The sequence below is a fragment of the Asterias amurensis genome, chromosome 13 (genome assembly GCF_032118995.1).
Source record: "Asterias amurensis chromosome 13, ASM3211899v1".
NCBI classification, from domain to species: Eukaryota; Metazoa; Echinodermata; class Asteroidea; order Forcipulatida; family Asteriidae; genus Asterias; species Asterias amurensis.
The window spans coordinates 10383331-10625731 of NC_092660.1; the positions used below are offsets into that span (position 1 = coordinate 10383331).

Below are 242401 nucleotides of genomic sequence, written 5' to 3' on the forward strand. Positions count from 1 at the left end.
ACGCCGGGTCTGGATAATTTTTATATGGAAGGATGATAAAGGTATATCATGAAGAGAAATACTTTTCCCATGATCAGGCATACTGAAACAATTTAAATGATTAAATAGATGGAAACTTGCATCGGGGATAAACTATCTTAACTTTGGTTTTACCCATACACCGATGTGTGTTAGCACTGTATACTCAGTACTTTCCCGAGTCATGTCAGAGAAAAAAACACGTGGTCTAATTGAATACACTTGTCTAGGAAGGTTGTGGTTTCGAATCCCACCCAAGTAATTCATATGACGTTTTTAATATGAGGCTGGGGAAAATAGCCAGGCATCTTCTATTAATCAGTGGACACCTAGAGTAATGATTTTGTCATTGGCATTGCCCCATGAAGTTGCTGCCGAGTGAAGTTCTTATTAATTACGGTCGAATTTCATAAAACCAAAGGGGACAATTTTACTGCGACTGAGGAGTCCATGAAGATAAGCAAACGTGGGACAGGGCCCCCTAAGCTTTTGGCAATGTACCCAACCATATCAAACATTATCACATACATGTATTAGCCCCATATATTATTGACGCATAATAGTTTTACGTAGAATTTGTTAGGCAAATTTTCACATTTTAAATTCAAAGTGCGTACCCAAGTTGTATATTTGGCTAAATATTTTGTTATATACGATCTGAAAAATATATACAATAAACCAGTGACACACAAAGTGGCGCCCAATAACGGAACGAATATGTCTGCAGGTCTATTTTGTAATTGGAGCAATGGGTTACCGATATAACACAATAAGTACTTTTAAAAACTTATGAATCAAATAGCTGAACACCACCCTTCTAAAAAGGGTGTTTTCTCGGAAAAGCATCAATGAAACTCACTTGAGAAAAGTCTTTATGTTTGTGGGCCCCAAAGAAAACAAAGCTGTTTTTCTGGTAGAATTTTAGTCATTCATAATAACAATTGCCTGAAGATTTTGTTCATGGTTTGTGTAAGAATCAACAGCTCAGCCCAGCCAGAGAGAGCATACCGCCCTGGCCCCGTCGCCCTGGACCTGGTGCAGGGCCAGCTCAATGCAACCCGCTTCCCGGACGATTGGGCAAAGACCACAATTAACAATAGCAGTTTGCCGTTCCCGCGTTCATAAGCGTACGTTTGACCGACTTTGGGTTTTAAGAAAAACAACAACTTGTGCTAACTAGGGCACTAACGATTCATCGATTCAGCCCCGGTTAGTTTCATATCAAAAAACCCAAGCCACGTTAACCCTGTTTCATCCATAGCCGGTTTTTTTTTCTTTTACTCCAACCCCGTGTGTGAAAGGAGCGCAACGAAAATATTAATATTGCGTATTGATTCGGTGGAATAACATTTATGTTGGCCTAGTTTCCTACGCTGTCCCGACAACTCAGCATCCCGGTTTAATCCCATCAAAGGGGGCTGGGTAATCGTGTATGAAGAAGAAGAAAAAAACCGCTAAGACGTGGGTGGGAACTCTATAAGCTGCAATCGCGGACTAAAGGCCAACTTTCACCGAGGGGCCCGGCCCCCTGACCATCGGTGGACGTCGGAACTAATACGTTGGAAAAAATTGGGTCATCGGGGCGTGGGGCACACGCCTTGAGGCGGAAAGACGGCCACAGACAGGCTAGAGGGGGGAGGGAGTGAGGGAGAACGGGGGAAGCATGGCTAGAATAAATGATTGTTTAATTACATTGCCGTCGTGGGCCCGTTGTTGTTGACTCTGACCTTACTATTGTGTCAACTCGATTGGTTAGCCTTGAAATCGAGTTTTTTTTTGTATCATGGAGAAATAAAATGTGTTTATTGGTGTTCTTTAATTAGACCAAATTGCGATAAGATAACAATACATGCATGCACGTGACTTAAGGTCAATAATTTTGTTTTGTGTCTAGGCCAGTGGGCCAATTAAACCAATACCGTGGTCTACATTGTAAGAAACGTCAACAGACGTTATAAACGCCCCTCGTATAATTTTTGGTTTTATAGGGATTTAACACAACTTATGACCCAGTTAACCAACAACAACAGCAACAATAAACAGCTTATTTTTTAAAGCTGTGCACCTGTAGGATCTTTTTTTAATATAAAGCTACCAGTCAGTCCGTGAAGTTAAACAAATTAATTGATAAAAATCAAAAATAATACGACGGAAAAGAATGCGATGGAAGGAATTATGCGCCGAAAAAAAAATATGCGATGAAAAAAAAAATGCCACAGTGGCACATTATGGAACACCATAGGCAAAACAATGTTTAAAAGGTTTGACTATTATTAGTAGGGTAAAACAAAATAGGCAAGTTGAAAAGGAAAATACAAATAAGAACAAAATGGGGGAAAGAACCCAAGTAGCAGTATTTACTTGTTGTTTTTTTCTTTCTTTGTTTTCAAAATCTTTAAAGGCAGTGGACACTATTGGTATAACTACTAAAAATAATTATAAGCACAAAACCTCACTTGGTAACAAGTAATGGGGAGAGGTTGATAGTATAAAATATTGTGAGACGGGTTCCCTCTGAAGTAACGTATTTTTCGAGAAAGAAGTAATTTTCCATGAATTTGATTTTTGGACCTCAGATTTAGAACTTGAGGTCTCGAAATTAATCATCTAAACGCACACAACTTCGTGTGACAAGTTTTTTTCTTCTTTCATTATTATTTCATTTCGATGACGGATTGTGCTCAAACTTTCACAGGTTTGTTATTTTATGCATATGTTGAGGTACACCAAGTGAGAAGATTAGTCTTTGACAATTACGATTAGTGTCCACTGCCTTTAAACAAGTTTAAAAATATCAGCTCAACGGCTGTTTTACATAAAGGTCATGTTCTGTAAAAAATAACAAAAAAAAAACACAAAAAAACAAACAAATGAGAATACCGAAAAACATTACTTTAAGACTTTATTTCAAAATCTTTAAAACTATTGTTAATTGTCAAAGACCAGTCTTCTCACTTGGTGTATCTCAACATATGTATACAATAACAAGAACACCCCTCCTGTCCTCATAAAAGTAAAATAATAATAACAAATGACATAATACAAATAAAAAATTAAATAAAAACAAACATTGTGTAAATTCTGAAAATGGGAAATAAATGTGGAAAAAAATAAATAAAATAAATCAGCAACTACACACAGAATAAATATATAATACATGTTTAACAAACAAATGTGTTTATATTATTAGATAATAAAATGTATAAATAATTGATAAAATTAATGAATAGATACATACATAAATACAACAAAAACATTAATACAATATATATGAAAGAAAACTATCGAACATATCTTTCCCAAAAACAAAATAGCCGCCCGATAAAATAATAGTTAATGTTGTTTAGACACAGAATTTTGAACTGCCTTCGGGTTTTCTCTTCGACCTTTTATACGGTTGCATGAACAATAAAAAATGTGTCTTTATGAGTTTTGATTCATCATTATTCCTTTTGTTTATGCTCGAAACAAATTCAGAAAATGCATGCGTACACGTGGCAATAACTAACCTTCCATCAAATAAGTTCTGTTTATCAACTTCCCATTTGGCATCGAATACTTGTTGATGCACCAACGCCTTTTAGGAGAAATATTTCACAGTCAGTATATTAAAACATATGAAGTCAGATAGCAAATATAATATTGACCGTAATTGCAGTCTAATTTTTTGCCCTTGAGCTGTCGTCAATTGCAGTGATTTTCCCCGATTGCTTTTTGTCTTGTCTTGCCCATCACACAGCCCCAATCATTAGGTAGGCCTACCTGTTTGTATCTTCGGTATTTATCACTCGGGTCCGTACACAATAAAACTCAGATCAAACAACACATCATTATCGAGTAATAATTTGGAGTAAAACAGTTATAAATTGGGTTCTGCCTACTCGCGTGCAGGCGTTTTGTATCATTTTACACATCATTTTTTTTTCTTCATGTATAAGCGACTGCGTTAAATTGCAGTTCTCCGCGTCTGTGCACAAACATCATACATACCATGCTAATACCTCAAGTTTATTCTGGATAGCGCAGTGCCAATGTTTAATGGTTGGGTGCCAACTTCTCAGTTTCGCTAACAAGGTTTTGATTAAATTTCTAATGAGTGGTCGAGTTGTCCCTATTCAATTCATTAGGGGCCACTCTCTGGCGGTCTTTATCATTACACGAAACGTATGTCCAAAGCCAAGGACTGGTGTCAAAATGAGACAAACAGAAACAAGACCGCCCATTTTTTCTTTATATCGAGTTCAACTGCTTAATTTGAATGGAATAATCAACTTGGATTAGATATTAAAAAACACAGAGCAAAACCTTAATGATAGAACAAAAACGTACGCAATTGGCATGGCCGGCCGAATGGAAACATTCGTAAACAGATGTTTTGACGAAATTCAACATTTTCTGCCAACTTTCAATTAAATTAAATGCCTAATAACATGAGTGGTTACGTTGTTCCAAAAAGTTCAACACCACGTTGTGTGACATCCAGATACAGACAGTAGTAATCTGTTTCTGATTTGCATTTTTACATGGCTTTCCATGTAGTTTTCTAACTTCGGTTGGCAACAAACTCGGGCTCAGTGACGTTGCAATAGAAAGTTCTGTATAGTGTAGCCTATGTATTCCATGATACATTGGTTTTCGGATACAGATGTTATCAACCCACGCTCTATCACCCTCACATATTGTGTAAATCCATAAAATTGAGGCTGCTGATTTTGCATTCTAGCCTCGTTTTGGTTATTGACTGGTTTGAATGTGGGAAAGGGGTTTTAAGGCCAAACAAGATCCGGTAACTTAAAAACACTGGACACTATTGATAATTGTCAAAGACCAATCTTCTCAGTTGGTGTATCTCAACATATGGATAAAATAACAAACCTGCGAACATTTGAGATCGATCGGTCATTAAAGTTGCGAGATAATAATACAAGAAAAAACACCATTGTCACACGAAGTTGTGTGCTTTCAGATACTTGATTTCGATACCTCAAATTCTAAATCTGAGGTCTCGAAATCAAATTGTTGGAAAATTACTTCTTTCTCGAAAAGTACTGCACTTCAGAGGGAGCCGTTTCTCACAGTGTTTTATACTACTAACCTCTCCCCATTACTCGTTACCAAGTAAGGTTTTATGCTTATAATTATCCTGAGTAACTACCAATAGTGTCCACTGCCTTAAACATGCAAACTGGTGGGAGAAGATGCAAACAGTAGGCTATGCCTTTCATGAACTGAAACTTTGACAATAAAAGGGACACGTTTTGAACTTGATCGGGTTTGCTTTAGTGGTTGATTTCCTTGCCTTATCATATCCGTGTACCCGGTTCGAATCCCACCTCAGATCGGACCCTTTGAGATGTGTTGCTGAGTAGAGGACAAATATCAGGAGGGTTATGGTTTCCTCCAATTATTAATGGATCTTTACGAAGAAATAATAAACATGCTTATCGCAACGTGCTCAAAGAGGACAAATAATGTTGATAAGAAGTAGTATAAAACATTGTGAGAAACGGCTTCCTCTGAAGTGAAACTTTTCGAGAAAGAAGTAATTTTCCACGAATTTGATTTCGAGACCTCAGATATCAACCCTAACCAGACCCGTTTAGGGTGAATGCTTATATCAAAACCAGTATTTGATTCAAAATAAAACTACCACCAACTGCAAACTTTTTTTTAAATGCCCACCGTCCATGTTGAGTGAAAATAATTCATTGTTGGGCCAGAGCGAGGCACCTCAAAAAAAAAGAAAAAAAAAGAAAAGTCAATATTGCTGTTTTCATCCTCTGGATGATTTCGCTTTCTGGCAATCAGGGAGATTCCCAAGCCCCAGCCATTTCTAATTTATGCCCTAACCGATACACCTGTCTCGCGCAATTCCCCCCTCTCTCTCTCCAACTTTGGTATCGAGTGGCTCACTCGCGCAGACGTCCAACCAAATCGATATACTCATATGGTCATGGCCTCCAAACCAACTTGTTCGCAAAATGAGTTACGCGGCGCAAAACCAAGGCGATACCCGCTAACAAATAATGTCACATTTGCGGCACATTTGCCAATTGCAGGACCGCACCATGGAGTCACAGAAACGTCTGCTTCTCCTTCCGTTCAATTTCACGTTCAGCGGTCCCCAAACAAAAGGGGGAATCTGCTCAGGATAGCAGCAACATTACACACACAACACAACAGTGGGGGCTGTACCGCCAATCAAACGCCACTGGTTTCGAATCAACCTGATGGGGCAGGGAGGAGGAGGGCAAGATAACCAAGGGTGCGGGTTGAATGTACACACTGACCACTCATCACTTGATGTGTTTCTTATAATCCGAGATCATGCAGGTGTTCAGTCCCAGGGTTTTTCGGCTTAAGGAAATCAGGGCAGATGGTGGAGGGGATGGTTATTATGAAGTAGTCATCTTGAGACAGGTGCGGCAGTATTGTCACTTAAGATCAGAGTCACCAGACAAGGTCAAATTGACGCCAAAATGTCATTACAATCGAGGAAGCAACAGCATCTTGGAGACTGTGTCTAATCAAAATGTAATAAAGACAAATACGTGAACTTGTAAGGCGCCCGCAACAACCTTAACTTTCGTCCGCCATGACGATACAGTTGTGATGCCCACTTGCCGATGCTGCCCCCCTGCCGATGCTGCCCCCCCTGCCGATGCTGCCCCCCCTGCCGATGCTGCCCCCCTTGCCGATGCTGCCCCCTTGCCGATGCTGCCCCTTGCAGATTTCCCTCTCTGCAATAGTAATGTCTATGAATCAAGATAGGGTACATCATCTCTTTACTTTGGCAAACGTGTTTAATGTTTTATCAGCCACAGTGAAGTACATAGGTCTAGTCACTGGTATAAGATGTTTTGTGCACGAGAACTTCAATCTATTTGGATACAGCAAAATCGGTATATTTTGGGAAGGAGACAATATTCAACAAAACATAGCCGCGTGAGTCGGATAGCTAAAACATGGAGTGGTGGCACTTAAAGAACAACTAATTGCATAACAATCTGCAGCAGCTTTCGTAGCAACAACTACTTTATCAGATGCAAAGATGAAGTAGTTGTTGCTATACGAAAGCTCATTCAGGTTTTGTTTTCATGTAATTATTTAGTTTGAAGGAATCTTTAACTATTTCTTAAATTTGCAATAGTGTGATTTTGTTCAAATTTTTTAGTCTCTGTATATTTTCCTGTAATTCGACCTCGGGTCGCCATGTGGATTTTGCTTTTTAAAGAATAAAATGATGAGATGATATACCGTTGGTTTTTGTAAAATTGTTCAATAAATCGAGTAATAATATGCTGTGCAGACTTCATTTCAAAAGGGTCGCGTTTTGAGATATCGCCAGAAATCTAGAGCGAATAATGTCCACGCATAGAAGAATACTCCCAACAGGAATACGCAATCTGAGAAGTGTTACAGGCGGTTACGATTATCAGGTTCATATTTTTGTGTCCATACAAACTGGCTTTACATCACTTCGAAGTGATGTCTAATACACAATAAAAGGGTATTGTAGGCTTCTAACCAAAAGTTTGTATTGATATTAGTTTAAGATATCAATATAAACCCCCCCAAAAAGATATTAGTTTAAGAGAGATTACCAAACGTATACACCTTCCATGTACGTACTATAATATTTGACATAATTGGTTTATTATTAGTTTATTAAAAACATTTCAAAAGTCACATCATTACGCTGAATTGTATTTAATCACAGTTATTACAATAAATATGTTAACATACCTTTACCATGAGTACAGCCATCTTTTTAAATCTATAGTTTGTTTGTTTTGACAAAAACTAAAACTAAGATAGAAAACAATCGGACACAACCAAAAAAGAAAAAAAAAAATGTTTTTCTTCGAAACGCCGACTTGGCATATTCCGGCTCCAGTCTTATTGATGGTGAAACACCGTGTATACGATGACGGAGATTCAAGCCGCAGGCAGAGCCTATGTCCGTTTTCGAAACCACGGTTTGGACTTGGGCTTGCTGACAGTTGTTTAGAAAATGTGTGATTTCCTTATGGGGCTTCACAGACAGACAGACAGACAGACAGACAGACAGACAGACAGACAGACAGACAGACAGACAGACAGACAGACAGACAGACAGACAGACAGACAGACAGACAGACAGACAGACAGACAGACAGACAGACAGACAGACAGACAGACAGACAGACAGACAGACAGACAGACAGACAGACAGACAGACAGACAGACAGACAGACAGACAGACAGACAGACAGACAGACAGACAGACAGACAGACATACAGACAGACAGACAGAGCCCAAGTCTGAGCCAAAACCAAAGCAATGTTTTCGAAAAAGCCATATCCGAACTGGCGGCTACGGCTCCGGCTACGACTGTTGTTTTACTAAGGACTCAGTATTCTTCAACGCATGATGATGCGGAAACCTAGCCGTAGCCAGATTTGTTTCTATCTAGAAACAAAATAGTCTGGTGCTATTTTAGTGAATGATAATCAGTAATCTTTATCGTTATTACACAGAGAGTACACGACGGGTATGGTGACAGGCTGCAATAAAAGTCCATCAGAATTGAACCAACCTCGCAAAGACGGTAAGTTTCAATTCAATGTACATTTATTTTTCATGTCGTCAATATAAAAATAACAATAAAGCATACAGTAAAAAACAAATATCGATAAATTTATATAAAATAACAAACCTGTGAAAATTTAGGCTCAAAAACCCACCCTTGTTTCCGCACGTTTCGCCGTGTCATGACAGGTGTTTAAAATAAATCCGTAGTTCTCGAATTGATATTGTTTTAATGTTTTCTTAAAAAGTAAAGCATTTCATGGAATAATATTTCAAGAAAATTTTTGCACCATCACCTTCTGTACACCCTGTAAGTTATTTGTTAAGCCTAAACTTTTATTTGTTTCTGTTCCGAAAGTGTCCAATGGCTTTAAACGGCAGTTTAACAACGAGTCACTACTCTTTTATTCCCATTCATAAATGCTATTTTGATTAAAAGGCGTAATAAAGTAAGACACTCTGTAAAACTTATCCGTTGTCCGACGTCCTTGAGCTCTGTACACGTGTGTTGCATTTTTATGACTGAGAAAGTTTTCTGATAATATGCATTCGTGCGCGTAGTATGCATCCTCGTATTCATGGGCTACACGGCGAGATCGATCACCCCTGGGAACGAGGTTGTTGGTTAACCCACACAAACGTATCCGAAAACTACCGGTTATAAACAGCTCCAGCTGGTCATTATCAACCGTTTAAACACCCCCACGTGACACGCTCTCCACCAATGGGAAAAGCGACACTGTCTGAGGTATTTATGAATAATTATTTAAAGGCTATACACCTTTGGTAATTTTCAAAGACCAGTATTCTCAATCGGTATCCCAACATACATTGGTCATCAAAGTTCCAAGAGAATGAGGAAAGAAAAAAACACCCTTGCTTCCACACATTTTGTGCTTTCAGTTGACAAATAACATATTTAAGTCTTTAAATAATCGAGTGAGAAATTATCTCTTTCTCAAAAACTGCGTATCTTCAGGGGAGCCGTTTCTCACAATGTTGTTTACTATCAACAGCTCTCCATTGCTCGGTATTACCAAGTAAGTTTTTACGCTAACAATTAGTTTTAGTAATTACCAACAGTGCCCCAGTGCCTTTAATGTGCTGTACTTGGTATATTCACCCCCTGTTCGTCCATCGTTTTAATATAGTCTCAAAAATGAGTAATTGCAAACATTAAAACGATTATTGATTAAAAAATGAACAATAAAAAAATATTAAATTTGAACCCTCAAGGGCACGCTTTCAGACTCTCTGTTCATTGCCCATCCGTTAAACTGCATCCTGCACATCACAAAAGTTATTTTTGTATGTTTAATTAACCGAACGAAGTAAACGTAAGGCATGCGGTCATGAATGTTTAGTCTTTATTGGAAGCTAATGGACCGCATCTGTACGGTTGATGAGTTGTTAGTGGATGTTTGTTAGCCGCGTTGCAAGTTCCTTGGACCTCGGTTTGAATTGAATCTTTCACCGAAAGTAATCGAGGCTCACATTAACGTGGCGTGTATTAATGTAAGCTGAGTGATTTAGTTCATTGGACCCAAGCTCTGGTGTTGTCAGTATCTGAGTGTGGGTTCGAATCCCGCTCATGACACTAACTGTTCCCGCTTGAGCAAGGCACTTCACCATAATTAATGCTTCGAAAAAAAGTTGGCAAGGGAGTGCGTTTTTCTCTAACACCAGCCAGGCTCCTATGCACATGGTAAAAAACCATCAGTCCCATGAGTAAGTGGCAACATGCCCGTGGTGGCGGTTGATTTAGGTCAAGTTCCCAAATCAGTTCAGTGTAGCCCTCACCTTGAAGCTGTCCGACCTTGTAATATTAGGCAATTTCTCACAAATAATTATGGTTTGGGTTGATATATTTATTGTGGATGTGTCGTGGCCGAGCGGTTAAGAGCACCGAATTCAAACTCTGGTGTTTCTGATCAGCAGAGTGTGGGTTCGAATCCCCAGCCGTGACACTTGTGTCCTTGAGCAAGACACTTAACCATTGCTTCGTCCTTCGGATGGGACGTAAAGCCGTTGGTCCCATGTGTTGTGTAACGCATGTAAAAGAACCCAGTGCACTTATGGGGAAAGAGAAGGGGTTCGCTCCTGTGTTCCTGGTTGTGGCTGCTTAATGCGCCGTAGCACCTTGTAAACCCTTATATGTATGTACGGTGCTAAACAATTGGGTCTCAGAATTCATCACTGCAATAACCTATCTTTCTGAAAGTTTGTATATACTCAGCGCCTTGAGTACCTTGTTTGGTAGATACGTGCGCTATATAAGACTTCGATATTATATTATTATTATTATTATTATATCGACTTCAACATATAAAAAAGAGCTCAGCCACCAATTGTTCAAATGCAGGCAGTAAGAAACGACTGACACATATTAAGTAAACACTAAATCATTGACAATTTCTCCTTTTGTGTTTTTAAAGATCAGACCTCATGTATACTTTAAAACGAAATTGGAAATAAATAGTCATGCATTAAGTTAATTTTAGTACGTCCGTTTCTTTCTTTTCTTCAGAACTTATGTTCAAGCGGAATATATTCTCAGGTAATTGACCATGAAACAAATCGACGTCAGGCCAGCCCTCTGAGGATTAAGCTGTTTATTTTGAAAATAAATTCGAAATTAATTTGTTGACAATATTGTTTGTGAAAAACTGTTTTAGTGTTATATGTTGTAGTGAAAGAAAACATCACAATCATTCCCTTCAATTTCCCCTCGACCATTCCGCTTCTGAGATTCTTAGAATCCCATCAAATTTCTTTGTCCGTCTCTCCTTAAGGAACACGTTGCCTTGGATCGGAAGAGTTAGTCTATAAATAGCGTTTGAAACCGTTTGTTATGAAATGCAGATGGTTAGAAATATGTTTTAAAAGTAGAATATAATGATCCACACAAGTATCACTCAAAATTGCACGGTTTTCATTTTACGTCGCGAATTAACACGGTCGGCCATTTATGGGAGTAAAAAAATTGACTCCCATAAATGGCCGACCGTGTTATTGGACGAGGTAAAAAGAAAACCACGCAATTTCGAGGCATATTTGTGTAGATCATTGTATTCTACTTTTACAGCATCTTTCTACCCATATGCATTTTATAACAAACGGTTACAGAACGCTTTTCAAAGACCAACTCGACCGATCTAAGGCAACGTGTTCCTTTAACAACCCATCCATTCAAATAACTCAACAAAATATATAATAATATAGAATAATATCAAGAAAGATTTTTCCACACTATTGCTCATTGCTCGCAAAAGTATTTTCACAAAAGGGAAGATTGTTTACTTATCCTTAATGGGGCTTGGCCAAAATGGGCAAAACTGAATAACAAAGTGGATACAAAAAAATACGTCCGTGTCCTGATAAAAAGGGGACAATATCAATAACATTTTTTTTCTGCAGTGATTTGAGCAGTTTCCCCGTTATCAAAACAGAGGGTTTTTAAGACGTCTTTAAATTGTTGATAAAAAAACTGCTCTCAATTGAGCTCAACGTTCAATCATCCGTTTCAAAAACAAGAATATCATTCAATGAATCTGTCGACATGAGCCTCGTAGACCAGGAGAAGCTTTTCATGTGTCCATTCATGTGAAATTTTATTGGAGCAAAATAAAAAACGCACTTGTAAATTGCATGACCACCATCAAGACTTAACCTTCACGGATGTTGACTTTATTTTATGAGAGTCATTCATTTTCTGGTTGCATCCCACACACTATATAGGAGGATCAAAATGTTTGACAGAAAATAGAACAACCATTCAGCGAGAGCACGGTGATCAAAGAATGGACGTATAAAGGACCTACATTTTATGACATTTGACGGTCCAATTATTAGATACTCAAAAAATAAAGCCTGTTTTTATTAAGAACGCGACCAATTGTCAAAAGCTCGTTTTTAATTGGAGTAATGAAGCCTGAAGTTCTCTAATAAACGAGCCAACTTTGTGAATTTCAGCAACAACAACACCGAGCAATTAAAGAGCAACATCTAGAACCACATTAATAAAAGCAGCGTGTATAGCAAAGACAACAAAACAAACTCAAAAGACAAAAACACCAACACAAAAGACAACAATACCAACTCAAAAGACAACAACACCAACTCAAAAGACGACAACACCAACTCAAAAGACAACAGCAGCAACTCAAAAGACAACAACACCAACTCAAAAGACAACAACACCAACTCAAAAGACGACAACACCAACTCAAAAGACGACAACACCAACTCAAAAGACGACAACACCAACTCAAAAGACAACAACAACACCAACTCAAAAGACAACAACAACACCAACGCAAAAGACGACAACACCAACTCAAAAGACGACAACACCAACTCAAAAGACGACAACACCAACTCAAAAGACAACAACAATATCCACATCAACAACAAAAAAGTGCATATTATTGCCTGTATTAGATTTGTTACTGGTGGAAACAAAGAAAAACCTTGATACATTGAAACAATTTCAGTGTTTCAACTTAACTCGCCAAAAAAACAGGTTAACAAATGTGCGCCTAGTGCCCCAAATCGCACCAAGCAAAGATAAATGATAGTACGTCGGCCCCGCACCCGACGCCGTCGACGCCCCAGACGTAGGAAGTGTTGACATTTTCCTCCATCATCCTGAAAGAAACTTGCATGCAGGAGCACGCTGGACTGAGCAAACATTTGAAGGAATGGAGGACGATAAAAGCGGGGATGGCAACCCCTCTGCGCATGAGGGATAATTTCGTCTTCTACCTCTTTTTTTCTCTTTTCTCCAAACGGTCGAGTTTAAATCACGTGATCCACGGGCCTTTTGTAAATAAACAGAAACGACAGTCAAAGAACTTTTTTAGTGAGACCTTTTGATACGGACCTTTTGATACGGACTTGGAACCTCTTATCGATTTTAAGAACCCTAAAACGATTAGTAAAATAGCTGAGAAACCCTGTAAATACTTCGATTAAACCAAGAGTTTATGGAAATGTTTTATTTTTTATTTTAAGGCGACTAGTTTGTTGAATAAATAGCATATATTTTGAATCTCCTCTCTTTAGTAAGTTTAAAGGGTGTAGGTATTTTTTGAAGCTGGGTGAAAGTTAGATGGACATTTTGGTGGAATTTCTTATTTTGAGGATGTATTCTGCTTGTCGATGGTGTTCGGAGGTAGTCGGCTCAGTCGGGATTTAATCTAATCCTTGGGAATACTTGGCTCTTTGATTTTCGATAAATCATTTTTTCGGGATCTAATGAGATATGTTTGTCCGATGGAGGTTTTGATCTTATGAGGCATACTTGGTTTGCTCGAGGTTTGGTTCTAATGAGGTATTTGGTTTGATGGAGATTTGGGTCTAATGAGGTTTTTGATTCGCTGGAGGTTTGGTTCTAATGTGGTACTTCCGCTGGAGGTTTGGTGCTAATGAGGTACTTGGTAGGTTTGATCCTAACAAGGTACTTGGTTCGCTGGGGGTTTGGTTCTAATGAGGTACTTCTGTCCACTGGAGGTTTGGTTCTAATGAGGTACTTGGTTCGATGGAGGTTCAGTTCTAATTATGTACTTGGTTCGATGGAGGTTCAGTTCTAATTATGTACTTGGTTTGCTGGAGGTTTGGGTCTAATGAGGATGGCTTGATTCGCTGGAGATTTGGGTCGAATGAGGTATTTGGTTTATTGGAGGTTTGGTTCTTATGGTTTACTTGTTCCGCTGAAGGTGTGGGTCTCATAGGCCTACTTCTAATGAGGTGCGTTGGAGGGTTGGATATCATTAAGTACCTGGGGTGGATTTCACAAAGAGTTAAGACTAGTCTTAACTCGACTTAGGACGAGTTACTCGTCCTAACTTAGGACAAGCCTTGCGTTTTTAATATCTCCTAGGACTAGTCCAAAGTTAGGACTAGTCCTAACTCTTTGTGAAATCGACCCCAGGGCTGGTCTGCTAGATGTTTGGTTCTAATGTGTTATTTGGTCCACTCAGGTTTTGGTCTGATGAGGTACTTGGTCGGCTGGAGGTTGGGTTCTAATGAAGTACTTGGTGTGCTGGAAGTTTGGGTCTATTGTGGTACTTAGTTCTCTGAAGATTTGGGTTTAATGAGGTACTTGGTTTGCTGATGATTTTGGTTCTAATGAGGTAATTCCGCTGGAGATTTGGGTCTAATTTCTTGGTCAGCTGGAGTTTTGGTTCTAATGAGGTACCAGGCAGTCATCGGATATTGGTCCTCGGTTCTTCTGAGAAGGCCAAACTTCTGATTGTCTCGTCTCTCCGTGTGTGCTCGATAATTCAAAAATAATCAGTTAAAAAAAGTACTTAAGCAAATCTGGATAGTTTCTTCGAATATCCCCAGCGTCCCACTGTTTCTTCAACACTTTAATTAGGTCTAAAGTCAGATCGAGGCTTAGATAAAACCGACTTCCATCTCCTTTTGTGATGTATGATATTCATATCAAAGATGGCTGCTCGTTACAAACTTATTTAGTACTGGCTCGATTCCCAATAACATGTTGGAGGGTTCAACATTTACATGAACATTATAATATCGCGAGGTTACAACCTTGTTATTTTTGTACATATATGTCACCTATAAGAGACACATACCTCCGGGGGATGAGTTTACAAATAAATCAGTATCTGGGAATGATTTGGATTCATAGCATCAATCCACACTTTCAGCCTACATTGTGTAGCAACAACACATCCTGGCCCACAAAAAAATATTAGCATATGACTGCCTAAATGAGCGATTCCATTAAAGTTTGTAAATTCTGCGGAAACACACTGCAACACAAAACCCATCTCACGGCCGCGTCAAATTGATAAAAACAAAATAAAAGAGGGGAGACGATAATAATGTCCACTGAAATCCGAAACTGAATGATGGAAAGCTTTTATTGGGCTCGGGGCGAGAACAGGGTTACATAAAAAGAAGCGACGACGCAGGAGCGTGGATTGGCGTAGATACTGTAGGGGGAAAGATGCAAGGGACAACGGTAGGGCTGGATCGTGACTCGATTCCATTAGTCCCCATTAGACACTGTTGAAAATCTGCATCCATTCTCCCTCCAGCGACGGACTAAGAAACATAATGTATACTGTCATTCCTCATAAGGGACATGATAGCAGATCAACATTTCCAGCTTGCTCGTCTTCCTTTCTGTACGCTGGCAAACAGCTTTCCTTGCCCCCCAATCGGCGAGCAATGAGGGTTACCGTAAAACAGGCTCAGCAGGCCCCCGTGGGCCAACGGGGACTGAATGCTCCAACGTGTCAAACTTCATTAACAGATTTAAACCTCTGCGGAACACGTAGGTAATATCTTACTTACAAAAACTGGATCGATTCTGATTCCTTTTCTTTTACTCCGATTTTTTGTTCCCGCGTAAAAAATTCTCGCAGGCGATATTTACCTCGTTTTATCGTCATCTTCTGCAGCTCGGCCATTTTGTTGGAAAACTTTCGACGTGTTTTAGCTCAATACCGAGATGATTGGATGAATAAATTTATCGATTAAAAGGAAAAAAACGTTTTAAAAATCATGAATAATTCATGGGCGGATCTCCACGAGTGATCAATGAATTATTCATGAAGCAGAACTGAAGGGCGCACTTTCGCAGTGACGAAGTCACGACGGCACTCAGCATTTTATGCAAAACACTAAAAAAAAAGTGCCTTGTCGCAAAAATACAGTGAACAATATACATTGAAACAAAACTTCGCTTTTAGCAAACCGGTCAGCGTGTATAGCTCACATCTGTCCACTTAAAATTAGGCTACATATATTTTGTTTGAAAGCGGGTCAGGATACAAAAAATCAATGGCACACATAGTGGCTATGATTTAGGAAGTTGTTGTTAACAAGCACCACCATAGTACGTCTACCCCCAGATAGAAACGCGGCGGGGCCCGTCCGTGCATCGGAGAAAACCCGACGTGCTTGTATTTTAATAACAACGTCCAAATATTTGCTGCGGACCGAAGGGACGACCCGCCGACCGTCCTTCGGGTGCTCTTAGCGGTATCAGCTGCGGGTTTGCAGACGAATTTCATCCCAAAACGGGCGCGAATTATTATTTGACTAAGGCCTGTTGTGACAGTAGCCAGGGGATTGTGCGCAGAGTCTTCACCAAAGTTCAGTGAGAATTCATATATTTGCACATGGACTAAAGCCCCACAGTGACGCGCTGTCATTTTGAGCCCAATCAAATTAAAACGGATCTTTCTTCTTTCTTTTTCAAAGCCAAAGCAGCGTGTGATATCTGGGGCATGGCTCGGTAGAGGAGATTGGACGGATCCGAAAATGATCTCTTCATTTGCATTTGGACACAGTCAAAAGTACGGTAGCATTGCTGGTTAATCCAACGGGGTGGTGGAACATCACAAAGCCGACAAGTCTTACGTATAGCACAATGAAGTTTACTCTAGGATGTCTCGACTCTCCTATAGAAGTATATCCACATTCTCTAGATGGATTGATTTGGATTTATTCGTTTGGGCTTATGTTATTGACCATGTAGCTCATGTTTCATGTCTCAAAAAAACAAAACAAAACATCAACGACATGCATGCCAAGACGATGATATAATGTCTGTCATATTCCCTGAAGATATGACACGTCCTTTAATAGGTTGCTAAGATAGGCACCACTCTAAATTAGGACGCGTTTTCTTAATTAACTCGTTCAAACTATGGCTGTCTTTATCATGTACACAGTATACCCAAATGCTATTTATAATACTAACGCTAATAAATGGACTGGAAACCAGACTGTTTACCTCACAGCCGTCGATTTAGCGGCATTGCTATTAATGTGTGCAAATCACGTAGGTCGCCAACCATTTACTAATTAGGGTACGACCAGAACCCTTGTTGTTGTTGTTGTTGTTGTTGTTGTCGTTGTCGATGTCATTGTCATTGTCGTTGTCATTGTTCGTGTCGTTGTCGTTGTCGTTGCCTTTTTCATTGTCGTTGTCGTTGTCGTTGTCGTTGTCGTTGTCGTTGTCGTTGTCCGTGTCATTGTCGTTGTCGTTGCCGTTTTCGTTGTCGTTGTCGTTGTCATTGTCGTTGTTGTTGTCGTTGTCGTTGTCATTGTCGTTGTTGTTGTCGTCGTTGTTTTTTTTAATGAAAGATTGCACTAACATCACAAGGCCGAATATCAACTTTATGGTGAGGGCTATGCGCCTAACTGATTTGGGCTGTTGACCAAAACCACTTGTCAGTGCCACCAGGGGCACCTTATTGCCATCTACTCCTATATACTAAAACAGGTTTACCCTCTTCAAAGTCCGTAAGGATGTGTAGGAATTGGTATCATCCACTAGGAGCCTGGCTGGTAGAGTAGAATGCACTACCTTCCCAACTTTTTTACGAAGCAATTATTGTTAAGTGACTTGCTAAAGGGCACAAGTGTCATGACCGGGTGTCGAACCCACACTCTGCTGCTGAACACCAGAGCTTGGGTCCGGTGGACAAGACCCGATGGGCCATGACACGCCGGGTTATTTACGTTGGTAATAACCAATAAAAAAAAGTGCATAATCTGTAATCATACTAGAGGAATGGTACCAGACTTCCCGATAATTCATTCCACCTGACATGAAGTCATTTCCGAGAAAATATTAGAATTTGCCTTTGCGTAAATTAGCCATCTAGAGCACTGACCGGTGAATGGACATTGGACATTCGGGTAGGTTTGTACAGCGAATGTCTACTTTGATATTTCTATACTGGGCATTCACGTACAGTTGGCATATCCAGTGAATGTCTTCTTTTCTCTCGGAATGTGAATGTTTAATGTCCAGTGTTTGAAATAAAATAGTCACAAATTGTTTGCTTGGTACGGTTTCGAACCCACGACCTTATGTTGGCAAGTCCTGCAGTCTTACCACTGGCTATCCGTCTTCGTATTGATTACATTAGACGTCTAAAACATGTGCCAAATTTCATAGAGCTGCTAAGCACACAAACAAGTAGCTGAGCACAACACAAAATTTTCCTATCAAAAAAAAAGGTTACCAGCCAAACCACCATGTTACGTGTACAATTTGTGACCGGTATACTGCTAATTTCTTTTGAGCAAAAATATAAGCATTAATATGTTCAGCCGAAAGACCCCATGCAATTTGGGCCCAGTCGATGGGCCTACAATCTTGACAGTGATTATGTTTTTAATAAAAGGCACTGAACACGTTTGGTAATTGTCAACAACCAGTATTCTCACTTGGCGTATCTCAACATATGCATTCAGTAACAAACCTGTAAGAATTTGAACTCAATTGGTAGTTGAAGTTGCAAGAAAACGATGAAAGAGAAAACACCCTTGTTGTAAAAGTTAGTGTGCTTTCAGATAGAAACAAAAGGCTTCTAGCTAGAAGTCTTTTAATATTTTGATGAGAAATTACCTCTTTCTCAAAAACTACAGGACTTCAGAGGGAGTCGTTTCTCACAATGTTTTATATTATAAACATCCCTCCGTTGCTCAACTTACCAAGTATTTTTGTCTGCTAAAATTCATTTTGAGTAATAACCAAACACGTACGATGCCTTTGAACACAAAAAATGGTCCCGAATCATAAAAACATGGATTATTTTTTTACGAACTATGTTAGGGTCCAAGCGCTCCACGGTGGTCCAATCAGTATTGTCTATCTTGAACGAACCCAGTGATTTGTTACCATCAATACATGAAAACATGTGCTCGATTAATTGTATTCTATAAGCTTGTTGATGTATGTGTATGTTTTTGTTGTTTGTTGTGGAGTTAGCTACCATGCCCACATGAACTCTCTCTCTGTTCTCATCCAACGGGGACATTATTTTTGCCCCAGTAACCCCTAAAGCGAGTTATGGAGGGAGTGTGAACTCCAGCTCACCCCTCCCTTTCCTAAACATTATTATCTGGTATTGGGGTTAAGCACTTCTGCAAACTTGACCTATTTCCGTCTTGGTGGGTTGTGTGTATAATTTGTGTACAATAACATCCTACTAATCCCTTGTAGTCTTGTCTCCAGCAAACAGGCTACTTTTTGGGGGGAATCCAGTTTTGTAAAGGAACCCGGAAGGGCGCCCTCTAAGGCAATGTCCACCAAACTTAAAGGCAAAGTTAACCTCTTTTTTTTTCAAAGCGTTTGATTGTTTTACTCCTACTATGTGGATGTATAGATATCGTCAATGATCTGGAGCGGTTATGTTCACGCAGGATCAGCAATCCCCAACAGGAAAACACAATCTGAGAAACATTCCCCAAAATGCTTCTCAGATTCAAGTTTTGAAGCATAACTGGTATCTTTTTCAAATAACCACCTCACTTCGGGGGTATATGTATATACACGTTCAAAACGGGGACCGTAATAAAAGAGGACAACATGGTTCCTAGTTGGGCCAACGTCCACAGTGGGGAAATGTGTACAAAATCAATGAGAGTCGTTGCCAAAAAGTTGTTGGAGGTTTTTACTTGTAAGGGGGGGGGGGGTCGTTTCTGTGATATATTTATTTATAATACAACTTACAACAACGTTTTATTTGAAATTTCAATCCTTTCAAATTCTCTTGTTTATGAACTTGAATTTGTTTGAGCTTCATTGTAACCCCTATAACGTGTTTGCTCGGTTTGCACGAGTCTTTGTTTATAATTGTGTGTTTGTTACTGGCTTATCAATTGTTACAAACAGAAAAAGAGAATAGAGAGTCGGTTCTAGAGAGCTGTATCATGTTCCCAAGTTGTTTGATGACGTTCTGCAAATTTGAAGTCAAAATAAGTATGTTAATTAATTATCCAGCAATTTATCTTCGTTATGCGTTTATAATTGTGTTCATTGTACTTCAGTCCTCAACATCAAATGTTTGTATCTCTAATGGTAGACTTAATTAAGCACCCTCTGCCGTTTCCATCCTACAAAACGAAAACCAGATGTCTCTCATGACACGTCATTGAAAAGTTCACTGTCTTCAAGAAGCTAAGGTGAGCTTCGGGTTCGGATACACACAATAGAGACTTTATAGGTTTTTTTGAAGTGTTTGTCACCGAACATCCGTAACACAACCGAGACGGCCCCTCCATGGGGAAGGTCTAGGAAATGATGTATCCTTATATACACAGGATGCCTTAACAAGAAATGTATCTCCTATGCTGGCGAAACATTGGCACACTTATTTTGTCATAAAAGGGATATCTATTTTGACTTGAGAACCGCGAAATGACCCACATTGGTTCGCAACTTGACAGCAGCAACAACATCGTTTGTTTTTAAGTGCTTGAAGTAATTCCTCGATCTTTGGTCGAGAACTTTTTTAAAGCAATACTGCAGCATTTGGGGTTTCGTCTCCTTGATATTAATTTGCGAAATATTTGTTAATTTAAATTTTAAAAAATCATAACAACAAAGCTATTTGTATTTACAAATGTTCAAATATTGCAATGAAGTAAAATCCATTTTGTAACAGCTGATTGGTGGTACAAAGTTCAATTTTGTCAGGACTGCGTTATGAACGCATCAGCCCATAGTTATGTCATCCAGCCCAACTGTAAATTGCCTTACATTTTTTTGCTTCTGGCACCCTGGGCAAAGATATTACCAAAATGGCGAGACTACATCGGCTAGATAGCTCAGTTGGCAGAGCGCGTGTTAAAAAGGCGGGCTCTGGTTCAACTCCCGCTCCAGTCAAATTTTCTTTGTTCAACCTAAAACCGCTTTTAACTTTTCAATTGATACATAAAGGAAACGCGTATAATTTTGAAGTATGCTCTCACTATGAATGTAAACAGCAAACCCAACATCGACACGGAGTACACAATTTTCTCAAGAAGAATATCTTGTCTTGCAATGTTTTCTCCCAAGGCAACAAGGCAATGTCTTTTAAAGACACTGGACACTATTGGTGATTGTCAAAGACTAGTCTTCTCACTCTGTGGATCTCAAAATTATACATAAAATAACAAAATTGTGAAAATTTTGGCTCAATCGGTCGTCGAAGTTGCGAGATATTAATGAAAGAAGAAGAAAAACTTGTTGCCCCATGGTCACACGAAGTTGTGTGCTTTCAGATGCTTGATTTCGAGACCCAGAAATTCTAAATCTGAGGTCTCGAAATCAAATTCGTGAAAAACTACATCACTTCAGAGGAGCTGTTTCTCACAATGTTGTATACTATCAACCTCTCCCCATTACTCGTAATCATGAAAGATTTATGATAATAATTATTTTGAGTAATTACCAATAGTGTCCAGTGCCTTTAAGGCAAGTCTACACAACAAAGTATGGTGTTACCGAAAAAGAATTTCCATTGATACCATGCAATGTTTCAAAACCCATAGATCTAACTTATATTAAGTTAAGCAAAGTCACGTTATATTGAAGATAACTTAGCATGACCTATATGTGTAAGTCAGACACACTGTATAGTGCTTAACTAAATATTTTGTGTAATAATTGCTTGTGGAAGTCAATTAACATCTAACGGAAATCCCACTCTGAACCGTAACGACCATTCTTAACACCTCATTAGCATAGGTCACACCGAGGTCAAACTGTCAATAGTTTGTCTTTATCTTCATGTCCCGATATTTGATATAGTTTAATGCTTCGAAACTATGTCTTATCATACTGCCACTATCTTTGTTGGTACTCTAACTTCAATTTAGAAAAGTAAATACCCATTCTCATTGTTATAAAAAGAGGCACCAGACTGTTTGGCCTTACAGCCTTATCATTCATTAGGAGATGTTGCCCCTCTCTAAAACTCATCTGTACTTCTTGTTGTTCTTCTTGTCTGTGTTTAGGCTAAGTGTAATATTAATAAGTTTCAATCCTAGTTCCCATTCCTTTATCTCGTTCTTTGTAATCAATAAGTTTTATTCATTTTGAGATATTGTCCTTCTCTTGCATTTATCTTTACTTCTTGATGTTCTTTTTGTCGAGATGGTCAAAGAGTAATTATTTAGTTTCAATTCATTTTACAAATTCTTCATCCTATTCTTTGTATCAATATAGATTGCATTCATTTGAAGAATTTGTCCCTCTCCCGCATTCATCTTTACTTCTTGCTGTTCTTGGCCTTGTTTCCTCAAAGTGTAATGTTATTAAGTTTCAATCGTCATTCTCAATCTTGTCTCTCGTTCTGGGTTGTCATTGTATAAACATATCGCATTCATTTGAAGATGTTGTCCCTCTCTTGCATTCATCTTTACTTCTTGCTGTTCCTGGCCATGTTTCTTCAAAGTTTAATGTTATTAAGTTTTTAATCGTCATTCCAATCCTTTCTCCCATTCTGAATTGTCATTGTATCAACATATCTCATTCATTTGAAGATGTTGACCTCCTCTAAAACTCATCCTAACATCTTTCTGCTCGTGTTGAGCCAAGCCATAATGTGAAATTGTCCCCCCCTTTAATCTGCTTCCCATCCCCTCCTCCCTTCCCATTAATGGCTGATATATCAATAGATAGCATTCATTGGAAAATATTGCCCTCCTCTAGCATAAGGTTGTCCCCTATTTTAATTTGTCTTATAACAATAAAGGTAGCATTCATTGGAAGATGTTGCCCTCATTAATCTTACCATTCATCTTCAAGACTTTTGTTGCTGCTCTTGTTTATGCTGTATCCTATCAATGTATAATCTTAACCAACCTCATCTTTCCCAACTCTTTCTCCATATTCTCGTTAATGGTTGTCATTTCAAAGGGATGCATTCATCTGAGCTGCTAAGCACAAAAATTTGCTTAGCACGAAATTTCTTCCTTGGTAAAAACAGGTTTACCAACCAAATTTCCATTTGTTTCATATTGCTTGTTACTTACATTCAGCTGTTAATTGCTTATCCCGAACATCACATGGAAATTTGCTCGGTAATCCTGTGTTTACCAGGGAAGAAATTTCATGCTAAGCAAATTTTTGTGCTTAGCAGCTCTGTGCTTAGCAGCTCTATGAAATTGGGCCCTGGTGTTGGTGTAAATTTGGTAATTCAAATGCACCGGTCTTCTTCGCCACATCCCTTTCTTTAACTCAACGTCAACGCTGCCACACCAATGGAATCTCCATCCATTCAACGATACCGTAGCCAGTTTTGTCTTGTTCATGTTCACCTTTACTAATCGGGCAATGTTAGATTAGATTAATTTGTTCATCATCTAAACATGAAGTGTTTTACCAGTCATGAAAGCACTCATTAAAAACAGCCAGAAAAATACAGACAATAAAAACCAATCATAAATGTAGTTAAACAGTAAACCAATGTCCTTCTTATTGTTTTATATACTAGTTTGTCTATATACACCCTTTCTTTTCGCATTAGTCGAAGGGGAGAACATTCTTATGTTTTCATCCAGAATGACACCTTTACCCTTCTTTTCTTTGGACATGGTTCGGACGGCATAAGGGGCTGGGTGTGGGGGTGGGAATGGTACTCCTTTTGGTTATGAGATGCTGGTCATATGTTTATGACGGTTTCAGTTTATGACGGTTTGAGTTTATTCTGCAATGAACAATTGCATTGTTTCAAGCTGCCGCGATATCTCGTTGTACACTGTCTGGTAACCATCTTCATTATACTGATTACATGTACATCTGTACTTAACAGTTTATCTTTTGACATTTGCTACCGTTACCTTCTCTTTACGACTCTGTCAGAAGCACTTGTTGTAAACTTTGAAGGAGCTACAACGATGGCAGAAAATGTCCATTATTGTCTACTCTTGGCACCCTTCCTAACATTAGTTGGTCATAGTTTTTTGGTCATCTTGTTCCTCCATTCAAATGAATGTAAAAGTCTGTGTGTGTGATCACGCTGATACACTCTCTGTCCTCCTCACGTTACGTACAACATACCCCAACTGGTGGAGCTACACGAAGAGGGTGAATGACAGTACCCCCGTTTAACCTCGGCTGTACCCTCCTACCCCCCTCCCCCGTCATCATCTGCACCTTCAGTTCACCTTCTCACCCCTATCGTAAATGACGCATGTAGCCTCAGGCGCATGTCACAATTTCAGACAAGCTTGGAAGGAAGTTTCCCCATTACCCAAGTTTATGAAAATTGAGTTCCAATCAGCGTTTGTTTGTCTACGGAAGCACCAAGCCGGGCCAACGGTGAATGCAGCGCTGAGATAGGTGGCTCCCTGCGCTCCAGCACGGTCACAATCCAGCCACTGGTAATCACGTACATTTGTGGCTCTCGTACTTTAGGGACCACCGATTGCATATAAACCCCCCAAAATAAAACCCCCACTATGTGTGGTAGGGGGAAAATGATAGATTATAAAAGTCACAACAAACTCAGGAATTACTCTTCATTGAAGTATGACACAATCATGGTCATTCTACGTTGGTTCCCCAGGTGTGTGGAATTATCTTTTGGCAGTGTATAACAACCCTCTTGGCTACAGCAATGGCTAGGTGTGGTTTTGCGAGCAGACGTTTTGTGACTCAACCTAAAAACGAATTCGCGCGCTTTTCATCACCTGGGCACAGTTGCACCTTTTTAAAGAAAATTTACCCGCCCGGATGTGCCATTTGGGTTGGAGTCAACACGTGTACTTTTTTCTTAGTGGATCTATTATTGGTTCTGTTTCTTTTCTTTTTTATTTCTTGTTTCTGTGGAAACTGCCTTGGGCCTAGAAAGGTCGAACTCGGTTAAAATCAGTCTTGTTTTTACGGGGTTGTTTTTAAACCATATTCATAATGTCAACAGTATGGTTTTGATTTAGTCATGTCTGCAGTGCAGCTTCAAAGATGTATGACATTTTTGTGATTATTTGAAAAACAATTAATTGTTGATTTATGTTATGCTTAGAGATAACATGATTTTTGTAGTTCTTAAATTTTTGTTTTGTTATTTAAGACGGAAACGATTTTGTTTTATTAAAGTTTATTATCCATTTGTGCTACAATGGATTTTTTTCTTTTGCCGTCAAGCAGTAGTTCTGCACAAAACCGCAGCACGACATTAATGGATTCGAACCCACGACCCATGTAGCCTAGAGCAGATAACAGTTTGACCAGTGTGGCTGTTTGCTGATCTTACTTCGTCGGGGGAGGGGGGGGGGGGGTGGCAATTGTTGGGATAGTAAGTAGAGTCAACATGGGGTGAGTGATAAATTAAATGGTCCTCATTTGGATTTGAACCCAAGACCCCCTGACACTCCGGGCAGATGCTCTACCAACTGAGCGATGGGGCACAGCGGTAAACACCCACATGGATTGTGTGCAACTGTGCAAAGTAACACATATTTTGTGTTGGAATAGTGCCTAAATACCACAAAAGTGAAATAACCAAATATGGGATGAGAGAAAAATCATATGGTTCTCGTCGGGATCTGCTTATAAACTTAAGCTATGAGCTACGAGACACAGTAGTAAACTCCCTCAAGTTTTCCATTAAGAACCACATTTACTGTTGGTGATGCACGGATGCGCAACTGATGGACAAAGTAACAAACACAATGTATGATATTGGTATGGTGCCTGAAATAACAAAACATGGGGTGAGAGAAAATCAAATGGTCCTCATTGGGATATGAACCCAAGCCCACTGACACTCCGGGCAAATGCTCTAATTGAGCTATGAGACACAGTGCATATATATACTCCCTCAGTTTTTCCTCTAAGGACCACATTATTTCTCTTGGTGTTGCATGGATGCGCAACTTGGGAAAGTAACAAACAATTGAAATTGGTATGGTTCCTAATCACCATAGAAATGAAAACAACCAAACATGGGATAAGAGAAAAATGAAAATGGTCTTAATTGGGATTTGCCTACCAATCTAGCTATAAGGCAAAGTGGTAAACTCCCTCAGTTTTTCTCTAAGAACCACATTATTTCTCTTGGTGTTGCATGGATGCGCAACTGGGGAAAGTAACCAACAATTGAAATTGGTATGGTGCCTAAACACCATAGAAGTGAAATAAACATGGGATAAATCAAAATGGTCCTCGTCGGGTCATCTCCTACAATTTCCCAACGCGGAGCGCGTGCCAACCGTTGTATACCACGGATAAACGTGCGCCTCTATATGCATCTTCCCCCGTTAATGGATTTATCTGTGTATAGATTTTTGTCTGTGGCTTTTTTACGAAAATCCGGTTTGGATTGAAAGTGAAGGTCAACTCTCTCATTTAGTTTTTTTTTATAAATTGTTGCCACGAGACATTTTTGTCCTTGATTCAAAGTTGACAATCTTCAGAATCAATTAAACCAATTCTAAATCTTTGCGGTGGGGATTATAGACCTTTTATCATGGTGCGGCCATGTTGAATCTTCTTCCATTCAAACCACTGTAACTAAACGTAGGCTGGAAGGATAAATAGTCTGGTTCCTTTTTGTATTGATTGTTGTTGTTCATTGATGTTATTGGAAACAAGGAATATGACCAAGATGACTTTTTTTTCCTTTTCCACTTCAGATTTAGAGCCATTGGACCCTTTCGGTAAACAATATTGTCCAAGGCCCACACTTAGGCTCAAAAATTTAGGCTCAATCGGACGTCGGAGTCGGGAGAAATTAACGGGAAAACCCACCCTTGTATCCGCACGTTTCGCCGTACTTCTCGATATCGAGAAATGATATTGTTTTACTGTTTTCTCGAAAAGTAAAGCATTTCATGGACTAATATTTCAAAAGAAGTCTTTCACCACTACCTTCTGTAAACTCTGTGAACTTTTTTTTTTTTTTTTTTTTTCTGTACCGAAAGGGTCCAATAGCTTTAAACAGAAACCCCCCCTTCCCCCCCCCCCCCCAAAAAAAAACCACTGAAATGTAACGTTCAAGAATCCGGGCAAGAGAACTGGTTGCAGAAAATCTCCGTCTGCGACTCCACAGAACAGACAAAAACAAAAACGGCAAAGACAGATACTAAACGAAGTTTTGGTAAAAACTGATGGAAGTCTGAAGTCAGTTCCGAACTGCTTCTGCTGCTAAATGCTCAAAATTGCTGAGCGATAATATCCTGCCGAGCTAACTGTTTACCAATGAAAACGATATTTGTATCTTCAACTAGTTCCCTGTAATGTAATTTTCTGCTAAGTAAAGCATTTGGACCTTTTATTATACACTAAAATTAAGGAGACTCACTGACCAAACGGCAAGTTTAGTGGGTTTACTGTTTCAGCCAAGGTGCAAAGATATTTTGAACTGTCCTCAGAAGTCTAACTGTAAAACAGTCCTCGGTCCTCGCCCAGCACAAACGTGAAGTTCATTGACTCACGCTCAAGGACTAAACGGTCCGTCAGTAAAATGTTATTGAATAATATTTTTCTTTATTAATTGAATGAAAGCATCATGTCATCAGCTCTCCCAAGATGGCCGCCCTTAAGTCCCCTTATCCTCATTTTTACCTCCCTTCACCGGCGTCTGAGTATTAAGCAATATTTCCACCTGTAATCGCTCGGGCTGAAAAGTTTTGATCCCCGGAAATTCCCCCACCATCACTCGTTCTCTATCTGACCCCCTAAATAATATTTGGACAAGTTACTGGGAAAAGTTATTCAACTTTGTTGAGCAGTCGCATTGCTGAGCATCCTTCCTCCGGTGTAACCTGATTACGGTCGGCTTAATGTGTTTGTGCTCGCTGTGCAGAGGCAGTTACACAACGGGGAAAAACCCTCAACAGGGGCCATCTATACATTTTACTCTCTCGCCCCGAAAAATATACTGTCACCGCTCAATTCTTCCCATGAACGGCAATAGCTGCACACACATATAAAAAATAAGTGGGAAATCGATGGAAATTCAATGGAATAACATCACTCCAAAAATCTTTCTGAGTTTTTTTTTTTTTATCGCTTACAAAAACGCCGCCCTATATCTTAGAAGGCGTAATGAGTTTAAACTGTTGCGAAACTCTTTTATGTTGTAGTTTAACCTGGATAAATCGTGTTGCTCTTTTTAGGTGAGGGTGGTTGTTTACGATGGTACTGAAGTGAGGTTGCACTAAGACAGGGAGTGCAGGCTGTGCACTTAAAGTTCAGCTTGAACCTTAAAGACATTGGACACTATTGGTAACTGTCAAAGACCAGTCTTCTCACTTGGTGTATTTCAACATATGCATAGAATAACAAACCTGTGAAAATTTGAGTTCAATTGGTCGTCGAAGTTGCGAGATAATAATGAAAGAAAAAAAACCTTGTCACACGAAGTTGTGTGCGTTTAGATGGTTGATTTCGAGACCTCGAGTTCTAAATCTGAGGTCTCGACATCAATTTGTGGAAAATTACTTCTTTCTTGAAAACTATGTCACTTCAGAGGGAGCCGTTTCTCACAATGTTTTATACCATCAACCTCTCCCCATTACTCGTCACCAAGTAAGGTGTTATGCTAATAATTACTTTGAGTAACTACCAATAATGTCCACTGCCTTTAAATGGCAACAAGTGATCTTTGCTGAAATTCATTTAAAAATGTTTTCAATCAGTAATGAAATTAAGTTCACGTGAGAGTTTAGTTGTAAACAAAACAGTCGTTTTGAAAACCCTCATCTCGTACTTTTCAGAAAGATTTGCGATGAGCCTCAATTGTTATACGTCAGAACCACCACTTATCAAAAAGAGATATTCACATGGTGTTACCACAACCTCTCTTATCTATACTTCCACCATGCAAAGTTTCAAATCATACTTGCATTCACTCATGTTACGTCATGGGAGCTCCGTCACAAAATGACGTCAACGTTTTTTTGTTTTTTTTCTGGCAAAATGACTGGCCTTTCTAAATTGTTGCTATTTAAATGGTACCTTAACATAAATATTTATTATATCTATCTGAATGTATAATAGGAAAACTTGAATGACGTTTACAAATGCAGTTAAAGGCGTCGGTTGTCTGTTTATTGGGGTGTTTGTTTTTCTGCTAGTTTTTTTTTTTATTTTTTCGTAGAGCTTTAAAGGCCATTGTTGGTGTCCAAGAGTGTTTGTATTTAAACCATTTGATTAAATGATATTGGCTAAATCTTTAATTGCTCACGAGGTATCGTCACAAGGTGACTCAATTTGGTTTTATAAGTTTTCAAAAATAGTCTAGAATCATGCAAGCCGATAACAAACAAAAAATTGTCAGGGATTTTGATTTTATACTTATTTTAAGATCATAAGATTTAGGATCGAGCCCTGCCGACTGAGTGTTTGATTGGCCTCGTTAAGGGAATTACATGGCCTGCAATTTCCAGTCCCCAGTCCCTAGTCTGTTCCTTTATCTTGACGGTTGAGATGTGTAATCCACCGAAAATATCCCCTTTAATCCCACTAATCTTAATAGGCCCACGTCACTAAACATTATACTCATGCTATCACCCAAACAGAATTTGGCGTATAATGCGCAAATTCCGTCTCCAAACGCCCTAGGGGCGAAGGGGGTCTTTGCGCAGTTTGGACGAAGGCGTGCGTGGAAAACCAGCCGCGTGGTTCCGACCAGAAGTTGTGGTTGCACGGTCACTTGCGCGAACTGGGAATTTTTAAGGGGGTATCGCCCTGGCAGTATGGACTCCTTTGGGGACGGGTAGGTTTGTGGGGGAGGTTGTTGGCCAGACGATAACGGTGAGCCCTCACCGATGGACCATGTCCATGTCACTTTTACTGCTTGGGTTGATTTGAAAGTAGGTGAACCTTTAAGATGTTCTATCAAAGTTTGAAACGGTTAACCAACACCGTATGCTTGAAAGAAAAAGTTAACGTCAGGTTAAAATGATTACGTGATTTTGTTTTCGCACAAAGTTGTGCGCTGTTGACAGCATTTAAAATCAGTTGGCATACACTTGTCAAACTTTAAAACCAACTTAGGCCCATGGCCGCAGAGAACGAAACATACTTTTTATCCACGATTATTAATTAGTACTTGTGATATTATCTGTGTATCCTTACTTGGTAACGAGCAACGGATAGGAACTAGAGCTGTTGGTAAAACATTGTGAAAAAAAGTATCCCTCTGAAGTAACGTAGTTTTCTCACTCAAGCAATAAAATACTTTAGGCCTGAACCCTCTGGTTTTGGACGGTGTAGTTCTGAAACAAGTGACACATACCAAGTTTCTTGGTGTAGAAATTGATGAGAACTTATCCTGGAAGAATCATATGAGAGGCGTTACCAATAAAGTAGCTAAAAATATTGGTTTAATAAACCGTCTTAGAAAATTCATACCTGGGTATATTTTGCTGACCCTGTATAACCCTATTGTCGTTTGCCAATAACCAAAGGTGTCCAGTGCTTTGAAAATCAAATAAACCAAACAATAACAAGGAACACTTCCTGAAATAATGGCAAAGAAATTTGTCTTGGGTGTATTCGACCACAGTCCTTATAGAAACACTTCAAGACAATGTATATATATTTCCGCGAGGCAATATGTTATCCTATTTTTTTGACGACCTCAATTGCCCACAAATCACCTCAAATTGGCCACAGAAAAACTCATTCCCGAAACCCATCAACGTTTCAACTCAGGATTCTATTTATAATTAGAATGATTCTTCTTTGGTTTCTTTCCATCCCCCATAAATTATTCCCTGTTTTAATATCCCAAGAAATAATTTCACCCAATTATCACACAATCCACAGTAGCCATTGAAATTGAGACAAGTGCGCTGAGATTCAGGAAATGATGGATTCTAATGGGAATAACACTCAGATATCACTGTGTCTTTCAGAAAGAAAAAGTAAGCGTTTGTGTGGAAAAGAAACAAAGAGTCGACTCTTGAAAAGTGTAGCCCTGTGACAGGTCTTTGTATGGCACAGTGCGATGAATAGAAGGGAAGTTTAGTGAATATAAAAATAATTGTAACACGAACTCTGTAACATGATATGAGAAAAGTCTATTAAAAAACAAAATGTTTTAAGAGTAGTGTTGGCATCTGTCCCTCTATTGCAAAAGTACATGCAACTAATGTGTGTAACAGAATCGTTGTAACATTATAGTTAATTTGTATGTTATCGTTTGGTCTGAATGTTTCTTCAACGTGACATGGTATAACATGATAAGGGTGGAATGTGTATACGCAAAAATGTTTGTATAACTTTTGAACCCATGATCAGTATGTGTTCCCCTCTATAGCTGTTGCCAAATGGTACAGTAATCGTTGCGGTACCCGCTGCCAAAACATAGGATTCGAACTGCCTCTAGCTGATGGGCAATCTCGGTAGTCTAGTTGGTAAGACACTGCTCTAGCCAAAACATAGGATTGGAACTGCCTCTAGCTGATGGGCAATCTCGGTAGTCTAGTTGGTAAGACACTGCTCTAGCCGAAACATAGGATTCGAACTGCCTCTAGCTACCGGGCAACCTCGGTAGTCTAGTTGGTAAGACACTGCTCTAGCCAAAACATAGGATTCGAACTGCCTCTAGCTGATGGGCAATCTCGGTAGTCTAGTTGGTAAGACACTGCTCTAGCCGAAACATAGGATTCGAACTGCCTCTAGCTACCGGGCAATCTCGGTAGTCTAGTTGGTAAGACACGTCTGCTCTAGCCGAAACATAGGATTCGAACTGCCTCTAGCTACCGGGCAATCTCGGTAGTCTAGTTGGTAAGACACTGCTCTAGCCGAAACATAGGATTCGAACTGCCTCTAGCTACCGGGCAACCTCGGTAGTCTAGTTGGTGAGACACTGCTCTAGCCGAAACATAGGATTCGAACTGCCTCTAGCTACCGGGCAATCTCGGTAGTCTAGTTGGTAAGACACGTCTGCTCTAGCCAAAACATAGGATTCGAACTGCCTCTAGCTGATGGGCAATATCGGTAGTCTAGTTGGTAAGACGCTGCTCTAGCCAAAACATAGGATTGGAACTGCCTCTAGCTACCGGGCAATCTCGGTAGTCTAGTTGGTAAGACACTGCTCTAGCCAAAACATGGGATTCGAACTGCCTCTAGCTACCGGGCAATCTCGGTAGTCTAGTTGGTAAGACACTGCTCTAGCCAAAACATGGGATTCGAACTGCCTCTAGCTGCCGGGCAACCTCGGTAGTCTAGTTGGTAAGACACTGCTCTAGAATTGCAAGGGTAGTGGGTTCGAATCCCACCCGAGTAACATGCCTGTGATATTTTTTTCACAGGACTCGGGAAAGTACTGAGTATAAAGTGCCTACACACATCGGTGTATGGGTAAAATCCAAAATTAATATGGTACAATATCGTTGTGGCTGAATGAAAAACGTTCAAACATGCAATCATTTGGTCTTGAAACACAATTACTGTATTGTGTTTTCTTTAATATGAAACCTGTAAGATGATATGAGAACTAACTATTTAAAGGCAGTGGACACTATTGTTAATTGTCAAAGACTAGCCTTCACAGTTGGTATATCTCAACATATGCATAAAGTAACAAACCTGTGAACATTTGCGCTCAATTGGTCATCGAACTTGCGAGATAATAATGAAAGGAAAAAAACACCCTTGTCACACGAAGTTGTGTGCGTTTAGATGGTTGATTTCGAGACCTCAAGTTCTAAATCTGAGGTCTCGAAATCAAATTCGAAAACTATGGCACTTCAGCGGGAGCCGTTTCTCACAATGTTTTATACCATCAACCTCTCCCCATTACTCGTCACCAAGAAAGGTTTTATGCTAATAATTATTTTGAGTTATTACCAACACTGTCCACTGCCTGTAAAAGAATTAATAAGTGTTTTTGAGCATCATGTTTTGTCTCCAATTATTGCATCAAAAGTACACACAAACAGGGTTAAGGTCTATTTGTGTGTTATCATAGTCTGGAGAACACAACTTTCAATGTCAGTATAATTGTTTCTTTTCACTCACACCCCCGCCCCGTTTGTTTCAATGTTTGTCTTCTCTGTCCACAACCGTGTAATGTTTCCACTGCTTATAGCCAAATAAATCAGAGAGCAGAGATGACTTTATTATTTCTCCCTTCCTGTCAGGCTTAGACCTGGTTAAAACTTTGAAAGATGTGTCTGGTGTAACCGAAGAAAAGCTTGACCCCTTGTTTGATGAAAAGCTGGCAGACCTCATAGTCTGCTAATGACTTTGTCTTTGACAGTGTCTATTCGCAAGGTCGTCTGTCTGTACTGCACACAGGCAAAACAGTGAGCAATGGGCTTAAAGACACTGGACACTATTGGTAATTGTCAAAGACCAGTCTTCTCACTTGGTGTATCTCAACATATGCATAAAATAACAAACCTGTGAAGATTTGAGCTCAATTTGGTCGTCGAAGTTGCGAAAGAATAATGGGAAGAAGAAAAACGCCTTTGTCACACAAGTTGTGTGCTTTTAGATGCTTGATTTCGAGATCTCAAATTCTAAATCTGAGGTCTCGAAATCAAATTCATGGAAAAAGACTTCTTTCTCGAAAACTACATTACTTCAGAGGGAGCTGTTTCTCACCATGTTTTATACTATCTCTCCCAATTACTTTTTACCAAGAAAGTTTTTATGCAAATAATTATTTTGAGTAATTACCAGTAGTGTCCACTGCTTGTAATGCCTATTAATATTAATACTACTATTAACATAAACAAATATTTTCTTAAGTGAACATTAACTAAGGTTGTTATCAGCTTTGAGGTTCGGCAATTTCCCAAACAATATAAACAATTATTTGATATAAACACAATATGACCGACTGGAATTAAAATGTGTAAAACCCGCAAGACCCGACAGAAATGAAATCGTTAAGCGACCATACTTCCTGACACAATTCCTGCCCAGAATCCCGTAAATTTTGTACAGATTGTCAATTCTCCACGCAGACTTCCTCCCCTTGCCACCAGCCACCGTACTTCATATCTCATCGTGACGTCAGCAGAGCGTATAAGTTGAGCGAAATCTTGCACCACTGACCCAAAAAAAAGCGCGGGAAAAACCGGCCAAGCAGATCAAAGTTTTTAATTGTGTGGAAGTACATGTCCCGGATGTATACCACCTGCTGACGTTGCGCACTGCGAAGTGGGCGAGAGAGTGAGAGAGAGAGAGAGTGACTTCGCCATTGAAATGCCGCACCGACAAAGGAAATCCCGGTCTTCCTTAAACATGGATCTCTTAAAAGACAAATATTAAATTACTGGTCATTTTAGTAGGGCATAATGGGTCCCAATCGCTTCGACAATATGTGATAATGGGATAATGGCCTCCCAGTTCTCTTCCGTCACTCTTCCTTCAAGATAGAAATCAAGTAGCGCGTGGCGTGCTCCCCGGGTGCGTTCAAGGCCGGGCCCGGGGTGGGTTTTTTATTGTGTTGCGGGTGGTAGGCCTAGTTCGGAACTGGACTAGAAAATATTATTGAGAGGTGACCTTGATCTTGTGTCGAATGGGCCTGAAGTGTTCATTCGTGTTCAAAATATTTTGCGAAGTACATTAAAAAATTGTCACAAGACAAGTTTCTTGTTGTTTTTGTCATCCCTAAATGTACCTGTTGTTGATAATAATAAAATAATAATAATGAAAACTTATAAAGCGCACAAATCCACAGAAGTGCTCATGGCGCTAAAATACAAACAATAGCATTAGTTAATATACAATAACAACAACAAAAATTAAAATGTAAACCTAAGTTGAGAGAAATCTAGAACATGTGGTATAGAATACAATAATACAAACGCAATATTTAGGAAAAAACATCCTAAAAGGTAACAAAAATAACAATAATTAAACCATTGAATCAAATGCCTGTTTGAAGAGATGTGTTTTCAGTTTATTTTTAAATTGGGTCAAAGAAACGGATGATTTTATTAGTGCAGGCAGTTTGTTCCATAGACGAGGGGTAGCATGTGAAAAAGATCGGTCTCCCCATGAATGTTTGGAAATGGGCTCAATAAGGAGGCTAGAATTATAAGACCTGAGTTTTCGAGGAGGATTGTACGAGCTGAGAAGATCATCAATATATGCAGGGGCATTACTAGTGAGCGATTTATACACGAAAAGCAAGAGTTTATACTTAATCCTACTGCTTACTGGTAACCAGTGTAATTCTTTTAAAATCGGCGTTATATGGCAGGACTTTTTAGTTAAGGTAATAACACGAGCAGCATAGTTTTGAATACGTTGAAGACGTTCAATTTGAGTACAAGGAAGGCCATTTAGAAGTGAATTGCACATATCCAGTCTAGAAACTACAACAGAGTGGACTATCTGCTCAGTTGCATTTTGTGTCAAATATTTCCTTACTTTGCCTATATTACGGATATGAAATGTTGTAGAGCGTGAAATACTAGAAATATGTGAACTAAGTGTCATGGAAGAGTCGAATATGATGTGGTGTAGTCTATGAATGTCCGTGTTTAAAAAGGGGATCATGTTTATTATCAGTAACAGCAGAATAATTCAAATGATGTTGTCTCTTGTTTTCTATTGCAGAAAGCTTTGGCGGGAATTGTGATGACATTTGATTTTTGATTTGGTTCAACGAGAACTCACTGCATTTATCACAACGTCCACGGTGCGTCCGTCCACGGTGCGTCCGTCCACGGTGCGTCCGTCCACGGTGCGTGGTGATGTGCTGATGAAACAAGTTTGAAAGGTCAAGGCTTTCTTGAGAAGGTAATAATGAAAGCAGGTAGGCTTTTATATTATGACGTCATCGTGTTTTTCGTGGAAGTTTCCTGAAATTACAAGAAGGACTTTCATAATAAGATAAGATAAGATAAGAACTTTATTATCCCACACTGGGGAAATTAAAACTGGCCATGATTCAAACAGGTGCCAGACCAAAGGTGCCAGACTATTGTATTCAAAGCAAGCCTCAGAGTGCTTACACTGGTAAAAATGTACACACATCAATAAATAAATAAATAAATAAACAAAATTACAACACTTATGCAGGTTCATCGATGATACTATAGTTTTTATTCTAAAAGTTGACACCCTCGATGCACACGCAAGTGTGTAATGCCCCCCCCCCCCCCCAGTCGTGGACTCTCCTTTGTTCAACTCTTTTCATGAAAGAAAAAATGACCCATTGTGTTCCTTTGTGGCAGCATTCGTTGACCTATTGTCTCTTTTGTTATGTTCTCAGTTTGAATGTCACTGAACACACACAAGTAACCTGCAATCAGGGACATCCAAATTTTCCCTCGTTTGTTTGTACAATAACATTTTGTCAGAGCCACCAATTGGTTTGTGTACTTACTTTCCAACTGGGGGCCTTCATCCAACCGGTAACTCTATTTAAATTGCCCCCACCCCCACCCCTCCCCCTCATTGTTTCAAGTCCCCGGTTAGAACCCACATATAGGCCTACACTGATAAATTGAGGATTTCGTTTTTGCTTTTTTTCCTGCCCATTTGGCATTGAAGTGGAGCGAGGATGTCCTCACTCTCAGAACAACCTGGTCCCATTTTTATTTTTTATTATTTTTATTTTTATAAAGTCTTTAGTTTCAACTGGTATAGACATCCCCCACCTACACAATATACGCGGTCTCACTTTGATCAGCTCAACACTGAGGCTAAGGGTTGAATAGGTTGGCACCTTTGGTCTTGATGATAGTCGGTATTCAACATTAAGAAGGAAACAAGACACTGTACAATTCAGCGGAAATTGATCAGCAAAAACAAAAATACTTGGTGTTCTTTGTCTCCCCACCCCATCCACAATTACCTATAAAGAAGATGCGTTTGTTTTCCCTGTAAACAGTCTTATAATGAAGTTGGACCTACTTCACGGCCAAGGAATATTTAACATTTTGTTTGGAACGGGGGACATACACAAAAATAAAAGGAAAGAAACCCTGAGAATAGATCGTCTAAATATTGTATATTATTGTCATCACCCGTCAAGTGTTCATCTCTGTTCTTTCAAGGTTTTGAAAATAACGCTTTGCAACGATTTGAAGCCATGGGACTAAAAACTTGCTGAAAGGCAGCGCCGAGTTTGCTACGAAATCCTAAAAGCATATTGAGGTCGCGTCTCATGGATACCATAGCATTTCTCTTGCAGAACAGTCGCATTTAAGGTCGCCACAATTCCTGGTTTAGATTTCGAAACAGAAACAAATCTTTATTAAGTCCCTTCTCAAAAAGCCCCACTTTTTTTGCGACACATTATCTCTCCCCTTGACTATGACCTGAATCCTTGTTTTTCTATTTCTTACACCTCAAAGATTTTCTATCATCAGCTTCCATTGGAATCTTATTCCGACCCAGATTTGTGAGTTAACTTAAAGACCCGTGCCTTCAAAGGAAGGTAGGTTACCTGTTTTTGCACCGAAAGAAAAATTCCCCCTTTGATGCGGTCCAAGGCGATTCGGTTTGCTTTCATTCGTTGATGCCTCTGTACCCTTTACGATAGAGCGGGCGTTCCACGGTGCGCGGACGGCATTCAGCCCTCGCACCACTTGCCAAACGAACTTGGGCCCCCGTTTAGTTATTTGTTCGCCACTTAAATTTCAAAACACGCAAGGGGTTAATTCGAGCTTGAAGTTTAGAAGGGAATCTGAAAAGGAATTTGTCAACTTGCCTGTTGTTAACTTGTATCTTAATATTATTCATCCGCTTCAGAAGGGGGAGGGAAAAAAAGCTTGTGACTATTTATATCCGCCTGGAAGCACTGCGCATGTTCCAGAAGCGCTGACGTGTCAGACACTTGACATGAGATTCAGTGATATGTTTCGAACACGCTTTTCTGTGCTGAATGATCAAGAAAAAAGGCACAGCGTTTTAAGGAAATCTTTCATGGTTTTAAATAAAATGTAGCACTTTGAACTGCAACTTATAAAAATATTTTTATAACTTAAAAAATATAGGTTTTATTAAAATATATTTTTCTTTTATCTCAATTAGCAGCTATAGCTTGAATGTTTTCCCGTCAAGAGTGTGATGAAATATTGTTTGTCGTTTATCATCGCCTACCTTTCCCCCATTTGGTGACTGCTGCGACACCCCAGTGTTTCGAGAACATCCTCGTGATTTACACGCCAGGGTTAGAGTTATATAGGGTTAGAATTATAGGATTAGGACACTATACTGTGTGTTGTCTGAACATAAGGGTGCTGGAACATATGTGTGTAACCTCATTTCAAGAAACGACCATATTGAGAAACGACCCTCCTATAAAACACATGTTCTTATAACATTGTGCACATTATCTGCTACCAACAGCAAGAAATTGACCCTTCTCAAAAAGGGTTGTTTAGTGAAAGGATTTGTTTGTGCCGGAACATAAGGGTGTCGGAACTTGTGTGTAACCTCCCGTTCAACCTTTCAATATGTTTTTTTTTTTTTTTATATGTTGGATCACAATACGACATGTCCATCATATACAGAAATATACTTCTTGGCCAAAATATTGTGAAAATTATCTGCTACCAACAGTAAGACATTTGACCTTCTCGTTTAAATGGCATTTTGATATTAAGACTAAAATGTAGCCCATCTGTGATAACTTTGGAAATGGATTATCTTCTTTGTACTGTATGAAGCTGTCTTGGTTCAAAGGGTAAGAATCTAGCCAGGAATGGTAGAATTAAGTATTGTTACCGGTCACGGGTTATGCATCTTGGGGATTCCTCTTTTAAGATTTTATACCCACTGGACCATGTTGATCAGTTCAGCTCTATACTGACAGCAGAGCGGAGCTCTTTCATAATGTCAGCTGACAATCTTTCAGCGTGTTCCACTCGATCCATCCGCGGGAGGAAAGGAGCTGTCTCCCCCGCCACACCCAGCTCATCACAGTCGCCGGGAGAGGTCTGCTAACAACTCGACCTGCCAACCTCGGTGTTGTGCATCAACCCATCAGATGAAGGGGGTGATATGACGCCGATTCTCCCCGGGCAATGTGGGGGGAGGGAGAGGGGGTGCCACGTCAAAAATGCTCTGACAAAAGAACCCAAGACAATAACCCAAAGGGGGTAATGGACAATTATGAGTTCTTCTGGACAATGTGAATTACTGGCTCATCTCCGATGACCTAAAAAGTACAGTTTGGCCATTGGAAGGGGCTGTGGACTTCAAACCTCATCATTGACCACAATGGACAACAGATGATTATGACATCTATACAGATGGAAACTCAACACTGTAGCATTACGATAGATTAATAGCCATCGCACTATTTCTTTTATGAATATACAAACAAAAAAACAAAGGAAAAATCTATCCTAGTTCTTTAGCCTGAGGAATCAGGATAAATAAATTGAGTCCACTTCTTTTGAAAGGGGCGAATTTAAGTCCATTATCGAACTTGTTACAATCTTTAAGATGACGCCCGGCTGCCCGCATCCTAGGTTGTATCTTAAACATGGGTTTGATCCATGGCTATGCCAACTAACGGTTAAATTGCTTCTCAAAGGCACCCAAACAAACATAAAGAAAACAAACCAGAGGTTATGCTCCGAACACCTAAATAGGGAGACCGCCAACATAGGGCTAGATAGATCAGTTGGTAGAGTACCCGGCATGTATGATCCGAAGGACTCTGGTTCAAATCCCATTCTGGTCATTTTGTTCTGTGTTCAACCTCAAATCAAACTAATATTATCTTTTGAGTGGATCAAGTTCGAATGCAGTAGGACTGTTTTGAACCACAATAATGGACATTCATAAATACCTAAGACAGTTTATCCATTCTGATTGGTCGAGAGGGCATCACGAGGGGTGGTTTGAACGGATGATATAACACCAGTAAAAAGTGTTGAAACATGGGCGTGACACGCGAGCTTGCACCTGTGCTTATAAGACAGTTTCTTCATTCCTATTGGTCGAGAGCAACGCCTAGAATGTGCCACATCACGCGATACGCGCGACACGCACAGCATTCCGTTATAAGGAGGGGTGTTGTGTTGAAAGATATCATTGAACAATTAACATGTTTGCATTTATTTTACTTTTTGACCAACAAGTGTTGATGTTTTTGACCGAAAATGTATTTATGAATAGGAATCAAAGTGTGTCGAATCGGTTTTCAACTAGTGGTTTAAACCCGCCGAGGCCTGGTTCTTGATAAATTTACCTCGACTTCGTCTCGGTAAAATTATCAAGGAGCAGGCTTCATTGATTCCCTTAATATCAGACGCCTGTTAGATTCGTTTGAAAAGTATACCTCATGAAATTTATTTTTGTAAAAAAAGAAAACATGACAAAACTTAACACTGTGTCTGTGCTGGTTCCTTTGTCTATTGGGAGTGGATACAAAAGGTTCCCTGCCTTGTTGAGAAAGGATGCCTGTAAGTGCATTTTAGCATGTATTAGGGGCTCATCACTTGTCAGCATTTTTTGGGGTCGGCAGATAAAGTCTGAGAAAATTGCAATGTAGCAGAATTTATTGTGTCGATACATATCTCGCATAATCATATCCTCTTACAATATATAACGGTCCCTCCATCATCGGTAAATTTGCCCCGGATCGAAGCTAACAAGATAGAAGTCAGAGATATCAAATGGTGAACCGTTACCTGTATCATCATGTTTCATGGTATCCGAGAAAGAAGGACAAATAGCAGGAGACCCTTAAACATTTCTTTGAATTTTTCTCTCATTTTTTATCGACTTTTTAATCCGGTATTTACATAATAATCAAGTCGGACAACACGCCTTTTTGTTGAGTACCAATTGGGTGGGGACATTGGGGAGAATTTCGGGCAGAGGTTCCATGTAATTTGCTAATTCAAATGCAAGAACATAAAAATACTGAACTACACGTTTAATAAATACTTGACTGGGATCACAAAGTGCATGGCACTTTGTTGGTCGAGTTTTAGTAAGCGATCTTTCCACATAGCTTAAAGGCAGTGAACACTATTGGTAATTACTCAAAATAATTATTAGCAAAAAACCGTACTTGGTAAGTATTAATGGGGAGAGGTTGATAGTATAAAACATGATGAGAAACAGCTCCCTCTGAAGTAACGTACTTATCGGGAAAGAAGTAATTTTCCATGAGATTGATTTATAATTTGAGGTCTCGAAACCAAGCATCTGAAAGCACACAACTTCGTGTGACAAGGGTGTTTTTTCTTTCATAGTAATCTCGCAACTCCGATGAGCAATCGAGCTCAAATTTTTATAGGTTTGTTATTTTATGTATATGTTGAGATACACCAAGTGAGAAGACTGGTATTTGACAATTACCATTAGTGTCCAGGGTCTTTATCTGAACAACAACGAACATGTAGTCGATGCACTCTCTGTATACACGACATCATCTTGTTTTCTGCTATTCTGATCAATCGAGTATAGTCTTCAAACTTGGAGGGTAAATAGACTGGTCCCTTTTAGATATTTATGAAATATAGTACACATTATGACTAGTGTACACAGGGACCGTGACCAAGATGATGACTGCTTGAAGTTAAAGATAGGCTGTCAGTCTGTTTGGTTATTGTTTCTGTTTACGGCTTGTGTGCCAAGATTGCTTATTGTTTGAGATTTATTGTATTATAGACAGGCTGAAGGAATCTTAAAAAAATAAATAAAAAATAGAGTGCATCCGTGTTCGTGACAAAAAGGCACTTCTGCTGTGCCTATTTAGGATGGGAATTGACATTTAAAAATATTGTTAAAACTGCTGCTGGGCTGTAGAATGGCTCTCTTTCAATCAATTATAGCATTAGGAAAATTGTTAGGTGGATACTTTACTATCCTTGAATGGAGATGAGGTAGAGTATCTCTCGGTAGCTGTGGAAAATAAGATGCTCTTTAAGTGATATTTGAAGCTTTGCATGGTGTGAAGGATACGAATAATAAAGTACTTCCACAATACATCACAGAGTCTCTGAACTTCTACAAACCTGGCCGGAGTGGCCTCCGCTCCAGCCAGAATCTAGCAATGTCTCGCACTCACAAAAGGGCAGGGGACCGGTCCGTCCTTTTCAGTTGCTGGTCCCCGATGCTGGGAACTCATTACCAAATCATATTCGAAACACCAACTCACTCCAAACATTCAAGAGCAAATTAAAAACGCATCTGTTATCTTCTCGCTCATAAACTTACTTTTTCATGGCTTTCTTTATACCAGCGCATTGTATCTTTATAAATTAATGCGCTTTTTAAGTCTTATTTATTATTATTATTTTTATTACCTATGAATATTTGGTATATTAAACTTGCGGGTACAACCATGTAATAATTCTCTTTTGATGGTGTGTTGGCTCTGAAAAGAGCTGGTTTGGTTTCGACATTTCGAACAATAATCTAAGTATACTCTGCTCGTCTTCAGGAGAAAGCTGCTCTTTATAAGAATAATTCCTCTTAAAATCAGAATGCGATACATCATACCTGGCAAAACTGCCGCGCTATGCAGCATGTACTCTGTTTGAATCAAGATAAGGAAAAACCATTGACAACAATGACAAAACTTGGGAATAAATACCATTTCTTCTATGTCTACTGGTTTGCGCCATCATGACAGTGAATAACACCTAAAAGGGAAGGTACATGTTTGGTAATTATTCAAAACAAATATTAACTTAAAAACTGACTTGGTAACAAGCGTTGGAGAGCTGTTGATAGTATTAAACATCGTGAGAAACGGCTCCCTCTGAAGTAACTTAGCTTTTGAGAAAGAGGTAATTTCTTACTAAAATAATAAAATACTTCTAGCTAGAAGTCTTTTATTTCTATCTGAAAGCACACAAATTTATCCAACAAGGGTGCTTTTCTTTCATTATTTTCTCGCAACTTTAATGACCGATTGAGCCCAAATTTTCACAGGCTCGTTATTTTATGCTTATGATGGGATACACCAAGTGAGAACACTGGTCTTTGACAGTTACCAAACGTGACTGTACAGTGCCTTTAAGCTTGGTTTGTGTTCTAAGACAAGGTGGAAATGGACATTAACAATGGGTGATTTATCAGTGCTCATGATTCCAAAAGATTTGCTTTGATCAAGCGGAAGTTTAGTCACCTCGATTATATTATTGACATTGTCCAGTGGTCGGTTTACTTTTAAAACATACTTATTTTCTTTCGTGTTGTTATCCAAAATCAATTGATTAGTGTTTTACATTGTACAAGCGTTCTGTTTTGAAAAAGTTTTAGAAATGTTTTCCTTCCATGTACGTTTGTTTATGTTACAAAGAAGGGAAACAACGACTTATACTTTACGTTCCAATGTCAATCTGTGGACATTGTGTTTTGTGTCCTACGAAAAGTACCCAAGCCCTTTAAGCGGGGGACATTGTTTTCGCAAGCTTGCTCTAATCATAGGGACGAGTTTCAGAGGTACATTTTTACACCTTGTGAGGGGTAGCTTACGATGGCAAGGGTGTTCTGCCGTTGATCTGCCCCATCATCACCCGGCCCTACCTATGAGAGAAGAGCGGAAAGCACCGTGCGTTGGTCATCACGTTGTATCACCAAGTGGATCTTCATCACCCCCCGACCGAGAGTTTGCTCAAACGCCCCCGGGAATTCGCAGCCAGGTCCCGGGGCCACTACTGGGAAGAGCACGCTCCGCGATGAGGGATGAAACGGAGATGGTATACTTTTTGTTTAAAATCAATCCAGGTTTGGACGACTGTGCAGTATGGTAGTACCCCCGGGCGACATAGTGTCAGCAGGGCTGCATAACCAACCTAACCTTTCGTGGTAATTGTTTTGAAGGAATCATCTTTCATTTTGTATGTGCATGGGTTTCTTATTAGTGCTGAACATGATCAAATAATTAGCCGTATTGGAGATTACTTTCCCCCTTTTTTCTTCTCTCGAGTAGATATAACATTACGGGTGAGCGACTGTTATGTGCTCAATGAATGCAACATAAATGTCTAAAGTGAAATGGAACCCAACAAAACAGACCAAATCTCATCATATAGATTTCAAAATAAACGGTGCCAACAACTGTTTCTAATGGCAACTGAAGTGTTTGCAACCTTCGTTAAATGTATCTTGTACTTTGCCTCATACTATCTTCAAAACGGACACAAATCCCCTTAAATTCTTAATCACCAGCTTCGCATTATACACCTTTATCAAGGTGTGGCCATTTTAGATTTTACTCCATTCTAACTTATTGTAACCAAACTGAGGCTGGACGAAATAATAGTCTGGTGCCATGTTTGCGCGATAAATGTCAGCATTAACTACTGTTATTTGAAACAGGGAACATGACCAAGATTGTTACAGCGTGACAAAGGTCTATTGAGAATGTAGCACCTTGGACATACTTAAAGACAGATTGGAATTTCATTTGTTTCAAACAGCTTTTCGGTAGTCTTTTCTTAATTTTCTTTCCCTTCGTCTTACTGTTCCATCTTCCTTCTTGTCTGTTTATCTTTTCTTAATTGATGCTATTTTTCTTTTCATGCGCTTTGAGCATCTTATTACGTGGATATTTCGCAATATAAATATTCATTGTTAGTATTATCATTAATATTCTTTAGGGTAGTATTTCGTTAATAAATTCTGTTCTTTTTCTGTAATTGAAAAGAACCGGCTGATTAAAAAACATTCTTTGAACTTTGTATTCAAATAGTTCATACACAACCCTGTAAACTAATATCGTCTGTAGACCATTCATTCTTTGTGAAGCTCGCATTGGATTGTGTTAATAGAGGCATGGTACCAAACTCACTGATATGTAATCGTATAAAGAAAAACCCGCCTTTCAAGAAAGACGTGTGACTTCAACAGAGACTGAAACATGATAACCCGTCTCCGCTTTACACAATAGAAGAAAAAAGCAACAACAAAAATAGTGAAATGTTGGGCACATTATTTCACGAAAGTGGAGCCCTGAATTTGTAAGGGTTTTGATACCCTTTGTAGGATTGAGTTTTCGGCTTTGACATGAATCCCTACTCACTGTGAATGAAGATGTATGTAATGTAATTTACCTGTAGAAATTTCAGCTTCATTCTAGTTATCAAGCTTTTAAGAGAAAACAAAAGTGTGAAAATCAAAGAGCAATGTTTGAAAGTCTGAAATGTTCAGTGGCGTATAACCATGGGGGAGGAGGACATAAAAGCTCCGGAATTATCTGTTTTTCTCCGGTCAAACGTCAAGGGTACATTTTCTTCTTCCCCAGTTTGATCCCTTTCATTGTTAAGTGCGCTCTTTATTGCCGATCGGAAACGTTGTTGTATTACATACTAAAGCCTGACATGCAGCAAGAATAAAGATATAAAAATATTTCCTTCAAAACACATTGACGAATCCCTTCCGAATTCAGTCTCCCTCTCTCACAACCTCCCCCTTACCAAAAAAGAAGGGGTCATCATCAAAACTAGCTCCCACCAGCTGTCTATATAACATTCGTATTTCTAGACCACTATCTGCCATTTTTGTTAATAAACTTTCACTATTCACTTGTGCTTTGTTCCATTTGCTCAGGTCGCGGATCCGCTGTTTTTGTAAACATTGCAGAGCTACGGGGTCTCTTCCTAACAAGCTCCCAGCGTGTCTCGTGCTGAAAGACGGGCGGTGTTTTATCACCTTTTGACGGCATGGGACTGAGTGGTGTCTGCCGCTGAACTGCCTTCCTCGTCGTACTTGAGCGATGGGGTCGCTGAGTGAAAATAAACACGATAAAGGTATTGTGAGGATTTAGTAACTTTAAAATCAGATCAGAGGGAATACATGAGACACACGCAAAAATGAATCTAAATTTATTAGTATATTAAGAAGAAACTAATACCATATGAGCTATTTGACCAGTGCGTTCTTCTAAATTATTTCCAACTAGAATCTTTGTTCATTCGAGAGGTTTTTTATTTTCGGCAGATGTTTCAGACTATAATGTCAAGTTCCACAGAATGCACTTTTTTATTATTTTCTGTGAGAACTTATCGTTGGGAAAGTTTAATGAACCCCAAAAGTACAACATAACTTGCAACAGGTGTCCGTTATGCTTCCCTATAATTCGGCATATAGAACCCCCCTTTTCATGACATTGACCACGCCCCAAACCAAACCCCACGTTCAACGTCGTCCTCGGAGATCTGTTCGATCCCGGCATGCGTCGCAGTGCAATTCCTGATGATATTCCCTCACCACAGGGAATGAGAAATGTCTACAACTAAAGAGCGTACGATCATCCTCACACCGCGACATACAATATTCATGCTGCAAACAAACAACCCCCCCCCCCCCTAGAAAAAAAAAGAGAGTAAAAGTACGTTAGCAGTTCACCTAGTTGCTAGTTTTGAAGTAAAAAGTTCAGATGGCCCCGAGTCTCGTCTCATCCCGGGCAAACACGGTGGGTATATTTTGTGATTTGATCAGTCCGGGTTTGGCCACACTAAACTGACCGTTTTGGTTGACCTAGTTACCACGCCGGCTTAGAGGGGCCTCTCGAATGCAAAAAAAAAAAAAAAAAAAAAAAAAAAAACGTTAAAGGGAAAGGGATGCCAGTTATTTTCACCTTTCAAAAATGTTGTCTCTTTTCTTGATATCTGAAGTCTTTTTTTATTGACGTGAAAACAACAGGTTGAAAGGTTCTGTATACGTCCGGTAATGACACTGAAGATTAATGTCAATAAACGCTTACGTGGTGAGAAGTATAGCGGCTTAGGATAGCATATTAAATGAATCTTGAGAAACATTTCACCTCGAAGCACTGCGGCTACTACTTAAGATTATTTGTATTCCTGCTAGTAAGGGATTATTCTTCCTGCTTCGGCCATCTCCACAACGCATCCACCTTTTGAAATGGAGTTTACATTGGTAATTTGTAATGTAACTGTCTACATTAATTTATACATTTATATAGAATTACACAAATTCAAGGGTTTCAAAAACCAAACGAATACAGACGCTTTAATACCAGTTTGTGAGGAGTCTGTGAAACTTCAAAATGTATATATATGGAAATAAGTCATCATTTCGTTTCCCAGCAATTACAATTACTTTCCTACCTCTCGGAAAATCTTCGCCTAACGATAGGTGTTATTAATAATGTTTCCTTTCATAACAAGTACTGAGTATTGATTAACGATAGGGACAATTTGAGTAAGAATGCATTGCAATCCTGAAGGTCGTGACGTCATCGGTTTCAATGAGGTCATCGTAGACGATATCTAGTCATGTTGACGGTGATTAACGTCATACGTGGCAGTGTCCAAATAACAATGATCAAACCATTCAAATGCACCGTTTACATAAAATTGTTTTCACAACCGGTACCGTCTTTGATAAGTATTAGGTAGTTTGTGATGTCATTATTTACGTTTGGTAACAAAGTATATGGACAAATTACGGTTCCCGTAAGGTCACCGTATCCCGTAAGGCTAAATCCCATTTAAAACTTTCGATGACAATGTTCACAGTGGGGCCAAATCGAAGATATTCTGGTCAACTATAAATCGGCGTAAACCAAAACGGGTGACACCCGTGTCAGAACTAGGCAGTTCTCGAAAGGAAAAAGTGAAGTTGAAAAAAAAAGTGATAACGGCCGAAACATCATCGTTGACAGCAACGTGATTATGATGTTAATAAAATCCTATAATTATTTAGAAATACTTATTTTGTTTGAAATATTCTAAAGCCCTTAGTTCTCATCTTCTTCTTGTTTGCAAACAAGTAAAATGGTTTCTGGTTTTGGCTTGGAGAGTCAAATATTTACTTATAATTTATTATTTCTAATGGAAGATTTCAATACGAAACAGTTCTACTGTCGTTGAGAATAAACAAGGACACATTTATGTGGCCTCAGTGCTTCTGATGGTTCTAATGACCGAGACATGATTATAAATAATGTACAATAGACATGTTTCAATTCATGGAGTAGCAGACAACCAACGGGAACGTGTTGTTCATTTCAACGAGGAAAGAAAAGGAAAGGAAGAAGAAACTATACGGATGTTTTGAAACGTTAAACCGGCCATATTACATGATCACCAATTGAAAATGACTTATTTAATATCCTAAATGTCTAGTTTCATTCCCGTTAACTGATCTTGTCTATGGACCTCTAACCTTCCTGTAAAATAATCGACTTTCTATGTTTTTGAAACAGTCATTTTGGAGATCACTTTCGACAGGGATACGCGGGATACAAATTGGCGCAATTTCTTTACCCCCTAATGACGCCAAACTCCCCAAAGGGATCTCGAAAGATGCTTCGTGGTTTCGGCACTATTTAAGTTAATTGGTGAACTCAGCGATGCAGTATAAATGACCAATTGGATAGTAATTCTCACTATGGCTGTACGATAATGACAAGTATTTTCGTCCAAGTGTTCTTTGAAGTCCACTGGGACACCATAGTCGCCTCGTCTTGTGGCCGTGGGCTAGGCGGTCATCGAGACGGTTTTGACGGCGAGAGATCGTTCACGGGCACACGTTGAGAGGATTTCTTGCGCGGACTTTTTTGGCCACCGGCAGTTTTGTTGGTGCCCTAAGTTATGCAACGCTACATTTCTAAGATCGGGGTGCTAATCGTCAGAGTTGCGATGGCATACCAATGAGGGATATAGAACAAAGAGTAAACCATGTGTTGTAATAAACCGATAGTTTTCATCTTCCGAGAAAAATGCTAAAAAATCTTCAGAAGGTGTGGCGAGGAATAAGTAGCCGCCGCTACATCCACATGCACCCCCTTGATTTTTGTCAGCGCAGTCCCCGCAAGTGTGACGGCTCGCGGTTGCTGAAGACTTCGGCAAAGTTCTCTCCCGGTATTGTTCCGTAAGGGGCGGTTTCATCGTAGAGCATGTCCCGCGGGACATTGGAGCTCAAATTACGGGGGGCCATTCACGACACTGAGCGGTGGACTTTGCGAACCCGGCACATGTAGGTGGCGAACAATGCCTGGGCCGTATACTCATTCATACCGGGTATCGTCACGTACCGTCCGCACAACCCCTTTTCTCCGCTCGCCAGAAATTTCCCCCATGCTACCAGAACAATAAGACTTGTGTATCCATCAAAAGATATACCCCAACATTTTCTCTTGGCGATTGGGGAGAAAAGAAAAATCACACAGCGAATGGAGGGAGGTTTTTATGAGAAGAAAGAGGATCCCCGGAGATGTGTGTCCCCATTCACACGAGCATGTATAACTCTGTACGATGACAAGAATGAGTGAGACTGGTACAACTTGTGGATGAATGCAGGGCTTTTGAATGAGGGCTTGGCTAAGGCTGGGAGTTAGTGTGTTTGGGCCGGCTGGTGGAACATACACTACATGGGGATAAACTGGTATCAGGTTGAAATTCATGATAAGAATGAATGAGGAACGACGATGGGACCCGCGTCAACAATGCTCAGTCTCAACAAAACCTTCATGTTTGCTCGGAAAGAGTTCCACAATTATTCCCTTTGTGGTCCTTTTAATCCGCAATAATCCATCTCAAGGGACGCCATGTTGGCTTAGAATAATAGAAATAAAGTACGCCATTAAAATGTACAGCAACCTTCATATACTCTCCCTACAGTCTAAATTGATAGTTCATATTGGACCATCGGTTCATTGTTGATGTGTTCTGCTTTCTTATAATGGGATTTGGGGCATTGCATGGTGAGGTATCAATAATAATTATTAAGCTTTCTTGTCGCCAGCTTCTCGCAGGACACTGTTATCAAAAGTGTAAATTAATGCGAACACGATAGTTTTTAGAAAGAGGCAAGTCCACAGTTGTGGGTTCTTGTTCTTGTGTGACTTGTGTAGGACTGTGATGGGTGAAGTTTATTAGACAGTGACTTTTTTCAAATCTCGGCTTGGTCTCCAGCTCTGACTTGGGCTCTGAAATCAGTCCAGCAGTGTACTTCGTTCCCAACATCAAACGGAGCTCGGAGCCCGGAGCCCGGAGCCCAAAGCGGAGGATTTGAAGAAAAAAACCCAGATTGTCTGAGCTTGGTTTTAAAGACACTGGACACTATTGGTAATTGTCAACGACCAGTCTTCTCACTTGCTGTATCTCAACATAATGCATAAAATAACAAACCTGTGAAAATTTGAGCTCAATTGGTCGTCGAAGTTGCGAGATAATAATGAAAGAAAAAACACCCTTGTCACACAGAGTTGTGTGCTTTCAAATGCGTGATTTCGAGACCTCAAAATTCTAAATCTGAGGTCTCGAAATCAAATTCGTGAAAAATTACTTCTTTCTCGAAAAGTACTCCACTTCAGAGGGAGCCGTTTCTCACAATGTTTTATATGTTCAACCTCTCCCTATTACTCGTTACCAAGTAAAGTTTTGTGCTAATAATTATTTTGAGTAATTACCAATAGTGTCCACTGCCTTTAAGCAATTGAATGTGTGCACTTAAATATGAGAGTAACAGCTGCTTACCAGTGGAGCTGCTCAGCTAACGCATAATAAGTAAGCGTAAAGACAAAGCGAACTCTTTAATTGTGTGTCATCATTTGCTTCTAAAGTGTGTGCCCCATAGAGATCACTAGTCTCTGTTTCGTCGTTAGAGAGACCTTGTGTTTCGTTGTTCCCCTTCCTTTTTTAAATACCCCTCATGCACGGCACGTATTCCATCCATTTGCCAACGCGTCCTGCTAAGCCGGATTCCGTCAATCGGTTCAGATTCCACCAACTTTAAATCTCCGTTGAAAGCTAAAAAAAAAAAAAATTGACGACCGGAAAATACAGTTTGCCTCTCGCCGCTCCGGGGAGCCCCCGTCCGTGCCTGGAACGCCCGGACAGGGACCGGAGCGGGACCCGGAGCAAGCATCCTACACCGTGGATGAGAGTAAACACAATTCTAGACCAAGAGAGGATGGTTAAAGAAAATTGAGAAAAACAAAAACAGAATAAGAAAGCCACAAACCACGATCCCACAGCTCCAAGCCTACAAAACCCAAAGAAGCAACCTAGAAAGATTGAACCCTTAAACCAATAGGATATCGATTCACTACAGAGTACAGTCGGCTTGCCATTGCACTTTTTCCCCAACCCTCTCACCCTCCATCTTCCCAATATTAAAAAAAGTACACATTTTTCCACACGATGTTCATGGTTATGAAACCTTCAACCGACCCATCCCCCAAACCACGCATTACCACAAACCGCTTCCAGAACATCACTTCGAATGAAAATCCCACAATTTTGCCAAAATCTGTTCAATTAGTTTTTTTCCCGCGCTTTTTTCCCCCGCGCGTTTTTTCCTTTTTCTGCGGAGGTGCACAATAGGCTTCCCGAGGGGGCGTGTGGAAACGTGCTTGTACATACGGTCTACACGACATCTTCACCACGGCTACATCGCCCAGCGTCATCTTGATGGATTGGCTACGGACCCTGGCTTGTTATTGCATCGTGGGCCAACAAAGGCAACGTTTTGCCCCAAAAGTGTAAAACATCCCCCAATCAGATAATCCCTGTTTGCGCACAATTGACCCCCGACCTTTACCGCGACCGATTTCCAGCGCATTACTGGGTCAGATTGCTCTGCGCGTGCGCAGACACTTCAACTAATAAAAGTCACCGATTTTCGCCCATTTTGCGCTTTCCATTTTGACATGCATTGTGGCTTCAGCAAGAATAAATTCACTCGAAAGTATTACTTCCTTTACTTACTTAAGATTGTAGTATTTTTAGTGAACTGCTTTGTTGCGTGGCAACAGTTTGATAATAAATCTGGTTTTGTTTTTCAATATATTACTGACCATTTGTTTATTTTTCTCCTCGGTTGTTTAGTTTTCTTCTTTAACGACCGACAAACCACGCGTAAAGAAACCATAATTATGTGCCAATTAGGGGATAATAGATGGGCCACTAGCGGCTCGTGTGTTTGGTCAGCTTAAGGCTGCACCTGCATTACAGATTAGAAGTCTGGGGACACGATTTGCCGAGAGACAAAGGAATGGCCGTCTCTGGATTGCGTAAATCGTGTGAAGATCTGACTTGACTGTTAGCTCTTCTTAAAGGCAATGCATAGGGCACCTTTGGTAATTGTCAAAGACCAGTATTCTCACTTGGTGTATCCCAGCATATGAATAACAAAACAAATCAGCAATTTTGACTCAAACGGTCATCGAAGTTGCAAGAGAATATTGAAAGAAAAAAACACCCTTGTTGCACAAATTTGTGTGATTTCAGATGCCTATACAACGCTTCGAGCCCGAAAATTTTTAATATTTGATGCTTAAACTCCGTCGGTAATAATTGGAAACTAATTATGCGATTTACAGGTCTTTAACCAGGGCCGAAATTCAGTCAAATTAATATATAGTAACCAGCCAAAATAGCATTCCACGTGTATGATCTGTGACTGGTACCCTGCTTACTTTTGCTAAGCAGAAAATTAATGTTATTTTCTGCTTATGCAGCTCGGTTATTTTTGGTCCGGAGCATAAACCGAGAATCCCAAGCTCCAGACCTGGTTTGAAAAGGCCCTCTATAAGTTTTGAGCGTTCGGCCCCTATTAGGCAATTATCACGATGCAGCCATCTTTAATTTCTCCCATTGATATCAATATTACCAAACCGAGGCTGGAAGAACCAAATAGTCTGGTTCTAATTGCAAAATCATGCTTATTTTTGGTCCGGAGCATAAATCGAGAATCCCAAGATCCAGACCTGGTTTGAAAAGGCCCTCTATAGGCCGTGCACAAGTTTTGAGCGTTCGGCCCCTATTAGGCAATTATCACGATGCAGCCATCTTTAATTTCTCCCATTGATATCAATATTACCAAACCGAGGCTGGAAGAACCAAATAGTCTGGTTCTAATTGCAAAATCATTATTAGCATTCATATTGTTATCCGATACGTGGAACATGACCAAAATGGAGGCAGCTTGATAAAGGTCTATTGAAGCGAAAACAAAAACCGCTTGCGTTTTTTTGAATGTTTATATACCGCATGTCCGCTCTACATGAATGCGTGAAACAAATACAACATTTCATGCGCCTTCTCAGGACTACCCTGCAGGCCTGTATGCTTCGGTTATTTTTTAAAGGGCAAGGGCACCAAGGCATATTCTCCTTGAGAAAAGGGCACCCTATGAGGAAATTTATAAATTTCTACTTTGAAGCATTTCAAGGGCACCAAGGCAATCGCCAGGGGGCATGGAGGCAATCGCCTGCGTTGCCTCCGTGAAGTATCAGGGTTGACCCTGAGACTGGTGTCAAAAGGCTTCCAGTGGAGTTAAAGTCGTAAAGTCGTGTGCACGATTCAAATCAGTTCCCATCCCAGAAACCCTAAACACTTGCTGAAATCCCTGTCGCAACTTTTCACAAGAACTGAGACGACTTGCGGAAGTCTTGGTCGACACACCCTGACAGAGAGAAGAAAAATAGGGATTACACACATACAAATCATTCACTAGACCCCAATCAAAACCAGTAATCGTTTCTGAAAGTGCGTGTGTGTGTTCTACTACCCCCCCCCCCCCTAACATCTGCTGGTTTAGTCCTACAGTAGGGCCTACACCACCACCGTGTTGACCCGGTCCTGCAACCCTAGACGACAAGGGTGCTGAGAGACTCCCAAAAGCCGGGGAAGTTGTCCATAATTTTCGGTCTTTTCAACAAGAAAGACGGCCAATCAACGGAGCTGTTAGCCCTGGATTTGTGGCTGCACAGGTTAGGTGCCATGTTAGAATGGGCCGGTGTTAAGCCATAGCCCTAGGCGTGGCTTAGATATGGATTGATCCACATCGTACACTCATTGGTGGTATGATGTGTTGTCTACACTTGTTAGCATTGCATACAAACTGGAATCCTTAGAATAGTCGAAATTTCTATACCATCCAAAGGGGTGAGGAACTTTTTGTGTGAGTTTGTATTCGCATGCGAAAATGTGGACTCAGTTCACAATATAACAGCAGTAATTCATGTATATTGACAGTAGAACAAAAGTAACATCAGTAGGCTACCTTTATACGAACAATCAGAGGACTATATGGCGCCCGAAAAAAAAAAAACCTTGAAGATGTTATGAATGGAGAACTAATACCCTAATCATAGGGTATAATATGCAAGTTCGGCTTTATATTCGGATGTGTTGGAGTTGTTTGCTTGTTTGTTGGTTAATTGGTTGTATGTTGCGGTAAAGTTTTAAAGTTTCATATTATATTCTTTATATTAATAACCAATGTACCTCTTTAATTCTCATTTCTTTTTTCTTTTTTCGGGGGAGCAGGAAACAAAAAATGACAGATAAAGTTTTGTTTCGCAACGGCAGGAATATAATTTTAGAAAACAAAACAAAATAATTTACAACTAAATGACTGTAAACTTACAATATCTTATTAAGAGACTTTTTTATCTGGGCTAAACAACAGATGAAAGCACTCGTATTTATTTGTTTGTTTTGTAATTGTTTATTTATATAGAAGAAACACTTCATGGTTCAAACTTTATAGATATACAGCCTGTTCATGACCACCCTGTTCTCAAAGGCCACATCCCCCCAAAAATATTTAGACACTTCTGGGTGTTTACCAAAACCCCACAGTCAGATTTTATGAGTAAACAAAAACTGACACTTTGACGAATTGATTCCCCTTAACAGAGTTAGGCACGCCCCAGTTACACCACGTATCTATAACCATAAAGAATGTTCCATCTTAAATCTGTTTGAATTCTACCCCCCCCCCCTTCCAATCGCTACCTTACCACCTCCGCGTTGCACTTCAAATTGGAACGGTTACAAAGACTGTGAAAACATGGCTGTTTTATTATTATACTTAATCGCTTTCGTGTCGTTGCTCCAAACATCGAACACCTGGAGTAAATCTTGTAATAAACGCTCTCAACTCGAGCATTTTGTTCTTAACTACCCCCACCACCACCTTCGCCACAGTCCCTGCTCCGATTTCTTCCGGTAAAATTACAGCCGGGCTGTTTTTACAGTACAATTCAGTCCGTTTTCTGGACAATAAATACACCGCAATAAAATCAGCTGTTGTCGTAATGCAAGTAAGTACATGACAGAGGTTAAATTTGGGCGGTAATTGTTCGCGGCGTTTTGTTGTGCAAACTTCGGCTGGGTTGGCGCGGTGCCCTAGGGGCTAAATTTGGGGTCCTGCGCTCCTCCGAAGGGGGTTTGGATTTCATTTTGGCCCAGTTTTGTGAATAGGGGTCAGAAGTGAGGTTTTTTTTCTTGCGGGCTGCAAAGGCTTGAAAAAAAAAGTACCGTCTTGGTGTTTTTGTTGTGCATTTTTTTGCCTTTAATTTTTGTAAGGTTTCAGTTTGGACAGGGTATGTAGAAATGCAAAAGCTTAATACGTCAGCTCTGAGACCCAACTGACACGTCGGTCCAATTCTCTAATTCGCGGTAAATGAAAAGTGACATATATTTGGTTGTCAAGGCGGCTGTACTGTGGCCGCATTCAACCAAAACGGAACAATTATTTTTCTCCGAAGACACCCACCAGAAATACCACTTTGTGAAAACAATAGCTCCAGCAGAGTGAAAGATTGGATATCTCATTATGACGTTTTCAAATAAAACAGTGAACGTGTTGGTAGGCTGTACAGTAATCGTGACTTTGAAAGAATTATAATTGACCAACATTGAAATGAAACACTAAAAACGAAAAAATGCGGCTTTTGTGTGATGATACGGATCTCGATTTTTTTTTTAATTTACTTTAAACAGCAGCAAAAAACAGCAGCTTTATAGTTTGTTGTTTGGAAGCTGCGCGTACAATAATGTAATTTGTTGTCTGTTGTTCAACTATCAAGCAAAAATCATGTTTTTTTCTCAACAACAACTCAAGAGGCGTGGTTGGGTTTGTGTTTGTCTGGGGGGGCACACCTGCCCTAATTTCTGCTGGACACCACTAAAGGAAACCACGAAACGTCGGCTTTCTCATCTTTATTGCTCACTAGGCATACACATCGACGGCCCTTAACATCATTACCGGGCCTATAGCGGTCTCTCTGCAAAGAAGACCAAAGAAAACATTTACCCTCGTAAATTGTCGGTTGGTCTCTCTAGCGTGGTTTATGATGCCATGAGTGGATTTCCCGTTCTCTTTGAACACGATCCGAACAGAGGTCTGAACCACCAGCCCTTAAAGGCACTGGACACTATTGGTAATTACTCAGAATACTCGTTACTAAAATACTTACTTGGTAATGAGCAATGGAGAGCTGTCGATAGTATAAAACATTGTGCGAAACGTAGACGTAGTTTTTGAGAAAGAAGTTCACATAGTAAAAGACTTCAGGTCAGAAGCGTTTCCAGTGCATCTGAAAGCACACACATTATTCTTTTGCAACTTTGATGACCAATTGAGTCAAAATTTTCACAGGTTTGTTATTTTATGGATTGGTATACACCAAGTGAGAATACTGGGACCGGTTTCACAAAGAGCTAGAATTGATCGCAACTGCAAATCAGTCGTAAATGCTTAGTAAAGTATGATGTCACAATGCAAATCACTATATGGTGATACTGTACTGACAATTTGTCTTACGATGGATTTTATTGCTTTGTGAAATCGAGCCCTGGTCTTCAATTCAATTCGGTTCAATTCATATCGATTCAATGTTATGTGTCATTTTAAAAAAAGTACATGAAACTCATTTCCCTGGTGTGAAAAGTTTACATAAAAATATATCAAAAATACATATCAAATATACTTGAATATCATAAATACATGGTCTTTGACAACTACTAAACGTTGTGTCTAGTACCTTTAAAGATAAATGATCTTTACTCAGACCTAATTACCTCAGGTGGCTGGTCGGGCACAGTTTGTTGACGAACCGTTCTGTTGAGATCATAAAAAATACTGAGTGAAAGAGAGGTTGGTTGAAACCGTAGTTATTAGATGCACTAAAGATAAAAAGAGTAAATGGGAAAACGCTGTCAGTTCCAAAGAGCGATTTGTGTTTTTTACGATCGCAGTAATAGTTTTTGTCGGTATGAATAAGTAGAACATGAAGAAAGGAACAAATGCGGTCAGAGAGTTTTTATCACGTGTAAATCGGTCATGGAACTTAGGGTAAAGAAATAAAATAAAAGAGGGGGAAAAAAGCTTTATATGTTTACATGGGTGTTTTGTTTGTGTTTTCCTAACATTGGAAAAATTATGTTTTTGGAACAGTGGCAGAATTTTATTATGTCATTGACATGGAAAATAAAGCTTCATTCCTAAAGAGAGCACTGGCGATTAATATTTTAATGGAACTTTTTTCTGATCAGTTTTTAAAATTAGGCCAAGCTTCGAGATCATAAAAACTACAAAAGGGTGCTGCATCTGAATAGGTTGATCTCCTTTACCCATCTGTGTTAAATTTCTTTTACACGCGAATGTTTTTTATAAAATTGGTATTGGAAAAGGGATTAAGGAACCTTGAACATAAAAAATTATTATTCTTTCAAAACTAATTCACATGCAGTAAACACAAATGTTTTCAATGAGCAACTTTGCGGAGCAAATAGACCGTGACAATGAGTTTAAGCTGATTGCTTTTCACAAAGGAAAACGAAAAGAGTCTAGTTCCGTATGTTACGATCGTAGTTAATTTCTCTATAAAACCGCACTACACATGGGTGGTAAACAGAAATTCCATTGTTACATTTTATGGGAAAACATTGGTATGTAATGCCGTTAAAGGTTGGGTTTATTTTTGGTATTGTCAAAGAACAGTATTCTTAGTTGGTGTATTCCAACATAGTTTACTTAAAATAGCAAACCTGTGAAACGTTTGGCTCAAACGGTGTCCCCTCCCAAGTTGTCGGCCGTACCTCTCCCCCGTACGCCCCCCCCCCCCCCACATTTTAAAAACAGTTTTTAGATTGAAAATAACATAGTTAAATGTAACATTTTATACGTTTTAATGAGATAACTTTCAGAATGTTTGAAAGTTGTTTCGTTAAAACGTGTTGCATATAACACTGAAAATGGAGTTTGTTAAAAAAATTAAAAAGAAAAAAAAAGGAAAAAAACTTGACCACCTTAAAAAAAAAAAGTGTCCCCTTAGAAAAAAACTTAATGGTGTGCCCCCGGCTGTGTACCTCTTACAATTTGAATCTAATTTCGGTGGTGCAAGATTATGAATTTAATGAAAATAGTATTTTAAAAAATCGAGGTAATGTACACTGTGATGTCTATAATATTTGATATAATACCTGTCATAAATATCAGTTTTCAGAGACCGTAACACACTTCTACCTTAATGTAGAGCATTTTGTAAATCCAACCTCAGTATCAAGATGAATTTTTGTTGAAAGTCTTTGCTGGCCACCCGTCAAAGGATCAAGTTCTGGTCAATATTGCAGATCAAGTGTTTCTTTAATCAAATAAATCTCCCTGTAAGACGCCACAGTGGTGTGTTTTCTCGGACGGATGTCAAAAGCGATATTAGGAACTGGAGAGTTCTCTAAAAAATAACGTTAACATATCGACTTGAGAATTGTCCGGGCATCAAATGTTTTGATGTGTGAATCTATGTGTAGATCTTGTCTGTTGGGTTTCCCTGTACGCGAAGTAGCGGTTGTTTGGGTACTTGGGAAGGGGACCAGACTATGTTTAGCTGAGCCTCAGTTTAGGGGTAGTAACCACGTAGTAAAATTCTATAGCATACAGTGCAAAACACTAAATATTCAAGTATACTTTTTAAAACACTTAGACGTCTAACAGCGGTTTCAGTGGGCAAATAAAGGGGAAATTTCATCTTTCAATCTTGAAAAATCTCCCTACGCCTCTCGGCAAATAGGGCAATTTTTTTTAAATCTATGAAATCAAAAAACCTTAAGTTGGAATTCAAAATCCTCAGGTCACATTAAGCAATTTTTTTTACACTGTCCCCTTTAATTTGACTTTTTAAATCTTTATAATATTTTGAGGGGCCTTCGAAAATATTAATGTGGCCAACGCTCCAGTTAATGTGGTGCAACCTTAGTTACGCTGTGTTTAGTTACAAGTCAACATGGGCTCTGATTTGTGTATAATAATTATTTTTTGCAAAAAATAGTTAATGGCCCGACGTTTCGACCCTAGTAGAGTCTTTCTCTTTTTTAGCCTTCGAGAAAGACTCTGCTGGGGTCGAAACGTCAGGCCTTGCATTTATACCCTCGGTCCATTTGGTTGGTAAGTTGTTTGCAACAGCTAATTCTATTTTCTCAATAATTATTTTCATATTTAACTGTTTTCTGTTCTCCAGTGTTGGACGATGGGCGATTATGGTGCAAAGGCGATTGCTGTCATGATATAGGAACGCAAACTGAAGATGGACGATCATGTAAGTTTAACCTGTAGATAAAGTATTATTAACAAAATGGATACTATTTTTATCTAAATTTCTAAAAACTACCACAGGTCACTGAATGTAACCTCGACAGTCTTTATGGTGCACATTGTGACTACAGCTATACAAAAAACAGTAGCCGTTCTGCGAAGATTGCATTTGCAAAGGAAACAAAAAGTAGTATTTTCTGTTCAATCAAAAGGTTAAATGTTCTTATTATTTCATCATTAAAGTGCACATGTGGCGGAAGCCAAATACTACAAAATAGCAGCCGTTCTGGAAAATTGCATTTGAAAATAAGACCTCAAATCGTCTACGCACAGTTTTGGGGAAAAGAAAACAAAAAAAAAACTCTACAGTATTTTCTAATAAAACAAGAAACTAAAATGCACTTCGAAAAAACATGTCATTTTATTTACAAGCCTTTACTGCATGCAATCCAAACAAGATGAATTATTGCAACCCCATTTCAAAAAAACTGAATTCGTGTTTCCGCTCAGACTGAGCCACATTTCTCCTAATATGAGACATTTGTCACTCATCTTCACTCCCCAAAGAAGATAGAGAGACAGAGAAGATGTTCAATTTTTTTGGAAGCTAATTTACACAGTTCCTCCAAAATGCCCGTCGGTATCATCGACATTGAAATATGACGATTTCAATTGTCTTAGTTTTCCGTCCCCCTAGCCATACCGGGGCATAATTGTTAAGCTACAGGGAATGATGACCGATATTCAACGGTACTGATATTCCGCAGCCACGCGCCCCCTCAAAAAAAAAATATGAAAAAATGGGACGCTGCGGAAAAGAACTATTTATCTATTCCAAAGGGCAATATTCTGTGTCAAAATTGATTCCTACCCAGGTCTATAGGTCATCATCACACCCTGACGGCAGATCGCTCACCGAAAAAAAGGGAGGATATTTGTTATTAAAGGGATTTTGTGTCTTTAAAGGGTACTCTATATAATATTTCATTTTATTTCCATTTTATTTATTATTTTTGGTTGACTCCGATGACTCCCAGAAAAGCGAACTTAGTCACTATTTAAGCCACGATAAAGAGAACACAATATAGGAAATTTGAGTTTGAGTGGGGAAACCCACACAGTATAAGGTAGGGATTGAAAACCCTATCCATGTATGTAAAGTGCCCGGGTGGGAGTCGTACCGAGTCCCTAGATAAAGGATGACAAGGTGGACGTTTTAGTATGGAAGCGTATTTTGGTACAGGACCACCCCGAGAAAATAGTTCCAGATCTTGATGCAAGAGAAAACTGTCATCGGACACTCGTGTACAAATTGGTGGTCAAGTGTCAAATAAGAGAAAGCAGGTAGAGATAATGAATAACAATCACAGCAATGTCATATTCCCTGACTGCAACCCTGATACTTAACCCTAAACTTTACCTACAATCTAAGTACCCTGACTACCAGAGCTAGCCAATGAGATGTATGCATCACTGACATTGTTCGCCATGAGTCAGCCCTCTTGTCTCATTCCCTGACTACGCGCATAGGTTCGGTAAGCCTTCAATATTCAATGAATAACAGACAATTATTTTGTTCGCTTGGAGGGGGCGATCTCTTTGAACATGTCACTTCTTTTAGTTGAGTTAAGATCAAACACCTCCCCTCGTTCTTTCTAAATTATTATGTTGCAGGAATAACAAATATTCAAAATGATTAACTGAAATTATTAAATTCTCATGGTTATTATATCATTTCACTGAATTTCACTATTTTACATCGAGTACAAAGCAACGTGGTTGTCACAGCCTCGCCTTTCATGTCAATTGTCTCATCTCCTCCTTCAAAATGTTCTTCTTGAAGGTTATTTCCAGAAACTGACATTTTTAAGAAAAATAATCACTCCTTTTGCCGGTTTTTATCCTTGTCTTGATTTGTATAATTTGTGTGGCTACTTTATCTTTTCATCAAGTATATTATTTGTGTGAGTTTATCCAGGGTTAGAGGAGAAAAGAACAACTAAAACACACCATGTAACAGGCCCTTTAAACTTAGCAGCGCTGACAGTTTTCATATACCTCTTTATATTTTTTTTTATTTTTCTTGCCACACACACACACGGACCGAGAAAGACGAACAAACGCTCCAGGTGCTGTGTTGGCCGAACCAATTTGCAACGCGTTTGGGGTAATTTTGTGGGCTCGCTCTGCGCCGTCTTGCGATTGCAATTTTCTTGAAATGCATACCCCATCGGAGATCCCGAAAAAATATAGGTCACGAAACCCTTAGAATTGGATCAGTTTTTCTTGCTCTCCGCAGGGGGTGTTTATTCGGGATTTGAATCAGTTTTTTTGTGTCAAAAAGGAACGGTAGATGCTGGAGAATAAGAGAGACTGAGGTCCAACGTGATTTACCCTGAAAATCGTGTGAGTTCCTAACATGTGAGATCATCAAACTGCTCCCGGGCGCGAGAAGAGAGCAAAGATTAAAAGGAAAGAAAAGAAGAGCACAAAAAAGGGAAGATGACTCCTCCGGACGTAAAATGACATATTGAATTGGTAGATAAATACATCAAGTAAAAAAAATGGCAGAGTCTTATTTGTAATGGCCTTTTGAACAGGATGTAGGTGAAAGTTACAAATGACACGAATATATCAACAAACCCTAGTTTTTCAGGCTATGGACTGCCAGAGTTACAACTTCTTCTTCTTCTTCTTCTTGCACGTCTATTTGCATTTCGAAATAACACCGCACGCAAATTTTCACGGCATAGATCTGCCAGGTAATGATTGCACCCCGCCCCCCCCCCCATTCTCTGATTGGCTCGATAGTTACTCACACTCGATTTGCTCCTGCTACCTTAATTTCACCCAAGTTAGGCAGTTTGCAGCCGAATGCGTTTTGTGATTCTTTCTGTATTTGCTGTAATTGTGGTATTCAGCAGTTCTGGTTTTTCTCAGACTTTTGACCTTCCAAAAGCGCTTTAAGACTGCACTGTAGTTTTGCGCTATATAATTTTGTTTTTTATTTATTGTGTTGAATTTCACTAGTCTTTCCTTGACTAAGTCTTGCTCATTGCAAAGATGCTTTAGCATTTATTGTACCGTAATTAGCGTTCAGAATATTTGTTTAATAAACAAAACAAAATGGATGCTGATGAAATTATTTACCTGCATTGTAATCCAAGCGCTTTTACAGGATCATTAAAAACAAAATAGTATAGTTGGTACGACACTGCTCTAGAATTGCAAAGGTCGTGGGTTCGAATCCCACCCGAGTAATATGCCTGTGATAGTTTTGACATAACTCGGGAATGTACTGAGTACAGTGCTAACACACATCGGTGAATGAGGTACCCAAATTAACAGTGCGTGGACGTTTGTCATAGATAGGTGAGACGGGTGCGGTGGCGCGGGGGGGGGGGGGGGGAAGCGGGGGTTGAAGGAGGTCTGGTACCTTGTCTTTCACATTTGAAGCATTTGCCAATGCCTACCCATATATTTTATATAAAGCAATATTTAACACCAACGTGATTTGCCTGTGAATTATTTTTTTTCACTGAACTCGACGGAAAAATACTGGGTATGTGGTCCATGCATGTGCACGTTAATAGCAAATTGGAGAGGTTTGGCTTAACTTACGAAATGCCATGATCTTAAAGCGAAAGCTTGCACTGAAATCCGCTCAAAATAATGGTTTATCCTAGCTGCATCTCAGGAGGGAAAACTGAACAACAACAAAAAACCGTTGGAGGTCGAGTCGCTATAGTTGATGGGTTTCACCGGAAGGGCAGAAAACGTGTACAAAGCGGCGTTTTAAACGTAAACACACCGCAGTAAAAAGCAAAAGTTGCCATAAAACGATAAAAAGTTGTCTCAATTGTTTGACAGGGCGCCTAAAAACACTCAGTCTGTCATCTTGAGCGGCTCCCACGCTGTCATCCTTTCCCAAAATAAAAAAAGGGGAACAACTCTCTGTATATTTTTTAAGTAGGGAGAAATTGGTTGTACATGCAGGAGTCCCCGGCCCCACGGGAACTGTTCCACAGTCAAACTGTAAGAACACGTGCGTGACTGTGTCTATGGTCGGGTCTAGAGCGTCGCAGGCCCGGCCCAGAAATACCCGATTTTCGCGTCCAGATTTCCTTGGGGAAATAAATTTCATCAAATGTTGGAGTTCATATGGTATCCCCAATAAACAGTTGGACAAAAGTGCCCCGTTGCGGACAGGATGGTAAGAAAACATGAATGTCACGTTTGGAACAATGCCATAAAGAATTTTGAGGAAATCTGCTCAAAAAAGAAAAAAAGAAAAAAAAAAGAGATCTGGAATAACAAGATGCGGTTTTGTACGAACATTGTTTTTCCATTAATCTGCGTGAGGCTTGGCGGGGAGGTTCCTGCGTCGTGGTTATATAAAGAGACAACCAAACATACAAGGATGCGACGTTGCTCTGATGGGGGAAATCAATTCTGAATAGGGGGTTTGCCTTGATTAAAAATCTAAACTTATTGTTCGGCAGTGGGGCTTTGTGGAAAGCACTCAAAACCGCCTCAAATCTCCTCTGTTCAATCCGTACACCATATTCAAGTGCCATGTACACAACAACCCAATTCCCTTACTGATATATTTTTTTGTTATTTTGGAAACCCGGCAAGCCTACATGCAGCCGTTTGTAGACAAGAGAACAAAAAATAGGCTTTCCGTTTAGATGGAAACGCAATAATTGTCCCGATCGACAAATCGGGATTGTCCTTCAATTCTTTACCCACGTTGACGTTTCGTGTTTTGCAACCATTTAATTATCCCAGCTTTCTCTAAAGCATCGTATCGATTGACAAGTTGCCCAGGATCGTCGTTATATCGAGATATTCTCGTATACAGCGTGGCACGCTCATCTTGAGCATCTACGCTATAAACGGACAATCGCTGTATAGTGAACTGGCCTTTTGCGATACACTGACTGAGCCAGTATTTATTGAGCGATACTAGTACAAAGAAAAACTTGACTAAAAACGCGAGAGGTATCTACGTTGTAAACGGACAATCGCTTTAGAGTGTACAGCCTTTTGCGATCCGACTTACTCAACCAGTATTTGCTGAGCAATACAAAACAAAACTTGACTAAAAACGTGAGATGCGTCAAATCATTGTCTGTAGTGAACTGGCCTTTTGCGATCCACTGACTGAACATGGCCCAGTATTTACTGAGCAAGACCAGTACAAAACAAAACTTGACTAAAAACGTGAGGGGATGAATTGTCTAGTTTATTGCTCCGTGATTGTGTGCACTTTTAACAGAATGTCTGTGGTTAACCGACTTTCATATAATGCTAACCTTACGTGACTTTTCCAAAATTAGTATATTTGTTAAGCCTGCAACAAGTGTTGGAAAGAAAAAAAAGTAAATTGTCATATTTTTGACTGCCATTTGTTATAGTTTGAAACTTCCAGTATTGAGAACTACGCGCACTGGTAGATTATCTTTCGACCCATCGAGGAGAACCTTAACACTGGGGGCGCACTTCACAGCTAACAGCTCGCAGACAAACAATAATGTCTTTGTTAATACTGTGCACGGCTGATTTCATGCATCAAAAATTAAAATAATACGGAAGTAGGTGAAATTAGTTTCAGTTAATTTAACCATCAGTACACTAAAGCTTACCGGCCTTAAATAGCACACAACTTGCTAATAATTATTTTGCATTTATTCGTAGATTCGTGTAAAATATGTACAGTTATAAACAGGCAAGAGCTGATGCCGCTCTCAAAAAAGCAGCATCAGGTTTTTAATATTGAATAAGTATTTTTAAAAGCTGACATGATTATTTCAGTCTAGTCGTCATTGTATGCATTTAATGTATACCTCAAGTAAACAACCTTAACTTATAAATAAAAATGGCAAAACAATTAAAGTGTTCCTGCATGTGGCGGTTCGCATAGAAATATCACGGTTCAGTTCAATTGCAAATCGTGGACTTTTTCGGCAATTTCCTCAAAATGTCCACTTTCTCAACTTGTAATTTTTTTTTTTTCAGGAAAAGCGTACAATGTATTCGTTTTCTTTGCCCCGAAGTAACGACTAGCTGTTGAACTAACAAATTCATTCTGTATCAGTAAATTATTGTTCATAAGTTGCACTGGTTTCTTTATTATGCAATGGCTAGTGTAGTTGTAATCTTCCACAGTGGAAAGTAAGGCTTTTAACAAGCTGAAGACGAGCAGAGCATCTGTTCGAAACGTCGATGGCTCACTAGTTCTTCTCAGAAAACAACAACGTGTTTTTTCTTGTACTCTGTAGGTTGTTTTTGTCTGGATCACCTTTCGATAGTGATTATGTTCGCTTGTTGGTTATCCGCAGGCTTGTTTTCTGTAGTCTTATTTATAATGTTATTTCTCTGTGTGATGCCTGAAAATGAATAAATAAAATACATAAATAAATTCCTCAGAATAGTTTAATACGTAGTTGTACCCCACAAGTTACCTTTTTTTCTATGATCCACATCAAATGCACACCATGCAAAGCTTCAAACATCCCTTAAACGCCACCCCCTATATTGTGACCCGTATTATTTAACCAATACTCTTTAAAGTGTAGTTTGAAGTGGTTTACTTTTTAGAAGGCTTTTAACTCTCTAATGATACCGAGTTGATTACAAGTTACATTAGGAATTAAACTCATTGTAAGTGCCATCAAATTATTGGATTGGTCGAGGGATCTTGACTGTAAATCGTATCTCGAAACCGTGTCTGGTTGAATGGGCATGCGCTGTGCCCGTCACACGTCACGCGGCCAAACACCCGCAACAACAGATAAACAAACATGCTGCCGTATTGACTGACTGACAGACATGGCAGGTAAAGTAGTGTTGGACTGGTGAATGACAGGGGGGGGGGGGAGGAGTGCATGATGGCGGCGTACAGTAGATCTGAATGGCACGTCTGTAGCTGGACCATGTTCAGTCGACTCAGATCAAACAGCTTTGCAAATAGGCCAAACTCTGTCTTCTTCGTCTTCCATCATGTCCGATTCTTCACCACTAGGGTCGCGTGTACTTGCCTGGCCAATATACACGTCCGCAGCATTAGAAATATAAAAAGAGGAGAGTCACATGTTCTTGTTCTCTTATTCACGTTACAATACGAGCACTAGTCCCTGAGGATTGTTAAGTAAATGGTAGCAGTAGTGCACGACCCCCAACCACACGTGCATACAAAGTTCAGCCGTATAAAGCAAAAAGAAGAACGAAAATTGAGAAACGGAAAAAGAAAAAGAAAAGCGCCAGTGGAGCGATGGGTACCATTCGCCCCCATACGGCCAGCGCGCTACAGCGGTCCGTTTTGTAATGCATGTAGATGGATAATGGCGGACACGTGCATGCAAACATAGGGGAGGTTAGCAATGCTCATGAGTGCAGGGGCTTGTTATTAATCTATGGGAATCATTCCGGATTAAAAATCCTACAGCTCCGTTAATGTTAATTATCACACATGTTGACCCATGACCTCTTCACGGGAAGTGAGATACCAGGGACCGGAAGTACGATGTGAGATTGTACTGAGAATCTCTTGCGAATGCATTCAATGGCCTCCCATGTAATTTTATCGGGATTCACGTTCAGTAGCTGTCGCATGAGATACTATGCAGCTATGTATGACACTTAGACTTGGGTCAGTTTTTGACTCCAATCCGATTGACCAATCTTTTATGGGACCCCTGGCTCGATTTAAAGGCAGTGGACACTATTGGTTATTACTCAAAATAATTGTTAGCATAAAAGCTTAATTGGAAACAAGCAATAAAGAGCTGTTGGTAGTATAAAAGTAGTTTTCGAGAAAGAAGTAATTTTTCACTGAAATAAATTTGACTTCGAGACCTCAGAATTAGATTTTGAGGTCCCGAAATCAAGCATCTGAAAGCAAACAACTTCGTGTGACAAGGGTGTTTTTCTTCCATTATTATCTCACAACTTCGACGACCATTAATTGAGCTCAAATTTGCACATTTTTGTTATTTTGTGCATAATGTTGAGATACACCAATGAGAATACTGGTCTTCGACAATTACCAAAGGTGTCCAGTGTCTTTAAAAAGAGCTAAGATCGATGTTAAAGTTGTGTATCAATCTTTATTGCTTAGCAAAGTGTGATGTCACAATACAAATCACTTACAGCGATTTTGTATTGACAACTCATCTTAAGACGAATATTAGTTCTTACCCATTATGATTTAGTACACTCGGCATTGTTGTGCAGACGAGTTGTCACATGTTGGTAGATGTTCTCAAGTCTCGAAACCTTTGGAAATGTTTAAACATGTCTTCGTACAGGACATTAATGCAATGCTCTTTCCAAATGCTTTGTCCTGATACATGTCATAAAAGAAGCATGAAGTCTTGCTGTCGTGTCCCAGTTGTATAGACTTATTCAAAAGGAAACTGAAATTGTAAACCCAATGAAGTGATTCCTACATTGAAACAATATTAATACATTCATATCCAATATTGTCTTTGCAATGTCATGTTCCACCTTCCTAGTCTACCACACAAACAGCTTTTTACTTGCACCTTGACCTCAGTCTGAAGCACATTTCGTTTGATATTTTCGTTCCCGTGACCAAGCGCATTTTTTGCACCCAAGTATGACTATATACTCCTACTCTGAAGGGAAGTACTCATTGGAATATAGGTAGGAAGTTGGGTGTATTGCCTTTGCGAACACGTTTATTGAGGCGAACAAGCTTAATATGCCCTTTAAAGGTTTGTAGATCCAGCGAAAGTAAACTTACGAGTTGACAAGAGGCTAGAACAAACTTTTAACAAAACAACATTAGAAAACTTTCCTTTCAAATCACATACGGGACATAGGGGGACTCTTGTATCCAGTAAACTATCCACAGGCAAGAATTCCCAGACCATGCTAAACGATCGTGAACATACATTTGCGTAGGGATAATCAACGGGTACGACTGCATCCGCGAGCGAGTTGCTCGGGGCTTCGCGGTGCCGGGCGCTGAGCCTCGCCTCCGGCAGCACGTCCTCGGAGCAGGACGCTGGATTATGCTCCGGCGATACTGTTTCTCCCATCTCGACAAGTAAAGCCTTGGATATGCCCTCCTCTGGAGAGGGTATATTTCGCATAAAATTGCGTAAATCTGACACTTTTGAGATCTCTCTAATTAGACAATTATTCATGGGATGTGGTGGCACTGGTGTGCAGCTTGTCTGCTAATACCTAGTGTTACCGGTACGGTATTATCGTACATGGAGGGATCTACAACTGCGAGAACGTATTGACTTTCACAGCGTATGCTGTTTCGAGCATACAGGGGGCTAGTTTCTTTATGATGGGGCACCATGCAAGAGGGTCGGCTTACACCGTTGCTATTCACCGGTGAGGTGGCTTGCATTTCAAGCGCGGTGTACACCGAATTGTCAGCGAGGTTTTTGGTAGATTAAGACCCGACATCGAACTGGCAAATTGCTGCTGTATATTTCCCCGTGGTTTATTCTTTCTTTCTTTCTTTCCACACTATCGGAACAACAAAAAAAATGAGATGAAATAGATGCAATTTTCTTGGCGAGGGTTTTACCGTGTGGCTATTGCATTGCCCCCCGGCGGGTCCTCGGGTAAAGCAGTATTTGACACACCATCGTGCCCGTACTGAAATCCCCGGTAAATCTGGGTGGGTTATCGCTGATCCGTTTTGTGCCTACGTGCAGCGGAGATCCACGGGGATCTAAATTCGGAGTCTATGACCGGAACATCTCCAGCAAACAGGGCTGCAATCTACTCCGTATGTACGGCCTTGTGTTCCCTTTACGTAAGGAACAATCTCGGTGTTGTGTATAGCCCAACGATCTCCAGAGAAAGCACTGAAAAGTGAAATATACTCTAGACTTGCAAATCCGTCACTTATTTCTCTAGGGTTTGTCCCTAGCATGAGCCGGGAGCTTGCCCAGGTTAGATTGATATTTGCCTTTCTCACAGTACGTTTTCAGTAGTTGATAATATTATTACTTTCATCAAAAATATTGTTTTCGTGAGGCAGGCGAGTGCGTAAACATGTAACGTATAGGCAGCTTTGCACTGCTCGGAATAGAGATGGGCTAAAACAAATACTGCTATAAATAAACAACGAGGGATACTGAAACAATCTCAACCAACAAGGCCGATTGCTTCGCCTCTTTATGGGATAACTATATTATTCTTTACATCAATGACAGATTGTTTATTTGAATTTGATAATACAATAAAGACATTTAAATTAATGTCATTCACCTCCAAAAACAACAACATCAACACAAACAACAAGAACATAAACAGCAACAGCTATACAACAACGAATACAACAACAACAACAACAACAACAACAACAACAACAACATCAACACAAACAACTACAACAACAACATCAACATCAACACAAACAACAACAACATAAACAGCAACAGCTTTACAACAACGAATACAACAATAAAAACAACAACAACAACAACAACAGCAACAACAACAACAACAACAACAACAGCAACACAACAAACAACTACAACAACAACAACATTATTTCATCAAAATTTCAGGGGAAAAAAAAAATCATTTTTTCGCGAGAGTTAAAAGTAGTAGCACAACACTGAAAGCGATCTTGTACATTCCAGTGCATTTCCCGGCAGGCAAGGTACTTCACTTGTCAAAATGAGGAATTGTACGTCTTGAATCATAAACACCACATCAAATTAAGAGCTGTAAATTAACAGCCGAACATGTTTTGAGATGTGCCCCCCTCTTTCTGCATAATTATTATCAAGTGTAGATATTAAAAAAAAAAAAATACATGTTATAATTTCCATAAAATGAAATCATTTATGATTTCCCACAGTATTAAAGGAACTTCGGGTCGTCCAGATTTTAGGATTATTTTGTGAAGGTAACGTCACGTGGTCTACACGTTTCTTTGACTGGACGGTCACGGTGGTGGCGCCCTTAATATTAAACGTGACACAAAAAGGAAACCAGTTCATTTATCAGAGGGTGGGTGGTAGTCTTTGTGGGAGTTTGTATTGTTAAACTACATTTAAAAGGTTACCATAGCTCCTCGTGTCAAAAAAAAAATAGTTTTTTTAATTTAAAGTATTGGACACTAATTTAATACTTGGTGAAAATGACAACGAAAGTAGAGAGTTTTAAAGCTGCAGTCCGCTATACTTTTTTGCAAATGAATTGTTAGAAGGCTTCTCGTCATAGTATACCGTGGACTTTCTCCCTCTCTACCTTTCCAACAGAAATAGTTTTCTATTTAAAAACAGATAACACTTTGTTATACTTTGTGAAGAAGTGATAACTTTGCTAACGACAATAGAAGGGGGTCAAGCTAGGGTCAAGTTGTCCTCTATACTTTTCGCCAATGAATTGTTAAATAGCTTCTCATTATACACCGTTGGCCTTTTCTCCCTCTCGATCCTCGGCACTTTATTTTATCACACTGATGCAGGTGTCGGTTTGTCTCCTTCAATAGACCCTTGAAATAGCGTCTTGTAGAGGCACGGAGGGCTATCAGGTTACGGTCATCTCTCACGAGGGGCAGGCCGGTTTTCTGCAATGCTGGAGGAAGACAGTTCTGAAACAGAGGAGCGCAGTCCCATTTACAGAGAACAAGCAAAATGCCTCTATTATTTGACTTTTCACGGTGTGGTGATGAAACCCTATACATGGATCAGGCAGGTCTATGAGAAGGGGGAAACTGTTGTACCGGGCGGTGGCCTATAAAGGTGATAAGTAGTGTGTGATGCATGAGGTCTTCAACGGGTGACACGTTGTCGAGCTGTCTGCCCCCACCATGGAGGAGAGAGGCTAAGAGTGCGAGAATAACGGGGTAGCCTGTTCCGACTTCGTGACCCGAACAGAAGAAGTGTTTCAAGCCGCCCTGCAGGTGATTCAGAGAACGTCTTCGGGGCATGATTTAACAACCCACCCCGTTCCCCATGTCTCTCGGCTTCTCACCCTCCGAGTTGTAATAACTCTTAAATCGTGACCGAGTTAAAGAGAAGGGAGTTCCAAGTTCTCGACCATTAAATCACACAGGATGCACTCCTGATGTGAATGCAGCAACCCCCCTCCCTCCCTCCTAAAGACTCTTGTCAAGTGCCAAAAATTAGCGCTGCTGAAGTAGCAAACATTTTTGTGTGCAAACGACCCGCTCCGGGGCTCGGTGGCTGAGGTACAATCTCTGCCTTCATTCTCACCCCCACGCCGGGGAGAAACTGACCCACAGTCACGTACGGCGGTCGGGCCGAGAAAAGACATCAAAAACTCTATGCCACCGGATCATCAGCCGGGCTTTTGATGTGGAGGGGCCGGGGTCTGGTACGGAGCTGCGGTCGTTTAGGGCACATTCTATATATCACAAGATACGTGGTTATTATCTGTATATGGATATTACTCAGTGTGAGGGATGCTTCAATTTGGCCTAACTTATTCTCAATCTTTCGGTAAATGGAGCATGACAATTTCTGAGCACAAAAAGAGAGAGAGAGAGAAGTGGTCAATCTTTAAAATTGTGTTTCCATTAGGGAAATGGAGAATCTTTGTAAGTGCCTTGGCGTAAACTTTCCCACCCACCCCCAACACTAGCCCTCTCGATTTGTGTCCTTTGTTATTGAGGAATATAAACTAAGAAAAGATAAATAAAAGGTTAGTTAATATTGTGAACTATTTTTCTGACCTAGTTGTGTTTTTAATTCAAATGTTTTTACTGACGTTGCGATCCTTTCATTGACAAATCAATTGACGAATAACTGAGGGGCACAATCTACTACGATTGTATATAGCTTCTTGCTGTACAAACCGTCGTCATGTTGGCACCACCTTGGTCCTGTTCATTATACCCGATGATTAATACTGTACATAAAGGAACTGTTTTTCATTCCAGCCTCGGTTCGAATTACATTGATTTCAATGGGAGAAAATCAAGATGGCCTCACCATGATAAAGGTATTTATGGCGGTGGGGTAACGTCAAGAATAAGCCAGGCCACTCCCTAATTAGCATCTTTGAGCACACGTGTCAAGGCTGGGACTCGAACCCAATCCTCTGCTGGAACAGAAACACCAGGGCCCAATTTCATAGAGCTGCTAAGCACACAAATCTGCTTAGCATGAAATTTCTTCCTTGATAAAAGCAGGATAACAAACCAAATTTCCACGCGATTTTCAGGATAAGGAAACAACAGCTGAGTACCAGTAACAAGCAATACGCAGCAAATGGAAATTTGGTTGAGATCCTGTTTTTATCAAGGACGATATTTCATGCTAAGCAAATTTGTGTGCTTAGCAGCTCTATGAAATTGGGCCCGGAGCTTGAGTCTGGTGCTCTAAACCGCTCGGCCACGACACACCCATGTATCGGGTGTGTATTATGTATCATTAGTTCATTGACATACACACACCCCACCCTTACCCCCAAGCTCTCAACACAACAGTATCTCTCTAAAGATTACACATCTTTAGTTCTGACACCTCCGTCGATCGTAAATCGAAGAATTATTCTTGCAGAGGGGGTAGCATTAGAGTTTATCACCAAGCCGCGAATAATTCAGCCGCACTTTTATGACAACCGAGATGGCACGTTTCCCAATTGCAATAAAAACACCCATAAACCCCCATCGTGTGATCTCACACCCGGGGCAATTTGTACCATCATCATCAGAATTGGAATTCCTACGATGATAATGAAGTTTTTTTTATAGTGCTAATACCTGTAATAGAACAGTATAAAGCAGCCGTTTATAAACTTTATGTCAATTTAGTTTAACGGCTCTGTGATAATTGTTGGCGGAGATGGCATAAACGTGACAACTCAACCGAGTTTTTTTTATTGGGAAAATATTTGCGCAAAGAGCGGTGTTGGTTTGAGCTCATCACACGGACCGGTAAAAGCCCGGAGTTTTATTGTTTTATCTTCCGATTGGGCACCATTTACGGTTCAGGATGACAGTTGGTCTATTTCGGCACTTCAGGGTAAATGGTTCACGGGGTGGGCATAAAACACTGATAATTTTCAATCACCCGGTCTTCTATAAACACAACCAAATAAATAAACCCATCTCAAGAAGCTTTATTAAATTATTTATGATCATGTTAGAAATCATTGTTGGTGTTGGTTTATTCAAAGGATAATCTTATGAATTCGTTTCTTGAAAACACTGAGTAATAAGAAGAAATATAAAATCGTAAAGCTATTGTTGTTCCCGGGGGTGGTATAAAACACTGATTATTTCAATAACCTGATCTTCTAAAAACGCAACCAAATAAATAAACTAAAACTTTAATCGTGTTTATGACCATGTTATAAATCATTGTTGGTGTTAGTTTATTCACAGGATAATTTTTTGAATTCGTTTCTTGAAAACACGAGCATCAAGAAGAAATAAATCGCAAAGCCAGTGTTGTACCCATTCCCTTGATGTTTGCCAACCATTGGCAGGTATGGAAACGTAATAAATTACCATAATGTTGCCATGGGAACACGAGCCACCTCCAACACTGCCTAACAGTCAACTACAGAGGGGGTGCTGATAGATACTTCTTCGCAAATCTTCCTGGTTGACCTGAATAAAACCTTGTTTCTGCGTGGAGAAGTTTTTTAAATTGAAGAATTCCATGTTATAATTCAAAATCCGGACCTGTTGCAGAATATTTCCACCTCGACTCACCCACCCAGCGGGGTCTGGCCTCCGACTCGGACACAAGCCTGTCAACATGGTTTCGGTTCAGTGCAGAACGTCAGAACAAGGGTACACCAGTCCGGAAAGTCTGTAATTCCACCAAATCGGTTGAACATTTTCCTAATTTCCAGGACTTCCTGCCTTCATGCTAGTTGCTTCAAAGTATTTCCTCTAACAAGAATAGGTGGTTGACCACGGGTACCTTGGGTCGTAGAGCACTTTTTTGTTGATGGGGGACAATGACTTATTGTCACGGCTTTATGCTTCAAAGCACTAGAGTTAAATATTCATAAATAAATAAATAAATAAACAAATATACGTTAAATTTGCATCGGGGATAAAGAATATTTACTTCGGTTATATCCATATACACTGATGTGTGTATAGCACTGTATACTCAGTACTTTCCCGAGTTCTGTGAACAAAACCAGGCATCGATAAATGAGCAAAACAAGGGTCTGTCACAAAAAGACTATGGCGATCTAAAGGACTTTACCGCGAAAATTATAATATTCTTTCAAGTTGTACTGTTATTCAAAATAAAGTTGTAGGAACATTACAAAATTGTTTTTTTAATCGATATCATGCAAATTAACGTGATATCTATTTGCTCTTTTTTTTTGTGTCCCAGATGGCTGATCGATCTCAAATTTCTACAGGGGCCAATTTCATAGAGCTGCTTAAGCAAAAAATTTGCTTAAGCACGAAAATAGCTCGCTTATTTTACACATGTAACTGGCAAAAATTTCATGCCACATACATTGCTTGTGACTAGTATTAAGCTGTTGTTTACTTAGCATTACAATTGAGTGGAGTCTTGGCCGGTAATCTGATTTTACTAAGCAAAGATTTTTTTGCGTAAGCTAAATTTTGTGCTTAAGCAGCTCTATGAAATTGGGCCCTGGTCTGTCAGTTTATGGTGGGTTACATAAAGGACTTACACTGCCAGCTAGCAAAAACCATTTCTGCAATCATCCTTTAAAATGATACGACTTTGTAGAGTGTTCTTTATGGCATGTTTTTGTTACGATCTAAAAGTGTTGTTGCTGTTCTTGTCTTGGTACTCCCGTACCTATCTCTACTCTCTTCCATCATCGTTTGTGAAAGAGGTCACTCATATTAGGTGACTAGTAGCCCAACCTAACATCTTCCTTGTGACCGGGAGGCAATTTGTTTATACCTGTCATATCGAAGACAACTTATGCCTGTCCACCCTCCAGAGAACTGCAAGGCATTAATCAAAGATCAGACGGTCAGTTACACACCCTAATAAGTTGTCTAACACAATTAAAACTTAGTGGAAGCCCTCGGGGTATAAATGAAACTCATTGTCCCCGATTGCTATTGTTCCAATTTGCCCGTCTTGCCCGTCTTGCCCGGTGGGCACTGAGACAGACTTGTGTTGGAGCTCAATCATCTGTATTTATTTACTCTTGATTAAAGTGATTAAATTTGACTCTTCCCTGTAATTACAGGACTCCTCCTGGCTGTTTTGGGGACGATGGCTTGTTGTCGGAACGATGGGATGCTGAAACACTCATCGGTCCAACACCTGTTATTTATCGTCCTGTTCTTCAACTTTCGAACAGTTGATGTCTGAAAAAAAAACATAAAGACAAACAACATTCAAACAACAAACATGACCGCTTTGTTATCAATACAATCATTTTAAATTAGTGGACCAATATCGTGATGATTCAATATGAGTACAGTTTGACCGACACACGGTGGTGTACCTTATCTTGATTCAAAGGCAGTAACCATACCAGTATTAACAGTTTGACCGACACTCGGTGGTGTACCTTAACTTGATTCAAAGGCAGTAACCATACCAGTATTAACAGTTTGACCGACACCCGGTGGTGTACCTTATCTTGATTCAAAGAGAGTAACGATACCAGCATTAACAGTTTGACCGACACACGGTGGTGTACCTTATCTTGATTCAAAGGCAGTAACCATACCAGTATTAACAGTTTGACCGACACACGGTGGTATACCTTATCTTGATTCAAAGAGAGTAACCATACCAGTATTGACAGTTTGACCGACACACGGTGGTGTACCTTATCTTGATTCAAAGAGAGTAACCATACCAGTATTTACAGTTTGACCGACACACGGTGGTGTACCTTATCTTGATTCAAAGAGAGTAACCATACCAGTATTAACAGTTTGACCGACACTCGGTGATGTACCTTATCTTGATTCAAAGGCAGTAACCATACCAGTATTAACAGTTTGACCGACACTCGGTGGTGTACCTTATCTTGATTCAAAGAGAGAAACCGTACCAGTATTAACAGTTTGACCGACACAGGGTCGTGTACACTATCTTGATTCAAAGAGAGTAACCCCAGTATTAACAGATTGACCGACACTCGATGGTGTACCGTATCTTGATTCAAAGAGAGTAACCATACCAGTATTAACAGTTGACCGACACTCGGTGGTGTACCTTACCTTGATTCAGAGAGTGTACGCATAACAACAATCTGTCCAACATACAGTGTAGGCCTACCTGATCTTGATTCTAACAGAGTACTAAGCATAGTTCCAACAGTTTGGACGACGCTCAATGTTGTACCTTATATTGATTCGAGAGAGGAACCATACCAGTGCCAATAGTTTGTCAGACACTTTGGTGCTGTACCTTATCTTATTTCAAAGAGAGTAATCGTTACGAGATTTCGAAATGTCCCCTACGTATTACTTTTCTTGATTCAGACAGAGTAAGTTATTGTGTATTTTGTACAACATGTTTTGTCTCAAACAACGAGTAGGCATTATGCAACAAAACTAATGAATTAGTTTTTTTTCTTTTTCAAATCCACACACCAACTTTAGCGAAACAGTAAGTCAGCCATACGAGATTTTAGAGTCAAGAAACTGCATCATGTATAGGGCTACCTCTGTGGATATGTTTTTCTTTATAGATGAAGCGAAGAGGAAATAAGGTGGGCGTAACTTTTTCAAGGAAGTTGAAAGAGAATGTGAGCGAGACCGAAGGGCCATGGGTTGGTGGGGGGGGGGGGGGGGGGGTCGATAGACTCATGGGTTATTACATGGGGTGACATTAACCATTGGTGTTCTTGTATCCTACGGGAAATGGTTTTTGATGAACCGTGTGCTTGTGGTCCTTTAGCGCTGGTGATATGGCTCAAATGGCTCGCCACCAGCGTCTTCCTGAAACTTTATCCTCCATGCATCCACCACTTCCTCGTAGCAACCAAGCCCCAACAATGCAACCCCAGTCAGTACAGTTATTATTTCCCATTGTCCATGGCGCTGGTGGCCCATAAGCCATACAATACACGTACATGTAAAGTCCAATAATTGAAATGGGAATAATAAATACGGGCGCAGTGCACGGTTTCACGGGGGCTCTCTTTTTCGCGCGCGAATGGAAAGACAAATTATCGTCTGCCAAATTTGAAGGGGGCTTTTGGCGCGGTTATGCGATACGCCCGACAATAATGTACACTCTTACTGCCACAGAGTGAATCCTTTTCAACCGAGTTTTTTTTTTTTATTAGAAGGAAGACGGGGGCCCGTCTCTCACCTATCGTTTTTCACACCTATATTATCCCGTACATAAAAGTGAATGTCCTAGGCAACCGAACCGAACGGCGAGGCAAACAAAGTACCGGGGTTTATTTTGTTGTCTGCGACCCATTGACAGAAATCTCAAATGCATGCTGTAATTGGCTCTCATCCGCAACCTCAATTTTCAAGATGTATCTTGAGAGGAACTTGTTTTATTATCTTTCCAGCCTCATGAATGTTAAAATATTCATCTAAGACGGGCTTTATCATCTTCGGGAATTTTAGTATTCAAAGGGGAGTGATCGCTTTCATGGGCTGTAAGTTTATACTTGTAGACATTGCATGGGGGTTATTATACTGAAGCTATTCAATGCTTGGATGGGGGCAGAGAATCATTGCTGTGGTGGTGTCTTTAAGACACTTGTGAGTTTTATTGCTGATGGGGAACGTTGCCTTCCGCGTCTCATCAGTCCAGCGCCTTGGGGAAGTGTAATTAATTTAGGAAGAGAAGGACTTGACATGACGTCACTGGAATCAATATACTCTTCTACTAATCAATAACGAAGTCAAGTAATCAGCAATAATTACATGAAATTGTATAAATCACACATTATTGGCAATAGTAACAAAAAATAAATTACTAAAATAAGTAAGTAAACGAACAACAAATAAATAAACAAAGAAATAATTTGCAATTTGAATACAGACATCGAGGTTCAGGTACCCTTTCTTATAAACATAGCATATCTGTCGATATGTAATAGGGTGATTTGTACTGCCTTATTAGGTTTATGATTTATGCTTTTAGTTTATAGAAGAGAATTAGCTCTTATTGTTACGATCAGTGTGAATCTGTAATTCCCATGACTTTACATTTTCTTTTAACTATGGCAATTTCTATAGTTTGAAATACTGTAGTCTAAGTAGAGAAAATGGCATTATTTTGAAGACCTTATAAACGCGGCTGATTAGTTCGTGCCAAAACGATCGTAACGAACGTGCGTGCACCGAAACCATGTCAAAACATCATCCCGTTCGTAAGTAAAAGTGTGATGAAGTTTCATCACACAAACTGGCTCAAACAATCACAAGCAATGACCACCGATAACCACAAGTGCTTCCCCCAAACAGTTTTTATTTGTTATTCACCAACCGACAAATGGTGGCGTCCTAACCGCCGCCATCTTTGTTGACATGCCCACTGAGCACATGGTTGCACAATGTCCACAATATGACTATGAGCAAGGAAGAGTCACTGAGTGTGAGACCTCATCATATCAGGTAAACAAGTTCAATTCACATGTTGTTGTATCAAATTAACCTGTTGTGAACATGTAAGTCTTTGGTGTTATGCATTTTCTTCTTGTGAAAAGGGTTTAATTGAGAGTGTTTTTTTCCGATGTGTAGTGATTGAGTTAAATATAAACATCTCAAGCGTGTCCGCGGCTGGTCAGCGTGGGCGGGTCAGCACGGTGAGCCAGTCTTGTATCCTGGGCCCAATTTCATAGAGCTGCTTAAGCAAAAAATGTTGCTTAAGCAAAAAATTCATTGCTTAGTAAAATCAGATTACCGGCCAAGACTCCACTCAATTATAATGCTTAGTAAACAACAGCTAAATACTAGTCATAAGCAATGTATATGGCATAAAATTTTGGCCAGTAACATGTGTAAAATAAGCGAGCTATTTTCGTGCTTAAGCAAGTTTTTTGCTTAAGCAGCTCTATGAAATTGGCCCCTGGTCAGCAACACTTCCAGACGTACATGTACGTCCATCTGTGTCGCTAGTAGGACTCACTCGAAAGATCCACCCTTATAAACGGTTAATTACCACACATACATGAACTAAAAGCAAAGACTGTTCCTTGTACTTTATAGACAATTCTAACTGTCATACAAATACAGCGGGAAACGCACCACTGTTTAAAGTGTCGCTCTTGAAACGTGTTGAAATCCGGTTATTCTGTCACAGTTTATTTTTATGTTTATGTTGTTGGTTTTCGCAGTCGAAGGGGTGAGTTCAATTTTTTGTTTTGACGATCCATAGCACTGTATTACGTTTCTACCTTTTGTTGAGAAGATGTTGGTAAGGTAGGCCCCCTTTATGTGGGAGGAAAGTTCTAAGGAGAAAACCCGCGTAATTAGATAGGGGCTGGAAACTCAGTCCACGTGGGAGGTTTGGGGGGTAAGGCAAGATTGGAACTGGCGTCCAGAGCTAAAGGTGGGACAGGTTTTGACGAAATTGGTTTCTAAGTTGATAAGATGCTACATTTTTGTCAAAAACATGAGGGCCATGTACAAAAAAACTCGATCAATTAAGCTGTAAATTCATGAACAACCACGCAGTAGAAATTTACAATCAATCATCAATAAAATACACCATGACAGGTCCGTACAGGTATTCATCAGCAGGTTCGCTTGCGTTCTCCCACATCACAAAAAATATAAATCACATCGACAGTCTCAAAAAGGCCTTGTCATTCTCACCCACGGAAACAAGGTATGTTAACCCCCCACAAAACATCAGCCACATCTCTGCAAAATAACATTTATAATGAGAATAAGCCCCCGGTACAGGTGTGTTTCCTCTACCTGCCATCAGTAGATGACGGAGGTATTTTAAACAAATCAACACATTTATGATAGGAATCCGATATTTTGGCAAACGGCCCCGGTGTTTGCCGCCAGAGAGACCGGGGAAGCTTAATCCATGAGCGTGCTGATGCGCTCTCTCAACCCGTATACTGTCTCCATCTCTCCCCCCAATAACTCATCCCCCCCGATAGACACAAACTCTTCGGTTATAATTTTGTTTTGGGAGTTGATTAATTATGGGTAGCGTTCCGAAGCTGGCTAAACGGGAAATTGCTCCCATGGAGTGTAGGGAGTGAACTGATGTGTCCGGCAACGAATTGATCTCTGATATACGCATGTCATGAAATCTCAGTGTGCCCCCCATGGCCCCTGGCTACACCCCTACCCCCCCCCCCCCCCATCCCAGGGTAGTATGAGGAACTCATTGATAACATGAAATTATAATTTTTGAACATGATGACACTATTTATTGGTTATAATTACTCTAATAATTGTTAGCATATGTAACTTACTTTGTAACGAGCAATGGAGAGCTGTTGATAGTGTAAAATATTGTTAGAAACGGCTCCCTCTGAAGTAAGTAACGTAGCATCTATTGGGCATCTGAAAGCTCACAAATTAATTGTGTAACAATGGTGTTTTTTCCTTCCATTATTCTCTTGCAACTTTAATGGACAATTGAGTTGAAATTCTCACAGATTAATTTGTTTGTGCATACCAATGTTGTGATACACCAAGTGAGAATGTTGGTCTTTGATAATTTACCAAAGGTGTCCAGTGCCTTTAAGTTCACATAGAGTTTATTCTGTCTTCGGTGAATATCGTACCTATACTCTCACTATTATTTCTTTAATGTTTATGATGGTCCAATTAATTGTGCTTTTGTTTGTCTGGGCATGCCCGCCACAAGATTTGGCTTTTCTGGTCATGCCCCATTTTCAAATTCTCCTCTAACTGTTCTTTGTTATTGTTCAAGAATGGAAATGAATGTCTTGAAATGAAATGAATGTCTTTGTACCCAGACCTCAATAATAAAAGAAAAGTAGTCAACCTAATTCAAACTAATCAATTTTCATGTTACTTCATGTTCCTGTTTCCAGTAGAAATTAATCACCAGATAATAATGGATTACCGGAAAGTAAAAATACATCACTCTCGTCAGTGACCCGTCGTGGAAGCGAAATACGTGTTCTATGTTTCCCCCCTGAAAGATAAAAAGCATGATCGACGTTTCGTTCACTCACTTTAATTATTTCATGCACGCGAGCATTAGCGATCAATCTCTCAAAGTATACTGGGTCATTATCGCAGACATAAAGAACGGTACCTTAAAGGTTCTTTATGGGTGCATCCGTTTAGCTTCCCTGGGTCATCCCCAGTTTGCCCCGGTGCGTTCGAATAGCTTTTGACGTCATTCCAGGGGCTCACCCGAGTGAGCACCGCGGTGTAGACCCAGGGAAGCTAAACGAACGCACCCTATGTCTGTGGTCATTATCGTTGATTGGCAAGCCCTCAACGGTGATGGTCCGTAATTATTATTAAAGGGAAGGGCGAGTTAAGACTGGTCCTCTGTCCTTCTCCACAGGTATTGATTTATGCATTACACATGTACGTCGTATTTAACTGCGAATCTTATAATGGCAATGTGGAATGATGCGAGGTCAAAGGTGATTATGTACGTGGGCTCAAAAGCAGAACACTGGCGTCATTCATTGGCATTGAAGTTTGACGTCAAGGTTTGAAAACTATTCAAAGCTAAATCAGACGGTCGACATCCCAGTTTGTAACAATGTTTGTTTAAAAAAATATATTCAAAAGTAGTGTTTATCTTGTTGGAAACGGAGCCGCCAATCATGCACCAATAAAAACATTTCTTGTGATTTACTAAAATAAATTGCGGCAATTTTGTTGCCTCATTTCATATAGCGTCTTGATGCAAATTAGTTCGGTAATTTGGTGGCTGGTTTACGGACTTGTTATTTTGCTGGTGATTTCTTTTTGCTGAATGGTGGAATTCTGAGAGCAAAACTTAACACCGTATATACCAATGTGTGGGTATCAACCATTCAATTTTTAGGAGGTTCACCCAAATTTAATTAATAATTTGTTTCATTATCTTCTTTAAAGGACTGTTAGTCTAAGTGTGCTTTCTTGTAAAAAAAAATCTCAGATTGCCTGAGTTTTAATATTGCATGTAATTCAGCCTTTGGCTGCAATGTGTTCTTAACAATAAACCAATTACTAAAGGAGATACAGAGACAAGTAATAAAATGCACCATTTTCCCACGAAAGAATTGCAAACTTGAGCCTACACCAGTCCGCAGACCTACATTTTAGATGTTGTATAAAGGTATCCCGGCTTTTTCTATTTGACTTGAATCTAAGAGATCACTATAATTAAATGAAACCCTATCTGTCCGAAACGCTGCATGGTGGTTTTGCCTTTCAGAGTGAAAAACATTTTTCTAATTTGCACGGGACATTTTTTGTCAAGCCGTCATTTTTCCAATTTACTACACCTCAGTTTGGCTCTGGGTGGAGTCCCTTGAGGGCGGGCTTCCTCCTGCAGGGTTTTGAAGTTGGTCCCATCCGCATTAGTTTACGCGATCAGCGCATGCGCATTGGGTCTCTGGTTGGAAACATGAAACGAGTGTAGTAAATTGGTCTAGGTTCACATAACAATGTTGAGACTTCTTTTTGCGATAACGGATAAACTTAAACCCATTGAAAAATGATTGTACAAATGCAGTTTTATCTCTTGATGTATCTATTTTTCTCAGCTGAAAGCTATAAGTTTACATTTAGTTTTGGAATGAGGTGCTCTCACTGTCTATAGGTAATCTATCATTATCTGTAAAATGCCTCGAACGTAAATTGCATTCCTTGTTTCTGGCATTCTGTAAGGTGGTTCCTTTGCTTAAAGGCAGTGGACACTATTGGTAATTGTCAAAGACTAGTCTTCACAGTTGGTGTATCTCAACATATGCATAAAATAACTAACCTGTGAAAATTTGAGCTCAATCGGTCATCGAACTTGCGAGATAATAATGAAAGAAAAAATACCCTTCTCACACGAATTTGTTCTAAACTTGAGGTCTCGAAATCAAATTCGTGGAAAATTACTTCTTTCTCGAAAACTATGGCACTTCAGAGGGAGCCATTTCTCACAATGTTTTATACCATCAACCTCTCCCCATTATTCGTCACCAAGAAAGGTTTTACGCTAATAATTATTTTGAGTAATTACCAATAGTGTCCACTGCCTTTAATTACTAACGTCATCAACCAACAACTTGCTGTATTAAAGTTATCCGTTGTATGTCGGTTTTTTTTTCACGTTGTTTTTCTTCTTTTTTCGGGAAACTGTACCTTTTACAAATAACGATAATCCGCAATAGCTCACGTGACTTGTTACAGATTGCGCATGTTACATTGCACCTATGGTTCTTTTGGCCAATCAGAACTGTTGATGCATACAATTTGGCGGCAAAGTCCTGACACCGGTTGAAAAACTGGGTCGTCCTTGGAAAAGGTCGACCCCAAGGTACAGTCCCCAGACGTCACCAATCATCACCCCTGTAATCTATAATTGAATTGGTACCCTTGTTGACACAGTTATAACCGCAACTGAACACGCCGTTTGTGTATTATGAGGACAAAAAAAATCAGAGTTTTAATCGTGACTTGCCCTATAGACAAACACTGATGCACGAAAATAAACTCTTCGTCAGCTTCGGTCAGACGGCTGAGGGGTGGTTAACCGAGTCGATCCCTGGTACCCTATCATCACTTGTGTTCGGTTTCAATTTGTTTTACAACTTCGGCAAAGGAAGTCACTCTGTTCTTTAGTGGAACCCATAGGTTCAATAGGTGTATTTACAGAGTATCCACAGCGAAAGTCGCGCAAAATTACCCAATGCAAGATTTATGAGTCAAGTTACGTAAGGTCTGAAGGCTCTGTTTCTCTGAAACAATTTGGGTTAACTCTTTCATGCGTCGGCCGGTCGCAACAGGTTTAAAAGCCTTCAAAAAAACTAAAAATCACACGACAACACAGTTTCAGAATAGGCAAGAAGGCTCTGGCGGGTGCTATTGTGGTATGTTTTGGGGGTTGCCATTTGCAAAAAGAAAAGAAAAAAACATTAACGATTACTGTGTCCATATGATCAATTTATCTCTAAAATAAATTGTGCATAAAAGGTTTAAAGTGCAACTTTAATAAGGTCGACACAACTTTGAAGTGGGTACAGTTTGGACGCTACAATGGAAAACAGAAACAAAATACCTCGATATAGACCTCTCCTTTAAAGTGTTTCGGTGTGGGTTTTTTTACGAACTTTTACTTCTCGGTCTGTCAAAACACAACCTTGAACCCACAGTGAAGAGAACACAGACGCAATGGGTGGAAAGCAATGACTGCCTCAATCAGGAGGCCCTTCCCTCGTGAGTCAATCTGTGCCAATATACACGCAGTACATTAACCATGTCTTCACGGTCTGGTACCCAGACGACGAAAAAGAGAGACAACGCGTGCGTGTGTATACACAGTTATCACATTGGGTTGCAACTTGGGTAAATGAAACGGCGCAAAGGTCGTTTAACCGTTATAGTGGTACAGTTCGTTTGCCGTACGGCCCCCGGGGCTAGTGCCTGACATAGTCTACAATAACGGTGCAATATTATGTTACCCGTATTTAATCGTATTTCACGGGTCCGGACCAAAACTCCTGTGGGCAGTAGAAAACCTTGAAAGGGGGGCGTTGATGATGAGTAGAAACGTGATCAATCTTGGAAAAATGTTACGGGCAAATCATTATTGTCTAGTTTGTAATTATTGTTATTCTTCTTTCTTTACCTTGTGGCATTGATCCAATTTCATAAAGCTGTTTATTAGGCAGAAAACACTGCTTGAAAAAAAGTCTTCGATAATGAAAAATTCAGTGGGGCACTAGTCATAACAATGTAAACTTAATTTAAGTTTGGCCGGTTACCTTTTTCTGTTATTAAGCAAAACTTTTCTGTGGCATAGCACGTTTTTGTGTAAAGCGCTCGCCTCTCACCATGGTGGCCCTGGTTCGATGTCCAGATGGGGGCTATGTGAGGAGAGTTGTGCAAAGGTTCTCTCCTATAGCCATGAAGGTTTTTATCCTGGGACCTCTTTTTTTTCCTCCCTCCGGAAAATCAAACAATTTCGATCTCAGGATGTGCCCGTTGTATTATTATGGGTCGATGTGGCTGCCAAAGGCACCTTTTTATGCCTGCTCCTTGACCACGTTGTATAGCCACGTCCTTCGCAATTCAACTTCTCGGGAGCGAGTAGATAGTTAGTCTCCCCACAATAGTCAAGTTCGTATATGACCATGCGCCGGAGACTAGATACACAATGGTGCAACTATCTTTGTCTGATTTCCATAACGTAATAATGGTTTCTGTCACTTAAGACAAACTGTATCAGATATCATTAGAACTTCAAGTTTTTGTCAGAAAAAAACAACTGAATTTCTTTCTTCTTGTTTAATCTATATCATATGTTTGATATTTTCTTCGTTCTTAAGTGCCTTAGCGTACGAGGTTGTAAAGTGGATCGTATCCACAGCTTTACTGATTCTGTGTATCGATACGTCTGGTATCGAACCCTGGCACTATACTTCCAGCCTTAGATACTCCATAGCCCATTTCCCTTCAAACCGAGATTCGAGACAAAAAACGGGGTCACTTCAGCCACCTTCGTTCTAAATTGCCTCGGTGTACGAGGTTGTATTAAGTGGATCATACCCACAGCTTGACTGATTCTGTGTATCGTACGTCTGTTATTATAACCCTGACACTCCTTCCAGTCTGAGATACTCCATAGCCCATTTCCCTTCAAAAACAGAGATCAAACAAACGGAAGCACTTTGTTACTCCAGGGCCCACTTTTATAGAGCTGCTTATTATAAGCAGGAATGATGCTGAACATTAATCTGCTAAGCAAAAACAAGCAGGATACCAGTCCAATAATTGTACATGTGACGTGGTATTTTAGCCTGTAAACTCATTCTGGTAAAAGCATAATGTTGTTGTGCTTAGCTAATTGTTGTGCCCATGTAATAAGCAGCTCTATGAAATTAGGCCCAGTCGTCAGAGAGAGGACCACGGACAGCTCACTCAGGGTGAGAGTACTTCATTCATTCGCGAATAGACGCACCGCTGCCTTCCTAGATCGATGTCACATTGCAACAACCTCACAGTCCCCAAACCCTTCTCTCTTTATGTTTGAGACATTGACGCTGGCTCACGTGCAGAGTTAAACACACCGAGAGAGACTTAGTACCGCTTGAGAAGAGACTACCAAAAGAGACTACCAACAAGAGACGCCAAAGGCTTAAAGGGGAATCAGTTGCACACCTTGAGTCAAAGTTATTAACGTTGCAGTCAAGTACTGAGGAACAGTGATGCGTTAGTGGGGGCCGGGAGATATATTGGTGCGACTACTCCTTTAAAATCCAAGACTGTAAAGAAACACAGCTCGAGCAGAAGCAAATGTGTCCTAGAACTGTGCGACCTTCAACCTGCGCACGTTCTTTTGAGATATTTTAGTTGTTTGTTTGTTTGCTTGTTTGTTTGTTTGTTTTCTTTTCTTTTTAATGTATCTTCTAAAGGATCATCGGTAATTAATTTGGTGCATCAAGCTTCTCACCATGCAGGCAAATACAAAGAGAGTGCATCTTTAAGTCCGACTGGTTTAGAGTAACACGCCCTCTTAAGATCGGAATAAAACTCATGGTGGGAACGAAATGAAAATTGAGTTTCTTTCATTCACACCCTGATCAAAATGTGACATCGAGAAAAGGAAATGTGTCCACAAGAAGCAGAGGTAGCAGTTGTTATGTTGGTTCATTTATTTAAGCACCAGCCGGATATACTTGTATTATAGTGTTTGAAATTTGCCCACCCTCGTTACAGGTATAGATGTTGTTGGCCCCCATTCGTCGCCAGAAGGGTTTGCCTGTGGGGTTGAGCTTTCTGGGTCAGGATCCGTTCCACTGCTCATGTTTATTCTACATGAAGACTCGAAAGTCACAATCTTTTTTGGAACAGGGAGCATTTTCGGTTCCCCTGTCATGTTGGTTCAGATGAGGACAACACACTTCTTCAAGGAGGTGGGTAGATGTCTAATAAGTCTGTGAATTTGGTCTCTGGTATTTAGCTTCCAAGCCTGTATGGTTTGATTTTGAAAGGGCAAGAACACCAAGGCATTGTCTCCTTGGTTAAAGGGCGCCTTATGAGGAAATTGTAAGTTTCGACTTGAGCATTTCAAGGGCACCGAGGCAATGACCAGGGGGCACCGAGGCAATCGCATTCTATGCCTCTGTGTTAAGTATCAGTCCTGAGCTTCTTGATAAACTCTCAGGAACAGATGGTTACTTTTAATGGGAGGAGAAGGTTAGATCCAGTCATGGTTGGTATGTGAAACAAACAGTCTCAGTGTTGTTGGGATAATTCGGAATCGTTCAGCGTCTCAAAATCAGCGATCGAGACAAAGATAGAAGAAACGGATTGCGAACGGGTGAGATGCAAAGATGGCACCATGAAGTGAGAAATCTGAGACTTTGGAGGAGCGTTTTAAAACAAGGCTTGTCTGTAATAACAAACTAAGCATGTCGAGTGTAATTCACCTAGAACGCTAGAAATGACTGTGCATTGTCCATGGAGTGGGAACCAAAGCAAAGGAGGAGTCGCGAGGAAGCCGGGACTAGGAAGCTGAACCCCCGCTTCCTTTTCATTCGTCGCCTTTCGTCGTTTCCAAACACCGAGAATCGAACAATCGCTTCAAAAGCAATGTTGTCCACCGTCTCTTTAAAGGCACTGGACTTCTCAGGTAATATTGTCAAAGACTATTCTCACTTGGTGTATCCCGACATTTGTATGCATAATAAAAAAATCGGTGAAATATTTGACTCAATTGGTTATCGAAGTTGCAAGAGAATAATGACAGAAAAAACACCCCTATTGCACATAATTTGTGTTCAGATAACTAAAAAAGACTTCAGGCATGAAGTCTTTTTGTAATATTTGAGCGAGAAGTTACATCTTTCTCAAAAACTATATGTTACTTCAGAGGGAGCCGTTTCTCACAATTTTTTATACTATCAACAGCTCTCCATTACTCGTTACCAGTTAAGATGTATGCTAACAATTAGTTTGAGTAATTACCAATAGTGTCTAGTGCCTTTAAAGTCGCTCCAAAACCTGGAAAGTATAGCTGCGGCCGGGGAGAACATTTCATGCATTCTGAGGAGGAAGGGATATTCAATACAATAATGTATAAAAGAGTGGAGATTTGAGATGATTTCATTTGCAATTAATGCGATATGACACTTAGGCAGGGTGTGATTTTCAAGTGGACTATAAACGCCTGGGACAATTCCTTGCCCATATTCATCGTCCACTTGGGGTCTTTTGGACTCAGTAATATAAAACTAATGAGGAGCGAATAGCTCACATTCGGGGGTACCTCCTCAACGCGTTTTGGGGCTGATCAATTAAGCCAACGCTGGAAATGTCCCTGGCCCTCTTTATTTCCTATCTTAGCTGAATTGAATCGCCCCCAAGACAGACGTAAAGAGAACAACATTATTTGAAATCCGAATCCTCGTGTGACATTCGAAACTTGTTAGAGGTAGATATCGCCCGGGCCCTCGTGTAATATCACAAGATGAAGCATTCAGGCTATTCCCATGTAGTTGATATGCAAAACAAAATGGGAAAAAGCCCGCGAGGGCCAGAATCCGCGAAAGAAAAATGTTGTCAAAAGTTTTTTTCTTTTTACAGGAAAGAGTTGTTGTAAGCAACTTCAAGTAACCTTAGGAAGCTGGCTTCGGAGAAAATATAGACCTCCAATACTACGCCGTGGGCATTCTTGTGGTAGGATGCCCTGTGTATAATTATGACTTAACAAGCGTTGGGTCTTACTCAAAGCAGGTGCCAGACTATTTTTGACTTCTAAGTGGTTCGGTCACGTGGTTGATTTGCATACACAGAACAAAAGCAAGATGCCCTTATTTGAACTTGCATCCTCACGCCATGGTTTATCACGGTCTGACTTCCTGACCCTAGTGATGACTAACTACACAGGTGTTTCATAAGGGCACCAGGCTCGTTTTACTTCCAGCCTCAGTCTGGTGATGTACAGCCTTCCGTGGAGCATGACAACTCAAGATTACCGCACACCGTATTATAATGAAGTCCAATTGAGTTTTTTCTTCTTCTTCTTTATCGATGTCTAAGCATCTTCTGGGAGGGTTTTCTTGAAAAGACTGTGGAATAATGGGAATGGAAGACGATTGGCTTTGATGGGAAACAACCTCCACACAGCGGTACACGGAAGTATCACTTGACATCGGTACCGAGGCGGTGTAAGCCCATATCCCCGGCACACCGCGTCACCCCATCCCTCCCTGGCTATTCTACCGGACCCCCGGAGCCAAGTTTGGGGATGATTGCGACACCACCTACGAGAAAATATTTTCGGTTCAACCCCATTCACAGGGCCCATAAATTAATTGCCTCTTCCCCCACCCCTGGGGGCTAGGCTTTTCTTCGCTCCAGCTTCGATTACCATTATGACATTGCGTTTCAAGACATTGTATGGAGCGGTAGACTGTGAAGCGGGCGTTCCACCATCTTTTTATCATGTTTCGGCGGGTTACACCACTGTCTGTGAGACGCTTGGGGTCATTTTCAAACGGTCATCGGTTCATGAGACGCATAGATATCCCACCAAGTCCCCCATCATGGCACAAGATAGTCTCAACTTCTTGTACCCCTTTCCCGATCCCACAGAGGTGAATGTTCACAGTGTCAACAGTCTTACTATAAGCCCCCCTTACAAGAAATTGTTATTCTACATGATTGTAATAACAGATTAGCTGAAACATTTTCAAAAAGGCAATGTTTTCATTCAGTATTAATTTTGATTTAACCCATATACACCGATGTGTGTTCGTACTGTTTCCTGTGCTCCTAGAAACTATAAAAATTATCCCCGATGCAAATTTTCCATCTATAAAGTTTTCATTCAGTATCTTTAAGATTGAAGACCAATAACTACTGTATATATCACTGCCCCTTGTGCCTTTTGTATCATAAAATGAGCTGAATGTATTTTATCATGGATTGTACATATCGACTGGAGCATTTCAAGGGCACCAAGGCAATGACCAGGGCCCAATTTCATGATTCTGCTTACCGCCGAATTCTGCGCTTACGATCACGATTCCCCGCTTACGTGCAAGCGCCGAATTTCTGTGCTAGCCTTGTAAGCCTAGAATGCCTAGTAACGGGGAGTACGCACGCGCAGAAGCCCAAATTCGCCGCTAACCCGTGAAATACGCTTGCCGTAAGCACATAATTCCATGCTTCCGTAGGCGCCGATTTTGTGCTTACGGTAAGCAGAGCCATGAAATTGGGCCCAGGTGGAGGCAATCGCGTAATTGTTCGTTGCCTCCGTGAAGTATCAGGCCTGACCCAAGTCTCTTTAAAGACACTGGACACCTTTCTCCCCCATGCACTTTCGGGGAGTCATTTTATGTGTGTGCTAGGTCAGCTGGGTGGATTTCACAAAGCAACAAGTCTCGTTCTTACTTAGGACTAGCCTTAAAGGCAGTGGACACTATTGGTAATTGTCAAAGACCAGTCTTCTCACTTGGCGTATCTCAACATATGCATAAAATAACAAACCTGTGAAAATTTGAGCTCAATTGGTTGTCGGATCCCCGAGATAATAATAATGACAGAAAAAACACCCTTGTCACACAAAGTTGTGTACGTTCAGATGCTTGATTTCGAGACCTCAAACTCTAAACATGAGGTCTCGTAAACAAATTCGTGAAAAATTACTTCTTTCTCGAAAACTACTCCACTTTAGAGGGAGCCGTTTCTCACATTGATTTATACTATCAACCTCTCCCCATTACTCGTTACCAAGAAAGGTTTTATGCCAATAATTATTTTGAGTAATGGTGTCCACTGCCTTTAAAATGTCTTACTATTTTGTTCTGCCGTTTTCTCCACTGCTAGAGACTGGGTTTTCCTTTGGTAATGACCTCGAAAAATATTGTATAACTCGTTTCCGAAATCTATGAAGATGGTATTGGTATACTAAGCATCTTTCGAAACTATTTCTTCTGAAATATTCCTGTTTTATGAATTCGTCTTAAGACAAGTTTTGGAGATTAAAATTTCGGTGGTGTCCGTGGGCCAGAGATGCGGCCCACAGTCACCTTTCAAAATGTGGGTCATGGATTCGGCGTTCTTTGCGAAAAATAATACCGTAGAATTGTTGTCCTTCAGCTGTTCGAACACGGTTTCCTTGTTTTGTTTCTTTTTTACATTTACTGCCGTTGGGTTCACTTCGCTCGTTTTTTTTTTCTCAACAGTTCGGGTTGGGAATCTTTAAGCAAACCACAGTTCCACATTAATAACATTAAATCTATAAAAATTATATGTTTATTTATTGGCTATGTATTCGTTCTTCAGCAGCTGATGTCCTCAGTTCGTCAATCGAATAACATTTTAAAGCTAGCGTGAAATAATTATCAGACTCATGAAATAGTTCAGTGGGAATTTTGATCACCTGTGGGGTCACAATGGGAACTGGTCAGGATGCCACACTGAGGCTATAGGCATCTCACAATTTAGCACGGAACACGGTCATCTAGAAGCAAACACATAGACCTCTTGCTTGCCGAAAGAACAGGGTCCAATTTCATAGAGCTGCTGAAGCAGAGTATAGTGTAGTTTATAACAGTTTCCTGCTGAGCAATTCACGAGCAGGACACCAGTCACAAAATGTGAAATTATATTTTTGGCTGGTTACCTCATTTTGCTAAGCATCGATGTACTTAGCTACTTGTTGTGCCTAAGCAAAATCCGATCTGGATACCAGTCAGTGCATGTGAAAATATTTTATTGTAGATGGTTAGCTTATTGTGCTAAGTACTTTTAAAGACACTGAACCCTGGTAATTGTCAACGACCAGTTCTCATTTGGTGTATCTCAACATAAGCATAAAATAACAAACCGGTGACAATTTGAGCTCAATTGGTCGTCGAAGTTGCGAGATAGTAATGAAAGAAAAACACAATTGGTCACACGAAGTTGTGTACTTTCAGATGCTTGATTTTGAGACCTAAAAATTCTAATTCTTAGGTCTCGGAATCAAATTCGTGGAAAATTACTTCTTACTCGAAAACTACGTCACTTCAGAGGGAGCCGTTTCTCACAGTGTTTTATACCATCAACCTCTTCCCATTACTCGTTACCAAAAGGGTTTTATGATGATAATTATTTTGAGTAATTACCAATAGTGTCAACAGCCTTTAAAGCAATTGGACACTTTCGGTACAGAAAAAAAAAAAAAAGTTCACAGATTTACAAATAACTTACAGGGTTTACAGAAGGTAATGGTGAAAGACTTCTCCTGAAATATTCTTCCATGAAACGCTTTACTTTTTGAGAAAACATTAAAACAATTATCAATTCTCGATAGCGAGAATTACGGATTTATTTTAAATACATGTCATGACACGGCGAAACATGCGGAAACAAGGGTGGGTTTCCCCGTTATTTTCTCCCGACTCCGATGACCAATTGAGCCTAAATTTTCACAGGTTTGTTGTTTTATATATAAATTGTGATAAACGAAATGTGGGCCTTTGGAAATTACTGTTTACCGAAAGTGTCCAATGGCTTTAACATCCTTACTTGGTATTGAGCAATGGGGAGCTGTTGGTAGTATAAAACATTGTGAGAAAAGACTCCCTCTAAAGTAACGTAGTTTTTGAGAAAGAGGTAATTTCTCACTCAAAAAAAAACAAGAAGACTTCAGGTCTGATATCATTTTAAGGCATCTGAAAGCACACAAATTTCTGAAACAAGGGTGTTTTTGCTTTCGTTATTTTCTTGCAACTTCGGTGACCAATTGTATCAAAATTTTCACTGATGATGTTTTTTATTTTGCATATTGTTGGGATTAGAATTGACAATAAATTACCAATCGTGTTGAATGGCTTGAACAAAAATCGTTTGGAATAAAAACAAATAGAGAGTGTATTAGAAGATTTGCGCAAACAAGCCTCTTCATCACATACCGCATAATTAAATATAGATGGGACTTTACTGTACTCTATAAACTTATACAGGAAACAACACGTTGCGCATTTTGATCTGCCTTAACGTATTGAAAATGCGCATAAAATAATTATGACCAGTCTTTACATTACGGTGTTCTCATCATAAAATGATTTTGTTTCCCAAAGTGAGGGATTTCAAAAGTGTTTCCTTAAAGACAGTGGACACTATTGGTAATTGTCAAAGACCAGTCTTCTCACTTGGTGTATCTCAACATATACATAAAATAACAAACCTGTGAAAACTTGAGCTCAATCGGTCGTCGAAGTTGCGAGATAATAATAAAAGAAGGAAAACACCCTTGTCACACGAAGTTGTGTGCTTTTAGATGGTTGATTTCGAGACCTCAAATTCTAAACTTGAGGTCTCGAAATCAAATTCGTGGAAAAATACTTCTTTCTCGAAAACTATGTCCCTCACAATGTTTTGTACCATCAACCTCTCCCCATTACTCATTACCAAGTAAAGTTTTATGGTAATAATTATTTTGAGTAATTACCAATAGTGTCCACTGCCTTTAATAAATCAGCGCCAACAAACATACATGTCTCAATTTTGGTTAACATGCTTTTTGATTGATTTATTTATTCAGTTATTTTTATATTTTTGACAAAAACAGTCATCGCTATCCCAAGACCATCCCTGCAATCATTGAGGCGATGGGGGCGCTATTTAATTTTAAAGGTCCAGCCCTGAGCTCTTGTCTATAGTCTACTACCAGTCCACCTTCACCACTCTCGCTGAAATGAGTTTACCTGCAGATAGAGACCATCTGGCGCCGTCATCTTCCCCTTGATGATGGCGCAGTTTCTTCCCGCGCGAAGGGACCCCAAACAGCGTCTCACCGGAATGGAATGCCCGGACTCAGGGTGTTTAATGAGTCTTGCAGGTGCGGAGGCATATGGGGCTAGACACCAAGGAATGTCCCTCGTCTCTGTCGGTTGCTTTGAGTGGTATCCCCCGCCCCCATCAAGACCGCTTTCCCTCTCCCTCAAGGTTAGCCCTCCCGTAGTCAGAGCAGTTTGGCCGGCGGGGGATGCTACCCAAAGAGGTAAACCCCAACACGGGCGGGTGGGTGACAAAATATTTAGTGTTAAACTGTTCCAATAGTGATAATTACTAACGTGGGACACCAGTGGGTTTTGATTTTTGTTGAGGGTTAGGTGATTTGCACCCCGGATGTTTGGAGAAGTCGGAAAGACCGCTGATGAAAGAGTTCCTCCGGTATACCCATATGCTGGGTTTAGAGGCACTGGTCGATAGGGTGGGGTTGACACGAGATGTGTTGGGGATACATGGGTTCGACGTTGATGGATGCTCCGTGGGATGGAGGTGGGACAAAATGAGGGTTGGGGGCCACAAACTGTGCACGAGCTGGGAACAAATCTTTCTTTTCATGGATTGCGGTTGATTGATCAGACATTTAATTTTGCTGACGTTCTCCATTTGTCATTCTAGATTCAGTAAAACCTCAGCTGTTACCTTTTTAACTTGAAAATTTCACTGTTTTGTAAATGTTTTGTGGGTGTTTTTGTTCTGCTTGAGGGAAGCTATATGGACCTGTATTATGGAGAATTCCTTCTGGTTTCCTCACCCTCCATATACGAAATACTTAAACACCTCAAACTTAGGCGGGGGAAATAGTCTAGCCCCTTTTCTGCATTACATCTCTTATCCCTAGTTCCATGGTACAAAGGGAAACATACCATTGACATTATAAATAATGTAATTGACTTTATTATTAATCAACTACCTTTTGAATTATTTTATGCAGGAGAATGTGGCCAGTTGGGAAATTGATATCAGTCATATTTAATGTTTGCATACAAGAAATCACTGACAACCATGGCTGCTCCAAAAATGTACGGTAGCCTGTAGTGAACAATGAAGATAACAGGAATCCCAGATGAGTGGAACTGAGACTTGCTGAGGCTATATACTCAGGTTAGTTATTTTTCTACTTTTTGGTGTCGTGTACAGTCCCTTTAATGTATTATACAAGATTTGTAGAGCTGAACAAAATAGTCGCAGACAGTGTTAATATTTTCTGTGACCAACATGAAATAACAAACCTGTGAAAATTTGGGCTTCATTCGTTGTGAGAGTCAGGAGAAAGAAATGACAAATAATGCTAAAGTTTCCAGTGTGATTACAGATCGTCCTTACTTTTTTATTGTAAAACCGAAAGCAGCTGGTTTTTTTAAGGTTTCAGATTGTTTTCCCAATGACCTTATTTCAGAACAAAATTCTTCACAGAAAATATGTTTATAGTAAGTTTAAACTTCCTTATCAATAAGCTTTCAAATTAAACAATCATGTTTTCAATCAAAACCAATCCTGCGTAATAACTTTAAACAAAAAAAGAAGGTGGGGTAAAAAAAAAATGTGATATAACTGGCCGCCACATAACATCAACAATACAGGTGCGAATTGTTGGCTAAATATTTACAGTATTTGTCCTTGCACGTCCGTTCCCTCATTGTGACTGAAATCACCCTATCCCAGGTGTTGATGCTTAACCTAGTGGGATTGTTGTGGCCCAACTGGGAACATTGTCAGCTTTTAATCATCTAAACACAGAAAAAAAAACATACGACCTCAGGTGTTCCCTATTATGTTTTGCAATATTGTTTGTACAGCAAGGAGGCAAAAAAATTCACTTTTCCTTCTGTTTGCTCAAATTGTGACTTTTCGGGGGGCTAACTTTGACAGGTGATATGTGACAGGTCAACCGGTAAATGTGTTGGGCACCTGCCGGTGGTGAAATATCTGTAGCTGTAATTGTTAGTATATTTTAAAGTGAAGATGTAACATTGTCTACAACCGGTCAGTCCATGCACCTCTTCGAAAAAATGGCTTTCGTAATAGCGCAGCCATCGTGCTTCCGCTCAAATCAGTGTAACAAGCAATAAATAACTAACGGTAACACCATGGGAATATCTCTTTTTGAGTAGTGTTTGATCTGAAAAGAACCGTATAGTTCACGACTCGACGTTTCGATCAGTATGCTCTGATCATCTTCATCAGTATTATGCTCTGAAGACGATCAGAGCATACTGGTCGAAACGTTGACTCACTAACCACCGGTTCTTTTCATAACCAATATTACTCGCAAAGAGATACTCACGTGGTGTTACCGCAAACCTGTCTTCCACCATGCGAAGTTTCAAATTCTAACAAATAAAATTGAGGCTTTATGCAAAAATAGTCAGTGTCCTTAATGGTATATGAAGAATCGGTATTCTTGTATAGCTGCTGCAGACAAGACACCTGACAGTTATGGTGGCAGCATGATGGTAGAGATCTATTGGGAGCTTATTACATTTTGTTCAGTCCCTGAAGGCAAGCAAGAAATAAAGGGCCTCCCTGCAGCGTTCCATTGCTCAGAAGACCCACATGAAAGACGCAATAGTGTCTTCAGCTACAATGTCTCTTAGCTATGTGCTATTTTGGGGGTCTTTCTAAGTGCCTCTCCAAGTGTCTTTTATTTGTTTACGAACTGGATGTGGGTTATTTTTACACAAGGGGTTCAATGATTGTTCTGACCAGGGCATGGTGCTCTGTTTGACTACTGGGGACTGTTAAAAGACGTCTCAACCCACGTCCCCTCTCATGTAAACCGTTTGAGTCTTGAATGTTTTAAATCGAAAAAGGGTGCTGAACAAATGGAATCCACCAAAAAACTGTCAGTCTTTCAGCTGTCAGCAATCAATAACATTCAATAACTTGAAATACTTGAAATATTATTTACAAATTTTGTGTTTTCCTAGAGAGGTGATGTACCTTGTATTTCTAAATATTTTTCCCGTGAAGCAATTCAAGTTGGTTTTATTTTATTAAAGGTAAGGGGCCTTTCCGAAAATGCGTCTTGTACTTCAGCTCCCGTGTTGTCTCAGCTCCGGATTGTGAAGCTCGGCAAGTATGAGCTCAGAGCCTGCCGTGGACAATACCGCGGTTTCACGAAGGCATCCATGACCCTTAAATCACACATTTTTCTTATATGCAGGCCAACAATTTTCTCAATTTGTTTTTGGATTAACCAATTGTTTACACACGGTCTGGCTAGAAACAACACAAGAATCTCAGCTAATTACTTTTCAGTTGGTCATGAATGAGTTGAATATCATAACACTGGGGCAGAGGAAATATTGGTGTAAAATAACGCGAGCTTGTCAGTTATAGAAGGAGTTCTGCCACCCAAAAATGTCAATCAAAGACACATAACGGGTGGTCGGTCAGAGCTTCAGAAAAATTGATTAAAGGGGGTGTACGTTTTGCAGGCCACTTTTCACTCAGACTTCAAGTTGAGATCCGTGTACCACGTTTTTCCACAGTATCATGTATGCAAATGACATCAAATTTCATAGTTTTGTGCTGATATGTTGTTCAAAGAGCAGATGAACTTAACGAACTTGGACGTTAAATTTATATTCTTCAATGACAATGGTGGTCCATGATTTCAAACGTTTGGTCCATTCTCAAAAAGTATTTTCTGCAAAAAGAACCCGCAAAGGTTGTATTGGGCCTTAAAGGCAGTGGACACTATTGGTAATTACTCAATATAATTATTAGCATAAAACCTTACTTGGTGACGAGTAATGGGGAGAGGTTGATGGTATAAAACATTGTGAGAAACGGCTCCCTCTGAAGTGACATAGTTTTCGAGAAAGAAGTAATTTTCCACGAATTTGATTTCGAGACTTCAGATTTAGAATTTGAGGTCTCGAAATCAACCATCTAAACGCACACCACTTCGTGTGACAAGGGTGGTTGTTCTTTCATTATTATCTCGCAACTTCGACGACCAATTGAGCCCAAATTTTCACAGGTTTGTTATTTTATGCATATGTTGGGATACACCAAGTGAGAAGACTGGTCTTTGACAATTACCAATAGTGTCCAGTGTCTTTAAATGTTTCTGTCATAGAAGGCCAAATAAAATAGGCTGCCGCTTATCTCGATATTATTGCGGTTGTGTTTTATAATTTTTCTTCTTCATTAAAACTATTCGGCAATTAATACACATGTAAATTGTAAAACATAATATCCAAGCTCCACTAACTTAAGTTCAGGCGTGGTTATATATGGGCTAGATTTACTGAAACATGTGGTAGGCCTACGGTTTTAAACTCCAATAATATGGCGCGAAATGCTTGCTATCATTTTGTTAATCAAAGGTGAAGTTGTTAATCAAAGGAGAAGTTGTTAATCAAAGGAGAAGTTGTTAATCAAAGGAGAGGTTGATTAATCCGGAACACCAAAATCCTTACACCCATCGCTCGATGTTTGACTGGTGCATTTGTGTAACGTTGTCCGGGAACAAGCAAAACACATTCATAATAAGGCCTCAAATAAAACAACAAATTCCCGCCCAAATTTTGAAGCATGCGTCATCGGTTCACGCCATGAAGACACATGCGGATCTTTCAATTGCAAACAAAAAAAGAAACGGGGGAATTTGTCTTTCGCCGCTTTGCTATCAATGCCATGTAAATAAACAACGTAGTTTCTTACTGCCTCTCGCTTGATCAGTCAAAGGTAAGAATTGAAAACATATAAAGAAGCTTATTTGGGTTGACATGTTGACTTTAGGATTGCGGGAACATGTTGTCTACAGCTGGATTTGCGGATCCAAAGTGGTGGGTCCAATCAAAGATTTACGGGTTTAAGCTTCTCGTGGAAAGAATTGGGTTTATACTTAAAACGAGTCAAGGACATTTGGGTGGGTGGGGGAGCCCAGAGTTGTAAAGATAAATGCCCCGTATACTGAGAAACAAAGTCTTTAATAACGAATCAAATGGCATTGTTGTGCATTATTTGATCGTAAATTGAGTTTTAGTTGTCTTGAAAATAGGTGTTTACTCGACGTTTCGATGAGTATTGTTGATATATTCAGCAAAGAAAAGGAAGACACTTTTTCGATTGAACTTAATTAAAGCATTTTACTTTTTAAGGGATTTGGTTTGTATTGTAGTATAGGGCAAGCTATGTGTTTAGAATGCAGTTCAATGTTTCGAGTTGTGTGCATGCTTTAAAAGAAAAGACCACATTACACGCAAGAGAAACAGAAAACCATTCACAGCAAACAAGACTTTCTTGTAAGTGGATCTAATGACCAAACAGCGGGGAGTTCGCACCAAAGCCGCGAAATTGATTGACACCGTTCTATAAATACAGTAATTAATTGTTAAGGCCCAGACCCTGCCGCGGAGCTCGTTGACACCCGAGTCCTCTCCGTTTACACCCCGGAAATTGTCACCCATCGCCCCAATAAAAAGTCACCGGTGTGGGTGGCTGGTCCCCGTAATTTGTCGTGGTCTCTGTGAAAGACATTATCACTATTTCGGGGTCTTGTTCTTGGTCCGTGGCGGCGGCTTCAGGCACGGTTGTTAATGCCCCACCGATGAAGGGGTTGGGGTCAACCTGGGTTAATAACGCCAAATCTTTCTAACGTGTGGTTTCGACGAAAAAGATCTGTGATTTGCTTTGGATTAAAGGTAGCCAACAAGAAGATTCTATTTCCAAACTAGATACAAATCTACACCATGGAGGAAACACTCATTTTTCCTTCATGGTTTCACAAAATTGAAATCGGTGGTGTTGTCACATTAGGTTATTATACCAAAGAGAGAAACGAAATAAACATCAAAATGTTAAAACACCCTTGCTGTAAACTGTAACACTCCATTTTATAATGTAAGTGCTCCAAATTATGTGTTAAATTTGTTTATAAAACAAAGACAAAATGTTTATATTCAGTGATTTATTTTAATATAAAACTCCTTTTTTATTAAATATTTCGGTATGTAGTTTTTATGATAACCAAATAATTTAGTTACAGTAAATAAATACGGTAAAGAATAACTTGGAATGGGTAAAAGTCGGGCATATAAACATTTTACACAATTCTTTTCTGAGTAACATAATTTCGATGTTCGTTTTCAAATCATCGAAAAGGGGGAACGTACTACTTTGTAATACTCTCGTCAGTTTTTTTTTTAGTTTTTTTTTTTTTTTTTTTTTTTTTTGGGGGGGGGGGGTCCTACCTTTATTTGATTGGTGATTCCACTGATCAGAATCAGAATAGACATCTCGCTCTTAATATTGTTCACCTCCTCTTTAAATCGACAGCCAAGATGACGGTCCAACTGTGATCTCAAAATAACAGTCCAAATTGCCATCCCAAATTGACGGCTAAGGGGGCTACAAAGGTAATAATATTTTAACAAGCCAAATTTGTTTCTAAATGCCGATCAACCTTTGAATTCCCTATGCAATCCACGCAGGTCAAAGGTCGAAGTGATGTAGATCACCGCGGAGTGATACCACATCCCACGGGAACAGCACTGTGTTTTCAGAGAACATTGCGCCGAAAGAAGTGCCTGTGTATAGGGACTTTACACTTTTACATCAAAACTTACAAACCGGGAGAGAATAATATTTTGTGTAGTTTGGGATCGTTAATCCATCAGCGCGGTGGAATATTGGCAGAAATAAATGCACGACAAATTAGGCGGTCCTTGGAGGGGACTTCTCCCCGGTCCCCGGATCGCACTCTCAGGGTGGCAGAGCCGGGGAGAGTGACACGTCCTTCAAAGTTTTACGGAGACACATAAATTGAAATTTTTGAGTTTTGGAAAAGAACACCAAGCCCGGGGTTAAGATTACTGTTTGGGTTCATGGGATTAATGGGTGGCGAGAGGCGGTCTTAGGGGGAAGTTGCTCCTGGGGATTTGCTTGTCATAAGAAAGGGAAAGTTTAACAAGGGTAACAAACAACATTCTTTATTCCCGATGCAAAACTAACATCTACTATTATCGTTGCGGTACCCGCTGATAACACATACGATTCGAACTGCCTCTAGCCACCTCACTCCTCAGTTGTCTTATGGTGTTACATCTAGCCATACAGAGGACGTGGGTTCGAGTCCCACTTGAAGTCTTTTGATATTTGAGTGAGAAATAACCTCTTTCCCCAAAACTACGCCGTCAAAGGGGGTCATTTCTCACAATGTGTTGTACCATAAACAGCTCTTCATTGCTTGTTACCGAGTAAGTTTTTATGCTAACACTTATTTTGAGTAATTATTACCAATAGTTTCCAGTGTCTTGAATAGGAAATAAGAGTATAGAAATCAGTTGACTTTATTTAATAGTTGTTACATTTGCATCTTAGTGTACAGTGCTTATAAAACGTCGGTGTAAGGGTAAAACCAAATAATATAATATAATCATTATACTTGTTGACAAAAACAGTGTGATGCACTGTCGTTTGAAAACTAATCCATACGGGCTCGACATGAAGGGGGAAACGCCCCCATGACTGCACAACACACGCCGATCGCCCACTGTGGGACCCCTGGTATGCTCTCTCACCTGCCAGAGCTAAAACATAAAACCCTGATTGTGTCTCTTCGTGACGTTGATGTGTACCACGTGGTCACCGCCCAACCAAACGCAACCTCCACGTTGTCATCACTCATACACGAAGAGCAGTGATTTATATGGCAGTGTGTTACATCTCCAGTAGTGATAAGAATTACGAGAAGAAAAAAATCGAGGAGTGATGCTGGATCAAACTTGTCAAGAAGAAGTTTAATCTGGATCAGTTTAAAGGCACTGGAAACTATTGGTAATTACTCATAATAATTGTAAGCATAACAACTTACTTGGTAACGAGCAATGGAGAGCCGGTGGTCGTATAAAACATTGTGAGAAACATCTCTCTGAAGTAACAAAGTTTGTGAGAAAAGGGTAGTTTCTCACTCGAACATTAAAGGCAGTGGACACTATTGGTAATTACTCAAAATATTTATCATCATAAAACCTTTCTTGATTACGAGTAATGGGGAGAGATGGATGGTATAAAACATTGTGAGAAACAGCTCCCTCTGAAGTGACGTAGTTTTTGAGAAAGAAGTAATTTTCCACGAATTTGATTTCGAGACCTCAAGTTTAGAACTTGACGTCTCGAAATCAAGCATCAGAAAGCACACAACTTCGTGTGACAAGGGTGTTTTTTTTTCTTTCATTATTATCTCCCAAATTCGACCACCGATTGAGCTCAAATTTTCACAGGTTTGTTATTTTGTGCATATGTCGAGATACACCAACTGTGAAGACTAGTCTTTGACAATCAATAGTGTCCACAGCCTTTAAAGACTTCATACCCGAAAAGCCCTTTTAGGCATTTTGTAAGCACACAATAATTTGTGGGCTTTTTTCTTACACTTTTCTCTTACAACTTTGATGACCTATTGTTATTTTATGCATGTGTCGGGATACACCAACTGAGAGTACTGGTCTTTGACAAGTAAGGTGTCTAGTGTCTTTAAGGAAATTGTCGGGTGGCCGTCAGGGACATCTTTTGGAGCACGAGTGTCTATCTTGTATCTAAACTTGAGTTTGCAATGAGTGGGTAATCCATTAGATCAATCTTTTAACTTCTAGCTGAACGCAGAAATCACTTACAATGTTGCAACTACTATTGCAATCAGACCGTCACTGATTGCTTCCACCTTCTTGATGTAACACTAACTCCACGGTCTAATGTAACGTGTCTGGTTTAAACTTAATTAAACGCAACACCGAGAGATACAGGAACTCAACCATTCCACAACTCGCCATAATTTTGTAACAAGTTTCGTTTTAATGGCTTTGTATAAACTATTTAACTTGTTACTATTTGGCCTTTCAGCTTGCATATCGTTCGGGAGGAGACGCCTTGCTCCTATTGGTACAGGCAATCATTGCAATAGCCTGGTAGCCTGTAGCGTTGATACCTGTTATCCACACATGAAGGTGTGATTTGTGACCAAAGATGGCCATGTCCACACCATGAAATTAATCAATTCGGACACGGCTTAAAAGTGTCTTATGGTTGGCGTTACCGTTTGGGTTCAGCTTTAGGTCTCAGCAGCCACTTGTCTCCATTTATTAGTTTGGACGCTGCTCATAAAGTCTCATGGCTGATGGATACCGCTTGGATGCGGCTATGGCTCGCGCTCACCACGTCTCCCTTTGAAACAACGTTACTGCAGACCCTCTTGAAGGACGCTACGCTCAAAACAAGATCACACCATGATTCAGCATCACGTTGTGCCAGATAAATATTTTATTTCCACTGGATTCATATTAAACCTTGTGGGATGAATCCAAGATCATATTCAATGGCCTTTCAACATCAGAAGCTGAGCTAATCTAACGTTTGAATCTAAGACCTTTTTAAGATTTAGTACGTGCTTGTGCATACATTTCTCGGTTTGAGTCATGAAACCTTGTGTATTACGTGACTCCGAAGAACACCAACTACTCGTAAAGATAAAAATCTGGTGACCACAATAAAAAGTTGCGCACGGGCGCGCGCGCTCTCCCGCCATTTTTCGCTGTCAGTCTCCTCCATCGACGTAAATGGCTGTCATTCTTCTATCCCCTTTTTCGCGCCATTTCTGTGTGGGCAGAAGCTCTAAGAATAATACACGCCCATGTGACAATATTATCGCATGGGTGTCTTCCGTTGGTGCTCCGAGACGGGTAATGATCAGGGAGGGGTTGTCTTGGCAACCGGCATCGGCTTTCCGATTATGCTGCGATAGGAATCACCTCCCCGTTGCGAATGTCAAACTGCATTATTTAAGTGTCACTTGTTTTGATGTCAAAAAGGCACAGAAAAACGCAAGGTGTTAGTTTTAAAGGGAACACTCGCAGCAATGCTGCACTGATCTCAAGCAATTGAGTTTGCGTTGAGCACACAATTAATGTCTCCAGGGGTGGTTATCACTAAGAGTTAGGATGAGTAACACGTCCTAACTTAGGACTAGCCTTAAGTATTTTAGTATTTTATAGGACTATAGTCCTAGTTAGGACTTGTTTAAGACTAGTCATAACTCTTTGTGAAATCGACTCCGGTAGAGGGTCGGAGCAGACTGACCGAAACGTAGAGAAGTATACATACCGGCTCTTCACAGAGCCATTACTTCTCATAAAAGAGATGTTGTCCACATGGTGCCCAGTTGTTCGGGCTCAGTTTCTGAAAACACTTAAACCACTACTATTGCAGTTATCTCAACGATAGTCACTGTGTCAATGATGAACATAAAAGTGAATTTTTCGAAATACAAGATCTGCAAAGAGAATACTCAATATCTCTCTGTTGTTTTGTTGGTGTCTTTTTAACAGAACGTGCACCCATGAGTGTGGCTATGCACAGTGAAATGAGGAGACAACTACGAAGTCATCATGGGGTAAATTTCCTTACTCCACCGTTTGAATTTGCTCTGTGGTTAAGACCTAGAGGTTACGCATTTTAAAATGAGCAATATTGAAGTCAAGAGACGATACATGACGTCTTTGATAATACGAGCACACGTGGGCAGTGTTTGCATGTACTGCATTCACTGAGGACAACACCTTTGCCATTCATAATAGCTCAATAAGCATTGACTGTGTATTCTGCGTATAGTCCAATGGGAAACACTGAACCACAAACAAGTTGATTGTTTCAGTGAGAGATATTTAAAAAAAAACTTAAGGCTAGTCCTAAGTTAGGACTAGTCTTATTTCTTTGTGAAAATCCACCCAGCTGACTTAGCACACACATAAAATGACTCCCCGAAAGTGCATGGGGGAGATTGTGCCATCAGGCGGGGGCCAGCCGTAGCTGTTTCACTGCCCGCGAGCGTGCCGAGACGCGCACCCTTTGATCTCGACACCCCCTTGCGATAGCCACCCGTGGTCATCCCCAGATGCACCGCGTCAATGGGTATTAACTCTGAGAGTTACTGTATATTTGTTCATACAGAGTCCTCTAAAGGTTTGTTCCGTCCTTTATTTTATTTTTTTACAGGAAGATAAGGGAATGGGAGAAGCTGGCCCGCCGGCTGGGATCAGTGAGGGACGTCTGCCCAGCTTTTGCTACAGGTAAACATTTTTGTTTGAAGATTCAGTTGAGAGGCGGGGGAAATCAAGTTGTGTACAGAAATATACATAATTTGGCCAAACGTTACTGACGACAGGGGTCTATAGTCAGAGTTCAGGCGTCTCGCAGGCCCGATACTCCACGTAGGCAACGAAGCCGGTTGCCTACATGCCCTTTGGCCTGTGTGTCCTTAAAATGCTTCAGTAGAATTTTAGAAAATTCCTCTTAGGTGCCCTTTACTAAAAGAAAAAAAGAAAATGCCTTGGTGCCCTTGCACCTTTCAAAAACAAAGCATATGTATACACACAGTGTTCTTTATAATGAGTTTTCCATATTATCTTTAAACAAGACATACAACGTTTCTGTTTAAATACAAAGTTGGTTTGTTTTTTGTTTTATTTATTCAAATCAGTTTTAACGACCAGTGTTTTCTGATGCGAAATGTTACTATCACGTGTCTCGTACTTGTCAATCAAACAGTAAAGCTGTCGATCATTATTTCATAATGGAGCGGGGGAAGGGCAGTAACCGCTCTCTGTGTGTCTCGTCGGCCAATCTTCACTCTATCTATTTATTGCCCATGATTTTATCACCGACACCTGTTTTATAACTCCTAGACAGGTTGCTAATCAATTAAAGGACCTCGCTGGGGTGCTATTATTAGCCACAATAAAACAATTCTGTTGACAGATGTGGCTAATTTTCTGGAAACAATCGATTTCTATGGAGGTGGCGGGTGACGCGAAAGCCCTACAGAACCCCGGGGTGACCCCTTTACGTCAAAAACCCTAAAACAGCTCCAGCCTTTCACCTCCCTGTCTCGCCTGTAAAGTTCGCCAAATCCCCCATCGCCCTTGGGAGGGGAATTACGCCAAATGTCCGCGGAGCACCGGAGGCGGGTTGTCAGCTAGGTATATAATAGAAAACTAACAATTTGGGCGCAGCGTGGCCGCGGGGCTTGTTTCATTACACCTGCGATAACCCACGTAGCAAACGATACTCAACTCTCTACCGGTGACAGACGTCCACGAAAAAACTTGGAGCGCTTTTATCATTGAAGTTTCTATTTTGAAGGAACTAAAAGTGCGCCCGCATTGACCGCAAATCTGTCTAAATTGTGATTAAGCCCGGATGTTGGATGGCTGTCTTGAGGCATGACATTCGAGCAACAACCCAGCGGATGTCTCGCGTTGTTACACCGTCTTAGGAACACACCATCGTGTCGGTTTGATTGAGTTGACTAATTCAAGAAAAACGGAAACGACATGAGTCTCGGTTGGATGTTGTTGAACTCGTCTATTTCATCAACATCACATCCACATTCGCGGTTTGCCGCCAAAATCATGTAAACCGTGGTACAACGCACGCTTTGAATCCGACCAATCGTGACTGCTCTTGTTATCCGTTTAGTTTGAACAGAACAGCAGACGACTGTTGGCTGGTGGTTTTTTTTTAAAACTCAGCGAACCCATTCTTTAATTATTTGTTTAGGGATTAAGATATCTTTTTAATGTGATGTTCATTCCATACAGTCGGATAGTTAGTTCAGAACTATACACAAATAATTATTGCTTAAAAATGACGTGAATAACGAAGAAGACTCTGCTAGGGTCAAAACATTAATCCATTAACATTTCTTGTTCTGTTTAGTTTTGAATCACAGTTGTTTAGCATTAAATATTTTGTAACGTAATGTTTTGCTGATGTAATGTTTTACTGTTGGGGTGAGAGCATGTTGTAAACTCGAATCAAGTTTCTTTAAAACTTGATCGAGCTTTTAATGTTTAGTAAGGATTAGGGTAAAGGTTTGCACTCTAAAAACTCCCATTTTTGGGTCAAACTGACCCGGAGAATGGTCAAATATGGGATTTTGTCTTGGATTTTGCAGTTGACCCTTTCTTGTAGGTGTCATTTATGACTCAGTTTCCGGGTCTTGTTGACACAAAAATGAATCAGGCCCAACGGAACCTGGAATCCATGTCAACTCTGACCCAGGAATTTTAGAGTTTCTTTTATACGTTTATTAAGATTTTAACAACATAACAGTGAAGCCTTTGATTTTGGCATTCTACGATCCCACAAACCTTACAGTCAGTCGCAAAACAATGTTTATGCAGAGTGTAGTTTCTGGTCTACACTTTGTTAGTTACAGCCCGGTGCTTTAATTTGACACGTTAATAATTACGGTGCCACCATTCGTCTGAAAACACGTCCACCACCCGCCACGAATGATTTCATCAACAATTAATTCGTGCCTGACAGGACGCGTGTCTCACACAGCGCCCTCTGTTGTCAAAATCCTTGCAAATAGTATGCAGTTGTTGACTTGTTGTTTTTTGTGACGGTATCTCACCTGCTCTGGCTTCAAAACAGACTTAATGTTTTTGCTTGAGGCGTTAGGTATTGTAAGTTAAGTGGTCTGACTTTTAATTTAATAGACACAAGTGGCTTGTTGAATTCTCCAAACAGTTGCTGGAGAAAGACTACCTTTCGTGAGAACTTTGTGTGCAAGTACGCGTTTTAGGTGTTGAGTAATGTGTCTGCAACATATACTTGCTCTGCAAGTGGTATTGGTTCAAATCCAGCATGCTGCCTAGTTGGTTTAAGTTGTTGTCGGTTGAACGATATTGTTCTTGCAACTGGCCGCAATGTAACATGCTTTGACAATGCTTTGCCCAATGATACAAAGCATAATCAGATTGTTGTGTTGCCTGTGGTATCACACGCTCTCAAAAGCAGAACCACACCAAACCAAGACATCCTGCAGACATAATTTGTACACAGCCCACTGAAGACAATAAGAAATCTGATTGATGTCATGGAGAGATCGCACTGACTGATTTTTAACATACATGAAGAAAAAGGGGCCCATTTCAAAACTTGTTCTGCTGTGGCTGTTGACTCGAATGTATGATTGTAGGATTATGGCACTATACTATACTTCCCTGCCAGGGTATTCCCAGGAATGTCAAGGTCACTCTTTTTGTTAACAAAATATAATACATGATCCATACCCGGTGATTATCGACCCCTGAACCCCTCCATTATATAGAGAGAGTCATGTTCGGAACTCGAACCCACTCTGCTGAACAGAAACACCAGAGCTCGACTCTCAGTGTGCTCTGAACCGCCCGGCCACGAAACGCTCAAAACAATAAACAGTGAGGTTTTACTACACCCAAATCCGGACCAAAAATCACCCTGCTCACAAACGTACAATCGAGATGAAATGTTGTTGATGACTTGGCTTACAATTTCCTCTCGAAAGGAAACATCTCAAGGCTGTTCTTAACAGTCGTCAATACGTCTTGTAATAATCAAATGAAACTGTGATGTGTTATTTTTAAGATTGGCAATAAACTGTTTGGCCTCCTTAACACGATCTACTCGTTCCTTTCTACCTTCTTCGCTCCTCATCTACCTCCCCCTTGTATTTAACAGGGACAGCCAAATTGTGATGCATGGAGGACTAATGTTGGTCACCATTGCTCTACGGGCTAACACGATTATGCCGACCCAGCGCGTCGTTCCCCCGTTCGACGTAAACCACCGTCACACGCTTCACACACTTGGCGCTAATACAATTTTTTCCCGCTCGACACCTCCGTAATTTTGGCGTCCGTTTTACTGGAAATGAGAAAAGAGAGAGAGAAGAGGAGGAGGAGGAGGAGAAAAAAATGGTCTGCCGATCGGAGATGAGTTGATGCGACCTTGAACGATCAACCGGAAATTCAGTGGAAGTAACAAGGAAGATTTGCTTAAAGGGGCAGTTGACACGCACATCACACAGAAAAGATCAGGGGAGCTAACCTTCGTCGTCTGACCCGTATGCAGATTAAGTTGCGTCTACTCGACGACACTTTACATTTTAGCGTGGCCGGATTGGCCTTCTAACCATATTCTTTAAGGGTCATTGGTTTTATATGCCTCCTCGAGTTGGTGATTTGAATTTAGCAACTTGGAAGGGACGGTGCATAGTTGGTTTGGACGAGTACGCTAGTCCAAATCCTAAAATTGAACAATTACAATAATGAAACAACAAGACAAAATATGGTTTTATCAATCTCTTAACCCTAAGGTCATAATAACAAACTTCAGTGTCCTTCTCCTATGACTAATTTAAAATCCAGTTCCAAGAGGCGTAATTCTGTTTGTATAGTAAACCAAACTTTTAGAAACTACTTGTGTGTTTTTAAAGCGATTTAATATGTTGTTTGACTGGTATAAGGTAACTTGGTTCTGCGTCGCGTCAACCTGGGTCCAGAAAAAGGAATTTGTCTAGTGTGAATCTGTGGAAATCCTAGAAAGAAAAAAAAACTAAACCGGTTGTGCTATTCCAAAATGAACTCTTTCGAATTAACTGTTTTCTACCTAAAACATGACAACGGATACCGCCATCTAACGGTGGAATTGTGTTAAGGGTGATGATAATGAACTGAGGTCCGTTATCCTACGCTAAAGACCGTGCTGTCGGTCATTAATGCCCGTAAACAAGACTTGTCAGAGTCTACATTTTGCAAAGACCACTCCGTATGTACGTACAGGGAAATATTTGCCGTGGTTTATGCTACCATTGTGTCACGATGTAGGAAAACTAGTGATAGACTTTGGCTACCCCATGATTTACACCTCTCTCCCCCCCCCCCCCCCCCCCCCCTGCCCTTACAGCTCTTTCCCCGTATGTCATTAATTTGTATTTTTAAGCAAATAAAATTGCTTTTTTACATTATCATTGTTGTTACTTAAACGACTAATGTGGACAAAACGACAAGCGACCTCAATAAACTTCGGATCTGAAAGAAGGACACGAGGTTGAGTTCTTGGAATTTCCTCGCTCTCAGTCTAAAGCTCGGCTCAACCCCCTTTACATTCAAACCCTCGGGGCAAGAGCAGCCATAAGTCTACACGGATTTCGCAGCTCCGAAATCTCTTTTCCGTGGGCAATTGTTAGTTGTTTTGCAAAAGTCGACTCCCACAATTCCGTGCTCGGGAGGTGGATGACGTAATTAAAGCCAGGTTGAGGCTAATTGGCAGCCCAATTCCTACATCACGTCTTGTAGTGAAGACTATAGACCCGGTTGAGTATCACATCATACACACGGTGGGTAAGATAATACAGATGCTTAAGAAGCGCCCCAAGACAAGGTGAGGGTATAGTTGCCGTTTTGGCAGTGTTTTAACGAGCAGTTCCCCGACGCGATGGACAAACGACTGGGGATGGGAGACCGAAAACCGACCACGAAATCGGAGTGCCCGGCCCCGATGCAGTGTGCATTATACACCCCGTGCGACTGTATAGAGCGGCGACATAATATAAGAACAAACGTAACCGTTAAACGCTAACAGTACGCACGACCCCTATCGCTTGGAGGCGCGACCTAGATTTTATGGCGAAATTAGTTCAATGTAGGCCATAACTGCAACAGCGTGGATCGTGTTACGCGTGCAGAGGAAAGCCCACCGCCGTAGATGAGCAACGAGAGACGGCCAATGAGGGACAGCCATGGGGTGGGTGACGTCCAGTTTTGGGGCATGAACACAAAAATTAGAATTTTGTTTTAGTAGAGTGTTGTATCGAAATAAGTACAAGCCGCGAGACAAACAAATGATGACGTATTCAAATTGTCAGCACAACACTCGTATATTATAGTGTTTGTCTTTTTGGTGTGGAAATAATATACCTGAGGCTTATCAGTAATAATGACCTTAATCTATACTCCTAGTAGTAATCGAAGTTGTCATTTTCTTTCGCCCTCGAGGGTTGTCCCAATCCTACTCCCCCTTGTCCTTCTCCTGTCTCTTTCATCATCAGCCTCCCTCATTCCCCCTCCACCTTCGCATCTTATCTTTCATCTTCATATACTTCACCCGCATCATCTTTTACATCTCCCTACTGCCTAACCTTCACGTCTTGAATCTCACAACGATTTCACACATTCAACAACCACAAACTCAAGACCAGGTTGTCCTTTTTGTCTACTCGTACAACTCTCCACGCTCTCTCACTTTTCTCTCTCTCTCTCTCTCCCTCGCTCCCCCATCCAACCATGATGCCGATCCATCCTCATTTGAATAGATTACGCTCATTACCTCCCAACCGTTCTGGAAACGAGGTTAAGTCTCGGGTACCATAGATAAATATTGACAGATTCTACGATCGATCCCATCCTTACTCGAGTAAATAAAAACTGAACATTTTTTTCAACTCTTTTCTCTTTCTCTCTCGTCGTACGATACTTGCAGCCGCGTATTCCCGATAACACCCCGGGCACTGCATGTTATATATAGGCGGTAGAAATAGGTCAAGCATGCTACATGCCAATACGTCCGTGTATTTTGGCTCTGTGTATTAGAGAGACTGTGATGTGATGTGAGGGAGCTGCCAACCACGAGAGAAAATGAAATGTTGACAAATTTTGCCGAGGAGCGCCCGAGGCCGTCTTTACCCGATTTTTCTCGCGCACTGGGCAAGTCGTGCATGCATTATGTACGAGCGAGCTAGGCTCTATTGGGGGGCAGGAGGGGAGTGTGTACGGGGGCTTAACTCGACTCGGGGACGAGCGAACATTCCGTAGTGTTCGGGTAATCGACGAATGACTTAGCCAAAGGGCGAGCGAGAACACACACTGACAAACTGCGTCAAAATCAGACTGAATACACAACAAACTAAAGGAATTCGTGAACAGCTGTAGCAAACAATGTGACTATGCGGCTTCATTTAGTTAGCTAATACCATGGAGGTAGAACTAATACTCTTTACAATTTTCAAATCTCCCCCTCATAAAAAGGCACACGCCCACCGAGTACAACTTTTTTTCTCTCGTGTTTACGGGGTAGTGGACAAGAACTAAGTACATTACATTTTATAAAATCCAATAACAGATGAGTTGGAATAGGTTTGTGTGTCCCAGAAGTAAAAGTAAAAAAAAAAAGTGTACGAACAGTTTGCGCATAAACTATAAGCCGATGTTGTTATAGCATGGGCTAGCAGCGGCCCATCGCCCTGTCACGCGTACAATCGAATTAGAACAAAATTGCATGTACTGCGTACGTAATCTAATTTCGCGACGGGCTGATTAGAAACACTCAATAGATCGTTGGTGGTGAGTGTCTAAATATGATAACATATAAAGACGGGGTCCAGTTTGTCTCTACTCTCTACGCACTTCGTCATCATTCTCTCGGTTCGTTTCAGCGGGCACAACATTTTGGCCAGGGTTGCCCGGGTGTATACTTCCTGATGGCTCTGGGCGTCTGTGGGTTCTGTTTGGCTTGGCGGGAGAATATAATCAAATTGGGTAAAGGCGTAAAATGCCGCGAACTGCCCTCAAATTGACGCACGGCTTCAGCTTGAACGTATATCGTTTTGACAGCCCGCGCTTATAAAAATTTAAGTTCTTGCATGCGATCAAAACTAGATTTTATTTTGCGAGAATGGCATATAGCCTAGCTACGGAAGTTAAGAACTTGAGTTTGTGGCCCCGGGAGTTTACATTGAATCGGTTGAAATATTCATTACCCAGTTGACTCAAAGGGGTTTGTTTATTCGCTGCTGGAGACGTGGCGGCCATTTTGATTTGCTTTGGATACAGGTTGTCTCTAAATAGAACACGCAGTTTGTGGTAAGGCCTACGGTAATATGCCTTTTTAATGTATTAATATTCGCATACAATGTTAAAGTTGGACTATGTCGAGTGTAACTTGTTCTGTAAAATGTGTACATGACCCGTTAGCAACCACACCGAGGCTGCAATGAAAAACAGCCTGGTGCATGTTTTATAATATGCGAGATAAAGAACAACCAATGTCACCGCGTAGTCGGGATACCTGACCAAGATGTCTTTCAAATCAATTCTATTCAGTTTGAACTCACACTGTCAATACTTAATGAAAAGTTCATAACAATGCATAACCAAAAATGTTGGATGAAAGAAGTAACTGCATTTTTACATGGCAGAAATTTAAGTAAGTATGATATGGAGTCATTCTCTCTTGTGGTGAGAAATCCTGATGAACAGATAAACGGAACATTAACAAGAACGAATACAGACACAATAGGTTGAACAAAGACAGAAATGGTGAAACAAATGAAAAGAGAACAGTTACTGACTAACCATTTTTGAGAATAAACTAGGCCTAGGCTTATGTCAGATACTGGGAGAGGAGAAGTCAATTATAAACGCTGTTAGATCATTTTTGGATTGTAACCGTTTAAAGAAACATACAAAGGCTTCTAATGTGAGTCCAGTCTAAAGTAGTAGTCCAGTCTATTTTCTATACCATCCGCCCTGGTAATAGTTAAAAAGCAGGACAGTTCTTTTCAGAACTGAGAAGTCTCCCGAACACCCGAACAATCTACTCCGCAGTAGTAGAATTAAGCAAGACAGTTCTCTAAGAACAAACTCTACCTGGCAAGTAGATACACACATGGTGTTACCGCAAACCAAATATACATTGATACCTCACCATGCAATGCCTCAAATCCTATAAACGCAGTTTGTTGCTCCGTTGCTAAAAACATTTTTTAGGTAGAGTCATAAGTGTTGCTTTATTTTGTGAGTAGAATAATATACATCTAACTCAGACCCAGTGCGTTAGTTTTTAATTAAACACAAACACAACCAAGCATTCGCTTCAATGCGTCATTTTTTGCGTGCCGCCCGAGATACTGAATGCGCACTGCACATTATCCGAACCCCCCTTGCTAAAAGCCAAAACTCCATGCATTGCATTACATATTGCTTTGAAGGCAGTGGACACTATTGGTAATTACTCAAAATAATTATTAGCATAAAACCTTTCTTGCTGACGAATAATGGGGAGAGGTTGATGGTATAAAACATTGTGCGAAACGGCCCCCTCTGAAGTGTCATAGTTTTCGAGAAAGAAGCAATTTTACACGAATTTGATTTCGAGACCTCAGATTTAGAACTTGAGGTCTCGAAATCAACCATCTAAACGCACACAACTTCGTGTGACAAGGGTGTTTTTTTCTTTCATTATTATTTCGCAAGTTCGATGAAAAATTGAGCTCAAATTTTCACAGGTTTATTATTGTATGCATATGTAGAGATACACCAACTGTGAAGGCTAGTCTTTGACAATTAACAATAGTGTCCACTGCCTTTAAGGCACTGGACACTATTTGCATGTACGCAAAACTAAAATGTTGCACAATAACTTCTTTGGTTACGAGCAATTGAGAGTTGTTGATAGTATAAAACATTTTTAGAAACGGCACTCGTGGTTTTTGAGAAAGATATAATTTCTCACTCTAATATTAAAAGACTCCAGGCCTGAAACCTTTCTCAGGCATCTGAAAGCACACATTTAGTCTCTTGCAATTTCGATGACCAAATGAGTCGAAATGTTGGGATAAGTTTGGATACACCAAGTGAGAATGCTGGTATTTGACAATATTACTGAAGGTGTCCAGTGCCATTCAGACTTGATGGCTTACAAATGCTCTTCTGAAGACGACCACGTCCGCAGCAACAATATTCTGTTTTATTGTAATACAGTAAACTTATTTGACGAATGAGAAAGCCGAAAATGGGCAGCGTGACAGAATCAAAAAGTCAAGTACGAAATGTCTGGTTTATTATAGCCACATCCATTGTAGAAATCGCTCCTGTACATTCAACTTGCAAGAGAGGTTGGGTACAATTCACTGACTAGTCCATTATAGTTAGCGAAGGTCATTTTCAGTTAAGTGTTCAGGCAAGTCGGTTGTGCTATTCTCAATTGGCCTTTCATTTTTAAACTGACCAGGAGTTGAGTGCCATTTGCTGAGCCGGTTGTGCTATTCTCAATTGGCTTTTCATTTTTAAACTGACCAGAAGTTGAATGCCATTTGCTGAGTCGGTTGTGCCATTCTCAATCGGCTTTTATTCTTAAACGGACCAGGAGTTGGATGCCATTTACTGTTGTTTGTTGTTTGTTAAATACTTACCTCAGGTCCATATGGTCACGTGGAAGAGTAGGAGTAAAGTCTGAACACAAAAAAAATGATGATTTTCATACTGTAGCTCCTGAAATCTCACAATGTCTCGCAGAATCTCCCTGGGGTTGAGTTGCACAGTCTCTCCCCGATTATCAGTTTATATCAAAAGAGCTTGGAGCCAGTCTGGACGAGTAGAAAGGTACCGGAAGACTTGTATGCTCCATCACAGATACTGCTGATTAAATATATATTAAAAATTGTTTTCTTGTGTTAAACAAACATCGACTGGGAGCCAGTCTACTCCAGCAAAGCGATAGAACTTTCTAAGCGAAAATGCCGACATTTTTACAAAACGGACCACGAATCTGGGATGCCAATCTGTTGTCATTCACCATCGTGTGCACTCTCCCGCTCGGCTTATTATCATAATTCTGAGATTGATATTTTCAAAAACAAAATAGTGGCGGGATTTGAAGCTAGTCTACTCTAGACGCGAGTTAGACAGGTCCTGATCCAAATGTTCCTAGCGGCTAGCCGTGACCTATATGACACAATGCCCCAGATTCTCCAAATAAACTAGCAAATGGGGGAATATAAAGAATTGCACGCCGGGGGCTATTTAGCTTGAATTTGTGCGGGCACATTTTGTTCTTCTTCTGCTGTTTTTTTCCCGCCTCTCCTTCCCAACCATCCTTCATCCAATCTTATTTGTCCCTCCTTGTGGACTAGGCAATCATTATAACTGTGCGTCACCTAGGCCGTGTGTTTGTGTTTGCTTCGCCTTACGCGACGGACTGCACTGCACGGCAGCCACCCATAGCTCGTTCAGATCTCGTTGTTATATTTAGACCTACGCTGGGGAGTCGACTTCTTGTAACGAGTTATCAATTATTATTATATCGATATTATGTCGATTGTTGACGGAACTTGACTGACATTCATGTGTTTTGTTAACATCAGTTTGGTTTGTAAGGCCTTTGCGATGTCCTGTTGTTTTCTGTTGAGTCTCGTCGCGACGTCTGGGTTCTTAATCTGGTACCTCACCTCCAAACAAATAAAAGAGGACGCGGGTATGCCTTGTATGAAGTGAGATTTGTGAAGCTGGCGATTTTTTATTGGTATTGTTGAAACTTGAGGAGATGATGCTAGAAATGCCCCAATGGACGCAAAATAAAGTATACCTGTAATCTTTTGACCCGTCAAGAGCAGCAGTTGGGGACGGGGGCAATCGCGTCGCAGACCCCCGCGGGCCCTCGCAAATGTTGACCGCTGCTAGCCACTGTAACGTGTGGTTGTTTGGACGGTGTAATCGGCTGAAAGAGGTCACGAGATTGATGGGTCGCCGGCAGGGGGAATGGAACCCGGGGACGGGGGTGGCGGGAGGGACTCAGCACGCGACAGAACGAGGGAGGGCAGTCCAGCCAAATCACAGACTATCTGGGACGAGCCTTTGCCAGTTTGGAGTGTAAACAGCTAGGAAATGATTGTGATGCGTCGCTGAAATGAAAACATAACAAAGTCGCGGGGGTTTTGTTGTCTGTTTTATAGCGAATGTGGGGGAGGAAGGGGAGGAAGGGTGATCGAAACCCGTTGGAATAATGTTATTGTCATCCGATACAATGTTTTCATTTTCAGATCCCGCTGAAAAACAGGTCGCGGTCTGTGAAACTCGAAGCCAGAGTAAGTCTCTAGACTTTTCAAGACTCCATTTTGAGTAACTCGGTTGGTGGGCAATTTCAAATCTAGGTCTTGGCTGAGTATCAAGGGTCCTCCTTTTTCATTCCTGATTGTCCTTTATCTAGAGCATTCAGTGGTGCCGGAGCGATGCAATGAGATAGCCCGGACCTCCGGACCCAGGATTCTGACTTTGTCGACCGGAATAAGATCCCAGGATATACGGATCCGGGTATTGTAAATTGTGTAACCTGGATTAGGGGGATTTTACGGATCTGATTAGAAACATTGTGGCTAAACCTATAGATACTCAGTCTGACTATGCGGATTTGGGTTCTTACTTACGCGCACGAGTCCGAACTCAGGAATAATACGGATCAATACGGATCCGAGTCTAATCAAACCCGTCCCTACATTGTGGGTTGACACTTCATACAATTATTTAAAATTATGGCCAATATTTATGAATTCTGAATTGGTCTGGCGAATCATATTCAGCTAGACTTATACATAATCCCTGAGATTCCAATGTGGGCCACTTTCAACCCGGAAGTAATAGAGTTCTTCCCATGAATGGATGGGGTATAGTAATGTGGTGCAGGTCTATACTTGATGTTCCTCCCGTTAATGGATGGAGTGTGTGGTTGGGGATGGTGTATGTGAGCTTTCTTGACGCAATTTTTTTCTGTACATCAAAATTGCCACTGTCATAGTGATTTTCAATAGGGAATTATAAACTCTAGATCGATTCAAAAAAGGAAATCCTTAAGAAAGAATCAGAATTTTTTTAAGGGTGGCAATTCTGTACTACACAGAAAAGAAATTAAGGACGAGTTGTCCCTGGTTGGCCGGCCAGACATAATACGACGAGTAATGTATACGTGTTTATCGATTGAAAAAGTTTAGCATGGAATGGCCTATTGCATCCTCTATGGGCCATGAAGATGATCTCTGGACTGTGTTATCGATCCGTGTGGTTTCCTCAATGAGGCCAGGCCAGTCTCCAAACATACACTATCGATCAGGTATCGATTAGTATAGGGCAGCGTGTGGTGGGTTTCAATGGTTGTGCTTGTAAACAAAATGCCCTGATTTAATAATGTATGTTGGGGTGGATCTGTGCCAACAACTCGCCTCTCTTGTCTTCTCACTTTATTGAAAAACAACGCAGAGTGCAGTTTTATTTTTGTCTGTGGTAAAGATCGTTAAGAACCATGGGTGAGGAGGTGCACACTTTGCCAGGAACGTCTCTACTATACATGCACTTTGTGACTGTTGATGATGGGGAGAAGCACTTTGAGTGTAAAAAGAAATACGGGTCCCAATTTGATAGAGCTAATAAAGAGTTAACTAGGGAAGGGTAGACTCTGTGTACAAGTCACAATCAAGCGCATGGCATTCGTGCTGGAAAACCATTTCTGCCAATCAAAATTTTCCTTGGTGAGCAACTTCTTGTGGTGTGCCTACAAGGTTGAAATAAAATTTGACCCACTTTTAAAACAGGATGATCCTTTTGCGATATGTTAAAATTATGCATGGATTTTATTGAAAACCCGTCTCCGGACATCGTTTTAGCCTGCCAGTTATTTTAAAACAAGTTGATTTTAAACATCAGAAACTGCACGTAGGTAAAATTATAATGTCACCAGTATGGGCTGCATTGTGTTCTTGAAAGTCTATAACCAAACTCTCGAAAGGTTTTTTTTTTCTTGTTCAAAAATAAATGGGAAGTTTTTTTTAAACAGTTAATAGGCTTTAGACTCTATTGGTAATAACTCAAAATAGTTATTAGCATAAAACTTCATATTGAGCAACAGATAGATGTTGGGAGTTAAACCATTGTGACAAACGGCTCCCTCCGAAGTAATGTGTTTTTTTGAAAAAGCAAGTATTTTCTCACTTAAATGATATTAAAAGACTTCAGAACCGAAGCCTTGTTTGGCATCTGAAAGCCCATTGTGCAACAATGGTGATTTCTCATTCTTGCAACTTCGATGACCATGTGAGTCAAACTTTTCACAGACTTGTCATTTTCATGCATATAAATGTGTTGAAACACCAAGTGAGATTACTGGTCTTTGACAATTACCAAAGGTGTCCAGTGCCTTTAAACACTTGAATATTGATTCATTGTCTTTTGTATCTTGATCCACAACTATAGTTGTAACGTTCGATTTGAAGCTCATTAAAATTAAAAGACTCGTCCCTAGCAACTCAAAACTCACTGAAATATTAATTAAGTGCTGGTGTAGAGGGGAATATATTCGTTTAGCCGAGAGTGGAGAAATTCCGTTGCTTGTTTGGGGGTTGTGTGGAGCAATGTTTAAAAATAAAATTCAAACGGTGGGAACTCTTTGCAGATTGATATGTTGGTTTGAAAAATCAGTATTGGTTTAGGCCAATTCGTATTGCGCTTTGGTTTTGGTTTGATTTTGGTTTTGGTTTTATTTAGTTTTCATGTCTTGGTTTTGTTTGAGTTGTGGTCTTGTTTTTTTGTTTTTTTTGTTTTTTTATATGGAAAGATTTGCGGTATCACCATGTAATGGCTATCTCTAATGAGTTGGGGTAGTTTTGAAAAGAACCGTTTGTGTCAACTCGACGTTTCGATCAGTATGTTCTGATCGTCTTCTAGAGAAAAAAAAATCAAATTGGTTTGGGTTAAGTTCGACATGTTGTGGTTTAGTTTCAAGATTAATTTGGTTGGTTTATTTTGTTCTGTTTTTTATTTGTTGCTAGTTGTACGGTTTGTTTTGTTTGTTTATTTAGATTTATTTGGTCTGGTTCGGTTTGGTTTATTGTGTTTTGTTTTGTTTGATTTCAAGATTAACTTGGTTTTGGTTTAAAGGATTCGGGTACTTTTTCAAAATGTCCACAGATTTACATTAAACTTACAGGGTTTGAAGATAATGATAGTGGAAAGCTTCCCTTCAAATATTACTAACTAAGGTTGTGTAGTTTTAGAGAAATGAGTAAAACAAGTCACAAAATCATTTTGGTCTCATGAGACCAAAATTATTTTAGCATGTAAAATCCCCTTAACCAGTTATGATATTATACCAAAACCATAGCATAACTGGTTAATACGTTTCTACATGCTAAAACTGAGGCGAAAATTATTACTTTTACTCGCTTCTCAAAAACTACAGCACCTCAGTAAGTAACATTTCAATGGAAACTTTCTACTATCATAATCTTCAAACTGTGTAAGTTTAATGTAAATCTGTGGACATTGTGTTTTTTTTTAGTTAGGAAAAAGTACATCTACCCTTTAATTTGGTTTGTTCTGCGTTTTGGGTTTGGTTTTAAGTTGATTTGGTTTGGTTTGGTTTGGTTTGGTTTGGTTTGGTTTGGTTTGGTTTGGTTTGGTTTGGTTTGGTTTGGTTTGGTTTGGTTTGGTTTGGTTTGGTTTGGTTTGTTTGGTTTGTTTGGTTTGGTTTGGTTTGGTTTGGTTTGGTTTGGTTTGGTTTGGTTTGGTTTGGTTTGGTTTGGTTTGGTTTGGTTTGGTTTGGTTTGGTTTGGTTTGGTTTGGTTTTAAGTTTATTTAGTTTGGTGTGGTTTGGTTTGGTTTGGTTTGGTTTGGTTTGGTTTGGTTTTAAGTTGATTTGGTTTGGTTTGGTTTGGTTTGGTTTGGTTTGGTTTGGTTTGATTTGGTTTGGTTTCGTTTGGTTTGGTTTTAAGTTGATTTGGTTTGGTTTGATTTTAAGTTGAGTTGGTTTGGTTTGGTTTGGTTTTGGTTTGGTTTGGTTGGCCTTGGTTTGACTTGTTGTGGTTTTGTTTTTGTTTGGTTATGTTTTTGTGTACTTAACTGTGTTCATAATCTCCTGCATCAACGTCCAGCCCAATAATAAAATTACCATCGGTCAGTGAATCTATTAAATACCATATAATTGAACCATATGTCATTGTCGGCAACTAATTTCCCTGGGCAAATCTAGTGCCAGCAGAAAGAAAAGTTTTAAATGGTCATTTGTAATAAGATAGGGATTTACCTTTACAATCCTGCATATTTATTGTAATTAGGTTATTTTGATGACAGATCATAAGATGAAATACAGATTTAACAAAAGGCAAAAGTATCAGTTTTAATCTGAAAGCCCATCAGTCATTGTCAAGTTTAGATTAGTTCCAGTCCTTCAGATAATATTGCTCGTCTGAAATACTGCAATAACTTTTGAAGAACACACACTCAGTCAAATTTTGTGTTCCATGACAGACTGCAATGAGTCTGATGGTAATGCGTGTGAGTCAACTCTTAGAAGGTATAACTCGTTGATGTTAAAGCCATTGGACCCTTTCGGTAAACAGTACTCTCCAAGGCCTACACTTCGTGTTTCACAACGTATATATAAAATAACAAACCTGTGAAAATTTAGGCTCAATCGGTCATCGGAGTCGGGAGAAAATAACGGGGAAACCCACCCTTGTTTCCGCACGTTTCGCCGTGTCATGACATGTGTTTAAAATAAATCCGTTATTCTCGATATCGAGAATTGATATTGTTTTAATGTTTTCTCAAAAAGTAGAGCATTTCATGGAATAATATTTCAAGAGAAATCTTTCACCACTACCTTCTGTAAACCCTGTAAGTTATTTGTAAATCTGTGAACTTTTTTTTTTTCTGCACCGAAAGGGTCCAATGGCTTTAAGATAAGAGTCTGTTGGATATTATCACAATTTTTACAACTATATAATGAGGCATCCTTGGCTTCATTATATAACAAGCTCTATTGGTAAATGGAATTCATTTTAGATTTCTGTGTAATGTATAATATATGAATGTTTACTCTATTGAGCAAGGTCTGGGAGGGCAAATTTTAAAATTTGCTTTGCCTTTTTCTTGACGGCATCTCCTTGTTATAACTATTAAAATAAAAAAACCGCAAAAAGTACCTTGCACATCATCACAAAGTCTTTGAGATACGTTGTATATAGATACAACGATGAAGACAAGTTAGGTTTTATAGAAGTTTTGGGGAAGAGACATCGGGGAGAACCTGCCATCACAATCATTGTGAAAACTGCAAACATCCACACCGCAAGGCTCATATAGGTGGGATTCGAACCAGAGCCCAGCGGTGAAAGGCTAGGACTGAACCCACTGCAAAGTGAATGATATTTGAAGTGAACACAGAAGGGAAAGACAAATACAACCTTCCAAAAATACAATATTTTGTTGTAAATTCCCCCTTTAAGATGCCACCCGCCAGGTGGGTATATCAAGCCGTCAAGATAAGTGTACATTAGACCCGAACGACCATTAAAAATGTGTTCCAGAATAATTAACCTACTTTTCTGATCGTTAAAAGTCAGTGCTCATCCTTACTAAAAAAAAAAAAAAAAAAAAAAAAAATCGCCTCTCCACAGAATGGATTCAGTTACATTTCACAAAACAAAACAAAACAAAAGGTCCTGCACTTTATTATACGTCGGACATAAATCCAACGTCGGGTAAAACACATTTTTATGGTTGGGCGTGCATAATAACGTAAATCATTACTGGCGTTAGACGATGTCTGTGCAAGTTGTGTTTTATTATTTAGCTTGGGGAGGGTGGGGTTTTAAAAGGGGGAGGGGTAAATAAGGAAAGTGGTGACATTTTATTCGATTGCTGTTCACGTGGACTTTAAGTAAGTTATAATAACACGTGCTGTAACACTTTGCAAACAACTAACACAAAAGTGAGTTATTATAAGCATAACAGCTTTTCTCGAGAACGTACACTGGAAATTATGTGGTGTTAAAGTTAACACCGAGTTTTCGTCCCTATAAACATACCAAAACATGATTTCAAATTTACAACATTGTGGTTATATAAAGCTAAATATCGGCCAACACTTTGGTTTTATTTTACACCCATGTGGTACACCCATTGTGTTTATTTCAACAACCCCCGCGTTTTAACAGTGTAAGTTTTTGCATAACATTGGAACCTTTCTCATCGTTTTGTTTTTCAATTTTAAGTTCTTTACTTCATATTCTACACTTGTAATTATTATGTTCTTTGGGGATTGAACTGTAAATCTCAATGGCGTAAGAACTGTAGACCAAGTGGGCATCCCCATACAGTTTGGAACTGCAATTGACTGAGTGCAAACCATTATCCATACCAGCATTTCGAGGGAACCTTTGGCGAGAAGGAAACAAAATCGCAGTGTTCTTCCTCCACGAGACTCCCAAAATTCCACCACGAGGCGATTGCCCCTTTGCGCCTTCCAGCCTCAGTTTGATCACGTTGTAGTGAATGTGAGAAAATTAGAGATGGCCGTCACATGTCTGTATGCTTATTGTAGAAACTGCAAAATGGCTACCTCTTCCTTGTTTTGCTTCTGGCCGATTTTTCCCACTAGAATTCCCTTTACTTCAACCAAGAGGCTATAAAGCCCCACGCTTCAACCATAGAGCAAGGGATGCGTCAACTGACTCCGACCATAGAGCTACTGTGCCCATTATGCATATACACCCCCATCAATTAAAAGACACATACTAAGTCATTTGTTTAGCTTTTGTTCTTGTTTTCTTTTCATGATATTTCCCCGAACAATAATTCTCAGTTTTTCACATTGGAGAAACCTCCCACCTCTTGCTCAAGTTTCCCGATCGAGTTTCGGATACACCACAAAAGGAATTGTGATACTTGAGATCCCAAATTGCTAAACTGTTTACGCGTCGAGCCTGTTGTAGGAACCACGCTACACGAGTTTGTCAACAAAAGCCAACTTACGATTTACATAACAGTGTTCTGAACAGTTGTGGAGAGCTATGTGCTGATATACAGATAAACCAACGCGCTGATTTATTTATACTATCATGGAGGAGTGTTCTTATCCTCTATGAAACTATTAAATATAACTCTGTTGATAACAGCAATGGTTATCTTTAAAAAATATTAAGTTTGTTTCTCAGAATTTGGCATTTCGGGACGATTTCGGGTTAGGGAATTCTCATGGTCAACTTGTTTCAAGAACAATAGCTTACACCATGACAACCTATGGGATCAGCGCCTTCATGCGTTTACAGCACAGTAAATGACTTTGGGTAAATCACTTCACAAAGGAATGGTATGATGGGGGGACATGGTGTTGTAAAGAAACAGTCTGACTGACATGGGTTTATACAAATCGTCCCTGACTACTAGGGATTAGAGCGTATTAATGATAGATAAGGGGGGTCAGTTGTGATAGAATAGGGCTTGAGTGCCAAGGCATCAAGTTGCTACTGTGTGCTTGGAGATTTAAACATTGCTTTAGGAGAAATGGCTGGACACCGGTCAGTCCACGGTGGTGAGCGGTAAGAATTCTCGTTTTTTCCCCGGTTTGCGAGGAGAGGCATTTTTATAGAATGTCCGAAACTTGGGTTCAGTCAGGTTCGGGGCTCCACCGGGCCATCTTGGACCAGAGGATTCGTCAAGTTAGGCTTCTTGTCGGGCTGGGAATGGACGTGAATAAGAGAGACTCTGCTGGTAAGACTCCCATGATGATCGCATGTTCCATGGGGTCTGAGGAACTCGGATTGAGAGTCATCCGTCTGTTACTGAAGAAAGGAGCGGACGTGAATCGCTTGGACTTTGTCGGTAGATCGGTCTTGTCCCACTCGTGTATCAACGGGAAAGAAGACATCGTGGCCTGTCTACTTGACCACGACAACTTGGAGAGGAACGTCCCAGACCTGAACGGCGATACCCCTTTGAACCTCTCCGCTGTGACCGGACAGAGGGGCTGTCTGGAACTCCTCGTGAGAAGCCTGGTCAAAGATGGAGTCCCGGTTGACCACCGCAACAAACAGGGTTGCACTGCCCTGCTGTTGGCGACCAAAGCCGGCAACTACGGGTGCGCTCGGGTGTTGCTCCTGCAGGGCCGGTCCTCGGTGAATTCTAGAGACAACGAATGTTTCATGAACTCGACCGAGTGGGCAAAGCAGAGTCAAAATCGTCTAGCCCAGGAGCTCAAACGAACTGCGCATTCTCACAGACTCTCCGGAATGGGACTGGACGGGGCTTCGCTCTTCGGAAACCACCCTAGACTTGTGAAGAGCTTCCTTCCTCCGCTCGGAGTCGCTAAATGGCACGAAGAAGGTAGACTCCTCTCTCATCAAAGGGAGCAGCAAGAAGAGATGAATCTTCTCGTACAAAGTCTGGAAGAGAAGGAACATGAACTCAGAGAGCAACGAGAATCGACTGCAGGATCTGGCGTTAACAACAAATCGCCCCCTGTTGGCAAGCCATCGTCCATCGCTCAGAGTTTCGTCTTCAGGCCGGGTAAGCCCGGACAAGATCACTATCTTACAGCGCTGTTCAGGATGTACCAGGAACAACTTTGCCGCGGTATGCCGAGACCTACCACCGTGCCGACGGGGACGGGGGAAGCTGGGGGACCGCTTGCTGATCAGCCTTCAAGGGGTCTCCGACGGCAGTCCGTACCTCCTTCAATGGCCGCTCGGCGCTCTCTTGCGAGACGGAACACCGGGCTATCAATGATGGGAGCTTTTACGAAACCCAAAGTGACGCTGACTGTTAGCTGAACTTGTAACATTAGCCTTCCAGAGAGACTCTGTTTTGGTCGAAATGTCAGGCCAATAACTATGTTTTAAGGTTTTAACATGACGAGAACACACATTAACGAGTATGAGTCGTATTCCCTGTGTACATATCATGGGTACAAGTTGTGTTATTCACACCACGGCGCAAGAGACTGGCTATAATTTAAAGTGCACCTTTTCTACAGACCACGTGTTTTATTCTGAATTGTTATCTCGTGTATTTTCACTATAACTCACATTATTTATTTTTTTCCTACACATTTTATTTTAAACGCAATGTGCAACTGATTTTAATTGACACTGAATTTAACCATCACAATGAATTGCATTTGAAAGGTTGTAGTTTTCAAAAAGTAGCCTTTCGCACTGATTTCATTCATTTTTTTTTTATATTGAATTATATTTTCACTGCTTAGCAGTTAAAACACCGCTTCGGATGTCTAAACAGTAAAATGTCCTACGTGATAACCAAGTTGTTGTAGTTTTGATTGCATTTTGTAATCGAACATTCAGTTCGTAAGACCAAAAGTTTAGATCACAGTGGGCCCAAGTTTAGGGGATGGGGGGGGGGGGGGGGGGTAGTGCTCACGAAGATATCAATAAGTGCATCTTTCCCTCACACGACGTCACATCCGTCTTCATAAGTAAGGCATTATGTTCTTAGCATATACAAATCAGTTCTAAGTTCAGAGTGTCAACAAAAACTGCAAATTAGTTTTAAAAAGTATACATATTTTGTTATTTGAACATACACTTGTAATTATGAATACGGGCATGGTGGGAAACTCCCTTTAAATGGTTTTTCTTGAAACTCTACGAGATGTTAAATGTTTTGATCTCCCGAGTCAAAAACTCAACGTTTGAAAACAGTGAAAACGTTTCAGTTTTCCCACTTTTTTTCTCGTGACTCCAATGCCCGACTGAGTCTAAACTTTCACAGGTTTTTTATTTCATATATTATGTTTTGGGTCACAAGAAAGTACAGCCAGTGTTTGACAATTACCAACGGTGTCCAGTGGCTTCAATTAAAGGAACACGTTGCCTTGAATCGGTCGAGTTGGTCTTCGAAAAGCGTTTATAACCGTTTGTTATAAAATGCATATGGTTAGAAAGATGTTTTTAATATATGTAGTAGAATATAATTATCCACACAAATTTACCTCGAAATTGCGTGGTTTTCCTTTTACTTTGCGAACTAACGCGGTCGGTCATTTATGGGAGTCAAGGAATACCACGCAATTTCGAGGGATACTTGTGTGAATCATTATATTCTACTTTTAAAACATCTTTCTAACCATTCGCATTTTATAACAAACGTTTACAAACACTTCAAAGACAAACTCGACCGATTCAAGGCAACGTGTTCCTTTAAAGGCAGTGGACACTATTGGTAATTACTCAAAATAATTATTAGCATAAAACCTTACTTGGTGACGAGTAATGTGGAGAGATTGATAGCGTAAAACATTGTGAGAAACGGCTCCCTCTGAAGTGACGTAGTTTTCGAGAAAGAAGTAATTTTCCACGAATTTGATTTCGAGACCTCAAGTTTAGAATTTGAGGTATCGAAATCAAGCATATGAAAGCACACAACTTCGAGTGACAAGGGTGTTTTTTTCTTTCATAGTTATCTCGCAACTCCGACGACCAAACGAGCTCAAATTTTCACAGGTTTGTTATTTTATGCATATGTTGAGATACACCAAGTAAGAAGGCTGTTCGTCGACAATTACCAATAGTGTCCAGTGTCTTTAAGAACGCGAGGCATAAAGTCTCAGTATAGGACAGTACGCCTTTGGTAGTTACTCCAAAAATTAATTACCATCAAAACATACTCGACTAAAATGCATTGCAGCTGTTGATAATGTATAATATTGTGAAACAATTCACTTCTGAGGGATGTGGTTTCAGAGAGAGAGGGCACTCAATCTGAGAACATTTTATTTATGAAACGTTTCTCAGATTGTGTGCTCCAAAAAACTGGTTTTATTCCTGCGTCAACACATGGAGGAAGAGATTTTCTTCCTCCATGGTCAACACAACCCGCTCCATTTTTTTTTTTTTTGCCATATCTCAAAAATGCTATCTCTCTATTGAAATAAAAATTTCACAGATTAGTTTTATTGTAAGGAAATCAAAATTTCTCATCCAGATTAGTTTTATTGTAAGGTATATTTTGCCTTAAACGGTTATACAATGGATCATGGAGGAACTTCCTCCATGAATGGATAGTGTATATTTTACTACTGTTCCACACAAAGCTACACGCTTCATTGCATGTCGTAAAATCATCATGGTCGTGTCCCCAGAGTCCATTGGAAGTGTACACAAGGTGACCTAGAACTGGGAGCCCGTGACGTGTGGGTCAACAAAATCGTCACAATTACGGTTGTTTTTGTTAAGCAGTGTATCCAGTGATTTGTTTAAAACCATATTGCAAATTGTACATTTTAGTCTGCTGACAACAAATTGACAAAAATGGAGTATAGAACATCATTCCGCATGAAAATGCAAAAATTGTGCATTTTTGTTGAAAACAAATTCGTGTGTTGTAGAGCATGCATGAATAATCAGCATATAAATTTAACACTGGAAAGCGTGACCACTCTGTCAATCACTCACAGCCCGGCTTGTTTAAAGATGCTTTTCTTGAAAACTAAGCCGATTCAATTAATTACAGTTGTCAAAGGGAAAGTAACTTGAGGGGGGACATTATTGTGCAATCTTGCGCATATTTTGAGCTTTGGGACATGTTACGTTTCATTCACACGCTAAAGCAATGGGAACCTGAGCCTCACTCGAAAGGCACGCTCTGTTTATTTTTCTTGTTTTTCTTTCTTCTTTGTTATTCCTGTAAAAACAAAAATTGGTAATCAAAATTGACTTTTGTGTTAACTTAGAACCCCCATTCAAGTTAAAATTATTATTTTATTAAATGAATATACAATAGCTTGGACTGAGAGTTTTCGTCTTAAAGACACTGGACACTATTGGTTATTGTCAAAGAACAGTCTTCTCACTTGGTGTCGCAACATATTTTATGCTTAAAATAACAAACCTGTGAAAATTTGAGATCAATTGGTCGTCGAAGTTACGAGATCAAAATGAAAGAAAAAACACAATTGGTCACACGAAGTTGTGCGCTTTCGGATGCTTGGTTTCGAGACCTCAAATTTTACATCTGAGGTCTCGATATCAAATTCGTGGAAAATTACTTCTTTCTCGAAAACTACGTCACTTCAGAGAGAGCCGTTTCTCACAATGTTTTACTTTATCAACTTTTCCCCATTACTCGTTACCAAGTAGGGTTGTATGGCAATAATTATTTTGAGTAACTACCAATAGTGTCAATTGCCTAGAAATCAAAGTCTTAATTGTAAACTTTAATCCTTCATTGACATTTAAATATTGGTTTATTAAAAATAAATACATACATTTGACTGAGAGTTTGCTTTATGTACAATCTTTGACTTGGATTTCTGTTACCGTTTTGTCACTACAGGAGACTTAAGTAGAGCGTGTTTGATTAGATTTGACACCATCTGTACGTTGTGAGCAACGTTGTTGCAGGTGGCGCACTGGGGATGCACTCTCTAACACACACTGAATTGAAGCCAGAGTTGTGGTTGATTAGAGGCAAGCAGAGCCTGTAAATTTGCTATCATAATGTTGTTCTATCATTGACTCGATTGACCTGGATTCCAGGCTGTAGATATAATAACTATTCCATGCCCTGGAGGCAGGGGACAGACCACGTGGGAGGAAGAGGGGTGGCAGAGAAACCATTGCTAGGAGCAGTGTGTGTTATTTTTCCCCCTGCATATTATATAGATGCTGGAAGTAGGGCACGTACTTAGAACCTTGCTTTCTCAACAATCCAGAATAATATATCGGTGTCAGATCAGACTGAGCCCTCAGGAACAAACAATTTGATGGGAAGAGGTGATGTTTGTTAGAAGTCAATCAATAAAAGCGAGTCCTGTATTATCATTACCAATAATAATAAAGAGATGTGGAGGATCAGGGGAGGGGAATTGCCTTGGAAATGGGAGTTTTAAAAACAAGCTATGATGGGGGGTTATATGTGAGTGTTTCACTTCCTCTCCATCAACGGTTGTGACATAAGACTGACGTCATGAAAGAATAGAAAACCGATTAGCTCGAGGCGCCCTAGCGTTCAGACTCGGCGCAAACAGGTCAATTGGATCATTTTCACGGAGCGTCTGCGGCACTACTGGTTCATAAACTCCGGCACATCAGACCCTCTCGCCCCAGCAGCGTGTTTTTCCGGGTTATGTATATCGCGGGCGCTGTTGTCCCAAGTATAGTGCCCTGGGGTGATCTTCTTTTGCTTATGCATTAAGGCGCGGCTTAATGTCAACACACATGTAAATCCTGCGTTATGACAAGAAAGCCTATCAGAAAACGTCAACATTGACTTAAAATGTTTTGCATAACCATCCCCAAGGTGTAAATGTCACTTTGCGACTCGGTGCCAAGAGGTTGAAGTACACTGGAGCATGCGGATCCCGGGGCGTCTTAGCTCTCCTGACCTGTTTCTTTAAGGATTGACTGGTGGTTTAATTTTTTTTAAAGAGGACACCAAAGGTATTCTGAGAACATGATCATTTCTATCCCGATATCATATTGGTTGTGTTCCCCATGTGCCACAGCAAAACTGATACCCATTATACCATCGTACCATTATACTGGGGTACCAGACTAATTTCATCTCCAACCTCGGTTTGGTTACGTTTACCTTTCAACGGGAGATTGGCTGACGGATTTGTTTTAAAGGGGTCATCGTTAGGTATTTGAGAACGAGTACCATAAGGTCACTTCCTTCTTCGTATTTCGTTTGTTATAACCCCATATCCAGAGGGGTGACCGATAAGGCGCTATGTAGTACATACATTACATTGTAAAGAGAAGGTACCAGACTACATTCCCCTAACCCCCCCCCCCCCCCATTTGGTTCCATGGGCTTGTATGTCACCGGACACAAGTTCTAGTGTTGTCAGCGGCAGAGTTATGGGTTCAAACCCCAGTCATGACATGTGCCCATTCTCTATGCCTTGGGTAAGGCACTTAACCAACATTTCTAGTCTGAAGGGTGGTTCATGCTGCTCTACCACAACCAGCCAGGCTCCTATAGAGGATAAAACCAATGCTACAACCAATAACCTACATCCATACGGGAACAAAAGCCTTGCTTCACCCTATGCCTAGATGTTGTCCTGTTTGTCATTATTTACTCAACTTCGGTGTAAATTGTTATTGTCTTGACTACATCTGTGGTTTGCCATTATTTAGTCATTATCATGTATATTAGCTTTAATGATGTACACAAATGTAACTTTATGGCAACATTGAAATAAATGTATTGAAATGAATGAATGTATGATATGAACTTGTGTATCCGTGGCCGTCCGTTGCCTTGTGATGTTTAGGCGTTATCTCATTATAAAAAAGTATCTATTTGGCAACAAACTTAACATTCAACCAGACTATCAAAATTCCAAAGGTTGACGTTTAAAAGCAACGCTGTCATGCTTCTTTTCTGCTTTGGAAATTTCTTCTTTGGGCGAAAGACGAGTCGGGCACCAGTCGCACCTGCTAAAATTATTTTGAGCTATAACCGATAGAGTACAGTGCCTTTAAACATTGTTTGTCAAAAATGGAATTGGTTCTCACTGGGTTATTCCAATCCAATCCAATAATTTTCAAATGCTAGGATTGCTGTCGTCATCTTCTTCTTCTTCTATCTCGTCTCGGGAACCACGCCAAAATAAGTACTTCGCTAATGTTCAGTGGGGTGGAAACGACCCGCCGTTATCACCAGAAATCGAAAACGAATTTGGGTTATCGGTGCTGGGCATCTTCAGGACCGTTCTACGGGGTTTATCTCTGGGGTTTGTATCAATTACCATGGAGCAGGGGAGAAGTTATGATTATCAAAAAACAAAATCATAAAAGGAGTCGGAATTAGTGGGGTGAGCGTGAGGGCGTGCAGTTTGTAATTACCGTTATGAATATCTGGGGCAGGACAATATTATTTATAAGCAGATTGTAGATTTAAGCTTGGGTGATAATAAAAATGCTAGCAATCTTTGTTTATTTTAAAGGCAGTGGACACTATTGGTAATTACTCCAAATAATTGTCACCATAAAACCTTTCTTGGTTACAAGTAATGGGGATAGGTTGGTGGTATAAAACATTGTGAGGAACAGCTCCCTCTGAAGTGATGTAGTGTTCGAGAAAGATGTTATTTCCCACGAATTTGATTTCGAGACCTCAAGTTTAGAATTTGAGGTCTCGAAATCAAGCATTAGAAAGCACACAACTTCGGGTGACAAGTGTGTTTTTTCTTTCATTGTTATCTCGCAATTTGGACAGCCGATTGAGCTCAAATTTTCACAGGTTTGTTATTTTATGCATATGTTGAGATACACCAACTGTGAAGACTAGTCTTTGACAATTACCAATAGTATCCACTGTCTTTAAGGGGTTGACTCTATGAGGACACCATGATTAACTTTGATTTTCGAAGAGAGGCGTCGCTAACTTTAAAGCTGTGAATTCATCTAGCTCTTCTTTGCAGCCATTCTGTGGACATTACTTTCTTCTCATGAAAAAAAACATTCTTCAACACTGGTGTAAGCCTTATCCAAGGAAATTTAATAATTTGGACGAATTGATGTTTATTTCCTGCGATGGCAAAAGTTGCCCGATATTTTGTGATATGGTGGTGTGGAAAATAAAAGATGAAATAAAGACGCATGACCAGGGACATATTTTTTTTAATGTATTTTTGCTTTTCATTTAGTTCGACCTGTTTCGTGCGCATTGTCGTTTTAGTTGTATAGTAGTAGGTATTAGAGTTGATGTTTTTAAAGGCTGTTGTATGTTGTTTTCGGAATATGAAATTGTTAACTCATTATAATTTTGACCGCCATGTTGCATCTGCATGGCTGCATTCGAGTTTGTTTTTTTTCTTCTTTTTTTTCTCTTTTTAAATATGAATACAATTAATCAGCAAATGAAATACCTTCAATATTTGTTAGTGATACGTTCTGATCATTTCCTCTTAAAGGCAGTGGACACTATTGGTAGTTACTCAAAATAATGATTGGCATAAAACCTTTCTTTGTGACGAGTAATAGGGAGAGGTTGATGGTATAAAACATTGTGAGAAACAGCTCCATCTGCGGTGCCATAGTTTTTGAGATAGAAGTAATTTTCCACGAATTTGATTTCGAGACCTCAAGTTTAGAATTTGAGGTTTCGAAATCAACCATCTCAACGCACACAACTTCGTGTGGCAAGGGTTTTTTTTCTTTCCTTATTATCTCGCAACTTCGATGACCGATTGAGCTCAAATTTTCACAGGTTTGTTATTTTATGCATATGTTGAGATACACCAAGTGAGAAGACTAGTCTTTGACAATTACCAATACATGTAGTGTCCACTGTCTTTAAAGGGACATTACAGGTGGTTTTGCTAACATACAGTTGCTGGCAGTGTAAGCACTTTATGTAATCCACCATATACATAAACTGACAAACCTGTAGAAGTTTGAGATCGATCGGCCATCTGGGTCATGAGAAAAAAGTGCAAACCCGATTACACATTTTGCATGATATTGATGCAAAAAAAAAATGAATAAAACGCTCTCTGGGCGATAAACTCCAAACGCAAAGTTACATTATTTATTTCTCATCAAAATATGAAAATTAATTTGAGGCAGAAATTTTCAAACGGATGTTTTCTACTATCATCATCTTTAGACGGTGTGAGTTTGATGTAAATCTGTGATCTTCACGATTTTTTTCTTCTTACCAATTCTGTAACGTTCCTTTGAGTTAATAAACAAAGTAATCCCGCGATGGAACCATTTCTGAAATACTTCGAAACGCGCACCCATTGTATGTTTTGTATTACACTAAATTATGATGGGTGCAACCACACCTATCCAGCAAATGAAACGCATGAATCGGCCAAACCTGGATGAAATGGACATACATTGTTGATAGTTAAGACAGTTTCCCAGTAATTAATGTCTGGACAAAACAATTTTGTTTAAAGGCAGTGGACACTATTGGTAATTGTCAAAGACTAGCCTTCACAGTTGCTGCATCTCATAATATGCATAAAATAACAAACCTGTGAAAATTTGAGCTCAATCGGTCATCGAAGTTGCGAGATATAAATAATGAAAGAAAAAACACCCCTGTCACACGAAGTTGTGTGCGTTTATATAGATGGTTGATTTCGAGACCTCAAGTTCTAAACCTGAGGTCTCGAAATCAAATTCGTGGAAAGTTACTTCTTTCTCGAAAACTATTGCACTTCAGAGGGAGCTGTTTCTCACAATGTTTTATACTATCAACCTCTCCCCATTACTCGTAATCAAGAAAGGTTTTTTGATGATAATTATTTTGAGTAAATACCAATAGTGTCCACTGCCTTTAAGTTCCAGTAATTAATGTCTGGACAAAACAATTTTGTTTAACAACCTAAAAACGGTGACAGCAGATACCAAATGATTTGGGTGGTTATTATTTGCCCCCACGTGTTCTTCAAGTGTGGCTTCTGTCCACGTGACTAATATCCTTTCATCGTAATAATCTTATATCATGAGTGATAGAATTCCCGTTATATAGAACCCCTTCATTTGTTGCTTCAAAACGCGCCAAGATTTTTTACAAAAATGTATGAACATTGTCTGTCCGTACGATCTTGTTCCTTTTTATGTTTTGTTGTATGTCCATCACTCAGACACCTCAGCACAAACCTCGGCTTCTAGATGATGCCTCCTAACTTTATTATACTCTCTGCCTTGTAAAAGAGCTTCATTTATTGGTTATTTCTTTATAAATTAATTTTATGGCCTCATACTGTTTTCATGAAGTATGGAAATAAATGTGAGTTTGAATTGAATTACAAAACATATTGCATTTACCTCTAGTTCCATGCGACGTGCGAAGCCCGACCTTGATTGGCACAATATACACCCAAAACGCCTTATCACGGCACACAGCAATTTTTATTTTGTGGGTTGTTGTCGTGGGTCGAGCTGTTGTCGTTATGCGCGCTCTACCCATCACATTAAAGGCTGCAGTGGACGCTATTGGTAATTACTCAAAATAATTATTAGCATAAAACCTTTCTTGGTGACAAGTAATGGGGAGAGGTTTATGGTATAAAAACATTGTGAGAAACAGCTCCCTCTGAAGTGCCATAGTTTTGGAGAAAGAAGTAATTTTCCACGAATTTGATTTCGAGACCTCAAGTTTAGAACTTGAGGTCTCGAAATCAACCTTCTAAACGCACACAACTTCGTGTGACAATGGTGTTTCTTCTTTCATTATTATCTCGCAACTTCGACAACCAATTGTGCTCAAATTTTCACAGGTTTGTTATTTTATGCATATGTTGAGATACATTAAGTGAGAAGACTGGTCTTTGACAATTACCAATAGTGTCCAGGGTCTTTAAATAAACATCGTGCAGTTACATCTAGTTCCCTGCGACGTGCGAAGCCCGACCTTGATTGGCACAAGATGCACCCAAAAACGCCTTATCACGGCACACAGCAATTTTATTTTGTGGGTTGTTGTCGTGGGTCGAGCTGTCGCTTTGCGCGCTCTACCCATCAGGCACGGGATACTATTAGTCATAACAGAAAATAATAATTGTTATCATAAAAATGTACTTGGTAACAAGCAATGGAGAGCTGTTTCTGTGAGAAACGTCTCCCTCTGAAGTAACTTGTTTTTGAGAAAGAGATAATTTCTAACTCAATGAATGTAACAAGGCTTCAGGCCTGAAGTCTTTTAGTCTTTTTCGGTAAGCTGTATTGTCCAAGGCCCACACTTCGTGTAACACAACTTCTACAAACCTGTGAAAATTTAGGCTCAATAGGTCATCGTAGTCGGGAGAAAATAACGGAAAAACCCACCTCGTTTCCTGAATAATATTTCAAGAGAAGTCTTTTACCATTACCTTCTGTAAACCCTGTAAGTTATTTGTAAATCTGTGAACTTTCTGTAAAAAATTCTGTACCGAAAGTGAAATGGCTTTATTTTTAAGCATCTTAGAGCACACAATCTTGTGCAACGAGGGTGTTTTCTCTTTCATTATTCTCTTGCAACTTCGATGACAAACTGAGTCCAAATTTTCAAAGGTTTGTTATTGTGGATATGTTGGGTAACACCAAGTGAGAACACTGGTCTTTGACAAATACCAAACGTGATGTTCAGTGCCTTTAAAAATAAATGTTGCCTCTGCTTCGACCCCCCTCCTGTCCATCGATGAAACATAACAGCATCCCGGACGTTAAGGCGATTGCTCAGGCGTAAGACAAGATAGAGGAAGGAGTAAAAGAAGACGAAGAATAAGAAAGAGCAATTGGGAGCCTAGCTTGCCTCATCTAGATTGATCCACAACTACGTGTTTTCAAACACAACACACTAAAAACGATGGCACTTTCATCGCAATTATACGCAATGCATGTTGCCTCCCTTCCCGCCTCTGTGTGATGTGGTTCAACGTGTGTATATCGTAGATTGATCTTTCCCTCCCCATCACCTCAACTTCGATTGGCGAATTTAGGAAGTTATGGCCCGGCCTCAAGGGCACGTCACGAGCGGGCAATGGGTCCTTCCCGTAATCAGCACTATTACATTGACTGGCCAACAAACATCGGGTGAAGAAGAAAAAAAAAGGAGGAATCAAATTAGGCATGTTGGTTGGGGAAGGGCTAAATTTCATTGGCATCGAAGGTTTATAAAATGTTCGGTGAATCATGAGGGAACGAAGTTTGTACTTGGCGACGACGTGAGTCACTTTGCTCCTCACCTTGAAGGTGGGAATGAAATCAAAACGTCAAAAATTGAATTTCGGCGAACGCTGTTCCGAAAGTTAGCTTTACTACAAACAACTCGCGGGGTTAGTTTTAGTAGGCCTACAAACAACTCGCGAAGTTAGCTTTAGTACAAACAACCTGAACTGTGACCCTAAGCAGGTAAACCATGTGCAAGTTTGTTTCGGCACCGTTAACATGTTACTTTCTCTCAATCTATACAGTTGGTTTAACCATTTTCTTCCTCCATGGTTTAACAGCTACTTGAATGCTATTAAAGTCCTTTTTAAATAATATAATGTGTATCCTTATAATTAAAATGTTATTTTATTATTTGTTCACTTCTGAATGTTGTGTTAAAGGAACACGTTGCCTTGGATCGGACGAGTTGGTCAAAACAAAAGCGTTTGTAACCGTTTTGTATATAATGCATATGGTTGGAAAGATGTTTTAAAAGTAGAATACAATGATCCACACAAGTTTGCCTCGAAATTGCGTGGTTTTCCTTCTACAGTGCGAACTAACACGGTCGGTCATTTATGGGAGTCAAAATTTTGACCCCCATAAATGGCCGACGTGTTAGTCGACGAGGTAAAAGGAAAACCACGCAATTTCGAGGCATGTTTGTGTGGATCATTGTATTCTACTTTTACAACATCTTTCTACCCATATGCATTTTATAAAAAACGGTTACAAACGCTTTTCAAAGACCAACTCGACCGATCCAAGGCAACGTGTTCCTTTAACGTTGTTACCTATCAAAAAATCAAACATCATATCCTTGAAAAACCTGCTACACCTCTGCCGTTGATGGCGTCCGTCGGGGGAAATGACAAATTTGACGTCATGTTGCGTGGAATCTTGCTTTGTTATAGGGGGCCAACATTTAACTGTATAAAGAATGTGCTTTGAGATTGGTTAGAAAATGACAGGGACATAACCTGACGACTGTGACAGAAGGTGCCGGGACACACAAAGTAAACACGTCAATGGCTATGACATCAACGTCAACACCTCAGGCTAAAGACGGACTATCCCTCGTAAAGCTATAAAGAACTATGGTCTCCCGTAATAAAACTAATCAATGAAAAACCTATAGCAAACTACAATGACAGAAAAATTACAACTAAACAATAAACCATAGAAAATTATAGGGGTCCAATGAAGGGGGTTGTAGGAGTGTCCCCCCCCCCCCCCCACAACCCTTAAAGTGAGATCGACATAAATAGACAAATAAATAACTGATTCGAAACTTTTTAACAACCGTCGAAATATGTCGCTGCCCCGCCCCAATATAAAATTGTCTTACAACGTTATAGTCCTTAGTTAAAGATGACTTTTTGTTTGATGTAATATCCACACATCTTGCGTAGCCTTCATAGTAAAAACAGGTGTACCATCAAACCAATATTTTTATTTTTAATGATACAGTTAAACACAAAAGTAAATTGGTGACTTAAATATTAACCCTAAAAGTCAAGCAGATGATGAGTTAGCGATCACACAATGGTAGTACACCCTAGCCCCGGTGAATGTCATCCAAAAACACATATTCACTGTAACCCTTATTTCTCGCATGTTGTATCACATGATCAATAACAAACTCCCTCCCCTTGTTGTCGGTAGCTCCTCCTTCCCCCTTTCTCGTGGGCACAACGAGCTTCCGACGACTGTTCAATGCCGATTCAACAGTAATCTTCCTAAAGAATAGATAACCAGAACGTCCAGGGCCCGATTTCACACTCAGAAAAAATACTGTCTAGCAGGGAATAATGCTTAGCAAAATTTCTCTGCTAAGCGACAAATGAGTGGCGGTGTACCAGTCCCAACGACGTAAACTCTATGGAACGACTTCGGTTGGTAAAACATGTTTATGCTAAGCGAGATTAGTATGTCTTTATCAAGTGTTTGGTTTACAGTTTTTTTTAATAAATTGGGCATTGGTAACCTTCTCGTGTTTGATATTATGTCATCCACACTTGTCATCCCCAAGAAGGAAAAAACAACACCACCAACCCCCCCCCCCGCCTTCCTCTATTATAAAAAATACGTAACCTCAGGTGAAAACTCCGTCTCATGTATACGCACGCATAAATCCACTACTATATTGCCGACGGGCCTTTCGCGAGACACGGGTCATCACTGCCTCTGGACACGGCGAGCCTCATCGCATCGCACTGCATCAAAAAACTCTCAAAGAACCCTAGTTGGTTTTATTCCCTCTTCTTTTCTCGGCTAAGTAACCGTCTTATCGTCTAAGATTATGCCCATCAATTAAAGTGTACAATCCCTGGGATGAACTGGGAATAATTCGGAAGTGTTGTTCCGTCGCAACATCAAGGGACTAGTGTGTTATTCAACAACATCAGTTTTACTTGTTTATTAGAGGATTTTGTTTCTGTATTTAGAATAATGGCAAAATGTCCCCCGTGAGGCAGACCGAGTAGACATGGCTTCAATCATAACGTACTATTTGGATTGATTTTCAACTTTATTTATATAATAAGTCCCACGTGGTTTCGAAATTGTTGGGACCACTTTGGTCCAATCCCTCGTACATTGTTTATCGAAGAAAACAAACTCGTTGCGCACTTTAACGGGTCCCAATCAAGATTCCAGATTCTTAATAGTTATTGTCATGTTACAAAGCATGAGTCTGTTCACCCTGCGCGGAGGATATAAGTAAAGGCATACAACGAGTAACAACAAATAACAGATAGCAATAATCAAAATTTACAAACAGTTTTAGCATTTTTTTTATTGATGTTCGAAGACGTATGAGACGTCGCGCACACAGTCTTTGTTATTTTATGCATTAATTGTTTTCTGTACTTCAAACAGTTTCCATGTTGAAGTTATTTTATGTTTGCTTAATTTACCTATGAGCATGTGCTCAAATGATGCATCCCTAGTGCCTATACTTTACTAGTATTTTGGTTGACGGTTGCAAGCTTGTCATGTGCAAGTCTCATTTTAATCAAGTCCAACATGTTGTTAGATGCAAAAGCACTCAACCAGCAACAAAGCGTGTTTGGGACTAAAAATGCTTGCCCATCGGTCACAAGAGGGCGTACTAACAACTTAACGGGCAGCTGATTGTGCTCGTTTAATCTGGCAGTTCGTTGTTAATTAAAAACCCCGTATGGCCTTAATATTTGGAAGGGGATGCATGTGCAAATCCAAATGAACCGTTGAATCATCTTAGTACCAATAACACACGTTCCAAACACAAAGCAAAACTTGTATATTCATTTATTTTTTGTCCTTTACTACTCGTAATAATTACTGTGTTGGTAAACAAATTTATTCCGCCATGTTTACCTAACGGTCTGTTGACGAAGCTAACGACCCTGTGGCACTCTTGAAACAGCCGTTGTCGGTCTTCCCCGCCGGAGCGTTAGTGCTGAGCAATAAACACTGCCCGCCTTTGATGAGCTTCACTCATCTCCAAGGTAGGCGGGCAACGGTTGTTTGATGTTCACCGCCAACACGGCTTGTTTCAGAGGGAGTCCAACACACGTGATGTAAATGCTGAATAAAATATGTTGCTTTTCTTTTTTACCGCGCACAGTAAATCTGGACTTCAGGAATAAACATTCAAATAAAGGTGTTTTTTCTTTTGAATTAAAACAAGTTGTGTGATCGGGAAATAAGATGGGGGACCATGAAGATAGATCCCAAGGATCTTGCGGGCTGATTAAGGAAAGAGATAATGCCTGTTGGGAGGTTGACATCGCAACACCTTGCGGCTATCAAGAGCGGCGAGTCTGTTTGAGCCCGTACCGCCAAGTCGCAGCTTCTTAAGGCCGGGGCAACCCTCCGCTCTAACGGTACCCCTAACTCACCGGTTATTATTATAATCCAGTCAGGAATGCAAATTTCTTTTGTCGGTTTTGCTGATTAATTCGCTTTGAGCGCCTTGATTTCACTGTTTGCCAACACCTGATTTGGGGATTTTTTTTATTTGATAATTAATCTTACCCCCTCTGGCTTACATTACTCCAAATACAATACCGCATTATATCGTGTACATAACCGAGTTTTTCTCTCTCCCTCTCCATGGAGGTTATTTTAAAAACACTATTTCAACAATGATCCTCTGTGACGATAAAAGCATTTATTATTTATGCTTCCAAAGTACAACTGACATTCCAGTCATATAACGTTATATCTGAAGGCAAATAAATTTACGTGTTAAAAAACAACCTTGTAGTTTTATTACACCTGTAACAGAAACAAGAGATAGATGTGTTTATTGAAAAAGATATAATGAAATAATAAAACTAAATCAATTCCAATTTGGACAGGTTGATGTCTTCTATTGTCTTTTGGGGGCATTGTTTTGTTATGTGATTTTACCTACAAACTTGTTTTTACCATTTATTTTTCTTAGAAAAACATGTAAAATATTCACGTTGTTTAAAGCCATTATACACTTTCGGCACAGAAAACAAAAAGGTTCACAGATTTACAAATAACTTACAGGGTTTACAGAAGGTAATGGTGAAAGACTTCTCTTGAAATATTATTCCATGAAATGCTCTCCATGAAATGCTCGAGAAAACATTAAAACAAGAGAATTACTGATTTATTTTAAACACATGTCATGACACGGCGAAACGTGCGAAAAACAATGGTGGGTTTTCCCCGTTATTTTCTCCCGACTCCGATGACCGATTGAGCCTAAAATAATGTTCACAGGTTTGTTATTTTATATATAAGTTGTGATACACAAAGTATGGGCCTTGGACAATACTGTTTACCGAAAGTGTCCAATGGCTTTAAGAAAATAAATAAATAAATAAACATGTCGCACCTTTTTTATTGTAATAGCTATATTTTAACATACTCAATCTACATTAGAATCACATTCTGATCTTATTGTTTTTGCAGAAGACTTTTGACAAATCAACCCGCAAAAAGATCAACATTAAAGTTGAGAATGACAAGTGTCAACCTGCCGTCATCACTTCTTTCTACTCCAACCTTCCACTTAAAAGAATCAATAAAATGCTTTCTACATTTCTCATCGAATGTCTTGAAAACCCTCTTAAATTCATTGTCACTACAGATATTGTTTGTACAATCAAAATCAATAATACACATTTTACTCTCATCACTTCAGAAAAGGAGGGCAACCGCTAGGAAGAAAGTTGACAGCTGAGCTAATGGGGGGAGGGGGTGTAAAATGACGGGCCGGACTTTCGCACTCGATGAAAAATTGTTGTAATATCTATCCACACATTTCACGCTGTGCATTAGTGTTAAAGGAATATGAGGCTTTCTTTGATGGGACCCCAGTGACCACTTGTTCTCCCAGGTGATGGTAAAAGGGTGGGGTGCAACCACGTAGAGACGAAGCCGCTCACCGTATCGCACCCAAAAAGCTCCGCCGACCCATCGCGCCCAAAACACCGGTGAAACGAGTCGAAGCCGCGCGGTGACTCAAAAAACTAAAAAACCTGATGGCGGATCGATATGAGCGCATTGTGATTCGAATAAGTCCAGCGCACACGTTTTAATCACAACGTATTAAGGGAGTTATTGGGGATGGTCAGGGTTTTATAATACAACACCTGGTACTTCAAAACTATCAACAGAAAAGCAGGGCAGCTTGCAACAATCAAGGGCTATTTCCCACGGGACTGGCTAATGGGCCCCCTGTCCATCATGTTGAAATGAACATTGGGGCCAACATGGTGCCCCCCCCCCCCTCCACTGAAATTATTCCTCTCTATAGAACAATTCTTCATCTTCTGCAATTTTAAATGTCAATGAACACGTTGCCTTGGATCGGACGAGTTGGTATATAAAAGCGTTTATAACCGTTTGTTATAAAATGCATATGGTTGGGAAGATGATGTAAAAGTATAATACAATAGTCCACACAAAATTTGCCTCGAAATTGCACGGTTTTCCGTTAACCTCGTCGACTAACACGGTCGGTCATTTTATTTGACTCCCATAAATGACCGACCGTGTTAGTTCGCAAAGTAAAAGGAAACCAGGCAACTTCGAGGCAAATTTGTGTGGATCATTGTATTCTACTTTTAAAACATCTTTCCATCCATGTGCTTTTATAAGAAACTGTTATAAACGCTTTTTATAGACCAACTCGTCCGATCAAAGGCAACGTGTTCATTTAAGTAGGATTTGAAACTGAATTGTGGAAGTATAACTAAAAGAAGTTTGCGATATTAACACCATGTGTGATCTCAATACTAGTTTTCAGTGATGGTTAAAATAATATTTAGTTCGGTTCTGTCACACTGGATGTGATTTCATTGAACATAAGTAGGATTTGAAACTTTGCATGGTGGGAGTATAACTAAGAGAGGTTTGTGGTAACACCATGTGAATATCTCTTTTGAGTAAGTGTTGGTTCAGAAAAGAACCGTCTGTTAACGACTCATGGACCATGAACACGTGCGTGTATTTTTTTCTTTTTTTCCTTTCCTTTTGTAAGTTTACAGCTAGGGTATCAACACATGCAAACAATTGATTTCAGGAAACCTTATTCAAATTTATGGTGTTTTTGTCATTTTTATAGACGTGTGTATGTCCTCTCTTGTGGAAGCCATCATCGGTTTCGACTCTTAAGAATGATTTGAAATTCAAACTTTGAGCTTGGACCTTCCTCTTGGTTCGACAGGTAAGAAAAAACTAAAATACGATTTGAACGAAATGTTATTCATGGCTTGTGTTGTGTCTCAGGTGACTAAAATAAAGTCCGGTTTGAATAAAAAATATGTGCTCCTTTTCCCCCTTTCCATCTACAGTCCCACTATGGTATAATTATAGGTGGAATGGCATGGTAAAAGGTGTTGCAGGACTTACAAGAGTTTTGTTTTAAAGGCAGTGGACACTATTGGCAATTACTCAAAATAATTATCATCATAAAATCTTTCTTTATTATGAGTAATGGGGAGAGGTTATAGTATAAAACATTGTGAGAAACAGCTCCCTCTGAAGTGAAGTAGTTTTCAAGAAAGAAGTAATTTTCAACGAATTTGATTTCGAGACCTCAGATTTATAATTTTAGGTCTCGAAATCAAGTATCTGAAAGCACACAACTTCGTGTGACCATGGTGCGACAAGGATGTTTTTTTCTTTCATTAATATCTCGCAACCGATTGAGCTCAAATTTTCACAGGTTTGCTATTTCATGCATAATGTTGAGATACACCAAGTGCGAAGACTGGTCTTTGACAATTACCAATAGTGTCCGTTGTCTTTAACAAAGCTCCTCCGAAATTGTCTTTTTTTTTGTGCATCTTCTTCCAAGTTTGTTCAATATTGTTGAGGTGACTTGTGTTATCAATTTAAAAGATGGAAAACGTAAAAAGTGGAATGTTTTACCCCACTAAGAGGGGTTGTTTTTTAATCAAAATACTCTTTTTTTTTTAGCTATTAGGTAAATTTCCAACAGACCATGTAAAATGTTTAGAAAGTACAGAGAAGAAAACATGACCCCATTTTATACATTTATTTTAATGGAGATTGCATGCACCTATCAATTTTTGCCTACTTGACATGAAGAGAATCTCAAACCTTCTTGGTCTTCTAAATTCTTTGTGTGTTTTTGGTAATTATGATATTAACTTTCTCATAATGATCAGTGTAGTATCTTGCCCGCCAGGAAAACCCCTGGAATGTACAAGGTCACTTTTTGTAAACAAGGGTTATGTGACAAGCAGATAATGTAGCAACTCAAAATAGATTATTATGACACAGCAAATGCAATTGAAACACACTGCACGATTTCACCGTCGTTACTTCACCATCGTCTTAAATCCCTTTATTCCATCTTCAAAACACACTCTTTCCCCCCAGTCCCAAATTGACCCACCCTCGGGGCATCCAGTGGCTTTCTGAAGGGGCTTAGAACGGATCAGCCCCCCACAAAACTTGCAGGTGTCGAAGAACAAATTAAGAAAACCAACAATTGGTTTAGTAGAATCATTTGTTTCTCTTGTTAACGGTTTACTGGACCATTGTGCCGCATCAAAGCGAGCCGACATCTCAAGTGGGCCCCGGAGTGGAGGCAATACCTAGAAAGTGCATCACGGGGTGAGAAGTGAGAGCTTTTCTAAGGGCTCCTAAACCCGCTACCTATCAGGGTTTCTTTTAGTTTGGGGGTTTTTAAGTAAGTAAACACGAATTAGCCTTATTGCTACTCGGACAATGGGATGGACACTGAAAGTGTTAACGGATTCGCGGGTATTGATTGTTCAGGTCGGCTTCAAAGAAGCCGCCGACGGGCTCTTTTATCGACGGGAGGTTTTTATCAAATTGGGATGTCAATGAAGTGGTTTTAGCCCATGCCCAGCCTCAGTGATGACAACACCGATGTATTTATCGAGTGGGTATTTACACACTGTATAGCTACGTCTTGCGGGGGTTTCAAATTGTTTCCATTGTCTCTGGTGGGAATCTGTTGAGAGTTTTATTAGAGGGTTTATTATGGGCACGATTAGCGATGTCTGTTTGTAGTGGTTAATGATTTCCGACAGATTTGTTTAAAACGGGTTTATTGATTGGCGGTGTGTTGCCAATAAATACTCAACGTCGTGACGTAGGCTGTGTGGATATGCCTGGCATAGGCCTACTGGTAACGACAGGGGGCGCTCGACCAAGTTATTGGTGACTTGACCCATTACGTGAATTAATAACAAAGCCTTAGATTTCTGGACTTTATTGTTTCAGCAAGTAAAGCAATTCAAAGGCATGGATTATGTTTGTCAAAAATTCGTTTCCGAAAGATGAGATGAGGGGAAATAGGGGAGGGGTTCGGGGGGGGGGGGCTATAGTCAACGACATTCTGAAATAATGATGATCATTGTGTAATGTTTTGTTCGGAGATCTCTAGCCAAGCCGGTTATAGGGCTACGTATTTGTTGTCTTTGGGGCCACAAGGTACTGGGTCTCAGGACTTGATGTTTATCATTATCTGCAAGGCATGTTTTGAAACAAACCCCTGTCGAATTAATGTTGTACACTGCCACAACTGGTGTGTTAAATTGACACCATTGGAGTTGTCATTATTATTAGATACCGAAAATACTCCGGTGGAATGTCCATAGTCACATGAATTAGAGATCCGACAAGCACCCTACCATAAGTAACATGACATGCTTACAAAAGAGACACAATAACAGTCATGTACTTTCTGAGGCACGGTTACTACACAGCACAATGAAAGAGAACATTGACCTTAGTAGTATTATATTCATTGGAGATTATTTTGTACCATCTGTTTTTTATCAACTTCTGATAATTTATGGAGAAAGTGGGCACATTTTAAAATCTATCCAGCTGTTAAACTTATAAATCTTGAATCAATGTGGCTATGATGAAGCACTATGTCAAATTTCCCATAATTATGTGTTATTATTCCACTAGTAATTTCCGCTTAGCAGACTTAGCAAAAAAGCGAGTAGGCCTGTAGTTTCGAATGATAGATGCGCGGAACTCACTGGTAGGTTAAAAAGCATTGGTAGAGTTGAACAGCGCCCTCTAGCTGATTGGTAACATCAAAAGAGGGCGCTCGTCATGTTTTGGATAGCACGATGCGTCGTCGGAGTCTGCTTAAAATGTTTGACTTTGCTGAGAGTCTACTTCAATCAGTAAAGTCCATTTTGTAGATAATGTTTGTTCTTGTTGTGTGAAATTGTTGTAGCTTCTACAATAGCTTTGAAAATAGCAGATACAGTAGAACAAACGTATAGAGACAGACACATTTTCTATTTAATTGAAGTTCAGTTCAGTTCATTTATAAAGCCACCTGTGACAGTAGTTGTAATTTGACTCAAATAAACCTCGAACAATGATATAAAAATAATAACAATAAGTTAAGCATTTATATAGCGCCCCACAAAGATCGAAGCGCTTTACTAAAAAACAATACACAATACGTTGGAAATTATAACAACACAAATAGTACCAAATTGAAAAGTGTAGGCAATGAAGGGTTCTGAGTACAAAAATGGAAATAGTTATAGGTACTGAACAAAAACTTCAGCAGGATAAAAATAAACCTTTGTGGTCAGGGGTTGATCAAGCGATACAGTATACGGTTGCTTGCTTGGGGGCAATACGACTCAGGAACGAAACAGTTGCTATAAAAAGCAATACCATCGATGATGCACATAATCACACTGAAAAGCCTCGGGCTGTCATAACAATCGATTTTAGGCTTATTTTCAAAATAAATATATATAGAAAACTAATCTGAAACAATAATGCAGATGTACTTTTGGAAGAGTCAAATCCTAGAGTAACTCAATTGAATTGGATGTTAACTTGTATGGTGATCATTACCCCTGCTGAATGCTAAAATTATAAACAATTAGCATACATAGCAAACAGATGTTATAATAACGAACCCAAAGCGAACAATATTATGCCCATTCAAGGCTACGTACATGACATTATACAACAAAGATGCAGACAGACAATGAACATCAGTGCCAGTTCACTTTGTAAGGCGTTAGGAACATTGTTTCTTAAAGACAGTGGACACTATTGGTAATATTGTCAAAGATCAGTCTTCTCACTTGGTGTATCTCAACATATGCATAAAATAACAAACCTGTGCAAATTTGAGCTCAGTCTGTCGTCGAAGTTGCGAGATAATAATGAAGAAGAAAAACCTAGTCACACGAAGTTGTGTTTCAGATGCTCGATTTCGAGACCTCAAAATTCTAATTCTGAGGTCTCGAAATCAAATTCGTGGAAAATCACTTCTTTCTCGAAAACTACGTCACTTCAGAGGGAGCGGTTTCTCACAATGTTTTAAACTATCAACCTCTCCCCATTACTTGTTACCAAGTAAGTTTTTTATGCTAATAATTATTTTGAGTAATTACCAATAGTGTCCACTGCCTTAAGGCCTGAAGTAACATATAGTTTTTGAGAAAAGATGTAACTTCTGGCTCAAATAATATTCAAAGACTTCAGAATTAGATTTCGAGGTCCCGAAATCAGACAAGCATCTGATGAAAGCACACAACTTCGCGTGACAAGGGTGTTTTTTCTTCCATTAATATCTCCCAACTTTGATGACCAATTGAGTTTAAATGTTCCAAGTTTGTTATTTTGTGCATATCACAGATGCACCAAGTGGGAAGACTGGTCTTTAACAACTACCAAAGGTATCCAGGAAGAAGTAATAGTCTAGACTAGTCCTAGGAGATACTACAAACTTATGACTAGTCCTTAGTTAGGATGAGTAACTCTTCCTAACTCGAGATAAAACTATAGTCTTAACTCTTTGTGAAATCCACCCCAGTGTCTTTAAAACAGAACTGACGAGCAGAGCACGGTATAACTGTTCAAAACGTCGAGACCAAACCGGCTCTTTTCAGAGCCAACACTCCCCCAAAAAGATTTACTACATAGTTGAACCCGCAAGTTTACTATTATTTTACAGATTATTCTTAGAACTGAAGACACTGACAAGCATACTGTATCTAGTTTATTGGCAATTTATTGGGTTTGCTTTTTAAAGTTTAACTGTAAATTTATTTTCAAAAAAATAGTTAGTTGCCTGACGTTTCGACCCTAGCAGAGTCTTTCTCGGAAGCGCCTTGGTCTAAATGAAATGGCGCTATATAAAAACCATTGTTTTGTATTGTATTGTATTGTATTGTATATTGTAAGCTAAAACTGCTGTATTTATTTTCATCTATTGCTGTAGCGCCAAAAGTAAGATATTTTAGAATGATGCGTTTTAGAAATTAATTATAAAATAATGTCAACAACTGACATTCAGCAAAATTGATTTGAAAGCTTGTTTAGAGAAGAGAGATTTACGCAGCTGTTTCTGATTATGAATTGGTCAGGCAGTTCTTTAATACCTAACTATTACGCATTATAATTAATTTATTTACAAAACTGAAATTTCTAACAAAATTTCTGACGCAGTGCAATAATACAGTCGAGCAACTACTTTTAAGTTAAAACTTTAATGCAGTCTTGTAGACTTAACAGGGCAGATATACGTTTGGCAATCGCCCTTGAACTTTATGGCAAGAAAAACGTTTGGTAAAAGCTTTAAAGGCAGTGGACACTATTGGAAATTACTCAAAATAATTGTTACCATAAAACCGTACTTGGTAACGAGTAATGGGGAGAGGTTGGTAGTATAAAACATTGTGAGAAACGGCTCCCTCTGAAGTGGAGTACTTTTTGAGAAGGAAGTAATTTTCCACGAATTTGATTTTGAGACCTCAGATTTAAAAAATTGAGGTCTCGAAATCAAGCATCTGAAAGCACACAACTTCGTGTGACAAGGGTGTTTTTTCTTTAGCATTATTATCCCGCAAATTCGATGACTGATTGAGCTAAAATTTTCACAGGCTTGTTATTTTATGCATATATTGAGATACAGCAAGTGATGAGACTGGTCTTTGACAATTACCAATAGTGTCCAATGTCTTTAACAGAAGCTTTCGATAGTATAAAGCATTATTGTATTAATTTCTTTGAGAACAATCTCACTTGGAAATAATAAAAAAAGATGTTGGTGCTCTACCAAACGAGAGTAGTCATTAAACTTGATACGCGGGATCGACCGACGTGGAGACGAGGTTAGAAGGCGGTGGATAGTCAAAACTTGGACGGTCACATGCTGTCTGGAAAGCCACTGCCAAACAAACTGTTAATCAAAAACACAAAAGAAAATTCATGTATGTTCCTTTTTCGTTGTCACAAAACGTACAGGTAAAAATAGGGGGCTTATAAAAACGCCTGGACAATGATTATGATTTGTCATCCGAAATTCTATTAATATCATTTTTTTGTGGGATAAACGGGCAGGTGGCTTTGTTTCCGCTGACGATCAATCCTGCTTCTAGCAATTGCTTCATAACTGCCAAAACAGGTGTTTCTGGAAAATATTTGGGGGGGGGAAGTGGCGACCACTCCCACCTTGATGATATTATTTTTGTATTCTCCTTTTGTCAGATGAACCATCTTAGTCGACATGAAATGGCCGCCGGGAGACAGATCATTACCCCTACGGGTTTTATCGTCGTTGTAATATTATCAGTAAAAGTATTTCCGAAATTAATTTTTTAACGAGACGCAAATTTGACCTACGGAGTGGAAACAGTAGGGAAAGAATGAATAATTATTCACAAATTTGATTAGTTCCGTCTTGGGGACATTTCGGATCGGAGAGAGGCTATACGTACCGGGATGATTTTTAAATAATGCTTTTTTTTTTAAGTGCGAAAAAAAATTCGACGTAAGAGAGAACAGAAAAAAAACAGATCACCATTGCTCATTTTAGTTGTCGCATAAATAAATAGCTACATAAATAAATAAATAAAACGTCAGTTTGATAAAGTTTCAACAGATTTGTAACATAGAAAATCTCTAATCGACTCGACTCGACTTGACTCGACTCCACTCTACTCGACTCGGATCTAATCTAATATAACTTAATCGTAATGTTACCTAATCTTATCTTAAGCCTAATCTCCAATCTAATCCAACAAAATATTGTACTCAAATCGACTCGACCCGAATCTAATCTAATCTAATCTAATCTCAAGTTTAACTAAAATCGAATATACTCGAATCGAATCGACTTGACTCGACTCGAATCGAATTTAAACTTATCTTTTCTCATCTAATGTAATCCGATTTGGTATATTCAATTCTGTATTTAATTGTTGGTGTGTTTGAATTAGAGGTAGAGAATGAACTTGCTTTGAACAAAAAAATGATCTGAACTTTATTTGAAGAGGTCTTTCTGAGATTGAATAGATATGACCAGATGATGATTTCACTGATCAAATAATCATCAGCTCTGATCACACCACCGGCTCCTCGGCGCTGAAATCAAACGCTTTCTCGCCATGTTCAAAATCCGTATCTCCACCTGTCACCTCTGTTCATGAATCGGCCGTCGGTTACTTGTACAGTGATGTTTTGAAACAGTCGTCGACAATGTCCACGGTTAAAACCCAAATTATTATTTTTTTAACGCAGAACAAGAATAATATAAAACTTGAAAAGGTTTCAACACTGGTCAAAACAACAAAGTTATAAATAAATCATGAACTTTCAAAATCACTATAGTTTAATTTTCAGCCATCGAATCTGTGTTCCCAATGAAAGCAACACAGCCCTTGGGCTAATGTATGGAATTAGGATTGTTTCAATGTACAATAATAAGAGTGTCCCGAGCGATAATCTGAAATGCGTGTACGTAACCCTCACCATGTCGGGTCAGGTTTATTGATGGGGGGAAACGGAGCTAGAGACGGGGAGCTAATGTCGCCACTGTCCCGGAGGCACATGGGTTTCGCGTTGCATAAACGTTTTAAAGAGGGCAGGAAGCATTTTTATTAGAAACCTCACTACAATATCACCAATAGGTATTCAAAAGGTGAGTTTTGAGTATTATTTACCAAGATCAAAATACAAATGTGGGTTAGATTAAAAATAATAGTTATAACAATTTGAAACTTTTGTTATGTTGCTATTTAGGCCTACTTTAAAAAAAAACACGAATGGCTTAATGCTGCCACATAAGAAACAAGGAAAACAATGCGCCCTATTTCATAACAATACTGCTTGACAAATTTCTTTGAAAAGCACAAAAATTAGATGGGCACCATTCACAACAATGTAAACTTAATGTAATTTTGGCTGTCTGATTCTGTTAAGCAATATTTGTCTGCGCTTAGCAAGTTTATGTGCTTACAGGCGTATATGGGTCATGTTCACTTGAACACAGTACACGGCAATAACTCGGTAGCCTTTCGACACTGCACGTGGTCGTCAAGTATTACACCATCATGGGCAAATAAAATCACCATGTTTTGTAAACCAAGTTCACATGACACTTTCGTTACATTGATTGTAAGCTATTCACTTTTAAATGTTAAAAAAAGTCACTGATTTATAATCACACTGCAGTATGTATGCCAGATGGTATTAGTCATTGCACATTCACACGGCAACATTTCGCAGTGATAGGAAATCATTTTATATTTAGCTTTGACATTTCGACACTTTGATTGTTAGCTATTATACATGGGTACAATCAGCACATTAGTGTAAGCCAATGAAAAACATTCACTCTTGGTCATTTGATATTCACACGACAATATTTCGCAGTCATTTAACTTTTTGCATGACATGTGTCACATTAGTAGTTAAGTTATTGTTACGCTCACACCCGGTGTCAATATCACAGTGGTTGTTAATTCAATATGCATTCACACTGTATTCTGTCACAGTGGATGTTACACAGTTATCTCACACATTCACACTGCATTTTGCAACAACACACAGCGAGCAGTTAATATATTTTGGTCATTCCAACAGCATTAAACCCACTGCAACCGTAAGTCAAATCGATGCTTTAAAAACCCTCGAGGGTCACCCGTCAATTCCTGAAGAGGCTGTACATCTCAAAAGTGATTCCAAATTGCGGTAACCTTAGAGACGATTGTACATGATTATTGAAAACCTCTTGGCTTGCCCCCATTCACTCACAGACTGACCTAGTGAAGAAAAGTACATTGTCTCCGCAGCCTATCTACTATCGAGAAGCAATAAAGCAAGGTCGCAAATAGACCTGACTTATACTTGTCTTCATCGCCACTGTGACACCCTAGCATCACAAGCAGATCCCATTAACCCAAAGAATGCTATTTTCTTAATAAACCAGCTCGTGTGAAGTGTTTGGCGAAGAGAAAGTGCTCTGCTCTCTCCTTCGTCGCTCTACTCAGTCACTCTTCCCTTATCTATAGCAATCATGGCCGGGGCCTCGTGCTGGATAAAAACCGGGGAGGACCTCTCTTTGAGTGGGAAGCGAGCTGTTTACAAAGAGATCAAATTTGGATGTCACTCCGCGTTCGTGTCATGTCTTCAAAAACAACATCCTATTTTTGCTCCCACTCGCGGGCTCCCGAGCCAGAGTAAAATGAACTGCAATTGGCCTAAAGGGTGTCATTTCGCGCGCCATCGACGCAGAAAAGTTACAATAACAAAGACGACTCTTTCCAACATCAAATTAGATTCCCACCTTCTAATTGCGTGGACACTTGGAGTACGTCAACAAATCCGTTGCATCTAGAAAACGCGACCCTGGGGCGGGTACGGACGGAAAGTTGGATCACTGCAGCAAAGCAACCCGTGTGCGCCGTCCCGACTACTGCCCAGTAGTTCTGCGGACATTTAACCCACATTTTCGGGGTCTTCTTTTGACGACTAAAGGGCTGCGGGGAATTAGAGTTGACGCGGTCAGCGGCCGTGTGTCACACACTTGGGCCGTTTGCACTCCGTGGTTGTTCTGCTTTCATACGCCCACCTTGCCAGAAACACGGCTTGCGGGGAAATTACTGCCGAAAAGTAAACACGGAAAATTAATTTCTGGCGAGGACTGCGAGAGTGGGAACTGACGGAGAGTGTATAGTCTGTGTGTGTGTTATGTATGTGTGTGTTGTGGATGGAGGGGAGTTGGGGCGGCTCGGGCAACGGGGACATAGGCAGACATTAACCCAGATGAAAACTAGGGCAAGGAGGACCACATCGCCAGCTGAACGAATGATCGGACTTTATTGCATTCAACGGCTGTTTCGTGAAGTCTTATTTTTCAGAAACTTTTTTTTTTTTTCTTCATCTAATGCAGACCTCGTTGCACCTTTATTTGACGAAAAGGGTCCTCCTTTGTGCTGAACTTAATTTTAAAAAAGTAAATGTGATTTCAATTCAGCATGTTGCCGATTTAAATCGTATTTTCGTCTCGATTGAATCCATGTCGTAGTATAGTGCTTATTGTTTGCTTATTTTTTATTTATTTTTTAATAAGGAGTACTTTTCATGACTGTGACTAGGAAAATCGCAGCCAACATTTCTACACTGCTTATTCGTAATAAATGCTGATTCATATTTTGTTAAATCTTCGACACCATCTCTGAGATTGCCTCACGTTGTCTTTTTGTTTCTTCTTTTCATTATGTCTCATTAGGAGTGCTAAGTACGTGTAAAAGTGTTCGTATTTATTATAGCTCGTAAAATTGTATGAGAGCATGACCAAATCATTGACCCCGCTATGAGCAATCCCGTAATCAAATAAAAAATTAGTATCCATAGCGCACCTTTAGCTATACAGCAAAAGCTGGAGTAAAATTGACTCCACGGAGTGTCACATTATAGATCGAACATCAACGGGTGTACAAAATAACACGAATGTAACCGGGTTTTTTTAGGCGAGTGGTGTTATTTTAACACCCGATGGAAAAATTTGATAATTTATGTTGGTACAATACCCAAGCTGTCGATTCTCAATTGAAGGAAACATTTTAAGACCGGTTTTGATTTAATTTTTGTTTCAAATATGAAACTAGTTTATGAGGCACTTTGGTTTACAAGGTGCGATACGTAACTGGGTTCTTTTTCAGATTATTTCAAAACACAATAAACATTGTAATAATTTATTTATAGTTTAAATTTCAATCTAGATCGATTGCTGCGTTTGAATTGTCATTTTATTCACACCATGAAATTTTCCCAAAATAGTTATCACAAAAAGGCAACATTGAACAGCCGTCGCACCATGCCGAGTCTTGGCACCTCCGCAAGGAAAGAAAAGTCCCATCTCCCAGCATGTCAGCTGCGGCGTAAACTGAACGTGCTCTCGAACCGTTCACTGCGGAGTCTAAACGAATATAGAGGCCCTGGAGTATTAAGGGACGTTCATACACGTCTAGAGTCTCTGCTTCTCTCGACAGGAACCAAGTACCGTCGGGTTAGGGGAGGTAATTATTTTGTAAGCCTATAGATTTCACTTAAAGAGAAACTGTATCCTTATGTCACACTTATTGTGTGAGACGATCGGGAAGTTGTTTACACTATGGTTTTCGTTTGGTCGGGAAGATGGTGTATGGGGAGATGTGCTATCTTATTCTATTTCATACGGACAAAGATGCTTTCATTACGCCGCAGCCGTCTTCCTGTCTTTGTCTTAAAGTACTTCTTATTCTTATTCTTATTCTTAAATGTTGTAGATTCAATGGAATAGCCCCCTTTGTTTGTATGTTTTAAGAATGTTTTGAGGCAATAAGTTTCCAGGTAGAAAAGTAAGGTCTCCTTACGAGTCGGGAGTCTTAGACTGGTGACTGCTATGTTTGCTGACTATCACAGAGAAGTCAGGGAGCGCGATCGTAATCGGAACAATGTCAGAGGTCAAAAAGTGTAGTCTTGACTCGTGTGCGAAATCATTTCACATCTTATTCGATTTCCCATGGTCAAAGATGCTTTCATTGCGCCACACTCGTCTTTCTTTCTTTAAGTATAACTTTTTCTTCTTCTTAAATGAGACTGACATTAGACTAGTGTTGCCCGCGGTGACGTATGCTGACTATAACAGAGAAGTTGGGGAGCGCGATCTTATTGGAGTAATGTCAGAGGTTCAAAAGTGTAGTCTTGACTCGTGTGCGATCAAGGTCCCAATATTCTACATGATGGTATCGAGAAAATCACTTAATACTTTGTCAATTTGAGAGAATTTTTGTCCAGGTGACTTCGTCCCGGCAACATTATTCACAGGGTACATAAGGAGTCATTTAAAAAAACACTTTGTCCGAGAACGAAAAGGAACTTGATTGCATTTCCCCAAAATATGTTGACGACTGTAATCCGTTGTTAAATTCAAGACACAAACAAACAACCTCTGTGGTACAATATAGGGAAATGATATTTTGGTAACTTGACGACTAACTGGACAACACAATGTTGATGTGCTGGCTTTGAGCTACTCTAGCAGTTCGTCCCTTTAATTTCTAGTGTTGTTCAAGAGTTGAACTTATTGACAATAGAAAGCGACAATCTAATCAAACGACACCCCTCGCTCACAACAGTTTCATTGCCTTTCATCAAAAAAAGTAGACTGAACCTGGGATCAAATCGTTCACAGAAAAGTACACGTCGGTGAGGCAAAAATATAGGGAAAAACGAAACCCCCGTTCGATGGTATTTGCACAGTAAAAGCAACGGTCTCCACGGTAGAACACGGGGGCCCGGGTGTAGACGGAGCAGATGGCTTGCCGTTAACCGCGGCGAGTTCCGGCCTGTCACTTACGACTCGCTGAGCTTAGCTTTTTTTTTCTTTTCCAACCCTTTTTCGCCCGTGCTCTTTTCTCCACCGTGGTCCATCAATGACTTGGACTATCTTCAATATTTGCTTTGGTCGTCAAAGCGAATGGAGCAAACATTTTGATGGGCGCTCGTGATTGTGACGTGAATAATATTGTTTTGTTAAAGGGGCTTTTTCCGTTGGTTTTTTTTTTTTTTTTGTCGGTGGTTTAAGAAAAGAACACGCGGGTGCCGTGATTGTTGTTGAGTGACTACAGCTTGTGAATCTGTGAAAAGTACAAAATGCCTTCAATGTTTTCAACGCACGATTGTCCAGGAGTGCATTAAACCTCGTTAAGTCTCCTGAAATCTTGGATGGCACTCGTTGAACTCTTTAATTCCCTACCTCTTCAACTGCCAAGACGCCGTTTACAAACTTCTGTTTTTTCCCTCATACCTTATTTATCATCCAAAACCCCCTTTTACTTTTTACATGTGCAACATTGAAGAGGTGCTTGAGTGATGAAAACACCTCCCTACGCAATCGTTTTAAGCATTGCGTCTGCACATCTTCACTGTATGACATTAGCTTCCCTTTTAAATGTTGGGTTCGCTGTTTACTTGAGCACGCCCTCATCACCACAGCATGTTTAGTTTCACGGAGGCAGAAGGATACCGCCACGCCCCTCACCGGTCTTTTGAATACGCCCACAATACTATCCATCCACCATTTCTCACCCTAAAATGTCACCATCTTGCCTAAAAAAATATATTGTCTGACAGGGTTTGAGTGTTTTTAAATAAGGGAATAAAGGGGTAGCGACGTTTCACGGCCGTTTAGAACCGGATGACCCTGCAATGTTTTAAACGGCCGTGAAAGAACGAGTCACTATTTTATTTCCATTCATAAATGCATTTTTGGTTAAAAGGCGTAATACTGTAAAACTTATCCGTTTTCGTATCCGTTTGAGCTCTGTAAGTACGACGTCCGTGTGTTGCATTGTTATGACTGAGACGCCTACTTCCGACAATTTCTTAATTCTTTCGTGCGCGTGCGCGTACAGTCTTGGTGCAACACTTTCTGGTTTTCCTTTCACACACAGCACGGCAAACTCACCGACAGCGTCCGCATCGCCGTAACAAGAAACGTCTTGCACAAAGACTAGCGCGGAGTATCCGCTCACAACTGGTTATAAACACTGGTCATTATCAAATGTTTAAACACCCCCACGTGATGCGCTCTCCACCAATAGGAATAGCGAAACTGTCCGAGGTATTTATGAATGAGACGTTTTGTGTTATAATCGCCAATACAGTATTGGAGACTTTTTGACGCCAAGTGGCGACAGAGTGCTAAATGATTCTTAGAATCATTTAGGGTTAGAATAATTGAAAATTAATAGGAAATAACCGGTACTTTGTATGTTTGCTGCCACCAAGTGTCCGTCAAATCCCAACATACAAGGGCCCAATGTTTAAGCAGAAAATATCGCTTAACAATCTTCTAAGCAAAAATTAGCAGAACCCGGTTTCATAAAACATTTACGTATACAATCTTACCAGCCAGCCAAAATACCATATTTAACTGTTTACATTTGCTGCAACTGGTGCCCTCACTCAATTCTTGCTTAGCAAAGAATTTTCTGTTTCACATCTTTCTGAAACTGGGCCAAGGATAGGGCCTACATGTTACATATTAATTGTACATGTGACTTGTTAGTTTGACTGGTAACTTTATTCTGGTAAGCATATAATGTTGATGTGCTTAGCTACCTTGTTGTGCTAAGCAGCCCATATTGGTCGTGCTCTTGTAATGCCAAGTTAGTCAATAATGACAGTCCATCCACTGGATGGCATCCAGTGACTTAACGTCTTGTAGGGACAACCCACGGCAAATGAGGTGATTTTGGATTCTGACTGTGGCTATTGGCTGAAGACAAAGAGACAGCCCGCCGAAGCCATAGCCGATGTTGTTTACAAAAGCAAAGAATCCACCGAAGGGTGATTCAGAATTAATTGCTATTTCTTGACAGATGAGGGCGCTGCATGGTATTTAAGATCATTATCCGAAAGTCTATTTCGACAACGATGAAAATCTCCTCAAATGAGTGTAACTTGCTTCATCAAAAAACAACTTCTTGAGAACACTGATTCGAAATCAAAGGATACTATGTTATTATTATCGTTAAAGCCATTGGACACTTTCGGAACAGAAAAAAATGTTTAAAAGTTCACAGATTTACAAATAACTTGCAGGGTTTGCAGAAAGTAATGGTGAAAGAATTCTCTTGAAATATTATTCCATGAAATGCTTTACTTTTTGAGAAATCATTAAAACAATATGAATTCCCGATATCGAGAATTACGGATTTATTTTAAACACATGTCATGACACGGCGAAACGTGCGGAAACAAGGGTGTGTTTTCCCGTTATTGTCTCCCGACTCCGATGACCAATTGAGCCTAAATTTTCACAGGTTTGTTATTTTTATATATAAGTTGTGATACACGAAGTGTGGGCCTTAGACAATACTGTTTACCGAAAGTGTCAAATGGCTTTAAAACAATGGTAAAAAATGTAGTTAACTTTCATGCTTAATGTAGTCACTGATGTTGGCCCTGGTAAGGATATTAAGACTGAATTACTGAAGAATCATTGTGAGAATAAAGCAAATAACCACTGAGTGAACTCTCCCTCATATTTTCAGATAATCGAGTGACCGTTTGACGTCATCTCTGCAGACATGTATTGGTTCCAACAACATTGCAAGTTGAATTAGAGGAGTGGCCTTGCCGTTTTCTAACACGAGAGGGATACTTTCAAAACAAGAGTCCGGTAAGTTTGATCATTATTTTGTCATTAGAGCAAGTATAAAGTGTTAGCTGCAGCCGTTATTAGGATGTTTCTAAGGGTAGCTTTAAAGGCTGTGGACACTATTGGTACTTACTCAAAATAATATTTAGCATAAAACCTTACTTGGTAACGAGTAATGGGGAACTGTTGATAGTATAAAACAATGTGAGAAACGGCTCCAACTGAAGTAAAGTTAGTTTTCGAGAAAGAAGCATCTGAAAGCACACAACTTAGTGTGACAAGGCTATTTTTTTCTTTCATTATTATCTCGCAACTTAGACGACCGATTGAGCTCAAATTTTCACAGGGTTGTTACTTTATGCATATATTGAGATACACAAAGTGAGAAGACTGGTCTTTGACAATTTTACCAATATTGTCCTGCGTATGACTCCAGCCGATAGCCGTAGCCATAACCGTATTATAGCCTAATTGGCCGTCAATTCAGCCACAACCGAACACTGCCCGTTAAAATCTTCAAGTCAGTGTTTTCTGATTGGTGAAGTGTTGATCTTGAGGGAGAGCGGGGCCGGGGTTTATCTAGCTGGCGATTTGGCTCTCAATGGCGTAGTTTTAACTGAGGTATAAAACAAAGTTAACATTTAAAAATGTTAACTTTGTTTTATACCTCTATAATTATAAAGTTCTTCGTTATCTGTCAGAAGTTTGTCGAATATAATTTTTTTTCATCTGCCATGTTTAACTTTAGTGCGATACATTTCCCCAAGACTTGTTAAAATATAGAAAGAGTGGATATGATGGGTTGCAGTGACTCTTCAAAATCAATAATAGATTCCATCCTTTTCAAAGTTTCTGTGACCCAAAGCTAGTATTAATTGACTGAATTTGTGTTATAATTCACCATATGGTCCGCGTTTTTGGTTGATGCGATATAATGCTTCGGGCATTTTGATTGGAATGCTTTTAAAGTTCAGTTGCCGTAAAAGTCCCTCACACCAAAAGACTCCAATAGGGATCATGACCTTTGGTCGGAGGTCAACTTAAAGGGGTAGTAGCTGTTCATGAAATAAGAAAATTCAAATGAAAATGTTTTACCTGTAAATAGCACATGACTGTATGCGAAGTGTAGACCATGTAACCTGTTAGAAAAAGGGGGAAATTTCCATGGCCTTTTTCGTGTCAGCAAGATACACTCCACCCGATCTCAATAGAAAACATGTGTCTCTGGTGATTATCAAGGTGAACTTCATAAATTTCTCTTGGTGACTAGAATAATAAGACATGGCTATAGGCCTACTCCTCTACACCTACACCGTACCTTTAAGGTACATACTGTATACATGGAAGTGAATCCGGGGTCATAGGGAATTTACAAAGTTCCCTGGTGACTATAATGCGAGACAGCGGTACTTCACCGTACCTTTAAAAAAAATTGTTAATATGTGAAGAGTGAAACCGGGGTCCTGTCTTCAAAATCATAAAATTGTCTGGTGACTGTAGGAATAGGACAACAGCTATACTGGCTAAGCCTACCCGTATATACTGCAACCATACAAGTAAAGCCAAGGGGGCATTTCTGGAATTCACAAAGTTCCCTGTGGTGACGACCAGGAATAGGACCCCGGTACTCCTAGTATAGATACTGCACCGTCCCTTTAAAAAGTGAGACCAGGATCGTAGTGAATTCATAAAGTTCCCTGGTGACGACCAGGAATGACAGCGACACTCATACCCTTTAAGGAATGTACATGTAATGTCAAGTGAAACCGGGGTCATGTCTCCAAAATCGTAAAGTTCCCTGGTGACATAGGACTGGGGCAGTGGCTATAGGCCTACTCCTAGAAACTGCACAGAACAAGTGAAACTATATGGGGTCATTTATGGAAGTCACAAAGTTCCCTGGCGACTATGGTTCAGGACAGCTGCACTCCTAGACACTACACCGCCCCTTTAAGGAATGTACAATGAAATGTCAAGTGAAACCGGGGTCATGTCTTCAAAACACTGAGCGTCTTCAATCGTTCCCATCCAGAGATCCAGCTGATAAAGCACAGTTGAAGGACCTGTCATTTTATCACCAGGTCATTCTGCTTCTCAAGACCTCGACGGAGTTGGGCTCCGGTCCTTGGCAACCGCTGAAGTGAAATTTCCTGTTTCGATTTCCAAATCCGTTACCTAAGCATAATAATCCATCATTCGCAGTAACATTATGGAGGACCACCCATAAACTTTGCTCAATAAACTGCGTCATTTTATTTTTGTGTGAAGGCCAGTCGTGTTAACAACAGCGTGGAGGTTTGTGTGATAGAACACCAAGTCGTCGCTCGGTAACGGTGTAGACATCTTGTGTTGTACACGTTCGTCGAGACACTTACATGTCATTGCTTGTTCTGTTGAGTCTGCGAGCTTGGGGCAACGATAATGTGGTATCAAGATTTGGAACATTCATTTGTGTTGACCTTTGAAACATGAACATCTTGGAAGGAATGCTGTTGTCATGACTTGGAAGGAATGTTGTTGTCATGACTATCAAACAAATGATAACCCTTGTCGTCTTTTTATAAGCAGAGAGGAGACATAGTACTTAAGTGTTCTAACGTATGGAGTGGAGACATTTTGTATCAGTTATGACTTGATTCTTCGTGCTGCTAGAGTTGTGACGATCGTGAGCATCTTCAACAGAGACATTTGACCTTTGACCGGGACACACGTCTTTCTAGTTTATTAATAGTTAAAGGTAACCGTTACATGTAAGATATTGTCACCGTCACTTACTCTAACTTTGGTCATCATTGTTCAAAACGTGAGTGTGCTGCTCTTCTTCACTTCAGAAACTGTGTGAGTTGAACAGCGCCACAGACGTCCATATTTGGGCAAGTTAAACCTACTATTTTTACTATTTTAATGAAGCAACAGAGTGACTCATGAAAATTTAACTTTTGAGACACAAAACTACAATATTCGTCAATCGCGTATGCAGCTCTGTCATTTGGATTTCTGTGAGTTTTGTGGTGATTTCAAAACTTTAGGATGAGCGCCCTCCATCGAGCAGTTTTTGCCGGCAGAGTGGCAGAGGTACAGTATCTTTTGGAGAGAAGGAACTGCGATCCAAACTCTAGGGATCAGAATCAGAGAACCCCACTCATAGTTTGTTCTTTATCATCAGACAACGACGACATGGTTAAAGCGTGTGCTGTGATCCTGCTCCTTAAAGGTGCACAGATCTGCCTCTCGGACCGGCTCGGGAAGAACGCCCTCTCTTGGGCCTGCGTGAGAAACAAAGTGCAACTCGTGCAGCTTTTTCTCAGCGATTACCCAAATCGGTTTCAATTTGACCTACGGAAGCGGGACAGGGACGGGAACACGGCCCTGCACCTCGCGGCCCGGGAGGGCAACACCGAGATCGTAGAGCTCCTCTTCGACGCGTCGGAAGAGAGCGAGTTGCACGCCGTGGTGACGGACCGTAACATCCGCGGCGAGACACCTCTACACCTGGCGGCTAAACGTGGCAACTCTGGTGTTATTCTCGGATTTGTCTCCGTTTCATCGGATGCTTTATTGAGTAGGCGAGGTGCAGTTGACTCCCGCAGTGCTCCTAAATGGGCAAAAGCTGCAATGAAAATGGCAGGTGCAGTAGATGTTAACGCGGGTAGTAGACCACTTTCAGGGCAGCCAGTGATGAGAAAGAGTGCTCGTGTAAACTCCGCACACAATGCTTGCGTAAGACGCCCTCAAACGGTCACATCTACAAAATCAAAGCCATGCCCCACGGCAACGTCAACCGATATATCAACTTTGTTCAAAATTTCAGAGATGCAGATAAGTTCAGCGTGGCGCCGTCCAGCGCAAGCTCCCCCAACAACGACAACGCCCTCTGTTGTCGGAAATGATGACAAATGCAAACGCCCGCGATCCTCCCGCTCAAAGATGATAGGTAAAGGTAGAAGCCGTAGCCACTCAGTGGCGAGTCGCGGTCGTCCTTTGAGACACAGCGTCGTAGATGACATTGTTGAAGAGGAGCCATGTACTCAGCAACAAAAGCAAGTACCCCTTGTGGTCGTAAATGAACTGCCGACAGAGGGCGCTGTCAAGGATTATTCCTCTAGACATTACGATGTGAACGCAGCCAGTGAAAATCCGGTAAAATCATCAAAGAGATCCTCTCCACTGCATAACACTACGATGTCTTACCTACCAGACTCTCTCGTACAAGGTAGAAACTTCTTAACACCATTCGGTGGAGCCGGTATGGCGTTCCAGTTTGCCAGCAGGAACTCGTCACTCCAGAGTCTTTCCAGTGACATACCCGGCCTCCTCTCTGACACAACCCCGGCGTTCGACAGGTCTGAAACTGTCCCCGTCATAACACGCGATGGGTACCTGGCCATTACGCAAATGCGCCGCTCTAAAAGTGAGCCCTCATTGTTAACCGCTTTCGACCAACAACTAACGCCATCAAAACTTCATGATACTCGATACGGATCCAAGCGGGCGTATAGCCGCAAAGGACGGCCTACAAGTCGCAGACGTGGACACGGTAAAACTCAAGTACTCGATATGAAAGACAAATGCACTAGTAGTGGTAGGCGGCCGACTTCCAAAGTTACCCCAATCAAAATGGAAGCTTCACACTACGGGAGTTCACATCAAATCGGGGTGGACACGATCGCCCCGTCCGTGCCGCCCACACCGACCCCGAGCAGCCGGTCGTACCGGCGGTTCACGCGGCCTGCCAGGGAGGTCGAACTCACTTCGCAACGTCGCCGCAAGGAATTGGAGGATAGGATCAGGGCTATTCAAACAGACATAAAGAGATTGGAGAAAAGGAAGAAGGGGCGGAGTTACAAGCCCCTCCTTCCCGAATGGATGGATGTCAATCAAGAGACGACGGTAGATGAGCTTGTAGCTGCAGTCCTACACGATAAGAAGCCCGCCATCAGGGCCTCAAAAGAGATACCTGACTTTCACTCAAGAGACGATCAAAAGACCGGGCAATCTGGAATGGTACCGGACAGTCCACAACAACAACCTACAGCACCAGGTTCCGTAAGGGATCACCACTTGTCGAGATCCGACACAGGATACCAGACTAAAGAGCGCCCTCAATTGCCTTATAAAACCAGGTTTTCATCAAATGAAAAAGAAACTCCAAATTCGGTTTACAGAAGTGTGCCAACGCTTCGTATATCTCGGCCGGCTCAAGCGCCATCTTACAAGCAATCCAGATCCATTCATAAGCAACGTTACCCTACAGGGGGACAGCCACTCGTAGACAGTGCCCGGGATGTCAACCTAAAACCCCGGGTAGATCTTCACAACCCACGGCCTCACCTTCACAACTCTACTCCTCGTTCGTGGAACACGACGGCTGTTTCAATGTTACCAAACAATAATAAGAGACCCAACAACAATCACTTCAGTTGCTGTGGCACTGCTAAAAGTGACACTGCAGCTAGAAACAGTCGTAGGGTTTTTAATACAAGCAACGAAAAATTGAAGTAAAGTTTCTTTTGTTGAAAATGTAAGACTTGGTGTTTTTTTTTATAACGGCAAAACAGAGAAACGCTTTTTATGCAAGAATATGTTATTTCTAACAAAAACATATACGGGCAAACTCGGTAGTCTAATTGTAGGACATCTGCTCTAGAGAGGCAAAGGTTGTGGGTTAGAAACCCACCCGAGTAATGCCTGTTTTATTTGTTTTTCTTCGCAGAACTCGGACAAGATATTCATCCCCGATGAAAATTAGTAAAAGACATACATAGCTCTTAAAAAACAAGAGATTTTGAACATTTTATGACATGGTGTTTGAATAATAATAATAAAAAGTGATTAGAAAGGGTTTTACAAAACAAGAAACAGAAAGTTGAAAAGCTTTCTGACTTCTGACCACTCTTTTTTTTATTTTGAACAGAGTCACAAAAGCATAGATACATTTTATTAGGATATTCCATTTGAAAAACAAAATCAATAGTCTACTGATTTATGAATCATTTCAAACATTGTAGTACACGTAAGTTCACACATAAACTTTGGAATTGTACTGTGAATTTTAAACTGAAAGACATGGTGTGGTTATTGTTTGAAATGCATTGTGGTTTTATTTGATTTATATACCTTGTTTTCTGGGTTTGTTTTATTTTTTAAAGTATTCATATTTTGTATAGCACCTCTTCTGCATAACCGTAGTTCAACTAATAACGGAGCAACCTATAAATAAACCAATTCAAATCTAATCATCTTTTCGGCTATGAACTGTTGAGATTACAAGTAATTTTTTTTAATACAATAAACACTGCAAACTCAACCTGTAGACAGCAAAACCAGAGCTAATTAAATCAACATCAACAATGCGATGAATATATTATTTGGTATGGGGCGCCGCAAGAGCAGAAAAAAGGTTTTGGAACTCCTAACTTGTTTAGGCTACCACTACCAAAGGTAACTCATTGTCAAGCACACATGCTCAAACCTAATATCCAGTGATGGTCTGCTATTTGTGAAACATAATAAAAAATGTCACGCTTAAACTCGATATTTATATTTTTTTTTACATTTTAGATTATTTGGTATGGGGCGCCGCAAGAGCAAAATAAGGTTTTTGAACTCCTTGTTACTGTTTTAGGCTACAGCTACCAAAGTAAAGCCATTGTCAGGCACCCTTTTTCAAACCAGTCCATTGACGGTCTGTTATTCGTGAAATGCAATACATATTATGTCACACTATACTTTTACTAATCAAACTTTCATATTTTGTTGTTAGAGTTCGTTCGTTCACAATCATTTATTGGTGATATTCCTTATCTTACTCCGTGAAAATTTATGGACGTTAAATCTGTCATTGGTTTGCATTTTTGTATTATGGTCTTTTGTATAACCGGAAGTACCAGACTATTTTCTCTTAAGTGGTCTCTATAAAGAATAGGGGACTAATTTTCACCAAGTGGAATTTTTACATAGCAACTTTCTGCTAAAGCAGCTCTACGAAGTTTGGCTCAGGGGTTAATTTCATAAAGCCTGTAGGCACACAAATTTCCTAAGCACAAAAAAGCATTGCTTAACAGACACAGATTGCCAGCCAAAACTATGTTATCTTACAATGTTGTGACTGGTGCCCCACTCATTGCTGCTAAGCTGTATTTTCTGCTTAGCAGCTTAGCAGCTTTATGAAATTGGGCCCAGGCCCTACACATTCAACAGATTTCTCTATTGCTTAGCTAGATACTTGACTTCAACCTTAGGGATCGTCTTAACAATTGACAGCTTGGTCCTGATCCCATCGACGAAAGTGTCGACAACTTGAACCGTATCCAGGTCGACTGGAGCCAAGTCGTACGGGTTCTTGTCGAGCACCACAAGGTCGGCCTTCTTGCCTGCGGCGAGGCTCCCGTAGAGCTTTTCCATGTGGAGCTGCCAGGCTGCGTTGACGGTGTAGGACTTCAGAGCTTCGTGTACCGTCACGCAGTACTCCGGGCCGTAGGGCGTGTTTGGGTCGTCCCTGGTGCAGCGAGTCACGGCAGTTTTGATGTTGTCGAAGGGGGCTGCACTTCCAGGGAAAGTTGGGTGATCCTGCAAGAAAGAATTGGAAATGTTTTATCATGGAAGTCTAAACTGATCGTTGGTGTTTTGGGTAACTTAAGTTTTGGTTCAAAAGGGCACTTGTTGTATTGAGCTTTGGCCCTGTTGATGAAAAGCTGTTAAGCAGCTAGTTCTGCTAAGTAACACATTTGTTAAGCGATAATTGAGTAGGGTACTTGTCGCAGTAATGTAAACTGTATTGTATTTTGGCTGGTAACCTATTATCTGCTATGCAGTATTTCTGCGCTAAGCACGTTTTTTATGGTTTATGAAAATTTTGCCCTTATGATTAATCAAAGTTTTATGCTAAAAATTATTTCAGTTTCAGCAGGGTGATGGGTATCCAAGATCCTTCAATGCCCCTTTGTCATTTTTGTTTTAACTGATTGAAACATTTCAAGATTATTCTTCATCCTGTTCAAAGAAAGCGGTTGGTGGGTTGGTCTAGCGGTTTCTTTCCTCGCCATCGACCCGGTTCGAATCACGCCGGGGTACTGTATGTGGATTGGGTCTTCAGTCCCTACCTGACTGCGCGGGTTCCCCCTTGAATATTTCCCTGGGGTTGTCCTCCTACATCTAAGACTTAAACTTCATTCGTTGTCTTCTCTCCATGAGTTGTTGAGTTTAAGCCCGATTGGAGAGTCCTCAGCTTCAAAACCTGATGGGCACTATGTGGATATGGTTTTCAGGCCCCACCTGACTGCATGATTTTTCACTGGATTCATTCTTTGGGGTTTCCCTCCCACATCTAAAACTTAAACTTCCTTTTTAGTCTTCTCTCCATGGGGTTCTTGGCTGTTAGTTAAGCCCTCTTCTCTGAGAGTCTTTGGCTTCAAAACCAGAACAAAGAAATAGGAAATAAAATGAAAAACTGAAAACAAATTGTCTTGCATACCTGGTGAATAGTCCAAGTGATTCCGTTCTTCGTAGCCTCACTGATTGGAGTCCAGCGGTTGACTCGATCACCGAAGATGTCCGTCTTGTAGACCAATCCATAGAAGCGAAGATGATCTACGAAGAACGACAGGCCGAGGTTGAGCTTGCCGGCACGGGCGATCTGCTCCGGGGTCATGAGACCAAGATGCTCCATGCGGTGACGGTTGTCCAGGTTCTTGCACTCACTGAAGACCTAAGTTACAAAAGCAAAATAGTAGTCAAAATATAGTTTATGGGATTTGAGGCATCATGGTGAGGTATCAATATATATTTGGTTTGCGGTAACAACATGTGGGGGTCTACTTTGCAGGTAGTTATCAACATAATTTTTGAAAGAAGCCCAAAGAAGTGGTTTGTGATATAATTTGCAGACATTGAACACTGTCATGTCCTTCTTACTCTCAAACATTTTGCAACAGTAAAACCTGTGGTATTGGCCTCTTTAGGATATATACTATTTCCTTGTCTATTACGAGCATTGTGTTTCTGCAAAAAGGGTCTATCCAAAGACTTAGCCTCAATTTGCAAGTTGGGGTTCGATGCGACCGAAATTGTATCGTACACGTGCGGGAGCCCTTAAAGGAACTGTTCAGAGCTCTGGGAAAGGCTACTGCTAGAACCCTCAGAGTTTAGCCTCAATTTGAAATTTGAGGTACTTGGATGGGTAATTTGAGGTAACTTCGGTCTTAGACCGAAGTTGTACGTGGCCTAATTGTAAGCCCTCGGGAACTGTTCAGAACTCTGTGGCTCTCACAGTTCGCCTCAATTTGCAATTTGAGGCTCTTGTCTGGAAGTTCACTACGACAGAAGTTGTACCCTTACCTGTTCGTAAGCTCTCAAGACCTGCTCGGAGCTCCTCTCTCCGTGGCAGTGGATCGCAAACTGCTTCCCCTGCAAGTGGGACCTCTTGATGGTGTCATAGAGAGCATCGCTGGCCATGTTCAGGGTTCCGTAGCCTGGTGCTGGGGGAAAGCCAAGGATGTCGGTCAGCGGGCCAGTCATGTACGGCTCTCGTGTGGCTGCGGTGCCGCAGTGCGGGGAGCCGTCTGCCACCAGCTTGAGGCCAGCCTCCCAGAGACGGGAGCTGTAGTTGCCCACACTGCCCGTGTGCTGCTCATTGCGGAGCTTGGACTTCTTCATACGGCCTAGGGCGCTGCAGCACCTCACCTTCGGGGATTGAGCCACACGTCTGCTGACTAAATCGCCATCAGTCACTGCATGTGTCATCTTGTAGAGAGCTAAGATAGGAAATAAAATGTCACCAATTAACTTCCAATTGTTCAGTCTGGTCTTTGGGGAAATATAAGCCAACACACTTAATGAGTCAATATGTAACACTCTGTTTGTTAAAACAATGTTTACTCCGCCAAAAGACTCAGAGTTTTGTTCCTCAAGACCCGTTAACATAAAAACGCTTATCACTCACGTCACATCACTTATCAGGTGTACTTTTTTTTGCACATGGCGCTTTGTAGTGTTTTTAAAAATCAAACAAGTTGTGCCCCAAAATATGTTTTTATTCTATTTTATGCACGTTCGCCCCAATCAAGGCTAAAAGCCACTCTTTGTATGGGGCTCAAGAAGAAAAACTATCAAATATGTGAAAAGAACTTTGGGGAGCTGAAGGTGGGAATTGATATTCCTCTTAAAACATTCTGGATTTTAGGATGGAGGGAAACATGCACCAGGCAAAGAGTTCCAAAGAGATGCAGTCTGTGGAATAAAGCTGTTGGAACGGCTTATTGTTCTACATCTCAGCTGATCAAGAGTGTATGAATGAGAAGAAGAAATAGTCATAGATTTATGAAAGCTCATACTAACCAAGGCGGATGGGGAAGTTGGCGATGTCATCGGCAGTCTGTTTCAACATCTCGTCCATCTCTGGGGTCGGCATGTAAGCCAAGTCTGTGACGGTGGTAAATCCAGCCTTGGCATAGGTCATCCACTGGTCACGGAGACCCTGGGCAAGGGCTGCGGCGTCCGGTAAAGGAGCATTGCCCATGATCATCATAATGGCGGGCTCCTCGAAGACCTGCCCGGTCGGAACGCCATTTGCATCTTTGACGATCGTACCCCCTGATGGACTCTCAGTATTTTCATTAATCTTTAAAAACAAAGATATAAAAAAGGCAAATAAAATCGAGTATGAGGGTCATGTTGTATGTTGGACGGTGTTATCAAAGACTGTGAGAAATATACACGAATTCACGTTGTTAATTTTGGTTTTTACCCATACACCGATGTGTGGTAGCACTGTGTACTTTCCCGAGTGCTGTGAAAAAAAATCACAGGCATATTACTCGAGTGGGATTGTAACCCACGACCCTTGCAATTCTAGAGCAGTGTCTTACCAACTAAACGACTACCGAGATTTAACTTTGAGTGATCTGCAGTCATTGTATGTACTCACCCCTGAAGCGTCAAGAGCCGGGGTGTTAGCCCAAGCAACGTGGCCACTCTGGCCGACCACAACGATGGGAATCGTGGAGGAGAAAGTGTTGTCCAGGAAGGTGGCACTCAGAATGGGTAGATCACTCATGAGTTCCGGGTCCCAACCGAAGAAGATGCCCCAGTCTCCGGCAGTCAGCCCGCTCATCGTGTCGGAAATCACTTGGTAGATCTCGCTGTAGTGCCTGTAATTGGGTTTAATCACACGCAACAAAAGGTTCATACTCCGGACTTAGGCCGTGTCCGAAACGACGACTTCGGCTACAGCTACGTCTAGATCAGCGTGTCTACCAGTGTTGAAGAATAGGCAGACGCGCGTGATCTAGCCGTAGCTGTAGCCGAAGTCGCCGTTTCGGACACGGCCTTAGTCTCACAGGCCCTTTTCGAATCCGCGGCTTCGGCCTTGGATTTAGCTTCAGGCTTGTTCATTGAATCCCGGAGCACGTACGCAAAGCACGCGCAACAATTTTCAAAACACCCGCCGAATCTGCTGGAGCCGTAGCTGTGGTTTTGAAAAGGGCTTGCGAATTCTGGTTCTGTTAGTCACCGGTAGAGGGCGCCATTCAAGGCTAATATTGTCTACTTGAACCTCCAAAAATGTCAAAATGATATGGTCGCGGTCGGGATTTGTTTGACCTATTAAATCTTTGTAATGTTTCTTTGCTTTCTATGGTGTCATTCAAGCAGCTTTCTCACTTGGTGTGTCCCAATATAAAACAAACCTGTGAAAGTTTGGGCTCAATTGGTCATCGAAGTTGCAAGAGAATATTACTGAACGAGTTGTGTGCTTTCAAATGCAAAGTAAAAGGCTTCAGCTGAAGTTTTTAATCATTTGAGTGAGAAATACCTATTTCTAAAAAAAATTATTTGAGAGGCAGCTCTCCATTGCTCGTTATCAGGTGCATGCTAGCAATAATATGAGTAATTACCAAAAGTGTCCAGTGCTTTTGAAGAAGAATTTTTTTTTTTTACCTGTAAGTCAAGGCGCTGATGTTGACGTACTGGCAACCCATGAGGGCGCACTGTATAGCGTGTTGATGTGGCTCGATGAAACCAGGCATGAGAGTCTGCTTGTTTAGGAACAGGACATCGGTGTCCGGGCCGGCGAAGCGGAACACCTGCTCGATCGTACCCACGGCTAAGATGGTGTCCCCTGCCACGGCTAGTGCCTCAGCCTGCGGGTGGTTCTCATTCATGGTAATGATATTCCCCCCGTAGAAGATGGTGGTGGCCCTCATGCCCGTGGAAGACCCTTTGGAAAGAGTAAAACATGCCTTCAATAAGTGATATAAAAGGGGAAAAAGTATTTGAAACAAAACTACTTTGAACATCCGAATTGCCGTTCCCTGTTTTCAATAGACCTTAAAGGAACACGTTGCCTTGGATCGGTCGAGTTGGTCTTTGAAAAGTGTTTGTAACCGTTTGTTATAAAATGCATATGGTTAGAAAGATGTTTAAAAAGTAGAATACAATAATGATCCACACACATTTGCCTCGAAATTGCGTGGTTTTCCTTTTACTTTGCGAACTAACACGGTCAGCCATTTATGGGAGGTAAAAATTTGACTCCCATAAATGGCCGACCGTGTTTGTCGACAAGATAAAGCGAAAACCACGCAATTTCGAGTGCTACTTGTGTGGGAGTAACTATAGAATACAGGGCCACCCATAACCCTAACCACCTTCCAGATGTTCTACTTTTAAAATATCTTTCTAATCATATGCATTTTATAACAAAAGGTTACATACGCTTTTCCAAGACCAACTCGACCGATCCAAGGCAACGTGTTCCTTTAAGTTTCTCAAATTTGAACATTGGGTCGCTTTGGTTGTGTTTTAGCACACGTTAGAGGCAGTGGACACTTTTGGTAATTACTCAAAATAATTATTATGATAAAAGCTTTCTCAATTACAGGTAATGGGGAGAGGCTGATTGTATAAAACATCGTGAGAAACGGCTCCCTCTGAAGTGACCTAGTTTTCGAGAAAGAAGTCATTTTCCACGAATTTGATTCCGAGACCTCAGATTAAGAATTTGAGGTCTCGAAATCAACTGTCTTAACGCACACAACTTCGTGTGACAATGGTGTTTTTTCTTTCATTATTATCTCGCAACTTCGACAACCAATTGAGCTCAAATGTGCACAGGTTTGTTATGTTATGCATATAATTTTTATTATGCCGAGATATGTTGATATACATTTAAGTGGGAAGACTGGTCTTTGACAATTACCAATAGTGTTCAGTGTCTTTAAAAGCTATTATGTACGACTCAGAAATGAGTCAGGTCTGACCCATGAGGGTTTTGTCCTAATTTGAGAATGCATTCAGTTTAACACCAGTGAAATAATGACACAAGAATATGTTTTTTTGTGGCTCAGAATTGCTTTTTTTAGGCGTGATAATAATACTGTTTGCATAAAAACTTACTTAGTAACGAGCAATGGAGATTTGTTGATAGTATACAACATTGTGATAAACGGCTCCCTCTGAAGTGACGTAGTTCTTTAGAAAAAAGGTAATTTCTCACTCATATATTAAAAGACTTCAGGCCCGAAGCCTTTGCATCTTAAATCACTCGCGTTTTGTGCAACAAGGGTGTGTTTTTTTTTCTTGTATAATTCTCTTGCAACTTGCAATTGAGTTAAAATTTTCACAGATTTTCTATTTTATGCATAATGTTGGCATCTGCTCTTTGACAATTACCAAAGGTGTCTATATAGGGGCTTGTAATCATTAAATACCTTGTGATGCTTGTTGGAAGCTACGCTTAGGGGCCTTGCTCGTGCGTTGTTGAAGACTAGCCATGGTGAATCTGCTGCGGACTGGCAAAACTTCTGAAGAAGATGAGTTGAGAGGTTGAAGATTGCACAGGGTGGGTTTACTACTAGAGGGATGTCTGTGGCGTACCTGAGGTTGAGACAGCAAGTGACTCTTTCCTCTCGATGTAGTGGTGTTTTAACTGTAAAAGGCTGCGCGGTAAAAGCGCCGAAAACTTCGCACTGGGCCCAATAGAGCTGCCGACGCGAAACAAAATTGCTTAACAATTTTCTGCTTAGCAGAAATGAGCAGGATACCGGTCACAATTTGTACGTGGGATATGGTCACTACGCCTGGCAACCGTTATACGGGCACAACTTCATAGAGCTGCTATTATAAGCCGAAAATCTTCTTAGCATGAAATTCTTCCTTGATAAAAACAGGATTACCAACCAAATGTCTACGTTATTTTCAGGATAACAACAAACAACAGCTGAAAACCAGTAACAAGCAATATGCAACCAATGAAAATTTGGTTGGTAATCCTGTTGTTTATCAAGAAAGACATTAATTCATGCTTAGCAAATCGGGGCCCTGGTGTAAAGCATTCCTGTGCTAAGCTAATTCACGGTGCTTAAGCAGCTCTATGAAAATGGGCCCCGGAGTTGTGTCAAAATGAAGTTCTCCTCCCCCACCCTCAATAGAAATTTCAAGCCGTACAACACACTGATTTCACAGGATACATACTAGTAGCCTTGTGTCTTTGGACAGCTGGAAGGGACTTTGTATCAAGATCCTGAGGGAGTAAGTTTGATAAATGGAAGTCGAAGGTTATCGCCATAAATGGCGATTTCTTTAGCCCAAATCAGTCGTGCGTAAGATACACCTTTGTAACATTGTGTCGCCTTTGATCTTTTGTTCGCAGTGAGCATCTTTTAACTTCTATGAGAAGGCCTTCATGATCGATTTAGTAGGCAGGGTCATTCTTTGTTAATACGGTATCCCCAAAAAGCCATGGTCAAGAACACTTTATTCTACAGCCTTATTATGCAGCTTACACCTGTTTGGAGTTTCAAATATTAAATTGTATTACGTCATTCCTGATATTGGTACGAAATTCAACTTTTGCCCTTGTGAGTAAACATTGCTCTCTAGTTTTGCTGTGTCTTTGACGAACATTGGTGTTTGTTTGTTTATAAGTGGACATTATTTTGACGTGTCTTGCTTTTTGGAAGTGCAACAAAACTCGCAAAATAATACTTAAAAATAACAAGAACCGTACCCCCAACACATTTAGTGTTTATCATTACATGGTGTTACCGCAAACTTTGCTATTATATATTTCCGCCTTGCAAAGTTTCAAATCCTACTTGTAAAATCTATTTATTCAACCCCAACTCAAATTCAAATTGTCACTATTGAAACTATTACACAGTTTATTCTTACGATGGCACTAATGGTCTTTCGTAGAGTGGCTATTGATTTGACTTCTGTTTGTGTCCTACTTTTACCAGAATTAACCCTGAGTGTAATCTCTCTTCCTTGTGATTATCCAAGGCCATCAAAAAATGTTAAATAATCATTATTGATGGTCCAATGAATACTTGAGCAAAACAACAAGATAACAAGGTCCTAAATATTCAAAGCCCTTTTGTTTGGCAGTAGATAGTACTTAACCCCTGTCAGGGATTTTACAAATAGTTGGAAGATAAGGAAGAGTTGCTCAAGTTAGGAAGAGCTGCTCGCCCTAAATTTAGGACTAGCCTTAAGTTTGTAATAACTCCTAAAGGGTTATAGTTCCAATCCTAAATTGAGACTATCTTTGTGAAATCGACCCATGGTGCGATTGTGAACGACGGAACCGCGTCAGACTGTAAAGCATAAAAGAAGATAAATCGATCTAGTCAGGTCGGACCATTTTGAAGTCCATTTTATTCAAAAGAAAAATGAGGACCTGGCGTGTAATTTGTAACTATTTTGCAAAACATAATATTTGCAGAAAAGCAGAAGTCTTTCTAAAAAAAAAATATGTTATACCTTTGAGAGAGACCCTGTTGGGCGTGCTGCCTGCTGCTTATTTTTAATATTTTTTTCTTCAAATAATGACGTTTCAGACAGAATTATTTTCCACCATCATCATCATTAGACCGTGTAAGTCTGATATAAATCTGTGATCTAAGATGATTTGTTGTCTGCCTGTGTGCCTTTTTGGTTGATAATCAATTTGCAACCAACTCACAACATTGTGGTATTAGGAATCGAACCAGGGCCATAGTGTGAGAGGCGAGCACTTTCTGTATCTTATGCATAGACTAGAAGGCGAGCTTTTTCAAATAAAACTTAACATTCGTCCTGCTGATGAAAAAAATGTGTGATTATTCAAACGTATTTGGAGTTTTAAACGTATAAATAGCGATAAAGCAACAAATCGCCTGGATTATTTGGATTATTACAATAAGGATGATGTCACTTTTGTCTCAACTGTTAATGCAGTTTCACCAATTCTGAGAACTTTTTGTCGTCAGGCATCACTTTTTATTTCCACTACGCCAGGGGGTGATTTGGACAAAACAAGACAATTCTCTTGAACTATTCTTTTCCGTGATTTTCGTACCCACTTTTAACCATAAATTCGTTCCCGTATTTCACCTTTATCCGGAAAATCGTGCAATGTTTATAAAGAATGTGTTGAATTTACTATTCTCTTCTTAGTATTGTCAAAATATAAGCAATATAATGGTCGTTCATATTGCGTCATAAATTAAAGAGATGCATCTCACCCATCCCAAACACTTAAGGCCAAATATAAAATAATTTAAAAAAAAAACATGTTCAGCGTTAAAAAAAAAAAAAAATGTCTGAGGTCGTTAAAATGTTTCCCCCTTTTTTCGTAAAAAAAAGAAAAAAAAAAAAAAAAAAAAAAAACATAAAAGAGGTGGCCTCCAAAAATGAAGCTGGCGGAGACGCTGAACATGTTTTTATTTTTCGTTTTTGCCTATTATTTTTACACATCTAAAAAGTCGATTTGATCTCAGACCATTGTAGTGCGTCTAACAATGCAGACGAAGAATCAGCTGATGGTCCACAAGGCTAAATGCTGATTGGTTGAAACTAGCTGGGTTTTAAGTCACATGATTTAAACTCACCGTCTGGAAGAGGTCATTAGACAACTCTAGCTGTGTATAATGGTGAAAAGGACCTCGCTACGGCCCTGGGAAGATTTCTTTTCACTCATCCAAGGGCAATGACCTTTTCCAGAGCTGTAAAGCACAAACATTTCACCTAAGTATCACAAAGTCCTTTTCACACGAGAACAGAAAGCCAACGACCATTGTTTTGGGTGCCAGTTGTCTGGCCCAAAGGTTGCATGCGATGTCACGACAAACAGTCAAACGATCACACACATTGTGTTCCCTGACGCCCCTCGATTATGTGAGATCACACTGTTGTTTCAGTTCACTGAGATTAATTTCACACGACGCAAATTAATTGCGATGTTATTACACCGATGCGATTTCGTTCCCAACGACCGTCGTTGAGTAATGCTACGTTAAAACGATCAGTGCCTGCTAATATACACTCACATCTATTTGGGTCTATTAATTATATGAAAACTGCAGTTGAGTTTTAGGCTTGACATTATTGATATAATAAATAATCAAGGACTGTCAGGATTAGTGATAAACAGTTTGTTCATTATTTTATGTCACTGTGCTTTCCATTTACAGACACATCAATAACGTAGTGCCTAAGAACTGACACATAAAAACACGAATCAAAAATACTAGCCTAAAATCAGTCTTGTACCCAGAGTCACACATACGACAACACAGGATAAATACTATACAGAACCAGACTAATCTCTATCACGTTGCAATAATGTGGTGTGTTTTTAAAATCAGACAACGGAGGAAGACATAAAAAAATGTTATTTCTGAATGTGTTGGTACGGAGCTCCAGGAGTGCCATCCGACATATCGAGTTACCGACATACGTTATCCCATCAAGACGACTTATTTCGTGGAATCAGTTACTTACCGACATTATTATTTTGCTAAGTCGACTTATTCAAAACAATCAGTTGACTTAACAACATAATTTCCCTCACCAAGTCGGTTTAGATAAAATGGTAAGTCGACTTACTGACATAATTTATCTCAACAAGTCGACTTAGATAAAATGATAAATCGACTTACTTACATAATTTATCTCAACAAGTCGACTTAGATAAAATGATAAATCGACTTACTGACATAATTCATCTCAACCAGTCGACTTACAGTAACTAATTAAAAAGTTTACTTATACACAGCCTGCACACGTTGCAACGTGTGTGTATTGAGACTGCGAGTTAGGGCCCGCGTGATCGCTAATAATGTGGGGCGTTTTTCGTGCCCGGGATGCAGAAGAATAACTACAATCTAAGACTTGAATCAAGTCTACACCTCATCCAACTCCGATTGTATCAGTCAATTCAGGCATCCTCTTCAACGTTATTTTATGTAACAAGCAAAATGATTAATTTTCTGATTATATTAAAAAAAGGTTAATGGCTGTTAGCAAACTGCGTCCAACTAACCCTACATGGTGTACATGTACTTGCAAAATAGTGTTGACTTACGTTTTTACCTTACTAAATAGCTACGTAAGAAGAATGAGACAATACATCGTGAATTCAGTTCAAAAAGGATCAAAGTTTGTTTTCGTCATATTATTATTAACCAAACCATAAACCTTTATACAATTAAAATCTTCACAACAAAATGTATGTTTGGAAGGTACCAGACAGGAACCGAGTTGAAAGTGACAATACCAAAGTGCAACCATCAGCCGTTGACGTTACAATACATATGATGGTTGTCAAAAGGGTAAAAAGGTCGCCACAACCAACCCCCTTATATTCAACGAACCATGTGAATACATTAATTTGTCAGGTGCATAACATTATGTCACAGCCAGCTCTGTGATTTATGTGTGTTTTGTACTAGTTTCCTCGCTCCCCAACCAAAGTGACTACAATACGTCTCTATTGAACAACAATGGTATATTTCGATATGGTTTTTATTTTCAGCTTTTCCATAGATCCTGTTTTTTATGACTCCCAAAAATGGCCGACCGTGTTAGTTCGCAGTGTAAAAGGAAAACCACGCATTTTATTCTACTTTTACAACATCTTTCCAACCATTATGTATTTTATAACAAACGGTTACAAACGCTTTTTATAGACCAACTCGTCCGGCCCAAGGCAACGTGTACCTTTAAGCACAAAGTCAAAGTAAACCAAAGCCCTTTTCACACGAGAACAGAAAACCAACGGGGTTTTACTCCAGGACAGAGTGAAATATCTAAAAGAGTGGAAGACCACTCGAAAAAGAGTTGTCCTTCATATGGCTCTTCAAAGAGTGCCTTTTCACTCTTTTTAACATTAAAGCCATTGGACCCTGATTTCGGTAAACAGTATTGTCCAATGCCCACACTTTGTGTACCACAACTTCTATATCAAATAACAAACCTGTGAAAAGTTTGGCTCAATCGGTCATCGGAGTCGGGAGAAAACAACGGAAAACCCCACCCTTGTTTCCGTGCGTTTCGCCGTGTCATGACATGTGTTAAAAATAAATCCGCAATTCTCGATCGTGAACGAGAATTTACATTGTTTTGCTGTTTTCTCAACAAGTATGGACTTATATTTCAAGAGAAGTCTTTCCCCATTGCCTTCTGTAAACCCTGTAAGTTTTGTGTAAATCTGTGAACTTTTATTTTTTTTTTTAACCGAAAGGGTCCAATGGCTTTAAGAGAGTAAAGAGGGGGTAGAGAGGTGGAGTCATACCCCCACCCCCACCCTGCCCCATCATCCCATGTGATTTGCATCCGTTATTGCAGCGCGTTTAGCCTATAAACATTGAAAGAAAGATGTTGCTGCTTTTACAATAATTCTGAATTCCCCTTGAATGTTTATTGATCGTTTTAGGTTGAGATGAACTTTTCAATTGGGTCTTCTTGAAACTGTTTACGTCGAATGAAGAGGTTCACCGACACCAATGTAATTACCTGAAATTAATCCAGGTTTAGGGGCGAGCAGAGGAGATAATGTCGGTCATTGATCCTTATTTTGGAGGAGGACATTGAACCTTTAGGTGAGGTACACATAACCAACTTCCAAAAATCAGACGGGAGATGGTAATTGCCTCATATCTTGCCCTTTTACTTCCACACTCTATTATTTGCTCAATTGGGTTAAAGACAGTGGACACTATTGGTAATTGTAAAAGACTAGCCTTCACAGTTGGTGTATCTCAACATATGTATGAAATAACAAACCTGTGAAAATTTTTGGCTCAATCGGTCATCGAACTTGCGAGATAATAATGAAAGAAAAAACCACCCTTGTCACATGAAGTTGTGTGTGTTTAGATGGTTGATTTCGAGACCTCAAGTTCTAAACTTGAGGTCTCGAAATCAAATTCGTGGAAAATTACTTCTTTCTCTAAAACTACGTCACTTCAGAGGGAGCCGTTTCTCACAATGTTTTATACCATCAACCTCTCCCCATTACTTGTCACAAAGAAAGGTTTTATGCTGATAGTTATTTTGTGAAATTACCAATAGTGTCCTTTAGGATAAACAGGGAATAATTATGGTCGTCCAGATGTGTTAGACTACATCAAATTTTAGAGAAGTACATATTCTTGATTCATTTTACACATTTTGCACTAGACCTTAAGAGCCTTACTGCAGTCCTGGAGAGGGTGGGTTGCAATGTGTCCTCTGTGTTTGTGCTATAATAAGGGGGCTCCAATACTTTGGCCACATATCTAGAAGAGAGGGGGAGGACCTTGAGAAGATCTTTGTTCAAGGATGTGTTTCTAATTTATTCCTCCATGGTTTCGGGTAGTCGTGCACGTGGACGTCAAAAACGTTGTTGGACACGGGACGGAATCAAAGAACTCACGAGCCTATCAATAAACGATGCATATCGATCTGCACTGGATAGGCAGAAGTGGAACTCCATCATAACCAGGATCACAAAGGGTCAGCCGTGACTCATAGGACGACGACGATGACGACGACGACGACGACGACGAAGGGGGCTTATCAGATGGTCATAATATTGTCAATGATGTCGTGAGAGATATGGAAGCTCAATCCCTTGTAGCGGCAGTGGAGCTCTCTTTAATATATTGGTGACTGCAGCCATTTTTAGCCTTGTATCTTACTCTAGTGTTCGTTTACAAAGTTTATTTTTGCTACGTTGTGTATCTGGGTGTTCAATCTGTACATTGTGTGTACATTTTATGTATATGATCGGACTCAGAGGCTCGGTATGCCGTATAAAAACACTACTTGTCAAAATTCCCTCCATAAACCATCTTTACTACCATCTATGTCTGGATGACTGCATCTTACAGTTTACAACCGTACTGAGTATCAAGATCCCGCCTATGTTTCACTTTTCACCTCGGGTTTGGTCATTATTGTTTGCCAAGATCGGACGAAGTCAAATGTAATGTGTTTATTTAATGATTTTTGTTTTACTTTTCTACTTTTCTGCTACCTGAAAATGAGAATTTAACGATTTGTGAAAATTTATTTTCAATTTTTTCTGTTTTTCTTACATTTCTTACATTTCCTCTTTATGTTGGTGGACGAAAAGTGGCCTCCGCGTTGCTATCAGAATAGAATAAAACTTCCTAGGGAGCTGAGATGGTTAAGGAGTGATTTCAGGCCCAGTGACCAGGGGTATGAAGCGCTTTGGGACGCCCTCCGGGTGTGAAAAGCGCTATATAAAAACGGGTTATTATTTTTATTAGATGGACACCATCTACCATGGTTACACTCGTTTGAAGTTATTACTTTTTCACAGCTTTTCAAGAAAATATCGGCACACAATATCAGGGCAGTAAGCGTCTGCGCCTGAAACCTTATCACAAAACGCGCGCGGACGTAACGTTTGCCCATGGCCCATAGATATAGAATGAACGTCTTGACGCAAAAACTAATGGAACTGCAAGCGATGCGTTTACGCGCGTAAAAGTGAGGTTTCGGCGGTTTTTGGAATTAGTTTTAAGTTTTTGTTTAAGTGCACACAAAAAACACTCGGCTGTTACACTTCATGAAAGAGTTTCTACTTCTTTCTTCAGAGCCCAAGGCCAAGCTTAAAATGGTAAGCTCGTTGTATGTTCATTTTTGTTAATAATCTCAACCCGTGACCTATATAAGAGCAAGTTAACACTCGTATCTAGATTGTTTCATTGGTTTTGTAGTGAGTATAGTGTACAATTATATTTTGTTCTTACCAAGTCTAAACAAAACAAAATAAATGTTCATTATCATTACGAGAAAACATGAATTGCTTTTTCGTACATGTATATGTAATTTATAGCCTCGTTCAAAAGAACCCTTCTCTCTCATTATGTTTGCTTTCTATCTATCTATCTTCCAATAAGTACATCCCTCCAGGGCCCAATTTCATAGAGCTGCTAAGCAAAACAATGTGCTTAGCATGAAATTTCTGCCTCGATAAAAAACATGATTACCAACCAAATTCCCACGTTTTAAAAACCTCAGCTGTCTACCAGTATGTAACAAGCAATATGCAACAAATGGAAATTTGGTAGGTAACCTGTTTTTATCAAGGAAGAATTTTCATGTTCAGCAAATTTTTGTGCTTAGCAGCTCTATGAAATTAGGCCCAGTAGAGGAGTACAGTTCTCTCCGACTGTTTGTCTTCGGTTCTCTTTTTGTTTGTGCTTCTATCGGGTCCTAATTTTATAGTTATTTCTCGGCCGTTATCTGTATTTTTAGCTCATTACACCAGTGTTTTGCATTCTCTCCGGTCTTTGCTTATTATTTTGTGCTATGTATAGGCTCTAGTTCTGTTCCTCGCAACCCCCGGCTTATTTGAACAGCCTCCTTGCCCACAGCTTAGATTGTTACATTTTATTCAGTACCAACATTTATTTCCATATTGGTAAAAAAAAAGGAGAATAGTATTAGTAAACAAATCAAGTATAATTATTTGAGACAAGGACAGTCAAGAACAGATCAAGAAAATAAGATGAAGAAAAAAAAATAAGATGAAGAAAAAGAATATGATGTACGGTCGTGTTTACTCTTTGCTTGCATTGTACTTCTATTTGTCAACACGATTCTTTCTGTTCTTATTGTGAATGTAAGCACAAAAATAAATATTTGATTGAATTGAAGTGAATTTAATTTGGAACTTGATGTGTGGTGCAACATGACATGAGGCTATCAGATGAACTTCCAAAATGATTGCAATGTTTTGGTTTTAATCCATACAGTTTGCAATCAAATGGTTCCGGAAGAGAAGACGCGACCGGGACCAGGAACAATGCGGATGTCAGAGGAAAGCCTCCCGCCAGGATAACACAGCGATCCGGCCAAATCCGACCGAAACTCCTTCACAAGATGGTGACAATCTCCAAACCGGAACAGTTTTTCTGGAAGATGTAGACGTTGTTAACGAAGAAAATACTAGTAAGAAAATAAACATGTAACTTTTTACTGACACTGACAGCATAATCTTATCATTCGTGAAAAAAATAGACACTAGTCTATTATACTGTAAATTCATCGTGTGAGTTAAAAATAAAGATTTATCATGGAACAGCCGTATGTTTTTCTCCGCGTCAAATCAATGACGTCATACCGGAACTCGATGGAAAAACTAGTCTGGTCATTAACTTCACTGGAGATTGAGTTTTACCCTGCCTCCCCAATTATTTGTTTTTTAATACATTTAAGAATTTCTTTACACTAGTTTAACAATTGTTACTGATACACATTATTGTCCAATGGAAGAATAACAGTCGTTGGGTCGCCAAGACGCACAGTGTTTGGTCTTTAAAACTGCTATGGTGCACGCGGCAATTTGATTCTTTCCCATTCAATACAATGTAGACCTAACCATACACCAGGATTGGAAAAGAAAATAGTCTGGTTCCTTTTTGTACAAGGAATATCAGCATCCATAAATGTCATTGGATATATGAACATGACCAAGATGTCGGCAACATGATAAATGTATATTGTATTTGATTGGATCCTCAGGGTCGTCACCGAGACGGTTAGGTTTGAATGATCTCCCGGACGAGCTCCTCCTGAGGATTGTTTCCTTCATCAGCCCAATAGACAGAGCCTTCATCAATCTCAAGCTTTCATCAAAAAGGTTCCTCACCATCACCAGCGACCTCTCCCTCTACCATCTCACCACCCTCAAGGTACCCTCAGAATCACCCTTCTCATTCGACGTACTGCAACGTGTACTTCGTGTCTCTGGGAAAACCATGCTCGGCATGGATCTGTCCGGGTGTGAGGACGTCACCGACTATACGTTGTTCCGAGTCGTGGCCCGATGTAGCTTGTTGGGATGGTTGAACATCTCGGGGTGCAAGCAGGTTACCAATGCCGGCCTAGGAGTGATCGGTAATAACCTCAAGTGCTTACGGAGGATCGACATCAGCAGCTGCCCGTTTATAACATGCTCAGGGGTTGTCCAGTTGTTCAAGATGCTTGGTAAGACGCTGACTTTCATCAACATCAACGACTGTCTTGGCTTCCGGGAAGACCCTCATAAACTGGTGTCACTGGCGTTCTTCTGCACCTCTTTGAGACACCTCTCTGTGGGATGGTCGAGAGACTTGGTCAAACTCAACCCTCTTCTGGACATGGATCTGGACAGGTTAACCCAGGGCTGTATGCATTTAGAGTACCTGGACATCAGTTATAGCCACTCGACCAACGGCATTATGCTGAGCATTGCCCGCAACTGCCCGGTCCTGACCACCCTTGTAGCCAGGCAGTGCTTCCTCCAGGACATCGGGCTGGAACACATAGGCCAGGGTCTTCCAAGACTCGAATGGCTGGACCTGACGGATTGTTGGTACATCACCGACGTTGGGTTGGAGAGTCTCGCTAACGGCTGCCCTCTGCTCCGTGGGATTATCCTGACCCGCTGCCACGAGGTCCGAGGAACAGGCGCGGTGAAGGTAGCAGCAACCTGTCTCAAACTAGAAACCTTCGTGCTGAAACAGTGCTTCAAGATCGACAGCCACGCCATCGAATGCATTGGATTCTGTGCCAAGAAGCTTCGCTACCTCGACATCAGTTACAACCAGAATGTTACCGTGGACACGATGAAGAAACTCGTCGACAGCAACAGGAAACTCCGGGTTGTGACGGAGGGTTGCCCACGAGTACCGAGAGGGGGCGCCCTGTCGAGGTTTCCATTCACGAAGAAGGACCCCGCCTGTTTTGTGATCTGGGAAACCGCAGTTTAAATTTTACAATATTTTAAAATCAAGACAGAGAAAATGTATCTGTTGATGTCATTGAATGAATTTATTTTGAGAAGGAAGTTTCCATCCACCATCCTCACCCATTAAACTTTTTTAGCACAAGTATTCCAATGCTCACCCAGATCCCCTGCATAGAGTTCACAATTTATTTTGTTTTACCCCCCCCCCCCCCCCATCCACTCTCAATGATCATTGATATTGATATCCGCCTTGCCACATCAGGTTTGTTTTGTCTCTGGACAAAAATGAAAGGTGCATGGGCAGTCAAACTTCCATTGTCATCGTCGCTTGTTCGAGCCATCGAAACAAGCCCACGTGCCATGATAACGTGCACCCATAGAGCTATATATATTGACTAGGGCGCTAACTTGCTCTGCGTTTTGAAGCCACCCTGGGCGCAGACATGTTTGTTGTGTTGCGTGAATTCGGAATTTTAAGAGAACACACATTGCCGCGATTATTTTACATTCGGCATGTGCGTATACGTACGCAACTGTCCACTCGCGTACGTCCGCGCTACGAAAACCGTAACTTGGACTTGGTCGCCATACTAAAAAAAAGTAAACGCGCCTTTTAATCATGACGCACATGACGCTCGCAGTTTGTGCGCTGATCAGCAGATTGTGCGTTCACATTTATTGCATCTTTTGCTTCGATGGCACATAAAAAAGAACAGACGCACGATCATGCAAATAGCCGTACAATTGCCGTACAAAATTTCAAGCTTTTGTATTGGTTTGTACATAAACATGGATGCGCCCACACGGCTTCAAAACCTTGTATGTATAACGGGGTGTTAGCGCTCGAGTCAATATATGTAGCTCTATGCGTGCACCTCATCCCTGGCAAATTAATGTCAAACTCTTTTCGGTTTTTGTTTTCATAGTTGAGTACCATTATGTTGTGTTTATAGGGGAACTAAAGAGTAGAAAAAAAGTTGCAACTCTCATAAAAATCCAAAGATGTAGTTATACGTACCTTTAATATTTCACTTTTTATTGTGTGCGTTGCATTTTATAAAGATAAGAAGTGAAAATCAGAAAATCAGAAGTAATAGTATTTACAGATTTATAAAATTATTTTTATAAATGTGTGTCTCGTGTCGTGTTCGAATCAACAGCTTTAGCAGTGGCTATTGACCCAATCCACCTGAAGTCATCATCAGAAAATCTTAAAACCGCCATACTGGTGGGCCATGTAACTGTGCGTTATTCAGTGAAGTGCGCATTTTAGGCGACGTGGCGTTTACACGTTAAAGACAGTGGACACTATTGGTAATATTGTCAAAGACTAGTCTTCACAAATTGGTGTATCTCATCTCAACATATGCATAAAATAACAAACCAGTGAAAATTTGAGCTCAATCGGTCCTCGAAGTTGCGAGATAATAATAAAAGAAAAATCACCCTTGTCATACAAAGTTGTGTGTATTCTGATGCTTGATTTCGCGACCTCAAATTCTAAACTTGAGGTCTCGAAATCAAATTCGTGGAAACTTACATCTTTCTCGAAAACCACGTTACTTCAGAGGGAGCTGTTTCTCACAATGTTTTATACTACCAACCTCTCCCCATTACTCGTTATCAAGTGAGGTGTTATGCTGATAATTATTTTGAGAAATGACCAATAGTGTCCACTGCCTTTAATGTCCTATGATAGCGCCCTCGTTTGATACCACCTCCTCCAGCCCATAGCAGGCACAGGGGACTAGATTTGGCCCCTGTATTCAACCACCAGGATAAAGACAGGCACTGGTCCTACTATATATTTAGATTATATTAATTTTACTGAAAAGAGGAGAAGATTCGAAGTAGCCAGGCTCCTGTGATGTAGGTCTATCATGGCGGTTGGATTCTCAAACGCGACGTGCCAAAAAGCGGCATTCTAAAACCATGACTGAAAGTCCTTTACAATAATATTATTGCACGTCTCTGATAAACGAAGTGAAACAACCGTATTGCTGTGGATGACATGTTGACGTTCTCATTATGCATTTCCCTTCGCACTATATTGATATAAAACATATGACTGAAAGAAGATTCGAAGTAGCCAGGCATCCTGTGTGTACAAGGCGTTTGGATGCTCGACGACACGACGTGCCAAAAAGCGGCATGCTTAAACCATGGGCGAAAGTCCATTACAATATTGCACATTGTGCCGTGATTGAAGTATAATGAATACCTCGGCAGATCACTGGCGATAGTTCGTAAGTTGAATGTTCGAGAAGATCTTCCCGAAGGACTCGCAGCAAGGATCGCAGAATGTCCGGACGCATATCGTCCACATTTTTCCGGCCCAGTGTAGGACAATCAGGCACGATTTGATGCACGGAACCACGTACCACACGTGTAGGAACGTCAGACACGCGAAGTAAACTCCTGTGGATATAAAACACAGAAAATAGAATTCATTTAGGTTTTATGTAGATAGACAATCAACCTCTATTCATAAATACCTCAGACAGTTTCGCTTAACCTTTGTTTATGACCAGTACAAAGTGTTGAAACATAGGCGTGACACGCAAGCTTGCACCTGTTCTTATAAGACAGTTTCTTCATTCCTATTGGTCGAGAGCAATGGCTGAAACAGTTGTGCCACATCACGCGATACGCGCGACGCGCACATCATTCCCTTATACGGAGTTGTTTACCCGAGGGCGGCGGAGGGCTTTACCATTTCATAGCCAGAGGGGTGTTGTCCAGTCCATGATAATGCTTCCTCAAATTTCACCAGTTTAGCATTCACTTGTAAAATAAGATCTTTCCCTCTCATTGGGCGGCAAGACTCATTCAATTTTGTAAAAGCCACCAGCAAGAGCTGGTTAATCATGTGTAAATTTGGTCGTAGACGTTCAAATTAAGAATGGTCAAAGTGCAGTCTTGAGTGCCTATAAATGAAACAGAATGACTGAACGAATCGACGAAAGCGAAAGTGAATGTCTTAACAATTTGTTATAGTGTTTACCTATAGTAATTAAATTGTTGTTGTACCTTCTTTATGTCTTGTTCATAAGAGCAGTATTGTAGACATTTGAAATGGTTTTGCCATATTGGTGTTCTCCAACCTGAACCAAAGTGACCAAATCGAGTGACCAAACTTACCAAAGCAGAGTGCGAAGGGGACACCACAGAGCAGCGTACAGAAACGGTAACACCAAAACTTGACCGTCGTGAAGGTGACGAAGCTGGCACGCCACACTCGGTCAAAACTGTGCATTCCTTCTGGCTCGGCTAGTACCTCCTCGAACCAGATCTGAAATACCATCCATGGTGTGAAGATAATGGTTATGTCGTTTTTAAAGGCACCAGCCTATTTTGGCATTGGATTTGATTGAAAAAGGAGATTGTTGATTAGCTGGACTCCTGTCTTCATCCGCAAGGATTAAGTGTAGCGGCCGAGTGTCGGGGCCGAGTGGTTAAGAGCATCGAATTCAAGTTCTGGTGCTAGTTCACCGGAGTGTGGGTTCGAATCGCGGTCGTGACACTTGTGTCCTTGAGCAAGATACTATAATTGCTTCTCTTCACCCAGGGGTATAAATGGGTACCTGCGAGGGTAGAGGTTGATATTGTGAATGAAAAGCTTTCGGAGCGCCACGGCAGCTCGGGGCTGTATACTCCCTAATGGGAGCTGAGACAGATTAAAGGGATGTTTATTGGCCCAATGACCAGGGGACTAATGTAAAGCGCATTGATACGGTTTATTGTGAAATGCGCTATATAAGAACTACAGGCACTGGTTTCACAGCCCCAATGACTAACAGTTACTAACAGTTACGATTGACAATAGATGCAGGGGATAGATCACCAATCTGTATTATAGTGGGGAAATGGCACACTACAGAACGAGGTTATGGCTAGGCACAAAGTGAGTCAACCTGTTCTTTGAGCAGAGTTTGTCGAAAATCGAGACGTCAAACTGTATAGGTTGTAATGAAACACCTGTTTGAGTCGGAAGTCAACAAATTTAGAAAGATGTACGTTATGGTGGCACGGATCAAAGTCCAATTGGGGATTGGGAGCCGCTTAGCCCCAGTAAAGTGGCAGTCAGTGTTAATTAATATTTCTCCCATCAAGGGAACGGCTTTGATTTTTAAACAAGTGTGGAGAACGATAAGGTCCCTTGTTGGGCTTCAGCTTGCTGGCTCTGTCCGCTTTATCGAAACCCGGTAAGCGAAGCGCACGTTTTATACAATCGGAGCGTAGATACAAGCCCAACGCAAGCCGTGGTTTCGAAAAGGGCGTATGAAGATTTCTTTTTAAGTTTTAATGCTCAAAGTGTCGAGCATAATATGGCAAGCCTGTGACAGTCACCTTTTTATCGACATGAGATTCATGGACGCGAATTTGATCATCACTCATTTGCATAAGATATAAAATTAAGACCAAAAGCAAAAGCATCTGTCAAAAACTTGGCCACAGATTATCTGTCAAACGCCCTTAAACTGGATCCACAAGATGGCGCTATTTCAGACAATAATGTATAGACAGGTTTCATGGTGCAGCCATCTTCATTTTCCCCCATTGATAACAACGTAACCAGACCGAGGCTGGAAGAGCAAAATAGTCTGGTTCCTATTTTCTTAATGATTATTAGCATTCATTATTGTTATTCGCTACAAGGAACATGACCAAGATGGAGGCAGCATGATAAAGGTCTATTCATCGGGTAGATTAAAAGCCACGATCGCAGACTTGGAACAAAGTCTAAGGGTAAGGGGAAGTGCTATCCATGGAAACTTAAGCACGAGCTTGGATTGAAGTACACAATAGTGTTACTCGCTCACCCTGACATGTTTGTTCATATCTGTAGGATCCCTGTCGTGAAGGTCGAGTTGTTCCACCGTAGGCGCATGAATATTCACTGTGGTCTCCCCGAAGGAGTCAAGGGATTGTGTCCTTAGCATGTCATTATCCATCTTTATAAAATGGTCTTTTGGTGGGCGTCTGGTGTCTTGTTCAGGCACAAGCGGCTGTGATGAGGGCGAAAATAGTTTGTTTTGTTAATAATTGCAAATTCGTAAATGTGTCTGCATAATTTGTTACTGTACAAAAAGAGAGGTTTGCGGAACACCATGTGAATATCTCTTTTGGGTAGTGTGGGTTTATAAAAGAACCGGTGGTTGTATGACTCAACGTTTCGACCAGTATGCTCTGATTGTCTTCAGGAGATGTACAGTTGTGATGATGTTATCGGTTTCCTTTAAAATGAAATGTTTGTCAAGTATACTTTTGCATGATGTGTGAGATCAGTATACATTGAGAGCAGTTTGTGGTAGGCATACCTTGTCTTGATTCAGCAAGCATCAGACACATGAAGTGTTGTACATAATCAAACGATGAATTTAGACTACAAGTATTAATAGCAATTTGTTTCTGACCAAGATTCTGTTTAATCTTGATTCAAGCAGCAGTGTGAGTATGAATTCGCAATGCTGCAACTGAAGATTGAGGCATTTCATTTACAATATACATGTATGATTTTTGTCTGGAAAAAAAATCAACAAAACGGTTTCATATGACATGGACCTCGCCGTTGTACCTACTGCTTTCATCAATGCGTTCATGTTGTCACGGCTCGAACTGGTAGTCTCTTCTTTTTCTCGCCCTTGTTTCATGAGATTCAGAGCTTTTTCTGCTTTTGCTTTGCATTTCAGCCATACCTGTTCGAAGAGCGGTAGCGTGGGGGGAGGTTGGTTGCGAGAGGAAGATTTGCCAGGGTGGTGAAGGGATGGTTAAATGGAGAAGAAATGGAGAGGGGAGATTGTTTGTGTTTAGCACAGAGGGATAGCATGAGATGGTAGACCGGTAGATGAATTGCAGTGGTTTGTGTTAAAGCCATGCCGAGTTAAGATAGAGTAAGTAACAGAGAAGGGACGGTGACGGGGCAGGAGGAGAAATAACAGGGATGAAGAGGAGGTTTTAAGTACAGATGAAGACCATAGGGATATCGCAGGAGGTGATATAGTCAACAAGAACAATATTTGGAGGATGTGTGAAGATAAGAGAGGTTCGGTTGCATTTGAAGAGAGTTGGAAAGGTTTAAAGAGAGTAAGTTTGAAGAGTGTGTTTGAAAGGAGGGTGTGTTTGAAAGGAGTAAATCATTTAGAAATGGGAAGAAGTTGGAAAAATGGTATTGCAAACAAAAACAAAAGCATTTTTTATTGTAAAAAAAATGAACAAAAACAAAATTTACTTACTTTTGCAAAAATGGATAGATTCATATATTCCACCATGTTTGATGACGTCATCCATAATACTCAGATTTTGCTGGTTTCCAAATGAGAATAACTACCTAACTGCAGATCTCAAGGCTGTGTGTAATGTTTTGCAATAAAAGTTTTTGTGTCATAATCGTTCACTAACTCCGTGGTATGAGACTGCTCGTGTATACGCCTGTACCGAGTTGGTCATGATCTGACGGGCCGAATGGCGTGGTTGATGACAGGACCAAGCCACTCAGTGTTTAATGCACCCATAAGACCTTTTAATTAGCAAGCTCTGAATTAGTTCCAAACTGGATCGTCCAAATTTAAATTCAGCTGTGGGTGTTACATCATTCGTCAAGGCCGAGCCCCTGGACATGTGCCGCCAAACCAAACAAAAAGTTCAACTCAGCCTTATTTGGTCAATTTGATCTCACGTGGCATTAAAGAAGAATAATTGCATACTCAAGTTGCCAAACAACTTTCGTGGAAGGTATTTTCGAAACCACGGATTTGGCTTGGGCTTCTGTTTAACCGTTACGAGTTTGCGTCACAGCAGAGTACAATTTCAAAATGGCCGACAGGCGTATGCTGGAACTCTATTCCGCGGTTTCCAAAACGCCTTTAAAAGACTATGCTGTCACATTGTCACTTTCTTCGTTCACAAAAGACCCCATGCATTGGCCGTCATCGTTAAACGTTCGCACTTCGTGAGAAGAGCTATCATTGTCTGGGCCAGTGTGCGTTTACGCGTGCACGTTTCCACTGTTAGTTGTCAAAGATGGCGGAAGTGTAAGTTGGGGTCTAGTCATCCCATTGTTATTAAAATATATATATTTTTGCTCATCAAATTGCAAATGACGAGAGAAAGCAAAATCACTGCACGAAAATGGTATAGCATTAATGTGAGGTATGTGACAACTTCTAGCTGTCGTACTTTGTTTCGTTCACAGAAGCATTCCTTTTTGTTAGCATGAGTTCAACTCCATCTCCAAAGATAGAACCAGCTTAGTTTTCCTTTCAGCCTCGGTTTGGTTTACATTGACATGAACGGAAGAACAACAAGCTTGCTGAACTTCCCGCAGGCTACCAATCACATTTCAAAACATGACGACAGTGTGCTTTGGGTCTATAGTATACCCTTTAGGTTACCAACTTCCTGCACCAAGCAACATTGACTCACGCGTTTGTTGGCCGATGGACTGTTGTGCTTAATATGCGGCTTCCGTGCCGGGTAGCAAATGACAGCTGAACTCGGAAAAGATCTCAATGTTAATAACACTACTACAAGTTTAGGTGAGCTATTATAGATCTTGTCTACAAATAAAGAGTTTGAACTTTCTTTTTAAAATTGTTGCAGACAATTCGGTCTCAAAATGTGTCGTTATGACCTTCATTGGTCACTTACGCAATTTCCAGGTAAAATGAAATACCGTAGACAGATTTTGTATTTCTGGATTGATGAAAACGCAATTTCCAGTTGATTTGGTGACAATTGGCAGAAATTTGGTATGAAGATAAACTGTGAGATGTCAATGGTCACAGAGTTCACTCAAATCTGAGTTGTGTGAGCCCGTTTCTTGGTCAGGGTGACCCGGTTTGAATCTGACAGTATTGTGAGGGGCAGATTTAGATATTATGGTTAAAGCCATTGGACACTTTCGGTACAGAGAAAAAAGTTCTTACAGGGTTTTCAGAAGGTAATGGTGAAAGACTTCTCTTGAAATATTATTCCTTGAAATGCTTTACTTTTTGAGAAAACATTAAAACAATATCAATTCTCGATATCGAGAATTACGGATTTATTTTAAACACATGTCATGACCACGGCGAAACGTGCGGAAACAAGGCTGGGTTTTCCCGTTATTTTCTCCCGACTCCGATGACTTATTGAGCCTAAATTTTCACAGGTTATATAGAAGTTGTGATACACGAAGGGTGGGCCTTGGACAATACACTGTAAAAACAAGTGTTTAGGTTCTGTAACAGATTTCGAACGCGTCAAAGGGTTCTAGGTTAAACACTTAACAGTGTATAGGGCCCATGAGTTGTGCTGTAAAGCAGTGGTTTAAACATCAAACTTAAACACTGGTGTATAGCAAACTTTGATGTACTGAGGACATTTTAAACGCTTCCTAAACACAATGTTAACGGCTGATGCGTCAAACTAAACGCGTCATAGTAAAAACTGTAAACATTTGGCGCGTTTAGTTTGACGCATCAACCGTTATGATTGTTAACCTAAACACTTTTTTGTACAGTGTACTGTTTACCGAAAGTGTCCAATGACTTTAACAATCTAGTTATGATCCACCATCCACACTGGGGAATGTTGATCCACACAATGTGACTTTCGACCCTCATGTCATACCTGGTGTCTTTATGGATGACAATGCGCTGTGTTAATTTCATTCCCATCTCTTTTTCATCTGACACGTATAATACAAATAATGTGTAATTAATGTTCAAATTTGTAGTTAATATTGACACCCGTTCTATAGTAATATTGCTACACCTAGTCTATGGAGTATCAAGTGAATGACGTCATTGTCTACACACAATGTGCGATCTAAGCCGTCTCTGTAGTGTGTACGGAAACTTGTCATTAATCTAGATTGATAAAGATGTTATTTTATGTCATGTTCTTAAACTTCTTTTAAAATGTACCCTGTTTCCAAGCAACAAGACACTCGTGTCATTCCCATGTTGATCATCACCACATAGTCACAACGATGAGTAAAACAAGACATTATTACGCCTAAAAAATGATGAATCAAAGAAACTTTAAGCAAACTTGATGGTATATGTTCAGGGGAGATATGTTTTTTGTTTTTATCTCCTCTTGATTAAACTTAAAGACAGTGGACACTATTGGTAATTCTCGAGACTAGTCTTCACAGTTGGTGTATCTCAACATATGCACAAAATAACAAAACTGTGAAAATTTGATCTCAATCGGTCGTCGGAGTTGCGAGATAATGAACGAAAAAACACCCTTGTCACACGAAGTTGTGTGCTTTCTGATGCTTGATTTCGAAACCTCAAATTCTAAACTTGAGGTCTCGAAATCAAATTAGTGGAAAATTACTTCTTTTTCCAAAACTACTCTACTTCAATGGGAGCGTTTCTCACAATGTTTTATACTATCAACCTCTCCCCATTACTCGTTAACAAGTGAGGTTTTATGCCGACAATTATTTTGAGTAATTACCACTAATGTCCACTGCTTTTAAAGATCCCGCCTATGTTTCACTTTTCACCTCGGGTTTGGTCATATTGTTTGCCAAGATCGGACGATGTCAAATGTAATGTGTTTGTTTAATCATTTTTTGTGTACCTTTATACTTTTCCTGCTACCTGAAAATGAGAATTGAACGATTTAAGAAAGGTTTTATGATGATAATTATTTTGATTAATAACCAATAGTGCCCACTGCCTGTTGTATCTGCGTTCATGTCACAAACTGTTGAAGTACACGTGTAACAAACCCCCCCCCCCCCGGCTAATTTTATTTTCTAATTTGAGACTGGTTTCAGTTGACGTCACATTGAGAGGATGAGTTGCAACAATTAGTGACGCCACTGTAATGTCCTGCCTAATTTAACCCCGCCTCTAACACTCTATACTAGACTTTACGATAAAATGATAATGTCAATACTATAACAAAAATCACGAGAGCTATCAAGCAGTACTGCTTCGATGTATTTGTATTTCTGATGTAGGCCTAGCTATAGGTTAACAGGTTTTTCAACGAAATGTTGTACTCACCACCCGATGCGCGTTGACTTTCTCCTCGGCCGGAGCATGGTCGATGTCTATGTCGTCTGGACTCACATAAATGTCCATCATGTCCATCGTGAATGGAACTGAAAGTCACACCCTTCTCAATGTCAAGTTTATCCTTGTACTCCGAGTTTAGAATCCACCGGGAAGCTAATCCCTTGATCCGGTTTTCCTAGGAGGTAATTCGTCAAAGCTTATGGAATGTTCCCAACTTGAGCGGTAGACATTCGCCATTAAAAATTCTCACTGAAGATTTCTTGATTAATGAGACAATGATCGGGATCCGAGCTACAGTTTGTTTCGTTTTTCAGGAAGTGTTGACTTTACAATTGTGCTCAGCAACAGGCTCGAAGAAACACTTGCAGTGTTTAGTAGATAACACTTATCAGCTTAGGCCGGTAGGGTGTCACAGCTGAGCAAGACATGCCTGTGATTGTCATCAGCACAAAATGGTGACCTTGGCATCTCACCACAACATTACCCAGGGTGCTTCTTTAAAACAAATTCAGTCATCGGTGCTGCTATTTTATGAATATTGAACTGTCAACAACAGGCAACAGTTTGTGCACTAAAAGGTACTCATTTACAATATTGTAATACCGAAATAACTTTGGTTTTCTCAAATATTGTCAGATTGAGGCAAAAACGTTTTTACTTTAAAGTTTAACTTTTTAAGGAAATATACCGGGAAGTGATTCACTGCTGACGTACATTGAGGTTTTTACAAACTCAGGACGATTTCGGAAGGGCGGTGGGAAAACAGAAACCTAGACTCGAGAGATCACCTTAATGTAGGGCAACATTAAACTAGGGTCAAAACTGATCTAACAGTTTACAAAATACCTGATTCTGCGAATAAAATGGAAATAATATCTTAGTGATATTTGAGATTGTTTCACGATGAAACTGCCTCGTTGAATGCAGGTACCCACAAATACTATATATATTTCACGTATAATCACGTGTGATTCACATTCACGCCAAAATAAAGTTCAATCCCTTCTGAGAGGTGTCTAACATAATTTGTAGTCGGCCCGCCTACGTGGACCACGCCCAGAAAAGCTATTTTAAGAAAAGAAAGTAAAGTATACAGGATGACATTATTCTATTCTTTAAAAAGCCGAAAACCACCAGCTGCGTTGTGATTGAGGCAGCTCGAATGAATTGGCAACAGACCGGTTAATAATTGTCCATGTTTCTTTTGAAAATAGTTCTGAGATGGGTGCATCACGTAGGTACGTCTGACTCCCAAGCGACTCAAACAGTCCCATTCAAGCCATGGCTCAAAACCATAGTGCTGCCAAGCACATCAATTTGATTAGCATGACATTCTTCCTCATTGATAAAAACAGGATTACCAACCAAATTTCCATCTGTGGCATAGGCCTACTGCTTGTTACTGGTATTCATCTGTCGATTAAATTTGGTAAAAAGTCCTGTTTTTATTAAGGCAAAAATTTCGTGCTAAGCAAATGTTTGTGCTTAGGCCCTAACAGCTCTAAAAAGCATTTGTAACCGTTTGTTATGAAATGCATATGGTTGGAAAGATGTTTTAAAAGTAGAATACGATGACCCACACAAACATGCCTCGAATTTGCACGGTCTTCCTTTAACCTCGTCGACTAAGGCGGTCATCGCCATTTATGGGAGTCAAATTTTTTACTTCCACAGGCCGACCGTGTTAGTTTGCAAAGTAAAAGGAAAACCACGCAATTTCGAGGCAGATTTGTGTGGATCATTGTATTCTACTTTTAAAACATCTTTCCAACCATGTGCTTTTATAACAAATGGTTAAAAACGCTTTTTACATACCAACTTGTCTGATCCGTAAGGAAACGTAAGTAGGATTTGAAAGTGAACTGTGAAAGTATAACTAAAAGAAGTTTGCGATAACATCATGTGTGATCTCAAAACTATTTTTCAGTGATGGGCAAAATAATATTTAGTTCGGTTCTGTCACATTGGATGTGATTTCATTGAACATAAGTCGGATTTGAAACTTTGCATGGTGGAAGAGAGGTTTGAGGTAACACCATGTGAATTCAACCTCGTTTCAAATAATATAACGAAAACGCTGTTAAGTTCCCTCCATAACCTCTACCCTCGATCTCACATATCTATACATGGAGTGAGGAAAATATTACGCGTATGCGTGGGGATGAGGATGTCTTTACATTCTCAAGATGGCGACCATCAACATGACTACGTGGACAGCGACATTTATCGCTTTTCTGACACTTTTTGCCGCTGTTGTATACGGAGGTTCAGAAGGAGCAGATGGTAAAGGTAAGTAAGAAACAACAGAAGCTCAGATAATGAACTAAATTGTGAAGTGGAATCGTTTAAAGGGTTTATCCGGAAAGAATGAAGTTTGTTTTGGTATGCCCAGATTCCGGACACATGTTGGGCTATGCTGGCTACTTATAGCTGATGCAAAAGGGTGGGGCGGTCGCGAAGCAATGAATGCAAAATACAGACCCAAAATACACCCACAATACTGAGCGACTGACATTACAGTAAAAGTATACCGAAAATGTAAATTGATAATCTTTCCTGTTTTTGGAAGATTAAATTCATTCTCACTCTTTTTTTTTTTGCCAGTTTTTTTTATTAAAATTTAAAGTTTAAATACACTACAGCATAGGCCCTACTATTACTAAACATAAATTAATTGATAAAAATGATACAAAATACACTTTTTTAACTGTAGTGTATGATAGTATGCGTTCCCTGTGGCTGTGTGTATTTATTTTGCTATTCGCGATAACGCGAATAGCAAAATATCAAGAGAGGGCGCTGTTGAACCCACACAAAGGTATAGGCGTTGCGTGAGAGTTGTAGAAACTGCATAGATACCGCCTCATATTCCTTCCCACAATGCATTGCATTTCTGAATCGCGATAATGTAGGGAGCACAGGGTGCGTTTGATCATGGAGGTAGAAATTTGATCAACTTCCCTGCTGCCGTGTGTGATAATTCAGGTGAGCCCATGACAAGAAGAGCTAACTGAACTCCAACTTACCTCAGAAAGCATTGATATTTCTTACCAATGCATCTTACAACAGCAGACCGGAACGACTTTCATTGTGTGAGGTACGTGTCACTAGAAAACAGGATAGAATTATTAATAGTGTATTTCTTTTGGTTTTTATTAAAAAATATTCTATAATTTTTTTGTTCATTTCAGGTTTTGGTGACAACATTGAATGGTGGGCATTAAATGATGGTTTAGCACAATCTAAAAGCACGTAAGTCTTAAATCCATTGGACCCTTTCGGTACAGAAAAAAAAAAAAAGTTCACAGATTTACAAATAATTTACAGGGTTTACAGAAGGTAATGGTGAAAGACTTCTCTTGAAATATTAGTCCATGAAATGCTTTACTTTTTGAGAAAACGGTAAAACAATATAAATTCTCGTTAGCGAGAATTACGGATTTGTTATAAACACATGTCATGACACGGCGAAACGCGCGAAAACAGGAGTTGGTTTTCCCGTTATTTTCTCCCGACTCCGATGTCCGATTGAGCCTAAATTTCCACAGGATTGTTATTTTATATATAAGTTGTGATGCACAAAGTGTGGGACTTGGACAATACTGTTTGCCGAAAGTGTATAATGGCTTTAAAGCATAGTACAGTTGCCTATCAGTCCATAGAAAGACTATGAGTTAAAACTGTCAAATCTTTTAGATTTTATTTGTTTGAGAACGCTTTTTCTTTACTGCAACGCATCTTAATTACACCCGAGTAATATGCCTGTGATATTTTTTTCACAGGACTTGGGAAAGTACTGAGTATACAGTGCTAACACACATCGGTGTATGGGTAAAAACCACAATTAGTAAGCATCTTAATGAATTGTTCTTTAAACAGTTATTGCTGATTTTTTGTGTTTTGTTTATGCAGAGGGAAACCTTTGATGCTGATTATTCATAAAACCTGGTGTGGAGCTTGTAAAGGTGAGTGAAAAGGCAGTTTCTCCATGTCATCAAATTCTATAGAAATTGTACTGAATTTTGAATTGACATAATATCCAAACCAGCCTAACCCAAACTTCATTTTCGTTAGCCCCAAAGTTTTGGTGTACACATAGGTATGCATAAAATCGACTAGGAGTTCCTCCCTCCTGACCTAACCTCATTGAGTGTTGTTCCTAGTAAGGAGCCGATCAATCATCATCAAGATCAAGCTCAAGTTAGGGCATGGCAGTTTTTCAAAGAAATCTAAATTTATACTGGAACATTTCAAGGGACACCAAGGCAATGCAAAGGGGCATGGAGGCAATTTTTGCTGTTGATTCCAAAAAGAGACACATCTGAATATGTGATAATAAGGTGTAAGGGTATGGCACCATTTCCAAAGTAATAAATTGTGTGTGTGTCATATGGGAGGGAACTGTGAACTTGTACCAAAAACCCGTCATTGGGCAACAAGGCATTGAGCCACCAGCCACTGTAGAGAGTATGGCTTGGTTTTTCGCTCGTCCCCAGTGCCTTGCTTTAACCAAAGGCGCTGGGATGGGCAAACGTATCATGCACTGTCATTGGTTTAATAATGCGCAATCCCATCATGCATCACACTTACACTGCGCCATATTTCTATGCACTGCACGCATGACGTACTCCCTGAACAAGAATCTGTTCAAGCGATCAGCCCATCCCAGCGGTCCTGGATAGACTGGCCGCTGGGGCCGAGCGAAGGCTTGGTTATGCATCCAGATTTTAAACCAATTGAAATTCACGACCCAAATTTATGGGCTTGGATTAAATTAGTGTTGATCATTATTTTAATGTTAAGTAACTTGTGATCCCTCTGCTGCCACTTCCCAGGTTTTGTAATAAACTTGTGTGTGATCCCTGGCTATGCCTAGCTCAAAAATGTTTTAATGTACATTGTATTGTTAAAGGTTTATGTCCCTTTTAATTAATCCATTTCCCTTTTTCACTACAGTGGGGTGTTTCTTTATCAAATGTGGTTCTGTTTTTGTTTTATAGGCGAGGTTGCAATCTGGTTTTTCTTATATTATTTATCATTTAGGTTAGGTGTACTTTCTAAATATTTCATATGTCAAATCTATTTTTAACTATCGTAATGAATTTGTAATTTGACCTTCGAGTTTGTCAGTTTTAATACAATTCAAAAATTCAAAAATTCAAATTCATACTGCAGTTTATACAGGTTGAATGGCTTCTGACTGGCACCCCCAAGCAAAACACCAACATTAGGGCTAGATAGCTCAGAGTGCCCGAATGTTAATCCGAAGCCACCTCCACAAGTCCCGCTCTAGACAAATCTTCTTCTTTTAACCCAAAATTATTTCAAATTTACCCATTCAGTTTCCCTAGCTTTTTAGTAATATTATAATATATGAAACTAAAATGAGGTATTTGAATGGTATTCCAGATACTTTGCGCCTTATAAATTGTATTTATTTATAAGCCTGAATAATCTATACATTTTGGTGAAAGGGAGAAATCATGAACTTTTCACTGCCCATTATTAGTCCAAACATTTATAGAGTAATTAGTGCTTACCTGTATATGTTCCTGTTCTCTCTATTATTCAGCTCTGAAGCCAAAGTTTGCTGCATCCACTGAAATTGAAAGTCTCAGTAAGAAGTTTATCATGGTCAATGTTCAGGTGAGAAAATATGTCACAAAGATTTAAGGATTCCTTTCTGGCTAGTGCAAGTTTTTGAAAGACACTGGACACTATTGGTAAATGTATCAAAACATATGCATAAAATAACAAACCTGTGAAAATTTAAGCTCAGTTTGTCGTCGAAGTTGCGAGAGAATAATGGAAGAAAAAAGCCCTTGTCGCACAAGTTGTGTGCTTTCAGATGCTTGATTTCGAGACCTCAAAATCAAATTCCGAGGTCTCAAAATCGAATTCAAATATTTAAGTGAGAAATTACTTCTTTCTCAAAACTATGTTACTTCGAAAGGAGCCGTTTCTCACAGTGTTTTATACTATCAACAGCTCTCCATTGATTGTTAACAAGTAAGTTTTTATGTTATAAATAATTTTGAGTAATTACCAATAGTGTCAAGTGCCTTTAAGGATTCCTTTCTGCCTAGTGCAATTAAGCTTTTTTTTTATATAGTAGATGGTCATGATAACTTGGTTTACTTCTATTTGTTCTACTTTTTACTTGCCCTCAACCTTTATATTTGTAAATTTCTGTAAAATGTAGTTGTTATTCTTGTTGTCTATTGTTGTTATGCCTCTCTTGTTTGTATTCTCCTTATACAAATGTCATTTGTTTTTTGGACAATAAATATTTGTAATCGTTTATCTTAAGACATGGGATTCTTACAGGAGCATTTGTTGTTGCTGTTTTTTGTTTGTTTGTTTGTTGTTTTTGTAGATGAATCATGATCTTCCCGTCAAGTGAACTTGACAAATTAAACCAAGGGGATATAAAACACCAAGTTGGCAACAGCCAATGTCTCTTATACAAACATTGGTTTGACATCTTTGATAATGAATTGCTCAAATGAAGTAATTGTGATTCAGTAACTAAACGACAATCCTTATTCTAGTCATTGTGAAATCAGCGGTTAGCTAGGTAGGATTCGAGCCCGTAACCTTACGATTGCAAGTGCTGCAGTCTGACCACTGGACCATGGTGAATTTGTTGACTCTATTCTTAATTGGTGATATACACTTGTGTCCTTGAGCAAGATACTTACTGCAATTGCTTCTCTTCACCCAGGGGGTATTAATGGGTACCTGATAGGGTAGAGGTTTAATAGACGTTAAATTTGCATCGGGGATAAAGAATATTAATTTGGTTTTTACCCATACACCGATGTGTGTTAGCAATGTATACTCAGTCCTGTGAAAAAAAATATCACAGGCATGTTACTCGGGTGGGATTCGAACCCACGACCCTTGCAACTCTAGAGCAGTGCCTTACCAACTAGACTACTGAGGTTGCCCGGTAGCTAGAGGCAGTTCAAATCCCATGTAGAATCCTAGGGTAGAGGTTGATATTGTGTATGAAGGGGCACTTTGGTTGCCCGGGTTTGTACCCCCAGGGAGCTGAAAATTATAACGTGGAGTTTATTGGCCTAATGACCAGGGCACAATTCAGTTATGCACCATATAAGGACTTGCTTTATTTTTATATGCATGACAGCATGAGACAGACTAGTGTGGTCTGATGATTTAAAGTGAGTGCTTTTTATTTTTGTAGGATGATGAAGAGCCATCGGACAGCAAGTATGTTCCAGACGGCGGTTACATCCCCAGGATTCTATTTCTGAACTCCGTTGGCGAGGTCCAGACTGAGCTTATCAACAAGGCTGGCAACCCTAAGTACAAGTACTATTACCCAGACGTTTCAGGAGGTAGGGTACCAGACATTCCCTTACTTGCCATAGTTGTAAAAGATAGTTCATGTCCTGATGTTTCGACCCTAGCAGAGTCTTTATCAAAGGCTTTTTTTAGCCTCCGAGTCAGACTCTGCTAGGGTCGAAACATCAGGACATTAACCAATGTTTTTGCATTTATACCATAGGTCCTTTTGATTGGTAAGCAGTTTGCAACAGCTAATTTGTTTTACTCATTATCATAAACCTTACAATAAAAGACAACAACAGTATTTTTTGCATCTTCCTGTAAATTCTTAGCTCATTTTTTTTTTTCATAAAAAACAACGACCTTCTGGAAGATATTTTTTTTTTTTCAAAGTAAAAGTTGGAGAAAGGGTTGCTCAAGCTTCTGATTTAGTCAGGGTTGAGAAATTCCAGTCTGCCTGGTTAATAAAAAAAGGACTGGATAGCTGCTGGTGTTACAAAACATGTTTGATGTTTAAAGGAACACGTTGCCTTGGACCGGTCGAGTTGGTCTTTTAAAAGCGTTTGTAACCGTTTGTTATAAAATGCATATGGCTGGAAAGATGTTTACAATATGAATACAATGATCCACACAGATATGCCTCGAAATAGCGTGGTTTTCCTTTTACCTCGTCGACTAACACGGTCGGCAATTTATGGGAGTCTGTGTTAGCTCGTAAAGCAGAGGGAAAACCACGCAATTTCGAGGCAAATTTGTGTGGATCATTGTATTCAACTTTTAAAACATCTTTCAAACCATATGCATTTCATAAAATAATTGTAACAAATGCTTTTTATAGGCCAACTTGTCCGATCCAAGACAACGTGTCTCTTTAAAGACAGTGGACACTATTGGTAATTGTCAAAGACTAGCCTTCACAGTTGGTGTAGCTCAACATATGCATAAAATAACAAACATGTGCAAATTTGAGCTCAATCGGTCATCGAAGTTGCGAGATAATAATGAAAGAAAAATAACCCTTGTCACACAAAGTTGTGTGCGTTTAGATTGTTGATTTCGAGACCTTGAGTTCTAAACTTGAGGTCTCAAAATCAAATTCTTGGAAAATTACTTCTTTCTCGAAAACTATGGCACTTCAGAGGGAGCCGATTCTCACAATGTTTTATACCATCAACCTCTCCCCATTACTCGTCACCAAGAAAGGTTTTATGCCAATAATTATTTTGAGTAATTACCAATAGTGTCTACTGCCTTTAGAGTAATGTAGTTGTAGAGAAAGAGGTAATTCTGTTCACAAACATTTTTGAATCTGAGAAAGGCTTCAGGCATGGAGTTTTTCTCAGGCTCCTGAAAGCACACAATTCTATGCAACAAGGGCGTTTTTTCTCTCATTATTTTCTTGCAACTTTGATGACCAATTGAGCCCAAAAATGTCACATATGTGTTGCTTCATGGATATGTTGGGGAGACTGGTCTTTGACAATTAAGTGTACCCCTGCCTTTTTGTAACTATTTTCTGATTTTACATTTTTCTGTTGTAGTTGTGGCGACAATGAATGAGGCACATCGAAAGCTTGGCGGTGGCGGTACCGAAGAACTCTAACCTTTGCGCCCGCCAGACCCCTTTGACATCTGGTGTTGGTATTTAGCTAGTTTTTTTGTCTTCGCATGCACCTTTTTGTACCATATTTATGAGCTTTTTTCTCAAATATTTTTTTACTGAAAGAATCACAGGAGTATCATGTTAATTGCACTAGCACTAATTGTTGTTTGCGATGTGCCGGTCTGAGTGAACCAGTTCACTATAAACATGGTTTATAATTTATGTGACGCTTCAGGCTCAAAACCAGGCCTCTGCCCAAAGCTCAAAATTTTGTTTATTTTCTCATCAAATAAACAAGAGCTTTTAAGTAACACCTAACTAAAGCTTGTTTTGTAAGAATTTCTCAACTTATAGAAAGTTTAAGACGGCACATCACATTGTTGTTTGAATGGGAGACTTTGGCAGCAGACTTGCCAGGTAAATTTCCATTGTTCCATTGCACGCACACATAACCAACAACAATGAGTTTGCTGCCACCTTGCGCCCCCCCCCCCCAATAAACGATTGTCTTTGTTTTTAGTGCATTTAATTTGACCTGCTTTTCTTTTAACTGAGAAGTGCCTGATTTTTTGCACCTGGCATCACACTTTGTGATTCCCTCACAAATTGATCTCGATCTTTCTTCAGAAAACAGTTTATATCTTATGCACTTAAGCCCTGACTAAAAATCAACATCACAGTTGGGATTGCTTGGGGTAAGTTTAACTTTGAGTTCAGCATTTGCTTTTGTTTGTACCAGATTTGTACATACTTGTGCTCCCTTTCTTGAGGAATGTTTATATATTGTGGTCTGTACACTGATGTTTATTAATCTGACACTTTCTAAAATTATGATTTTAACAATGAAGGTCACTCAAACTATTCACACAATGCATTTACTTGAAAATTTATTTAAAATTCTTTTGTGGCGTGTCGTTGCAGAGCGGTCTAGTTCACCGGACCCAAGCTCTGGTGTTGTCAGCAGCAGAGTGTGGGTTTAATACCAGTTCATGACACTTGTGCCCTTGAGCAAGGCACTTAAAGGAACACGTTGCCTTGGATCGGTCGAGTTGGTCTTTTAAAAGCGTTTTGTAACCGTTAGTTATAAAATGCATATGGTTGGAAAGATGTTGTAAAAGTAGAATACAATGATCTACACAAATATGCCTCAAAATTGCGTGGTTTTCTTTTTATCTCGTCCAATAACACGGTCGGCCATTTATGGGAGTCAGAATTTTGACTCCCATAAATGGCCGACCGTGCTAGTTCGCGTGTTAAAAGAAAACCGTACAGTTTTGAGTGATACTTGTGTGGATCATTATATTCTACTTTTAAAACATCTTTCTAACCATATGCATTTTACAACAAACGCTTTCAAACGCTTTTTATAGACCAACTCGTCCGATCCAAGGCAACGTGTTCCTTTAACCATAATTGCTTCTTAAAAAGTTCATAAGGTAGTGCATTCTGCTCTACCAGCCATGCTCCTAGTGGATGATACCCTTGCCTACATCTTGACTGTGAAGGGGATAACCCAGTTTCAGCCCCAGGAGTAGGTGGCAACATGCCCCTGGTGGCAGTTGATTTGGGTAGACAGCCAAAATTAGTTATGTAGCCCTCTTCTTGTAATGGCTGTCCTGCCTTGTGATGTAATGCAATCTCCCATTGTGCTTTAAAAAATATCTTGCGTTTGATATATCGTAAAAGTCATATATTTTCATTTGGGTATCTCAGATAATTTATGTTTTGGGAAATGTTCAGAATACAAGTAGATAGGCCTATCTTTTGATCAATCGTTTGATATCAATCATCCTACAAAATTTGCATGTTTATACTCTTAGAATATTCATTAAATGCAAGTTCAATTTATAGAGAAATTGTTGTTGTTGTTTACATACTTTCATTACCACCTTTGGTTTTTTATGTTGCTCCATCTAACACATTTACCAATGGTAACAACCTTAATTCTTCAGTTCAAATAATTAGGGTGTCGTGGCTTAGTGGTTTAGAGCATCAAATTCAAGTTCTGGTGGTTGAGTCATCGAAGTGTGGGTTCGAATCCCAATCGTAACCTTTGTGTTCTTGAGCAAGATGCTTTACTGAAATTGCTTCTCTTCACCCAGGGGCAACGGGTTATTGTGTATGAAAAGGCCTTTGGAGCACCACGGCAGCTCACGGGCTGTATACTCCCCAGGGTGCTGAGAAAGATGACTGGAATTTTATTGGCCCAGTGGGCACTGACCAGCCGTCGATTTCACCAAACTCTTCCTAACTTAGGATTAATCTTAGGACTTAGGACGAGTAAAGTTCCGTATTCAAATACGTAGGACGCATTGAACCCATCCTAAGTTAGGACGGGTTACTCATCCTAACTCGAGTTAGGATTCATCCTAGCGTTTCGTGAAATCGGCTGCAGGGCACTTATGTAAAGTGCATTGGTACAATTATTGTCAAAAGCGCAGTGTAGGAACTAGTTATTGTTGTAGACTTGGATAATTCTTTCCCATATTGCTTCGACCTGCTGCTGTGGCGTCTCCCACAATTCCCCGAGCACATCCCATCCGCCAGCGTGGACAAATCTCAAGATGTACTCGTCTGGTTGGTCTATTTGCTGGCAGTACTCATCGTAAGACATGATAAGAAGTTGCACAAATCTGGTGGCTATTGAGACGTACAGCGAATTCCATTCTGTTGTGGACAGTGGCACCACAGAGGTGAAACCAGCAAGGAAGTGACCAGCGCCCTCTAGTGGTTGGTCATCCTTCCGACCGACCATCATATCAACAACGCTACCTGCAATGTCATACACCAGACACTCATACGACATGTCATTAAAATCAATAATACCACTGATAACGGGGCTTTTCGATTGGCCAATGTCTGGAATTGCATCCACGTGATTGGTGGGTTCTGAAATGAGAATGTTAGCTCGATTAGCATCTGCGTGGATCACTCCTGCAAACAAAACAAAAGTTTTTTTTTAAATCACCAAAAGGTAATGTGGACCTGATAACAAAATATACACTTTCTTTTTTTACTACAAAAATAGTGAATGGCCTTACGTTTGCAAGCTAATGCAGGCTAACTGACAACACAACACACTACACAGGTAGATTGTTGTAAGTGAAAAATATATGAAAAGAGATAGAGATGGAGAGTTTCTAATTGCATAATTGCCTCACACTTGGATTATATTGGTCATTTCAATTCTCATATCGAATGTGCTCTGCTCCTAAGTGGCTTACGTAACTGAGGCAGGCTGGCCTAAGTAATGGAGGCAATGGGAGACATTGGAACACTAGGTGGCAGCAGACTTACCAGGGGAGTTTCCATTGTTTAGACAGTTCTAAGCATGTGCACATTTCTGAGAACAATTGGTTTAGCTGGTAATTCTGCTGTCACCTAGCGTCAAAAAAGTCCCCTAACATGCCTATGGTCATTGCCTTGGTGCCCCTTGAAATGTCCCAGTACAAATTTAAAGTGCCTCATAGAGAAGCGCCCTTTACTTAGAGAAAAACTGTCTTGCCCTCGCAACAAATAAAGGGTGAGGATTTTACCACAGAGGTGGGAAAACAGAATAGAAAGAAAACTTCTTTTAAAACCTTTCTGCATGTCATATTCCATAGGTTTGACATCCTTGATGAATCGGTCCAGTATTGTGCTAGCTAGTGTCCGTCTGCTCTCAAGAGATTCCCTATACACGTACTGTTTCACATTGCCTGCACTAGTCATGCAGAATCGGTTGTCTGCTGCACGTGCTTTGAGGTTGCTGGTTGCACCTTTATACCCCTGTTAACAAATTCAAATTGGATTTACATGATTATGAAAGGTTTAAGGCACTGGACACTACTGATAATTACTCAAAATAATAATTGTAAGCATAAATCTTGATGGTATAAAACATTGTGAGAAACGGCTCCCTCTGAAGTAACATAGTTTTTGAGAAAGACTTCAGGCTTGATGAAGCTATTTTTCTTTTAAAGGCAGTGGACACTATTGGTAATTACTCAAAATAATTATCAGCATAAAACCTTCCTTGGTAATGTGTAATGGGGGAGAGGTTGATGGTATAAAACATTGTGAGAAACAGCTCCCTCTGAAGTGGCGTAGTTTTTGAGAAAGAAGTTATTTTCCACGAATTCGATTTCGAGACCTTAAGTTTAGAATTTGAGGTCTCGAAATCAAGCATCTTAAAACACACAACTGTGTGTGACAGGTGTGCTTTTTCTTTTATAGTTATCTCGCAAACTCCAGTGTAAAGTTCGACCACTGCTGACACACACTGTTATAGTTGCACCAATAACAAAAGTCTTACCATTAATGTAACATTCAGTCTTCCCAAAGCTTTTCCCACATTGTACAGCAGTTGGTTTGATAAAGGAGCAACCTCAGATAATATTCCACCCTGGATGAAAGTTACTAGCATCACAAGGAAGACACCATGCGTCTTGCCATTAGTACCTGTTGGACAAAGAAGGAAAGTTTGTTTAGATGATCTTCCAAACAAGGGAACTTGGCAAAGCTCCTAAAGGAGATGTTGTAAAGACACTGGACACAGAAAGAAGTAATTTTCGATTAAAATATTATTTGAATTTGATTTCGAGACCTCAGAATTAAATTTTGAGGTCTCGAAATCAAGCATCTGAAAGCACACAACTTTGTGTGACAAGGATGTGTTTTCTCTAACAGTTATCTCGCATCTTCGACGACCAATAATTTGAGCTCAAATTTTCACAGATTTGTTTTATGCATGCATATGCTGAGATACACCAAGTGGGAAGACTGTTCTTTGACAAAGAAATACCTATCTGAATTTCCAAGGGTGATTTTGTTTTTTTCAGAAAGTTGCAAACCTTCTGAGAACGTCACCGTTTCCTTGTCTTTATTCCTAAAACCTTACCGCGATAGAACGTCTGCAGGCTCAAGTATTCCCCTTGGAGATTCCTCACTGGCGCCGGATATATTCCCAATGAGCCCACTTGTTGTAGATACCTCAGCACCCCAATGATCTCATCGTAGCAGCCTCTCTGATACAACGAATCGTTCGTATTGCTCAACCTCAGAACAAACTCACGGACGCCGTCTTCCGCGCCTCCGACCCCGGTAACCCTCATGTGGAAATTCTGGTCACAGAAGCTGGGAAGTTCCTTGGTGTGACTGGCCTCCATCCCGTATAACTTCTTGAGAAGTTCGCCGGCCATCGAATCGGTGAGGAAGGGTTTGATAATAAGCTGCTCATTGCTGTCTGATGAACTTTCAATAGTTTCAGGAAGTCGAAGATACAGATTTGTGTCCATTATTAATTTCTTAATGTGGATCTTAGGTCATTATTTCTGTGTCATATCAATAATCCCGTCTGCGACCACGCCCTGGAAAAATAATTTACAAACTCAATAATTATTGAACAAAAAGACAATGGCTTACTCAATTTCCTTCAAGGAACATTACAGAACTGGTAAGAAAAAAAACGTCTTCAATCACAGATTTACATAAATCTTACACGGTCTAAGATGATGATAGTAGAAAGCATAACTTGAAATATTTCTTGCGCAAAAAAAGTCATATTTGATGAGAAATAAATAAAAATAATATCCCGTTTGGAGTTTATCGGTCAATGAGCGTTTTTTCATTAGTTTTTGAAACGATGTCATGCACAAAAATGTGTAAATCGGTTATTCGCTATCTCGTGACCCAGATGTCCGATCAATCTCAAACTTCTTGAAAAAATGTCAGTTCATGTATATTATGGTGAACAACCTAAAAATGCTTTACTCTGCCAGTAACTGTTTGGGTTTTGGTTTTTGCAAAAATCAATAGGTTAATGGTCTTTGAGCACTTCACGACTCCCTCGGCAACCCACCTACATCTTCGAAGGCATTGTCATTTTCCTCTCCATAACCCCATAAGTTTGTACCTAAATCTCACCACCCGCTATGGCGACCGTGTATTTCCTTTGCGTTATAGGCTCGATTTTTAACTTGTCTGACTTAGAGCTAAGTCATCAAACTTTTTAAAAATGTGAATGAAATGAACATACACTTTAAAACCTAATTATTTTCATAAACGGTGAGGGCGTAATAAACTCTCAATGAAGAAGGTGCAGTTAGTCATCATCATCAGCTAGACAGTACACTGGCTGCAAACTTCATCAAGGAAGTTGTCACTGGTTTCTTTTCTTCTTCTTTTTTTCGGGGGGGGGGGGGGCGGGGGTTATAGTCCTACTATAAAATACTGATTTCTAGTGGATCAAAACAAAATGACCAGACACTCGCAACCACAAACTTCATCTTTTTGCAAAGTTTAACGGCAGTGGACAGTCTTGGCAATTTTCTCAAAATAGTTATCAGCATGAAACCTTTCTTGGTAACGAGTAATGGGGAGAGGTTGATAGTATAAAACATTGTGAGAAACGGCTCCCTCTGAAGTGACGTAATTTTCGAGAAAGAAGTAATTTTCCACGATTTTTATTTCGAGATCTTAAGTTTAGAATCTGAGGTCTCGAAATCAAGCATCTGAAAGCACACAACTTCGTGTGGCAAGTGTGTGTATTTTTCTTTCATAGTTATCTATGAAATCTGAAATAAAAAGAAAGAAATAATCTTACCTGTGTTCACGTTTGGAATGCGTCCTGAAATTGTCTTCGTCTAGATGTACACGTAGGCTATACGTGGCCGGTTGCAGAGAGTTCTAGCCAAAACAACTTGCATTTTGTGCTATTTTAAACCAGTCACCACACACACAGGTATAGGCCACTTTTATTCAATAAACTTAAGGGTTGGGTTGACTACAATGGACTCGGCGGCCCGTCTAATTCTTCACAGAAGGAAACACACCATAGGCCTACATATAATTTTACGGCCTCCATTGTTGAAATGAAATCTCAGTAACCCTGGAGAGCTCTCTTTATGCGGTCAGGCTTAAAGGGATAGGAAGGTAACAGCAGCTTTTGAAAGTAGGTTAGTTCAGTTCATTATTTTTTGTCAGTCTTAGTTCTCAGTTCATTTGTGGAAACATATCCAACATATCTTCGAAGCAATTATATGTGGTTATAATTATGTAAGAAGATATAAATAATATTAGTTTTTTTTAATGCCCTAAACTTTGAAACTGAGTTTGTAGATTATGTATTCCTATTGTACAAGAATTATTCTTCATGAGTGGACATGATCCGGATTACAACAATCGAACGGTTAAAACCGTAAAGAATACTTCTGTGTACAAATCTCTCTCCCCCCCCCCCCCCCCCCCCCCCCCGCGGAGCATGAATCGCGACATGTAGGCCTCCCTACGCACCGCACCGAAAAGGGTCACGATCATCGAGTAATACATTGACAGTTACAGAATACAGAGGTCATCATGTGAGATAAGTTACAAGTGAGTCCCGAAATGCCCCTGACAAATCTAGTTATGAATATAAACACAATTTACTGCTTGACTTGTACGAAATCATGTTCACTGAGATTGCTTGACTTGTACGAAATCATGTTCACTGAGTCACCATCTCTAAACCAACAAGAGAGATTGGCCTGTTGCCAGCTTGGCGTTTGTATCCCCTATAACTATGGAAGTTTGCCGAGTTCCCTTGACGAGAAGGTCATTATAAAAAGTAAAAAACAAATATATATAATTAAAAAAAAATTGTATGACAAAATGCTAGCGGTGAACCCCACTATAACTACACCCATAAAGTACAGTGCATTGCCAATGGGAATGGTTCATAATCATTGGCTCTTTAACTTTTACCCAGTCTGCTCAATTTGATATGGGCCGACGCTCTGTTTTCTCACATTAAGGGGTGCACCCTTAATATATGAATATTAAACTTTAAAAAGGCAAGGGGGGGGGGTGGGTGCGACGGAAACAAAATACGACGGGAAACAAAAACCACAAAAAAGTAGCAGGTGATTAATTAATTTGAACACGGTCACGACTCTCTAAACTTGTTCGCAATCAGTCAGTCGCGGTTGGGGGGGTTAAGGTTAAATAGCGCCACCACTTGTTCGAAGTTTTCAAGTTTACAGTCTCATGTGTGAAAATGGCAGATTCAGACGACGACGACTTGGCAGAAATGCGAAAACTTCGCGAACGTAAGATATAAATAAGTATTATTTGTTGAATGAACAACCTGATGTGATGCTTGTGGTTACGTGTGAATTGTTTAAAATGTTGATTATTGCCATTGTGTAAACGTGGGTTCATTCATAATGCATTTTGTACGCAGTCAGATCTTGTACACAGTTTTGTAATTGTATTCTATTGTATTAATTTTGTACTACATGCTACTGTACTGGTCGTTAAGTAGTACTACTAGCCCTAGAGTACTACTACTAATGTACTACTACTAGCTAGAGTAGAGAGTTCTGTGTCATGTATGTGCATAAGTTTATACATGGATGGAGGTAGATAAGAAAGAGCAAGGACCAAGTTTATACATGGATGGAGGTAGATAAGAAAGCAAGGACCAAGTTTATACATGGATGGGGGTAGATAAGAAAGCAAGGACCAAATTTATACATGGATGGAGGTAGATAAGAAAGAGCAAGGACCAAGTTTATACATGGATGGAGGTAGATAAGAAAGAGTAAGGACCAAGTTTATACATGGATGGAGGTAGATTATTATAGATAAGAAAGAGCAAGGACCAAGTTTATACATGGATGGAGGTAGATAAGAAAGAGCAAGGACCAAGTTTATACATGGATGGAGGTAGATAAGAAAGAGCAAGGACCAAGTTTATACATGGATGGAGGTAGATTATTATAGATAAGAAAGAGCAAGGACCAAGATTATACATGGATGGAGGTAGATAAGAAAGAGCAAGGACCAAGGTTCATTCAATTCATTTAAACTGTTTGTTGAAAAATCCTTCCAGAATCCAAGGTGTTTCCATGCTGTCTGTATAATTTCTGAAGATTCTGAAGATCCATGGCTCTGTTTACTGCTCTCTTCTTATAAACTATCTTGACTATTCAAACTCAAAGCTCAGCTGCTGTGCAGGCTTCTATTCTAACCGAAATTAGGTATTGTTGCCATTTATTTTTATAATTTAAAGCCATTATACACTTTCGGTAAACAGTATTGTCCAAGTCCCACACTTTGTGTATCACAACTTATATATAAAATAACAATCCTGTGGAAATTTAGGCTCAATCGGACATCGGAGTCGGGAGAAAATAACGGGAAAACCCACTCCTGTTTTCGCGCGTTTCGCCATGTCATGACATGTGTTTATAACAACTCCGTAATTCTCGTTAACGAGAATTTATATTGTTTTACCGTTTTCTCAAAAAGTAAAGCATATCATGGACTAATATTTCAAGAGAAGTCTTTCACCATTACCTTCTGTAAACCCTGTAAATTATTTGTAAATCTGTGAACTTTTTTTTTTTTTTCTGTACCGATAGGGTCCAATGGCTTTAAAGAGCGATCATCAAACATCATTCCCTTGCCTTGCTTGTTGATCATTTGGAACATTTTTATTGAACAAACTAAACGGCTTAACTTCCCTTAACCACTTGACTCTTTTAAGTGAAATTGCTCGGTGCCGAGTTTGTTAGTAAAAAATAGGTCGGTGCCGAGTTGGTATGGTACATGTTGACATTCTTGGTGGGAAGTGGGTGCCTAATTTGCAAGATGCCGATCTTGCGAGGTGCCTACATGTCAGGTATTCAGCCACACAGTCAACTCAAAACATAAACATATGATAGCGATAAAAAATATACAGATACATGTATAAGGAAAGAAGTATTATACACCAAAATTATGCTTTAGCACCTTGCAAACTCATCACCTTGCTTGCAAACTGAGCACCCACTCGGCACCAACAAGTCACAGATTGTAATGTGAGAAATGGCATTTTGGCCGGTTAAACATCAACATTATTGTAGTACCAGAATACTGTTACCACCAGCCAAAATGCCATTTCTCACATTCCATACAATCTGTGACATGTGACTTCAATCTAGTTTTTGCATAAAACTATTGAGCAACATTTTCTACTCAAAATCTCAGCTGTCATGAAATTGGGCTATGACAATATTCATGAAAATGTTATCTGTTGTAAAAAAATAAAATGAAAATTGTTTTGAACCCTGGTATGATGCTTAATGCTTGTCTCCTAATGCGTGTTGTTGTTTAGGTGCGAGGGAGCGAGTTAACATACAGGAAGACCTGGATGATAACAGTGCAGCAGATGCCGCTCAGAAACAAAATGACGACATGGCCAAAATGATGGGCTTTTCTGGATTTGGTAAGCTTGAATTCTTTGACGGTGTTGAATTTTGTAAAACTTCATTATGAAGATTTCCAGTGTTATGGCAATGCTGAGGAAGTGTAGTGGCCGAGCGGTTAAGAGCACCGAATTCAAACTCTGGTAATTCTGATCAGCAGAGTGTGGGTTCGAATCCCCAGCCGTGACACTGTGTCCTTGAGCAAGACACTTAACCATTGCTTCGTCCTTCGGATGGGCATAAAGCCGTTGGTCCCATGTGTTGTATAACGCATGTAAAAGAACCCAGTGCACTTATCGAAAAGAGAAGGGGCTCGCCGTGGTGTTCCTGGTTGTGGCTGCTTAATGCGCCGTAGCACCTTGTAAACCCTTATAAGGTGCTAAATTATTGGGTCTCAGAATTCATCACTGCAATAACCTATCTTTCTGAAAGTTTGTATATATACTCAGCGCCTTGAGTACCTTGTTTGGTAGATACGTGCGCTGTATAAGACTTCGATATTATTATTATTACTATTATTATTCAGCTCCAGCTAGATAGACGATGTGACCTGTGACATCACATGTTTACAAAAGAGCCACCAAGCCTGGACTTCCTGCAGGCACGATTTGTACACAGCTCTTAGGAAGAAAACATAAAATCTTATATTTTATGGAGATTGCACTGTCCAATTCTTACCAACTTTTGATCTGATGAAAGGGGCACATCTCAAAACTTATCGGTCTTTAACTTTCATAACTCTTGGATTTATGTGGAAACTATGACACAAAATGTAAACTTTCACATAATATGACCCGTGCAGTATCTTGCCTGCCAGACTAGCCAAAGAATGTACAAGGTCACACTTATTGTAAACAAAGTTCACATGGTCTATGGAATTGGCTCAACTATAGAATTGACCCAACTATAGAATTGGCCCAACTATGGAATTGGCCCAACTATAGAATTGGCCCAACTATAGAATTGGCCCAACTATAGTAAGGAGTGGCTCAATTCTGGCCCTTTTTGAAACCACTGCTTGGGCTTTTGCTCACACTCTGTCAGTTATTTAGAAACTGTGCACTTTACATACAGGGCTTCAATCAGGCGAATGGAACCAAAGCCTAAGCCCATGATGTGGTTTTGAAATGGGCCTCTTTTAAAGCCATTGGACACTTTCGGTAAACAGTATTGTCCAAAGGCCCACACTTCATGTATTACAACTTATATATAAAATAACAAACCTGTGAAAATTTAGGCTCAATCGGTCATCGGAGTCGGGAGAAAATAACAGGAAAACCCACCCTTGTTTCTGCACGTTTTGCCGTGTCATGACATGTGTTTAAAATAAATCCGTAATTCTCAATATTCGAGAATTGATATTGTTTTAATGTTTTCTCAAAAAGTAAAGCATTTCATGGAATGATATTTCAAGAGAAATCTTTCGCCATTACCTTCTGTAAACCCTGTAAGTTATTTGTAAATCTGTGAACTTTTAATTTTGTTTCTGTTCCGAAAGTGTCCAATGGCTTTAAAGGAACATAACATAATTGGTTTTTTGTTTAGCAAAACAGTTGCTGACAGTGTAAGCACTTTATGTAATCCACCATTAACACAAACTGACAAACCTGTAGAAGTTTGAGATCGATCGGCTATCTGGGTCACGAGAAAATAGTGAAAAACCGATTAAACATTTTGCATGACATCGATTAGAAAACAGGGATAAAACGCTCACTGAGCAATCAACTCCAAACAAGAAATTAGTTATTTATTTCTAATCAAATATGACATTTCAGACAGACATTTTTAAGGGATGTTTTCTACTATCATCATTAGACCAAGTACAAGTTTTATGTATGTATATCTGTGATCTTAGACAAGTTTTTTTCTTACCAATTCTGTGCGGTTATAGCTGGGCCGGTTCAATAGTATGGCATAAACAATGAGCATTTGGGTGTAGCCATATACAATGTCTACTCTACTGTCAATGTTTCATTTTGGCTTAATTCTTTGTTTGATCCCCAGGTAAGAAAGCCAGGACGTTTGATGTAAGTGCCATGTTTGAGCAGACCCGGCGCACTGCACAGCAGATTACAGCAAGTAAACCAAGTAAACCTTCTGCGGGTCCAGAAAGGCCAAAACCAACAGACAAACCAAAACCAACGGACAAACAGAGGGGTAAAGATGGAAGCAGTGAGAGCGAATCTGAGGGTTCTAGTGACAGCGATGAAATAGGTAAGTCCTTCCTCTGAAATATCAGAAACACCTGAGAGGATCTCTGAAAGGGAAACTTTCTTAGTTACTTACTGTTCTGAATATTCTCAGCTACTTATTCAGAATAGTTAAGGCCGACTCACACTGCAGCGATAACGAAAACGATAACGATCACGACGCAGAGAGAACGCATTCTATTGGTTGAATTGTTCCACGCAGAATACGCACACGCCCATTCAACCAATGGAATGCGTTCTCTTTGCGTCGTTGTCGTTATCGTTCCCATTATCGCTGCAGTGTGACTCGGCCTTTACTTGGAATATTCCTAGTTACTTATTGAGCACAGTTATTCTGAACATTCTCAAGCCCTGTTCATACATTTGTACATCCTACGAATGCGAATGCAATGCGAATTTGAGATCCTAGCCTAAATTATGAGAGATCGCCTAACAAGTGCGAGAGCTACACTTAACTGGTTTGGGCTATCGACCAAAATAAACTGCCACCTAAATGTACTCCTTGGGCTGAAACAGGGTTACCTTCTCCACATTCCATAAGGATGTAGGCATGGGTTTCATCCACTAGTAGAACCTGGCTGGTAGAACAGAATGCACTCCCCTCCCAACTTTTTACGAAGCAATTATGGTTAAAAGTGCTTAGCTTAAGGACACAACTGTCATGACTGGGATTCGAACCCACACTCTGCTGCTGACAACACTAGAGCTTGGGTCCAGTGAACTAGACCGCATGGCCACGACAAGACACAAGGCATGATGGTGTATGGAAGTCATTAGGTAATAAGCGAGTCATTGTCACAAGTTTCAACTCAAGTCCTGGCTATTAATGCGACCTAGAAGTATGTCTCAATGAGACAGCACAGTTTTAACAGTTTTCTTTTACTTGGAACAGGTCCACCTCTGCCTCCCGGATTCTCAGCTCCAGCTGCCTCCTCATCATCTAATTCCACCTCTAAGACCAAGCAGCAACCCAGTCAGGATACAGGTGACAGTGACAGTGATAGTGACAGTGACGATGACGATGATAGCGGGGATGACGATCAGGAGGATGAGGTAAAACACAGCGTTTTCCTAATCTTTGTCTCAGGAGACGAAAATTATTTGTTGTGACATTTGTTTACTCATTTCTCAAAAACTACAGCACCTCAGCAAGTACTTTTGTAAGGGAAGCTTTCTACCATCATTATCTTCAAACTGTGTATGTTTATATTGTAAATCTGTGGACATTGTGTTTTTTGTCCTACAAAAAGTACCCTTAAAGGAACACGTTGCCTTGGATCGGTCGAGTTGGTCTTTGAAAAGCGTTTGTAGCTTTTTGTTATGAAATGCATATGGTTAGAAAGATGTTTTAAAAGTAGAATACAATGATCCACACAAATTTGCCTCACAATTGCGTGGTTGTCCTTTTACTTTGCGAACTAACATGGTCGGTTCCCATAAATGGCCGACCGTGTTTGTCGACGAGGTAAAACGAAAACCACGCAATTGCGAGTTACACTTGTGTGGGTCATTATATTCTACTTTAAAAATATCTTTCAAGTCATATGCATTTCATAACAAACGGTTACAAACGCTTTTCAAAGACCAACTCGACCGATCCAAGGCAACGTGTTCCTTTAAACACTGGTCCGCTGGCCAAATCACCAATTTCACTTTTTAAATTTTTGTGGTTTGCTATATTTCGACCCTTTGTCATGTAAATTTTTAAAGTGTGCGTTTTGCGGTCTCAGAGGGGATCTTAGATTTGTTTTCAATTTTGTCTCATTTTTATCACAAATGGGGTTGATTTACTCTGGGTCCGCCTGACGCTTATTATTTTGTATTTTATTCTGTGTAATATGATTGTTACATTGCTACATTTTTAACTGTGTTGTGTATTTTTAAAAAAACATATTGCTATTTTTTGCTTATGTTTTTTAATCCTGCTTTTTAATGTTTTTCCTGACTGTACAGTGCTTTGAAATAGCGTTACAGCGCTTTATAAATGAATTTAAGTTAAGTTAAGTTAAGTTAAAAAACCTGAAGACCAGTTAGATATGTATTTCACAGCCTGTGTTGCAAAATATGTAGCGCACCAAGCTAAAATCAATCACAAGACCCATCTCTGTCCTCACAGGAACCCGTTTACCCCCTGTTTAAAAGTGAAGCAATTATTGTAAAGTGTGCTGCTCTAGGACACCTGCGTCATACCGGGGCTTGAACCCACACTCTGCTGAACAGAAGCACCAGAACTTGAGTTCGGTGCTCTTATCCACTTGGCCATGACACCCTGGTCCAGTAGCAAAAACACCTGGTTAAAACACCTGGGGACCCATCAAACCCTGCTAAATATGTAGTACTTTATACAGCCTGTGCTGCCAAATATATAGCGCACCAAGCTAAATCAATCACAAGAACCATCTCTGCCCTCATAAGTACCCATTTACCCCTGGTCGAAGTGAAGCAATTATAGTGTAAGTGTCTTGCTGTAGGACATGTGTCAAAACCGGGACTCAAACTCTAACTCTGCTTATACATGTACAACATGCCACTAAAACAAAGGATCAATTTTATTTCCATACAGAGTCTACCCGACAGAATACCAGCCTCTCATGAGATCGTGTTAAATCATGGAGTCAAAACAGTGAGTAATTGTTGTTTCTTGTAACTTTATGATTGAGTAATCAAATTTAGTCTAAAAACAGGGGCCGATTTCACAAATAGCTAAGATTGATCGTAACTGCAAATCAATTGTAGTTGCAAAGTAAAATTGGAAGTCACAATACAAATCACTATGGTAATACTGACAATTTGTCTTGCAATGAATTTTTATTGCTGAGTGAAACCGGGAAAAGACAGGTTTCTTAGTAAGCTTCAGAATTTGATGTAACAGTTATTTGCAGAACTATGTCTGAAATTTGCCGTGGTATGCTCGGATCTGGGAGCACTCAGACTGAGAAACGATCCTGCACGAAACGATTCTCAGATTGTGTTTGCCTATTCGGATTATTTTTCCTTCGTGGACATAAATCCTTCAGATTTTTAGCAATTTCTCAAAAACACTACCACCTTTTGAAATGAATTTTTACAATTTAATTTTATTGCACATTTCCATAAGATTAAAACAATCGACTGGTGCCCAAAATCAAGGTATACTTTGCCTTTAACGTATTTATATGTTAGCAAAACTCTGTAGGTAATGAGTAAAAAACAATGCTTTTATTAATTGTTCACCAAACCTATTTTTGTTTTAGGTTTCAGCGATGAGTTTAGATCCCTCTGGTTCCCGTTTAGTGACGGGGGGCGTCGACTACGACATGAAGATGTGGGACTTTGCTGCTATGGACGCATCGTTACACTCGTTCCGCTCGTTGCAGCCCTGTGAAAGGTATTGTTCTGTTGGTTAGAAGTTTGGTAGATGGTTTGGTGATATTTGTGACATTTATTAGTGAGCTAGTGGATTCCTGCTGGGGTTAAAGAGACACGTTGCCTTCGGATTGGTGCTCTAGGCTGTAAAAGTATTTGTTTTTAAATAAATATTGTATAGAAAGGTGTTTTAAAATTAGAATTTAAAGATCCACACAAATATCTCTCAACAGTTTGAGGTATTCATTTCTTGAACGAACACGGTCCATAACCTTTTGGACTCCAAAATTTGACTTGTCAGGGCTCAACATTTACAATGGACTGCATGCCCTGAAGACATGACTGTTAACATTGGGCCAGTAAACTTATGACTGGAAAAGTATGGCATCCTTGTATTAATAATGATAATACCTCACCTCATCTTTAATAAAAAAAACAACTATGTTCAAAAGTTGACTCTAACCAATAATTTTCATGTCCTCCTACTGCTTGTTCAAATAAAAACTGTTTGATTGTAACACTTAATTTAAGGCCTATCTCTCAATTATTTACAATGTATACAAAGTTTTTTTTAAACATGTTTTAAACATGTTTACATAACATTGATGTCAATTGTTATTTTACAATTTCTGCTTTGCTGGTTTTCTTTTTGCATAATAGCATTACATATTATTTGAATGGGCCATATTTTTGACCGCATGAGGGCGCTCTCAATCACCTCCGGGGTTATATTCATTCATACCCAAAACAGTTATTAAAGATTGGAACACATTACCACCATAGACATCTAATCTGTCACGGACAATAAGACTTTTAAAGGAGGCGTTATAATCCATCTCTTAAGCAAATTGAAACTACGGCGCAACAAAAGTGACAGGATGCCTATTAATTTGTGCAGGGCGAATCGCGTGTACCCCCGGAAGTGATAACAATACTATTTATAGCGCCCTCGCGCGGTCAAAATAAAGCGCATTGAGTTTGAATGATTATTTGGTGTTATTTTTGGGTCATGTAGTCCCTGCTCCCTGAGTGTGGAACTCGGTTCCCAACCACATTTAGACTTCTCCATCACTCGAGACTTTTAAACACATCTAATGCAAATTACTTATTGTCAGAGTCATGTGTAAATGCTTATCCTGTGTTTTCATTGTTGAATCATACAATTGCATCTTGTTTGCTGCTATGTTCATTTCTTGTTGCTGTTGTTTTTATAATCTATTTTGCTCTGTATGTGCCATGAGCGTTTTTTTCGTTCTCTTTCAGATATGTGTGCCTTAAACATGTTTTATATTTGTTGATTTCAGCCACCAGATAAAGACACTTCAGTACAGCATTACCGGTGACTGTATCTTAGTAGCGGCAGCCAAAGCTCAAGCTAAGGTCATCGATCGAGATGGCTTTGAGGTCATGGAATGCGTCATGGGAGATCAGTATATCGTTGATATGGCTAGGACCAAGGTACACCAATCAAAGACCTGGGTACAATTTCATAGAGCTGCGTAAGCAAAAAATTTGCTTAAGCACGAAAATAGCTCGCTTATTTTACACATGTTACTGGCCAAATTTCCTGCCATATACATTGCTTGTGACTGGTATTTAGCTGTTGTTTACTTAGGGAGCATCTCAAAAGTCGGGCACGTTCCTAACGCAAAAGAACGTTCTTGCGGGCATATGCCCGCAGGATCGCAACATCATGACAAAGTATACGCGGAGCGTTCCAAAAGACCGGTCCTGTGGAACGGACAAAAGCGGCGGGGATACTCTTGCGATCCAAAAAGAACGTTCCTACCATTCCGACTTTTGAGACGCTCCCTTAGCATACCAAATGAGTGGAGTCTTGGCCGGTAATCTGATTTTACTAAGCAATGATTTTTTTTGCTTAAGCAGAATTTTGTGCTTAAGCAGCTCTATGAAATTGGGCCCTGGGTACAATTTCATAGAGCTGCTTAATGGCTGATTTTGTGCTTGCTGTGTAACTTTCATTTTATAACGCTGCTAAGCGTAATGATAGACCTTTGAATGTAAATCCATAACGAGCAGGCAAGATGGTCGCCTAATTTTCTTGCTAACCTGTGAAATATGCTTTAGCGCTTACCACAAAAATGTGCTTACTAGTAAGCAGGTCTTTGAAATTCGGCCCTAGGTACAGTTTGCCTTTTTGGGTTTCTTAGAAGCAGAAAAGCAGGTTGAAGGTTTTTATAATAATGTATTTTTACCTTGTCTGTTTGCCGCAAAGCAGATTGAATGTTTTGTCACACATTGGCACATACGTAGTGGCCATCTACTGTTTCTGGTTTCCCACAAACCGATGAGCCAATCAAACATTTTCAACCATCTGGTTTTTCATGAAATACCTACATGTGCCTACACCAATTATTCTCTTTGTTATCCCATTGGTTTTCAGAGGACTTCCCTCTGTCAAGCTCTCTTTTTGTTAACATCTTCGGTTTCAATCGGTAGATAGTTGATAATTGTTATGTTTTGTTTTTGATCAGGGCCATGTTTCAACTCTAAACGGTGCCTGCTGGAATCCCAAAATCAAGGAAGAGTTCATCACATGTTCTAACGATGGGTAAGCATTCACGAATATGAAAAGTAATACATAAAATGGGATTTGAGGCATTGCATGGTGAGGTATCATGGTGAGATATACAATGGTTTGCGGTAGCACCATGTGTATATCTATTTGCCAGGTAGATTGTGTTCTTTTCAGAACTTGTATTGCTTTATATTCTACTGCGACGGAGTAGATTTTCTGAAATGGGGAGACTTCTCAGTTTTGAAAAGAACCGCTTTTTAACTACTACCTGGGCGGATGGTAGTAAATTGGCCTGGACTGCTACTTTGGCTTCCTTGGATCGAGGGAACTTCTCATTATTAACCGCGCAGTGAGTTCTTAATTGGTCTCAAAGTTTCGACTAGCTTGCTTTACTCATCGTCAGGAGACTGTACCCTGAATTTTCTGTATTTTCCTGAGTCCTGTAAAACTAGTGGCTAAAGGTCATGGTTTTGAATCTCACACAAGTGTTTTTTTTTTCACAGAATTCATAGCACCTACAGTGCTTAACACACATAGGTGTAAGGGTAAAAAGCAAAATAAAGGCATCCTTAGTTTGAAATTCTCTTAAAATACCTTCTTTTTTTCTACTTGGTATCTCGTTTTAATCTTTGAACATGCTTTTTTGTTTAGAACTGTAAGGATATGGGACTTCAACAACCCCAAAAGACAGAAGGACGTTGTCAAGTTCCGATCGTTACAGGGGCGCAAGACGGTCCCGACCTGCTGTACGTTCAGCCGGGACGCTAAACTAATTGCAGCGCCGTGTCAAGATGGAACGCTGCAACTCTGGGATGTCAAGAAACCATTCGTAAGTCTGAGTATAGGGTGTCTTGGCTGAGTGGTTTAGAGCATCAAATTCAAGTTCTGGTGGTTTAGTCATTGGGGTGTGGGTTTGAATCTTGGTCCCGACACTAGTACTAGCAAGACACTTCACTATGATTGCTTTTCTTGACCGAGGGGGTATAAATGAATATCTGCTAGGGTAGAGGTTGATATTATATTTGAAAAAACCTTCTGAGCATCACGGCAGTCCGCGGCTGTACACTCCCTTTGGAGCTGAGAACAATTACAGGAATGTAATTGGCCCAATGACCGGGAAACTAACGCCCTCTCTAGTGTTAAGTGGGCATACATTTTCACATACATTACACAACACATGAGACCTACAGCAATGCATGGCTTAAGTCCAGTGCACTAGACCACTCAGCCATCACAATCCAACGCCCAATGTTTTTCAGAAATGTTTTTACTTCTAAGCCAAGACTTTCACAACTTCTTGTGGAGTTAAAACCCTTAGTTAGAATGAGCATTTCCTCCAATATGGAGAATTTGTTGGTATTTATTTTCTTCTGTTGATATACTTGTACTTGATTTGAATGATGCTAACAGTGTTGTAGCCACGGTGGGCGGTGCCGGGTGGGCCTGCCCAGAACTACTAAGTTTCGCCCAGCACTCTGAGAAAAATACCCTGTGCTGCCCAGCACAGATTTCCCCCAAATTATACTTCAGCAATGATTGGCCCCATATCTACACATAATTATTTTTGTTGAACCATCCGCCCTTGGTAGACTAAATTCGATTTAGAGCCCACCACTTACATTGGTCTAGCTACAACACTGGATGCAAAGCGAATTTTGACGTCATAGCTCTGTTTTCGCTGCCAATGTTTCAGAAGGCTTGAGCTCAGTGCAACTCTTTCTAATTCTTCGCTGCGAATTTGTGACATTAAAGTTTGCATCGCATTTGCATTTGTAGGAAGTATGAATATGGATTCACACTGGTTTTTTTTTTTTTATAATGTAGATAAGACCAACGTTCCATCAGAAGACGGCACATGCTGTAGGTACTGATACCTCAAGTATTACATTCTCATATGACAACAGGGTCTTCGCCACAAGAGGGGGTAAGTACGGTTAGGGCAAAAAATAATGAGAAAATATTATTAGTTGTTGCAAACTGCTTTCAAACCAAAAAGACATATGGTGTAAATGCAGCAAAATAGGTAATGGCTGTTGTGGTAGTACTAAGTCTGTAGCGCATGTGCGCTGCGGGTATGTCAGATGTCTTAAGTCTTCCTTATTCCACCATTGACTAGTTCATTGTGTATCCATAATACTACATGGAGAGGTTTCCAAAGCAATTTTGTAGTACTATGGATATACAAGGAACTAGTCAATGGTGGAATAAGGAAGATGAGGACACAAGCTTAGTGTGGACGTTGCCATGTATGAAGTGTATTTCGTATGACCTCTGACATACCCGCAGCGCGCATGTGCTGCAGACTTAGTACTACCACAACAGTGGCCTGACGTTTCCACCCTAGCAGAGTCTTTCTCAAAAACAATAGGGTTAAAATACTGCCATGTGCAGACAATGCAAAGTACTTATCAAATCTCTTGTTGTACTTGGTTCGGCAACTAAAATTAAAAGCAAAAAATCCAGTAAACATTTTACTGTTACTTGCTGTTAACTTACATGATCTCCTCGCTTGATAAAATGTTCACAGTGGATTGGGGTTTTGCTGTGGAAACTAGATGATAAAAATTTTACAGGCCTGGAATTTCACCTTTGAGAGGGCAAGGCCATTTTTCAAAGGGCACTTTTAAGACTTATGGAAGGGCACCGAGGCTGAAGACTAGAGCCAAATTTTATTGAGCTGCTTATGCAGAAAAAGAACCTTAGCACAACAAAATTATGCTTCTAAGAATATTGTTACCAGCAATCTGTGACTGGTATCCTGTTCTTTTCTGCTAAGTTTTTATTTCTAAGCAGATATGTGTTAAAGGAACACGTTGTCTTGGATCGGACGAGTTGGTCAAAACAAAAGCGTTTGTAACCGTTTTTTATAAAATGCATATGGTTGGAAAGATGTTTTAAAAGTAGAACACAATGATCCACACAAGTTTGCCTCGGAATTGCGTGGTTTTCCTTTTACTGTGCGAACTAACATGGTCGGCCATTTATGGGAGTCAAAATTTTGACCCCCATAAATGGCTGACGTGTTAGTCGACGAGGTAAAAGGAAAACCACGCAATTTCGAGGCATGTTTGTGTGGATCATTGTATTCTACTTTTACAACATCTTTCTACCCATATGCATTTTATAAAAAACGGTTACAAATGCTTTTCAAAGACCAACTCGACCGATCCAAGGCAACGTGTTCCTTTAAGTAATATTTTGTGCTTAAGCAGCTCTATGAAATTAGGCCCAGTGCAACAGAGGTTGTGGCTTTTGTGTCATTTCGGGCCTGAGTTTTAAAATAAGTCAATAATTCTTTTAAATTTTTCTGGTTGCATATCTCCAGGGGATGACACTTTAAAACTTTGGGATCTGCGGAACTTCAAGAGGCCAATAAATGTAGCTACAGGACTTGTTAACTATTTCCCATTGTAAGTATAATAGTTTCAGATATCAAGTAACAAACCACAAGGGAAACCTAGTAGGTTAAATTTTAAATATTTTGGGCTTGAAATGTTTGCGCCAATCATAAATTACAAATTTCAAAAATGGTATGGGAGCAAACCCACAGGAAACTTTGATGGGATTCGAACCCTTGTCTTCTGTCACTACTAGAAAAAAAATCTTGACATTATTGTGCCTTTAGCTACTGGACAATCTCGGTAGTCTAGTTTGTACGACACTGCTCTAGAATTGCACTTCATCTGGTGACCGGGGTTTCTCTGCTGCAGGGCCTACTTTGTGGAACCGACTACCCTACAATACACGCCATTCATCTTCATTAGAAGCCTTCAGAAAAGCTCTCAAAACCTATTTATATGACTCTTAATTATGTTTGTGTTGGTTTTTTTTTCTTTCTTTCTTTCTGTGTAAAGCACTGTGATATATTTTTTGTAAGAGCGCTTTATAAATGCCTTTATAGTATAGTATAGTATAGTATAGTCGTGGGTTTGAATCCCATCTGAGTAATATGCCTAGGATTTTCTTTTCACAGAACGGGGGCAAGTCCTGAGTATACAGTGCTAACACAGATCGGTGTATATGGGTAAAAACCAAAATGCATATTCTTTATCCCTGATGCAAATTCATCATCTTTTATTGTGTTTGTTTTACAGGACGGACTGTGTCTTCAGTCCGGATGATAAGATGCTGGTAACCTGCACCTCGGTCAAGAAGGGAGCCGGGGAAGGCAAACTCGTCTTCCTGGAACGAGAAACTTTCGATATTGTCGCCGAGATTCCATGCGGTGACTCGGTAAGTTGCCCTTGATAAATAATTTAATTAATAATAATTTATTGAATTTATATTGCGCTCTCTCCACAGACCAGTCTGTTTGACGTCGCATAACAGTAAAAAAAAAACATAAGAAAATTACACAGAAAAAGTTTAACAAAAAGTACACCAGTAAAGATAAGCAAAATAGAAATCAAAGCCTTATTGACAAAACAGGTGCATGATGAACACGGGCAGTTTGGTTGGCTTAGTGGTATCTTTCCTTTCCTTCCACCTCTAGGATCCTCCATTCAAATCTCGCCAAGGGCACGATGTTGTGGATTGTTTTTTTCGGTCCCTACCTGATTTTGTGGGTTTCCTTGGATTAATTCTCTGTGGTTTTCCCCCCACATCTAAAATTGAAACTTCCTTTCTTGTCTTCTCTCCATTGTGTTTTTAGCTTTTTGAGTTTGCTTTTCTGAGAGTCCTTGGCCTCACAACCAGAATGAATAAATGAAATGAAAAATGTGAAATTCATCTATGCATCATTATTGTTAGAAAGTACATAAATTAACACTCCTCACAATTTGAATCATCTACAGATGTACACCCTTCCCACTTTTGTAATACTAATAATATTAATGATAATATTTTGAGTTTATATAGCACTTTTATTACTCCCAAATGTGTCTCAAAGCGCTTCGAATTATTACCCCTGGTCACTGGGCCTTAATTCACTCCTTAAACCATCTCAGCTCCCTGGGGAGTATACAGCCTCGTGCAACAAATGCGCTACTCGGCTAAATCAATCACAATAACCATCTCTGCCCTCACAGGTACCCATTTACCCCTGGGTGGAGAGAAGCAATAATAGTTAAGTGTCTTGCTCAGGGACACAAGTGTCACGACTGGGATTCGAACCCACACACTGCTGAACAGAATCAGCAGAGCTTGAATTCGGTGCTCTTAACCGCTCGGCTATGACACCCCATACAGCCACTCCCCTCCCCAATGTTTTGACTAAGATACAAAATGCAGCTCAGTGCTACAAGGTCGTTAATTGCAATTTCATAGTCATAATAAACAAAAAAGTTGTTTAGTGAAAAATGTAGATATTAAAGTTTGAATAAATAACAACCCACAAGTAAATATTTTTCTTGGAAACTGAATGTTTCTTTTCGCCAAGATTTACTTTGGAGACGAATCTTGATCAATAAACTCCATTCGCCAGTGTACAGAAGCAATTTTATCAAATTCATACATTACAAACTTCACTTACGATCTTATAGCCCTGAGCCAACAAACTCATTCACTTGAAGGAAAAGTATACCCCTTTTTTTGAGCTGTTTGATTGTTTTAATCCTGTATAAACGCAGATGTAGGCCCCCTATTGACCCCTTGCACGCGTACCACACGCGGCGGACCAATGCCACGCTCACCATGTTGTTGGGCAGTTAGGTTTACGTGTATTAACGCCGCGTCGCCTAAAATGCTCACTTTACTGCATAACGTGCAGCATAGAGTTATATATAAAAACGCACAGTGAAATTGCCCACCACTACGGCGCATTCAAGACTTTTCTGCTGATGACGTCAGGTGAAATGGGTCAATACAATAAAATTAACATATAAAAATTTCATTTCACAATGTGCCAGGTCGCTTTTTTTGAGATATCGCCGAAAATCCGGAGCGAATTTGTTTATGCAGGAAGAATAATTCGTAATAGGATTACACAATCTGAGTCTCAGATTCAAACCATGAAAACTGATATCTTTCTCATTCTACACATCCACATAAACTTCACATTGCTTCGAGGTGAAATGATTCTCAAAATGCTTTCTTATATCGAAAGCTGCTGTAAGCTTCTAACCATAAGTTTTTATTGCTATTGATTTTAAAGGCAGTGGACACTATTGGTAATTACTCAAAATAATTATTGGCATAAAACCTTTCTTGGTGACGAGTAATGGGGAGAGGTTGATGGTATAAAACATTGTGAGAAACGGCTCCCTCTGAAGTGCCATAGTTTTAGAGAAAGACGTAATTTGCCACAAAATTTTGATTTTGAGACCTCCGATTTAGAACTTGAGGTCTCGAAATCAACCATCTAAACGCACACAACTTCGTGTGGCAATGGTGTTTTTTCTTTCATTTCGTTCGATGACCGATTGAGCTCAAATTTTCACAGGTTTGTTATTTTATGCTTATGTTGAGATACACCAACTGTGAAGGCAATGACAATTGCCAATTGTCTTTGACAATTACCAATAGTGTCCACTGCCTTTAAGAGTGATTGCCAAATGTAGACCTTCCCTTTAAAGGTGCCGTCCTATTGCATTTGTCCAGAACAAGTGCAGAAGATACTATGCTGTATCAAAATCTCATATTTGTCTTTCCTCTGCAAACTATATATCTTTTTCAGACTGTCTCCAGATGTTTGTGGCATCCGAAGCTGAACCAAATCATTGTCGGCTGCGGAAACGGAGAGGCGAAAATCTTCTACGACCCAGACAAAAGTCACAGGTAAAGTTTAATAATGGTTAATGGAAATAAAGCACACTAGGCCTTCATCTTGGTCATGGTCCCTGTGTATTTCACCAGTTAGAAATCTTGATTTTGATGATACCAATGAGGGGCCAGACTATTGTACCTTGCAGCCTCATTTTGATTAAATTGATTTGAAGGAAGAGAGGAAAATGCAAACTTTGTGTACTATGACTAAGGTGTAGTGTTAAAAGCAAAGTATACCTTTGGTTTTTAGAATCGTTTGATTGTTTTAATCACAAATAAATGAACATTATACGATAGAACTAACCTGTGAAATTTTCATTTTAAAATGTAGAAGCGTTTTTGATATATTGCCGAAAATCTGGAGTAGTTATGTCAATGCAAGTAGAATAAACACTAAATTTAATAAACAATGTGAGAAACATTTATTTAGATTGAAATGCTTTTGAATCACTTTAAAACCACATTCATAAGTACCTAAGACAGGTTATCCATTCTGATTTGTCGTGAGGCCATCACGTGTGGGTGTTTAAAGGCAGTGGACACTATTCGTAATTACTCAAAATAATTATTAGCATTAAACTTTACTTGGTAATGAGTAATGGGGAGAGGTTGATGGTATAAAACATTGTGAGAAACGACTCCCTCTGAAGTGACATAGTTTTCGAGAAAGAAGTATTTTTCAACGAATTTGATTTCGAGACCTCAAGTTTAGAACTTGAGGTCTCGAAATCAACCATCTAAAAGCACACAACTTCGTGCGACAAGGGTGTGTTTTCTTTCATTATTATCTCGCAACTTCGATGACCGATTGAGCTCAAATTTTCACAGGTTTGTTATTTTATGTATATGTTGAGATACACCAAGTGAGAAGACTGGTCTTTGACAATTACCAATAGTGTCCACTGTCTTTAAACGGATGATATAACACCAGTAAAAAGTGTTTAAACATGGGTGTGACACGTGAGTTTGCACCTGTGCTTACAAGACAGTTTATTCATTCCTATTGGTCGAGGGCAACGGCTGGAACAGTTGTGCCACATCATGCGATACGCGCGACGCGCACACCAATCTCCTTATAAGGAGTTGTTTACCAGAGGGCCGTACCATTTCATAGCTGGAAGGGCAGTGTGTTGAAACAAATCAATGAACAATTATAATGTTTGCATTTTTTTTTACTTTTTGACCAAAAAGTGTTGATGTTTTTTGACCGAAAAGGTGTTTATGAATGGGAATCAAAGTGTGTTGAATCGGTTTTCAACTAGTGGTTTACCCCCGCCGAGGCCTGGTTCTTGATAATTTACCTCGACTTCGTCTCGGTAAAATTATCAAGAACCAGGCCTCGTTGGGATTAAACCACTAGTTTAAAACCTCTTCACCACACATTGATTCCCTTATTCCTTTGAAGGGAATTGTCTCAGAGTACTTACAACAGATTTTCCTTTCCTTTAAGTGCTATGGGGGTTGTGGAGCAGTGATGAATTGAAGTGATTTTGAAATGACTTTTAAAACAACTTTTTTTTTCACAGGGGTGCCAAGTTGTGTGTAGTGAAGAAGAAGAGGAAAGTCAAGGAACTAGACATAGTTCGAAACGAAAGCATCATCACACGTAAGTTCACATGAGAGCTATACTCAGGCCGGACACTTCACGGAGGCATTAAAGGCGATTGCCTCCATGCCCCCTGGTCATTGCCTTTGTGCCCTTAAAATTGTTCAGTAGAAATTTACAATTCCTCGTAGGATGCCCTTTACCATGGAGACAATTCCTTTATGATGCCCTTGCCCTTTCAAAAATGAAGAAGACAGGCCTGTATATTTGCTTTTCCTTTTCTTCTTCAAATATTTGATGTCTTGGAGCTTTAAGCATTAGCACTCTCAATGTTTGCCTTTGTTGGGGCCCGAGTTCAGTTATTATACTTTTCCTATATTTTCTTTTGTTATTAAGTTTCTGTATAAATGCAACCATAATTCATTACCTTCTTGTTCCATCACAGTTAAAGGAACATGTTGCCTTTGATCGGACGAGTTGGTCTATAAAAAGCGTTTGAAACCGTTTGGTATGAAATGCACATGGTTGGAAAGATGTTTTAAAAGTAGAATATAATGATCCACACAAGTATCACTCGAAATTGCACGGTGTTCATTTTACGATGCGAACTAACACGGTCGGCCATTTATGGGAGTCAAAAACTTGACTCCCATAAAATGTTTTGACTCCCATAAATGGCCGACCGTGTTATGGGAGTCAAAGACTTGACTCCCATAAATGGCCGACCGTGTTAGTCGACGAGGTAAAAAGAAAACCACGTAATTTTAAGGCATATTTGTGTAGGTCATTGTATTCTACTTTTACAACATCTTTGTTACCATATCGATTTTATAACAAATGGTTACAGAACGCTTTTCAAAGACCAACTCGACCGATCCAAGGCAACGTGTTCCTTTAACATACCTTGAGAGCTAAATTTTGCTCTTCTTTTCTTCCTTTCTTTGAATATTTGAGGTCTTTGAGCTTAAGCTAAACCTTTACAGGGCCTGATATAAGTTATTAAATGTGCTTTTCTTTTATTCTCTTTTGTAAGTAAATTTATGTATTTCTGCCCCTCTCTCTCTCTCTCTCTCTCTATTCATGTATTTCCACTTCACTGCTTTTGTTACACTTACAAAATGTACATACCTGTTCATGTGTGTTGTGTTGTTATTTTATCTCCAAGAAAGACTCTGCTAGGTTCAGAAAGCAGGCCATTAACTATTTTTGTAAAATTATTCTTGCCTGTACTCTAGTGTGCTCTTTCTTTACCTTATCGTCAAATATCCATTCTTATGATGCTCAAAGTTCCCATAGGAACAATCATTATGTCGGTTTCAACAGAACTTCATAGTTATAAAAAGTCTTGTCTAAAGTGGTACTACATTTTTTAATTGTCTCGGTGATTCTGCACTTACTTTGTCAAATTTTGTCAACAGAAATTATTGCTCCGTTTAATAATCCTTAGTGATGAAAGAAAATTAATGACATATTTCTAGATGATGTTTTGTCTTAGTTCCTACTAGTAAGTGTGTGTGTTTGTTTGTTGTAGTGTCTGTCTGTAGGTACAGGAACAAAAGAAATTGTTTCACCCTAGGCCTAATTTATTAATATTATTATTATTATTATCATTGGTTTATTAGGCCTATCTATCTATGCTGAAGATTTGTATGCTATGTTTATTATGATGCATAGATGTTGATTTTGTGAGATGAAAGAATGTTGTGCAAAGATAAACTTAGTTCTTCTGCAGTACAAATGGTCTTCTGGTATTTTTTGTTTCTTTCTTAAATCGCCTGGGAGCATTTTAATGGATTTGGCGCTTTATGTTACTGTAAGGCCCAGTCACTATCCTGTGCAAAAAAAACCATAAACTTTTTTGAAAATTATAACTTATGATTTATGTGCTGTGTATTGTTTACCAAACAGCGCACATGTTACGGATGTACCGTAAGGATCAACCCAAACTGTTGACATCTTACAAGCAAAGTAAGAAGGATCGTCAAGATCCCGTCAAGTCACGTCGACCAGATCTACCAATTACTTCAGGTAAGCATCTCTGTGTTGGTCTTGGTTTCATTGTCCAAACGAAACAGGGGACAGCTAGATCCAATCGGAGTTATATATAAGAACTAGAGGGCGCACTGGCCTATATACGCACTCCGGCATGCGCGCAGGCAGCCATTTTCTAAGTTGACAAAACTGGCATCATACAGCGTGTGTTTGTGCGGCCATTTTGTAAGTTGGAACAAACAGCATCGCGTGAGCGTTCGATAAAAAAAAACTCAAACGTGTATTTCATATTCACCGGGCGTGCAGAATGGCGCGCTTGTCATCTTGCGGTCCCGTAGCGTTTGTTCCCAAAGTATAACTCGTGCGCCCTCTAGTTCTTATATATAACTCTATGGATCCGATAGACCTTTATCATGGTGCAGCCATCTTGATTTCCTCACATTCAAACCAATGTAACCATACTGAGGCTGGAAGGAAAGTTAGTCTGGTTCTTTTTTTGTACAATGAATAGAAGCATTCATTACTGTTGTTTGAAACAGGGAACATGACCAAGATGTTGGCAGCATGATAAAGGTCTATTTCATAGAGCTGTTCAGTAGGTGTTTTGCATTTCTGATCTTTCCATTCCAATTTGAAGAGATTGCAGAACAGCAACCTTATTTCATTTTACCAGCATTGGAAAGATCTGATCTTTCCCTTTGCAATGATGGTGAGCTTGGGTATGGAGGGCAAGAATGTACAAAACTACAGCTTTATTACAAATGACCTTTGATCTCGTGCTCGAGTGCTTCTCGGTGTGTAAACTTGGTCGGAAAGAGTTAAACAGCTCTATTAAAGGCAGTGGACACTATTGGTAATTACTCAAAATAATTGTAAGCATAAAAACTTACTTGGTAACAAGCAATGGAGAGCTTTTGATGGTATCACATTGTGAGAAACGGCTCCCTCTGAAGTAACATAGTTTTTGAGAAAGAAGTGACTTTGATTGAATTTGATTGCGAGACCTTCGTGTGACAAGGGTGTTTTTTCTTCCATTATTATCTTGCAACTCTGACAACCAATTATGCTCAAATATTCACAGGTTTGTTATTTTGTGCATACGGTGAGATACACCAACTGTGAAGACTGGTCTTTGACAATTACCAATTGCGTCCAGTGTCTTTAAATTGGGCCCAAGTATCAGGATTGAGTGTTCAGTGCCCAATAACACATTGGATTATTTAGAAACAAAATTACTTCTAACATTTTATTAGAGGTAAAACCATCTTGGAGTTGTTAAATGCATTCTGATGTTGACTGAAGATACACAACTAATATTTGTTTTCCTTTTATTTCTAGGGCGCGGTGGGCGAGTCGCAGCAGGCGGGGCTAGCTTAGCGTCATACGTTGCAAAAGTGATTGCCGTTGATAAGAAAGACGACAGTAATCCAAGAGAAGCCATCCTCCGTCATGCTAAGGAGGCTTCCTCAAATCCCTTCTGGATCTCACCAGCATATACTGAGTAAGTTCAGACAATTCAAGTGTCATAATCCACTTAAAGGCAGTGAACACTATTGGTATTTACTATAAAAAATTATTATCATCAAACCTTTCTTGGTGACGAGTAATGGGGAGAGGTTGATAGTATAAAACATTGTGAGAAACGGCTCCCTCTGAAGTGGCGTAGTTTTATAGAAAGAAGCAATTTTCCATGAATTTGATTTCGAGACCTCAAGTTTAGAACTTGAGGTCTCGAAATCAACCATCTAAACACACACACAACTTTGTGTGACAAGGGTGTTTTCTTCTTTCGTTATTATCTCGCAAGTTCGATGACTGATTGAGCTCAAATTTTCACAGGTTTGTTATTTTATGTGTATGTTGAGATACACCAACTGTGAAGGCTAGTCTTTGACAATTACCAATAGTGTCCACTGCCTTTAAATCTGATGAGTAAATGAGGAATGTTTGAGTCACAGCTGTGTTTTGTCATTTGAGTATGGTTGTTAAAGGCACTGGACACTATTGGTAATTACTCAAAATAGTTGTTAACATAAAAATTTAACTCGGTAACAAGCAATGTAGAGCTGTTTGATAGTACATGTATAAAACATTGTGAGAAATGGCTCCCTTTGAAGTACTTTAGTTTTTGAGAAAGAAGTAATTTCTCACTAAAATATTTTAATTGAATTTGAAACCTCAGCTGAGGTCTCAAATTCATGTACTGAAAGCACACAACTTGTGCGACAAGGGTGTTTTTTCTTCCATTATTCTTTTGTAACTTCGACGACCAATTGAATTCAAATTTTCACAGGTTTGTTATTTTATGCATATGTTTAGATACAGAAAGTGAGAAGACTTGTCTTTGACAATTACCAAAGGTGTCCAGTGTCTTTAAACCACACCCTGATTCCTAAGGTAAAGGGAATAATTACACCCTCTAGCTGGCGGTAGTAAATGATGTAACTTATGTAATTAATACTCATAAAACTTGTCATAATACAAATACAGTTATGTACCACTACTACTATTTGTTTTCAGGACCCAACCAAAAGCGATCTACCAGGAGGAGTCAGACGAAGAAGAAACTGACGACACCGACGTTCCTCACTGGGCAAAGAAACAAAAACTAGACACAGACACTTGAAGTGTGGTTTGTGGTATAGCTTGATAGCAATACTGGAGGAGTGACAAGATGGTGACACCAATCACTGAGGTATTGGGGAACACTTAAAGAGTGGCAAGATGGCAACACAAATCACTTGGTGTGTTCGATTAGCTCCCCGGGACCACCCCAGTGTACTCATCCTGGTGAGCCCCTGAATTGTAAACTTTCTCCAGCATTCACACTAATGAATCTTGGAACAGCCGACTGGAACTACTTTCGTTGTGTGCATTTCGCTCGTTTGAGAATTCACAAAAAGATTGTAAAATAATTTATCTCAAGATAAAGCTGCAAAGTTAAATTATTCTACCAGCCCACATTGATACAAAAGTACTCTTCGAAAACAAAAATACTTAATGATCACAAAGTCGCTGTTTTATGGGTGAAAATGTGTGTCAAACTTACTGAAAATGTTTCGCTGAATTACAATCAAAATGTCCTGGAGTGCAGGGTCATGGGTTCGAATCCCTTCTTCTGAATACTTTTCACAGAGTTTAGAAAGTACAAAGTAAACGGCGCTTATCACACATGGGTGCATAAAATAGCATTCTTTATTCTCAATACAATTATTACCGGTACATCTATTACATCATAGTGTAGTGTGTTGCCCTGTCCACGATTTACATGTTTGAAAAGATGTGGCTTAACAACGGCATTTATCTTTGAAGAAGTCTGCTGAATTGTGTACCTTATTAAGAGTGGAATATGTGTTGAATTTCATAAGGCAAACTACCCAAGGTGTCGTTTGCCGTTTAAACAAAATTTAAAATTTATGAAAGATCATCACAAGGCCTAACATCACAAGGCCGAACAGCCACTACAAGTTGAGGGTTCACTTAATTGATTTGGGTTGTTGACCTAAATCAACTGTCACCAGGGGCACAGTGCTATTTACTCCTGGGGCTGAAACAGGGTTTCCCCTTCACAGTCCGAAAGGATGTACAAATGTAGGCCTGGGTATTATCCACTAGGAGCCTGGCTGGTAGAGCAGAATACACTACCTTCCCAACTTTATACGTTTATAATAAGCTTGGACAAGTCAAATTTTTGATGGGGATTGGTGCAACTAGTACAGTCATTATGAATAGAGCGATCAAGTCCAACACGTATTCAAAGATACTTTTGGGACTGCGTACTATTCTTTAAGGCGTGAAGAAAACAAACTTTCCAACTTTATCGGGTCCCAATGTTTGAATAAGCGCTAGATTTGCTTAGGTTATTGACAAACGAAAAAACAAATCTTTGACTAAATTTCATTGTCACGAAATCTGTACATTGCGGAATGAATTTTTTAGTTGCATTTTTAATGTATGAAAATTAAAACAATGGTTTAACTCTTGTAAATAATTGTTGTGTTTGAAATACCTTTGATTTGAAGCTTGTGTTTGTAGTTAGGCAATAAGACATGATATATCATGAAAAATCACAGGTTCTCAATCAACAAGCATATCTTTTACATTATGACTTCCGAAGTTTCTTGACAATTCTATCCAGTTTGTTCCCGAATGCCTTAAAAGAGAAACTACTAACGACCCTAGAATGTCCGGCCTTTCCGTACTTATCGGACAAGTTCTTCTTTGTCACAAACTCCCGCATGGCGTCAGCAAAACTCTGCGCTTCAGGCTCACACAGGAATCCAGTTTTCTCGTGGACTACTGTTTCCAACGGCCCGCCGCTGTTCACTGCAATGACTGGCCGCCTCATGTACATTGCCTCGATCGGGACAATCCCAAAATGTTCGTTGCTGGGAGTGTACAGTAGACAAGTGCAATTACTGAGTAGGGTGAGTTTTTCGGCATCGCTGAACGAGAGTTTGAAAGTCACATGGTCATTGAGCTTGAGCTTTTCTGTAAGCTGACGGAGTTCCAAATAATGTTCACGGTTCTCTGTGACTCGATCGTCGTAGCCACCAGCCATCAGAAGATGAACTTTTCTTTTGATTAGAGCAGGGTTTTCAAGAAGCTTTCCTGTGAAGGAAGAAGTGAAAATGCTTTAAAGTCGGTGGAATTTAAAAATTATTTTGACTTGCTGTTGTTCTTAACTTTGACATACACAAATTCCTGTTAATTTGATGTTTTCATTTTGTGTAGGCGCCTTGATCTGTTTTCTGGAAAAGTGCGCATTATAAATCCATATTATTATTATTATTAAGACCAGACCTGTAAATGATGCAGTCTTTTGATTGATTATTGAAGGGCAGCCATGATACTTGGCCATTTAAAAAAGTAGGAACATTTTATAACATAAACAGCACAAAGAGCAATGGGGAGGCAATGCTACATATCTCAATTAGAGAAAAGATTAAATGCACAGGAATAAAAAAGAAAGCTGGAGTTAGAGACCATAAGGACAATAAAACAAGCTAAATGGAGATGGGCTGGACACACTGCCCAAAGAAATGAGAACAGATGGACAAAAAGAATAATGGAAAAGAAAAAGAGGTAGACAGAGAAGAAGGTGGAGAGATGACATCAGTGTCGTGGAAGTGTCGTGGCTGAGCGGTTAAGATCACCGAATTCAAACTCTGGTATTTCTGATCAGCAGAGTGTGGGTTCGAACTCCAAGCCGTGACACTTGAGTTCTTAAGTAAGTCCTTAACCATTGCTTCGTCCTTCGGATGGGACGTAAAGCCATTGGTCCCATGTGTTGTGTAACGCATGTAAAAGAACCCAGTGCACTTATCAAAAAGAGAAGGGGTTCGCCCCGGTGTTCCTGGCTGTGGCTGCTGTTTGAGCCGTAGCACCTTGTAAACCATTATAAGGTGCTAAATAATTGGGTCTCAGAATTCATCACTGCAATAACCTATCTTTCTGAAAGTTTGTATATACTCAGCGCCTTGAGTACCTTGTTTGGTAGATACGTGCGCTATATAAGACTTCATTATTATTAGGTGTTCGGGCCAACAGCCCGGAACACCTCTTATTTTTGTTCGTTTTTTTTTTTTTTTTTGATACTTCTTCTTCTTCTTCTTCTTCTTCTTCTTCTTCTTCTTCTTCTTCTGTACGTCCCTTGTCCCCTAACAGAAACATCTTTCTAAACATCGTATGAACTTGAAACTTTACACATAGTTAAATATTCATTAGGAGAAGAAACCGTGTGAGTTACGTCATGATGACCTCATCAATTCTTGAGTTATGAATATTCAAAGTTTATTAATTCAAAAAATCATAACTTTTGATCTACATGAGGGATTCTTACAATCGAAACATCATCGGAATCGTCATTGAAAACTCTGTAAACGCCCCACAGACATGACCCCATTTTGATGTTGTCTTCCGGCTCAAAAAAGAGGTTGAACGTTTCAAAATTCACGTCTAAAGAACAACGTAAATCCCCATTGGTATGTGCATAAATATTGCACGTAGGCATACACACAACGTGTAGTGTATTAGCGGTGCAGCAGAGTCACGCTCCAGTGATCATCCATAGAGCGCGAAAAAGCTTCATGAAGAATAGTCTTCGTTCAAGGCGGTTAAAACATACATGCCCCTTACAGTCTTTTCTACAGTCGTCAATATTTCCTTAGTTCATATTTCCTAAACTACATAAGCTATTTTGACAATCTATACATCATATGAAAGGGCTTTACGTACTTTACAAAAATGGATATGTTGGTGAACTTTCGTTGACCTTTTGACCTGTTTAAACCGGAAGTGACTGTGAAATGATTTGAAAGGCCGTTGTTTATTGCCTTTTAGGTTGAAATATACATCCTTTGATGCTTTACCATCACAGCATACAAGTCTGGCAAAGGTCTGCTTTAAAACAAATATTACCGATGACGTCACCAAACATACACTTTTACTAGGGTAATCATGTTGTTTTGAAATTTTTGCAATTTGAATCATTTATTACAAAACTTGAGAACAAAGCAAGGTGTAATATTTGTTTTTTAATCCAGGCTTTTACTCCCGGAAACCGAACACCTTGAGTTTGTTCACAAACTCTCAATCTCTAGTTATTATTATTATTATCAGGGTATATCAAGGAACAACATGGACCAAAACTGCAACAAATAGAAATGAATGGCATTTAAATGAGGGCTACATCATACACAGGATGAACACATCCTGAATGATGATGATGAAATCGAAGAACAGAGATTCAAAGGATTTGTTGTATATTTTTAACTCACCGAGGGCCTCAACTGCCAAGCCAAGATTCTTCTTTCTCTCAAATCTGTTGATGGACAAAAAGAGGACGTCTGTGTTCTTTGGGAGCAGGTCACCAAGGGGCTCGACTTTCTTGTCAAAAGCAGCGAAGTTGAGAGAGGGGTAGAGAACGTCTGGTGTGATGTGACTCAACGAGGGAAATGTCTTAGCAAAAGTTTCAGCTATAAGGTTGAAAAGAAATGGATATTGAATTTTGTTAGGCCATATCTGGATTGGCGGCTACGACTGTTGCCAAAGGTTATGCTAAGGATGTCCTATACGTTACGTGTAAAGGCAGGGTTTACTTTTGGTAATTACTCAAAAAATTAATGACCATAACAACTTACTCGGCAAAAAGCAATGGAGAGCTGCTGACGTTATAAAACATTGGTAGAAATGCCCCCCTTTGAAGTAATGGAGTTTAGAGAAAGAGTTAAGTTTTTATACTGACATGTGGATCTGAGAAAGGCTTCAGTCTCGTGCTTCTGAACTTAAAGCACACAATTCTATGCAACACGGGTGTTGTTTTTCTTCTCTATATTCTTTGAACTTTGATGACTAATTGAGCCCAAATTTTCCAAGGTTTACTATTTTATGTATACGTTGAGATTCACCAAGTGGGGATACTGGTCTTACTGTTTTTACAGTTACCGAAAAAGTACCATACCTTTCAATGTATGACAGGGCAATCCAATTCGGACATTGCCTTTACATTCATAAATACCCTTAGACAGCTTTGCTATTACTATTGGTGGAGAGCATGTCACTTGGGGGTGATTAAACGTCTGATAAATACATAGCTGGAGCTTTGGCTTGGGCCTTTAAGGCTCAGCCATGACCCTGACTCATCGCCACTCTTTTTATTCCCTTACTAAAGACTGAGACTAGGGTAATGGTGGTTGGCCACTGGTTGCCATTCCCAATGGATTGCATTTAACCCTTTACCTGTAAAATCGCTGTTGACGAGTACACAGTGGGCCATCCCTGTAGTCTTCTCCTCCAGCCAATCAATGGGCCCTCTGTAAAGACGCTTCAGGAACGTTGCTCGCTTCGTCAGAAGTTGGTCAGGAAAGTGACAGTAGAAAAGCACCTGATACGTTACAAAAAGAAATTCCAGTTGCTCAATAATCTCTTCGGGTTCTTAACCATTTTATGCTTTTTGGTTTTGTATGAGGGAGTAAGTTACACCAGAAGAAAGCATAGAATATGTTTAAAAAGTGGCAAGACCTTGAAACAAATACTGGGGGGGGGGGCATTCTGGCGCCAAATGTGTGGATGTTTGGCTGAAGGATGCTGAATTGAAACAAGGTCATCGGAATAGTTTCTAATAGGTGTTTATCTAGGTTGTAAAAGCCCTACTGTGCTGTATGGAGTTATTCTACATGGTTTCTTGTGATGTTTTTTATTTATTAAATTATAAAATATAAAAAAAAAAGTAAATAAAAAAAATTGTTTTGAGTATCGGCCGAAATTTACGCATATTGCCGCAATACATGCGTATCGGTCAGATATGCTAGCTTAATGCATGGGAAGAACCCTGCTGCATTTAAACTGAATCCTGCCATCAAGAATCCTTCGTAATACCTTAGTTCGCTTCAGTTTGAGGAAAGGAATGCAAGCTGAAATCTGATCACAAAAGACGACATCATAGACCAGTCCGCTAAAGAACACCAAGTACAATGCTACATAAATCATTCGGATGTATGCGCAAAGGGCGTAACATCGACCAAAGATGCTCCTCGGTAACCAATCACCAACTGCCTTGACATCCAATGTGCCATCACTGGTCTCCTGCAATGAAAATCAGTTAAAAGAAAATAAAACCAAGATATAATATAACAAATAACCCATGACCATGTGCACGTCCCAATGTAAATGATCGGCATGCCAAGGATTATGGGTGAAATCCATGTCTAAGCATTGTCACAATGCTGATGCACAGGTGCAGTAACTATCTTGATCATTTTAGGTGCGCTGGGTTTGTTCGATGCATAACAAAAAAAAAGTAATAAAACCTGGTACAGTTACGTGCAAACTACAGCCTGGCGTCCCAGGCTGTAGGTTTTCCAAGATGAATTTTTGAGAAAAGTAAAAAATTTACTTATTATAAATATTAATAAAATAGTGGGCCCAACCTTCACTATTCTTAAATGCTTACTACTTAAAGTTAAACTAACTTAAAAAAAGGATGAATATATTAAAAGCAACAAGCTGCAATGAAATCACTGTTACTTTCACTCAGCAGCTTAAAGTTCGAATAAGCCTAAGTGCTTTCTATTCTATAAAACTATATTCATGTAGGTTACCTTGAAACAGTGTCCGGGGTCGTGATGCGCCGTCAGTATGTTCACCGAGTGGCCCCGAGATTGCAGCGCAAGGGCGGCATCGACCACCAACCTCTCCGCTCCACCGATACCTAAATCTGGATGCACGAAAACTACCTTCACCATCGTGTGAATTGACGTTTTAACCCACTTAAAATACGTACTTTCTTCTCAAGTACACTCTCTCCAAAGTTTATCAATGCGATTCGATTATTGCATCATTAAATTAAGGAAAAACAGGAAGACTTCGGGAACAATCACTTTGCAGTCGATGTTGGCAATATTTACAATGTCAAAGGTCATGATGTGCAGCAAAATGAACAGCGCCCTCTCTTGAGTGAAATTAATCATCTTGAAAAACATGTAATTGCCATTAAAAAAAAAACAAGTGTGAAGGTTCGATTTTTTTCGGTAAGCTTCATCACAGTATAGATCACCAGACATCAAACCTCCGAAATTCCCTGAATAGTTCTCTGGAACAGTTATCATTAGCAATGACAATCCAAGTCAGAATTATAGAAACTATTTCATTTGTGCCAACAAAGGGGAAAAAGCATCAGTCTCGTCCTTCATTGATCTGGAAACTGAGAAAACAAATTCTCTTTTTTTTCCAAAGCATTAAAGGCAGTGGACACTATTGGTAATTGTCAAAGACAGCCTTCACAGTTAGTGTATCACAACATAATGCATAAAATAACAAACCTGTGAAAATTTGAGCTCAATTGGTTATCAAAGTTGCGAGATAATAATAAAAGAAGAAAACACCCTTGTCACACGAAGTTGTGTGCGTTTAATTAGTTGATTTCGAGACCTCAAGTTCTAAATCTGAGGTCTCGAAATCAAATTCGTGGACAATTACTTCTATCTCAAAAACTATGGCACTTCAGAGGAAGCTGTTTCTCACAATGTTTTATACCGCCAACCTCTCCCCATTACCCGTCACCAAGAAAGGTTTTATGATAATAATTATTTTGAGTAATTACCAATAGTGTCCACTACCTTTAATAAGCAAATATCTGACCTGTCTTGGCTGTGTTGCAGAAATAATAAAGAGCAGACAAGCTTGACTAACCAGTTGACGAGCAGTCTGCCTGGGAAACCACTTTTATGACAGTTGATCATAATAACATAAAATACCTTTCGAAGATGCGGGTGGTTTTTACATTGACTTTTACCATTACATGTAATGACATCACTGCGAATAAGTTCAGCAAATAGTACGCTCTAGAGCTTGAACACACACATCAGGGCGTGCTGGGGCCCCAATACGGTAGCATTTTCACTGCTCACCACAAGCTAAGTAGTTTTCTTCAACTGAAATGTTCCGGTTTTCTATCTGCTTTTTAGCTGTTTGACTTTACAATCTCTTGAGAGGGTCGCTGTCACTTAATGACCTCATTCTTAACTTGGGTGAAAGTTCGAGCTTTGACTGGAAAGATCCTTGCAAGATGGTAAGTTTGATTTCGCATGCGTCTAAACTGGCTTTAATTTGTGCTTTTATTCAGATAACCAAAACTTACAAAATTTCTTGATAGCTAAAGAAGGGTAGGGCCTCGTTAAATGAACAGTTCAGTGGAAACTCCTTTCTGACCGTTTTAGTGTGGATGCCATTTTGTTGAGTAGAGGAGTAGAAGTGGAAATTAATGTTGACTTTGAAGTTGGGAATAGCTTGAATTGCATTAAAGGAACATTTTTATTGCCTTGGATCGGTCGAGTTGGTCTTTGAAAAGCGTTCGTAACCGTTTTTTATATAATGCATATGGGTAGAAGAAAGATGTAAAAGTAGAATACAATGATCCACATAAACATGCCTCGAAATTGCACGGTTTTCCTTTCTCTCGTCGATTAAAACGGTCGGCCATTTATGGGAGTCAAGTTTTTGACTCCCATAAATGGCCGACCGTGTTAGTTCGCACAGTAAAAGGAAAACCACGCAATTTCGAGGCAAACTTGTGTGGATCATTGTATTCTACTTTTAAAACATCTTTTCCAACCATATGCATTTTATAACAAACGGTTACAACCGCTTTTTATAGACCAACTCGTCCGATCCAAGGCAACGTGTTCTTTTTCATGATTGTGGGAGAATTTTCTTTGTGGTCCTGTCTTGTCTTAGGTTTTGTATGTAACTAAAGATTTGCTGGAGAATATCACCTTAGGGTTTTAAATTTCTTCTCCCGGAGTAATAAGAAACCTCCATGATAATAATCTTCCGTGAACACCCTCATTTATTTTTGAGAGAGATGGGAATGGGTTTAGGAATTTGAAACAGCGCCCTCATTCTGAATAACATCGCTTAAACACAATTTTTTTTTTTTTCTTTTTTTTTTAAACATCCACATTCTTGGCCGTCGGATGATTTATAAACCGGTCGACCCAATTATGATTATTTT

General features: G+C 39.9%; 9 protein-coding genes and 2 long non-coding RNA genes across 12 annotated transcripts; 7 read left to right on the forward strand and 4 right to left on the reverse strand.

The window, feature by feature from the left end:
- The first annotated feature begins 8536 nt into the window (after positions 1-8536).
- On the forward strand, positions 8537-45889 carry LOC139945823 (uncharacterized). Its single transcript, XR_011787177.1, has 3 exons — positions 8537-8609; positions 35886-36068; positions 45801-45889. It is a non-coding gene; the product is annotated as an uncharacterized lncRNA (long non-coding RNA).
- Positions 45890-59446: 13557 nt separating this feature from the next.
- On the forward strand, positions 59447-158430 carry LOC139945711 (uncharacterized). Its single transcript, XR_011787168.1, has 5 exons — positions 59447-59553; positions 95339-95508; positions 105409-105482; positions 143049-143150; positions 158302-158430. It is a non-coding gene; the product is annotated as an uncharacterized lncRNA (long non-coding RNA).
- On the forward strand, positions 124173-126192 carry LOC139946146 (uncharacterized). Its single transcript, XM_071943764.1, has one exon. The coding sequence runs from the start codon at positions 124436-124438 to the stop codon at positions 125612-125614; it is 1179 nt and encodes a 392-aa protein (XP_071799865.1). The 5' UTR covers positions 124173-124435; the 3' UTR covers positions 125615-126192.
- A 3008-nt stretch (positions 158431-161438) lies between the features above and the next one.
- On the forward strand, positions 161439-163910 carry LOC139946257 (uncharacterized). The gene has a single exon (XM_071943877.1). The coding sequence runs from the start codon at positions 161439-161441 to the stop codon at positions 163908-163910; it is 2472 nt and encodes an 823-aa protein (XP_071799978.1).
- A 317-nt stretch (positions 163911-164227) lies between these two features.
- LOC139946529 (putative amidohydrolase YtcJ) lies at positions 164228-172286 on the reverse strand. Its single transcript, XM_071944219.1, has 7 exons — positions 172115-172286; positions 170343-170622; positions 169333-169555; positions 168744-169026; positions 167745-168160; positions 166882-167115; positions 164228-165977 (listed from the first exon to the last, which is right to left on the reverse strand). Exons 1-7 carry the CDS (start codon positions 172176-172178, stop codon positions 165615-165617), a joined length of 1863 nt encoding a protein of 620 aa, XP_071800320.1. The 5' UTR covers positions 172179-172286; the 3' UTR covers positions 164228-165614.
- A 7870-nt stretch (positions 172287-180156) lies between these two features.
- Positions 180157-184432, forward strand: LOC139946509 (uncharacterized). Its single transcript, XM_071944195.1, has 3 exons — positions 180157-180294; positions 181436-181631; positions 182205-184432. The coding sequence occupies exons 1-3, from the start codon at positions 180244-180246 to the stop codon at positions 183431-183433; spliced, it is 1476 nt and encodes a 491-aa protein (XP_071800296.1). The 5' UTR covers positions 180157-180243; the 3' UTR covers positions 183434-184432.
- On the reverse strand, positions 183613-193653 carry LOC139946510 (caveolin-1-like). Its single transcript, XM_071944196.1, has 5 exons — positions 193422-193653; positions 188994-189110; positions 188235-188420; positions 186553-186703; positions 183613-185829 (listed from the first exon to the last, which is right to left on the reverse strand). Exons 1-5 carry the CDS (start codon positions 193506-193508, stop codon positions 185642-185644), a joined length of 729 nt encoding a protein of 242 aa, XP_071800297.1. The 5' UTR covers positions 193509-193653; the 3' UTR covers positions 183613-185641.
- Positions 193654-195605: 1952 nt separating this feature from the next.
- LOC139946361 (thioredoxin domain-containing protein 12-like) lies at positions 195606-202645 on the forward strand. The gene is made up of 6 exons (XM_071944001.1): positions 195606-195722; positions 196625-196685; positions 197346-197398; positions 199006-199079; positions 200641-200794; positions 202286-202645. The coding sequence occupies exons 1-6, from the start codon at positions 195620-195622 to the stop codon at positions 202345-202347; spliced, it is 507 nt and encodes a 168-aa protein (XP_071800102.1). The 5' UTR covers positions 195606-195619; the 3' UTR covers positions 202348-202645.
- An 840-nt stretch (positions 202646-203485) lies between these two features.
- LOC139946360 (hydroxylysine kinase-like) lies at positions 203486-209118 on the reverse strand. Its single transcript, XM_071944000.1, has 5 exons — positions 208931-209118; positions 207227-207695; positions 206642-206787; positions 205929-206115; positions 203486-205281 (listed from the first exon to the last, which is right to left on the reverse strand). Exons 2-5 carry the CDS (start codon positions 207621-207623, stop codon positions 204797-204799), a joined length of 1215 nt encoding a protein of 404 aa, XP_071800101.1. The 5' UTR covers positions 207624-207695; positions 208931-209118; the 3' UTR covers positions 203486-204796.
- Positions 209119-209640: 522 nt separating this feature from the next.
- On the forward strand, positions 209641-233549 carry LOC139946108 (WD repeat-containing protein 70-like). 2 transcript variants are annotated; one of them, XM_071943713.1, is made up of 18 exons: positions 209641-209700; positions 210369-210413; positions 212465-212575; positions 214560-214769; positions 215658-215818; positions 217329-217388; positions 217999-218132; positions 219415-219568; positions 220606-220682; positions 221301-221478; positions 222474-222573; positions 223975-224059; positions 224744-224882; positions 227263-227363; positions 228878-228957; positions 230806-230925; positions 232228-232390; positions 233410-233549. In XM_071943713.1, exons 2-18 carry the CDS (start codon positions 210395-210397, stop codon positions 233513-233515), a joined length of 1998 nt encoding a protein of 665 aa, XP_071799814.1. In that variant the 5' UTR covers positions 209641-209700; positions 210369-210394; the 3' UTR covers positions 233516-233549. The 2 variants fall into 2 exon arrangements, with proteins under 2 accessions (XP_071799814.1, XP_071799813.1); XM_071943712.1 differs by lacking the exon at positions 209641-209700 and having other exon boundaries at positions 210310-210413.
- A 1424-nt stretch (positions 233550-234973) lies between these two features.
- LOC139946109 (alpha-1,3/1,6-mannosyltransferase ALG2-like) lies at positions 234974-240287 on the reverse strand. The gene is made up of 5 exons (XM_071943714.1): positions 239991-240287; positions 239269-239475; positions 238630-238774; positions 237669-237866; positions 234974-235500 (listed from the first exon to the last, which is right to left on the reverse strand). Exons 1-5 carry the CDS (start codon positions 240132-240134, stop codon positions 234992-234994), a joined length of 1203 nt encoding a protein of 400 aa, XP_071799815.1. The 5' UTR covers positions 240135-240287; the 3' UTR covers positions 234974-234991.
- Between the last annotated feature and the right edge of the window lie 2114 nt (positions 240288-242401).

Bases quoted from the DNA above. Each gene is read 5' to 3' on its own strand.
- LOC139946146 (XM_071943764.1), top strand. From the start codon at position 124,436: ATGTCCGAAACTTGGGTTCAGTCAGGTTCGGGGCTCCACCGGGCCATC.
- LOC139946510 (XM_071944196.1), bottom strand. From the start codon at position 193,508: ATGGACATGATGGACATTTATGTGAGTCCAGACGACATAGACATCGAC. The intron at 189,111-193,421 runs GTGAGTACAACA...CTCTTCGAACAG, and splicing joins AAGTCAACGCGCATCGGGTG to GTATGGCTGAAATGCAAAGC. The intron at 185,830-186,552 runs GTAAGTTTGGTC...TTATATCCACAG, and splicing joins CCCCTTCGCACTCTGCTTTG to GAGTTTACTTCGCGTGTCTG.
- LOC139946257 (XM_071943877.1), top strand. From the start codon at position 161,439: ATGAGCGCCCTCCATCGAGCAGTTTTTGCCGGCAGAGTGGCAGAGGTA.
- LOC139946108 (XM_071943712.1), top strand. From the start codon at position 210,362: ATGGCAGATTCAGACGACGACGACTTGGCAGAAATGCGAAAACTTCGC. The intron at 210,414-212,464 runs GTAAGATATAAA...GTTGTTGTTTAG, and splicing joins AATGCGAAAACTTCGCGAAC to GTGCGAGGGAGCGAGTTAAC. The intron at 219,569-220,605 runs GTACACCAATCA...GTTTTTGATCAG, and splicing joins TTGATATGGCTAGGACCAAG to GGCCATGTTTCAACTCTAAA.
- LOC139946529 (XM_071944219.1), bottom strand. From the start codon at position 172,178: ATGGCTAGTCTTCAACAACGCACGAGCAAGGCCCCTAAGCGTAGCTTC. The intron at 170,623-172,114 runs GTATTTAATGAT...CTCTTTCCAAAG, and splicing joins CTTCCAACAAGCATCACAAG to GGTCTTCCACGGGCATGAGG. The intron at 169,027-169,332 runs GTGAGTACATAC...TTGTTTTTAAAG, and splicing joins CGGCTCTTGACGCTTCAGGG to ATTAATGAAAATACTGAGAG.
- LOC139946109 (XM_071943714.1), bottom strand. From the start codon at position 240,134: ATGGTGAAGGTAGTTTTCGTGCATCCAGATTTAGGTATCGGTGGAGCG. The intron at 239,476-239,990 runs GTAACCTACATG...TTTTCATTGCAG, and splicing joins ACCCCGGACACTGTTTCAAG to GAGACCAGTGATGGCACATT. The intron at 235,501-237,668 runs GTGAGTTAAAAA...CTTCCTTCACAG, and splicing joins CTTGGCAGTTGAGGCCCTCG to GAAAGCTTCTTGAAAACCCT.
- LOC139946361 (XM_071944001.1), top strand. From the start codon at position 195,620: ATGGCGACCATCAACATGACTACGTGGACAGCGACATTTATCGCTTTT. The intron at 197,399-199,005 runs GTGAGTGAAAAG...TCTATTATTCAG, and splicing joins CTGGTGTGGAGCTTGTAAAG to CTCTGAAGCCAAAGTTTGCT. The intron at 199,080-200,640 runs GTGAGAAAATAT...TTATTTTTGTAG, and splicing joins TTATCATGGTCAATGTTCAG to GATGATGAAGAGCCATCGGA.
- LOC139946509 (XM_071944195.1), top strand. From the start codon at position 180,244: ATGAAAGAGTTTCTACTTCTTTCTTCAGAGCCCAAGGCCAAGCTTAAA. The intron at 180,295-181,435 runs GTAAGCTCGTTG...TAATCCATACAG, and splicing joins CCAAGGCCAAGCTTAAAATG to TTTGCAATCAAATGGTTCCG. The intron at 181,632-182,204 runs GTAAGAAAATAA...TTGGATCCTCAG, and splicing joins TGTTAACGAAGAAAATACTA to GGTCGTCACCGAGACGGTTA.
- LOC139946360 (XM_071944000.1), bottom strand. From the start codon at position 207,623: ATGGACACAAATCTGTATCTTCGACTTCCTGAAACTATTGAAAGTTCA. The intron at 206,116-206,641 runs GTAAGACTTTTG...ATTTGTTAACAG, and splicing joins GACTGAATGTTACATTAATG to GGGTATAAAGGTGCAACCAG. The intron at 205,282-205,928 runs GTTTTAAAAGAA...TTTTGTTTGCAG, and splicing joins GGAATATGACATGCAGAAAG to GAGTGATCCACGCAGATGCT.